This window comes from Sorex araneus, chromosome 11, assembly GCF_027595985.1.
Source record: "Sorex araneus isolate mSorAra2 chromosome 11, mSorAra2.pri, whole genome shotgun sequence".
Classification (NCBI taxonomy): Eukaryota; Metazoa; Chordata; class Mammalia; order Eulipotyphla; family Soricidae; genus Sorex; species Sorex araneus.
In genome coordinates, this window is record NC_073312.1 from 33,445,613 (window position 1) to 33,733,970 (window position 288,358).

Here is a 288,358-nt window from a genome sequence, read left to right on the forward strand (position 1 = left end):
CCCTCTTCCTACATATATCCTCTTTCCTCCGTCCTGTTATTTAGCTCCATTTGTCATTTACTTCTTCTGATGAGAGCTGCACATGCCAATAATGAAGCAACCACAAAATTCCTGGTCATGGATTTCTTGGAAGATTGATATACACAGAATGTGGCTTCTACCACACAATAACAACAGATTCCCCTCCAAAGTAATTCCCCCAAAGTAATCGCTCCATTTCTGATGTCAGAATAGCTTTTGTCAAATGGACACACCCAGCACTCTGGGAAAATGTATCACTGTCATACCACTGTTCATCGATTTGCTCGAGTGGGCGCCAGTAACGTCTCCATTCGTTCCAGCCCTGAGATTTTATTTTTATTTTTTTTTAATTTTAATTTTTTTATTGAGTCACCATGTGGAAAGTTACAAAGTTTTCAGGTTTAAATCTCAGTTATACAATGCTCGAATACCCATCCCTTCACCAGTGCACATATTCCACCACCAAGAATCCCAGTATAGCTTTACCCCGCACCCCCACACCCCTAACCCCCCCACGCCCCTAGCCCCCCCCACCCTTAGCCCCCCCCCGGCTGTGTAACTAATAAATTTCACTTTACTTTCACTTTGATTGCATACAATATTTCAACAAAACTCACTATTATTGTTTGGAGAGTCTCTCCCCTAAAGTCAGACCTGCTGAAAAGGAAGCATTAGATAATTTGTTTTCCATTGCTGAGGATAAAGAGGTATGAGGTCGAGTGACCACACTTAGCGGCTTTTCGGTTTTGGGTTTCTGTATTTTAGTATTTTAGTAACTAAGTCCAGAGAGATATCTGCCAGAAGTTGCATCGTTGCCAACTTGTACTTCTCAGTTACATTATATTCCACATATGAGTGCAATCTTTCTATGTCTGTCTCATTCTTTCTGACTCATTTCACTCAACATGATACTTTCCATGTTGATCCATTTATATGCAAATTTCATGACTTCATGTTTTCTGACGGCTACATAATATTCCATTGTGTAGATGTACCAGAGTTTCTTTAACCAGTCATCTGTTTTGGGGCACTCTGGTTTTTTCCAGATTCTGGCTATTGTAAACAGTGCTGCAATGAACATAGAAATACATATGCCATCTCTACTATACCTTTTTGCCTCTCCGGGATATATTCCCAGGAGTGGTATTGCTGGGTCAAATGGAAGCTCAATTTCTAATTTTTTGAGAATCGTCCATATTGTTTTCCAAAAGGCCAGCCCTGAGATTTTAGCAGCTTCTCCTTACTTGTCCTTCCAAACGGTGCCATACTGGAGGCTCTTTCAGGGTCAGGGGAATGACACCCGCAATTGTTACTGTATTTGGCATATCGAATATGCCACGAGGAGCTTGCCAGGCTCTGCCCTGTGAGAAGGGATACTCAGAAGCTTGCCCAGCTGAGAGGGATGAAAAATGTATATGAGAATACAAGTAAGTACGTTAAAACCAAACACATGTGTGCTCCTTAGGTATATCAGTTGATTAGACTATAAGAGGTCACATGGTCGAGAATGTGGTCACGCTCCAGGGAGCTTTGTATTATAGTCTCTAGATTTTGGCCATTGATGGGATTACATGGCAGGGCTGTTTGTGGGTGTGACTGCGAAGCTACTGAAGAATGGGGGAGGAGGCCCAGTTCCCATCTGAGCAGGCTTGGAGATCTCAACCCCAGGTCCTGCATACCTGGGTGTTCCTCTGCCGGTTCCTTCATGCGTGAGGCTCATCTCCGAGCATGTGGAAAGTGGCCTTGAGCATGGCTATGGCTGGGTTCTGGAGATTTACAGCTGCCGGGGCTCTGCTTGGGGCAGAGGGGGGCGGGCGGTGAGAACAGCCAGGCGCAAGGGCAGGAGACTCTGAATTGCTCTCTTCCAGAAGCTTTATTTTATAGGGAAACATCTTTTATGGGGAAACATATAAACTGTTATTGTTTGAAGGCAGTGGAGAGCAGCCAAAGAAAGGCAGGGAGAAACAGGAAGAATGTGACTCTTGAAAGAAGGGAAGCAAAGGGGGAGAATTCAATATTTAACTGCTTTCCCTCCCCCCCCCCGCCCCCGTGGGCATTTCCCATTTTTTTAAAGAACCCGTGGAAAGAAAGATCAAACAAAAGTAGCAGTCTCATTAGAAGACAAAAAGAAGTTCAAAGCTTCAAGGAGTCGGAAGTTGAGAAGGTAATTCTAGAGATGATCCTAAGAGAGAAGAGCCCCGTAATCCATGTACAAATCCTGCCTCCCTCTCCCAACCCCAGTGCTTGTTTGACTCCTTTTAACTGCTTAGGTTTAAACAGCTCGACCTGAGAAAGAAAAGATCCTAAGAGAGAAGAGCCTTCTAATCTGTGCATAAATCCCACCCCCAATCCTCGTCTGACTCCTCTGAATTGCCTAGATTCAGGGACTTTATGTCACTGGATCTGAGCAAAGATTTCAGCAACAGTGTAATTAAAGAGAGTGTTAGGAGTTGATGTCCTTCCTTCAAGTCAAAGGAACTGAAGAACAACACGGACTTTAATTTTAAGGCCCAGTGAACTGCTGGATGCCTTAAGAATAATCACCACCTTCCAGGTCTCATGCCAAATGCTAGGACTAAGGTTAGATTGTAATAGAACACCTTAGTCCAGTCTTCCATGGGCCATTGTGGTGATTTGGCAGTAATTTTAACAGTCTCCAAGAACATAACTTTTCTTAAAGGAAAAATAACATAAATCTAATTTCTGTAACATAAATAGCACAGCGGGCAGGGCATTTGCCTTGCACGTGCCCAACCCGGGTTCGATTCCTCCGTCCCTCTTGAAGAGTCCAGCAAGCTACCTGTGGCGTATTCGATATGCCAAAAACAGTAACAAGTCTCACAATGGAGATGTTACTGGTGCCCACTCGAGCAAATCAATGAGCAATGGGATGACAGTGACAGTGACAGATTACTCACAATGTGACAGATAATTAAAATTAATAGAATGAAAAAAAGCAGGAAAATATGATCTATACTATAAAAGAAAAGTAAGTAGCCAGTAAAAACAGATTGACAGGTGACATATATTTTGGAATTAAGAAACAGAATGGCTATTTTTTTTTTTTTTTTGCTTTTTGGGTCACACCCAGCGATGCTCAGGGGTTACTCCTGCCTCGGCACTCAGGAATTGCTCCTGGCAGTGCTTGGGGGACCATATGGGATGCCGGGGATCGAACCCGGGTCGGCCGCGTGCAAGGCAAACGCCCTACCCTCTGTGCTATCGCTCCGCCCCCAGAATGGCTATTTTAAGTTACTATAAACAATATTGAATTTGAAGGAGTTGGACAGAATGGGTGAAGAAATAGAGACCTCAGTGGAGTAAAAAAGAACCAAAGATACTGGTAGCCACATGTGACTATTGTACACTTTGAAAGTGGGGAGTCTAGACTATAATAATTGATGTAAGTGCAAAATCACATATTGATTTTCAAAGACAGTAGAAAAATATATGTAGATTGTGAGAAATTTTTATATTTTGCATATGTATTTTTTAAAAAACCCAATTCTGTTCTAACCATTGTAAAAACAACAATCAGAATTAAATCATTAAATGCCATTTATTTTAGCATCTAAAGTAAATCCCACATACATAGGAATAAGCTTAGTGGAAGAATACAAGAACCATGCAATGGAAACTATAAGGCATGATTGAGAGAATTAAAAAAAAATCAGAACAATAAGAGAAATGTACAATATTCTTGAATTGTTCAGATGCCAGTTATCCAGAAATATCTGTCTTTGATGTTTGTAAAAACTGAATGCTCACCCTCAAACTTACATGCAAATGAAAACGATATTAGCTCAAACATTCCTGAATACTAGAGAACTTAAAACCATAATTTCAAAACTTACAGTAAAATTGCAGCAATTTACTTAGCACAATATTGTTGTACAGCTAAAAAAGCAGATAAAAGGGAATGAACAGTCATTTGATTTACACAAAAATTTCTAGTGCATTTGAATAGGGAAACTCTCTTCAATAAATGGTGTGCAACCAATTGAAACTCAAACAGAAAAAGCAACAACACAACAATAAACCTGAAGGTGTAGCACAAAATGGTAGTAAATATTCCCATTTCAAATATCGGACAAACAACTTTTAATCATATTAACTACTATAAATAAATTTTTAAAGTCCAATATAAAAAATGGCTAAAAAACTTATAAAGACACTTCGAATAGGTATACAGATAGGGATGCAAATGTCCAATTTATAGAAATGAATGCTCAACATCATTAGTCATCAGGGAAACATAAACATACACTACAACAACATTTCACTATCATAAGACTACTTTAAACAAAAGACTGACAAGACCAAGTGCTGAGAAGTATGTGGAGTAATAGGAACTCAATCTGTTGCTGATTGGAGGTAATACAACCACCTTAGAAAAGTATTTGATAGTTTTTGACTCAGTAAAGAAAAATGTCCCCTACCATATAACCCAGTAATTCCACTTTTAAGTATTTACTAGACAGGGACATAGCACAACAAAAGTACTTGTGCAAGAAACACTCCAACTTCTCATCAACAAAGCAAATTATGGTATATTAGAAAATAAAATATTAATAGCAGTAAAAGGGAATGAATTAAACATACATGCAACATGGGTGTCAAAACATTGTGGTGTAAGTTGTGGCCCCAAAAGGGCAAGCACTGAGGGGTGCAAGCAGCACCCAGCTCAGTCTATCATTGAACCGTTGGCCATGTCAGTATCATAGGGAGGGGGGTCCCAATACTGCAGCGGAGTCCCCCCCGAAAGGATTAAAGGAACTTAAAAGGGCAACAACAAGGTCTAAAACCTCGGTGATTGCAAGATTTATAATACAAAAGTTATGTTTGTCGGAACTCAATGTGTAACTCTTTTAAAAACTTTCAAGAGAAGTTTTGTGACTTATCGGTTACAAATGCAGCCCAGAATTTGATGGGCAGCAGGAGGCTTTGGTACACAGTGGACTGAGTAATATTCTCTCTTTACCATTTATTAGTGGTGGCCTTCGGTACATTATTTAGTTCTGTAATCTTTAGTTTTCTTATACCCACCCCACCCCGCCAAAGTGCTGGGCATAGCCTTTCATGGATTTGCAATTATAAACTGATACATTAATAAGTCATTCTCTATGTAAACCTAACTCATTCTCAGGTTTATAGTTACACAATTAATATTCATCCAGAATCGAACATGCCCTGAAGTATGTGGTCATCTGCCATGAAGGCAGTCAATGAAGGAAAGAGGAATTTGTTTTTAATTATGCAAACTAAAAAGAACGTTAGATCTTTTAAGTATCTTTCACTGACTTCTGCTTTAGTACAAAATCTTAAAAAGAATAACCTGTCCTGTCCTGAATCATCTGTTAGAATGTATAGAAGACTTTGCAGTGTCAGAGCTTCCACAGAAGAGATGGCCATGTCTTGAAAGATTTCCAAAGTGTGTGTGTGTGTGTGTGTGTGGTGTGTGTGTGTGTGTGTGTGTGTGTGTGTGTGTGCTACCAGAGCCCAGATGTTGGTGGATGAAGTGTGGGTAGAGAAGGCCCCTAACTATAGGCCCTAGACATAAACATAGAAAGCAAAGCATCTGGAAACAGACTCCATAGAGATCACTTGGTAGCTTTTACAATAAAAGACCAGTGATCATAAGACTGGAACTTCTATTATGCATTAGGTGGTGGCCATGTAGGCATGGACCAAAGGCCTGGATTCTGGTTCTGACTCTACTAGAGCCCAAAGCATTTTCCAAATCTATAAACTAGAGATAATATCTAACTTGCTTTAAAAAAGTAAGGAGAACATCTTCTTACTGCACATACTTACTTAATTCTTCAGCAAATGTCATGACACTATGTGATATAATGTGATCTGTCAGGCAGAACAGCAGACAGATCACTACCTGTAATTAAAGACACTGCCTACCTGAGATTATGAACAAAGACGGAAAATTTTTATATTATTTTCTGTATATTTTCTATGTTCAAAAGAAAAGAACAAAGCTAAACTATTTTTTTGCATTCTTTACAAATAATTCAGGAGCATCTTTAATGACCAGAGTTGCTCCTTTTAACAAAGATGCTGAAAGTATCCACTCTTGCCTCCTTCAGGTAGTTTTTGGTTATAAAATATCCTTATCAGCTTACACTGTATGTTCCTCTCAGGGCAGATACAGTATAATTCCTATCTATATACACTACACATATACACTACACATATTTAAAATTTATTAAATAATTTTATTTTTTCTTTATATTACTAACAGTAACCCAGTGTCAATAGCATTTTAGAAAACCAAATAAAAAACTTTTTGGTTTACACACGCATATACAAAATATATATATATACATATATATATATTCAAATAGTAATCTGTTCATTACATTGCCCAACTTTTAAGAGTGGTGAAAATAAATAAGTAAAATATTTGCAAATCAACTGGAGACGAGTAGATGGCTCTGCAAAAACACATTTAAATAAGTTTAGCTGACCAACAGATGCTAATGAAACTCAGATTAAAATTATAGCCAATTAATATAAAAACATGTGTTGTAGTTTAAGAGTATCCTGTAAACAGATTATGCATTATGCTTAGAACAGTTAGATTTATATTTTCGATAGTAAGTATCAGTAAGGATCAACAAAATCCCCAAATTTCTAATAACTGCTCTATGATAACAGTAGGGAAAAAAATGAAAGTATTACCATTTTTTAAAATCAATGGGCATCTACATGGAAATTGTAGGTAAAAATTACTAGCATAGTTAAGCATTAATTACCTCTGATTTTCCTTTATGTTTTTCTTTATGTTCACAAAACGTGAAATAGTTGCTTCCTGGTGCAAAAGATTTAACCTATAAACAAACCTAACCTACATTTCCTCCATCAAGTAATAGTGCAAAATGCTAGTCATCTCAGCCTTCACTGGTCACCACATGGTATCTCTGAAGCCTGAATATAAACCATCTCCTGGAGGTATCACTACCAAGAAAATTCCAAGGGAGTCAACAAATCAAAATATGTTACTTCAATGCCCGAGTCTTATAGGTAGATATGCAGTTTTTTTAATAGATGAAGCAAGTTATTAAAAATGTCCATAAGCTAATGTAAGATACAGTATTGAATAATTTGACAAGCAAACAAAAAGCTTTTTTTTTACTACTTGGAACAGTATTCAACATGGACAAGTAGGTCTCGATGTTCAGTGGCTGGATATTGGATATTGCACTTGGGACACTCCACCAGGCTTTCATTCAGTGCCGCAGAAGGACTTTTTGGTGAAGCAACTTTTCCTCGGTTTTCAGTCTCTCCTTGGACAGTGACTAACGACTCTGGGAAGGCAAACTCACGAAGCTGCTTCTGAAAATGTGAAAATAAACACCATTCATCTATCAGGCCTACTGTTCATTAAGGGTAACTACTCCATAGATGTTCTAGCTGCTTCAGCACTGCGACAGATTTCTTTTCATCTCTGCTCTTCATGTTCAGGAAGTAACATAGGAGTTGGTTGTGAATTACTCAAATTGCCCAGGAAGTACTAGGGTGTGGTGTTTGCAAAGTAAGGTTTTATTAAAATCCTTACACCAAATGTAAAGGTAGACTTGTATACAATACTGATTAAATATACTTAGCTAGTCTTGTAAAAACAGGGGCGAGTTCAGCTGTAAATAACTACATGGAGTTAAAAGCAGCAAGAATTCGAGCAGATCAAATAGGCAATCCCCAGAAACGATATTGTCTAGTACCTATGACTTTTTTTTTTTTCATGATTTGTCTTGAGGAACTTAGAACAGCCACGTTTGAAAGTGAAGATTCTACTGTACACTAGGAAAAGATGACCAGTAGGAACACAAAGGAAAGTAGCATGAAACTGACAAGTATCCTCTATGTTGATAAGCAATCATGAAAAGAATCCTACATTTCAACTTCATAAGGTCAAATATCAATGAAGTAGTGAAAATAGAGCCAAAATACATTTCCTCTTTATTCAGAAGAAGTGACAAAGGATGGTGTATTGCTGAGGGGCCTAAGGAGAGTGTGGAGCCTCAACACTGCTCTCCCGACAATGCTTGAGGGGAGTGAACTGGAGGCCTCTGCATGCCAGGCATGTGCCCCAGCCCTTAGAGTAATCTCTCAGGCCCCACAAATAATTTTTTAGACAATCACTTTTTTCCTTTTTTGGAAACGGAGAAATTCTAATTGTAACATTTCCTCATTTGCAAATATTCTGCATTGCCAGGATGACATATAAAACTTGAACTAATGGGTATAAACAAACAAATATAAATTCGAGCAGATTTGGTCTAAGACCTTATTAGCAACATAGATAAGCCAAACATTATGTAGAGAATCAATGAAATTTAAAAATTTTGCTTTAAAACTTATGCTTTTAGTTAACCCGCAAAAAATGTGCTTTAAACAGTATACTAACAGTAAAAGTCTACTATTTCTGTCTATTCCTTTCTTTTTAAATAGAAAAATAGAATTTTTGATGATAAGGAGGGAGGCCTCCCATCCCACCTTCCGACCCTAAATCAGGCACTGTGTATAGCCTCTATAATCACAGTGTTTGAGGTAAATAGTGGGGGATAATCCCAGGCACCGAGATCATTACTGAGAGTATATGTTCCTCTTTCTAGTGCTGGAATTAATACTCAAAAGGCAGGTACTTCAGATAAGACAGGGCTCTATCGATTGGTTAGAAAAATAGTTGCTCTTTAAGTTATCTTCTTTTTTACATTCTCTAAGCTATAGTCTATTTATGGTAGGAACTAGTTTAATACATAAATAGAAAGATGGCAGAAAGAGAAAAAAGAAAATACGTCTGACAATAAGATCCAGGCTCACCAAGGATTCTAGCTGTGTTATTTGGTTTCTTGCCTTCCGGAGCTCCTTAAGTATTACATGTAATTGATGCTGCATATTTTGACGGTCAAGTTTTTCATTTTCAAAGTCTAAAGTACAAGCCTGCATCTGAAAAAATACATGGCACAAGACAATTAGAGCCAAAGAAAAAGAAGCAAAACTTTGACCTACCATCTTGTTATTCATCTTAGCAATGAGTGTTAAGAAGCTGAAGGAAGCTTATCCAGACAGTGAAGTCCATGATTGAGGCAAGTACAGGTGAATGAAATAGTTAAAGAAGTGCTTGTCTCCAATCTCCTCTTCCACACTTTTTTTTTTTTCAAAAAAAATACATACCTCTCAGAGAGCCCGGCAAGCTAACGAGAGTATCCCACCCGCATGGGCAGAGCCTGGCAAGCTCCCCGTGGCGTATTCGATATGCCAAAAACAGTAACGAGAGGTCTCATTCCCCTGACCCTGAACGAGCCTCCGATCGTTGGGAAAGACGAGTAAGGAGAGGCTGCTAAAATCTCAGGGCTGGGAGGAATAGAGACATTACTGGTGCCTGCTCAAGTAAATCGACGAACAACCGGATGACAGTGATGAATGAAGAGGAGGGTGGAAAGAGAAAGCTATTCCTTAGGTTAAAATGTGCTAAAAATCTATATCCTGAGAATAAGTGGAGTAATAAATGGAATAAATATTCTGCTTAAAGTTATTAGGGAGATCATATTACCCCAGAGTAGGAACTACAGGAGGTATTTGGGAGAGAATAAAATCTGTCACAGAAACATCATCTTGTCAAGAAACCTACCATCTTACCCTCAGAGAAACTGTTTTGACCCAAAGACAATAAAAGGAGTATATACCTAACATGGTTTCTCTTAATTTTTTTTTGTTAAAGTTAAAATAAAAATATTTCCACAATCATTATTCATTCATTTATTTCTGACCCTTCCATGCAGTGCGCATGAGGTCTCGGGTCACTCCTAGCAACTGTCAGCCAACCAGGCCAGACAGTTGAATGTGAGGGCTAGGTATTGCAGTGTTACGTGGGCTCCACGGTACTCGAAACCCCTGGGTCACCCCAGTGATGTTCAGAGGCCTTCCAAGGTCACACCCAGTGATGAGATGCGGGATGATGGGGTACAGGGGACTGATTCAGAATAGGGCACAGACAAAGCACACACTCTCACCCTAACCAGTGTGTGAGCTATCTGGCCCTCTTCACAACTTTTAAATGACCCTTCATACAAGAGTGTAAACACAAGGAAAAACTGTTTTCTAATGAGCTGAAGTGAACTTAGAAGCAACCCCAATGAGTACCTGTTGTTCCAACAAAGCCACTCTTTTTTGCTCCTCTTGCTGTTTTAACAGTGACGTATAAAGTAACTGGACCTATAGGATACAAATAGAACCAATGTCACACCGACATCAGACCTTTAGTCAGTTGTCTTGGGAAGCTCCCCTTACCAGTCACATCTCAAACTGGGACACCTGCCAGTTTCCCCTGCTCGGCGTATGCGTCATGTCAGCTGGGGGGGGATTGCTGACCAGCACAACTGCTTGAGGAAAGGAGCTGAGTAGTACCACTGCAGCTAACCCCAGTCCACAGATCTGTGGTTGAAAACTACTGCCCTAGGGCACACAATGAAAGCTGGTAAGCAGCACTGAACTCTGCAGTGGACACCCACTTTCCTGGAGGAAATTAGTTGACATCTATTAATATTTCTCTGAACAAAAACAAGGCTGGCAAGGTCATTGTCTCCTGGGCCACAGAGTTGGAGCAAAATTCGCAACCATTTCTGCTTGGTCTATGTAAATATTGTTCAAACTCGGAGGCAGACGTGAAAATGGCAAAGACTAAGAAAGCAAATGTTACCAACTATTTTAAAAAATTAATGTTATAGGGGCCGGAGTAATGGTACGATAGGTAGGGCATTTGCCTTGCATGAGATTGACTTGGGTTCAATCCCGGGCACCACATATGGTCCCCCAGTGACCATATCACCTAAGCCCTGAGCACCACTGGGTGTGGCCTCCAAACAAAACAAAACAAACAAAAAAAAATGACTGTTATAATATAGCAATAACTAACATTTACTTAGCCTTTTCGTTTACAAAGCACTTTTACATTCTCTTTCTGAGGTCTCACAAAAGCCCAACGCAGCAGGAAGAGATTACTGTGACTAAGTGGACATGTGAATAAATTGTGAGTCAGAGAAGTTAGGTGACTTGACAAAGGCCATTCACCTTGAACTAAAAACTTGGCATGGACTACAAACAACATCCTTTCTTTTAGTTCATGCAGTCCAGCAAAAATTTTAATGTATGAGTATTTTGTCAAATTAGACAATTCTTATCATCCTAACTTCTTTGACTACAATACTACTGAAGTAGCCTGGCATAAAGATGGGAGTAAATTGAGAGCACACAGGTACTATGTAAATGAATAAGGAAGAAGCATCAATGCAATCAAGTCTAAGAATCAGCCTTGATTCCACCTGCTACATCACATCTTCTTTTACCTTCTCAGAAAAATGCACCCTTCCCTCTCAGGGCTTTTGGGTGTGTGATTGCCTCTGTGATTGCAGAGAGAAATTCCACTCATCATCTTGCTTTGTCATCAGATCTTTTTCCAAATGCCCATCTTCACAGTGAGACCTCCACTGGCCCCCAATTTCTCTATGTAATACTATCCTGTTTAAATTTTACTTGCTTAGTTTAAAGTTTATAGTCAGTCTCCATTTCTACTAAATAAACATGGACTCCAGTAAAGGGGCAGAAACTTATTTTGTTCCTTTTTTTTATTCCTAGTAATTATAATAGGTTCCTGACTCTTAGCAAATACAGTGAAAATTTGGAATTATGAATCATGGAAAACCTTTTTAGTTAAGCTCACCTGAGCTAAGAGGTCTTCAGATCTCTTTTTCTCTACTTGAAGTTTTTCCCTGGCAATATCATTCTCTTCCTTGAGTTGCTTTATTTTCTCTGTTTTATGCCTTTCATCTTCCAAATGTTGTACATCTGCCTTTCTTTGTGAACACAACAGCAGATTTAAATCTTGAACTTCTTTTTGGGTTTCTTCATATTTTCTTCGAAATTCACTAAGTTCAAAACTCAACTGAGTCACAGTTTGTCGTTCAACCTCAAGATCTTTTTTTGCATCTGTCAAGAGATGGCTGTAATATTTTTGCGTTTCTTCTTGAAGATAACCTATGACAAACAGATCAGGATATTTCACAAAATTAATTTTACAAAACAGATATGTATTCCTGAAAAGATACATGTTTCTATAAACAATATCACATTACTTTTTCACCTTATAAAATGAGGAGTCAAGACACAGGGTTGTTAATTGGCAAAGTAAAAAACAAGTTGGGAAATAATATAAATTTATGAAACTAATAAATAAAAGAATCAATGCAATAATATAACCATTTGGTAGAGAAGGAAACTCACTGAAGTCTAAAGAAGATCAATCAATAAGTAGAGTAGAAACTCACAGCTATGGAGATAGTGGCCAAAAATCAAAAACGGAAATGTTAAATGGAGCTACTATAAAGGGACAGAATATAGGGTAGGATGGGATGGGACCGTAGAATGGGGCCATGCTATACCACTATACTACTTTAATAAGGGCCTGTACAGTTCAGTTAGAGAAGGGATCACCAAGTAAATGGTGCTAAGAGGATCTGCTCGGATGGGAGACGCACCTTGAAAGCAGACTATAGACCGAACATGATGGCCACTCAGTTTCTCTATTGAAACCACAACACTCAAAAGGAGAGAGAGACCAAAAGAGAATGCCCTGCCATAGAGGCAGGGTGGGGGGAGGGGCAACAGGATGGGGATGGTGGGAGGGATGCTGGGACCACTGGTGGTGGAAAATGGGCACTGGAGGAGGGATGGATACTTGACCACTGTATGACTAAAATGTAAGAACAGAAGTTTGTAAGTCTGTAACTATACCTCACAGTGATTCACTGTAAACAACAATAACAACAACAAAACAGTTGTTGAGGCCAAGTAAAACTGGGGTGGGGGGAGGGAATAATTAAACTTTACTGGTCATCTTATTTTTATCTTACATTCACTTAAATAAAGACAATCTTTTTTTTTTTTCTAGAACTACCTAGACAGTGTGATTCATGGCTTGTGAAAGATAACCTCTCCAGTGCCAAATGTCAGAAGGCTCAATAAAGACAAGGTCTGAGAAAACATGTATACAACTTGGAAAACTTAATAACAAAACAGCATAAAATGAGGAGATAAAATAAACAGACTTCCTCAATGAAGACATAGAGATGGCCAATAAGCATATATATAAAAAAATGTTCTTCATCACTTATCATGAAGGAGATTCAAGCCAAAATAAAAATGGGATATCCCTTCACACCAGTGAGACTGGCACACACACAAAACCAAATAAAAAAAACCAGTTCTAGTGTGAACGTGGAAGGAAAAATAAAAATCCCCATCCACACTGGTGGGAATGTCAACTGGTTCACTCACTTTGGAAATAACATGAACGTTCTCAAAAGCACAGCGGGTAGGACGTTTGCCTTGCACACGGCTGACCCGGGTTCGAATTTTCCGTACCTCTCAGAGAGCCCGGCAAGCTACCGAGAGTATCTTGTCTGCATGGCAGAGCCTGGCAAGCTACCCGTGGCGTATTTGATATGCCAAAAATAGTAACAAGTCTCACAATGGAGATGTTACTGGTGCCCGCTCGAGCAAATCGATGAACAACGGACAACAGTGCTACAGTGCTACGTCTCAAAAAACTAAGAATTGAGTTTCCATATGACCCTGCAATTCTACTTCTTGGCATCTACTTCAAGGGTCCGAAAACTATTCAAAAAAGACATCTGAACTCCCATATTCATTGCACCACTGTTCAAAATAGCCAAGATCTGTGTGTATATATATATACTACACACAGACATAGAGATACTACATAGTTCTAAGAAAAAACAAAATTATGCAATTTGCCATAATTTTCCATTATGTGGATGAAACTAGAAAGTAACATGCAGAGTGAAGTTAGGAGAAGGATGATAAATACAGAATGATGTCTCTCATATATAAGATATAATGAAACATAGTAAGAGAATTAAAAAATGGCCAAAGTAACAGAACCAGAGACTGCCTAGAAAATTTAACTTACCAAGAGATAGGGGGGAGAAGGGGCTGGTGATGGATGGAAGGGGACCCAGAAACAATGGTGAAAAAAGAGACACTCTGGTGGAGGGTGTAGTGTTGGAATGTTATATGCATAAAATCCTATCATTAACAGTATTGAAAATTATAGTGCCTCAAATAAATTTTTAAAAAATTAAGAAACCTGCATAGAGAGAAAAAGTACTGCCAAAGAAAACAATTAGACTTAACCCAGAGCTAAAATTCTATTTATGAAGGCATTATAGTGGTAATTTTGTCCCCTTTAGGGTAGACAATCTAGTATTAACTATAGACATGAAGGTCCAAGCTCATAACCATGGCATATCTCTTGACCTTTCTAGAATTTAAGGTTTTAGTTTGTAGAATCATCAGTTTTTTGACTACATGGAATAGAAGCTCTCTTCCTTTCCTAGCTTATCATCTAGAATTGTTGAACATATTTTTTCATCTGAAAATTGGGAAGAATGACCTTTCCTGCCTCATCTCTTAGGGTTCTTGTTAATTTCTTTCTTTGGTGAGTTTCAGTTGCAATGATGTCAGGGAAATAGCAGAACCATTGGAGCATCTAAGCATCATTCATAAACTTCCTCACAACTCTCTGGTGAGATTCAAATAACCTAAGGTCTTCTATGAAATGTATCCTTTCTCCAAGGGTCAATATGAATAAAAACTAGGGGGAAATCAAAGATAACTAGTGACAAGACCAGATCTGGAGAAAATACTGAAGAAGTTTGAAGGGAGAGCATAAAAAGAGGACACTTTAGTGAAGAAAATTTAATATGTTTTTAGAGCTACCAGAGATACCTTTTACCAAGCCTCAGGCCCTTTTTCATAAAGGGGGGGAAGGGAAATTGGAAAAAAAACTTACTAAAATGGTATTTCTTCTTTCAGGGCTGGAAGACTTGTGTATTTGACTTCCTAACACATATTTCTAAAAATCTAAATTTAATGAATCTTTCCTGTTGGAAAATGTCAGGAAGGCCTATGCCCAAAGAACATTTTTATACCAGTACCTTCTGATTCCATCTTTTTTGTCGGCTGTGGGAGTGAATGAGCAGCTGCTTCTAATTTCTGTTCCAACTCGAAGATCTTTGCTAAGAGTCCTTTCACGTAGGCCTCACGCTGCTGATCATATACAAGCCACTGCTGGTTCTTCTCCAGAGCCTCGGTGTGAAAATGAAAGAAAATCAGTAACAACACGAAGAACCAAAATCTTAAAATGGACAAAAGAGCCTAGTGATGTAATGATGTTCCTTTCCAGCACATAAAAGCTCTGCAGGGTGGCAGGGTGAGGTGCACACCTGGCCTGGGGTATTTATTCCTGGCTCCATACTCAGGAGTGACACCTGGCTGGGGGACATATGTGGTGCCAGGGAGTCAAACTAGGGCTAGTGAGATGCAAGGCAAGCACCTTAACTCTTGTACTATCTCCTCAGCACCAGCACATAAAAAGTTCTTTTGGAGCAACCGCTGTTGGAGAGGATGTGGGGAGAAAGGGACCCTTCTACACTGCTGGTGGGAATGCCGGCTAGTTCAGCCCTTTTGGAAAACAATATGGACGATTCTCAAAAAACTAGAGGTTGAGCTCCCATTTGACCCAGCAATACCACTGCTGGGAATATATCCCAGAAAAGCCAAAAAGTATAGTCGAAGTGACATCTGCACTTATATGTTCATCGCAGCACTGTTTACAATAGCCAGAATCTGGAAAAAACCCGAGTGCCCTAGAACAGATGACTGGTTGAAGAAACTCTGGTACATCTGTACAATGGAATACTATGCAGCTGTTAGAAAAAAATGAGGTCATGACGTTTGCATATAAGTGGATCAGCATGGAAAGTATCATGCTAAGTGAAATGAGTCAGAAAGAGAGAGACAGACATAGAAAGATCGCACTCATCTGTGGAATATAGAATAATAGACTATAAGACTAACACCCAAGAATAGTAGAAATAAGTACCAGGAGGTTGTCTCCATGGCTTGGAGGCTGGTCTCTCATTCTGGGTAACTCAGGGAAGGGACCACCAAGTAAAATGTGGTCGGAGGTCATGTGGGGGAAGGGTGATGCGGGCCGAATATAGACTACAGACTGACCACAGTGGCCACTCAACACCTTTATTGCAAACCACAACACCTAATCAGAGAGAGAGAACAAAAGGGAAGACCCTGCCATAGTGGCAGTGTGGGGTGGGGGGAGACGGGACTGGGGAGGGTGGAGGGATGTTGGGTTTACTGGTGGTGGAGAATGGGCACTGGTGAAGGGATGGGTTATCGAACTTTGTATGGGGGAAACATGAGCACAAAAATGTATAAATCTGTAACTGTACCCTCACGTTGACTCTCTAATTAAAAATAAACTAATGAAATAAAAAAAAAGTTCTTTTGGCTCATATAAAATGGTTTCAAGAAGTGTTGGTTACCACTAGTATTAGCTTTTCTTTTTTCTCCTATCTGTCCCTCAAGAAACTACATATTCCGTGATAGCCTCACCAGGTCACCTAGCATGAGTTTTAAAATATCATAAAAACCACACCGATGGGGCCAGGGAGATAGTCCAGGGGTTAGAGTGCATGCCTTCCATCTCTAGCACCATATGCCCCCACTCCCGTCCCTGCCATACAGCCGGGTGTGGCCCTAGTAGCCCCCAGACACCACCAGGGTAGCCTGGTGCCTGGCACCACATGACCTGAGCAGCGCCTTATCCTCCACCTTTATATTTAATTGTCTGGCAGTTGGCTGAGAATCACAGAGTAGCTCCAGGCCCCTGAGCACTGCGTCAGAGTCTTCCTTTCCAAATTATACCTACGTTTTCTGTGGAGCGTACCTCCTGATTTGTGGTAAAACATCAGCAAATATTCATGTAAGAAGCTCCATTAGGGGCTGGAGCGATAGCACAGAGGGTAGGGCATTTGCCTTGCACGCGACCAACCCAGGCTCAATTCCCAGCATCCCATATGGTCCCTCGAGTACCGCCAGGAGTAATTCCTGAGTGCAGAGCCAGGAGTAACCCCTGTGCATCACCAGGTGTGACCCAAAAAGAAAAAAAAAAATAAAACTCCGTTAACAACGGTTTATCAATGGATAAAATAAAGTGGAAAATATGGACAAAGGAGCATAGAAATATGAAGTGGTTTATTATGGCTGTGGTAGTGTGTAATCACAAAAAGAAAAGATGATGATCCTCGAGTGGCTACTGCTGCTGCTGGACACCCGTCTGCGTTTGGTAGCCCTGAGCCGCCTCCCCGCCTGCCCCAGGGTCCCCCAACAGAGACACAGACACAGAAAGATGGGGAGACGGGGAGATCAGGGACCATAGTCTGATGGTGAAAATGGCCCGTTTACTGCAGGGTTGCTAGCATACTTATAGAACTTCTGAAGGGTGGGTTGAGGTAAGCACAGGTGTGATGGTCATTTACATAGATAAACATTTGGCAGAGGAAAGTTTTTTAGGGAGATCAACTCAAGGAGACACTCTGTCTCCCAGGGGCAACTGTATTGCTCTTATGTTTCCCTCTAATTGTATAAGTTATCGATACTAGCAGTTGTTTGGATAAACACAGCAAGAGACAAAGATCCCAACACTTACTTCTCCGGGCTGAGAGCAAAGAAGGCTTTAAACACTTGGTTGTCTGGGCTCTGAGTGCAAGCAAGACTTTTACGTAAATCCCAGACTAAGTCCTCAGGCTAGTTCAACTAGTAAAAATTTGTAACAGTTTGCATGAAAACCATGCATTTATGCTTTCTAGAATGTCCCATTTCACTGCCGGGTATTTTTGCCACTCGCCCCAGGTCCATCCCAGTCCCACATCGGGACCTCCCCTTTGGGGTGTCAGGAACTACAGAAACTGACGCCTGAGTCAAGTAGTTATGATCACGTAATTATGACCAGGAGCAGATATATTTCAGAGTTAATCAACCCCCAAATATTAGGAGCATACAGCAATGGTCTTTCTGTGTTTAACCAAAGAACACTGCTCTATGGTAACATATAAAAAGGCTATAAGGGAAACAGAAAAGCAAGTACAAATATACAGCACTTCAAATACAAAGCAGTATCAATGTAAGTTCAGAATTACCAGAAAGTTATGTTTTACAAGCAATCGAGATTAACATGGGGGACTGTGACAATGGTAAAATACAAGGGAAAGATTACAAATAAACTTTAACTAAGTTAGGGATGCTAGCAAGGGTAATATAAATTCCTCTAGGAGGAGGAAAGGAGACAATACACTGATTAAGCCTAAAGCCCTTAGGGTTAATATCCAACACAAAGGGGAGGTTGAAGATAGACTTTGGCTAAATTAAGGATGTTAGCAAGGGCATGGTAAGCTTCTCTGGGAGGAGGAAAGGGGCAATTCACTGATAAAGCCTAAAGCACTTAGGGTTGATATCCAATATGGTAGAACAGACACCTATATCATCTGAGTCTAACTCTCACTGTTCTTAGCGACACAATTCTTAGGTCGAGCACCTGTGCTGGATAACCGAGTTCCCTGTTATCCGTGCTCTCAATGCTTATCTGCCCCACAGATGCCTACTTGAGCAATGAACTGCAGTTGGAACTGAGTACTCCTGACTGGCATTGGATTCAGAGAAAACAGAAATAATGGGCCTATTCATTTTTTTATGTAACAAAAGTCCTCAGTTAGAGGATAATTTGCCAGCCAGAAGTGGGAGAGAAAAGCAGGCATCACCAGGAGCTTTAAATTCATCGAAACAATAACATTCAATATTTTAAGCCAAAATAGCCATTCCTAAATTCAACACAAAACTCTCGTTCAGTCCCCCATGTGTTTTAATTACATTAGTAAATGGAAAAAGATAGAAAGCTTCACTACACCACTTGCTGAAACTAAAACTATTTTCTCCTGAGCTGGTAGAAAATGATATGCAATATGTCTCTTCCCATCTCTTCGGGTATGGCTTGGGTTTTCCTGCACTATACCTTGATGTCCACAACTATACAACCCTCTGGGTTTTGCTTACATTTTCTCTGTCCTGAGTGTCCTTGATTTCCTTCCTAAGACACATGCTCACCCACATCCCACTCTCTCAGCAGGTTCCAGGCTTCTCTTTCAAGCCTCTTCACCCTACCTGTCCTCACCAAACTCCTTCTCCTTTAGAAGTTAATATGCTTCTACTATACATGCAATCGATACGGCCTCTCATACTCATGACGTTCAATGCTTCCTGATGATACTTCTTATCTTAACTAGATTATGAGTCTTTTTTGACAGCTGGGCCCAGGCTTGTGTAGATACCTTGTTTTATAGGACTGAGAATATGTTACAATTTTTGCAGCAAATGGCTGCCTGCTATGTTTGCAAATGATAATGACAACATAACAGGGGAAAACTGTAGCTACAAGAATCAGTGAACACCTAAGCAGATTTTCAGACTGAACTGATGTCTAAAAGCATCTAAGAAAGAGAGAGGGCATGAAAGAATCTGGCCAGTCCTCCTATACAGTACAAAAGTCATTAAAAAAAATAAAGCAAACATCTTTTAAAAATCTATTAGTCATATAGAGGGACTGTACTCATTTGTGGAGTGTAGGGTAGCATCACATGAGGCTGACACCCAAGGACGGTAGATACAAGGGCAAGGGGGATTGCCCCTTAGCTGGAAGACTGCTTCATGAGCAGAGGGGAGAAGGCAGATGGAATAGAGAAGGGATCACTAAGAAAATGATGGCTGGAGGAACCAGCTGGGATGGGAGATGCATGCCGAAAGTAGATAATAGACCAAACATGATAACCTCTCAGTGTCTGTGTTGCAAGCCATAATGCCCAAAAGTAGAGAGAGTATAGGGAATATTGTCTGCCTTAGAGGCAGGAGGAGTGTGGGAAAGGGGGGGGTATACCCAGAATATTGGTGGTGGGGAATGTGCACTGGTAGAGGGATGGGTGTTTGATCATTGTGAGATTGTAACCCAAACATGAAAGCTTGTAACTATCTCACAGTGATTCAATAAAATTAAAAATTTTTTTAAAAATCTATTAGTCATTAAGTAATAAAAACTCCTTTGCAATAGGATTAGTATAGTTATTTTTATAATCTTGCAAGTCCTAATCCATCCTAGACCCATTGTAATTCATTATTTTCTTTTTTTTTAATATATAATTATTTATTTTATTTTTATTTTTATTTTTTTTTTAAATTTATTTATTTTTAATTAGAGAATCACCGTGAGGGTACAGTTACAGATTTATACACTTTTGTGCTTATACTTCCCTCATACAAAGTTCGGGAACCCATCCCTTCACCAGTGCCCATTCTCCACCACCCGTAAACCCAGCGTCCCTCCCACCCTCCCCAATCCCATCTCCCCCCCACCCCACCCTGCCACTGTGGCAAGGCATTCCCTTCTGTTCTCTCTCTCTAATTAGCTGTTGTGGTTTGCAATAAAGGTGTTGAGTGGCCGCTGTGCTCAGTCTCTAGCCCTCATTCAGCCCACAACTCCCTTCCCCCACATGGCCTTCGACTACAATGTAGTTGGTGATTGCTTCTCTGAGTTGACCTTTCCCCGGAACGTGAGGCCAGCCTCGAAGCCATGGAGTCAATCTCCTGGTACTTATTTCTACAGTTCTTGGGTGTTAGTCTCCCACTCTGTTATTCTATATACCATAGATGAGTGCAATCTTTCTATGTCTGTCTCTCTCTTTCTGACTCATTTCACTCAGCATGAAACTTTTCATGCCCATCCACTTAACTACAAAATTCTTGACCTCCTTTTTTCTAACAGCTGCATAGTATTCCATTGTATAGATGTACCAAAGTTTCCTCAACCAGTCATCCGTTCTGGGGCATGTAATTCATTATTTTCAATGGTTAAAGTGTTAACTAGTACTTACAACTTCATATTCTTTAGAACTGCCAGGAAGAGATGGAACAAAGTTTGTCACACACTTTATACACACACACACACACACACACACACACACACACACACACTCAAACAAACAAATGCTACATGGTAACTTTGCCAAGTGATAGCACAGCGGTAGGGCACTCGCCTTTCACGAGGTCAACCCGTGTTCTATTCCTCCGCCCCTCTCAGAGAGCCCGTCAAGCTATTGAGAGTTTTGAGTTCAAACAGCAGAGCCTGGCAAGCTACCTGTGGCGTATTGGATATGCCAAAAACAGTAACAAATAAGTCTCACAATGAGAGACGTTACTGGTGCCCGCTCAAACAAATCGATGAGCAACGGGATGACAGTGACAGTGACAGAAATTTGCCGAAGTAAAGCACATATACTGGAATATATTTTTACAAGTGTCTAGTTGGGGTCAGGGGCTCAAAGGGCTGAAGCCCATGTATAAACCCCTAAGTTCCATGCCTAGAACCAGGGGCCACCCAAACACTGCTAGGTGTAGACATGGAGCTCACACAGTGGGTGTGGCCTTGGTGACCCCTGAGCATTGTCAGGGTGGCTCTGGCGGCTTCACTTAAGGCTGAGCTATATCACATTCCCAGGCCTGAGCACTGACCCATCCAGACTACACAGCAGAGAATGACTCGAAGTGGCCCTTGGCTCATGAGCACTGCTTTGTAGATTCCCGAAAAGTAACATAAAAGTGCTTTAAAAACATAAAACATAAAAACATAAACTCACACACACAAAAGAATACATACTAAGGTGGTAAAAATGCCTTTTTGTCAAATTTGAAATTTATACACATTTAAAAATAGTTTATTATACATAACTTAAGTGAATGTTGGATGGCATGAAAATTTTCCTGTTTATATGAACTTGTCCTTACATTACTTAAGTACAAGAAATAAAACTGTTGCTTTGAGGTTTGAGAGGTAATATTCTAAAAGTCCACAAGATGGTGATGTTACTTCAATAAATCACTAAGCCTTTCCTTTCATTACTCCCTACTCACAAAAATTCATCTTTTTTTTTCTTTTCATAGTTTCAACTATAAATATTCCATAGAGATAGCTCAAATGAAGGAGCTCCACGTTCAAATACTGGCCCCACACAATACCATGAGCACTGCTGAGAGTAGCCAGCAATCATTGCTTGATAGGTACTTCCCATGCGATCCAAAATAAAGAAATGCCTATTAAATTTACCATTTAGTTATTTGGGTTTAAAGCTTATGGTAATGGGCAACAGTTTACAATATTAATTCCACGTAATTATTTCAAAATGTTAGTCATACCCAAATGGTAATTGAAAATATAATACACCTAGGCCTTAAAAAGGTAAACAGAAGTCTTAAAACTTATCTTGGCATAAGAAATACTGATTCTTAAAAAAGGTAGGCAAATTTCTAAGAATGTTTTGGGGGTTATACGGAGGAACAGGGGGCCAGAATTGCTGGGCTCTCGAAAGATAAATAACTGTCATGATGGACTATGAGGCATGCAGTGCCTCCATCAATCCACCTAAGTTTTAAATAATATTGCTTTACTGCATATCTAGGGGGAAAAAAACCCTCACTAAATTGTACCAAGTATATAAACAATGCATTTCCTTTCCAGGGCTGGAGCGATAGCACAGAGGTTGGGCTTTCGCCTTTCACGTGGCCGACCCATGTTCGATTCCTCCACCCCTCTCGGAGAGCCCGGCAAGCTACTGAGAGTATGGAGCCCGCATGGCTGAGCCTGGCAAGCTACCCATGCGTATTGGATATGCCAAAAACAGTAACAGTCTCATTGAGAGACGTTACTGAGGCCCGCTCGAACAAATCGATGAGCAACGGGATGACAGTGACAGTGATAATAAGACACTTGTGAAAAATTAGATTTACTGGAGAAGGGAGGTTCTGGAGGTACTTGGTAGTGAAGGATGATCTCTAGCACTTTTTAACTTAAAGAGACTGAGGTTAGAAGCATGGGCTTTGATAGAGATTCAAAGGTAGAAACCTAGAAAGATGACATATAACTATTCAGTTCTATGTCTCAACAAGTTTTTTTCAAGTCACAGCATCAAAGTTGTTAAGCTCCATGAAACCGAAGAATTAATGTCTTCTTTAGCTAAAACTTAATCAAAGAAAAATCAACTTACATCTTTCAGCTGTATTTCCATTTCATGAATTTTATTCCCTGATGAGTTGAAGCAGCTTGTAGCCACAGTCTACAAATAAACCAACAATAGTTAACATAATAAATTTAACAATACACGTCTTCCTTATTATATTTAGTTCCATAATGATATGATAGCACAGTGGATAGGACGTTTGCCTTGCACGCGGCCGACCCGGGTTCGATTCCTCTCGGAGAGTCCAGCAAGCTACCGAGAGTATCCCAAACACGGCAGTCTGGCAAGCTACCCATGGAGTATTCAATATGCCAAAAACAGTAACAACAAGTCTCACAATGGAGATGTTACTGATTGATGCCCGCTCTAGCAAATCGATGAACAATGGGATGTCAGTGCTACTTCATAGAATCAACCCAAAATCCAGGTCTGGTTCATGTTGGTGAGCAATCAAGCCAGGCAACAGCTATCAATGGGGAACTAAGCACCATTAGATGCTTCCTAAGTAGATCTGAAGCCCTTAGATTTTATATCTAATTTGATATTAGACCCTGAGCTCTGTCTGAGATCCTCTGGATACCAGGAGCACCAGAAAAGTCCTTAGTGAAAATAAATAGCCCAGAGGTTTTTACCAAAAGACAGAACAAACTGGACTATTTATACAAAATCTGGGGAAATAGTAAATAGTAATTTTTTTAAAAAAAAGGGGAAGTAGCTGGTCAGGTGTCCAGGCTATCAACAAAACTCATAAAAAATCATACTACAGTATTTTAACAGGTATAAGGAAAAAGACTTGCGAATTCTGGCAAGGAAAAAGTATTTTCTTTTTTTCTCCAAAGTAGGCACTCTAGACATTTACCTGCCTAGAAATGTAATTATTTCTCTCTATTCAGTCTTCTGGATGGACACCAAGACCAACCCCTCTCTATGAGCAGACTGTAAGACTACATTTCCCAGCTTTCCCTGGGGCTAGTGAGGCCAGCAGACTGAATTATGCCTGTCATGGGAGTAGAAGTGAAAGGAGCCAAGGTGGCAGAGACCCTGGTGAAGGGTTCCATCCTAAGGGAGGACACAGACACTAGAGAGGAACCAGGATCTCTGAATGACTCTGAAGTAAAGGCTCCTTCAACCTGGACATGAGGGAAACGAAACGCTTTGAAGATTTAGAGGTTTTTTAGTATAGCAATTAGACATGATGACTGATACAGAAATTGATAGTAGAAGCCCACAAAATTATAAGAATGTACTTTAAATATTTCTATCTAGGTTTGTACTTCTATTTTCAAAAGTGGGAAGATTAATTCTTGATTTTTATGGTTAAGTTTTAGACAACCACTTTGAATCTGACTATAGTGTTTTTGAGTTTTAGGTCTATAGAAATTTTAATATGCTTATTTGAATTATCTGTAGAAACATTCAATAATCTAAAGCACATGCGAATATATACAGCTCTGATCATCACTGTCTACCCTACAAGGGAGATAAAGCACAAAGATGAATCTTTAATGATACCAAGAAAATCTGAAAATCTACAGATTCTCTACCATAGGTTGTATTAATAGTTGTGATACTGGTATCTTTCAAACTTTTGTAATCAAAGACCTGATAGATAAGAAATGATATACAGAGCAATTAATAATATTCATTGAGCACTGATGAATAAGCAAGGCACTATACTAGGCAATTTACATATAGCATCATATTTACTTTCCAGTAATTTTTATCAATGTGAAAACAGGTTTAGGAGAGAAATCTGGCAAAGTCTAGTATAGTTTTTAAGACTAGAAAAGTTGGGGCTTGAGTGATAGTACAATGGGTAGGGCATTTGCTTTGCATGAGGCCAACCCAGGTTCGATTCCCAGCATCCCATATGGTCTCCTGAGCACCGAACACCTGTGCATCGCTGGGTGTGACCCAAAAAGCAAAAAAAAAAAAAAAGACTAGAAAAGTTAAGGATTTTGTTTATATAACTAGTAAGTGGCAGAACCAAGATTTGAACTCAGATCTGCCTTGCTTACAAATCCTTGATCTTTCTGTTAAACTAGTGACTAAAATTTAAAAAGGGGGAAAAAAGTGTAGTCATGAAAAACATACTTGTTATTATGATTGTGCATAGCACTGCTGTTAGCACTGTTGTCCTGTTGTTCATTAATTTGCTGGAGTTGGCACTAGTAACGTCTCCATTGTGAGACTTCTTATTACTGTTTTTAGCATATTGAATACGCCATGGGTAGCTTGCCAGGCTCTGCTGTGCAGGCGAGATACTCTCGGTAGCTTGCTGGACTCTCCAAGAGGGACAGAGGAATTGAACCTGGGTCGGTCGCGTGCAAGGCAAACGCCCTACCCGCTGTGCTATCTTTCCAATATGAAAAATTACACAAAAATGAAGCTTACTGTTTTTATGACAAACTATAGAAATAAAAGCTCACTAAAGTCTTCTTGGTTATTGTGGCTATACATGGACTCTGTTCTGTATCTCCCCTGGGAAAAACAGTGGAGGAAGTTAGGTAAACTACTTTTGCTTATGAAGAGGATACTGGACTATAAATAAAAGGGGAACCTGTGGGTAAACTGAACTAAACTGTTTCACTAATTTGGCGAGCATGTTTTAATAAACTCATTTTTCAAAAGAACTGCAAATAATATCAGAAGGGAAAAATATCTGGGTTTACTGAACTTATCAGTACCTGTGATAAATGAAGAGTGCTGGCTTTGCTTTCAAATTCAGCGAGTTTTGCCATCGTAGCAGACAACTGTTTTTTCAGGACATCTGTCTCTTCAGACAAGGAATTCAACAGTTGTTCCCTCCTTTCACCTTCCTTTGTTTTCTCTTCCAGCTGCTCCAGCAATGCAGTATTGCTATACTTGGCCTTAACCTGATCTCTGAGTTGCTGTATTTCTTTGTCCTTTTCTGCGAGCTGAAAAACATTCTTCTCCCTCTCAGCTTCGAGGCCTCGTATTTTCTAGATATAAACTAAGAAGAATCTTAGAACAAAGCCAGGTCAAACATGAAAGTAAACATTATACTACAACCAGCATGTACGGACTGTTAATTATACTAAATTAGCATTTTACTAGAGACAATAGAACCAAAAGAACCATGAAGCCAAGGCCTTAATTTCAGAGAGCTCAGGGAGGTGATGGAATATAACACTGGTGTGATAGTGCTTCGGGGGTTTAGAAATCTAAAATAAATAAGACACAGACCCAGGGTAGAGAAAGCAACTCTATCTGGAATAACGAGAAAAGCTAAAGAAGTTGGGTTCTCACATAGTACTTGATAATGATCTCCATCACATCATTACTATGAATCTGAAAGCTCAAAAGTAATGGAAATGCTACATGCTAAATGCTAAACGCTCATGCTAAATGCTTCATAACCTGAAGCAAGAATTATACTGCTGGATAAAGCGCACTCACTAACGTGCTTTTTGTATTAGATTATTTGGTCAAATCTAGAAGGTGATCATCAAATAGTGTTCAACATTTTCAACAATTTGAAAGATAAGGAAGACGAAAAGGGGAAAAGAATACAAAAGTTAGGGAAGGCATGCTTGTTAAAACTACTGCTGGCTGAAGGAAGCAAGCACCAACAGAGGGATGATGGAAAAACTTCACAAAATGACTTTACATGCTAACAAAATGAAAACCTTGGGGCCAGGAAGACAGTTCAAAGAGCTGAAGCTCATGTTTTGCATGTGGAACCCTGGGTTTGACCACTGGCACCACACAGTCCACAGAACCTTGTCAGACTCCACACACCAACCCAGGAAGAATTGTGTATAATCTTAAATATTCATGATCAGGAATACATTTTGTTTTTATTTGTAATGTTCAAATGTTCAGTGAGGCTTACTCCTGACTGTTCTCAGGGTCAGTTCTGGTAGTATTCAGGAGACCAAATGTAGTGCTAGGGATAGAACACAGATTGGCCATGTGTAAGACAAGGACTTTACCTATCGCATTATCTTTCTGGCTTCAAGTGATCAAATTTGTAAGCCCTTCGAGTTCTAATAAATTCCTAGATTATTTATTAACAATGCCGTTACAAATTATAAGAAAGTATCCTGAAATACAGTTTAACCTAATAGAAAATTCCAATATACATGACTTTACCTCAAAAGGAATTGAAATCAGATTATCTGGAAAGCAGTCAAAATACATAAACCACAGTTAAGCCATCACATTAAAATCTAAATTCCATCTGGTGGCTTAAAAAGTGATTTATTTACACTTAATGAACTAACATGAAGACAAAATAATTATTCAAATAATGCTTTCTCATCTCCATAGTAAAGCTTATTACAACTTAAAAATTTTATGCCATTTACCTCCAAAAATCTGTGTCTCTCTTTCTCCATCATTTTTTCTTTTCCACTTGTGCCTTCATCCACCGATGTTTTTAAGGATGTAATTTCTCCCCTAAACGTTTCTAGTGTTGTTTCAGATCTGGAGTTATTAGATTTTGATCCCCATTTACCTTTAATTAAATATTTGGGACTTCTGGAAGACATCCTATAGAAATTGAGAGAAAAAAATTATATATTAAAGCATGCATTTTAAAAGTCACACATCAAGTTTCAAAAGTTCTCATAACCTACCTGCAAAACAGAAAAACTTACTACCAAACAGAAATAACAGTCATACCTGTGGAGTATGGGAGAAAGGCTGGAGAAAGTTGATGGGCTATGGGTCACAGGATGTTTTTAAATCTGGGTAGTATATGGGGGTTTTCACACTTTAAAATATGTTATCTTGGGCTAGTGCAACATACAGCTGATAGGGCACTTGCCTTGCACGCAGCTGACATGGTTTGAGCATAACCATCTGATTCCCTAAGTTCCTCCAGGAGCGATCCCTAAATGCAGAGTAAACCCCGAGCACAGCCAGGTGTGGATCAAAATCAAACACAAAATCTGCCACTAACTTGTAGGCAGTTTGTTCAAGATTACATTTCAATAGAAGAGTCTTGTTTTTTTTAAAAAAAAAAAAAAAAGAGAGTGACAGGGGTGCAGTGTCACCATCAGGTCAACTTGTACCCACCGAGCGAGTACATCAGCAGTCTGATGGTGCCTTCAAGCTTCCTGATACCCCAAAATTGCCACTGTGCCTCTGGCTGGACCCCAACAACTAGGGACCAAGTTTCCTGAGAAACTAAACAGCCAAAAGTTACGTATGTGGGAGCCACACCCACAGAATACCTCCAGCTCAGCTATACAAGCTCAATTATTGGCCTTGTTTCAGAGACCATAAATAAATAAAAGAGATCAAAAGCCGCAGTTAATCTCAGATTCACACATGGCTGAACAGACCAGGGTAAATCAAAGAAGGGTCAGCCTGGTTTCTGCCCAAACAGAGTCCCTGGCAAGCACTTCCTTCCACAATCCAAAATAGCCACCTCGCTCACAGCCGGTCTCCACCATCTAGGGATGGACCTCACCAAGATATAATCTGCTGAAAATTCGGGCATGCGGGTTTTGTGACTGAAATTTCCAGGCTTTCTCAAGGTCAGGATGGGCTATCTCCCCACACCTCCTGGTACTTGCAGAAGCCTTGGGAGTCACATCCATACCCCAAAGCTGCCACCCAATTAAAAAGCTACTCCAGCCTTATCTTCCAAAAAATATATACTGAACGCCCTGAACAAACACGATGACTCTTTATTTACTTATTAATTTACTTTTTGGGTCACACCTGGCGATGCACAGGGGTTACTCCTGGCTTTGCACTCAGGAATTACCCCTGGCAGTGCTCAGGGGACCATATGTGATGCTGTGAATCGAACCCAGGTTGGCCGCGTGCAAGGCAAACACCCTACCCACTGTGCTATCACTCCAGCCCCACAATGACTCTTATTACCTGTATTGCAAACCATAATGCACAAAAGGAGAGGGAGAAAGAAGAAAAGTATCTACCACAGAGCCAGGTGGCTGAGGAGGGTGGGGATGGAGGGGTCGGTGTTCGGGATGGTGGGAGGGAAACGGGGACGTTGGTGGTGGGAAATGTACCCTGGTGGAGGGATGGTGTTGGATCACTGTATGACTGAAACCTGAACAGCTTTGTAATGGTCATCCCACAGATATTCAATAAAAATAATTTTTTTAAAAAAGAAAAATTTAAAAATGAGGTGACAAATTATTAAACCATTAAATAAAACATGATAAGAGTAGATTACAATCAAAGACATGTTTTAACCCAGGAATAAAAAGGTAGTTGTAAATAATATAATGGATTTGTACCCAATAATAACGGGGCAGAAAGATATTAACAATGGTATATCTTTTGCCTTATAATTGAGGCATAGTTTAGATCTCCCCAAACACTCTACATTATTTTAAAAGGTAGCAATGAGAACCCAAGTGAGACAGCTGAAAAGAGTCAGGAGTGAAAGAAACTGAGCATTAACAGGCCTAATTAAGCAAAAAGAAACTTAGAAAATTAGAAAACGTAGTGTCATTTACACTAAGTAGATGGCAGTTCAGAAGCAAGTATACACATCAATTCTAGGCAGAGCAATGGTACAGCAGGTAAGGCGCTTGCCTTACACAGTGCAGACCCAGGCTGGATCTCCAGCACCCCATAACGGTCCCTGAGCCCTGCCAGGAGTGATCCCCGAGCACAGCAAGAAGTAAACTCTGGGGGCTGGAGCAATAGCACAGCGGGTAGGGCGTTTGCCTTGCACGCGGCCGACCCGGGTTTGATTCCCAGCATCCCATATGGTCCCCTGAGCACCGCCAGGAGTGATTCCTGAGTGCAGAGCCAGGAGTAACCCCTGAGCATCACCAGGTGTGACCCAAAAAGCAAAAAAAAAAGTAAACTCTGGAAACCACCAGGTGAGGCCCCCAAACCAAAAATAAAATCTCTAAGAGGAAAACAATAAAATATACTGCACACAACATTACACGAATCTTTAATTAGGAAACCCAAGTATCCTTATGGATCTTTATCTTCAGATCCTTATGGAATCTAGGAAAATAAGATTATGCCTGCATTCAAAAAAGTACTGGCACCTACTGCTTTCCAGGCAGCTGGATAAAGACAGGAAAGGGGGAAGAAAAGGGAGGGGAAGGCTTTCTTACATCAAGGAACTGTTAACAGAGAAAAGGAAGCATGTGATAACAAGGAAACGATTCTTAAATTAAAGATAAATGTCTTTCAGGATAGGGAAGGTACAGTGATAAACCACAGTAGTAAAAATGGGGGAAGCCGACCTAGATAAGTGTATACGTATGGGGGGGAGGGGGTGCTCTATGAAAGTCACTTTTAGGGGTCATCCCTAATATAGGAGAGAGCCCTATAACTGTGTCCTGTGATTTGAATGAATATCGAGCAAAAGGGGGGGGGGAGCGGAAAGGAAAGCCTGGATTTTTGCCCAATCAAACTGAAAGCTTAAGATAACCAGCAAATCACTTGAGGCAAAGCCAGGATTCTTTCCTCTTTGCACACCAGTGATAAAACGGCCGCTGGGAAACTACTTTTCAGCCAACGTGGCTGAAACAACAGAGAAGTGGAACTACGGTTTCCGGGGCGGCACGGCCAAGGACCCGCTCTGCACAGCTGCCCAGGAGCCCTGCAACAAGCAGACCGGACGTTTGCTTTTTAGCTTCAGAGTGGAGGAGGCCGGCTGGCATCTCCCGGCGCCTCCCCGTTCCCGGGCCCTGCCCACCTCCTCTGCGATGTTTTCTCCTCCAGACAGGCCAGGGTGCCCGCGTCCACTCGATTCCCCGAGGAAGCCCTCCCTCTGCGTCGTCCGAGCCGGGGCACAACCAGCAGCTCGCCTGGTACCCCACCCCCACCCCACCCCGCCCCGCTCTCCTGATTTAAAAAGCAAACAAACACCACCAGTTACTTTGGGGACACTTTTTGATGGAGGCGACCCTGGGCCACCTGCACCAGGGCCCCCCTTCCAGGCCACCTGGTGCCTGGGGGCGGCCGGATCTCACAGAGCCCCAGGCGGGACGGGATGGGGCGGCGCGGGGGTGGAGGGCGTTGGGGGTGGGGGTAAGTGGCTCCTTTTCTCACCTCAAAACAGACGTTTGGGGGAACCCACACGAAAGCACTTGCTGATTCTGCAAAACGCTGTACTAACAAGAAGACCTCGGCGCAGTCCCGTGTCGGGGACGCTAGGTGAGACCCACCTCGAGGCTGAGGGCCGGGACCCGGACGGCGCCCAGCCGGGGGCCGGGGGCGCAGCTAACAGGGCGAGCGGAGACGGAGTCCGGACGACGCGACCTGCCCGCCCACCCCGCCTCCGTGGCGGTCCGGCCCTGCCCCGGGGCAGCGGGTCTTGGCCGCCTCTCGCCACCTTCCCCAAACGCCTCCGGGCAGCCAGACAGCACCCGAGGCGAAGCGCGACGCTGGACTTCCTCGGATCACACCCTCCGGCGCGGTGGCCGCTTCCGGGAGTTTGAATCCCGCGGCTGCGGGGCGGGGCACGTCACTGCCGGCGAGAGAGGGACCGGCAGGAAGGCGGGGCGGCTCACGGGGCAAGGCTCCGGCTCTCCGATTGGCTGCTATCGCCTAGGGGGCGGAGCCCAGAGCTGGCGTGCGGGGGGCGTGGCCTGGAGCTAGGGGCGTGGTCGCGAGGAGTGGGAAACGTCTACCCCTGCGCCCTCCCCTTAGTTTGAAACCACAAGTTTCAGGTTGTTTTGTTCTTACAGCGTGACTTTGGATTTCTGCTTCTGGGAGTGAAGTGCATCACTGCTCTCAGTGAGCTAAGCGCAGTGACTCTGAACTGGGATCTTTTGCTTGGTCTCAGACTAACCATAAACGTGCCAGTCTTATGGATCTCAGACTCACCATAAACTCACCAGTCATAAAAGGACACAGAAACAACATACTGCAGGAAAGCAGTGTAACACAATTCCCTATAAATCACTGTAGCTACACTTAACTCTTTGCGGGGAGGTTGGCAGGGTGGGGTTAGATATGAACCCAGAGATTCATACATTCAAGGCCACACCCGCTGCTGAGCAACAGCCCTGCCCTGGGTTGCCTTTTAATGTGTGATCTTGGGTGATCCTGAACCTCTCTGACTCACCGGTTTAGATTCTGTGAAAAACAAACCAAAAGATATTATCTGCCTCAGGGGGTGTTTATGAGAACTAAAAGAGAATCCGTGTAAAGTGCTTGGCATTTAGTAAAAGCTCAGTTGATATGATTTTATTACACAAAAAGCAACAAAATTCATGTATCACTAAACAAATTGGAGAGGAAACCATGTAACTTCAGAAAAACATGAAGGTGCAATTTATTTCCTACTTCAGAGGAGCTCAGAGCTCATATTTTTTAATGGAAAAGTATAGAGTATTCGAATCTTACATGTCAAAAATATTACATGGGATTTGGTGGGTGTGAGGAAGTGGTGATTAAAGGTGCAGTGAGCTGTGAATGTTCTTCATTGCCTAGAGGTGATAGTTAGGATTTAGTTTCCATAAAAATTTACAGAGAGGTGGAGAGGGAAAGAGGAAGGTTAAAACAAAGAGAGGAAAGAGAAGACAAAGGGAGAGGGTAAAGGGAGAGAGGAATAGGAGGGAGAAAGAGAGACAGAGACAGAGAGAGACAGAGAGACAGAGGAAAAGAGGGAAGGAGAGACAATAAGAGAGAGGAGGGGAGGAAAGAAGAAAGAAAAAGATGGAAGGGAAAAAGGAAGAAAGGAGGAAGAGAAAGGAGGGGAAGGGGAGAAGGGGAGGAGATGGAGAGGGGAAGAGACAGAGATATAGAGAGAGGGCTCTGTGCTCAAGTCAACAGGGGTGCCCACAGTCTGACTGTTGGGGGTCTGGTCTGCTGGGCACACACCTAAATGATGCATCTCCTCTGGTTCTTGCCTTCTGTCAGTAGCTCCCACTGTAACTGGGGACTCCTCTGAAGACAAGCAGCTGGTAGATGGAGGCTCATCTAGCATGTGGGTTGTTTAATTTTGTGATTGTCCTTGTTAAAACCCAAACTCAGTGTTTGCTCCTCACAACTGAGAGCTGCCAGGCTGGAGCAGTGGGCGCAAGGTCTCACTGATAACAGCACTTCGAGGCTAACAGTTTATGTAGAGCAATCCAGGGACAAGGATTCCAATTTCCTCTTGATTCATGTATAGAGATAAATGGAACAGCCAGCCTGATTGATATTTATCTCAGCAGGTTCGCTCATTTTCTTACCAGTAGGAAAAAATTTCTTGGGAAACAACAACAGCACAAAAAGCCTGATGAGTGGTTTTAGGTTTAATAAAAAGGAAATGGCAAATCTGAGTAGAGGAGTACGGCCACCACCTTTAAGATGTCCTGTATCTTCCACAGGGACGCTAATTGCTAATGAATGCCCAGGGCCTCACCAGCTGCTATAACTGTGCTTTCTAATATAATTTTTTGAAATGGTGGAAAGAATCCTTCTGCTCTCAATTTATTTTAATTAATCATGCCCAATATATTCAAGATATTGGGTAAAATAAATGAAAATTAGTCTCACTTTTTTTACTTCCTTTAACTGTGACTATTAGGAGTCCAAAGTATAAATTACAAAGTGATAAATGGATTATATTACATGCCTTTGTCTCTGTTTCTGTGTCTCTCAGTTTATCTGTCTCTCTCCTTTTCTTCCCTACACATTCCCCCACCCCCTGTCCTCTCTCTCTCTCTCTTTCTCTCTCTCTCTGTCTCTCTCTCTCTACCTCTCTCTCTCTCTCATACACACACACACACACACACACACACACACACACACACACACACATACACACAGATGAGAAAAGACAGGCAGACTCATAGACAGGCATCCTCTCCCCCAACGCAGTATAAGGGAATCCAACGCAGGGTTTCATGTGTGCAAGACAAGTGTTCTACTGCAGAACTATATCCCTACTCCTTTCCTCTTTTTTATTTTTATTTTTTTTTTTCTTTTTGGGTCACACCTGGCGATGCACAGGGGTTACTCCTGGCTCTGCACTCAGGAGTCACCCCTGGCCGTGCTCAGGGGACCATATGGGATGCTGGGATTCGAACCCGGGTCGGCCGCGTGCAAGGCAAACGCCCTACCCGCTGTGCTATCGCTCCAGCCCCCAACCTCTTTTTTATTTTTAATGATTTAATTCATATGAAGTATATCTCCACAATAGAATTAGATGCAAATAATAAGAGCAAAAGCACCACAAATTTTTCTGAAACTTAGAGATTAAACAATAATACAATTGGAAAATATTTTGTGGAGTTTATAGAGAGAATTTCATTGTATTAAATGCTTACAGTTTTTTAAAAGAAAAGTCTCAAATTAATAATCTAAGTTCCCACCTCAAGAGGATAGAAAAGAAAGGGCACAAGAAGCCTCATCTTGGTTGAAATATAAAATGAATTTTAAGAGCTTAAACTCAACACAATCAAAAACAAAAACAATAGAGAAATTGACAAAACCAAATATTTTTTTATTTTTTATTTTTATTATTATTATTTTTTTAAGTCTCAGTCACATAATGATTGAACCCCCATCCTTTCACCAGTGCACATGTTCTACCACCAAGAACCCCAAAATAACCCCCTCCCACCCAGCCCCCACCTAAGTAGCTAATGATATTCACTTTATTCTCTCTATACTTTGAATACATTCAATATTTCAATAGAGAACTCACTATTATTGTTTGGAATTTCCCCCCAACAATCAGGCCTGCTGAAAAGGCATCATTTAACAATTTCTTTTCATTGCTGAGAATGAAGACTTTATGAACTTGCACGGCCACGACAGTGGCTGTGCAGTTTTGGATTTCTGATATTTTAACTCAGTTCACAGTCTAGATACATTTCTGTAAGAAGCCGCTCTAGATGCCAAAATGGGTTAGAAGACCTCTGGGATCATAGTCTTTAGGAGCAGAGGGTCCATTTTGCGCTCAGCAGCTTTGGATCTTATCTGGGCTGAGGGTGTGCTGGTAATGCCCGCTTCCCATGATCTCCTATGAGTCACAAAACTGCAAAAATCATACCTCTGGGTTGGGATTCTTAGAAGGTGGCTCTCACCACGTGGATATTGCTGCCGCCGCCATTTTCTGCACAGAAAAACAGGGTGGAGAGGAAAAATCCATCCCCGGGTGGCACGGAGTCGTTGCACAGCTCACAGTCTAGATGCATTTCTCTAAGAAGCCGCTCTGGGTGCCAAAATGGGTTAGAAGACCTCTGGGATCATAGTCTTTAGGAGCAGAGAGTCCATTTAGCGCTCAGCAGCTCCGGAGCTTATCTGAGCCGAGGGTGTAAAACCAAAATATTTCTGAAAAGTTAGTAAAATCATTAAACTCTGATAAGACCAAAATAAAACACTTAAACTAAAAAGTTCGAGAGTGGTTTTTCTTCAATAGAGAAATAAGATCGATTCTAAGGCCCCCAAAGAATAGTTAGAATTGGCTTGAATTCCTGCTTTGCAAGCTGTGGATCTGGGTTCAGATCCCAAGTCGCCACCTGCACCAAGTATGATCCTGACACTTCTGCTTCTCTGAGTCCACACCACAGTTTCAGGCCACACCATAACCAGATGTGAAATGCATGAAGTCAGTGATCCGGATTCCTGTTCATACCTTAAAGCTTCTTGCCTCCTGCTGCAGTGTCGTAAGTATAGGTCAGAGACTTAGAATATTGCGTGTTTAGGACAGCTCCTCCCACTCTCTGGGATAAATTTCTACACCTTGAAGGTCTTTTCCCAATTGCAGGTTGTTGCTCTTTGGTGGGGTTTTCCTCCTGGGAAGGATGTCTGTCTCCCATCTGTCTGGGTTCACCCCTTTTATCCCTTGCTGTGAGAGCATTGTGTAGTGGGGTATCAGGTGTTTCTATATAGATTAATCCAAGTTTTGGTATTAATTTCTGTGATGGTAGAAGGAGGTAGACATAAGTTCTTCTATTGGATGCTTTTCTAATGTATTTCTGTTGGATGGAGCTGGTATGCCCACAATAAATGTTCTGTAAATGGAAGAGAAGGAATAGCACAACTCTTGCCTCTTTCTAATCCAATTTTCTCTAATCCAGAATTTTTTAAAAATAATGCAGATCCATTCTCCAACATAAATACTTTAAAGATCACAGTGACCTATCTTTGTTCAGAGTATAAAGATCCAAATCCCAGGGCCAGAGAAACACAGAGAGTAGGGTACTTGCCTTGTATACAGGTAACCCGTGCTCCACCCCAGGCACCTCTATGGTCCCCCAAACCTCACTAGGAGTGACTCCTGAGTGCAGAGCCAAGAGTCAGCCTTGAGCACTATCGGGTATGGAAAAAAAAAAATTTGTTTTTAAATCTAACCCCCACTTATCTTCTTGTCCAGCCAGGTATAGCTTGACCTCCCATGCCTGGTCTCAAACAAGCCACACTTTCCCTACATGCCACAAGCTTTATAAAGGTTTTCCCTATCTGGAATGACCCCCAGTTATCTCCTTTCTTACCTCCCATAGAGATATCAGCTCCTGCCTCACTGCCTAAGGGAGGGCTTTGAACCTCCAGAGAGAACTTTCCTCTCTTCGCAGTGTACAGCAGCTCCCATAACCAATTGTGTCATTTTGTTCCACATCATTTGGTTATAATGCTGAGGTGAAAAAAATACCAGTTTCATGCCAGGGGCACTGTCTATGTGGACCTTGCATGGTGTCCCCATGTCTATGTGGTTTTTTCCTGATAGTCCAAGTTCCTCCCACCCCCATCCCCCAAATATGTGCATCCAGCGCCACTGAATCTAACATGTATGTCCATTATCTGTGTGATGGTGGTGTGGGTGTGGGTGGGCCCTGTGAGGAAAGGACATCCTGTCTGGGGCTGGTTCCTTCTGTGGCCTCAGTGTTCAGGGTAGGTTCCAGCCATCCAATACTCTGAACCAGAGAGACTGGAATGGAAAAAGACGGAATGAATACAGATTAGTTTAATATTAGAAGTATATTGGGTCTTTATTTAGATTGCTGGTAATTCTTGTTCACTAGAAATTTACCACGGAAACTGAATCCTTGTTTATATCAATTAACCTAGGTAAAACTGGTTTTATTACTTGTCTTTTTCCTTTGTCTCAGTTTGCAATAACCTATGGATAACTCTAACTGTGGAGTTACTGTAATTTGTCAGAATATTGACTGTAGTTGTATCATGAGAGTGATTGGGGAATATAGCATACAACAAAGTGCTTCTCTGGTCTCCATTCCCCTCACTAAACTGTAAACTCTTTGAGATCTTTTTTTGGTCTGATGTTGCTTACCTCCCTATCCTTAGCACATATCATCACAGTACTTGAACAAATTAGGTAGTCAGCAGGATGTGCTGAATAAAAGAATGAATCAGTAATGGCCTACTCAGTCCTCGACTATTACAAAGAAATAGACATATGCTTTGCTACCCTTCTTTTTGTAATACTCCTTAATAAGCACCCAAAATTCTTTTAAAAGTCAACCCAGGGTCTGGAGCTATAGCACAGTGGGTAGGGCATTTGCCTTGCACACAGCTGACCCGGGTTTAATTCCCAGCATCCCATATGGTCCCCTGAGCACCTCCAGGAGTAATTCCTGAGTGCATAAGCCAGGAGTAACCCCAAAAAGCACAGTAACTCTGTTGTCCCGTTGTTTATCGATTTGCTCGAGTGGGCACCAGTTATGTCTCCGTTGTGAGACTTATTGTTACTGTTTTTGGCATATCAAATATGCCACAGGTAGCTTGTCAGGCTCTGCCTTGCAGGCGGGATACTCTCTGTAGCTTGACGGGCTCTCCAAGAGGGACCGAGGAATCGAACCCAGGTCGGCCACTTTCCTGGATTAGAGTTCATCTTCAGTCAGGAAAGTCAGCATTTTAAATGAGTAAACAGTTACCTTTATCAGATACCCTTGGCATATAGCTGAGCTAATAATGTCCCAGTCAGCAAATAGCATCTTGAAACAACATTGCAGGGGAAGTGGGGCGGCTGTTCTCTGTGTACCAAAACTTCTGTGCAAAGATTCTTACCTATACTTCCTGACTTGGCTTTCCATTCAGGGCACCTCCTGAATGGAGGGAGATGAAAGATCTTTCAGTACTGACTGTCTTTCTTACACTAAATGTTACTTTTGTGGGCTATTAAAACGTTTTATTTGTATCCAGACTACAGCATGCCTTCAATTGGAAAATATGTTTATGGCATGATGAGACTTATAAGATCCATAAGACATTTCCTGAACGGACTATTCTTTTTTCTTGTTTTTTAGTTTGGGCTGCACTCACTGGTGCTCAGGGATTCCCTTGGCTCTTGGTCAGGGATCACTTCCCAGGGAGACAATATGCAGTGCCAGGGGTGAAATCAGGTCAGCCACTTGCACAAAAGCCCCTCACGAACATTACTATCTCTTCAGAGTTAGTCTCATTTTCAGTGGAAATGTGTAAGTGGGAGAGAGATCTTCCTGAGTCTGACAGGTTTTGAGGGCTGTTATCTCAAACTATGCTTTATAACAATGTGCATTTTGAGCATGCTAGAGAGGAATCATTTAAAAAGTACACCTTCGTTTTCTCATTAGTAATATAGGTACAGACTGGAGCAATAGCACAGGGGTAGGGTGTTTGCCTTGCAGACGGGCGACCTGGGTTCGATTCCTCTGTCCCTCTCAGAGAGCCCAGCAAGCTACTGAGAGTTTCCCGTCTGCACAGCAGAGCCTGGCAAGCTACCGGTGGCATATTCGATACGCAAAAAACAGTAACAAGTCTGACAATGGTGCCCGCTCGAGCAAATGAATGAACAACGGGATGACAGTGCTACAATGCTACAATATAGGTACAATAAAATAGTACTTGGGCCAGAGGGATATCACAGGTAAGGTGCTGGCCTTTCACTAAGCCAACCTAGGTTTGATCCCTGATAACAAATATGGTCCTAGGCCAATCATGAGTGATCTCTGGGAACAGAGGCAGGCAGAGTAAGCTCTGAGCACAGCTGAGCATGACCTGAAAATAAACAAAGGTACCTTTTTAGTATAAGACAGGGAAGAATTTAAATTAAACAAAAAAACTTAGCATTATCTCTGACACTTAGTAACAAAGCTACAAGGCCAGTTCACTCCTGGCAGGGTTTAGGGGACCATACATGATGTGGGCCAAATCCAGACCAGAGGACCAAACCCAGATAGACCACATGCAAGGCAAGCATCCTCCCACTGCACTATTTCTCTGGCCCGGTAGTATGAAATTTCTGACATATAATGCCTAAGATAAAGTAAGCTAGAATTAAAATAGATATTGTGACTCTATCTTTATTCCTCTTCTGCTGCAAATCTTCTTTGCTACTCCTATTATTTTTGCTCCTCTCAAGTAAATTTTTTTTTCACTACGTCTCTTCTCTAAATATTTCTGCTTCTCTATCCCTTTTGCCTCAGTGTCCCAGGGAAGGCTAAAGGTGTTCACTTAGGTGAATGCATGAGTTTACTTGACTAGAGGCGAAGGAGAAACTATGAAACAAAACAAAACGAGCTCTCAGCAGAGATCAAACTGGAAAGGGAATAGGACTTGGAAGACATTCAGTTTGAATCCTGACTCAAGGTTTCGAGTATTGAACCTCACTTTTGTCAGCTGTAATGATGATATACCAGAAGTCAAGCTCCGGGAACTGTTGAAAGCAGTGACTCAAAGATGTGTGAAGGTCTTGATTGCTCTCCACTCTCCAGGGGGATTAATGCGGACAAACTTTTTAGTTTATTCTCTAACGAAGCCCCAGCACCTAACACCCAGGATTTGAGTGGTGGGTGTACATGTATTTATTGAATAGATGAGCATATTATTGATGAACAAATCATGGCTCGTGCTGTATGAATTTACTCAACACTAGCTTACTCTTCCATAATTTTTTCCAAAAGGAAGAATTTCCCCCTTAAGTGATTTACTAAATTTGTTCCTGGAATCATACATTTGCATTGATTTTCTTTGCTGTTCAAAATTTTTGTTTTCAGGACATACCGCAGTGGTGCTTGGGAGTTGTTCGCAGGTCTGTGTTCATTGGAGGGTCACTGCCAGATGGTGCTCAGGAGTTCATGCTTTGCTGGGATTTAATCCAAGTCTCCTGCATGCAAAGCATGTGCCCAGCCCATGCAACTGTCTCCAGTCCATAGAGTTATATTTAGAACCTAATTGTATAAGGCAAAGAGGTGTCACTAGATTTGGGTGGTTTTTTTTTTTTTTTTTTTTTTGGTATTTGAACAAAACTTAAGAGAGATTATTTTTTCTTCCTTTTGGTGTCCAACTGCAACAATAGTGAATGTGTGTCCAGGAAAAAAAAAAGATTGTCCAAAGAGGTCACTAAGATAGAGTTAACAGCTTCCCAGGCAGACAAGTTATAAGGACAATCCCATTGCCCACTCTCCGTCCCCCCGTGATAAGCAGTGCTACCTTTGTGACACTAGGAAGCTGGAGAACTCAGTGGACAGAGACTGTGAAAGCAGATGGTCTTCCAGGAGCCACAGCTACAATTCACCACGGCAGATTCAAGGCCTGGCGCCATCATTTCCAGGGGCTGCACACTGCAAAGCAAGCGTAAGTGATACATTTCAGCAGATTATAGCAGGAAAATCTAAACCCAAACTGCCTGAGTTTGGAACCCAGTTCTGCTCTTTATTAGCAAAATTACCATCAGTCAGTTTACTTAATCATTTTGTGCCTCAGTTTTCTTGCTTTATGAAATAGAGCTTATTATAGGGCCTATTTTGTAGGGTCAATATTAGGACCAAAGATATTGGTAAAAACAAAGCACTTGGGGTAGCAACAGCCAGCTGAACTGGTGATGGGAAGGAGGGGAAAGGTTGGGAAGGAGGGGAAAGATTGATAGTAAGGCCAGCAGTTGTGATAATATAAAATACTTCTAATTGCCTTTGTAGAAAACTCTGCAATGTCATGTTCACATCCCTGCCAGTGAATCACCCCCTACCCCAGCTACCAAAACACACACACACACACACACACACACACACACACACACACACACACACTTTACAAGTGGGTAACAAGTCAGACTGGAGCTTTATTAGTAGGCTACAGGGTTCTGAACAACTCTCTCCTTCTCCCAAAAATACCCAGTGTCACCTACTGGTCTCAGATATTAAAACCGTCCCTTCTTCCTATTCTCCAAAGAAACATAGCTCGTGGTGTTTTCTGGAGTTTGAGTCTCATTGCTCCAGATTTTTCCCTGAGGCCTGGGGAGGAGCTCAGATACTACACCAGACCTGAGAGCTGCTTTTTATCTAAGTCTCTCTTCTAAGTTACTACTATCCCAGTACAGCATGGTGTTGCTCTTCTTAAGAAAGTCATTGTACATACAGCATTTTAAAGGAACAGTTGGGTCTTTTTTGTTTGTTTGTTTGTTTGTTTGTTTTAATTGGTCCTGTTTTTACTAGTTAGCTCACTCTCTCCTGCCTGTTCTCATTCAAAGAATATAAATCAGTGCCAAAGAGAGAACTTCCAAAAATGCTAAGGATTGAGAAATTAATCCTTCCCAGAGCTCACTCAACAAGTTTCCCAGAGCTCACTTAACAACTTAGCAGAATTCTACTCTGGATATGTTCCATCAAACATACTCAAATGTATCATATATCACCTTTTAAAATATGTTTTTTTCTGTAAAAACCTTTAAAAAATTAAAAGTGATTTTTTTATTGGAAATTTGGTTTTAAGTTTGTGACATGAACTTATGATAAATTGTGACTTTTTGGTAATTATCATGCAAACTTGCCCACACACCTGGCTGTCTTCCCCGGGACCCCTCGGAGGGGATGGGCTCCAGCTTCCCTCCCCACCCCGAGCAGAGCTCCCAGCAGCTGAGGACCACCGGAACCTAGCTACAGCCATGCTGAAGGCCCCTCTCCACACGTTCAGACAGGCCTCATGCATGAAGGTACCGGCAGAGGAACCCAGGTGTGTGTAATCCCATCAACGACCAACATCCAGAGGGACTTAAAAGCAAGCGAAAAGAAGCAATATCTTTAGCCTGCTTCTCCCTTTGGGAGAAACTGGCAGTCTTCTGAGTTTCCTGCCCATATGGGACAACCTTGCAAGCTTCCCATGGTGTATTCATATGCAAAATCCAGTAACAAGCTGGATCTCGTTCCCCTGACCCTGAAGAGCCCCCAGTGCAACATCGTTAGGAGGGCCAAGTCCAGATGGACTTCTAAGATCTCAAGGAAAGGATGAAATGAGATGTTACTGGGCCCGCCCGAGAAATCGGTGATTAACGGGCTATCGTGATCGTGATCGTGATCATGCAAACTAAGAAATTCTTATATGGTGGGAAAAAATCTGTCTACAGTTCTTTTTAATGGAAGTGAAATGTTATGAACACTAGAAACTTACCAGTTAACAAAGGTAGGCATTTTCTCTTGTTCTGTTTGTTTGTTTTGGGGTCATACCTGGCTTTTGGCTCAGGGATCCTCAACCAAGATGGAACCTGGGTGTGACTGAATGCAAAGCAAGCACTTTACCCATTCTACTATGGCTCTGGCTCCCTGGGCATTTTATTTTGTTTCAAAGACTCACAGGGTACCAGAGTGCTAAAACAGAGGGTAGAGTGCTTGCCTTGTATGTGGCCAATCTGGTTTGATGTCTCAAGCCTCACCAGGAGTGATCCCTGAGCACCAAGTCAGGAATAAGCCCTAAGCATACCAGAAATGACCCTAAAACACCTCCCACCATGCCCCCACCCAAAGGACTACATAGTTTAACAATTTTTTTCTTCTTTGAAGTCTTTTTTTGGGGGGTCATTTTAGCATTTTATTTTGAAATAATTTTAGTTTTATAGAAAAGTTGCCAAGAAGAGTTTCTTTATACCCTTCACTCATCTTCTTCTATTTACTGTTAATATAATAGATACTATATAATATGTACATATATTATTATATAAAGGATACGTTATATAACATGTTTTATATAACATGTAAAATATACATATAATAGTATGTCTATGAAAGCAGAAATTAATTTAGGTATAATGTTGCTAAGTTTAAAGTTTTAGATTTTGTCAAGTTCTTTAATATCCTCTCTTTCAGGAAATTACCTTGCGTTTAGTCTTCCTGTCACCTTGGAATCTTCCAATCTGTGATATTCAGCCTCCGCAGTTTTATGACCTGACACATATATTTTTATGACAGGAGCCCAGTGATGTGACTCAAATGGCAAAACACATACCTTGCATGTGGGGCGTCCTAGGTTTGTTCCCAAGCATCATGCAGTCATCCTGGCATCAACCTGGTGGCCCCTGAATGACCCCGGTGGAATTTTAAGTACAGCATAAAACAGTCCTTATTTAAGAGAGAGAAGGGAAGGAGAGAGAGAGAGAGAGAAACTCCCAACTGGAACATACTGTTCTCAAGGCAGAAAAGAAAGAACAAAAGCCGGCAGAAACATGTCACAGATCTCTTCAAACATCCACTCTGACATAGTTAACCTTATTTCCTCCCTCTTGTGGGTTGGGTTCTTAAGGAAGCCAACTCTGAGATGGGGATAAGCGTAAACATGTTCTCTAGGGAGTAACCATATGTAAAGCGAGCAAAGCGAACATTCCACAGTGAGGATTCAATGGGCCAAGGACCAGGGCTGGTTTTGCCTGCAATGGGGTATGGATATTCCAGTCCTATTTCAGGAACAATGAAAATGACTGTGGATTCACTGTGACTTAAAAATTCCATTTAAAAATCATTCCTTTGGTGCTCCCATTCCAGTGGGGCCTATCAGAATACTTGCTTCAGCAGCTTGAACCTTGCTTCCCAAAGTCCTCCAAATGTTGGATAGTCTCGTGCCCCCATCATACCTGAGAAAAAGGCCTGCCTTGCATGTGTGAAGCCCGGGTTTGATTCCCAGCACTGCATTACCTACCAAAGACCGCTGGACGCAGTCTCCGAACACAGTAGCACTAAGGGGCACTAAGTGCATAACACACACCTTCCCACAACCTCATACCACCATCACTTTTTCCACTTCGATGCCTGTGCATCCAGCTCTGGTCAGAAGGCAGAACTGGCGTGAAACCCAAAACCTGCGCTACAGCGCCCCCTTCTGGAAAAGAAAAAGAAGACCCCCTAAAGATCAACTTGCTGAACCCAAGAGTTCTCCACTTCAGGGGCACATGCTCTTTTTGTCTAATATCATGAAAAACCACAGAATCTTTATTATCAGAAGAAAGCAATATTTTTAGCAACTTAGCACAACTACCCAGAATATTGCTTTCTAGCTCATGAAAAATCTTAAATAATTATGAAGAAAAATTTTAAGCAAACTCAGAAAGGCAAAACAAATCTCAGGAATAAAAGTAATGGACAGAAAGTATTCTGTCAAAGAGTTATAACTCTAAAAATAACCAAACAGAAGTTCTGGAGCTGATGTACTCTATAAATGAAATGAAGGATTTCATATCTTAGTATTAAAGCCCTCTCTTTGTAAAAAACTGACCATAGTGTAATAATTACGGATAGTTTGTCTTCTTTGCTGAATATTAATGATATATGCTGAGGTTTCATTCTAGGATTTCTACACTGTTCTACTGGTCAATATGTCTATTTTTGTACTAGAAACATACATTTGGGAGGAGGTGCACCCCCTGTAATATTCAGGTTTTACTTCAGGTTCCGTGTTCAGGGATCACTCCTAGAAAGCTATGGGGCTATATGGAATACTAGCGATCTAATCCAGGTTGGCTGCATGCATGGCAAGCATCTTACCTGCTTTACTGTCTCTCTGGCCCCTGGAAGCATATTTTCATTACTCTAACTTGGACTACAATTTCCAATCCAGAAGCACAATGATACTGACTATTCTTTTTTTCTCAAAATTGGTTTTTCTATTAGAGATCTTTCATGACACTCTGCATATTTTAGAATACTTTTCCTATTTCTGTGGATAATTACTTTGGCACTTTGGTAGAGATTGCCTTGAATTGGTAGATGACCATTTGTAGTGTGGTCATTGTAATAATATTAATTCTTCTACTTAATGAACACAGAAGGCATTTTATTTTTGTGTCTTCTTTCAACTTTTCAACTTTTTTAGCAAAATATTATGTATCAGTTGTGCCAATCTTTTAATTCTTTGATTGAAAAGTATTTCTAGGGGCTTGGAGCGATAGCACAGCAGGTAGGGCACTTGCCTTGCATTCGACTGACGGGGTTTGATTCCCAGCATTTCATATGGTCCCCTGAGCACTACCGGGAGTAATTCCTGAGTGCATGAGCCAGGAATAACCCTGGGTGTGACCCAAAAAGTGAAATAAAGTATTTCTAAGTATTTTACTGAGATTTAATGCAGAATTTAGTGATTACAGGCTATCTTAGGAAATAATGTGATAAATAGTGCTTCCCTGATAATCATTTATATACATGAATGTATCCAAATAACACTGTATATCTTGAATGTATAAACAGCAATGTCAAATGTTTTAAATTACGCATCAAAAAAATAAAAATAACAAAACACAAATGCAATGCAATGCACAATCCTTGATTGCATCCTGATTTAAAAATATACAGACTAAGAGATATTTTAGTATAATTAGATATTAACATAATTAGATGCACTGAATACAGGAATAATCATGCTATTGACATTGTAGAAGGATGACATTATAAGAACCATGCCTTAATAATTAAGGATGAAATTTCATGATAACTGATAATTCCTTTAAAATAATTCTATTTACAAAATCTAAACAGATGAATTATCACAGCAAAATGTTAATGGTTGTTGAATCTAGGTAATCTAGGTAATGGGCATTTATATATTAGTTATATTAATATTTTTAGATTTTTTGATGTTTGAAGATGTTCATGATTCAAAGTTAAAAGGTAAAAGCCAATGTGTCTGGAAAATAAGTTCAATCATTTAAGGGTAAATTATAGGACTTTACTGAGAATAGGACTGGAGCGATAGCACAGTGGGTAGGGCATTTGCCTTGCATGTGGCTGACTGGGTTCGATTCCTCTGTCCCTCTCGAAGAGCTTGGCAAGCAAGCTACCAAGAGTATCCTGCTTTCACAGCAGAGCCTGGAAAGCTACCTGTGGTGTATTTTATATGCCAAAAACAGTAACAACAAGTCTCACAATGGAGACACTACTTGTGCCTGCTCAAGCAAATCGATGAAAAATGGGACTACAGTGCTACTGAGAATACAGTCTCAGTTTAAAAATATATGTAAAATAACAAAGATATTAATTTAAAAAGGGAACGAAGGGGCAACAGTCATCTAGAGACAATTTTTAGTAGGTAAACCAGAAATGAATCTACATGCTGTGCTACTTTGTCATAGCACTTCTGGCAATGTGTGCTTAGAGTCTGGATATTTAAAATGCACCTGACAGGAGGAAATGACAGCTGGGATAGAAAAGGGACCACTAAGTAAATGATGCTTGGAGGGCTTGCTCGGGACGGGAGATGAGTACTGAAAGTAGACTTTGGACCAAACATTATATAGAACCTTATTTTGCTGCGAACCATAACACCCAAAAGGAGAGAGAGAGAGAGAGAGTAAAAGGGAATGTGCCTACCACAGAGGTGGGGGGTGGGTGTGGGTTTGGATAGGGTGGGGGTGGCAGGAAGGATACTGGGAACATTGTGGTGGAGAATGGGTACTGGTAAAGAGATGGGTAATCAATCATTGTATGACTGAAACAAAATCACAGAAGTTTGAAACTCTGTAACTGTATCTCATGGTGATTCATTAAAAAAATAACTAAATAAAATGAAATATATATGTTATATATAAAATGAGAATCTTTTGCCCGCACGCCTGGCTGTCTTCCCTGGGGCCCCTTGGAGGGGATGGTCTCCAGCTTCCCTCCCCACCCCGAGCAGAGGTCCCAGCGGCCAAAGACCACCGGAACCTAGCTACAGCCATGCTGAAGGCCCCTCTCCACACGTTCAGACAGGCCTCATGCATGAAGGTACCGGCAGAGGAACCCAGGTATGTGTAATCCCATCAACAGCCAACATCCAGAGAGAGACTTAAAAGCAAGCTCCCAGAAGAGATATCTTTAGCCTGCTTCTCCCTTTGGGAGAAACTGGCAATCTTCTGAGAGTTTCCTGCCCACATGGGATAGCCTTGCAAGCTTCCCATGGTGTATTCATATGCAAAATCCAGTAACAAGCTGGATCTCATTCCCCTGACCCTGAAGAGCCCCCAGTGCAACATCGTTAGGAGGGCCGAGTCAAGATGGACTTCTAAGATCTCAGGGAAAGGACGAAATGAGATGTTACTGAGCCTGCCCAAGAAATCGGTGATTAACGGGATTTCGGGATTTCGTGATATATAAAATGACATGGTAGAGTATATTCTTGGGTTGAAAGGGTCATCTTACAATAATATTTGTTCTCCAAAGTTTTATTTCCAAGAAATACACTCATAACAACATTTTACATTTGAAAAATATTTGTAACTTAATGAATTGGTTCTAATATGTATACTAAAGTTCAAAAATAGCCAAGGTATTTAAAAACAAGACTAGAGGATTTGCTTTAAAGCTTATTAGGCTTATTAGGGCATTTTATAATAGGTATAAGTAATGCAGAGTGATCTTGGTACAGATGTTGGTAAGTAAATCAAAATAGAACAGAATAGAGGACAGATAAACAGTCTAGACATAACCACCTGGTGTCAGGAAGGGATAAATGTTTCAATAAATGGTACAGGATCAACCAAATACCCTTATGGGGAAAAGCAAAATTAGATGCCTACCTTGCATAATAAGCCTACATCATCAATTACAGATGGAGCATTACTCTAAATACGCAAGATGAAATAAAGTGCGTCTAGAAGGTAATATAGAAGAAAATCTTCATGATCTCAGGATATAAAGATATTTCTTATATTAAAATATTAAAATAAGAGAAATATTGACAAATTCAATTATATTGACATTGTAACCCTACATTCAGAGCACATATACAGATCCTGCAAATTGGTCAGAAATGCTCAAAGAACGCAATAGAAAAAAAAAGATTATTTGAATCGGCCCTTAAAAATAATAAATGTAGGGGCTGGAGCAATAGTAAGTACAGCGGGTAGGGTGTTTGCCTTGTACACAGCCAACCTGGGTTCCAATCCCAGCATCACATATGGTCCCCTGAGCCCCGCCAGGGGGTAACTTCTGAGTGCAGAGCCAGGAGGAGTAACCCCTGTGCATTGCCAGGTGTGACCCCCCAAAAGCAAAATAAATAAATGTAAATATAAAAAGTACATAATCTTATTAGTAATCAGAAAAATCTAAATTAAAATTTCAGTGATTAAATAGTCTAAGCTCATAAGCTAGGAAAACATGAACAAATCTAAATGTGCCAAGTGTGACAAGAATCAAGAGCAGTAAGAAGTCTCATACCCTGCTGGGGACCATGTAAATATATCGCCACTGTGGACAACTTTGAGTTACTTAACAAAGGTGAAGAAATGCATATGCCTTTTGATGCAGCAGTTACACTCAGGCTCCAGCCCCTACATGCATTCATACTTATTTATCTCAGTAAGTATAAATAAATGTGTGTAGAGTAGCTCTCTTACTCTAAGAGCCCTAAACTCTGATCTCTTTAATATTAAAGCATAGTAAGGGAATAACAAATGGCCAAAGCAACAGAACCTGAGAATTGGTCTGACAGAACTGGGCTTACCATGGCAGGGATATGGGGTAGAGGGGGGTAAGGTTGAGGGGAGAACACTGAAAGGTGGGGGGAAGCAGATACTGGTGGAGGGTGTGATGCTGGAGTATTGTATACATGAGACTTTACCATTAACAGTATTGTAAATCATGGTGACTAAAATTAAAAATAAGAGAATGGAATGGATTAATACAATATGCTATATCATAAAATAACATTCCATATAGTCATGAATGAGCAAAATGGAGCTACGAAAGGAATCTTGAAAAGTTAAAAAAAAAAGCAACAAAAGAATTCACACTGTAAATTTCTTTCTTTCTTTTTTTTTTTTTTTTTTGCTTTTTTGGGTCACACCTGGCATTGCACAGGGGTTCCTCCTGGCTCTGCACTCAGGAATTACTCCTGGTGGTGCTCTGGGAACCATATGGGATGCTGGGAATTGAACCCGGGTCAGCCGCATGCAAGGCAAATGCCCTACCCGATGTACTATCTCTCCAGCCCCATCACATTGTAAATTTCATTTTTATAAGTCACAACATAAAACAATTCATACTGTATGGATATGTGTGACTATACATATATAAATATAACACATGTGGAGTTTATAGTATACAAATAATTACTATACTCTTGTAAAGGTCACCATCACAAAAATTTAAATGATTTGGAGGTAAAAATGATAAATAATAGCACAGAAATTATTACATGAAAATCAGGATAGTAGTTATTTCTAGAACAAAGTGGATGACATTTGGGATATCTGAGAGACTCCTGGAGTCTAGTAATATTCTCTATCTTGATCTGGATCATTTTCTCTGAATTGTCACATTTATTTTCAATGCAGTATTTTGTAAACATATTTCACTGTAAAAGGAGGACATTTAAAACAAGCCAAAGAAAGTAAACATTATGTTGTATACATTCTACTGAAATTCTATGTGAACACTAAATGCAATTAGATGACATTTTATGCAATAGGATATATAGCATTGGGTTCACTGACTTTGAGAACTCTGAAACTTTGAGAACTCTGAAACATAATTCTTTGGGGACTGGGGGTAGAGAAAAAGGGGGTTTGGATCAAACCCAACACTGCTCCTGGACTACTCCCAGCTTAGTTAGTGCTCAGAGGTAGTTCCTTGCAGTGCCAGAGATAGAACCCTGAGCCTCCCGCCTGCAAAACATACGCTCAAGCCCAGTTAAGGTATATCTCCAGTCTTGAAAGATAACTCTTATCGATGAAGTTACAATACACTTAAATGTTCCTTTATAACTGAGTCATCTTGGCTGTGTGTTTGAAAGCAAGTAGAAGCCCTATGTTTCTCTACTCTAAGTTTTAGCCTTTTCCTCTGATTTGTAAAACTTACGGTGAAAAAATATTGGAATTTCAAAGTCAATTTACAATAATGAAAATGCTATGAAATCATAAATAAACACAAATCTTAAACTTAAGCCTGTGTTTGTGTGTGGTTTAGTACATGGTTTGTGTGCCAGGTTACATACTAAGTTGTTTATCTCATGACAACCTTTCCCCCATTTGATAAAAAAGATAACTGAGGAAGTGGGGTTTCAGGAAGTCACTAAGGTGACATAGCTCAGAAGGGATGAAGCAGGGACCCTCACAGGCTGGCTGACGACTCACCCCTGGACTCTTCTGTGATACTTTTCTATCAGGTTAGACTGCCTAACAACACCCATGAGATGACAGAGATTTTTTTTTTTGAGATGACAGAGATTCTTTGCTTGACCAAATTTTAGTTGGGCTCCTGAACTTTCTCCTAGACCCATCTATCTACTTCCTTGTAAAATTTCAGTTTAGCAAGAACCTTGCTAAGTCAGTTCAACCAGAACGCCTTAATCTTCATATCTGGACACTCACCAATTTGCTTTTTCTCAATAAAACATAGAAATATTCAAATTGGTATGTCATATTACAATGAATAACTACAAAGTCAAAATTCACAATTACACATAAAAATTCCGTGCATCATCCTTAGACTACAGTTTCTATACAAGGATTTACAGATATGTGGTTTATCCCCAGGTGTGATTTTTCCTCAGTGTGCTGCTGCAGAGTTCAGAGTTTCTACTAGAATATTGCCCAAATCAAGTGCAGGGTCAATATTTTCATCAATTCTTCCAATAACTCCAGCATTGTCACCTCCTACAAAGTGACACTTTACCACTTTTTTTACCCTTTGTGAGCCTCAATTCATTTATGACACTCATCCAAAATAAGTTAATGGTCTGGTTAAAACCATTTAGTGTTCCAATAATAATTCTCCCATTAGAAACAATTACAATAACACTTCAATTGTAGTTCTCCTGGGCAGATGTCATAATTCTCAGCGGGGCAGCCCCAGGATACACAACAGCCACAAGAGAAACTTGAAAAAAAAAATCAAATCTTTTCCATTAATCCATTTTCCAGGTGATGTCTGCTTACCATGATCTATGTTCAGGAAAAAATACTATTTCTGGTTTAGCCAGAAATCCCTACTCCCCTGATGTTCCCTTGTTCAATTTCTGTTTACTAACCTCCACCTTGCCCCCTGGCTATAAATTCCTAGCTGCCTGTGCTTTAATTCTGAATTGAGCTCAATCCTTCTCCTCCATTGCAAAAATCCATAGCAGGACTAGATTATAACCTCCCTCCACTCCCCTAAATCTTCCCTAACGATCACTGATTTTTTTTTCTTTAACCCAAAGGAAGGGAAATTACTGCACAGGTTTAGGTCCCGAAAAATACTTATGGAAGCCAGGGGCAGGAGTAAGTGGGTAGGGCTTGCCTTAAATGTTGCCCTCCTGAGTTCTATCCCTGGCACCATCTTTGGTACCCTAAGCCCTGCCAGCAGTGGTCCCTAAGCACAAACCCAAGAGTAAGGCCTGAGCAATTAGAGGTGTGGGCCTCACATCAAATAGACTGTAGGTCTGGGATATTTAGGCGCCCAGATCTACCCTCTAAAATACTTTAAAAAAAAAAAAAACGCTAGGGTGAATCTTCTTGCAATGTTGGATCAGTCCAAAACAAAGGAGCAGTCCCTGAAACCAATTTTGTAAAGCCACACTACAAACAGGGTTTTCGAGATATAAAGTCAGTTATTCCACTGTTATGCTGTAGGGGGCACACCTTCACTACATATATTTGGGGGGGACCAGGGGGAGTTGTATAAATGGTTGTTAAGTGAGTGTGTTCAAGTCTGAGAAGATACGGCAAAACTCAAAATTACAACACAACTAAGTAAAGTTTTAAAAATTCTACGCAGTTAATAGAAGAAGTTAACTGAATTCGGTTTTATAGATTGTTGCTGAGAGACAGTCAGTCGTGTCTTAGGGGTTCCGTGACCTGTCCGGAGTTATAACTCCAAATCTATTTTCGTTTTCATTTGCTTCATTGAATTACTTTCAACTCAATTAAAAATAATTTTTCACTTCCACATTCCCTCCCTCCACCCCCCAACTCTTCAACTGGGTGCCTGGGGCACTGCGTAGACGCGGGCATTGGGTCTGGGTTTGCACGGAGCTGTCAGTCAACAATCCGCGGAGATCCACCCCTTGTTCTCCTCCCCTCTTCCCCGGAGAATTCTTCCCGTGCCTCTCTCCCCGGGCGGCGCGAGCCCAGCGCCCAAGGCTCCTCAACTCCCTTTGCTGGAACTTGCTCTCTGCCCTCTTAGAGCCATGCTTCGTGTGATTGTGGAATCTGCCAGCAATATCCCTAAAACGAAGTTTGGGAAACCGGATCCTATTGTTTCTGTCATTTTCAAGGGTAAGGAAAAGTTTGCTTCTCTTTTTTTCTCAAGTCCCATTTTGGAATGCTACTTGGTTTCTGGGCTCACTGTCTCTGAAAATCTGAGCATAGGCGATGGTTAGTTTCTCTCCCTTTTCTTGAGCTTGTTACCTGTTGCCGCTCCTGGGAACCAACCCAGAGGACCCGGCTCTCTGGAAGGCACCTGGGTTTTCCCCAGGGCTTGGAGACTCAAACTCAGACCTGTGAGTTTAGCTCTTAATAATGTGGTTTCCTCTCTGAGAGAAAACTCTACCATTTCACACCCAGATTTCAGGTTGGGCTCCAAGTTAAGAGTTTCAGCTGACTTTTATGTGCAGTTAAATTTTCTCTGTCAGCTTGAAATGGATAAAAGGAGGGGAAAGAGCCATTAAATAATTCAAGGTACAGTTACTCCACCGAACAGTCCTCAGTGGCTTTATCACAGGGCTTGTTGGGAGACGGAGCCCCGTTATTATTTCGAATTAGTTTGTTTTCAGGTTATTTTGTTATGGTTCTTCCCCTCTCCAAAGTTGGGATGTTTCCTCTATGTTCTGCAGCTTTTAGGTTGTTAAGAGAGGAAAGGGCTCTGAACAGCAACTCTGTCGTTTGGGGGACAAATTTTGTCTTCCTTAATGACTTCGGGCAAGTGACTTTATTTCAACTGGATGTCACTTTTCTTAACTGCAAAACGGAAGGAGAGGGTTTAGCTCCTTCCTTGTCAAAAGGCCCATTGTGGTTCTGAAAAGTTGTTTTCCTATGACATTTAATTACAACTGCTGCTGAGCGGGCAGGAACAGTTGGTGTGGTGGCACCCTCCCTGGCATTGTAAATGAGTCTGGTTCTGGCTGCTGTTGTGTCAAAGCTCAGTGTAGGAGCTCTATCATTTTCTGTTTGCCCAAGGCTTTGATAAGATTAGCCAGCTCACTTCAAGTGGGATGAGGGAGAAGAGGAGAATGCAGAGAAAAGTGGGAGCCTGGAGGCATGCGGTTCCTGACCACGCCTCACACACTTCAACGAACTCAACTCCTCGTTTTCACTTGCCAGTTGTCAATGCCTTTCTTTTATCCTCTATTTTCTCTCCAAAATGCTTTTTTCTTTTTTTTTTTAACCCATGAAAAACTTCAAAGAAATGGAGCAAACACTTCTAAAATTCATATGGAATAAAATAAACGCCCATGAATAGCTAAAGCAATTGTTGGGAAAAGCACAAAGGGAGGCATCACCCTCCCCAACCTCAAACTCTACTATAAAGCGGTAATAATCAAAACAGCATGATTCTGGTCAAAAGGCAGATCCGCAGACCAATGGAACAGGGTGGAATATTCCTACATACAACCCCAATTGTATGAACATCTAATTTTTCAAACCATTTTTTAAGAAGATAAGTGGGTAAGCAAAGAATGCTGGGCTGGAGAGATAGTGTGTGGTAGTAAACCAATAAAAAATGCTCAAAGCTGACAAATGACAGTATAATTGAAAATTGGGGTGTGGTCAGGAGTGAGATTTTGTTTTTAATTAAGAAGAGTTTTGCTTGTTTTTTTTGTCCAGACTCAGCATTGTTTAGGAGCTAATTCCAGTTCTGTGTTCAAGGGTCATCCTGGTGGTGCTCAGGGAACCAAACCATGTTGGGATGGAGTTCAGGCCTCCTGCAAGCAAAGGTTGTGTTCAGACCATTGAGCATCCTTCTGTCCTTAAAATGAAACAAAATGGTTGATAAGCTGGTTACTAAATATCATGTAGTCATGTTATAGTTGTATTCATTTACATGGTTTCATTTTTTAAAGCTTTTTTTGAAATAATTACATAATAGAGATAACATGAAAAGCTTTAAGTTGTTGAGAAGAAAGAGCTTTTAACTATTAACACATAAAGACATAAAACATGGAATTTAACTTGGATATGTCATTATTTGAGGCAAGACCTATGATAAAGGAATTGGAATTATAAGTACTTTAAATAGATTAATTTATAGTTTGCTATATATTGAAATTTGATTTATTAGTCTAGAATGATATACGTGGATGAAACATTTTAATTGGCTAGAATAATGACTATGATCATGGTCATTTGATTGAAAGTAGAGAAATTCAGTTAAATCAAGCAAACGGAATCTATATAAATAATTGCATTACTGATTATGGAACTTTATTCTTTTCCCCCAATTTCCTTTGATTGTACAAATCAAATTGGATGGCAATATCATTCATTCATCTGTAAGGTCTCTAGCTGAAGAACTGTGAAGTCATAGGAGAAGCATCTAGATTCCAGCCAACATTTGCTAAATATTAATGACCCAGATCTAATCTTCTGGGTTTCAGTCTTCCCAGCTGTGGAATGATGGGTATAATCTACTGAGGTTGCTTTGCATTTAAAATCTATAATTTTTACTTCCATGTATTAAACATCTGCTCTTCTCAAGATAAAGAAGACATTGCTTTAAACAGATTCTAAGGCCACATGGCAATGAATATGGCATTTCTCTTGCTTTCAATCTGTCCCAGAGATTTTAACATTGGAGAATGATGACAAGTCCTTCCCAGATGTGTGGCCCAACTTTGAGCCATGAGTAAATATAAGTAACATCAAATTCTGAGGGAACTGAAGATATTTATTTCATGGTATGTCCATCCGAGGGAATGTGGAGCAAAGCCAGTTGTGCCCAATGTCACTGGAGTAGGGTGGGGAGTAAAAATAAAAAGTTCTAACAGAAGATCAACAGAGCCAATGAAAATTCCTACATTTATTGCTTTCATTGAATTGTGTAGCATGTTGGCTCTTGAGTGCATAAAATGTCAGGATCAGAGCAGTAAGCAACTTTTTCAAACTCTTAAGACAGGTTGAAGATGAGTAAGTGATGACATGCTAGCGAGGACGCTGTGTAGACATTCGGGCCTGTTCAACTTTAGTTACACTGGAATGGAGCATGGACTTGAATGTGGGGTCCAGCTACAGGAGTGGTGCCAGGCAACCAACCGGTTTAGAGTTAATCTGTCTTTTGTGTTCAATTTCTTTCTGTGGCTGACCACTGAACTTCCTAGCATCCAGCCTGAAGCAGGAGGATATGGGCATTATTTAATTCCTGATGTGTAAGTGTCATTGATATTAGTACAGAAATGGTTTATGGAAACCACAGAGTTTATTTGATTATGCACATCACCAGGTTTGTGACCTCGATTGAATATCTTAAGGCCAGGATATCTACCAGCCAGAGGCTGCTATTCTCCCTGGCACCCTCAACACACAGACCGTTAGTTGTAAAGCTAAATCCTGTTGACATTAGATTAGGCAGACTTTAGCATTTTCTCTCAGTTAAATTTTTGAAAATTATAAAAAGCTTTTAAAATAAACAGAAAAGCTATGAGAATCCATTTAAAAATGAAGCTGGAGCAATAGTACAGTGGGTAGGGGGATGTCTGCCTTGCATGCAGCCAACCCAGGTTCAATTCCCAGCATCTCATATTGTCCCCCGAGCACCACCAGGAGCAATTTCTGAGTGCAAAGACAGGAGTAACCCCTGTACATCTCCAGGTGTGACCCAAAAAGCCAAAAAAAAAAAAAAAGATGCAATGGGTCTCATTCACATTTGAGTGAGAAGGGATGGGGAGATGCATATGGGACTGCTTAGGAAGATTTCTAGCAGCTCAGACTGGCCATCCCGCCATGCGCAGGCTTCCACAGAGCGACTGTATTATATTTACAAAACTTCAGGCAGGCCAAAGTGTTTAATCTACTGAGTCATTCCTTTCACTTCCGGGAGAACAGGGTTTAGAGGCACCACCTAAAGAAAGTGGTCACACCCTGAATTGCACTACGGGAACTTTGAAAATCTCACTTCCCAAAGGCACATTCTGCAGGCTCTTCGTCACTCCTAAAACCTCTGCTGCCTCTTAGAAACGAAGAAAGTGGCTTATGTTCTTTCCCCTCCTCCACATCGTCATTTCTGTACATGCCCTCAAGGTGTGTCCAGAGGGTGAAGGTATTTTTCTGGATTAAGTTTCCGGATATGTTTCTCCATGGTTTTTACCTGGGATTATGCCTGAAAGAAGGCATGGAGGGATATTTAAACCCTCTGCAACCCTTCGCACATCCCTAATGTCAAATATATACTTTAAATTCTGATTATGAAAGCAAGAGCTGGCAAGAGATTAGAGATATCACAGGGCAATAAAGTCATTGATTTTTGGTCCTAAAAGAAACCACTGGAAGTCAGCCAATCTCTCTTCTTTCAGGAATAATTAATTATATTTAATATTCTCTTGGTTGCTTTGTGGGTAAGGTTTGGCAAAGAGCCACTTCACACATCCCCAAATAGAGAAGATGGACAGCTCCTAGCACCTGGCACTCCACAGTAACCTGCTGCTGTACTTTCTGCATTCTGGCAAGGAAGATATGAGACTACTCATTTTCATGTTGAAAATTCATATGGAGAAGGCTCAATGTATAGTGCATATGTCAATGCCAGGCTATGCACTGGTTGCTTGCTGTCTGTGTGTGCTTTGCACCAAGCAGCCTCTGGTGTCGGGTGTGTTTTGACTGCCTATAACAGAATTTTCACTGAGGAACAGTATTTGGAAATCAGGCACCATAGATCTTCTCACCTGGCTTGGCATTAGGGTACTGAGGCTGTGGGTTTTAGATTCAAGGGGGCTCTAATGAGAATCCCGATTTCACCGCTTACTTCCTGTGTGAGCATGAGCAAATGACTTAAAAAAGCATGAGGACAAGTATTGAACTAGGTAGACTAAGTCTTTACAGAATAGCTAATCAGGGGACAGTATATGAGTCTTTGTTTCATTGTTAATGAAAGGGGTGAATGATATGTGTCTGTCTCACAGAGACGTTGTTAATGATCTATCAGGGCAAAGCGGCTCAAACACTGTCCTAGTGCCTGGTACATAGTAGGTATGTGGCAAATATCCATTTTATCCCCATTTTATGCCCCACTCCTTCCCCCACTATTGGGGGGGTGGTATACAGAGCCTTGGAGGTTATATAAGGGGTTACCCATGCTTTAGTGAATAAATGGGATGCCTTTTGCTATGGTGCACAAGAAGCTACAAGGCACAGCCTGTGTCTCAGTCATCTGTTGGAACACAGTTTCCCACTACAGAACATGGTCAGATCTTTGCTTTTAAATTGTGGTCAAATATACATGACATGTCATTAGCACTTTAGCAATTTTTAAGCATTGGTGCAATTACATATATTTGCATTGCATTGTGAGCTACATTGCATATCTAGGACCTTTTGCTTGTCTGTATCCATGAAATTATAATTCCCCATCTTCGCTTCCACCTTGGGACTATTTTTCTACTTTCTATCTCTATGAATTTGATTACTTTTACTTAGTATTTCACATTCATTGGAATTATCTTGCTCTTCTTCTTGGTTGGGGGGGAGCTACACCCGTGGTGCTCAGGACTTACTGTGCTCAGGGACCACTCCTAGTGAGACTTAGGGAACAATATGAGATGCAGGAAATCAAACTCGGATTGGCTGCATGCAAGGCAAGTACCCTGCCTGTTTTACTATTGCTCCAGCACCTGGCACTGTTCTTTTGTTCTAAGTCTTATTTCATTTGGCAAAGTGACTTCAAGGTTCATCCATGGTTTAACACTGAAATTTTCTTCCATTTAAAAGCTAAATAATGTTCCATTGTTCCTATACCTCATATGTTGTCTATCCATTCATCCACATCAGTGCACACTTGGATTGCTTCTACCTTCTGGCTGTTATGTGTAGCATTACCATGAATGTGGGAACTCAAATACTTTTTGAGTGACTACTTCTAATTATTTTTAGAGGGGTTATACCTGTGGTGCTCAAGAATTACTCCCCTGTCCGTATTTGAGGACTACTCTTTGCAGTGCTTGTAGGATTACGTGATACTAGGAATAAAACATACATGCAAAGTATAGGCAGTAGCCCCTGGAGCTATCTTTTTGTACCCCACTCAGTTCTTCTGCTATATTCCCAGAAGCAGTATTGCTAGTTCGTTTTTCAATTCTATGTTTAATTTAAGGGTGATATCACCAATTTCCTCCAAAGTTCCTGTACTGTTTATATTCCCACCAGCTGTGCATCAGGGTTCTGTTTTCTCCACATTCTCGCTAATAATTGAAACTTTCTGTTGCTTTATAAAATCTCATCCATATCTATTAATCTCATTGAGCGCAGCCATCCTAGTGGATGTACATAGATTCCCAGCATCTCTTCACAGTCTTGGATTGACAGCTCACGCTGTCATTAACTCAGAGTGAGAATTACAGCAGTGTAGTGTGTGGCTTTGAATGTTAGCACAGTGATGGTCCAGTGATAGGAAACCCACTTGGTAGGGACTCTGCAGTAGAGAGAGTCTGATGGACTCTTGCTTGTGGAAGCCTGGTCAAAGTATGCAGTCATGCTGGTGAGAGTCACAGCTACTCTGCAGGCAAGAAGGAAACAGCCATGACTCTCTCTCATTTTAGATCTTCTAGCACAAGGCTGGACCCAGAGTCACCTTCTCCTCTGAGCCACACATCCTGGGAGACCCAAGTAGCCCCAAATCAGGTCCTCTGTATTTCCTACTCTTAGTGGCCTATCTTCCTTTGTGGTGGCCTAACTTCCCTAGTGTCTTGTCTTCTTTAGTGGTTCCACTTGGAGTATTAGATATTTGCTGCTGGATCATTTGATTTCTGTCTGTCCTGAAGCCAGACACCATGTCTCTACCCCGGCACTTAGCTCAGTGCAAGCCAGGAATTACTGAAAGGATGATTCCAGCTTCTCCTTTTATTCATTCAGGTCAGAGGGACCAGAGTAAACCAAATGGGAACATATCTTTCTGCTGACACTGAAGATCTGGTCTTGAGTATTTTGGCTTCGGGGTTACCACAGGCTGATTGAGGTCTATTAAGCAATATGTTGAAAGAAGCTGGAAGATTGGGGGAACACAAACCAGCCTACTTCTAACTTTGATGTTATAGCTTTTGTCTTATGAAAAAAACCTCTTCTCAAAATGAGGAACTAGCATTTCAGAAGATGATTCTATGACAAATCATATTGGTGGCGAGTACAAGGTTGTGAGTTCAACTCCCAGTGCTGCTGCCTGTGAGAGTGTTGAGGACATTCCCACAGTTCATTAATTTGGGGATAAAGGGACCGGAGGAAGGCTGGTGGCTTAAAACTCATGCCTCTCTAATGTAGGACTGTGAGTTCATGCATGATGCTGCCCACAAATGCTGAGGAGATCCTGATGGCGCTGATTTAGGGATCCCTGTGAGGAAAAGGACTAGAACGTGGCTTGTCTTAGGTAGTGCCCAAGACAAGCATGAGACCATGAGTTTAATCCCCAGTGCTAAGCATGTGTTGAGTTAATATTGAGCACCCCATTATCTGGGGTCCCTAGTGAGGAAAAAAAATTAAGTGATAAATTATGGAAAGATAGTAGAGGGAGTAAGAACCTTTGCATACAGCTGGCCCTGGTTCAATGCCCAGCACTACATGGTTCCCCATCATCACCAGGTATGACTCTCGAGGTCCTCCACCCAAAAACATACTCCTTCAGCACTGCGCAGGTGTCCAGGACCACAAAACCCAAGCAACACTACATCCTCAGTCTTTCTCATGGCCTGGTTGGCTGGGAAGTATCCCTGGGCCCCCTGAGGGATGCTTGAGGGGGGGTGGGGAACTAAAATTAACCATAATAAAATAAATAAAATTAAAAATAAAAAATAAAAATTGATAGGTTGGAAACTAAATAGTTAAAAATTTTATAAATCAAATGAAGACGGTTGATGCTTGGCCTTTATATTCTCTTTTCCAAAGGTGAAGTTGTGAATCTAGAAAAGAGGTTGAGTTTAGGTTCTTATTTTGTCAAAACAACTAGTTATTCTGATAAAAATAAAACAGAGCATTTTACTATTGCTTTAGTCATTTGGAAGCTGCTTATTTATTACATACCTTTTAACTGTCTATGCAGTTACTTGGAGTGGAGTAACTGCCTCATAGAACCTTCCATGGCTCCACTTAGAGGTTCAAGATCTTCCCCATCTCAGAGAGTGACCAATAGACATACTGACCAAGAGAGTGGAAGGCTTTGAGTAAAAGAACTTAAGTTTTTAATACTATCTATTCAAATTTTTTCAAATACACCTGTTCGTAAAATTGACAGAGGGGAATTTCTTCACATCCTTCTGGGTCTTTCTCGGGCTAGTGGAACAATCGGATTAACACAGAGTGGTAAGAGAAAAGAAGACATTTCATTACACGAGGTGAATCTACTTGAGTGTAGATTCTAAAGCCAGTGAGACAATAGGATGGTATATATTCTGAGCCAAAGAATGGAACAAGGACCGGGTTCCTCAAGGGGTGGGAAGGGAACTCAAATGATGAAGACTCAATGGTCTGTAATTACCTGCCTTATAACTTAGTTCCTCTGCAAGAAAATATATCTCTGGGAAAAACTCTGGTTCTGCTTAATGCCACAAATTTCCATATTCTCAGTAGTCGGGGAACTAGAGCAATAGCACAACAGGTAGGGCATTTTGTTTGCCTTGCATGCGGCCGACCCGGGTTCAATTCCTCTGTCCCTTTCGGAGATCCCAGAACAGAGCCTGCATAGCAGAACCTGGCAAACTACCTGTGGAGTATTCGATATGCCAAAAAGAGTAACAACAAGTCTCACAATGGAGAAGTTACTGGTGCCTGCTCAAGCAAATCAATGGACAATGGGACAACAGTGCTACAGTGCTACAGTAGTAGGGGAATGGTAAGGAGACTGCAGGACCTCTGTTGACCCATAAACTGCAAACCACGTCCTAGGAGGCCTGTCCTATAGCAACGTGCAGTTGCTGACAATTATTGTGGACAGTACAGGGTCTCCTCTCTGGTCCCCAGCATCAGTTCCTCTGCAGTCTCTTGTCACAGTGGAAGGGGGCTAGTCCTGATGTTGGAGGAGTACAGGATGAAGATAATGTAAAGCCTAAATAAAAGTGCAGGAATGGTGCTTTACTATTATTGCTGCTGCTGCTACTCCTGTTATTGTTACTTGGGAGTCTCCTAGGCAGTGATCGAGGGGCCCTGAGAGCCACTTTTGGCAATGCTTGGCCTGGCTACGTGAACCTGAAGCTTCAGAGATCAGGCTCACATTGCTGAGGGCTATGAGGGTCACATCAAGAGGTGCTTAGAGGCCACCAAGGCTATACCTGATGATGTTCAGGGGCCCCTGTAGTAACAGAGATCAAACTTGGGCCTTCCACAATATGAGATTTCTCCTGACCCCAGATACTTCTTTAAATTTTGGTGGTGACTGAAATCTTATGCAGGTCTTGCCACAAGTAGAGAGCCTAGTAACAGCCTCTTACTTATCCTTCCACCATCATTTACTGTGTGTGTTCTCTTACTTCATCCTTATGACAATGCCAAGAAATGAGTATTATTATCATTCATTTCACTTTGGGTAACTGAGGCGGAGACAGGTCAGGATTCAACCCAGGACTGTCTGGCGGTGTGGATTGTGTTTTTGTTCTTCTCTTTCTGTTTCTCTGGCCATACCTGGCAGTTCTCAGGGCTTACTCCTAACTGTGCTCCGGACTTACTTCTGGCTGTGTGCTCAGGAATTAATCCTGGTGGAACCTTATACCATGCCAGGGATTGAACCTAGGTTAGCTGTGTTCAAGGCAAACATCTTACCCACTCTACTAAATCTCAGACTCCTTGCGTTGTTTGCTTTGACACAATTACAAATGATGATATAATGCATCACCATTATATCAACCCATGAATGCTCCCTGCCCAGAATGGTCGGAGTTGTTAAGAGTATTGGGGTCCAGGCCTGGAGCGATAACACAGCGAGTAGGGCGTTTGCCTTGCATGCGGTCAACCCGGGTTTGATTCCCAGCATCCCATATGGTCCCCCGAGTACTGCCAGGAGTAATTCCTGAGTGCATGATCCAGGAGTAACCCCTGTTTCTTGCCAGGTGTGACCCAAAAAGCAAAAAAAAAAAAAATAAGAGTGTTGGAATCCAAGGACAGTAGACACAAGGGCCAGGAATATTGCCCCATAGTTGGAAGCCTGTCTCATGAGCTGGGGAAAAGGCAGCTGGTATAGAGAAGGGATCACTAAGACAAAGATGGTTGGAGGAATTGTTCAGGATGGGAGATGTGTGCTGAAAGTAGATAAAGGACCAAACGTGATAACCTCTTAGTATTTGTATTGCAAACCATAATACCCAAAAGGAGAGAGAGAGTATGAGGGAAATTGTCTGCCATGGAGACAGGGGGAGAATTGGAAAGTGGCTGGAGGACATTGCTGTGGACAATGCGCACTGGTGGAGGGATGGGTGTTTGGTCATTGTATGATTGAAATTCAAACATGAAAGCTTTGTAACTATATCTCATGATGATTCAATTTTTTTAAAAAAGAGAGTGTTGGGGTCATTTGGATGCTGTCTGAAAGAGGAAAAACATGAACCAAGAACAAAAGAACTAAATATGAAAAAAATAGAAAAAGCAAATAAAAGGAAAACCCAGTGCTCCCGGGTAAGTTTCCACAAAGAAACGAAAGCCTTCAGGACAGGCTGTGAGTCAGCAGCTCAGCTCTGTCATAGCACAGCGGTGACTCAGTTCCTCTGCCAAGCCAGCTGAAGTGATTTTTTTTTTCTAGAAGAGATGAAAATCTTTGTCTGAAAGTTTTAAGCATCTAGTGTTTGTTTGGTGTGGTGTTAGGATGCTATATGCATGAATCCCTACTACCATGAGCAGTTCGGTAAGCCACTGTTCTTCAGATGAAAAATAAAATATTAGAAAAAGAGTCCCCCCCTTCCCATGGAAACAGTCTGTCTCTCTCCCCTCCTCTCTGCTGCTGCTCTCTCTTCCTGCCGCTGCTCTCAAACATGAACTCAGGGAGCAGGGAGTGACTAAGCATGGGTTCTGCCAGGCCCTGTGCTCAGGGCTGCGAATCAGATGTGGAATGGGTCACCGGAGGCTCATTGCTTAGAGCTGAGCTATAAAGACAGTAGATTGTGAGTTCTATGAGTTAAAAATCTTGGCAAAGAGGTGTTGTCATTATTTTAGGTTATATGGATGACAAGAGTTTATTAGCCATTAAGAACTGCGATAAGGGGACTGGAGCGATGGCACAGCGGGTAGGGTGTTTGCCTTGCACGAGGCCAACCCGGGTTTGATTCCCAACATCCCATATGGTCCCATGAGCACTGCCAGGAGTAATTCCTGAGTGCATAAGTCAGGAGTAACCCCTGTGCATCGCTGGGTGTGACCCAAAAAGCAAACAAAACAAAACAAAACAAACAAACAAAAGAACTGCAATAAGTGCTTTCATGATATTCAATATCAATGCATCAGATTAAATATCAAAATCAATGCATCAGATATTCATGCATTTTGTTCTTACCTTCAAATAAATTCTTCCTTTTCTCAGCTGAAGAGACCAAACTTTGGGCAGGGTGTGTTGTCTTATTTAGGGTCCTATAAGACTCCCATGGATGAGGCTAAAGGACCCCTCTTTTGGGGTTTGAGGTTTGGATCACACCTGTCATTATCAGGGGATCGAATGAAAGCAAGAACTAACCCCTGAGCCATCTCTCCAGTCACCAAACACTCATCTTTAGCCTGGATTTTGGCTATGTTGCTTTGGATCTTTTCTTGGGTATAAATTACGGGTTTTTATACTTTCTATTGACTTTCAGGCTGTATCCTCCCTATTGTATTCTCCTGGTAGAATTCAGGCCTTAGAGGCATCTAGTCAGACCTGAGCCAGGCCGGGCCTGCTGTCTTGGTGCTGTAAGGTCAAATGGCCTTCAATTGTCCCGGTGTGCTGGAAACTTTGGGACAGCTTCCCACACTGACAGAGCGAGGAGCAGGCAAGCCTTTTCTTGGGTTCCACCACCTCTGTTCTTATACATCTCTAAGAGGTGCTCGTGGCATGGGTGGTTATACCCATTTTGCAGATGAGATGGAATCAGAGACACCAAGAGAGGCCAGAGCCATGTAGCCAGGTAAAGGCAAGTACTAGTGCCCAAAAGCTGAGGCCATGAACCCCACACACATCCCCAGTGTCTGAATCCCTGTGTTGGCCATCTCTCTAGTCTCTCCCAACCCCATTTCATGAACTAACAGTGCCCACAAACACTCCTGAATCCTAGAGATTAGCCTGGCTCTCCAGAGGGTCCATAGTGCACTGTGATTTGCAGCTGGAAAAGTTAAGGATAAAAACTGCTGATAGTTACCCAAAGTTCCAGTGAAAAAGATTATTAATGATGGCATCTGGGGAGTGAGGCTGAGGGTAGATCAGATTTTTGCCTGGGCGGCGGGGAGCTGGATAGATAGTACAATGGGTAGCACTGTAGCACTGTTGTCCATTGTTCATTGATTTGCTCCAGCGGGCACCTGTAATGTCTCCCTTGTGAGACTTGTTGTTACTGTTTTGGGCATATCAAATATGCTATGGGTAGCTTGCCAGGCTCTGCCATGCGGGTGAGATATTCTCAGTAGCTTACCAGGCTGTCTGAGAGGGGCGGAGGAATCAAATCTGGGTTGGCTGAGTGCAAGGAAAATGCCCTACCCACTGTGTTATCGCTCCAGTACAATGGGTAAATTAATTAATTGCCTTGCACATGGCTGACCTGGATTTGACTCCCGTGACCACATATGGTCCCCTGAGCATTGCCAGGAGTGATCTCCAGTGCAGAGCCGGGAATAAGCACGGAGCACTGCTGGGTGTGGCCCTCAAACCCAGTGCACCGCCCTTCACCCCTCAAAGAAGATTTTTACCTAGGAGGGAGAGAGCTGAATAGTCAGTTTTTTGTTTTTGTTTGATTTTGGATTAGGACCACTTGTGCAGAGCTTGGGGATGTTTGGGGGTTGCTTCTGACTCTGTGCCAGGAATTGCTTGCTTTGGGCACAAAGTATGCTGGGGGATGAACCTGCAAAGCAAGTGCTCAGCTTCTGGGCCTGCCTCTCTGACTCTGAATCAGCCAGCTTTTGACCGAGTACTTGGTGTTTGTTTTCAAAGTGCTTTCCTGGGACTGTCTTATTTTCTCTTGATGCTACCTCTGGCCAAGGGACAGAATCCTGTAGTCAATGGGATTCCACTTTATAATTCTGAGTCTAGCCCAGCTCGAAATTGCCCCTAAGTCTTGGGTGCCTGGCTGCTTTCTCATGGAAGCCTGGGATGGTCCGGAGTCATGAGCTTTTCCAGCTGCTTTTGCCAGGTCACTCAGGCTTTTTTGAAACTCAGAAAATTTCCCATCTCCTTCAACCATGTCCATATGCACCTTAAAATGCCACTTTTCATTCACTATCTGGTAAATCGTGTCTGGAAAACATACCAGGCAGTCTCAGGAGACCTGATAAAAAGGCACAGGAACCAGAACACCTAGATTCAAACTTGACTTGGTTCTGACTAGCAGATGAACCTGGACAGGCAACTTCCTTTTTCTGTGCCACAAACTTGGGAAATTAATGGGTCAGTTAAAGGTAACACGCAGAACCCTTTGAAGACTGCCAGGCATATTATGGGCCCCATCCATGGTAGCTATTGTTCCTGGGCATCTGGTGCCAGTATTAATTAATGAAGAACTCTGGATGGAGGAGTTGTAGGACAGGGGTAGCACTGTACTACGCAGGGGGCCCCAAGGTCGCACAAGGGGCAGGAGGTGAAACCCATCTGTCTCCGGGCCTGCGGCAGTGGACGCAGGTGCAGCACGCAAGATGCAAGGAGCAGAGCCACAGCTGCACATCTGCTCTGCCACCCGCCAGCTCTGTGATTTGGGGCAAGGCAGTCAGCACCCAGGCGTCTGGGTTTCATCAGCTGTTAAATGAGTCTCTTGACGTCTTTCTTGTCAGACATGGATGGGAATGTGTTTAAAATGCCTGGCCAAGAGGTTGCTCCCATACCAGATCCAGGAAGGAATCCCAGGCAGGTGGCACACTCGTGCCCAGGGTGGCCCTGGCCAGTCCTTCAGGTTTTCCAGGCTCCCCATGCCCTTCTCCACTTGCACAGAGCTGAAATGTGGCTCCTCCCCAGGACTAGCTTTGGGAAAGTCGATTCTTTAAGGTGGTTCAGATCGCCTAGGCTTCCCTGCGGTTCCCCTGGAGGATTTGGTTTTGATGCCAGGGCTTGTTCGCCTGAAAGGTCAAGGCAGGCCAGGTGGTGGGGGGCAGGGGAAGGAGTGCTGCCCAAGGTAGTCAGGAGGGAGTGTGGAAAGCAGAGCAAAAGCTGAAGCCTGCCTTTCTGTCTGGCCTCTCCTGTTTATCAGCGCTATCAGCGACTGGTTCTGCCACCCACGAAACAACCTGGCTTCCAGTCACCGTTACCACTTGGCTGAGATGCCTTTACCCCAGAACCCGTCTGGCAACATCTCCTGGAGCCAGAGCACAGCCAGCGTCTTGTCAGGGAGCAAAATGTCAGAGGCACGTCTTCCAGACAAACGGGTCTGTTTGGGTCACATGCCTCCCTGCCCCTACCCCAAATTCTAAGGGCAAGAGGGGTCTCCTGCAGGTCCCTTCTAGAGTCTCCTCTGTTCCCTGATTCTTGTGGAAATTCTCCCAGATGCTGATGTCTCCAGGATGACTGCCAGCATGCACTAAGTCATACCTATATGGCAGCTGCTTCAGAGGTCTGGAGGGAAGTCAAAGTCATGGAGAGAAGGGCCTAAGCTCTGTGCCCAGTGTAACTGGGATTTCCTCTGGTCACTGGGGCCTGGCCCTCCCAGAAAGACTCCACTGCCTGGGAACTCCCAAAGTGTAGGTATACAAGGGGTGCTATACCTCTATGAGCTTATCCAGTCCAAATGACTCACTCATGGAGAGATAGTGTTCATAAAATACAGTCCCAGGTCTTTACTTTAGAAATTGTTAGGGATCTCTGTCTGCCAGTTTCTGAATCCCAGCTTGGCCACTAACTAGCTGTGTGACCTCTGATAAATTGCTTAACCTCTCTGTGTCTTGGCTTCCTCTTCTGTTACTGAATTTACTTCTTTGCTTGTTATAAGGATCCAGTGAGTCTCTGTGGAAAGCGTTGGAGATATTATAGTGATTTCTTCCTTAGACCATAGCACCTAAGAGCTAACTTTTAGCTATGCATAGTTGAGCTTCGGGGTGGGGGGAAGGGTGTCTGTGAAAATCTAGGCTTGAATAATGGATGACTTTGGGCATGTGTGTAAAAGTTTTTCCAAACAAAGAGGCCATAACCAGGGGATCCAGAGTAGATGAGGCACTCTTTGTGGGCGGTCAGTTTCAGATGTCTGGCTTAGCCTGGAGATCTTGTTGGTCTGCTTTGCCTAATAAACAACTGGGTGATTTGTAAATAGTATCCCTACTTCTTCTAGAGCCATTTTAGTAAGATGCAGGAATCTAACCGGTTCAAGATGTGTTTTCAAAGGAGCATGTACCCCTAGAGTTGGAGGGAAATTAGTCTAAATGCACCAGCTTACACGTGGGGGAGGGGGGAGGTAGGCACTGAGCTCAGAGATTGGTTTTTTCTTGCCCAGACATCACTGTCACTGTCATCCCATTGCTCATCAAGTTGCTCGAGTGGGTACCAGTAATGTGTCTCATTGTGAGACTTATTGTTACTGTTTTTGGCATATTGAATACATCACGGGTAGCTTGCCAGGCTCTGCTGTGCAGGCGGGATACTCTCGGTAGCTTGCTGGGCTCTCTGAAGGGACAGGGGAATCAAACCCAGGTCTGCTGCATGCAAGGTGAATGCCTTACCTGCTGTGCTATCGCTCCAGCCCATACAGCACAGCTCACAGAAATTGGGAGGCCACTGATTTGAAGTCCAGTTGGAAGAATTGGGTTCTTCTGTCCTTCTCATTGCAGGATTGTTTGGATCAGTGAGATGGTGTGTCTTTAGGACAAATTAAAACAGGTTTTCAGGGTCTACGTACTTGGTATTACTGGTTATATTAGCATTCACCATAGAAATAGAACCAGTAAGATATATGTGTTGGTGTTACTCTAGTTTCCAGTTGGTGTTGCTCTAGCTACAACTTAAGTATCTGCATGCACACATATCATGCATATTATCTATCTCATCTATGTATGTTCATATATAGAGAGATTTTATTTTAAGGATTTAAATTCCAGTCTGAAATTTCCAAGTCTGAAATTTGTAGGGCAGGCCAGTAGATTGAAAATTCAAATAGGAGTTGATATTGCAGCCTTGAGTCTAAAATTGACAGGGCAGGGGCTGGAGAGATAGTGTAGGATAAGGTAAGGCCCTTGCCTTGAACATACTGATCCTGATGCAGTCGTTGGCACAGCAATATGGACCATAAACCAGGGATCTCTCTGAACACAGCCTGGAATCATCCATGAACATGGTAGAATATGACCAAAAATAAACAAGTAAACAAAGCAAAATAAAATCTTCAGGGCAGGCCAGTAGGGTAGAAAAATCAGGTAAGATTTCTATGTTATAGTCCTGAAACAGAATCCCTTCTTCTCTAGAAAGCCTTAGGTTTTGTTCTGAAGGTCTTTAGCCCTTTGAAAGAGGTACACCCACACTGTGGAGAACAATTTGACTTACTGAAAAGTGGATGACATGAGGTATCTTCAAAGCACCTAGACTAGTTTGATCAAAAACTGGCACCATAAGTCTCACCAAGTTGAGCCATGAAATTCACCACCAGTGGGTCCTTTTAGCATGCATGGTACATTGCAATTCACCTATGTGTCCTGGCCCCTCATGAGTCTTCTCAACAAGAGTCAGCAGTCACTCTGGTAGGTGAGAGCAAAGGAAATGGTTCTGTGCTAAAGGGTGTGGTGGCTTGGCAAGGACTTGTGGGCAGGTCTCAGGGAAGCCTTGTTTGGGGCTGGCATACCGGTAAATTACTGCATTGGTGACCTTCACCAAACTCAAAGGGAAGCCAGTGTGGCTAATGGGAAATGAGTCGTGGTCCAGAGTGTATTCTACATCTAAGTGAGTTGTTATGCTCTGGGCTGAAGCACTTGATTCCTTTCCATAGGAAGAAGCCGTCATATTAATAAAACTAGAGATGGGAATAGGGGGAGGAAGGTGAAGGTGGAAAGAATCTCTGTAATTGAATCTTTGATATTTATTTGCTGTAACTTCAACCATTAAAAAAAAAGAAGTAGAACTGAAGAATATAAATATAGATATGTGACTGTTGATATTGTCACTGTCACTGTCATCCTGTTGCTCATCGATTTGCTGGAGCGGGCACCAGTAACGTCTCCATTGTGAGACTGGTTGTTACTGTTTTTGGCTTATTGAATACACCATGGGTAGCTTGCCAGGCTCTGCTGTGTGGGTGAGATATTCACGGAAGCTTGCCGGGCTCTCCGAGAGGGGCAGAGGAACCAAATCCAGGTTGGCTGCATATAAGGAAAACACCTTTTCCGCTGTGCTATTGCTTTAGCCCACTGTTGATAAGAAAATGCTATCTGTATTTTTTGGCTAACACATTTGTATGTGAGAATAAACTTGATAAAATGTAATATGTGCACATTTTGATAAAGACCAGAGGTTCCTTGGAAGGATTAAGCTGAGTATCTCCAGCAGGGGAGTAGTTCATCACTGTATCACTGCCATCCTGTTGTTCATCGATTTACTCGAGCGGGCACCAGTAGCATCTCCATTTGCCCTGAGATTTTAGCAGCCTCTCCTTACTTGTCTTTCCCAACAATTGGAGGCTCTTTCAGGGTCAGGGGAATGAGACCTGTTATTGTTACTGTTTTTGGCATATTGAATACACACTACGGGGAGCTTGCCAGGCTTTGCCATGTGGGCGGGATACTCTCAGTAGCTTGAGAGTATCTCCATCTATGATTTTATGGAAAACGGGTAGAGAATGCCTTATGATGTGTTGCACGGTCGCAAAGGAATATATTCACTCATGTGTGAGGCTTGGCCTGAGAGTGGGGAGTAGTTCATACCACTATTTAATCTTTCCTTCTTAGCTAGAGAGATTGGAGTGGGCAGCAGCTACACCCAGGATGAGATTCAAACTAGTCCTTGTGATAGGGGGTCTTCCTAGATCTCTGAGCCCAAGCACGTCACCTAATCATTCTGGGCTCTGCCAATTGGGGACCACAGTGACTACCTCATAATGCCTACCCCATAGGCTTGCTAAGAGGATTGCCTGAGATGATGGAGCTGAGAGTCTAGACAAGTAGTTGAAGGCTGCCTAGAGAGGAGCATGCTCCAGAAGGCAGTATCATCAGCAGCAGCATTTTTGACAAGTTTGGAAGCTGCTGGAAGTCCCACTTGGACTGTGGTCAATAGGCTTCCCCTCGGACTCAACTAATTTCCTTTGTTCTCAACACACAGCTGAATTATGTGTTCGGGAACTTGCACATTGGCAGACTTGAGCAATTTGGAATTACTCACTAGATTGTTAATTTCTTAAATAATGTTGCCAGCATCCTCCCTTACTTGTCAGGTGAAGCTTGATGTTCAGCTTCAGTGTGACCATCACCTTTGCTTTTTCTCCATTCCACTTTGCCTGGTTCCAGCCAATTGATGAACTGTGTCCCCAGGCCTCACCTGTTGTCTTCTCCGATAGGACTAACCCACACACGCTCTTCTCTGCATCTGGAGTGAACATTTCTTTTCAGCTCCAAAACCCATCCTGTTCTTCAGCTCCCAGCTTAGCTTTTACTTCCTAGGTGAGACCTTGTCTGATGTCCACAGCCTGAAGTGTCTTCCCCTTCCTCTGAATTTGTGTCTTCATGTGTATCTTTTGACTGTGGCAGAAGCCTCGTATGGTCACCCAGGCTACATCTACAGCCCCATGGGAATTCCTGAGGGCAGGACCCATGTCTTGGTTTTGCACCTTTTACGGTATCCAGCGCAGTGCCTGCAAATGATATTTAAAATACAGTTGGGGTTGGAGTCAGGTAGGGAACTTGCCTTGCACATGGCCCACCCAGATTCAATCCCTGGCATCCCATATGGTTCCCTGAGTGCCACCAAGAGTGATCTCTGAGTGCAGAGCTAGGAGTAACCCCTGAGCACAGCCAGATATATTCCCAAGACAAAAACAAACAAAAATATAAAATAAAATAAAATAAAATAAAATACAGATAGTGGGTTAAGAGTGAGGATGTTGACCCATATGTAGACCATTCTAAGGACTGAACAGTGAGGTCCTTTCACCTGTTCTAACCACCAATTGTTCACATCATTTTCCCCTTTCTAGAAAGAAATTTCAGTATGACAATGAAACAGGCAAGAGCATGGAAAAGTCTTTTGCTGTTTAGTGACAACATGCTCAGAGATGCATTTGGGTCCTCTGTTAACAGCCCATTAGTAACATTTGTGGAGTGTTTTAGTATCAGGAGGCAACTTTGTTTTAAAGGGTCATAGCCAGTGGTGCTCAGGAGCTACTCTTGGCTCAGTGCTCAACGGTCAATCCTGATTGCTCAAGAGACCATGTGGGTCAAACCCAGGCCTCCTGCATGCAAAACCCATGAGCTAGCCTGTTGAGCATCTCTCCAGCCCAGGAGGTAGCGTAAACCCTTGTTACCCCAGTTACTCACACTTAACAGGTATTTAATAAGTCTGAAAACAAAGGAATGAGCTAGTGATCATTTTTGTAGTCCTTAGCTCTGAAACAGTCCTAGCCCTGACCAGGGTGACTTGGTCAGTAGTTCCAGGCTTGGCACCTACATGGCATTGTAGAGTGTCTTAAGCCTGATTCCCAGACTGGGACTTGATTCAAATGAACAAATGCTGGCTCTGTCTGCAGCCTACCTGGAGCCCCGTTCCTGCCTTAGCTTTTGCCTGGCATGTTTCGGATTCCGAGGGTAGACTCTTGTTCTACCCCAGACTCCTGTGCCCAATCAATACAAATGATTCCCTGCCTGTTCTATGGTCTTACTTGATACCTCTTGCAATGGCCCATATTCTCTCTGGAAAGTCCCCTGTGGGCCTCAGGGTCTAGACACCTCTTCCTCACTCAGTTCTCGAGCCATTCAGCTTTGGGCAACAGGGCTGGTGAGATCTTGAGGAAGGTTGATGACACCATTTCACCCGTGTCCAGGGCAGGAATTTCTAACCTCTTTCAAGGTCACTGACTCATTTGAAAATTTGATGAAAACAACAAACTTTCTTCCCCTCCAAAACTCACAGATGTGGTATTTGGTGTGTTGGACTTCCCTCTGGCTGTTCCCAGGATTCCAGGCCCATCACACACATTGTATTTAGGCCGCTTTTTTCTCTGGTGTTTTCCACAGTTTCCACAGAAGCACCACTTCTAGGTTTAGCCTAGGATCCTCTGCCATAGAGAAAACAAAAAAACCCTCTGAAGGTGGGTCTTTAGAGGGAGCTATAGTCATTGTGGAGAGAATCCATTTTTGGCTTATTCCATTGGTGCAAAAATCACTCTTTTTTTTTTAATTCTTTTTGGGTCCTACCTGGCGATGCACAGGGGTCACTCCTGGCTCTGCACTCAGGAATCACTCCTGGCAGTGCTCGGGGGGACCATATGGGATGCTGGGAATTGAACCCGGGTCGGCCGTGTGCAAGGCAAACGCCCTCCCTGCTGTGCCATGGCTCCAACCCCTAATATTTATTTATTTATTTATTCAAAAATCACTTTTCACAGCATCTCTTCCTCTTAAGAGGACTTTCCACCCCCTCCCCTGAAGCAGTGGGGGGTAGGGGGCTGACAGCTGGGAAACTCTGTGCCTGGGAGACTCTGTGCTCTGCAAAGAAAGGCACAGTGAGGTCTTGTCATGCGCCAGATTAGGGTCACTTAAAGGGAAGCCTGTGGGGGTTTTGGGATGCCCACTCAAGTGGAAAAGTTAATGCTTAGCAGAGTGGGGGTGATGACTCATGGCTCTGCTATGCTGAGGCCTTAGAAGAATGAGGTGGTTAGTCCCACAGTCGGCTGCCATGAGCAAGGCCTGAGCCATGTGACTTGAAGGGGAACTAAACCTGATGCCACCCACATTCCACAGCAGGAGCGGGAGCCGAGGGGTGGGTCAGTGTGTGGCCAGGCCTCTGGGTGGCTAGTACAAAAGCTTACCCTGCCGCCGGCTAACTCATCATATTACTTCACATGTTTCCCTTGCTGTAAAATGATTATACCTACCAACTAGGATCTTTAAGGACAATGTGGAACAATAGAAAGAACTACAGTGCACTGAGCTCTGAAAACCTCTGTGATTTTCTGTGTGATAAGAACACAGGAGTACCTCTTGTCCTCATTTTTGGTCTTTGGTCCTGAAATTCTGGTCATCTAAGTGTCAAGGGGCTAGGATCCTTTTTCACTCTGATGAAACGGCGAGGTTGGGAGCGTCACCAGAAAAATCAAGACATAGAAGTTTGGAATTTTTAACCCCTGACAGTTCCTCTCTGCCAACACACACACACACACACACACACACACACACACACACACACACACACAGAGAGAGAGAGAGAGAGAGAGAGAGAGAGAGAGAGAGAGTATGGAGTTCAAGATCAATCTTTCTAAGTGATGTAACTTTCATGAAAGTCCCAGTGGAAGGCAGAGTGATAGAGATGTCCTGCCTTGCCTTGCACAAATTTCAATTTAGTCCCTGGTATCATATCCTGCCACTACACCCAATATGACTGAAAGCAATCTAGGAACAGTCTGAGCACCAGCAACATAGACCCCCTCAACCTTCCAAAAATCTCATTAGGAGAGGTTCCAGAGTTTCCAGGGGTGACACATCTGTAATCAAGGACTAAGATGTACCCCGAACTGTATGGAGACAGAAGCTATCTCAGGATTCTCTCTCTCTCTCTCTCTCTCTCTCTCTCTCTCTCTCTCTCTCTCTCTCTCTCTCTCTCTCTCTCTCTCACACACACACACACACACACACACACACACACACACACACACACACACACAAACACAGTCCTGGCCCTGTGTGTCTCTTTATCTCTCTCTTTCTGAATCCTGTGTCACACCTTGAACAAACTAGTGAATGTAAGAAACTCCTTTCCTGATTTGGCTTTAATTCTAAAAACACATGACAGAATGCTTGCATAGAATCTTGTACATCAATAGTGTTTGATAACTATCTGAGGACTTAGGGATCATTCAAATCCCTTACTCCTTGGACTTCAAAGACAATCAGTCTGAATTTTCAGCATTCAATACCATTACTTCCCAGTCCCAGAAAATACTAATACTATTACTGCCCAGTTCCAGACACAGAGAAAGACCTTGTATCTGAGAAAAGCCTAGAGCAAGGAGAACTGCCAACTCCCTAGAGTTGGTCCTAGAATGTGTCCATCTACTGCTTACCTTACACTGAGGTCTGCTTTGTGGGGCAGTAGTGGCAGTCCAGCCTTAATCTATAAGTGCTGTGGGGTTCTTGTGGTCCACAGCTGTTGCATGTGCACGTGCTTCTGGGCTGACACCCCAGCTTTATCTCAGGACAGCAATGCTGTGTAGGAGCCTGAACAATTTTCATAATTTCTTTGAACCTCATCAACTAAAGTGGTGAGAGTTAGGGACTAAAGATATAGTCCTATATCTAGATATAGAACTTGCCTTGCATGTGGCCAACCTAGGTTTAATCCCCAGCACTGCATATGGTGCCCTGAGCCCTACCATTAGTGATCTCTGAGCACAAATTCCTGTCAAAGGTCAGAGGCCCCAGGTAGCCTTATCTGAAGGAGTTGATGAGGGAAATCCAGATAAGCTCAACATTTTTGTTTGCTTGTTTGATTTCCTGGTTCACACACCAGGGGTGGGAAAAGCATCTTAGGTTCAAAAATGTACTTTGATTTAGGCAACCCCTACTCTAGAGAGACAAATAGGAAAATGGGGTTTTCCTAATTTCCTAACATCTGCAAACATGATTGGCCCTTAGGGAAATGCCCTTTGAATAAACCGATGATTGCTTCATGCTCTGTTCCTATTTCTAACGGTTGACTATCTCTTACTTTGTATTTACAGATGAGAAAAAGAAAACAAAGAAAGTGGATAATGAACTCAATCCTGTCTGGAATGAGGTGATTTCATTGTTTTTTCAACTTTGTTTCAATGGATGCATGGGCCCTGATGGACCCACCTCTGGTCAGAGGTTAGCTCTTCCCTTGGGAGGAGAATCTGTATTTCACCCAGCCTTTCTCGCTTTCTTTTTGCCTTCACAAGTTCTAGAAGGCTTAACACAATGGCAGCTGCTGGGTGGGGGTGGAGTGGTGGGGAGGAAAGGCTGCCTAGTCTGGTGTCGCTCTGTGCTTGCAGTAAGCTCTTGGTCTTGTTATGTTCCATGTCTAGAGCACATATGTAGAGCAATGGGTGTGGTCTGATTGTCTTGAGAATCCCAGCAAGGAAGATCCGCAAATGAGCACCTATTGGCACCTGACTATCATGGCTGTAGTATCATGTTTTGTGTATCTGACTAGTAATGACATTTGCTTTTTATTTTGATGAACTTGATATATATTTGACACAAAAAATTTAAGCACACAGTATAAAAAATAACTTACCTTTGGAAACTGAAAAGATAGTAAAGGTGATAAGGTATCTGCCTTTCCTGTGACTGAGCCTGCTTCATCCCCATCACCTCAATAGTACCTACCAGGAGTGACCCCCTGAGCACAGAACTAGGAATTCTGCCTAGGCACTTCTGGGTGTGCCTCCCCACAAAAATAATAAAATGAAATTATTTTAAAAATTACTTTTGGGGGGCTGGAACAATAGCAAAGTGGGTAGGGCGTTTGCCTTGCACACGGCCAACCCAGGTTCGATTCCCAACATCCCATATGGTCCCCCAAGCATTGCCAGGACTAATTCCTGAGTACATGAGCCAGGAGTAATCCCTGTGCATTGCCAGGTGTGACCCAAAAAGCAAAAAAAAAAAAATTTTTGGTTCTCCTCTCTAAAACCAACAATTATTAACATTTATTGAAAGAACATATTTAATAAGATGTGGTATCTTAAAATGATAAAATTAGCACATGGAGCAAATACTAATTTCTATTCTAATATCTTTATTATTATCCTGAGTGTATAGCATATTATTCCATTCAGAATATTTTGATGACTTTTAGTAGTCTACTGAAGCATATAATTTATCTCCCCTTCCACTGTTGATTTCATATGTGTTTTATAGTTTCTGTTTAATATATGAACAAAATTAAATTATTTTAATTGAGCATCATTTTCTTACCTTCACTAGTGTTTTTTTTAAAAAAAACTGATCATTTGGGGCCAGAGAGAAAATACATGTGTTAACACATTTACCTTGCACAGAGGCTACCCAGGTTTGATCTCCAATGCCTAATATGGTCTCTAAAGCACTGACAGCAGTGCAGAACCAGGAGTAACCCTGAGAACTGGCAGGCATGGTCACAAAACCTAAATAAATAAATAGAATTAAAAATAAAAAGCTGGTTGTTTGATCCCATTGTTTCTGCCCCACCCTCAGGCAGGTTAAACCTCCCTAGATATAAGACATTAATAAACATGTTGGTTATTTCTGGTAAGTCACTAAGCTATGAAGACTTTTTTGATTGCAAATCCCACCCATGTCTACTCCCTGTCCCTCAAGTGAGAATAAAAATCCTCTGTATGCCTTTCCAAAACAGACCTCATACAAGGCAAGAGCGAATCCTCTTTCTCCACTAGAACCCATTTCAAGTCAGCAGGACAGCCACTAATGTGAGAGTTGGAGAATTGTTTGGTTGGTCCCCGTAGATTCCATGAAGCCTAGCACCTGAAACCAAGTTTCAAGAGTAAAACAAATTAAAATGTACACAGGTTCATTTATTTCAAGCTTTAGGTTTGGACTAACGTGGGCATGACTCTTCTTACTGGATTCATTGCAGTGATTACGGCAGCCGGCTGTGTCTGCACAGACACATCTTCCTTAGTGTGTCGGCCATTTACACCCATTTTATTTCCACCTTCTTTTCTTTCTCACATTGCAGCTCAATTTATTAAATAACTTGTCAATTGCAGTAGGTTTGGGGGGATTTGGCTTGATTTGGAAACAAAACTTGATACTCAGGGGCATATATGGTGCTGGTGAGTGAACCTGGGTTTCCAGGTTCTTTTGAGTCATATCCCCTGCCTATCTACTGCAGTTTTATAACTGAAACACACCCAAATGATATAACAACCCAAGAACCATTGGGATCTATGGGCATGCTCTAATATGACTCAGAAGATGAATTCTTGTCCATTCCAAACACATTGCAAGGACAACCATTTCATCAGAAAATGCTGTTCTATTTCATTTATATGTTACACAGTCAAACTATGCTGTGTTGTTACACTTGCTCAGTGCAGCAGCAGTTTATTGCTTTAAAGATGAAAGTCTTCTCTGACTATAACACTACTCTAGAACTTAAAATAGGGATTGGTGCATTTTCGAAAAAAATGTATCTTTAGATTATTCATCTCTTTGTTGATTATACTATAACTAATAAGAGCAAGTCATTTAAAAAAGCCCGTGAAGAAAGCATTTTCACACACGCACCTTATATAATTGCCACTGTTGCTGTTGGAATTAAATTAGTCCTTGATGTGAGACCAGGATTTGGTGTAAAGGTGCAGAATCTAAAACACACGGAAGCAGGAGATGCCTCCAGATTTTGTTCTTGGTTGCATCTCCACAACCATCAGCTGCCTCCAGCCTCAGAATTTAATCATGTCTATCTATAAAAATTAAGCAATTCAAAAGGAATCAGTGGTGAAGATAACAATCCCATGCCCAATATCTGTGCATTCTCTTCTGTTCCTTTTCACATTCTTTTGCTTTCATAATATTTCTGTGGACAGATTTTGGAGTTTGACTTGAGAGGGATACCACTGGACATTTCATCTGCCCTGGGGATTGTTGTGAAAGATTTTGAGACAATTGGACAAAACAAGTAAGTCGATTGCAACATATTTTCATTTTACGTTTTATCTTACTATTGTATGTTTTGTTGAAGGAACGTATCTTTACTGGCATTTCATAATGCTTCCAATATTATCAGACTAGTTTTCTGCTGTTTTCTCTTCCCCTGCCTTCTGAGCCAATATCAGCTATGGCTAATAAAATCACAGTACTTTTCCTAAACTACGTATTCCTAAGAGATTGCAAACATCAAGCCACCACTTGTCTGTCCAATTTAGTACTTTTGTGAAAATAGATTTACACTTATGCTCCTGAATTTTTTTATCAGTAACAATTTATATATCCAATATCATTCAGTAGTTCTTTAATAAAATATTTATTAAATACAAATATTTATTGAATCCTATGCAATTTATTGAATTCCCCCGTCCCTCTCGGAGAACCCAGCAAGCTACCGAGAGTATCCCGCCCGCACAGCAGAGCCTAGCATGCTACCCGTGACGTATTCAATATGCCAAAAACAGTAACAATAAGTCTCACAATGGAGATGTTACTGGTGCCTGCTCAAGCAAATCGATGAATAATGGGACAACAGTGCTACAGTGCTATATATAGTCACTTCCTACCTCCAGGCTTTTATCTAAGCTGAAGCTATATGTATTCAAGCAGAAACATTTCTTCTCTAATTACATGTAACCCATACACATCTCATTTAAATTCTAACTTTTAACACTACTTCCACTTTTAATATTTTATTGGTCTTTTAAGTGTAATAGATCTAAAGCAAAGTCCTTGTCTTACTACCTCTACCAGTTTCAAATGAAGACAGATCATAGTGATGTCCATGGTGGCCCTCAACGATGCTCCCTGGATAACATTAACACTTGTAGAATTAGAACCTAGTCTTAGGTTATTGATTCAAACTAACCAATCCCACAAGAAACGAATGATTAAATCTGAATTCTTGTCATTTTTTCAATGGAAATTAAGTCATTATGGTAGGGTATTCTTAGTTTCTCTTTAGTGAATTATCCTGCATGTTGTACCATACAGGTAATTACATTATATAATTAATTATTTTGTTTTATTCTGTTTTGTTTGGGTACCAAACACGGCTGAGCTTAGAGCTTACTTTTGGCTCTGAGCTCAGGGATCACTCCTTGTGGGCTCAGGGAACCCCATGGGTTGCCAGGGATGTTGTGTGCAAGTCATGTGCCTTACCTGCTGTACTGTCTCTCTGGCCCACTTCATATTCTTAATGGTATGATGTCACTGACCGTAAGATAACCACTATTCAGCACCAGGTTTTTGGAGTTTTAAAAGAAGCCTGATATTAAATGACCACATCAATCAAGAAGAAACATCCCAGCGTTTAGTAATTTCAATGCACTGAAAGGTGTGACTTGGCCTCAGGCACATTTGATATACTCAGAAAGTTGGAATAAAAACAAAAAATTAGAAAGAATTAGTTGATGTAGGCTGATCATATGCCCCTGTTTTCTGTGGACAGTCCTGGTTTATTGTCTCAGCACAAGGTTATTAATGCCTCCTTTGCTACCGGCAGTGGCTTGATTCGTACTAGTAAATTAGTTGGTCATGCTAGTTATTGAGTCATCCACTTAAAGATGCCAGACTGAGAAAGTGTAGAGGCATTTAGCTCTGGCGGTGCCATAGGTACTGTCCATGTTCACCTTTGATGAAACCCTTTTTCCTGTCTTCATTGCAGATCAATGTTCTTTACAGAGCATTCCCCATCCCCTTTAAACTGTATAAAAATGTTCTGGTAGGTTCTGGTCATACTCTATTAGACTGAAAAGCATTCAGATTCAGACTTTTTACAATAATGGGTCTCATTCCCCTGACCCTGAAAAAGCCTCCAATACACCACTTTGGAAGGACTAGTAAGGAGAGGCTGCTAAAATCTCAGGGTTGGGACAAATGGAGACATTACTAGTGCATGCTTGAGCAAATCGATGAACAACAAGATGACAGTGATACAGTGATGCAGTTGTACATCTGTTTTGAAACAATTATGTGATTTTCTATTCTCCACCCTATCTCTCAATTTTATTTCCCATATTTTTAAGTTCTGGGGGAAGTGGTTATTTAAGCCTCACTTTAGCTTTCTATCTCTAAAAATAGCTAAAGTATTTTTAGCTTTCAATTTCTAAAAATAGCCCCTTTTCTGCTTTGATTTTCTTTTCTTTCTGCAAATGGCACCACTATTCTAAACAAGCTCCCTTCAACAGAAATATAGTATGGCCACATTTGTAATTTAAATTTTCCTAGTTACCACATTAAAAAGCAGAAAATAAAGCCCAGGTGGCATTAATAATAAATTTCATTTAACTAAGTATATTTGACACATTGTCTTTCCAATATGTTAAAAGTCATTGAGTTTTTTTATGTGCATTTTTTTTTACCTTTGAAATGCTGTATTTTACTCTTATAGCACATCTGGATTCAGAATGACCACATTTTAAGTGCTCCCCAGTCACATGTGCTGGTACAATGTTACATACCACTGGGCCCTACACGTCAGACTTCTTTGACTCCTCTTCCTCTTATATCCCATGCATTCTGTTGCTTAATCTCAGCTTTTCTTTCCATTATGTGTGTCATGTGCTTCTTACCAACCTAGTTCAAATCTTTGTCATTTATTTTAATGTGGCAACAAAACATTTCCTAAAGCTCTACATAGAGATAAAAAATACAATTTGTGATACAATTTGTGAAGAAGTTGTACATAACTCCCACTTATATTTGGTTATCCACTGCCTTGGGAATGGGCTCAGTGAGAAGGACAGTATGTGATGAGAGAGCAGAAGGTCTGGGTTCAAATTCCAGGTCTACCTCTTATGTATGGACATAACTTTTGTGTCCAGGTTTCATCATCTGGCCTTGGAGCTCTCTTCAGATGTTTCAAAGTTCTTGCTTTTCTGGCAATAGCAATGCTTGAGGGTATACCAGAAACAAATATATGAGGACACATGTGGGTCAGGTACTGTGGAATGCTGTTAGAAAATCAAAATAGGGGCTGGAGTGATAGCACAGCAGGTAAGGAGTTTGCCTTGCATGCTGCTGACCCAGGTTTGATTCCCAGCATCCCATATGGTCCCCTGAGCACTGCCAGGGGTAGTTCCTGAGTGCAGAGCCAGGAGTAACCCCTGTGCATTGCTGGGTGTGAGCCAAAAAGCAAAAAAAAAAAAAAAAAAAAGAAAAGAAAATCAAAATAAGGGCCAGAGAGACAGTACAGTACAGAGATTAAGGTGCTTGCCTTGTGCCAGTTGATTCTGGTTTGATCCCTGATACGACATATGGTCCCCTGAGCACAGAGCCAGGAGTAAGCCCTGTGCTTTGTCAAATGTGACTCCAAACCAACAGAAAATAAAAATAGCATTAATGATAGTGATTGAAGGTTAGGAGACAAGATACAGTGTTGTGATCAAGGTGCAAGTGAATAGAGATCTCAAAAGAAGGAATCTCCCCTGCCCCCTCCCCCCCACCACTCCCTCCTACTTCACATCTCTATGTAGAGAAAGCATATCCCAGGCAGAGGGCCCAGCAAAAACAAATAGCAAGGTAGGAGTGGGGAATCGCTGAGGATGTGTAAGGCTGGAGCACAAGAACAAGAGAGACAGGGACAGAGGAAAAAGAGAAGCTCAGCAAAGCCACAGCTCAAGACATGGGTGACAGGACTTTAGATTTCAATCCTAACACAATGGAAGCCCACTGAAGAATTATACATATGATCTGATTTTTGTTTTAAATCATCCTTCCAACTGGCTTGTGGAGACTGGGGGCAGGCAAAACCCGGCTAGGAAACCGGAAACACAGTACTGGGAAACTATTGTGTATTTATCAGACATCTGTTGAAAACACAGCAGGGGCCTAGGTGGAGAGAGAACAAATTCACATCCTAAGCCATAGTTGGGGCATTTCAGGGAGATAGAATTGAAGTTCAGTCTCTCTGATCCTGGGCATTTCTCATTTTTTTTAAAAAAGAAAGATGTTATAAGGAAGTCCCTCTAAGGTCTGGGATTGCACCCGAGTTGGCTGAGATGTGGTGCTCTCTGTGTTATGGTATCTGCTGAGCACAAAGCCCAATCACAGGAGGTGACAGCATTATGATGACAGAGACTTTTAGGCATAACAAAAAAAAGGTAAATCCTTGATAAAAGATGGAGCTGCTCCTCACCTCTCTCTCTCTCAATCACTCTTCACCTGCCTCCAGGGAAATCTTCTTCCCTATCATTTCTTCCAGGCACCCTTTTTCTCTTTCTTATGCTGCTATCTCCGCAGCCATCTGAGCCAGCCTCATACCCTCTGGCATTTCTTTTGCCCTAACAAAACTTAATCTGTCCCTTATCTGTCTTTCAAGGGCCTGTGGGATGAACAGAGTGTTTGGAGAAATTAATCCCAGGGATGTTGCAACTGCAGCTGACAGTTGACAGGGTTAACTTCCTGGGAACAGTGATTATGGGACCCAAGACCACTGGTGACCAGGCTGATAGAGTGAAGAAGCTGGGATTCTGTGGTGGCGTCATACGGGAGGTCTTCTCAACTAGGAGATAAATTCTCTGCCCTGCACATTTCCCTTCACGTTTGTGGAGTGTTTTCCAAAGCCAATCCTGAGTTGACTCTTGAATGAACAGTCACGTTGGCCCATTCCACTATATTCTCACTAAACTAAGAGCGGGTATTTCTCCACATTCACTAGGAATCATGACGTTAGACCTTGATTCCATCCATCAATTAAACAATGCCTACACCTTGCTCAATTTACCCATACATTGCAGAGGGGGGGGGGGAAAGTGCATCTGGGAATAAGTTACTTGACTAAAATATTTGTGTATTTGACCCCAGGTTTTCTGTTTTCTTTTTTCTGAAAGATCCTCATGAGGCCTTAGACAGCCTCCTGAATGCCCATGGGGGCGCTTTTCTCTCCCCACTCCGGAAGGGCAGGGAGGGGACAAAAGAGTTTCTACTACTCTTGGGTATCAGTCTCCCATTCTGTTACTTTGTATTCCACAAATGATTACTCCACAGCTTAGAAGCTGCCCTCAAATGCTGGGGAGAAGGCAGTCCAGATAGAGAAGGGACCACCAAATAAGGGGTGCTAGGAGGATCCTCTCAGGATGGAAGATGCACTCTGAAAATAGAGTAGAGACCAAAAATGATGGCCACTTAATACCTTTATTGCAAACTACAACACCCAAAAGGAGAGAGAGAGCAAAAGGGAATGCCTCGCCACAGAGGCTAGGTGGGGTGGTGGGGAAGGGGTAGGGGTGGTGGGAGGAATGCTGGGACTGCTGTTGCTGGAAAATGGGCACTGGTGGAGACATAGATACACGGTCATTGTATGACTGAAATGCAAGCACGGAAGTTTGTAAGTCTGTAACTGCACCTCTCGGTGATTCAGTAATTAAAAAAAAAGTAAAGAAAAGAAAAAGAAAAAATGTATGCTACTGTGAAATTGGATATAGTGAGGCAAGATTATTTAAGGTTTTGAAGGAGTAGGAGCATTCAAAGTTTTAATTCTTACAGATTATAGCAAGTAAAAAAAAAAAAAGAGTTTCTACCAGCCTTAAGGAATGTCCTGCCCTGGACTGTTCCCGTTGCCCTGGAGACCGGTTGTGTAAATAAGGCTCTCACTTCACCTCTGGGGCCTATAAGCAAACAGTGCCAGGAGGCTGACAGGCTTTGCCCTGCTGGTAGCCACACCCACTGTGGCCTGGGCCTGTGGTCCCAACAGCCAGCAACATTCCTGCTCCAGCGCCACGGGGAACTGCTCAGCCCAGAGCAACCTCAATTGTTCCTCCCTTTGCAGTCTTCCAACCAGTCTTCCAGATGAATGAGGGTGAGAGATGGGCCATAGGAGCCTCTTGGTCATGTGCCGATCCTGCTATTTTTAGCTGAAATGCCAGCGGGGGAGGATTTTCCCAGAGGCTCACATGTGAGAGGGCCTCCTTGCAGGCAGGCGCTGTGGTCATGGCTGGGAGGGCTGAGTATATCTGACAGGGTTCCTGCACTCAGTCCTCACAGACACCCAGTGGGACAAGTCCCGTCTTTCCTCAGATAGGTTTACTAATCTGTTCAGAGTCAGAATGAACATCTATATCCAAGTCTGTACTCTTGACTGAGGTTATATTCACAACCTCAGATCATATATAGGATCTGAAATAAAGGTGAAATGATTGAAGTGGGGTTAAGGGGTTGGCTCCCAAGCAGTGCTCATGTGCTACTCAGTCACTCTCTGTGATACCCCTCTACTGGGCAAGACAATTCAATGCCAGGGGCCCAGATGTGGTGCTGCTAAGAACCTATAAAGCGAGGAGCTATCACAAGGACTACCCCAGCAGTGCTTGGGTTGTGTCTGGATCGTGGGCTTACATTGGTGATATTGGGAGACCATGTGGTGCCAGGCATTGAACCAGGGTCCACCCCACAGAAAGCCTAATATCTGTGCTGTTTTCCAAGTACTGGTTGTTTTGGAAACTAAAACAGAAAAATTGCTTTTTCTAATTTTGAAAGAAAAAAACCAAGAACATTTCCCACTAGGTGATTGGTAGCTGCTGCCTAAGTTAAAATTCTAAGCAGAGTTTTTATAATTGGGTAAAGAATCACTACACTCTTGTTCTCTGATGGACCAGATGTGATCAGACAGACCACGTCATCTCAACTGATCTTTGCAGTGACACAGGGAAATGCAGATGAGATTGGGAGCTTGGGAGATTGAGGCTTAAGCTCAGGCTCGTTGGTGACCAGGTCTTTGTTCCTAAAAAAAAATCCTCTTCAGGAGCCTACAAGCTTGGAAGTGGACAGTATTCCCAAACTTTAAGATGTATGTGTCTGTGCGTGTGTGTGCCAGGGAGGAAAGAGAAGTTCATAGTAGAATGTTCACTTTTGCTATCCCCTATGCATTTTGGGAAAATCTTGTCATCAGCCTCAGTGTTTGTCCCACACACAACCCAGAACAGCCTCTGCCTTGGCTCATCATTCAGTGACTTGTTTTAGTTCCTTGGAATGTTTCTGTTTTGGGAACTCTTGGGAACATGATTAAGGTCTTGGAATTCTCATCCCTAAAGTGATCTGAGTTGTGAAGTTCCATTCAGCTAATACAGGAGGGGATAATCTAGAGATGTAAATGCTAGACGATGAAGAGGTAGAATGAATCCATCTGGGCAGAGGGACACTTGAGGTGGGATTTGTACAAGTATTCAAGAATATGAGTGTGTCTTCACATTCGCTTTTTCTAGATCAGCGTTCACCAGTCGAATGTCAGTTTAATTTTCTATTTAGCTGCTTTTGTGACCTTCCTGAGCCATATGAGGAGGCTGGAAATACCACATCTGTTTTGTTCAATGCTGTGGTACCAGCCCATAGGCATCCTAGCACATAGTCAGTTGATTCCCAGGAAATGTCTGTCAAATGAACAAAAGCATGTATGAGCTTGTTATTGTACTACATGATGATAAGTAACATTTCTTAAGCACTTTGCATCTGACAGTCCAGTGGTAATGCAGCTGGTGGTCCACTGGTAATGTACCTTTTGTGAGGAAACTCTGATTCAATACTCTGAAGCAGTTCTGGGGTTCCAACTTAGGTTTAAGTTGCCCAAAAGTCAGAAAAACACAAAGGTCAGATCACAAGGGAAACAAACACCAATTCCGAAGCCTAGGTCCCTTTGAGAAGAGATTCAGAGCTTATGCTCCAGTTCATAAGAATGTAAGTATGAATAGGAGCTAAAAATGGAGATTCTAGAGCCAGAGAGAGAAGGGATGGCTGTTTTAGAGCCCTAGCTCCAAGGATTACTAGTGGCTAAGCAAAGCCTCAGAATTCTCACCCCTAAAGTGATGTGTTGCAAAATTCCATTCAGCTAGTACAGGAGGGGATAATGTAGAGACATAAATGCTAGAGGATGGCGAGGAAGAGAGGGGAAGAGAGCAAGAAGAGAAGAAGAGGAAATGTAAGAGAGTTGCAGAGGGTTCCTCTGGAAGCTTCACTGTGTGATCATCATTGGGGAGATTTTCCAAGCTAGAGACCAGAATCATCTGAAAGAAACAGAACAGTCCTTGCAAAGCACACAGGGCTTTTATGTTCCCATCAGCCAGAATGGAAAAACTTTATGATTCTTGGAGCTTGAGTAGAGTGTGCTCCAAATACCCTTACCACAGTTATGTGGATGAAAAACATATATTTATTAGTAGAGGATATTATTGGTAGGAATGGACAGTGAAATTAGTACTATAATTCTATTCCTAAGGCCAAGGAAGGCAGAACAGTTTTTGTATACATTAAATAGAGACATGAAGGATAATAAATCAAAATTAAACTTCTAGGGATGCAAATTACAATGTCTGAGATAAAATGACTGTAATTATCTCTCTCAGAGTTCGAATTTTTAGTGTTCTTCTTCTTCTCTGCTCTTTGTATGCATTCCGAGCCCCTCCTGCCCAATGCAGAGCCAAGTTAGAAATGTTATTTGAAGGTAAATCACTGTGAGTCTTCCGTTTGGCTGTAGCATGAGTGAAAGGAGATGCTCAGACTTAACACTCTACCTTAGAGGAAATTTACCCAAGTCATGCAGGAGAGATGTGTCAATTGTATCGTCAAGAAATTTAGCTTCAATTGGGAAACTCTTAATCCCAAATTAACAAGTTTATTCATCTATATCATGGGACTATAATACTTCCTGAGTAGCAGTAGACACAGGGCAGCTTAACACACTCACACCAGTGTGAATCACTGGTTGTTCACTTGAGTGTGGTTTAGTTAATACAAATTGTAACACCAGAATCAACACGTTAATTGATGAAAAATTGCTTTGATTTGCTGAACAACACAGTAAATAATATCTATTGTGGGTTTAGCCTATGCCAGGCCTAATGCTACAACTCTTCCACACATAATCACATTTGATCTTTGAAACAGTGCTGCATCAGACAGGCTTTTACGCCATTGTTGGAGGAGGAAAATGTGACCTCGGAAAAGTTGACCAAATTGCTTCAAGTTACTCATCTCCTTAAGTGGAAGCACATGGTGTCAGCCCAGTTATGCTGAAATCCTATGCGGCACACAGACCTTCTTCAAAGATTTATTCTGTGTGTATGTGTGCGCATACATTTAGGATTATGTATAGAAGTGTAGGGATGTGTGTTTGGAAGGGGCCTGGGACCAGGAAGGAAAAGAGAGAGGAGAACAGCATACAAACAGGATGGTAATGGAGACTGTAGAATTAATTAGAAAAGAACAAGGGAAAACTTGGGCTGTGAAAAAATTTATTCCCTGGGCAGGGTTTTAATTATTATTGTTTTAATGTAAAATCGAGAAAACAGAAAGGCTTTGGCTGGGAATTAAATTAATTTGTTGGGGCAAAGCATGGCATGAAAGAAATGAGAAATGTTTGTTTCCAAGACCGTAGGGGTTTAAGATTTGTTTCTCCTGTCACTGAGATACTGTTCTGACAAGCTACATGGAAACCAGATTATTTGGGTTGTACGTAGAGCTGTATCTTCTTTTTTTGTGTAAGGAATAGACAGCCCGTTGGGGTTGGGGCAGGTTTTCTAATGGCTGTCACTTCTCAAGCTCTGTGAAAATATAAGCCAGGAGCAGAAGTTATTGTGAAACAGGAGTCTCCATTCTGATAGATTTCTGATTCCACATTTTCAATAGAGCAGTGCAACTATGAAACATTCGAAGTGGTTTGATCTGGCTATCTCTGGATGCTGGGGAGGCTAAAACCCACTGTCAGGAGAGGCCAATTAAGGACCTGCCACAATCCTGCTGTGGCATTGCTAAGCTCTCCTAAGTAAAGGTGGTCCCCATCCTGGAGAGAGCCACCTAGAGAGATGGAAATAGAAAGGCATTCCATAATGACAAGAGCTGTAATTATTTTCTAATTGCACTTGAAGGACCACTGTAGGAGGGGAAGCTTTATTACTTGTAAGTTATTTGTGAGGTCATCAGACTGTCTGACTGTCTGAAGGAGACATCGATTAATTTGTTCTCTCCACCAATAATTCTTATAAGATTCTACTGGGTATGGTGGTACTTAGGGTTTACTAGTGACACTGTGCTCAAGAATCACTCCTGGCATTGCTCAAAGGACCGTATGTGGTGCCAGGGATAGAACCCAGGTCGGCTGCATACAAGTCAAGCACCACATGAGTCTTGAGTTACAGAAAAGGAATTATATAATAAGCAGAAAAGTACACCAGATGGTGCAAATGTGAGGGGAAAAAACAAGAATGAGGGAAGAAGAGAGAAAAAAAGTGAAGAGAGATTTGTGTTTGCACAAGTCTCACTCACGCTGATTTAAAGAGGGTTTTGGTGAAGAGATTTGCTTTAGGGGTGTTTCACGATGATGCATCAATCCTCAATACCTTAAGCCCACTAGGAATAGATAAGACAGTCATGATTCCTAAGATTTCCACCATGCTGAGTTCAAATATGGGCTTGGTTTTATCCTTATATGCTCTGTTGGGTATTTTTTTCCAGAATAGTGTCTGAAAATAATAATCAAAGTAGCCTGCTAATCACCTTAACACCACATTCTTTTAATCCTAACAATACAATTAAAAGGAAGCTGTCATTATCTCCATTTTACAGATAAGAAAGTGAAGTCAAGAGAAGATAACACAGCCTGTGTTAAATGGGTATAAATTGTAGAATAAGAATGAGTCCAGGTTATTCAGCTCTGCCTGGCTCCACACTCTTCCCCTGTCCTTTTTGTGTGATGATGTAATTAAGATCATAACTAGGATTCACAGACTAACTTGGTTGTAGTGCCTGACCGGGTTCACATATCAGCTTGCAGTGCTCATACGCACAGCAGTGATACTTATTAGGTACTAAACTACTGATTTTCATTTGTGGTGCTTGTACACATGCTCACCATTGGCTCACTCCTTTAGTTCCTGTGCTCTTGACCTTTCTGGCATTAGTACTCATGGGATCATCAGGGATCCCAGGCAGAAGAGGCTCAGGCATCAGAGGTGCTAGATCATGCTCTGAGCATGTGGTGATCTCGGGACAAACACATAGCATTATGCTTGGATGGCAGACATTTAAAGCCACTAAGCTGTTCTCCAGGCCACTGGCTCTGGGTCTTTATCCAACAAAGCTCAAGCATGGTGAACCAATGAGCAAATGAAAGATTGAGAGAATGAAAACCACCCCCTTGAGTCTAATGGGTGAAAGGATCAGAGACTGAGCCTGGTTGTTCTACTGAACCATCCAAGTAGGTAAGCACAGATTCAGATCTCTGAGGACTGGACAGGAGACTTGGTCGGATGCAAATAGAAAAACAGCAGGATACATTCACAAATAAACTCAGGAAATAATTACGGAGCGTCTCCTGTGCCAGACATTAGGCTAGTTAGCTGGCCCTTGCAGCCACAAAGTGGCAAACTCTGACCCTGCTGCTTCAGTGATCAAAAGGCTAGGGGAGGGAGACCTGAGTTTCTACTCAGTTTCTCCCCTAGATAAAACATAGTCATTTCAAGGTTGGGAAATGAAGAAGACAAAAGGAAGTTCTTGCATACCCTGAATCCTGAATCCTATGGATCCTGCCACAGCCTCCAGACTAGGTTAGTAACTCCAAACCCAGGAATCAAATTTGTTCAAAATATAGGTCTCCCCCCTGCCTTCGACTAATACACATTGCCTCCTGAGGATGAGCAGAACAAAACTGTCCCCATTCTTTGCCAATCCTGGTCTGAAGAGGTAAGGGACCCTGGTAGCTAGACCTGCTGGTTTGTGTGGAGTATTGAGAAAACATTACTGCTCTATAAAATCATTGGTTCTATATATCCACTTCTCAAATGCAAACCTATAGGAACATATTGAATGTATTTACAAAAAGAAAGAACAAACCCCAGGGCTAGAGAAAAAGTCCATCAGTTAAGGCACTTGTTTTGCACCCAGCTGACCCATGTTCAATTCCTGACTCCTCACATGATTCCCCAAGCACTTCCAGGTGTAATCCCTGAGCATAGAGCCTAGAATAAACTGGGAGCATCATGCATCACTGGATGGAGCCCCCAAACCAAACAAAATAAAATGGTCTTTTTTCTAAAAAAGTATAAATAACTGCAAGTCTCTCTCCCCAGATCTAACTTTGCTTTATCTCCCCAATCTCCTCCCTGCCAGCCTTTTAATCCCTCCTCCTCCTTGGAGTCTGGATAAAAGGCATTATTTTGGGCCATTGTTTCCAGAACTTCCTGGTTATAAGAATGAACGAAAGAAAAAGTCTGACACAGGGTCCTTGGAATCTTTCAGTGGTGGCTCTGCTACAGGGACCCTGGTTATGAGCTAATGTGGGTCAGCTTATAGACTCAGGAGGGGTCCCCCCTTGTAAGCAAGGATACCAGACTGGGGTAGGGAGTGCCCTTGGAGGGGGCTTTGCTTACCAAAGCTTCCTGTGCTGGGATTGGCTGCCTAGATTGACCTTGGCTCTCCCACCCATCTGGTTCAAGTCAGGTGCCAGCCTTCCCACCTCACTCCCCCCATCTTTTGGGTCAGTGTCAGACATGGTGACAAATAGAGGAGGGAGACATGTGGAGCTGGGAGCCTCTCCAGTAGAGGAACCCTGTAGCTGCGTAGGCCAGGCCTAGATGACAGGACTCTGTTGGCCCAGAGCCCAGTGCATCCAAGAGCACCTCACAGGCCTTCCAGGATTTCTGCGGAGAACCTGGGAGCAGCTCAGAGACTCGCCTGACTCCTAAATTAGTTAGGAGCTGTTCATTTCCCCTCTGAGAATGTGAAACTGGTAAATGCTACAGTCTGTCAGGCCAGATACAGGCACTCCTATGACTTACTATCCAGTCTCCAGCTGGAATTCCTTTATGAAGGAATTTCCAGCAAACCCTCCCCAAATAATCCACGTGGGGTGAGTCCCTGTTTCCCAGAACAGCCTGCATCCATGAGCTTCCCCGCCACCCCCAACCCCTCTCACTCCACTCCCCTGATTAAGAACCCAGCCAGCAAATCTCCTTCTAAACCACAGCGGCATTCCCGTTTTACTATTGGCTCCTGGAGAGAACACTTTCCACTTCTCATTGCAAAACATTCTACATCCTGTTTGTTTTGACAAGATAGAAACTGTTGAAGAAGTTTTTAACCAACGCTAGCATGAGCAAGTTGCCAAGTTTACAATCAAACGCTTATGTTCCCCCATCCTAACATCTATGTTTAAGTCATTGTTCTCACTACTTATAATTATTTCCCTGCTTCATGGATATTCACCCAAACTATACAGACATTCTGGGACAGAAAGGAACCAGGTAGGATGGGCTTCCTCATGACTTCAGAATACATCTGCAATTTATTAATTCTTCAAGTAGAGCTGCAGCCAGCAAAACTTGGAATTCTTTATCAAGTTTCCTTTTGAGCGGGTGCCTCTGTTCCAGTGTTGGGTGGAGTCCATGGGGAGAAGTGTTTTTCTGTGAAAATGCGGGGCAGCCTCCCCTTCCTGTCACACTGTAATATCTCGGCATGCTTGCTGCCTTAGTAATCTGAGAGAAAAAGGGTTCAGAGTTTAGTGTTATACCCTTTAAAGGAAATTGACTTCTGGTAGGACTGACTGACCTGTTCTCCCCTGTGTAGGAGGCCAAGTCATCATTTCCCAGTCTGACAGTATTTTGTATCCAAGCAACATCAGAGAAAATAGGCCAGAGACGGCTGGGCGTGTCCTTGGAATCCTCCCCATTACCCAGAAGGGTTGTGTTCTTCAATTTACTGAGCATTTGCACTTTTCTACAACTCATTCTGGCTGTTAAAAGTATTCTGAGGATGCAAGTTATCCCTGATCTTCATTTAAACATGCCCTCTTTGTTTCAGAAAAAAAGATAATAGTGGGCTGGAGTTATAGCACAGCGGGTAGGGCGTTTGCCTTGCACGAGGCTGACCCGGGTTTGATTCCCAGCATCCCATATGGTTCCCTGAGCACCGCCAGGAGTAATTCCTGAGTGCTGAGCCAGGAATAATCCCTGTGCTTCGCCGGGTGTGACCGAAAAAACAAAATAATAATAATAATAATAATTTCTTTTAGCTACCCGCCCCCTGCCAACACCATCACCTTCTCCTGCACCCCACTTTCCAACACACACACACATCACGTATGTAAAGGCATTTAAAAAAGCATATCTTAAGAAAGAGGACTAACACCCTCTAAAAGAAGAACTTTAAGTTAGCCTTGTCAACTTTTACTTTTACTTTTTTATTTTTGGTCAGTGATAAGTTACTAACTTTGACGGGGAAAGGAAAGTGGCAGATTACGGTTGAATCAGAATGGAGGTTTTAACTCAGATTGGGTCCATGTTTTAAGACAAATAATTTTTGTCACAAGTCTCTCCACTCCCTGTTGTCTTACACTTCACTCACATTATTCCACATTTCTGTTATCACCAAACCCTTTTTCTTAACACCCTGTGTGAATTTAAGTTTGTTCAATGCCTTTTTAAACAAACACTATGGAAGCAGAAACCTGCTGGGTATTCTGGCTCATCAAGCATAGACATAGTCTAACTTGTAGATTTTCCTACATTTCTCAATAAGAAGTCACTTGACTTATATCAAAGGTTTTAAAGAAAGAAGATATTTCTTTTTTTAATTTTTTTAATTGAATCACTGTGAGATAGTTATAAGCTTTCACGTTTGGGTTACAATCATAGAATGTTCAAACACCCATCCCTCCACCAGTGCATATTCCCTACCACCGATATTCGCTTTATACCCCCCCTTTGCCATCCTCCCCCTGCCTCCATGGCAGACAATATTCGCCATACTGTCTCTCTACTTTTGGGCATTATGGCTTGCAACACAGACACTGAGAGGTCATTATGTTTGGTCCGTTACCTACTTTTGGCATGCATCTCCCATCCTGACTGATTCCTCCAGCCATCATTTTCTTAGTGATCCCTTCTCTATTCCATCTGCCATCTCCCGTCTGCTCATGAAGCAGTCTTCCAGCTATGGAGCAATCCTCCTGGCCCCTGTTCTTGAGTGTCAGCCTCATGTGATGTTATTCTAAACTCCACAAATGAGTGCAGTCCCTCTATGTCTGTCCCTCTCTTTCTGACTCATTTCACTTAGCATGATATTCTCCATGTCTATCCATTTAAATAAAGAAGATATTTTACTGAGATTGTCTTCTAAATAGATGTGTATAGAAAATATCATGCCTCCAAGCCTAGTAGCAGACTTTCAGAGCTCAAAAGGATCTGAGAATTCTTTGCTTCAGTCCACCCATTTACAGAAAATGAAGTCATCTCGAAGAGGTAGATAACTTGTCCAAGGCCTCAAAGGAAATTGATATAAACATAGGGCTGACAAGAATTGGCTAATCCAATCATTCTCAAACCTATGGCAGTTTTGTGTAGCAGAGAACAAATGACAATGGACAGAGATGCTAGAGAATAGAATACCAGTATAGAGTACCTCATTTGCTGATCATTTGATCAGTCATGGGACTACTGTCAGAAAAGAATTGTCTGGTTCACAACATTAGTAGGGCCAAATTTGAGAAATGTGGCTCCAAACCAAACTAGCCCACTCTCCACGTTAGCACCATCTCAGCATGCTGTACTTTTGGGTTTGTGGTAAGAACTATTTATCACTGATAAAGATTTAGGTCACCTTTAGCAATAGCAAGTCAGTACATGTTGGAATGCACATGTCATTGTCTTAATCACAAACTTAGTCTCTAAATCTTGGAATTGTGACAAATACAACTCAGTACATGTCTATATCTAAGGCGAGCCGCTCATTAAGATCTTTAATATCAGTCAGATGACTTCTAAATCTGCAGTTTTCACATTTTCTTAAATTTTCTCACATTTTCTCACATTTTCATCATCTTCCATGATCCATTCCCTTGGATTGCTGTTTTATTTCTAAAACATGGAAATAAATTCTCCTCAGGTTTACATATGTGGGGCAATGAGGGATATACAAGAGATTGTGTGACAGGCGTGTTGGGGGGAGGTATTCTGTGATTCTTGGTGGTGGAATATGTGCACGGGTGAAGGGATGGGTGTTCGAGCATTGTATAACTGGGACTTAAGCCTTGTAACTTTCCACATGGTGATTAAAAAAAAAATTTTAAAAAAGATCTTATTTAGAAAAAAATAAAATAAATAAAAAACAAAACAAAACCAAAATAAAAAACAACAAAAGATTGTGTGAAGGACACCTTTGGTGAAGGATTCACCTCTTTCATCTGGTCAGGTGAAGTCACCTGTAGCTGCAGCCTGTCAGGGAAATAATGATTTTATGTGAAGAGAAAATATACTTGTCTAAAAATATATAACAAATATACTCATCTGAAATAAATATACTCTCTAAAGACCCCATCAATTCTTAGCATTGATTGGGAGATTTAATTTCTCCAAGGGCTGAAAAGCTCACTAATCCCTCTAGGGCCATAAATTTTCTTTCTCATCACCAATCATAGAATCTACTTGTCAGAGAGCTTAGAAGAAATGAGAATTGCTTGTAGTTGTTGAGCTTCTTGTGGTATTCTGTTCAAGAAGGCCAGAAAGGTGTGCTTTTCTAAGAAGCCAAGAAAGCACATGAGTTGTTCCACTGGAGACAACAGGGCACCTGAGCAATACAGCAGATCTATTCATCAAAAGTGAGGTCATTTATTAATATTGGCAAGCACTGGAGGTATGTGGTTGATTGAGAGGGTCCTGTCCTATTTTTGAGGTCTGAGTCGAATGGAGGAATATGGATATGTTCAACAATGATGTTCATATGTTTACATCAGCTGTTACTTCATAATTTTTAAAGAAACTACTACATTTTAGAATAAGATGAAGATTTCTTTATAGAATAAATTTCCTGAGTTTTAATTTTGCCTCCAAACCCAGAGTTATATCTTTTGCCCCACTCAGGTTCATTTATCCTATGATTTTTGATAGAAGGAATCTCTTATGACTTCTAGGACTTGATGTTTCATTTCCTATTTTCCTGCAAATGGTGTTGCAGGCTATCATAGCTGCTATTTATTGGCACTGATTTCTTCAAATGTCAGCAAAGTATAGTAATTGAATTCTTACAATTCTTGCACCTTGAATTCTTAAAGTTCTTTTTCCCTTCTTCAGCGTCATTACTGAAAGCACAGCCCTGGACATTCTTGGCATTTTAAAAATAGCATTTCACAAAGATAAAATACCCTATCCACCAACTGATATATCTTATTGCATGCTATACCCACTAGTTTAAAGATTAAATGTCTTGAGTTGCATTTATATTCCAGCTAATTCCCTGGGAAATGCATTTCATATGTGTTTTTCCCATCAGATCCTCCTTATACAAATATTCTGGATATTCATTCTCGATATAGAGCCTTATTTATTCTTTCCTTTATTAAAAAATATATATATATATTTATTTTATTGCATCACCGTGAGATATAGTTACAAGCTTTCATGTTTGAGTTACAATCACATAATGATCAAACACTCATTCTTCCACCAGTGCACATTTCCCACCACCAATATCCCCAGTAAACCCCTCCCTTTCCCACCCTCCCACTGCCTCCATGACAGACAATATTCCCCATACTCTCTCTCTACTTTTGGGCATTATGGTTTGCAATACAGATTCTGAGAGGTTGTCATGTTTGGTCCTTTATCTACTTTCAGCACACATCTCCCATCTGGACCAATTCCTCCAACCATCATTTTCTTAGCAATCCTTTCTCTATTCCAGCTGCCTTCTCTCCCCAATCATGAGGCAGGCTTCTAACTATGGAGCAATCTTTCTGGCTCTTGTATCTACTGTTCTTGGGTGTCAGTCTAATGTTATGTTATATTACACTCCACAATGAGTGCAGTCCTTCTATATCTGTCCCTCTTTGTCTGACACATTTCACTTAGCATGATACTCTCCATGCCTATCTACCTTATAAGCAAATTTCATGACTTTGTCTCTCCTAATAGCTGCATAGTATTCCATGGTGTAGATGTACCAAAAAGAAAATATATAGTAAGAAACATGTTGTGTTTCAACCCTGGGGTTAGAGTTTGTGGACAGAACGACAATAATTCCTGCCTTTAGTGTACTTTGCTCTAATAAGCAGAATGCATGGGCTCTTTTGGGGTTGAAGATGACCTTCTGGGGTCCAGGAAGAGAAAGGAAAGCAGACATCCAATTTTTGAACGCTGATTCAGATAATGTAGGGTAGAAAGTTAACCCCATCAGTAAACTAACCACCTATTTAGATTTCAAGAAAATCTCCTTGATTTTCTTGTAGCGGGGTAGCTACACTGACCAGTATTCATGCGTCCTTTTGAATTTCCATCACAGAGGAGCGCCTGGTTTTGTGGAACTTTTTTCTTGCGTTCTGAGAGATCTACATTCAGTCTTTGCCCCTCACTCATCTAATCAATCATGACTTGAAACTTCAGACTCCTTAGTTTGAGTCTTTGACATGATTGCATGTTACAGAGAAGTGTTTTGACATGTTCACTGTCAAAACACTCACTTGGATGAGAATAAAACGATTGACATTTCATTATGGATGATTCAGGTGATAGCAGATGAAGAGGGGGGGAGTGGGTAAGGTTGTGGGGTCAGGGACACCATGCTTCTCAGGCTACTGTGTGCTTTCTTGTGTCTCCTGCAGACTGATTGGAACAGCCACTGTAACCCTGAAGGAACTGACGGGTGATCAGAGCAGATCATTGCCTTATAAACAAGTGTCTCTGCTAAATGAAAGAGGGCAAGAGACTGGGGTGAGTATCTTTCCTCTTGTAGAATGGCTTTGAAATGAGAACCTTTAAGAAAAAAAATTAAAAATCTAAGTAGCTCACTACATAAAAAGCAGGAATCTGTTTTTGAGATTGACACACTAATTTACAAATAATATGGTTTTATCTTATGTTCTCATTCACAGAACAAACCAATTTTACCAACTTGATTTTTCTGTGACAGAATGCTAGCGTAAGATCTATGCATGTTGATGAATAATTTTTTAGTTATGAATGTGTCCTAAATCTTATACATCATATCATATTTTATTAGAAATCTGGGTCTGTATGTATGTATAACCATATACACATGCATACACCATCTTTATTTGCAAAGAACTCCCCTTATTCTGAAGTTTGTCTTTTCTCATATTGTTAAAATTACTTTCTTGTGTGAAATGATTATAACAGTAGGTGGAGTTGTGGGTATATGTGCAGCAAAATAAAGGTTAGTAACACTGTGTAACCAGCATTAGCAATAGTAAAATATTCAAGTTTATGAATTTAAAAATAATTTTTAACTCAAAAAATTGTAGGTTAATGAAATGTAAAAATAGTAAACTATAAAAATACTAAAAATGTTTAAATACTGTATCCTAGAATAGTATCTCATGTAAGAAATTCATTTCAGATTTTAATGTTATGAATAACCTTATCTCCTAGAAAGGACCAGTATGTTTTTCCTTTTTTTTCTTTTGCTTTTGGGTCACACCCGGTAATGCTCAGGGGTTACTCCTGACTCTGTGCTCAGGAATTACTCCTGACGGTGCTCGGGGGACCAATTGGGATGCTGGGACTTGAACTTACCAGTATGCAAGGCAAAGACCCTACCCACTGTGCTATTGCTCCAGCCCCGAGTATGTTTTTCCTTTTCAGGAGTAAAATTTACATGCTAGTTTTTATTTTCCTTTTTGTCCTTGACTCAGACATCTCAGGGCCACAATTTAGGAAGGATTAAAGATGGCAATTATCTTCATTATTTGCATATTTGCTTCCTCTTTAATCAACCCTGATTCTCCTCCTTATCCAATTTTTGAATCACATTGCTATGTAATTTTTTGCTAGTCACTTAAAATTCCTTTTAGAGAATAAGTGTGAAAATAAATTCTAGCAATTAATAAAGAAGTCCATGAGCAAACAAACAACTTAATTATTTAAAAAGATCCTCTGTGACTATAATTCTGTGATTGGAGGCAATCTCCAGTCTAGGATGGAGGCTAAGTACAACTTCACGCTTGTTTGTGCCCACTTTCCTCCAGTGTCCATAGTTGTCCTTAGAGGTGACATACTTGGTAATGGTAACAAGTAACTCCTTTCCCACATTTCTGATTTTCTTACCCTGCCTGGATTTATGTGTTGTATCATATTAAAATTCTGTCACCCTTCTCTTTTTTTCCAATCTCACTTCCCATCTTCCTACTCCCCTCCTCTACATATTCTACTTCTGCTGACTTGATTTGCCTTTGTGTTTATGACCTCCATGTTCTGTACTGATTCTGTTTGCAATGAATTATTTCCACACAGGCCACCATTGACTTGGTGATTGGCTATGAGCCACCGTCAACTCCACATCCAAATGATCCCAATGGGACCACTGTGGCAGGGATGGGAGGTAAGCTGACGCTGGTGAACACCCACCCAACCTCTATGGGATATCCTAATGATCCACAAGGAGAGCCCAAAGGATGTCATTCTTGTCTTGATGCTGCCCTACTAGACATAGTGACAAGGGTTCCAAACTCATGTAGAAGGTCCCTAGCAAGGTCTTGTTTGGGGTTAGTAGCTTCCACCCTATGTAGTGTCCCCTCACTATGAGGCTCCAGGGGTGGCACCTACTCTCTTCAATGTGTCTCATGACTACTAAAATGCTGTTTTTCACATTTGGTCTCAGCTCCTAGTCTCTGCTGGTTGCCAGCAAACCTATCTCTCCTATCTCTGCTTTTGTATCATGGTTTTCTCCTTTTTAAGTAGAAAAAGAATGAAGAGGAAAAGTTGTACCATAGGGACCCAACATTGGAGATAAATAGTTCGTCAACTTTTTTTGGAGTATGGGAGGAGGTTTACCAAAATAGGTCATATAACCTAATCTCAGACACCCCAGAAAACATGCTGCTTCCCTGTTGCAAGAGACTTTTTCCTTAATAATAAAAAAACACCAATTCTTGGGTTTTAGAGTCAACTGGGAAGGATGAGAAATATTATGGTGGGTAAAGCCTTTGCATTCAACCTGGGTTCAATCCCTGGCACCACATATGGGTCCCCAAACACTACTAGTAGTTATCCCTGAGTACAGAGCTAGGGGAAAGCTCTGAGAAAAGCCAGGTGTGTCCACCTCCAAAAAGAAAATGGGGTCAGAGAGAAAGTGTAGAAATAAGTAGTATGCCTTGCATGCATACTGATCCCAATTTGATCCCCAGCACCACTGGTCTCGTGATTATTGTTGAGTATAGCCCTGGAGGCCCCCAAGTACTTGCCTGGGTAACCCCTGGAATCACAGTGCCTGAGCAATTCTATGTCCTTGAGCCCAAGCATTGATCAACCAGTACCATTGGCCAAGAATCGCCTCTCAGCACTGCTTGGGGTATGATCCTCACAGAACAAGTCAATACATTATAAGCAACAGGATTCTTTGATCTGGAAAGGCTGTCTTTTGTCTTTGTGATTAATACTCACCAAAGCTAACTCGAGTACTATTTTAAGTATAGTCCTCAAAATTTACCTAAAACGAAACAATGATACTTTAATGAGTGTTTCAATATCCGAGATTATCTGGATAGTTCAAGGAAGTACTTTTTAAAAAAAACATGTGCTAATTGTCTTCAAGGAAACAAAAATATCTGGATACTTACTTCAACTCCATGCTAAGGCAGACAGTATGGGGGAAATTAACAACAGTTTTCAGGAAAGGTGAGAAGAGCGATGAGAAAACAGAAACAGCACAAACTGGCTGCACCGCCTGCCACTACATACTTTAGTGACAGCAACATGACATCTGGCCCACAATTTTTTTTTTCATCCTTGAAACTGATTCTCATAAAAATAACAGGAACAGTAGAGCTCAGGAGTCAAAGGAGTTCTGGAGGCAGGGGTGCATGCCTGTGTATGCAAGGACCTGGAGTTCAATCCCCAGCTCCACATGGCCCCCAAGTACCACTAGGTATGACTTTGGAGCATGCTTGTACTGTTGGGTCTGAGATACACTGTTACCCAGGCTAATGGAATTATCAGATGGTTGGCTGATGATCACTAGGAGAGATCCCCAAGAGCTTGGAGCAATGCATGGAAGACCCTGCCAAAAATAACTCCCCTTGGGGCCGAAGCGATAGCACAGCGGGTAGGGCGTTTGCCTTGCACGCGGCCGACCCAGGTTCGATCCCCGGCATCCCATATGGTCCCCCAAGCACCGCCAGGAGTAATTCCTGAGTGCAAAGCCAGGAGTAACCCCTGAGCATCGCTGGGTGTGACCCAAAAAGCAAAAAAAAATAAATAAATAACTCCTCTTTCCATTATATACAAAAGTAATGGGAGATGGAGCAATAATACAGCGGACAGGGCATTTGCCTTACACATGGCTGACCCAGGTTCAATCCCCTGCATCCCATATGGTCCCCTAAGCACTGTCACAAATATTTCCTGAGTGCAGAGCCAGGAGAAACTCTGAGCATTGCCCGGTATGACACAAAAAGCAGAGAGAGAGACAGAGACAGAGACAGAGACAGAGAGAAAATAATAAGTAATGCTCCTCATCAAGGATGAGAGTTAATAAATTCCTCAGGAAAAAAAAGACTAAGCCAGCTAGTATGGGAGATAATTTCTTGGGCAAAGTAATTTTTTCACTGAGTATTTATTTCATCAATATATTCTTAGTGCCTGGAACAGCCTTTGCAAAGTTATATTTGTCCAAGTAATGCTTGGTTGATTGAGTGATTAGATGAATGGTAGCTAGGTAATGGGCATATTATAGGGCTTTGGTTTTTCAAAAGAGCATTTTTGGAAACACTAGTGAGTTTTAGTTTTGCGTTTTGCTTTTTAGGGAGCCCACATCCAGCATTGCTCAGGAATTACTCCTGGGTCTGTGCTCAGGAATCACTACTGGCCAGACTCAGAAACTATATGGGGTCCTGGGAATTGAAGCCTGATTTGCCTCATACAAGGCAAGTGCCTTACCTGCTGTACCATCTCCTCAGCCCCAGAGAAATCCTAGTGAATTGCACAAATGACTGATTCATTGAAAGGCACAATAAAGGGGAAGGGACTGGAGAGGTAGCACAGTGGGTAGGGTGTTTGCCTTGTACACGGCCAACCTGGATTTGATTCCTCCGTCCCTCTCAGAGAACCCAGCAAGCTATCAAGAGTATTCTGCCCACACGGCAGAGCCTGGTAAGTTATCCATGGTGTATTTGACATGCCAAAAACAGTAACAACAAGTCTCACAGTGGAGAGGTTACTGGTGGCCGCTCGAGCAAATCTATGAACAATGGGACGATAGTGTTACTGTGCTAGAGTAAAGGTGAAGAATGCTTCTGAGTATTGGGTTAGAGTGCTAGGCTGAGACATTTGTGCCTGTGGACTGTCCATAGAGAACCATGACCATTTTCAGAACAAGGGACTGCCTCAAAACTCAAGTAGAAGATGATAACCCAGTTTGTAGACTTGCAGACCTTATTTCTAGGGTAAGGTTTATAATTTGCTTTGTGCAGCAAACTGATTTTTATTGAGTCAACTTTTTTCTAGAATATTTAGGAAAACAAACTGATTATAATAGATAAGTGGTTTTTAAGTTTAGGCATAATTAAATTATCGGGAAAAACCTTACAATTGCAGGTTTCTAGCACTTGCCTTTGAAGTATAATTTAACTGGTATGAAGCTCCCCACCTTCCTCAAACTGGGACTTCCAGGAGATTTTGAATGCTAATTTGAATTTCACTTTGAGGAGCCCTCACATTGAACATTTTCCCTGGTTAACATTATCTTGCCTAAAGTTAGACACATTATTCCTAGACTTCCTCACAGCTCCAATTAATCTAAGGCAAATACTACTAGGATTTTCCTGTAAGCCTGTGTTGGCATCATCACTCTTTGATTAGTGGCTACTTTGTGATACTTTTGATCTGGTCTATAATTTGGAACAATTCCAAAAAATTCTTGGGACACACATCATTCACCTAATGATTGGTGATCAGAGAAGAGGATAATGAATTGCTTATGATCAAATGCAGGCATTTATTTATATGACTTCCAGCATGCAAGAAACCCAGAAGAGTTTATTATATAACATCTCAGTTTAATCAACATGTTCGCTCCAAAACATTTACATGCCTCAAAAGTTACTGTCTAGGGGCTGGAGTGATAGCATAGCAGGTAGGGTGTTTGCCTTGCACGCGGCCGACCCGGGTTCAAATCCCAGCATCCCATATGGTCCCCTGAGCACCGCTGGGGGTGATTCCTGAGTGCATGAGCCAGGAGTGACCCCTGTGCATTGCTGGGTGTGACCCAAAAGGCAAAAAAAAAAAAAAGTTACTGTCTACTATTCTGCTTTGTTCTTTTAATCTTACATTGATTATATCATACCTGCCCTTTGTTCTTATTTTGCAATAACCTTTATCCCACGTTCTCTTATCAAGTAGCAACTTTTTTTTTTGAGTTCAGGATTATATATATTACAATTTGCCTTGTTATAATACATTTGTGGCTTTATGATAAAAATAACTCAGGGACCTATGGAATTCAAGCTAATTTGTGCAACTGTCACAAGAAAAAAAAGCATTAAATGCATTTCTGAAATAAGTATTTTCATTTAATTTCAGAATCCCAAAATAGCATTAGACCTTGGTCTTGTTTAAAAAAAAGTTTAGTTAAACACTAAGCTAGCTAAATAACCTTCTTGAAAGGTTTAAACACAATTGATATAAAATACTTTCCCTCTAATCTCAATCCTACATGAATGGAAGAGGTGAGGGGGGAGAGGTAGACAATTTCTTTAGCAGCATATATGGCCAAGTAGCAACTCTTAACAAGATTTCATCTCAGAAATTAAACTAATGTTGGAGCAAAAGTTAGCAATGTAAGATACTAGAAAAACAGGATTAAAGCGAGGAAATAGAAAATATTGAGATATTTATATCCATGGACTGGAGTGATAGCACAGAGGGTAGGGCATTTGCCTTGCAAGTGGCCGACCAGGGTTTGATTCCTCCGCCCCTCTCGGAGAGCCCAGCAAGCTACTGAGAGTATCTCACCCGCATGGCAGAGCATTGCAAGTTACCCATGGCATATTCGATATGTCAAAAGCAGTAACAACAAGTCTCACAATGGAGACGTTACTGGTGCCCACTCGAGCAAATCAATGAGCAACAGGATGACAGTGATACAGTGATTTTTATCCATGGACTAGAATTGAGAGCCCAGAAATAAGCTTGTGCGCTATGATAGTTAATTAATGACAATGGAACAATTAACAATTAATGACAAAGAGTGTGCAATGAATAAAGGAAAACCTCTTCGACAAAAGGTGTTGTAAAAACTGAATAGCCATGTACTGTATCATTACATGGTGATAGCACCCTACCCGCTGTGCTATCGCTCCAGCCCAAACACTTAGGTGGTAGACCTAAATCTATAAAGTACATTGAATTGAAATACATCGAATAAGCAAATACTCCATTATATTGGCTCACTAGTATCTTCAGTGATTTAGTGCCATTTCAAGAAAAACAGAAGTAAAAATGAACCAGTGATATTATATCAAGCGAAAGAGTTACTATACTGTAAAAGTAACTATCACTAAAATAAAAAGACATCCTGCTGCATGGGAGAAATTATTTTCACACCATCCATCTGAAAAAATACTAATATTCAAGACATACAGAAACATATAAGGGATATATCGTGGAGTTTTGTGTCATACTCAAAACATATATCATCATCATCATCTCATTCACCGTCAATTTTCTTGAGCGATCTCAGTAACATCTCCATTCGTCCTAGCCCTGAGATTTTCGAAGCCTCTCTTTACTTGTCCTTCCCAAAGGTGCCACACCGGAGGCTCTTTCAGGGTCAGGGGAATGATACGCATCATTATTACTGGTTTTGGCATATGAATACACTATGGGAACATGTCACAAAACTCAACAATCAAAAAACAAACAATCCCATCAAAAATGAGGAAAGAAGAGCTGAACAGACACACACTTTTCTGAAGAAAACATGATCACTTGAAAAAAATGCTCATATGTTATCTTGGAAATGCAAAGTAAAAACAATGAAATAACAGCTCACACCAGTGAAAATGGTCTATACCCAAAAGTCTGGAAACAAAAGTACTGTTGGAGATGTGAAGTAAAGGAATCCTTGTTCACTGTTGGTGGGGATGTTTATTGATTGTATGCAAGATAACTTGGAGATTCTCAAAAAAAAAAATCACAACAGTGATGCCATATTATCCAGTCATTTTTCACCTAGACCCATGCACACAAGAACTCTAATTTGTAAAAAATATATAGACATATATTTATGCTCATTGCAGCACATTGTCAAGCATCAAAGGACCTAACAATAGACCAATAAACTAATAGATAAAGCCTCCCACTCAACAAACTGAAGTTAGTCTCCGTGTTCTATGGAGTGTGATCCCTTTTCTGGTTTATGGGTCATACCCAGAGGTTCTCAGGGGGCTAATCCCAGCTTGTTGCTTAGGGGAGTAATTCTGGTGGTGCTTGAGGAGTTATGTAGTACTGGAGATCATGTCCAGTTTTTCTGCACGGAAAGCATGCACACTAGCTCTTTAAGATATCTCCAGAACTCAAAAAGTTGTGATAAATATGCACAACACACCACTCGGCTGCAAGAAAAGATGAATTCCTCTACTTTGCTACAACATGAATGAAACTGGATGGGTTTATGTTACGTGAAGTGAGTCAAGAGAATAACAAATACCAGATGGTCTCCGCATATATGGTATTGATGATATCATACCTGCCCTTTATTCTGAATTTGCAGTAAGGAAAGGAAACAAAATAAGGGAATTATATTCAATGAAAATAAACTCTTAACTCTAACCACACAATGGAGATTATCAAAGTAGGGAGGAGTAGACTGAATTAAAGAAATCGAGTAGACAATGTAAAGGATATTAGCGCTTTGCTAGTAAATATGGAGTGATGGAGCGGTGACATCACATCTCTAAAATTTTAGGTGCATATATACACTTGAAAACCTTTGTTACCTAAATTTAAATAAATTGGGTGATAGGGATAAAAGAAATATCTACTTGAACTACAAAATATTCCAAAAAGGACTGTCCTTTATGGAATGGAAGAGGATTAGATAGGATATTGGCTCAATTAGTGATCAGGTGGGGGGGGAATGAGAGAGTGAGGAGAATGTTTGCATGAAGGGTCTGTTGGCTGTTTGGCAGGTAGAAGGCAGATAGTAGGAATAAATCTATATTCTAGGCTAAGGTGAAACTCATGGTGACTGGAGAAGCACCCCTTTCTCTGCCATCCCTAGGAGCTGGCTTAATTGGGAAGCTCTAACAGGACAATCCTCTGGTTAGACTGCAAGATGGTGGCATCTAAGGGATAACAACTGAGTAACTAATATCCCTCTCACATATGCTTAATGAGAAGAGAGTATGGGAGCCAGAAAAAGAGTTGAGGTTGAAAGCCATTGAGAATGACACAGTCAAGAAAAACACTTGGCTATATCCTAGGTTGCCCAGCATTGCCAATCCTTCAACACTGTGTAGGGAAGGTTCATTGGCATAAGTGCAGGAATAGTTTGCAGGCATGTTGCCAATAAACTTCTAGAAAGAGGTCCACTGTATATCCCAGGAATTATGAAGATTTGTTTTGCTAAGTTGCTAGAGAACTATTACTCAGTGTTCATAAGAGCATCACTTGTAATGAGGGTCACACATGAAAAGCAGCTCAGTTTTGGCTGTAGACAAAAGCTTAGTGGATCTGGGCAAAGGTACAATAGGTAAAATGCTTGTCTTGCATGAAGGTAACTGGGTTTGATTCCCGGCATCCCATATGGTTCCCTAAGCACTACTAGAATGATTCCTGGATGCAGAGCCAGGAATAAGTCCTGAGCAGCACTGGGTGTGGCCCAAAAACAAACTAAAAAATGGTTGGCGGATTTGACTGAGTGGCATGGGGATCATTGGACAGGTGGGAGGCATTTTTACTGGGGATTGTAAAGACCTTATCAGTCAGAGATCAGTAAACATGAGCAGAAAAATGAAATCGTAACCAGAGCAAGTGTTATGAGCTCAAGTGACCGTCTGGTGTTTAAAAATGCATGAAGATATTTCAGAATATGTTATGTTTGTTTTGAATGTTCTAGTAGGGAGGGGATATTGATGAGTAGGAACAGGGAGAAATTGCAGAGGCAAACTCCTTCAGTAGCCAGAGGAACCAGGACCCTGTACACATCGAAAGTTTGGCATCGAGTCAATGATCTCAGGCCCTGCCAGTTTAGCAATATAGGCAGCTGCTTACTAATCGGTCCCTAACTTATGTTTGCCCTCTGTGGTTCTGAGAGAGTTATTGTAGATCTACTTGGCAGGGGTTCAGAATCTTGCCTAGATCTTATTTACAGGGCAGTAATGAAACAACTTGTGTCTCTTAGGTAATGACGCAACTTGTGCTGAAGGGTATGGGTACAGTGTCTTAAGGGCCCCCCTCATCTTTGTGGAACACTTAGGGGAGCATTGTTTAATCCTGAGAAACTTCCTGCCACGTAAAGGGGGAATTTCCTGCTCAATAGCCTTCTGCCTTCTGCAGAAATGTGGCCAGTCACCAAGACTGGTTGACTTCCTTTCGTCTATTCCTTCAGCCTGAAGTCCTAATGGCAGACAGTGTTTATAGAAGAAATTGGCCCTTTTTTATCTGCTGTCTGTTTCTGGAGCATTTGTGGGGACTTGTGCAGATTCTAAGATTGTCCAGGCGCATTATTTGCCCCCCTTTTCTTCCTGCTGCTACAGGCAACCATGGACCCCCAAGGGCAACAACAGGGAAGGAAGTCCCACTTGAACCAAACTGGTTAAGGGAAGTTAGTCTCCATTGTTGGAGGAGCTTTCAGGTCATGAGTCCCAGCCATTGCCTGGTCCAGAACAGGTCTGCGACAGGGAGTCTGGCTTTTGTGCCTCCTTGAGGCTGGTGCCAGAGTTGGGAGGAGCACCCCTCTTAGCTGTCTGGTGCTCTTCCTAAGATCTGCAGGAGCTTTGCCAAACTGCTGCAGACTATGAGAAGGCTTTAGCAGGGGAGGAGGGGCAGGCTTCCCTTCCACTCAGTCAAGCCCTTTGGATGTAACTCAAGATTTGTACAGTGAGGATTGAGGGAGACCCAAGGAAAGAAAGGGTACACTGTCTGCTTCTGAAGTGTGTATGGTTGTGGGCAATTGTGAGGTTAGCAATAAATTAGGACTTTGGCGAGGACAGGCTAGAGCCAAGTGTGGTAGGACGTAGGATCACTCCCTCACAGAGGGAAAGGGAGGGCTTGTCCCAAGAGGGTGTATTTCACGAGGAACGAGAGGGAGTCCCATAGAGAGCGGGAGGAAGGCTCCTCTCAGAGGCTGGGTCTGGCGTAACAGGTCAGCCCTTCTTTTGAAGTCACTTCAAGAATAGGGACAAAGAAATCTATATTACCTTTGGGTTTAAATTTTACAAAAATAATAATAATTATAGTTTGGGTAACATGGTTATAATGGTGTTAAAGTTTATGGTGTTGATATACAAAGTTGCTGAAACCCCTCCACCAAAGACCTTCCAGTTCTGCCCCTATGCCACCCCTAGCCCACATCTTCATTCCCCTTCCCCAGTACCCAGTGCTCTGTAATCTGCATTTTGTAATCCCAGGTCAAGGATTTGTTATTTGTTGATATTGTATATTCCCTTATTTTGCCTTTGCTGTGCCACAGATGAGTGAGATTATTCAGTATTTGTTTCTCTCTCATATTTTTGCTTTATATATGCCCTATAGTTCCATTCATATTGCAATAAACTGCATGATTTTATCTTTTTTTGTGGCTGGATCATATTCCATTATATATATGTGTGTGAGTACGTATACACCATAATTTCTTTATCCATTCCTCTGTCACTGGACATTAGGTTGTTTCCATAAGACCTAATTATTTTAAGAGCACAGAGGTAGCTGTTTTGACCTTACCTTCTGTGGGTCTTTTTTTTTTTTTTTGTGGGGCTTTTCTTAATCCTGACAAAGATGATAAGGAACTAGGAGGACAGCATCTCCTTCACTGGAATGAAGTGTTTTCCTTCCAGTTTCAGTTTTAATCCAGACTTAAGCCAGTAAAGACTGAGCACTGGTTTCAGCTTGTCTTCATCAACCTCTATTGTCAAGTCACTGTAGTTTTCTGAACCAGTTTTTCTATCTGTAAAATGAGGTAATAAGCAGGTTGACCTTGACTTTTCTAAAGTCCCTTCTAGTGTTAAATTCTGAGAGTCTGTGTTTTGGGGGGTGGGGGACTATTAAATGTGGGTCCAAAGAGTCGGGGCAAAGGAACAGAGGCTACAGAACAGAGTGGGAGTCAGACTCAGTGAGTCAGAACCAAAGCGGGGAGTCCATGAAAGTTCATAAAAGTCCATGAAAATTTTTACTCAGAATGGTCAGAAGGGAGTTATGTGTTTCAACGAGTGTGTGGGCCCCATGTCCATTGCCATGGTAGGCTGTACATGAAGATCTTAGCTCTGTCCCTGATCTGAACCAGAAGAGAGAGTTATGGGTCCAGGAAGAGCAGAGTGAAACTTGGGTGGGCTGGGTCCAAATCAAGGGTGGTGCACAGTGTGGACTTACCCAGCTAAACTGTGACACTCTGCTTCCCAGGATCCTTTTTGTTTCCTTGAATGTGTGCCCTCATTCTGTGCCCCTGCCCCCAGGCCACTTCAAATTGCTCCATACCCCCACTCTACCCTATATGCCCATCACTGCCCTCAAGATAGTTTTTGTGTGTCATCTACCAATAATTTCTCAGCATTTTTTAAAGCTTTATTTATTGGGCTTTGTGTCAGATGCTGTGTTCGAGGATTTGCATATAGATTGATTTTACCTTGAAAATAAGTCAATGGTAACAACTATGATTTCTCCTGTTTTACAAATGAGATCATTGAGATAGAATTTATAGCAAATTATAATTTATATAACAAATCTGAGCAGCATAATTTCTCCTGCTGGTTGGTTTCATCAAAGTCACAATGGCTTACATCAGTGAATGTTTTAGGAGTCCTTTTAGACACTTTTCCAAAAAATAAGTTGTCAAACCATAGCACCATCAAAGTGCAGAAATCCCTCTACTTCCACTTCCTTGCAACCCTGCCCCCCTTTGGGTTCCCTCTGGCAACCTCAGTTCTGTGATTTCACTCCAAGTATCAGTGTAATCTTCTGTTAATTTATTTGCCCCATTCCCTTCCCTTCATTTTCCCAATGACTGTGGTTCACACTCTCCCTTGACTGTGATGCTCAGACATTCAATTGTGGTGCTCCTTGGGCCACAGATTAAGTTGTGGTGCTCACACACTCGGTGGAGGTGCCCTCCAGGATTGCACTCCTTTAGTTGTGATATTTGTGCACCTCCTGGTTGTAGTGTTCACCTGGAAGCTTGCAGTGTGCACACACCACTAGGTGCAGTGCAGCTGGAAGTTGCTTGTCATGGTGAGGATCACCGACCTCAGCATTGCCAGGACGGAGCTCAGCACAGGCACCAGAGCAGGGGCTCAAACTCAGGTGCTTTGGCAACTGAACCATCTCCTGGCACTCTTCAAGGGTTGGTTTGGGTTTGGTTTTATCTGTTCCCTTACTGTGTTTTTTTTATAGTCCTCATATAAAATGAGTTCATTTGATATGTGTCTTTCTTTTTCAGACTTACTGCACTTAGCTTTACAACCCCCAACTCCATCCATGCTATTCCGTTTATCAAGGTTTTGCCTTTTCTAATAGCTGAGTATATTTCAGTGTATAGCGAGACCAACATCTTTGCCCACTCTTTTGCCCTGAAGCACCAGGCACATGTTTTCCTCAAGAAACAACCCGCAAGTTCATGGCCTGAGTCAGTGTCACCAAGTAGCATCTCCTTCTTCTGTCACTTTAAGAAATTTGCAGACTACTCCCTGTGTGTAGGAAAACTGCATTCAGGTTCTGACAGTTCCAGAGCAACAGCTACCTCTGACTGGATTCCTTTTTGGTGTTTTAGGAGATGAGGAGGAAGATGAAGGTGGTGAGGACAGGTTGGACAACCCAGTCAGGGGCCCTGGGCCCAAGGGTCCAGTGGGGATGGGATCCGAAGCTCAGCTTGCACGGAGGCTAACGAAAGGCAAGAACCGGCGGTTGCTGTCCAACAAGCCACAGGACTTCCAGGTATGGGTGGTCCCCATGGCCTCCGCCTTCTCAACTGCTGTATTGCCTAATATCTAGCCTTGGTGGGGATGGAGGAAAGGGTGGCTTCCTGCAGGCGGTGGCTTACTGAGGAAAAGGGGATCCATATATAATCCCACAAAGAGGGCTCCCCATTTTGTGATGGAGGAGTTGGAGTCTTTAAGTCAAAAAAGACTCCAGAGAAGCAGAGTTGTTTCCTTTTTTCCTTTGATGATAGGAGAAGCTAGTATAAAACTATAAACATGTTCAGTGTATTTTTCATGGCTGTGGGCACTACCTTTGGCTTGGAGACAGCTCAAGGCTGAATCTGTCCTTTCCACAGTCATAAAAAAAAAAGGGGGGAAAAAACAGGTAGGAAGGAGATTGGGTTCTGGCCTGCAATGGCCTCAGCCTGCCCTGCCCTTTCTTGTACTAACATTGGACTGTTCCCACCCCACTACCACTCTTGGTTTCTGCATCCCAACTCTGCTTGCTCTCCACTTTGGAAATGAGCACCGGCAGTTCCTTCCAGTCCATGAGTCTCAGTGAAGTGCAAAGCTGCCATGACTTCTCAGGGGTCCTACACCAGTGCTGTGGAAGGATCAGTGAAAATGTCTTTTTTGTGTTTGCAGATCCGCGTCCGGGTGATCGAGGGCCGGCAGTTAAGTGGCAACAACATAAAACCTGTGGTCAAAGTTCATATCTGTGGGCAGACCCACCGCACTAGGATCAAGAGAGGGAACAACCCCTTCTTTGATGAGGTAAAGGGGCGAATGACTGTCCCAGCTCAGTGAGTCTGTTCTATTTCTCTGCACCTTTATATCTTTGCTAGATCCTGGGAGAGAGAGGAATACCCGTGCAAACAGAACTGGTCAAGACAGGGCAGCATCCCAGCTCAAAGATGCCCTATAATTGGGGGTCCCATGGTTTCAAACTAGGTTCTTCAAACTCTCAGTGTCTTTTTGTGTGTTTTTGTTGCAATTTCCTGGTGGTGTCCTTCCTAACAGATTCTCTGATCTTATGATGGAGCAGATGATGTCAAACCTTTGGTATTTTTTTTCTATTAAGTGAAGTGTCCAAGGGATGACTGTGTGTGACTAAGTAACTTGCCTCCCCTTTCCCACTTTATTTAAATACCATGGTTTACAAAGTTGTTCGTGATGATTTGTTACAAGCATTCAATATTCCACCCCAATCCCACCGCCACTGTCACCTTCCCTCCACCATTGTCTCCATTTTCCCAACACCCTCAAGCCTGCCCCCATGGTGGCCCCACCATAATTAACTTTATATTTTTTGTTACCACTAAATAACTAATGAAATTATCAAAAAGTGTTCCCATAGAAGAAAATTTGTGAAAATTGTTGTATCTCATGATGAGGACATTAAGCCCCTGTTTGAGGGTTGGCTTCTATGTTATATTCCATCCAGTCTGGTGTACTACAACTAGAATTTGGGGACTCCAGAAAATCCCAAATACTTATTAGGCAGTTTGTCCAGAAGCATAGTAGTGCCTCTGGAGTTTGGGAGAGATAATATACTAGGTAGGTATGCCACCAACCTGAGTTCTATCCTTGGCACCCCCCTTATGGTTTCTCAAGCCCATGGGGAGTGATGCCTGAGTGCAGAGCCAGGAGCAATCTCTGGGCACAATCTGGTGTGGTCTCCCCAAAATACAATACACATGTATAGAGATAAAACCAGTGTCTTATTTGATCTGTAGATTTGAAATATTGCTAAATAAAAAACTGGGGGGAGTAAAAATTTTAAGTAGATATTCATTTCTCCCCCTTAGGATTAAAGTCTACTGGAGTTCATGGTAGAGCTTCTGTATATTCAATATTCTTTCCAAGAATCAACCTTGTTCTTTTTTTAATTTTTAAAATTTTGTTGGATCACCATGAGATAGTTACAAGCTTTCATGTTTGGGTTAGAATCATACAATGATCAAACACCCATCCCTCCACCAGTGCACATTCCCCACCACCAATATCCCAGGTATTCCCCCCCTTTCCCACCCTCCCTCTGCCTCTAAGCAGACAATATTACCCATACTCTCTCTCTACTTTTGGGCATTATAGCTTGCAACACAGACACTGAGAGGTCATCATGTTTGATCCATTATCTACTTTCGGCATGCATCTTCCATCCCAAATGGTTCCTCTAGCCATCAATTTTCTTAGTGATCCCTTCTCTATTCCATCTGCCTTCTCCCCTCCGCTCATGAAGCAGTCTTCCAGCTATGGGGCAATCCCCCTGGCCCGTGTATCTACCATCCTTGGGTGTCAGCCTCATGTGATGCTACCCTACACTCCACAAATGAGTGCAGTCCTTCTATGTCTGTCCCTCTCTTTCTGACTCATTTCACTTAGCATGATACTTTCCATGTTTATACATTTATAAGCAAATTTCATGAATTTATCTCTCCTAACAGCTGCATAGTATTCCATTGTGTAGATGTACCAAAGTTTCTTTAACCAGTTATCTGTTTAAGGGCACTCGGGTTGTTTCCATATTTTGGTTATTGTGAACAGTGCTGCAATGAATATATAGGTACAGATGTAATTTCTACTGTGCTTTTTTGCATCCTTGGGATATATTCCCAGAAGTGGTATTGTGGGGTCATATGGAAGCTCAATTTCTAGTTTTTGACGGACTGTCCATATTGTTTTCCAGAAAGGTTGGATCAGTCGGCATTCCGACCAACAGTGAAGGAGCATCCCTTTTTCCCCACATCCACACCAGCACTAGTTGCTTTTGTTCTTTTGAATGTGTGCCAGTCTCTGCAGTGTGAGATGATATCTCATTTTTTGATTTGCATATCCCTGATGACTAGTGATGTGGAGCATTTTTTCATGTGCCTTTGAGTCATTTGTATTTCTTTTTTTGAGGAAACTTCTGTTCATTTCTTCTTCCCATTTTTTGATGGGGTTGGAGGTTTTTTCTTATACAATTCTACAAGTATCTTGTATATCCTGGATATTAATCCCTTATCAAATAGATATTGGGTAAATATTCTTTCCCATTCTGTGGGCTCTTTCTGTATTTTGGTCACTATTTCTTTTGAAGTGCAGAAGCTTCTCAGTTTGATGTAGTCCCATTTGTTTATGTTTGCTTCCACTTGCATTGGTTAGTGCTGTTTCGTCCTTAAAGGTGCTTTTAGCTTCAATGTCATGGAGAGTTCTGCCTACATTTTCTTCTATGAACCTTATAGATTCATGTCTGATATTGAGGTCTTTAATCCACTGTCATCTGACTTTTGTGCCTGGTATTAGACAGAGGTCAGAGTTCATTTTTTTGCAGGTAGCTATCCAGTTTTCCCAGCACCACTTGTTGAAGAGGCTTTCCTTGTTCCACTTTGCATTTCTTGCTCCTTTGTCAAAGATTAAGTGGACATATATTTGGGGTCTGTGACAGGATATTCAACTCTGTTCCATTGGTCTGCAGATCTGTTTTTATCCCAATACCATGCTGTTTTAATTACTACTGCTTTGTAGTAGAGTTTGAAGCTGGGGAAGATGACACTACCCATCTTCTTTTTTCCAAAGATTGCTTTAGCTATTCGTGGGGGTTTATTGTTCCATATAAATTTCAGGAGTTGAAATAGACAAAGAAATTGTCTATTTCTTTGAAAAATGTCATGGGTATCCTGATAAGGACTGCATTAAATTTGTATAGTGCTTTGGGTAGTATTGCCATTTTGATAATGTTAATTCTCCCTATCCATGAGCAGGGGATGTGTCTCCATTTCCTAGTGTCCTCTTTTATTTCTTGAAGTAGTGTTTTGTAATTTTCCTTGTATAGGTCCTTCACCTCTTTGGTTAAGCCGAGAATCAACCTTCTTAACTGAGTTTATATCTGGGGCAGAATTGGAGGAGAAGTTTGAGCCTCAGTCAGTGATGCTCAGGGAGTACTCCAGACACTTTGCTTAGGGATCATTTTCAGCAGTGCTTGGGTAGTGATGAGATATAAGTGATCCAACCCAAGCTCCCACAGGCAGAGCTTGCACTCCAGCACTCTGAGTTATTTACTTTACTTAAAAACTTAGCTATTAAAGTGGGTTACAATATGTTCAATATCAACTACTGAAGTACTAACATTATCTAGTGGTAAAATTTGCTTTGAGGGTATCTTAGTAGAGAAAAACATTACCTCATGGGACACAAATGACCAAGTTACAAATAAAATTAAATTACACTTCACTTTCCAGGTCATGCAAGTCCTAAACACCCAGTTTAGTAAGACTTGCAATAAGTAAGATTTGTAAGAACTAACCTAATCTCCTACTTCAGTCAACTAGAAAAGGTTGATCCCAAATAAGCAATTTTGTTTTAATACATATGGCAGCAGTTCACTCACTGTTACCCTTCTGTTTCTATCTAGCAAGGGTGAGTTGCTCAAAGCTCATAAATCTCAGAGTGAACACTGCAAAGTGTTCATATGGTCCTATCTAATTTGGAGTTTGTGTTTTTTTAAGAAGAGCCCCCACCCCCAAATTGTATTCACAGATCCTACATAGTCCATACCTGCTGATCTTCAACTGTCTTTTTCTCTTCTATATTTCCAGTTATTTTTCTACAATGTCCACATCACCCCCTCTGAGTTGATGGATGAGATCATCAGCATTCGGGTAAGAACTATAAGAAGAGCAAGATCATGCCTGATAACTGCCCAAGAAGGTCTTTATTTTTCATCTTTCCTTTTTTCTTCCAGGTTTATAATTCCCATTCATTGCGGGCAGACTGTCTAATGGGGGAATTTAAGGTGGGTGACAATAGTCAATTTCTTTTAACCTACATCAAAGACAGCAATTTTCACATGCATCTGCACATTCTGATGAACTGTGTAGGTTGGCAATAATGCTCAGTCATAAGATCCTTGCTCAGAGTTGGGTTACCACCAGGGGACATGTGTACTCCAAGAGCCTGAGATCAGTTAAGTATCCTCTGGCCTGTGCCTAGTTTGACTTTCAGAGTACAACCCTTCCAGTGCCCTAAGTAAGATGCCTAAAAAATACTACTTCAGGGTCCTTCCTGGCTTTCCTTTGGCAGATGGAAGCCAACACACTGCTATAGAGACAGTGTATGCCTGACCATGGCCAGAAGCCTGTCACCATCTCCTCTTACCAATACTCCCAGCATTCCATCTACAAAGTCACTTATTGCAAATATGAAGCATGAAAGGAAAATCAAATGAAAAAAGAGAATCCAGGTGCTTTTACAAGTAACTTAGATTAGAATTGAAGAAAAAAATATATTATTTGTTAAAATTGATAAAAAAAAACACATAAAATGTATTAATCAGAATACTGTCTATACCTTACAAATAAAAAAGTTATAGAAAACAAATAAATCATTATAACTAAAAAGTTTTTAGAAATTCAGCCAAAAGCAGGTCGGTAGAGTGATTGACTACTTGATTGGAAATTTTAGGGCAGTTGATTACTATTGATATAAAGAAGACAATTATCAGAGAATAATTACAAAACAGCAAAGCACAGGTGATTCTAAAAATAATTTACTAAGGAATCTTCATAATTTGTGCTAATATATGCCTTCTTTCCCTCTCTTTGCATGTTTATATTTTGTGGACATTTATGGCTTACTTTATTTTTTTTTCTGAATAAAATTCTATGTCCAGTGATTTTTAAATATGCCAAAGGAAACTAGACTGCTTTGGGAAAGATGATAATGTGGCATAGCCATTGAAAGCACTTAGGCTTAAAATAATTTTTTTGGCATGGACTATGGTTATCCATGTCAAGGTTCAGTGGACTTGGCTAAAGGAAGCAAGTGGAATATTGAATTAGAGCAGTGAATTAAAGAGAAAATAAATGCCAGGAGACTAGGAGTGGGATTTGTGAACTGTTCTTAGATCTTAATTCAATATGTAATGCTTTATGCAGTGTCCAATGTGAAATATTTCGACAATAGGAAACTAACCTTAAATGTTATCTTTAAGTTACATATAAATGTTAAATATGCATGTCACTCTTTGTAAATGTAACTCAAATTTCTGCCTCTAACTTCAACATTTAGTACACAATTTATTTTGCTATATGGGTTACGAAAATATTTGCAATCAGTTTAGTCAAATTTCCACCACCTTTGTGATATCCATTCTCTTTTATGTAATTTTCAAGTGTTTAATTTAAAATATTTCTATTATTTTCTTTGTACATGCAATGCATAACACATATGTATATTTATACATGTAATATACATAATTATGTGTCTGGAAGGGATTCTTTGTCCTTCAATCATACTCTTACATTTGAAAATAAATATTTCAATCTTAAAAAAAGAATTAAAGACAGGGTCTGGTTAGAGTTTCTAGCCATGTGGAAAGGGCTGCCTCTCAAAAGAAGGACTCTCGCTATTCTAAATCCTGGGAGATGTTCTGGGTCAGGCATAAATTTGTTCACACCATTTCTGCCACGAGCAAGCTTTCTCTACGCTGTGACTCTTAGTTTTTTCATCAGAAGGTGACGTGATGGTGAAAAATAAGAGGGTTAGAATAATTAAGCACCTAGCATATTACACAGCTTATTGACACACCCAATCAGTGGTCATATTAATAGTGGCATTTATTCAAAGAAAAGGAAGAACATTAGACTGGAACTTGAGTGAGCACCTTTGCATCGAATAACTAAGGTACTGGTTTTCCAGTACTTCCTGTGAAATAACCCCATGATTTCACAGAGACTTTCTGCACTACTGAAAATGTCAATTGGGACAAATTTGTCACCCCAATCAGTCCCTTCCAAGGTTAAGACATGCTCATTCATTCAAAATGATTAACTGAGCATCTTCCACATGTCTCATTCCAGGCAAAGCATTGGGAACACTGAGAATATAAGACAGAGAGATGTTTGCTTTCAAAGAAATGTAAGCTAGGTTAAGAGCCTTATATTTAAATATAGCAATGATGGGGCTGGAGAGATAGCACAGCGGGTAGGGCGTTTGCCTTGCACTCGGCCGACCCGGGTTCAAATCCCAGCATCCCATATGGTCCCCTGAGCCCGGCCAGGGGTAATTCCTGAGTGCAGAGCCAGGAGTAACCCCTGTGCATCGCCAGGTGTGACCCAAAAAGCAATAAATAAATAAATAAATAAATAAATAAATAAATAAATAATAAATATAGCAATGATAATTTCTTTGAAATGACTAAACTGATTTTAAGATCTGTTTGACATACTTTTAATTATTTTCTCCAGATTGATGTTGGATTCGTTTATGATGAACCTGGTAAGTAATGTTCTCCCCATCATTAACTTGAAGATTCAGGAACTCAAGAAATGAAGAAATTTCTTTTCTTAATTGGGGGAGGAGAAGGATACTCAGACAGTATAAAGCTTAACAGCTTAATGTATATGTCTTTTTTTTAATCTAATGGTGATTATGAAAACATTCACAAATAGGTTATTTCTCTGGCTTTGGTTTTTGTTGGTTTGTTTACTTGGGGAGTCACATACGATGGTGCTCAGGGCTGTGATGTTCCTGGCTCTGCTCTCAGGAACCATTCATGAAGGGTTCAGGGGAACACATGGGGTGCCAGGAATCAACCCTGGGTGTCTTTTTTGTGAGGATATTTTGATCTTATTAAAATTAAATCCTGGGGCTGGAGCGATAGTACAGCGGGTAGGGTGTTTGCCTTGCATGTGGTTGACGTGGGTTCGATTTCCAGATTCCATATGGTCCCCCGAACACTACCAGGAGTAATTCCTGAGTGCCAAGCCAGTGCATTGCTAGGTGTGACCCAAAAATTTAAAAAAATTAAATAAATAAAATTAAATCCTGCAGTCAAGTAATAAATTGTAGAGAAGCTTGCTGGAGTCACACTAGGGCAGGGAACAGGATGGGAAATGGAAATAAATGTCTGTGCAAAGTAGAACACATTAATTCAGAGCTCCCCTGGGGAGTTTGGAGCATCAGGATGATCCTTCCAAGGAAATGCTTGTTTGTCTGACAAGAAAAGAAATCACAACCCTGTCAGCTTTTCTTTAATGTCCACGTCCCTTGCATTTTAGGTCATGCTGTTATGAGGAAGTGGCTGCTTCTCAACGACCCTGAAGATGCCAGCTCGGGTGCCAAAGGCTATATGAAAGTCAGCATGTTCGTCCTGGGAACCGGTGATGAGCCTCCTGTGAGCCCTGCTCCCTGGCATTTACTCTCTCCCCTGATTTCTCTACTTTTTTGTGCTCATATAATTCAAAAGGTCACAGGATTTTCTTGTGGCCTGAGCACTAGAGAAACAGATGAGTTTTAAGCCTGTACAGCAGTTCTGAGATTGGGTTGGGCTGAGCTCTTCAAATCTGAAAGGCAGAAAACCCTCGTGGAGTCTCAGTTGGTTTCCTTTTGCAAGCAGCTATTTGGCTTCTGTGTGTGTGATCTACAACTGTGTGTCCCCAATAGCCTGAGAATAGAGACCGTGACGGTGACAGTGATGATGTGGAGAGTAATCTGCTGCTCCCCGCTGGCATTGCCCTCCGGTGGGTGACCTTCCTGCTGAAGATCTACCGAGCAGAGGACATCCCCCAGAGTATGTATGGGTTTGACTTTGCTCTGGACTACTAGTGATCTGCCTGAGTAGATGGCTTCCAACACTAGTGATTGATGCTACTGGCAGTACGTTTTTTCTTCTGAAAGATCTTCATGGGTTTATTGCCATTCATTTGGGTCCCTTTGAGAATTCCCTGAGCACATTCATGGGACAGCTGATTGGTCATTGATCCATGTTCCTTATTGTGTTTTAACACACTCTGCTTTGTCCCTTCTTGATTCAATGTTCCTTGTCTTTTTCTTATTCTAGAGCAGAGGCTCCCAAATTTATTTGGTCTATCACACCACTTCAGAGAAAAAAATAATCACTCCACATCCTGTCAATCTACTTTTTTAAGCAAACAAAGAGAAAGTGTTCCCCAATTCTACCCAAGGATACCACTCACCCCGAGTCATTCCAGCACTGCTGGGGGTGATAGTACCCACTCTGGGAAAATGTTCTAGAGTATACTAAAGAGAGGTCAGCAGTCAACACTTCCAACTCCTTCTAGCCTAGGTGAAAATGTGAATTTTATGAAGAGATAAATGCATTTGCCATCAGATTATTTTTAAATGATTAGGCAAAGTCAGCTAAATGCCAATGACTTGAAGTTTATCACTACTGTAGTATGTAATACAATACTTATGAAGAGAATGGATACATTTCAATGGATTCCTGACAGTGCTTCTATTTGTGGACACCCATCTAGTTAATCCTCTGTCATTGCCAAGAACCCAGTGTCCTGCTGTCTTGCCCACCTGTTTGTTTTTGCTGTGTCCTGGTATCCAGGATCCTGCTCTAAGTGTCTGTGAGACAGCATTCAATGCATCAGTCATCTTCAGGATATGCTTGTGTTGGGAAGCCTCCACATTTTTTTTTTTTGCTTTTTGGGTCACACACGGTGATGCACAGGGATTATTCCTGGCTCTGCACCCAGGAATTACCCCTGGCAATGCTCAGGGGACCATATGGGATGCTGGGAATTGAACCTGGGTCGACCTCGTGCAAGGCAAACGTCCTACCTGCTGTACCCTACCTGCTCCAGCCCCAGCCCACACATTTTTCAAGATCATCAGGTGCCTCGCCATCCCATCTTCTAAAATATATTCTATCAGGGCTGGAGCAATAGCACAGAGGATAGGGTGTTTGCCTTGCACGCGGCTGACCCAGGTTCGATTCCCAGCATCCCATATGGTCCCCTGATCACCGCCAGGAGTAATTCTGAGTGCAGAGCCAGGAGTAACCCCGTGCATCGCCGGGTGTGACCCAAAAAGCAAAATATATATATATACATATATATTCTATGAATGAATAAATTAAACTTCTCATTAGACTGCCCACATTGAGGTCAATTTAACTGATCTCTACTTACTTTGAGTTTTCAAGCATTTTGTAATTGAGTAAATGTGATATTTATGAGTGTGACAAATTTCCTTTAATTTCTATGAAAAAAAATAGCATAGTAGTCCTAACCTAAGTCCTTTCTCAAAACTTAAATCAGATCTGCATTTGAGAATTGCCTTTTACCTTAGCTAGACAGACTTTATTTATTCTACTTTTCGCCTCTATTGATGGTTATTAACATTAGAACTTTGGGGGTAATTTTTTTCAAGGTTATTCCTTGATTTTAAAAAGTTTTATGGGGAGAGCACATTTTCTCTCTCTCAAATAAAATAAAAAGAACTTATATACTGCACTGCCATGAGACTTTACCTCTTTGAGAATGGTTCTTGTTGCGTCTATAATTGTGTGTAGGAGAAAAGTTTAAATTTTAGTTGAGTGATGCTATTCTTTTAAAAGGATCGAATTTAATTTCTGCTTTCTAGTGGATGATGCCTTCTCACAGACAGTAAAGGAAATATTTGGAGGCACCGCGGATAAGAAAAATCTAGTGGATCCTTTTGTAGAAGTTTCCTTTGCTGGTAAAAAGGTTTGTACATGATCAAAATGCAGATATCTCTACAAGTAAATGTTTAAAGCATTGTGCTTTCCTTGGAGTGAATTCCTGTCTGTTCTTTGTGGAAGGAGCTCCCTAGGGAGCAGGGAACTGGGTAGAAACACAGATTATCTGAGCCAGAGCATACCACACCTCACCACAGGTTATTTTTTGAGTGAAAGTATTCAGGACTCAAATGAGAAAATTTAATCTTTGGACAGATTAGACTAGTGGAAGCTTTCATTAAATTATTTGGTTTATATGCCAGCTCTGAGCATTATTTTAATATAATCCTGCCTCTCTTGCCAGAGGAAGGTCGGTAGCAATGTTCCTGGAAATGTCGTAGAGTAGAGCCCATGTTCAGCTGCCCATTAGGTCAGACTTTCCAACTCCAGGTCCAATGAACTGCTAAAACTAAAGAATTAGGCATTGGGGTGGGGGTGGAGAGAATGGGAGAGTTTTGGTATAGGAACACCTGTTCCTACCCTTTCTATTTGTGCCAAAGATTGGAGAATGGCGTTCTGTAGTAGAATAACAGCACATCATGGATAGCTACAGAAATAAATTGCTTCAGTGTAGGTGACCCATTAACTTAAGAAAGTGAGATTTAACAAGCTTCACATAATTGGACCAGGTGTTATCCCCAGAAGAATTATGGGGAGGGAACAGAGCAATATTTGTGGTCCGTTATGGGGTTGATTTAAATTCAAAATTTCCCTGACACAATAGAGATTAAAGGCAAATTTCTTAACCTCAAAGACTTTTCAAATAAAAACGATTTTCAAACCTAAAATCTCAGGGTTGTTAAAATGGCTGGTTGACTCAAAAAATCATGAGCTGACTAAAATATTCAGTAGTTTCCCATGAACTGTGGCTACAAAAAGAGACAAGAAAGTTGTTCTCAGGAAGTTTATTTTGTAGTAGAAGGAACAAGAAAACTACTAATTGATGGTTTCAGCTAGTGCTAAGTGCTACATGGAAAATATTGTGTGTTGGGGGGGTGGCTTCTCTGATATGTGGTCAGTGCGAGGTGGGGGTGTTGAGGAGTGCCCATTATCAAAGCAGACATCTTTGAAGCAGATAAATTTGAGCAAAGGTCTGAGTAATGCAGAGATCTGAAGGCCAAGGGTGAAAAGATGTCCATGGGGCTGGAGTGGAGCAAGTAAGGGGAACTGAGAGAGGAGATGGGAAATATGTGAGTGCTTGGATAGTGGGACTTCACAGCTAGAGGAGGGATCTGGACCTCATCTCAAAGTATTGGGAGAGTTTAATGAAGATGTTACTGCAGAGCAAAATGAGTGAGTGTGCAAAAAAAGAAAGCGGAGATCCAGACCGGCACCAACTGTAGGCTTCAGGAGGATCAAGTTCCATATGAAGACAGAATTGTCAGGAGATAGTAGCGAATGAAATGAGATATGTAGGTAGAAGAGTGATGCAATGACTGACTCTGTCTTTAAGCCTAAGCACCCTAATCCATGATGATTGAAAGATGGGACAGGGGCTGCTTTGGGGAGCAGAGGGAGGGGCGAGTGGATCCAAAGATCTGTCTAATATATTAATGACAAGGTACATAGGACAGTATGTAGTGCTTGTAAACATTTCTCTTGCATTACTAGTCTGTTAGAAATGAAGCAATTGAAAATTAAGTTTTTAGTGCCTAGAAACGGCAACAATCAATATTAAGTTTCTTGTCATATTCACCAAATCAGTATCAAGAAAAAATAAACTTGAATGAAGTTCCTTAAGAATATAAATTATGAGTCACAGCTATGACTCATATACGGTGCTATGCTAGAATCATAGCCCCATATGCATACTGTGAACTTTCATAAATTAGAAACTTGGATCTGGAGAATAATACTGGGGTTACTGTGCTTTCCTTTCATGCCACAAACCCAAGTTTGATTCCAGACACTGCATATATCCTCATCCCTCACCCCCAGCCCTGACAGGAGTGACTCCTGAGCACAAAACTAGATGTGTCCCATCTAGCACTGCACTGTAGCACTGTTGTCCCATCATTACTGTTTTTGGCATATCGAATACACCATGGTTTGCTTGCCAGATTCTGCCATGCAGGCGGGATGCTCTAGATAGCTTGCCAGGCTCTCTGAGAGGGACAGAGGAATCGAACCTGGGTTGGCCGCATGCAAGGCAAGCGCCCTACCTGCTGTGCTATTGCTCCAGTGCCCCCATCTAAAAAAATAATAATTTAAAAAATAACTTAGAACCTGAATACCAACGGATTTTGCTTTGATGATTTTACAGGTTTGCACAAATATAATTGAGAAAAATGCAAACCCTGAGTGGAATCAAGTCGTTAATCTTCAGATCAAGGTTTGGCTTTCTTTTCTTTTTCAGAAGAATGCTTAATTAGTTTCTGAGTAAGCTGAGAAATAATTCTTCTTTATCTGTGTCTTTTTAAAAACAGTTTCCTTCAGTGTGTGAAAAGATAAAACTAACAGTATATGACTGGTGAGTTAAAGAACAGATTTGTATTGTATTCAAATTGAAAGAATAAAACATGTAGATATTGAGGAACTTTTGTGTACTTTTCTTCCAGGAATAAATTTTATTCCAGGAAGAAATTGTTCCTGGAATTGGGCGTTTTCTTTCTTAAAATGATAGTATTATTACAGAAAAGCTTTATCTAACTTGGCTCAGTTGCTCATAAACTAAAGAAGAAAAAGAAATGATCTGAAATACCTCAAGATAAGAAATCCAGGACTTAAATACCACTGAACTGTGCAATGTGGATTTCAGAAACAGAGTAAATCACTTCTTGGGAAGAATCAAAAAAAGATTCCGATAGCTGTTTTATTATTTTATTTTATTATTATTTATTTTTTGCTTTTTGGGTCACACCCAGCGATGCTCAGCGGTTACTCCTGGCTTTGCACTCAGGAATTACTCCTGGCGGTGCTTGGGGGACCATATGAGAAGCTGGGAATCGAACCCGGGTCGGCCGCGTGCAAGGCAAATGCCCTACCCGCTGTGCTATCGCTCTGGCCCCTGTTTTATTATTTTAGAACAGAAAATACAATGTATGTACCTATTTTATGTAATGGGATTACATTAATCTCACTGAAATAGGTTCATTCATTTAATGGTAATCATCTTGAATGTGACCTTAGGTAAACCCCTTGAGCTCTCTGCAAAAATCAAGGTTTCTGCAACTGAAATGGAGTTACCCAATGTTTCTCAAAGACTGTTTAAAGAACCTCCAACATCATGAGTAATTGGGGATATACCTAATTACTAACAGGGATAACATGACCTATTACAAAGATTTTTAACATACTTAATTTTTACAGGGATAACATAACCTGTTATGAATGCAGATTCATATTCTCCATCAATATTTATCTCTATTCTATGTTCTTATTCCTATCTCTGCTTTTATTGACTGAGAAAATTGAAAATGAGAATGTAGTATTTTCCAAGAGACATTTTTTTAAATACAGGGAAGCTTGAGGTCCACTAGACATTGTTTAGTGCCTTTTCCAGTCCTATATTTTGTTTTTGATTAAAGATAAATGAATGCTTATAGGTAGAGACCTTAACCTGTTCTTTTAAACAGGGATCGTCTTACAAAAAATGATATTGTTGGAACAACATACCTGCACCTGTCTAAAATTGCAGCCTCTGGTGGGGAAGTAGAAGGTAAGCCACTCTGGAGAGATGGAAGAGAATTGGGTACAGATCTTCTAGAGAAGAAATTAACTGGGGTTGCCACTGGCAAAAGATTTGGTTCCTTAAAAGCCTATTAAACTATTTCAGTGGTAATTTGATCATGACCTGCAAAAAAAATGTAGTAATGAATCAATAGCTACTTAATAGGTAACTAACAGTGAAAAACTTTTAGCTCTTTCCCCATCCCCAAACTACCCAGTTGTTTTATAAGTTTTAATGTCAATAAATAACACCAGCACATCATTTTATAGTGTTGTTAAAACAAATGCACTCAAATATAACATGATATTCTCTACTCAGCTTAATTTTTTGGCAAGTAACAAGGTCAGATGGGATTGAACCATGACACTTCACTCCCCAAAATAGTGCACATTTTGTTTTCATGCTAGCAAGGGGCACCAATAACAAATACAACTTGTTGGTTTTTTTTAATATATACTAGGAACTACTTAAAAACTCTTTACAGGAAGCCCATGCTCATGGAGCTGCAACAAAAACAATATGTAATACAACTCATTAAAAAAATAGCATACCTAGCAGTGGACCACATTTTGGACCACTGCCAGCAGTTATTGGGAGTTACCCCCAACAGTGCTCTGGGAACCATGAGATATCAGAAACTGAACTTGGCCTTCCAACATGCATATCTTGCTTCCAGACCATGAGACATCTCTCCAGACCCCAACTCTTTCCTTAGTGTGCAGAGAATAGTATTTATATTATTCCTTTTATTTTAATATTTACACTTATAGTCAAAACTCTGGACAGAATGTGAATGTTGCTGCCTATTTCAGTGTCATAGTACAGAAGAGAGAGGTGAAAAGGAGAAGGAGGATAAAGATAGTTCTACTTGTCTCTTTTTCCCAAGTGAAAAATCCAGATATCAGGACTAGGTTAAATCACAAAGGTAATCAATAAAGTACTTCAAAAACAGGTTATAACTAGATATTTTAAGCAATTATGTAAGGGTTCAAAGAGATAATAAAGGGGTAAGACACCTTCCCAGCCCAGGTTCTTTCCCCAGCACATAAATCCCCTGCTCCACAAGCCTTGCCAGGAATAATCCCTAATTACAGAGCCATGAGTAAGACTTGAACACATCTGGGTGTCACAAATGAAACAAAAGTAATCGTTCAAGACATAACGGTATAGACATCTGTCTCAGGGATATGTTAGTAATGTCCAGAAGAATAGCACTGTAGCACTGTCGTCCCATTATTCATCGATTTGCTCGAGCGGGCACCAGTAACGTCTCCATTGTGAGACTGGTTGTTGCTTTTTTTGGCATATTGAATACACCACAGTAGCTTGCCAGGCTCTGCCATGTGGGCGGGATACTCTTGATAGCTTGCCGGGCTCTCCGGGAGGGACAGAAGAATCGAACCGGGGTTGGCTTCATGCAAGGCAAACGCCCTACCCACTGTGCTATTACTCCAGCCCCATCCAGAAGAATAAAAACTTAAATTATTGGAAAGTTTCAAGCCTGTGTCTGAAGACTTCCTCACATTACTGGTCCTACATATATAGTCTATTATATGTTCTGAAAAGAATGAGTAGCGGGCTCTGAATCTCCCCCCAAAAAACAATGTGTCATTTACTATAGACCTTTGCTTATACTGTCTCAGAATAAATTAACTTGGATTTTTCTAGCCTTTGACCTCACTAGGTGAGAAATAAGACAAGTAAACAGAAATGTTAGTAACTTCCCCAGACCTCCACTGGTTGTGAGAAGCCTGCTTTTCTCGGATGCTTGGCTGCCAAGCTTGGGGTTGGTGTCTTGGGACTGAATTATTTCATGTCTAGTTATTCTGCTGATTGTCCCAAAGATTTGAACCATTTTTTCATTTAACTGGTGACTTTTGTATAAATTATCAAAAGGTTATGTGACTTAGGCTTTGGAAATTTGGGGATTTTCTGGTGTTGCTAAACCACTTACCTACCGTTGGATTGTTATTAACTTTTTCAATGTCTCTTACCATGCCGGTGTTTCGCTTGTTGTTTAACGAATTGTATTTTTACTACATAGATATCTCATCTTCGGGATCTGGGGCTGCATCGTATACAGGTTTTATGCTTTGTAATTTTGCTATTTCTGGATATTATTATCTAATACTACTATATTAACAGCATATAAATTAATTTTATTTAAAACCATGTTTGACATTTGCTCTTTCAAAAATAGTTTTGCTGGAGTAATAATTTTTGTATTAGTACTTGATGTTGTCCTGCATGGCTAAACTGTAATAAACTAACTAGGCTTTGCTCTTCATCTTATATTTTCACCTAGATGCATACCCTATTTGGCTTCATTATAAATGACTGGATATTTTGTTGCTGTTATTGTTTCTATTCTCTAGGTAGAGAGTTGGGTACTAAATCAATTGCTTAAAGTGAATAAAATCACTTTCTTCCACTCTCAACATAGATCTCCAGGTTGGAAGCAATTGAACATTTTCCACTTGGGGTCTTGAACCTCGTTATTTTCCAAATATAAGTGATCACATAGCATGACTTCCGGTTTACACAGAATTTGCTATTCTTTACAAGTTTACTCAATGCTCTCATACTCAACCATCACAACTCTCTTAGGACTGATGTAATTATGTCCTAAAGATGAGGACACTGAGGTTTAGAGAAGTTTTCTTTTCAAATCAGCCTGATAGTCCCTACTATATTGGTCACCGAGGGTTGTTTTAATAGAGAAAGAGTATAGTGTACACAAGAAAGCTTTACAAAAAGAAGCTTTATGCAAGTATGAATTTTGTGTCTGCCTTTATGATATTGGCACAATTACATCATCATTATTTGTTCTTAAAAATTAAATTCAGGTGCGGACAGATAATACAGGGGTAAAGACCCTTTCCTTGCATACCACTGACCACAGTTTAATCCCTGGCATTGCATATGGTCCCCCAAGAACTTCCAGGAGTAATCTTTGAGCACAAAGCTAACCGTGAGCCTTGGATACAATTAGATATGTCCCTAAAACAAAATAAAATAAATTCATTGTTCTATAATCAGTTTTACATGAGTATTAAGGTATACTTAGATTTGTAACAAACTTAAGAGATTTGGTAATACTTTATTGTTTCATTCTTTTGTTCAACCAACCAGGAAATATTTGTGTGGTAGTACTCCACCACAGAACCAATATTATATGTCTAGGAAAGCAAAATAAAACATAAGTGAATCCTGTAACCCTCCACCACAAAGGAATTTATAACTGAAACACAGATAAGCATATCTTAAAGGCTAAAGCATAGATCTAAAGCTAAAAACACTTATATTAGCCCACATGTAAAGGAACTTTGGAGAGGTGAGGGAGATGTGGGTTGTAACTAGCTGAGAAGAAAACATTGACAATCAGGCTAAAGAATTTTGGTTTTATTTTGTATAACTGCACTGGAACATCTGAGGCGACATTTTTGCATAAAATGAGTTAAAGTTTGAAGACAGCTTGTGAGAAAATATGCTTTCCTAGGAGAGCAGGCTAAGACATGAGCACGTACAATGACATTTCCTCATGTTAATGCATAACTAAGTAAAGTCCAAGGATTTAAACTGCCAAAGGAATTTGGTTGGGCATAAAAGAATTAATGTATTGTTATCAAGGTGATGTTCAGATCTTTTTGTTTGTTTGTTTGGGGGCCACATTCAACAGTGCTCAGGAGATACTCTATACTCAGAACTTGGTATTTTCTGCTGGAGGTGCTTAAAAGACCATACAGTAGCAGGACTCATACTTGGGGCTCCAGTTTGCAAAGCATGTGCTCTGTCTTTGAGCTATCAGTACAGAATTTTGACATTCTATCATCATCATCATCATCATCATCCCGTTCATCATCAATTTTCTTGAGAGGTCTCAGTAACGTCTCCATTCTTCCTAGCCCTGAGATTTTAGAAGCTTCTCTACTCGTCCTTCTCAATGGTGCCTCATTGGAGGCTCTTTCAGGGTCAGGGGAATGAGACCCATCATTGTTGACATTCTATACTGATTCTATAGGACCACAATATGGAATTTTGATTTTTTTTTGTCCCATCCTTGAAAATCTTTAGCAAAAAGCAAAATTTTATGGCAAAAAGTCAATATAGAAAGTGACCCATGGGGCTTGGCTTACATGCAATGAAAGTATACCAGAGGAACGGATGGTGTACTTGTTGTACTGTTTGTATTGGTACCCTATGTAAACAATGAAATTCAAGATCTGGACACAAATCTGTCATTTTTCCTTTTTTTTTTTAACTTTTTATTAAATCACCATGTGGAAAGTTACAAAGTTCGCAGGTTTATATGTCAGTTATACAATATTCAAACACCCATCCCTTCACCAGTGCCCATATTCCACCACCAGAAACCCCAGTATACCCCCCGCCCCCACCCCCTACCCCCTACTGTATAACTAATGAATTTCACTTCATTTTTTCTTTACCTTGATTACATTCCATAATTCAACACAAAACTCACTATAGTTGTTAGAGTTTCCAAGCAAGAGAGACAGACCTACTACATTTGATAATTAGTTTTTCATTGCTGGAAATGAAGAGATATGTAGCCCCACTGCTACAAGTACATAACTCTCTCTCTCTCTCTCTCTCTCTCTCTCTCTTTTTTTCCCCATTTTTCCTTTTGACAAGTTGCATCATGTCTGGGGCTTCAGTTTTCCCATATTAAATAACTAGAGAAAAAGGGGGTTAACTTTAATCTGACTTAAACATTTCCTTCTCTTACTGTAGATCTCTGCTTTAAACTTCTATTTCCATACAGCATCCTTTCCTGTACAAGAATATTCTAATGCAAAGCAAGGAGCCTAAGTCTGGCTTGTGAATGATCCCTTGGCCAACTTGATGATGTTCCTTAAGGCAAAGTAGATGAAGCCAAATGAAGCACTTATTTCCACATAATATTCATATCATCTTGTTCATTTGGAAACCCTAGAAAGAGCTCTGTTGGAAAATTGCTTGTTCTTGATTTGGGTTTTATAAGAGATTTTAAAGTAGTTATGGAATGGGCCATCATAAATTGTTACCAAGTCTCACTCTTAGGCTATCAGATATTATTTTTCTCTGTTAAATTTAAATGCTCATTTTTTTCTACCCTTTAACGTGAAACTGCAGTTTTTTCTCATTTCTGTGTATGGTTTCCACCTCATCCTTGGAAGTGCTCACTAACACATATAAGAAAGTGTCAAATAATTAAGTTGATGGTAAAATGCAAGTTTCTTACTAACGGGCATCCTGTTCATCTGCCTCTCCATGTGCATCATTCCACTTAGTTTTAAGCATGGAGTTGGAAAGAGTTATCTGGCCAACCTCTTACTGATGGCAGGAATTAGTTTGACAGCCTCTTAAAATATAGGCTTGAAAGACAAGCTCTTGGCCTCAAAATTCTATTTATAATTCATAGAAAGTTCTTTCTTAGATAAAGTGAACAAAAGTTCATCTCCTTGTAACTGTGATAAGAGGTGCATACTCTGCTTTTGGAATGAGTTCATCCTACTTGCTTACAGGAGTGTTTGAGATGGTTGGCAGCAGCTCTCACATTTACTGGTCATTTCACACCATCTCTCTTTGAGTTCACATTTTCCTTACACTGGGGGAGTAGACTGGCTAAATGCAGATAGCAGAAATATGGAATATATTGGTTGCTCACAAAAGATAGAATATCATGAATAGGGAATTATTACATGAAAACATTACATTAAATATATACAATAAATAATTTAAATACATATCTAACATCATCTGAAGATTTATACTGTTTAAACTAAATTATATTGTTTGGAAACTAAATAAATATAATATATCACTGTTACTGTCACTGTCATCCGTTGCTCATCGATTTGTTTGAGCGGGCACCAGTATTGTCTCTCATTGAGAGACTTATTGTTACTGTTTTTGGCATATCCAATATTGGATATGCCAAATATAATATATATCCTTTAAATTTTCCCCAAATAATATAATGCTTTTCTTCAACTATAGTTATGTCTTTATCTTTTTTTGCTTTTTTTTGGGGGGGTGTCATACCTAGTGATGCACAGGGGTTACTCCTGGCTCATGCACTCAGGAATTACTCCTGGCGGCACTCAGGGGACCATATGGGATGCTGGGAATCAAACCCGGGTCGGCCTCGTGCAAGGCAAACGCCCTACCCGCTGTGCTATTACTCCAGCAATTGTAGTTATGTCTTTGATATAATATTGTTATAGACTTTAAAAAATGCAAAAATTAACTTGAAATTCTCTGGCTCTTTCATTTGAATAATATTATCCTTTTTGCAATAGCCTCATAAGTTTACCTGAATTACCCCTCATTTTTTTAATTAATGTTTTATAGCAACAAGAGAAAATAAATATGGCGCATCTCACAAGTACTAATAATCTGCACTAAAACAATTAACTTACACGTTGGAAGGAAATTATCACATCAACTAACAACTAATATATTTTAGTAGTTAAGCTGCAGATGCCTAAAATCTAATCACAATGTTTTCTTCCAGCAAATACAGGAGAAACAGAGGTGGGCTTCGTTCCAACATTTGGCCCTTGTTATCTGAACCTTTATGGAAGCCCCAGAGAGTATACAGGATTCCCAGACCCCTATGATGAGTTAAATACTGGAAAGGTTAGTTTCAATCAATTATCATAATTAATGAGCACAGATTAATGTGATTCTTATTCTAATAGTTGTAATTAAGTCTTATACTTAGGGAACCCCACATACACATAGGTATGACTAATCAAGTGATGAAAGATAGAAGTCTCAGGGCCTTCAATTCTTAGAATGCAAAATTAGGAAAAGATCCTGGAGACAATCTAATTTGGTCCTGAAAGTCCATAGCATGGCCATTCCCCAGGCTTACACTTAGTCAAGTGTCAGTAATCATTGCTGTACCTGCTGTACCTTTTTTCTAAGAAGCAAAGAAGCTGCCCTAGAGTTCAGCTCCATTTCATCTTCTAGGAAACTGCTGATTATTGGAGGTAACATAGTTGGTCACATGTTTTATTTTACCAGATGGATTCTAAATCTTCATTTTTTAGATGGAGACATAGAGGTATAGAGATGGGAAGGGTTCTTTCTACCACATTCATTGGAATCCAAAATAATGATTTCTAACTGGCTCCCTCAAACCAAGAAAGGTAGAGTAAAAAAAAAAAAACCGTTATGAGGGAAGTAGAAGACTGGCCCAGAGACCCTTCCTTCCTCTTTGGGAGAGTCTGCTGCCAACACTGCTGAGTTTGGTGGGAGGAGTTTCCTCTCTTCAACCTCACCCTCAGCCACACCCCAACATTTTCTTCCTTTGCTTGTGGGTCACTGAGACTTGTCCTTGTTACCACATGACAGTCTCTGAATTTTGAGAAAAGAAGAAAAAGAAATATATAACAAATAAATACAGAGCTACTCTGCTGAAGTAGGGTAAAGAAGCTGAGATACCCCCCCCCCACACACACACACACTTCCTCTCCCAGGAACCTCTCTGGACTCAGAACCTGTCTTGAAGGCCTCCGACCATAGTCATAGGTTCCTCTCAACTCTGACTCCCCTGGTGACATTTGTGTGGCTTTCTACTGACCTTGACTCTTCTTGAAGAGACTACATACCTGAATTTAGCTGGAACAGTAATTCATTCAAAAATGGTTGATTTATTCTATAGGCTTGGGTCATAGTAATGAGAAACCTTTTACAGTTGCATTACCGACTAGGGAGAAAGTGTTCTTTTCTGAGTTGTTTATTCCTAAATGGATAACCCTGTGTTATTCCTTTCCAGGGGGAAGGCGTTGCCTACAGAGGCAGGATCTTGGTTGAACTAAGCACTTTTCTTGAGAAAACACCTCCAGATAAAAAACTTGAACCCATTTCATATGATGACTTAATGGTTGTTGAGGTAAATATTGGAGTATGGCCTATGCTATAATGGAAATGGGTACTTTACAGCAATTTTCTCAGCCTTTTCTGACTGTTCCCCACATCCCACTGGTTGGCCACTGTGTCTTGCATTGTGACACCCCCACCTGCCATTTATAGAGTTCTCACCTGCAGTGCCCTTGGAATATCCTGGAAACCAACCAATATCAACTAACAAAACCATTTAACAAAAAAATTTTTCTAAAACTTTTAAATTATTAAATTATTAAAAGTTTTAATATGCCTCATTTAATCTTTTAACAAAACAGTGTAGTGTTAGTCAGGCTTAAAAAGGAAGAATAAGTGACATCTGCACTTGTATGTTCATTGCTGCACTATTTACAATAGCCAAATTCTGGAAAAAACCTGAGTGCCCAAGAACAGATGACTGGCTAAAGAAACTTTGGTACATCTACACAATGGAATACTATGCAGGAGTTAGAAAAGATGAAATTTGCTTATAAGTGGATCATGAAATTTGCGTATAAGTGGATCAACACAGAAAGTATTATGTTAATGAAATGAGTTAGAAAGAGAGGGATAGACATAGAAAGATTGCACTCATCTGTGGAATATAAAGTAACAGAATAGGAGACTAACGCCCAAGAATAGTAGAAATAAGGACCAGGAGGTTAGGCCCATGGCTTGGAAGCCAGCCTCACATACTGGAGAAAAAGACAGCTCAGATAGAGAAGGAAACACCAAATAAAGGGTGTTTGGAGGACCTGTTCAAGTTGGGAGATGCGTGCCGAATGTAGATTATATATCGAACACAATGGCCACTCAATGCTTCTATTGAACACACCCAAAAGGAGAGAGAGAGAACAAAAGGGAATGCCCTGCCACAGAGGTGGGGTGGGTGGGGGGTGGGGGGGTTGGAGGGATACTGGGATCATTGGTGGTGGAGAATGGGCACTGGTGGAGGGATGGGTACTCGATCATTGTATGACTGAAACGCAAACACGAAAATTTGTAACTATATAATTGTACCCCATGGTGATTCACTAATTTAAAAAAAGATTAATAGAAATGCTTTACTTAGACATTATTATTGAATTTCTATTGTAATATTTGTAATATGTAATTAAATGATCCCTTTCTGGAAATAATATAATAAAACAGATTAATAACAAAAAAGGAAGAATATTCTGACACATGCTAGCTACAATATGACTAAATCTTGAGGTTATTGTGCAAGTTAAATAAGTCTGGTCACAAAAGGACAAATAGTTGATCATGCTCACATGAGGTATACAGAGTAGTCAGACTTGTAAAGGCTGAAAACATGTGGAAATGGACAGTGTGACCAACAAATGATTAAACAACTCTGTGCGTGTTTATTGGTGATGGTAGTACAATGTGAAGAAACTTAATGCCATCAAACTCTACATTTGAAAATGGAAATTAGACAGTAAATTTTATGGTATTTGTGTTTGACTACAACTCTTTATAAAAGAAGTTTTGAAATTGTTGTCTTAATACTTTCGTATATGAAAGACCACGTCTTCCATGATATGTTAAAAAACCCACCCATGAGGGGCTGGAGAGATAGCACAGCAGGTAGGGCGTTTGCCTTGCACGCGGCCGACCCGGGTTCAAATCCCAGCATCCCATATGGTCCCCTGAGCATGGCCAGGGGTGATTCCTGAGTGCAGAGCCAGGAGTAACCCCTGTGCATCGCCAGGTGTGACCCAAAAAGCAAAAAAAAAAAAAAAAAAACAAACCCACCCATGAGGGTGATTTTTTTCATAGACCATAAGTTATGGAATAGCTGAAAAGCAAATTTAATAAATATCCTTTAGGGATCAAGTAATTTTTATTAATTTCTTAAAGGGAAGAAGGTATCACTTCTTTCCTACTTAAATTATGGTATACACATTGACATAGGTAACAGTTGGGAAAAAGAGGGAAAAATATCATTAAATGCTAGCATTTGATACCAGTATGGCCTCTAAATATCAGACTATAAACTATAGGGTTGGGAATTCCTTCTCTAAGAATATGTATTTATGTGTATACTATAGCATAGTGCTAAATATGCTATAGTGAGAAATTTCTCGAGCTACTTGAGTATTGTAATGGCGCTGTGTAATCCCACTAATGGCCAACATCCAGAGACTATAAGACCAAGCTCCCGGAAGCACACAGCCGCTTTGCAGCTGCGCAGCATCTAATAGCCTTGTTCTCCCTCTTGGAGAACTTAACAAGCTACCAAGAGTCTATTGCCCGCATGGCAGAGCCTTGCAAGCTCCCCATGGCATATTCATATCCCAAATACAGTCAAATATATATAGATACCTCTCGGAGAGCCCAACAAGCTACCGAGAGTATCCCACCCACATGGCTCTGGCCTGGAAAGCTACCTGTGGTGTATTTGATATGCCAAAAACAGTAACGATATATCTCATTCCCCTGACCCTGAAAAAGCCTCCAATCATTGGGAAAAACGAGTAAGGAGAGGCTGCTAAAATCTCAGGGCTGAATGTAATAGAGATGTTACTGGTGCCCACTCGAGTAAATCGACGAGCAATGGGATGAAAGTGATACAGTGATACTTGAGTATGTAAATTTTGTATGGTCAACAATCAAGCACATAACCAACATGTTTGCACTGTAGTAATCTCCAGTGTTTTCATCCTAAGCTAAGTGAGCATAGACAAATATTTGGTACAAAAGGGACACAGAGCAAACTCTAGGTGCCAACAATATTAAATAGTAGAAGGTGTAATGTAGAAGGTATAATGAAGTACAAAAATTTAGACCATTGCTAATCTTTATATTGACTAAGGAAGTTACATGTCCAAGGATCAGTAAATATGATCCATAAACAACAATTGATGCAAACTGAATAAGGATTTAGAGTAGAATGTGGATTCAAGAGATCTTACGTGCCCAAATGAATCAAGACCTGAAGGCTCATGGTCATTTCTGCTATACTCAGTAGTTATTCAATATGATCACGGTGGCCCTTTGTTCAGCCACCTCAATGTTCATTCAGTCAGTAAACAAATCATTAATAAAAAAGAAAGGAACAAAGAGGTTGAAATTGTACCTCTAGAATATTGTCATCTTTAAACACACCATTACCTCAATATGAAAAAAACTGTTAAATAAACCTTTTTTTCTATTTAAGAAAAATATATAAGCTCATCTAATTTCACGTATTTTTAAAATGACAGTAAGGGATCAGAGAACAGTGGGCAGGATACTTGCTTTGCAGGCAGCCAACTTGAGTTCAATCCCCTGCACACTTAGGATTTCATGAGCACTGCCAGGTATGGCCCAAATCTGACATAAATAAAATAACTTATATTTTATATATAGTTCCCTTATCCAACTTATATAATTCCCTTATCCAACAGTAAATTACATAGCTCCAATTATTCTTAATATATTTATTCATTGATTCAATTCTAAACCCCACAGATAAACCACTGGAGTAGAAGGGGGACTTAATTAGAGTTTGTAGGTTTATTTGTATTTTTCTGTTTTTTATTACAGTAAAAGAAGGAGGGGATATAGCGAATACTATATTAAACATATTCACTATTATTTCTGATTGAAAGTTAATATTAAAACAATTAAAAATAGTAGTTTGGAGAGATAGCACAGCTGGTAGGGAGTTTGCCTTGCATGCGGCTGGCCCGGGTTTGATTCCCAGCATCCCATATGGTCCCCCGAGTACTGCCAGGAGTAATTCCTGAGTGCAAAGCCAGGAGTAACCCCTGAGCATTGCCGGGTGTGACCCAAAAAGAAAAAAAAATTAAAAATAATACATTAGAAATATATTCTATGTTTCTATGTGTCTATGCTTTTCCAGAATAAATTCAGCTAACATTGATTTCTATTCTTTCAAATTTCTTCATGCATATGCCAATATTAAATATATAGTTAATGAATTTATTTATAGTATACCTTTTTAATCTTTGTATATATATATATATATATATATACCAAAGCCTTTTTAGAAATTTTTATTCTGATGTATGAATTTAACATAATTTTAAAATCAGTAGCCAGGCTTTTGTTTGTTTTCACTTTCCCCTTTGTTTCAAACAATGTTTAAGGAACATCCAGCTGTTCCTCTCTCTTTGCCCACTTGTATAAATACAAGGGCAACTGCTAGATCCAAGAAAGTCCTCCACTGGGGCTGGAGTGATAGCACAGTGGGTAGGGCATTTGCCTTGCACGCGCCCGACCTGGGTTTGATTCCCAGCATCCCATATGGTCCCCCGAACACCGCCTGGAGTAATTCCTGAGTGCATGAGCCAGGAGTAACCCCTGTGCGTCGCTGGGTATGACCCAAAAAGCAAATAAGTAAATAAATAATAAAACCTATGTAAAAAAAAAAAAAAGAAAGTTCTCGACTGACAAATTTGATTCAGCACAAATTATTAGTTTAAGAAATACAAATGCTAGAAACTCTCCCATAAATATACAACTGGAGTTTACTGAGCCTCAATTCTGCTTACACTTTGTAGAGATACCAGCGAAGGCGGAAGTATAGCCTGTCTGCTGTGTTCCATTCAGCCACCATGCTACAAGATGTTGGAGAAGCCATCCAGTTTGAAGTCAGCATTGGGAACTATGGTAACAAGTTTGATGCAACCTGTAAGCCTTTGGCATCAACCACTCAGTACAGCCGGGCCATATTTGATGGTAAGATTGGACACTGACCATTTCCTGCATACCTTTTATAGTGGAATTACCACAGACCAAAGAACATGCAGCTTATTCTCTGATTGGCAAATATAAACCCCAGCATATTATCCATGGAAAGGAAAGGAATGAAGAAGGAGAATATTGGTGTTTAGGTATCTTGGATATTGTGGGTACCCCAAGAAGAACCTCAAGAAGTTGTGGACCCTTTGCTGGGAGCTGAATCCCAAGGCCCCTTCCTGGGCCCACCTTTCACATGGGCACTTCTTTGTACACTCAGAAGAGGGTGACTTGCTGAACATTGAATACCTAAAATGCTCCTTGCCCTGCCCACCTCTGTCTTAGTAGCCCCAGATCTCTCTTAGACTGGATCATTGAAGTAAATGGACTCTGGTCTTTACTCTCTTACCTACACTGCACCTCAGCAACATCATTTAATACTAGCCTTCATTTCTTCATCTTCTACAGAGTTTCTGTGAAAATTAATACAAAGGAGTATTAGTATACACATATATATGTTTAATACGTATTAAACCTGATTATTTATTCAGCCTAATGATCCTAACCACCAAAGATGCTGTAATCATAGCACTCCCTTCCCAAGGATATTTTAGAGATATTTTCAAAATAGTCTGCAGAGCTATAGCACAGCGGGTAGGGCATTTTGCCTTGCATGTGGCCGACCCAGGTTCGATTCCTCTGCCTCTCTCAGAGAGCCTGGCAAGCTACTGAGAGTATCTCACCTGCACTACAGAGCCTGGCAAGCTACCCATGGCGTATTCGATATGCCAAAACCAATAACAGCAAGTCTCACAATGGAGATGTTACTGGTGCCCACTCGAGCAAATCAGTGAACAACGGGATGACAGTGACACAGTGATACAGTGAATAAGATCTATTCCCTTCTTGTTTAACTGAATAAAATGTAAGAGCCAAACTATTTCAAACAATTGCCTAATCTTATGGGTTACTCAGTAGCTCTGTGTGCATATCTTTGTTTTAAGATAATGTTTAAGTGCTCAGTGTTCACTGTCTTAATGTTCTGTACCAGGAAACTTCTACTATTACTTGCCGTGGTCCCACACAAAGCCAGTTGTTACCCTGACTTCATACTGGGAGGATATCAGCCATCGCCTGGATGTAGTGAACATTCTTCTAGGTGTAGCAGAAAGACTGGTAAGTTTAAGTTTTCTATAGTCCCTTGTAGCTAGAGTGAATTAACTTTTGGGTTTCAGGTTGGGGAATTTAAAAGCTATGTATCTCAGAACAGAGTGATAGACAGTAAGAGCAAACTTGTTGGCAACTGTTAAGTAACCTAAGGATAGTGTGGATTTAGGCAATTGTGGACCCAGGTTCTTGCACCAGCATTATGGAGTTGCCATTATCTGCTTGAGAGAGGCAATTCATCTCTACACAAACCCTCCAGTTGAGGAAAAGGAGTACTTTAGGAAGATGACATAAATATTTTCCTTAAAGGAAAAAATCCAGAAGTCACACACATGATTCCTTCTCACTTCCATTGACCAGAATCCTGTTATACAACCTCATCTTGCTACTATAGAATTGGAAAATGCAGTATGATGCTTGAGCAAACATACATCTGATAAATTTACTTAACTGACTTAATTAAGATATAAACAATGAATGATTGATATCAGAGTAGGGGGTACAACTCAGTGCCTACCACAATTAGCATGAGAAGTATGTAAAATAGTCTATTCCAAAAGCAATGTGGAACTTGTCAGAATTCATTGTTGTTGTTTGGTTGGTTTTTTGGGAGCCACATCTGGTAGTGCTCAGAGTCTATTTCTGGCTCTGTGCTCGATCGGGGCACCATATATAGTGCCAGGGATTCCAAACCAGGTCAGTCGGAAGCAAGGCAAGCACCTTAACTTCTATGCTATCTCTTCAATCTCAAGAATTTATTATAAATGCATAAAATATCTGCCGTGGAAAAGGTAAACTCATAAAAATCAGTCGTGACATTTTCTACTCTTACTGCAGACTAGGGCAAATTTTCTTGCTAGAATGTTGGGGGTTTCCTCTGGTAGAAAATACATTGGTTATCTATCTAATGGATATTGATGAGGAAAGAGGGATACAGATGAGATATTTCTAACTAATTCAAGGACATTTAGTTATTTTTGACATTGATAAACTCCATCTGGTATTCATGTTTTAATTTCCAGATGATAGAGGTGTTAATATTTTCCAAGATTTTAGAAAAGATTTTAGGGCTAGAAGAAGATGTGGGAGTCTTGTAATATATTCGACTAGGACCCCATGGAAAAATATAAAAAAATATTGCTGCATATTTTGCATTTTTTTATATTGAATGAGAGTTGATGCTTACATTAAAGTAGGCCTAGTTGTTGGCACAAGAAAGCTGCAATTAATAAGCAGTGCCATCGTAGTATGAATTTCCACTCCTGCTTCTCTAGGAAATTGGTGGAGAATTGGTCACACCTCTGTTCTAACTATGTTTGGAGGATTCTTAGCTTTCCCCACGCAACCCCCTTCCCCGTCCCAGTTCTTCAAATAACCTCTCTGTGTTGATCAAGCTGTCCTAATTCCCTGCTAATTAAGACAGAATGGTGGCTTCCCTCATGAGGGCTGATATTAATCACACCGGGCACTCCCAGTCCCTGTTGGCAGATTCCCAGAGGGACAAAACAATTTGTTCTAGGCTCCTCAGGTATTTTCCCTGCCTCTGTCCTCAAATCACCATTTTTTTAAAAAGTTCTATTCTTTTAGGGGGAATGGCAAGTTAAAACCAAGATACATTTATTAAAGGGTTTACTTGATGCAGAGATATTATTGTTTCCCAATATTCACAAACACAGTCACACACATCTATACTTCTGGGTTTATCAAAATACTAAAGTCAATTAATTTTAAGGAATCTAATCTATTATAATATCATGGGGTTTATTTCTTATCTTGCCTATTTCTACATTGATTTCTATATAACTTATATTTTATTTATAATTCCCTTCTTCGACAGTAAATTACATGGCTCCCATTATTCTTAATATATTTACTCATTGATTGATTCAGTTTTAAGCCCCACAGATAAACCACTGGAGTAGAGGGGGGACCTAATTAGAGTTTGTGGGTTTACTTGTTTTTTTCTTTTTTATTATAGTACAAGAAGGGGGTTATATAGTTAGAATACTATATTCAAAAGTTACTTAGTTTAGTTAAATGTAGTTCTGTTATTCACTTGAAAGAGATGAATAGATTGGTATTGTCTTATAGTCCGTTTTAGGTTTTGTTGCTCCATCTTTGCTCTGTTTTTTACTTTCTGAATACATAAAATATTTATATATTTAAAACAATCACCAGTTATTTTCTCTCTTTTCCAATTCTTCAGCAATCAAATATAGAGGCCTTAAAATCAGGGATTCAAGGAAAGATTCCTGCAAACCAGTTGGCTGAAATGCGGTTGAAGCTGATTGATGACATTATAGAAGATACAAGGTAGAGTGATCTCAAAATTCCTAGCCAGATTCTCTCTTAAACTCTAAGAACCATAAGTTCCTCTAGAACTGTTTCTAGTCTTTACCCTAAAAGTGAATCTGAATTACTCAGGTTTCTTGAAAGATCCTGAGAGAGGCAGAAGAGATAGTTCAATGGCCTGAGCACGTACTTTCACACAAGAGGCTTGGCTTGATCCTGGCACCACTAGGAGCAACCCACAAGCACAGAGCTGAAAGTAGCTCCCAAGTGTTGCCCAGGTATGGCCAGAAAACAAAACAAAACCAAAAGCCCTCACTGAAAGGAATTTTTTTTACCACTATGGAAGAGCCTGGCAAGCTCCCCATGGCATATTTGATACAGTAACAATAACAGGTCTCATTCCCCTGACCCTGAAAAGAGCCTCCAATCGTTGGGGAAAACGAGTAAGGAGAGGCTGCTAAAATCTCAGGGCTGGGATGAATGGAGACATTACTGGCGCCCGCTCCAGTAACTTGATGAACAATGGGATGACAGTGATACCACCAGAAAAATCTCTACTTTCTGATTTGGAAACAGGGCCCAGCACAGGCTAGGACAAGGGGGAATATTTCTGCTCCCCTCTAATCTGTATGCCCATGCTGAAAAAGGTGACTTCTTATTCCTCCAGGGAATGGGATCTGGGGTGGAGCACTGATTTTGCCATTCAGAATTCCTAATTCACTCTTTTGCAAACAGTCTTTTTATTTAGTCTTTTGCTGACTGCCTTATGAGGACTGTGGCCAAGCCAATTTTACGTAAAGCCCAAAGACCAGATTTCGAAGCTTTTATAGGTGTGACCTGGGCAAACAGCTCAGTTCTCTTGGTGTTTGGAAATCAAAGAAGGAAATGACTCATTCCAAACTAATTTTGAATATTGCCTAATAAAGCAGTGGATGGGGAAGTCTCTAAGAAAAACACAATGAATACTTCTTTCAAGCAGCAAAAATCAGGGCCACTCCTAGGCAAATGTTTGTAGTAATCTCCCTGTCTTCTTGTGCCTCCTAGTGGCTTAGGAAGGTAATTGAAGGTGATTGAAATACTGCTAAGTGCTTGTTAAATTTAAGTAAATGAATTGGGTCATCTCTTCACATCTCATTTTATAGATGGGAAAACAGAGGCTTATGGAGGTGAAATGCCGCCTCCTAGTGGTTAAATGAGTTTTTCCAGTATGCCTCATCTTCCTGCTCCATTTTTAAGAGACAACTTGTTTATTGAAAGCCTTGTGTGTGACTTTTGAATGAATATCTTCCTCATATCTTTGCCTCCAGGAATCATTGTGGGAAATGATCTTTTCACATGCAATGCCCTAATTATGCTACATCCAGACAGAAAATTTTGGTTATACCTTTCATCTAGAAAATGTCTGAATTTTAGTTTGCTAAGCAACATAAGTATACTTGGAATTTTTTAAATACTTGAATGAATGTGAATTTTTTAAATTTATTAAAGAACTGTGATTTACAACATTATTGAGAAGTGAGTGTTAGACATATAATGTCCCAGTCCCACTACCAGTGTCAGCTTCTTTCCACCAGTGTTCCCAAGTTCCCTCCTGCCCCTCCCAACTTGCCACCTTGACTTTGCCATTCAGAATTGTTAATTCATGATCACTCTTTTGGTGATTTTTTAAAACACATATTAAAGTTTGGTGATTATAGTTTGGTTCTCGTATTTTTAGTGCTGTTGAGTCAGTTATTACTCTTTTCATATTTAGAGTTTTGAACCACTCCCAATGATACTCAGGGCTTACTCCTGGCTCTGTGCTCAGGGATCATTTCTAGAGTATGTTGGGGTACCATGTAGGGTGCCAGGGATCAAATCCATGTTGACTGAATGCAAGACAAGTACACTGCCCGTTATACTATCTCTTAGGCCCCTAGATGTGAAAAAATGTTTTAAAGACAAATTGGGATCTTTTTAACTTCACATTATAAGACACTGATATTTAAGGGAAGATGTGTTATGATTTCCTTCTGTTTTAAAGGATAAATGAAATTCAAGCAAATGGAAATTTTATGTAGTAAGTGTCAGGGAGAACTTCCTGTACCTGTTGACAACTTTACCTGTGACCCATCAGCTATTCCAAGAGAGGAAAACCTTGGTAGAAGAAAGATAAATCGGGCCCCAGTTCAGCTGTTGTAAACTTTTCACTTTAAATGGGAGCTTAGCTTTTACAAGTGCTTCCTAACCTTTTGGAGGCAGTGGTCCTAGTTAAATTTTTAATAAGATGACAACTATGATGGCGTCAGAGAGACAACTCCAAAATCTGTGTTCATCATTATGTCAACACAGGATTACATTTTCTTTCCAAGTTTTAGGGACTCAGAGGCTTCCTAAAATATCACCCACAAAGCAGTGAGAAGTGTATTACCCCTATATTAAAATCTTTGGTTCTAAATAATCTCCAATCTTCTCTTTTATTTCATTTGAATGATTGTACAAAGCAAAAGAAAGAAAGATTTGTTTTTTAGTAAGATGATTTTTTCCCAAATGCCGCTATTGTTTCCCCTGCTTTCCAATGACTCCTTGAATATTAAAAACTAAGGAATTGCTTGGGAATTTTTATCCCCACACAATCATCTTGGAAGTTAGAAGTCTGCCTGGCAGGTCTGTGCTGACAATGCCAGATACACTCAGCCTCAACTTAGGAAACACCAGGCTTTTGGAGTTTTGTGCAACTGGTGTAGACAGCAAGATGGATCAATCTTAAGTAGTGTTGGCAGTTCCGAAGCCCAAAGATCTATTTCTAAACTTGTTTATTTTTTTTTCAGACGCCCGTTGCCTGTCCCAGAAGGAACATCTAATGTCACAGTTCTTGATACTCAGATACAAAAGCTGCGATTAAGAGCTCTAGATCAGATACAAGAAGCAGCAGTGAGAATGAGGTCTGAGGTCACAGACTTGAAATCCACTTTGGTGGAAATTGAAGACTGGCATGAAAAATTATTGCAATTGACTGAAGAGGTAGGACTTTACAGGACATGAAAATGGGGAGGCAATGTAACTCACTGGTAGTGCACTTGCCCTCTATGTGAAAGACCGTGGATTTGATTCCTGGCACTGTAAAAATAAATCAACTTCACTTGTTAAGGAGGAGCACAGGCACCCTTAGAACAGCACAAAGGAGAGAAATGGTGGTAGGAAGATCTAGAACATTATTTGGAATATTAAGCAGATGTGATGAATGATGAAATTGAAGTAGAGGGCAGGGGATGCTAATGGATGATTGACATGAATGTCATTGAAGTCAGGGCACAAGAACAATTTTTAATGAATGGTTCTGGAAAGGCTAGCAAAGCAAACAAACCATTATCATAATATATGCCAGATTATTTCAAATACAGTGATCTAATAGAGCTAAAGTAGTAGAGAATTAATATCTGACCTCAAGCTAGGATTGGGAATATCCAGCTTTGAATCCTGGATTCATCTGGTATAACTTTGAGCAGGATGTTTGATTTCTCTAAGCTTCAGTTTTCTCCATGGAGATGAATGTAGTCAGCATTATTGTGTCAAGATAAAAGAAGATGGTGAGCTTAAATGGATCTAAGTGAGTGCTGGGTATGTCTGTCATTATAAGACCCCTTCTCCTGCCCTTCAGAGACTGGAGAAGGGTAGAAATATAGATGTGAGTAGACAGTCATTTGAAACATATACTTGATTGCAGCTGATTTTTATTTCCTACTTTCTGTATTTGTGTACTTCAACAGTGTTCTATAATGAACTAATATCCACCTTTAGAATCCAATATAAAGATCTTTAAAACAAAAACAAATTTGGTATTTCAAATTTGTCAAACATGTGATTGTAAGATAGAGGTTCTGTCTTACAATCAAGCCCTTGTGAAATATATGAAGTTGTAATCTAATTACTATCAATGGATTTCTTCAAATAATGGGACAAGATAAAAGGAGACATTTCCTCAAATATCTGTCAGAGTCCAGAGAGTAAGTAGATCTTTGGGTAGGTGAAATATCTCCCTACACACACTCACACAGTTTATCTGTTCCCTTTGATCAACCACAGCCTGCCTCTGGGCCCTGAGAGCTCAGTATAGTCCTAGATCCTATGTTAGGATGTTAGGATAAAGTCTGGTCATAGGGTTTGTTGACTGCATGAAATTCTGAGGGTCTCCAGCACCTCTGCATTAGACTAACTCTAGCATTGCTTCCTTTCCCATCCACCATGTGAGCAGCCTCAGAACAGTATGCCTGACATTATCATCTGGATGATCCGGGGCGAGAGAAGATTGGCTTACGCACGAATTCCTGCACATCAGGTTTTATATTCCACCACTGGCGAGAATGCATCAGGGAAGTACTGTGGGAAGACACAGACCATCTTTCTGAAGGTACGCCTTTATCACTGCATAATAGGAGATGCTTCAACATAGCCCCGTACTCCTGAGAAAGGACTGCTCTTTAAATATTTCATTATTGAATAGCTAGGGCTGTGATCAGTCTCAGCCTATTCTGGCTTCTTCAAGAGTGATAATTCTCACAGAGTGGCTTCAGATCTGCTGGTATTCAGTTAGGGACCTCCTTGAGAGGTCTTTGTGACACCTATGCTAACATGACATTGTGAATGCTTGGCTTTCTAACATGAATTCCCCCACATGTTGTTAAGGCACAGAGATGTCGGAAGCAATGCAATGCCTTCTTACCCCTCCCTTCCCGTGAGAGTTTGAGACCTAAGAAAAAAGAGATGGTAGTGGAGATGATTCATGGAATCAATTGCCCTCACCAAATGGTTTCTTAAATTGAAAACTTCTGAGTCTCGATACTATTGGGTGGGGTTCTGCCCCACTTTTGAATCATAAATCCTTTCAAGCACCTGGTGAGAGCTATCGCCCATGTTTCCAGAAGAATAAGTATCTTTCAAGAGTCCAATATTTGGGATATGATTCAGGAGATTCTTGGAACCCCTAAGTCCATCCTGGGACTCTAGATTGAAAAGGAATTTTGTGTGTGCACATCTAGCTCCAGTGGGGGCTGGGGCTTGAAAAAGAAATCTGAATAGCTCCCAATTGCGTCTTGGACTGCCCTTTCCCTGGCAACTCCAACTAAGCTCTTGAGGAAGAGGAATAAAAACAGAGAAGAGGAAAAGCAGTGAGGAGAGAGTTCTCTAAAACCAGGTGATAGCCGCCAACATTGCATAAATGTACTCATCACTCTTTAATCAGGAGGTGAAAATAGAACCAGAGTGATTATCTTCCTTCAAGTATCTCTTGGTGGAATCAATTTTACTTAAGATAGAACCACAATTATAATCGACCTCAGAAGTGGGTGGAAGCAAACTGATTAATAAATAACACTTCACAGCAGGTAGGATAGGTGGCAAAATGGTCTTCTTTGTATTGGGATTTATGACAGAGAATAAACAGCAAAATACTTTTGAGAATGTTTTGTGTATTTATTGAGTTTGTTAAAACTCATTATCTAGTTTAGGAAGTCATTTGATGCAGTGAGCTTTTTAGTTGATCTTGAGATTCTTTTATATTCCCAAAAAGAAAGAGAGAGCGCTTTTGTTTGTGTGTGTGTGCATCTATATTTACTGTCAAAGAAATTAATTTTAAAATAACTATAATTCATTTTCAAATAATAACAAAACCATTGTTGGTATAAATTGTATCTTTTTATAAAATATAATTATTTTCCTTTAAAAATCAGAGAACAGAGTGGCTCTGCTTTACATTTTTGCAAACCTTTTTACAGAAATATCATTGGATTTTGCTTCTACATTTATTCTAATGAAATAAGTTAAGCATCCAGGCTCCCTTAAAATTGTAGGGAAAAAAAGGCAAGAATATTTTCATGACATTTTCTGATAACTCATCTTGAATGCAATACCAAATTCAATAAGTAGTACCTTCTGAAAAATTAAATGCATTGTGGAAACTAAAACTACAGCAGTGGCCTTTCATTCTCTGCTATATTCAAATCTATGATTCTGTCTTATACGGTGAATTGCTCTCTTATCCAGGCATGCTTTTCTGACTCATAAATATTGGTTCACTGAGTTAATCATATCTTCCTCTAGTTACCACAATTTATAGTACAAAATTGGGAAAAGACTCCTACTTTGATATCAAACTATCAGAAAAGGCTTTATGTAGTGGGAAGTTCTCAAGTTCACCATGACCCATACAATTTTCTCTAAGTTCTTTCACTTGAAAATCTGATTATCAGTGTTGAATATTATCAATAATAGAGTTATTGCCCTCAAAATTAAAAGTTCATATTTTTATGTTCAAGAAAAATCTGTCCCATACCCACATCAGGATAACTGAATTTGACACTGATTCAAATTATTTTTAAAAAGTATTCCATTAAAGAAAGAAAAGAAAAGAAAAGAAAAAAAAAGAAAGTAACATCAGATCATAGCACAAACAACTGCACAAGTGCTCCAGATGTGAGTCAACCCTCATGGAAGTGCTTTGAATGTAACTCCCACCTCAACTCTCAAAATATTAAGAAGACACTGTACTCAAGGGCTATGCTTTACTACAATGCATCATTGTAACTGCTTCATCTGGGGAATTCTTGAACAAAACAGGTGTTTTTGCTTTCTTCACTGAGAGAGTGGGGTGGGAAATATAATTGTGCACTGTTGGTTCAGTTAGATGTTCAGTCTACCTACCTAGATTCCTGCTACACCATCTGGAGATTCCCACCCCCACCCCCTCCAGTATTGGACAGTGCAAAAGACGATTGACATCCTAGTCTTATGAGGAAAATAGTTTTGATCTTCTGAAACTCCTGAAAAATCCCTCAGGGGCACACAGGGGTCTCTGGATTGGCGAGCCACTGATTTCTTTGCTATTTTAATCTTTGCTGTAGGGTCATTTGGAAATATTTTAGCTGCACAAACATAAGATTAGACCGGTGAGAGCAATAATTAGATGTTCAGTCTGCCTTGGGCTTGAACTTAATGTCACAGCCCATGCTGTGCCCAGCACTCATGTGTCCCATTACTGTGCATTTCACAGTATCCACAGGAAAAAAGCAATGGACCAAGGGTGCCCGTGGAGTTGCGAGTGAACATCTGGCTGGGCTTAAGTGCTGTGGAGAAGAAGTTCAACAGCTTCGCAGAAGGCACATTCACTGTCTTTGCTGAAATGGTACATTCAACGGCATCTCCGGTTTTTCCTTCCTTTGGGTGTGGGGTGGGGATGGGCAATGAGGTTGGGTGGAGAACTTTTACTTTTCATCCTTTGGGAAACAATCACATTATCAGAAACAACCTCTCCCATCACTATGACCCCAAATCCCATCCAAGGAACTTTAACCTAAAGGATTAGATAGGGTCAGTTTTGGGACCCACCAACTGGATTCATACACAGCACCCCAGGAATGAGGCACTTGAGAGACACACTTTGATGGCACAGATTTTTTTCTCTAGAGGAAAACTTACATGGGTTTTTCCAGGAGGAAGAAAACACCGCCAGAAAACTTTATAAGCAATAGAGAACATTTGTAGAACCCTCTCAGAGTTTCACATCTACTTTGTAAATGAAAAGAGTTTCACATCTACTTTGAAATGAAAAATCTCATTATAGTAAACCAAATGAAAATAATTTTCACACATTTTATAGCTGAAAGCATGGCTATTTGAATTTTTGCAATGTATGTTTTTTAAAAATAAGGGTCACACCTGGCCGTGCTAGGGCCTAGGTGCATGGGCAGTCATAGCTCAGAGGCTGTTGGGGCCACACCTGGCAGTGCTTGAGGCCACCAGGACCATGCCCAGGTTTAAGGGGTCACCTTTCATATCCTAGGCTGATGCTCACCACTTGAGTAATCTCTTCCACCCACTCCTATATTATTTGAGGGGGATTGAAGAGGTGGACCATAGTCAGTAGTGCTCAGGGCTTACTCCTGGCTTTGTGCTCAAGGATCACTCCTGGTGGGACTCAGGGGACCATATATTTGGGACCATATAATCAGACCCAAGTTGGTCATGTGCATGGTAAGCACCATAGGCTCTGTGCTATCTCTTTGACCTTGTTGTGGTGGGGTTTTAGAGATGGAGTCACTCCTGAAAACTGACAGAGGAAAATCTAAGGATATCTCTTTCCATAGCCTCGTCCTGAGGCAGGTACTGAAGATGAATCAATGGATATAATTGATACATCATCAATTATAAGCTGTTTCTGTGGGAAATGTGTCTCACAAATAAATTTTTGAAACCTGCATGTTTGGGCTGAAGTGATAGTACAATAAGGCGTTTGCCTTGCACACAACCAACCCAAGTTTTATTCCCAGCATCCCATCCCACCAGAAGTGGTCCCTGAGTACAGAGTCAGGAGTAAGCGCTGAGCACCACCAGGTCTGGCCAAAAACAGAAACAGAAACCCCCGCACATTCATGAATTGAACATTTTTGTAGTATTTAAAAGGTTAGGTTCAGAGAATTGTTTGCGATTATTCAAAACAATAACAGAGTCAGGCATACAGCTTGAGCTGTGGCACACATACCTTGCATATGTGAGGCTTTGGGTTTGATTACTTGTACCACATAGCCCCAGAGTGCTGCCCAGTATGACCTGGGTCCCTACTCTCAGCACTGCTAGAGGGTCTCTCCATTCCTCTGCTCCCCACTAAAGTGACATTAATAGAAATACCTAACAACACATACGTCAGTCCTGACAAAGTGCTTTCACAATCCTTTGAGAATCAGACACACACTACTAAATAGGCGGTATTATTCCCAGTCGAAGACGGAAATGCTAAATCTTAGAAAGATGGCTGTTTTACCTAATCTTCCCAATCAGTAAGAGCCCAGATCAGTACTTTAAGAATGTAAACCTTTTTTACCCTCTGTCTTTGCTTAGCCTTTGTTTAAGATGGGCTTAAATTTTATAGGCTGGATTTATTTCTTGCTCTCTGATAAGGTTTCTTTCTCTACTTTTTGAATAGTATGAAAATCAAGCTATCATGTTTGGAAAGTGGGGCACATCTGGATTAGTGGGTCGGCACAAATTCTCCGATGTCACAGGAAAAATAAAGCTCAAGAAACAATTCTTTTTGCCTCCCAAAGGCTGGGAATGGGAAGGAGACTGGATAGTTGATCCCGAGAGAAGGTATGTTTTCCAGTTTCTAAGGAAATAATGATGGCAAGGAGAGCCTTTTCCTAATGAATTGCTTAATGAATCTTCCCCAGCACTGTTTTTGATAATATGCACATAATGGACTGGAGCATAGCACAGCAAGTAGGACATTTGCCTTGCACGTGGCTGGCCCGGGTTCGATTCTTCTGTCCCTCTCAGAGAGCCCAGCAAGCTACCAAGAGTATCCCACCCACAGGGCAGAGCCTGGCAAGCTACCCGTGGCGTATTTTATATGACAAAAACAGTAACAAGTCTCACAATGGAGACATTACTGGTGCCCGCTTGAGCAAACTGGTGAACAACAGGAAGACAGTGCTGCAGTGCTATGTTCATAATAATCGCTAAATAGGAATGAGTCTATTGAAATTCATAGATACATAGATCATTAGTGCCTTGTAGTATTAGGAAAGCAGCTGGTACTGACATTTACTGAAACCTTCTTATGGGTGAATGTGCCAAACACTGTGCTGAGCACCAAAACCATTCTCATTGAATTAGGTAGGACTCCAACCCTACAAGATAATGTTATAAATGTCATAAAGGGTAGCTGATATTTCTCGCAAAAGAACAAGCTTAACACAGTTTCACAAATACTGGCAGGAAACACAAGACTCCTGCGGCAGAGACAAAGGACTTTATTGCCCACAGAATACCCACATTTGCTATGTTCCTCTTCCCCTTGGTTTTCACAGAGTGACAAAAAAGCCCATCAAATGACACAGGTATCTAAGAGGACAGGGACACTGAGATTAGGGCTTCTGAATCTCTCACGGTGGGTGCTAAGCATGCTGGCTCAGACTCCACAGAGATATTATCTGGAGCTGGGGAGAGAGTACAGCGGGTAAGGTGCTATATGGGCTGGGGTTTGAACGGATATGAATTTGATTGCACGCAGCTGACTGAAGTTCAATCCCCAATACCACATATGGTTACCTGAGCACTTCCAGGAGTAATCCCTGAGCACAGAGTCAGGAGTAAGTCCTGAGCACCACTAGATGTAATCCAAAAAAACAAAAGAAAACAAAAAGACAGTATCTGTCTTCCAGGGAAGTGATTTCCCATATAAGCATTTTCAGAAATAGAGCATGCAACAAAGGTTTATGGGGCTCCTTTTCATAAATACAAGACTCAAAAAGAGTATTCTCCGGGCAAGTAATAGCATTATCTCTACTTACTGATGAGGAATTCAAAATGTAAAAGATGAACTAACTTGTCCAAAGTCACACAGGGTGTCAGTAGTATACATTTTGCCAGGTAATGACCCACATCTGTCTGGAACACACAAACCAGCAATCAACTATTATGCTGGAATGTCTGTGGAAAATAATAGAAGGTCCACCATAAATGTATGAACCAAACCAATTGTTTGATGTGCACATTGTCTCCCAAAACATTAATAAAAATGAAAGCTGAATAGAATCAGCATGAATTGGGGGAGGGGGAGCAACTGGGGGATGGGGCTACAAGCCTGAATCCCCTGTAGTTTGGGGAATGTTTATATATATTATATATATTTATATATATTTATATATAAAAATACCTGGTTTCCAAGTATTGCCCCAAGCCTCAGAATCAGAACTCTCTTTCCTCTCCACTTCATGACAACGTACTTCTGTTTGGAGGAAATGTGCCTAAGAAGCTGGATTTTAAGGCCCAAACTAGAGTTTTTTCCCTTTCCACACACCACCTCAGTCACATAGGCATTAGGAAAGGAGGGACAAGAGCGCACTGAATCTGGTATTAAGACCCAGTAATTGTTTCTGTTTGCCTGTAACTCAGAACCCCTTGCTCTGGATGTGGTTAGGGCTGCTAGTTTGGAGAAAGGAAATGAGATTTGAGTTGAAGAGAAGGAAGAACATGTTTGAGGATAGAGAAAGGAAAGAGGAATGGTACTTGAAGAAGAAGCATGTCAGAACTGGATAGGACCCCAGAGGTGGCAGCTCCATCTCCTGTTTTTCTCTGAGGCCCAGAGAAGTCACAGGCAAGCCCTGTTTATACAAATGGTCAAGACTGGTTTTTTGGATTTTTTTTTTAACTATTGTTTTTCCCCAGAGCTTGATTCTAGGGGAAGATACAGCAAGGGAACAGAGTAGAAATGTTAAAGGATAAAAGGGGCAGGGGAATGGTAAAAGAAAAAGAAACCTCATTTGAGTGAATACCTGGCAGAAGACTTAAAGCCAAAGTTGGAAGCAATATTCTTTCTTGCAGGGTTGGCAAAATAGTTGCTAATTCAAGAGGGAAATTGGCATGGCAGAGCACCAGAATTGGTTTCTTCAGAGCCCAAATGTAGTTTGGAATCATCAATGGCCTGGCTTGGCTGTCTACCTAGGAAGTCTCCAGAAAATTCTAACTCCTCCCTGCAGTGTGTGTTACGTAGACCCAGCAAGCCCCGAGTGAAATTTTCCACACTTGGCCTCCTAAGACAGTCTCTATTACATTTTTAAAAATAGGGGAGCGAGGGGAGACAACTCCCTGTTCGTTTGAACTCTTATCCAAGAGTTTTGCTGAGAAAAAGCCAAACAGTCCTGAACGGAATCAAAAATATGGAACATGAGGTCCCTCTAAGAAGCTGCCCACCACACTGTTTTCCCAGTCTCCACCCTAATTACTGAGCAGGAACAATCCTGCTAATTTGAGGAGTTCTCTATAATTTAGGTCTCATTGTTCCAGCAGGCCCTTTCTTCAAAGGAATGTCGAAAACTATTAGAACAAAAGAGGAGTTTGGAGTGGAGAACTCAAAGGGGTAAAGCAAGGAGGGAAGGGGGCCGTCCCCAGGGTATAGACGCTTCCCAATAGTTGGAAAGAGCTGGGATTGTGGGCTACCATTTCTCTTTGGGTAACACGAGCTTCCCCCCACAGTCTCCTGACTGAGGCAGATGCGGGTCACTCAGAGTTCACGGATGAAGTGTACCAGAATGAGAGTCGCTACCCCGGAGGCGAGTGGAAGCCAGCTGAGGACACGTACACAGATGCGGTGAGCGACCTCTTCCGAGATGCACTCTCACACCTTAATTCCGTGAGCCCAGGATGGGTGAACCCAGCAGCCCTCAGCCCCATCTCGTATTCTGAGCAGCCCTCAATGTATGTAAATACTAGCCACACCGGTGCTGAAGAAGAACTTCTGTGGAAAGGGCATTTAACTAGATAGGCAAATGGGCCTATTTAACTAGATGTTGGTACACGTTTGGGTTGTGTAATTTTTAAACAACTATTTATGATTTAGCCAATTGAAAAAGTCACAACACATCCCCTGCTCCTGTCTCTAAAACATTCAAACAGCAAATGAATAAATAAATAAATAAATAAATAAATAAATAAATAAATAAATAAAAGGAAAGGGAATTTTCCCTGATCCATATTCCACACCCTGGATATAACGATCACGATTCTGCTTCTGTACTCACACTAAACTCCCCCCCTCCTCACTTAGAATCATTGTATGCACAGTTCTGCAATTTATATTTTTCATAGGATTTACTTTGGACACTTTCTGATATCAATACATTCAGATCTCTAACTTCTGGAGAAATGCCTGCCAAGTTTTTAATATATGCACCCACTATAATTTATTTTACTGAACCTCTCCTTGTGGACTTTTGGTTCCCCTGCCTCAGTCTTTTGCTTTTATAAAGGGTGATACAGGAGACATCCTTATATGTAGTTTTAAAATTCATCTTTGAAAGTCTGTCTGTGGGAAAGGTCCCTGGATTGGCTTATTCACAGAATCAATTTATGTATAATAATTGGACAAAAAATGCTGAGCTACTTTCCATGAGTCGATTTAGACTCCTGTTTCCAATGGCTGTGTGAGAGGACTGTTTATATACTTCTACCCACTTTAACATCTTTGTCAATACACAAATATAGGATATCCTGTTATTCCCATTTTCTAATTCTTCAAAGTGTAGCTGAATATTTCTCCAAGGGTTAATTAACTTGGGGCTTTTTTCATAGCTATCAGTGTTAATGAATTTTAAGCAGTTTTAAGTCAATATGCAACATAAACTTCGCCCAGTCTTACATGAGGCAACTTCATTAGCATTACCCTGTACTTAAAAAACATGTTTTTCTAGCTTTATCCAGCTTAGATGGGCTCTTTCCAATATAACCTCTCATAAAGAAAGGTTACTATTAAGATATTTAAGCTGAAATGTGAAATTGCTAATATTTGACCATTTCTGATTTACAGGAGCAATTTCTCATGGTTTTGTCTAATGTATTCCCTCATAATGGAGCCAGAAGCATTCTGAACAACTAATTTCTATATGGGAATTGAACATAACTGAGAGGTTATGCTCAGTTCAAGCTGAGAGGTTGTTCTGAGCATGATGGATGTCTATGATGTTAGTTTACATATGTAAGGTCTGGGGGCTGGAGTGATAGCACAGCGGGTAGGGCGTTTGCCTTGCACGCGGCCGACCCGGGTTCTAATCCCAGCATCCCATATGGTCCCCTGAGCACCGCCAGGGGTAATTCCTGAGTGAAGAGCCAGGAGTAACTCCTGTGCATCGCCGGGTGTGACCCAAAAACCAAAAAAAAAAACAAAAAACAATACATATGTAAGGTCTGTATCTCACCTATTTAACACCATGTCTCAGTTTGTTTATTTATCTGATTTTTAAAGAACGGAGATAAAGCAGCAGCACCCGGGGAGTTTACGTGCCCTCCAGGTTGGGAATGGGAAGACGAAGCTTGGGTATATGACATAAATCGCGCAGTGGACGAGAAAGGTAACACTTTGGATCTGCTACCTGGGTGGGGGCTCTCTGTGAAGGTCTTTACCAGTCTGTTTCCTTGACAGGGAGGAGTCTTATGCCTGTAGGTCTGGGATAACCAGGTTACAAGGTGTTTCCTGTGAATTCAGATAAAAAATCTAAAGGACAAGCAAGTGAAGCAATAAGAGTCAAAGTTACAAGATGGCAGCGGCTGGAGGGTGGGGGGAGGCGGGCGGCGGGGGGGGCGGGAAGTGGTTCGGCTTCTAGAGCCCAGGGATTCATTAGAAGAATCAGAGATAGAGACTGGGGGATAGCACAGCAGTTAGGGTTAAATTCCTGGCCCCATATGGATCCCCAAGCATCGCCAGGTATTGCTCTGGAGGCCCTTGAATGTGGCTGGTGTGGTTCAAGAGGTAGCCAGCATTACTGGGGTGGTCCACGTATCCCCAGCACTGCAGAACCCCAGTAGCATCACATCTCAGGTCCTTGTACTGCTCTGCTGGCCCAGTTGGCCAAGAATCACTAGTGAGGCCTGCAGGCTACCTGACCACTGCTTGGGAGCCATTCCAGAACACCCATACCTCTTCACACACTCACACACTCTCACACATATGTGCACGCACACACACACACACACACACACATGCACACATGTGCACACACATATACAGAGGAAAAAATCTTGGAGAAAGATAAATTTTTTTCTCTCTTTTAATCTCATCCTGTTTCCTCTTTGGAAACAACATCTCAGAGCCCCTTTACCTCAGAAAGAAGGATAGTAAAGTAGTTTAAAAATAATCCTATTCAGCAATAAAGGAAATTATTGATATAGCTTTATAAATGATGTTTGTCTCTTTCTATGAATGGTAATTGAAGTTAAATGGATGTTAACACATGAAATTACTAAATGAGGAAATCTGATTTTTATTTTTCCTGAAAGGAATGCGTGGTGTACAGGAAGAACCTACACTGATCTAAAAGGTTTCAAGTGGATGATCTCAGCACCTTGGTAGACACACCGGGGCTTACGATAAAAGTTAGCATTGACTGAGCACAAACTATGTGGAGAACTTGGTCTTAGTTCTTTGACTGCATTATTTTGGTTATTTATTTGTTTTTCTTGGCAAAGCAAGATAGTTTTTGTTTGGGGGTTGTTTGTTTGATTTTGGGTCACATACCCGGCAGTGCTCAGGCGTGCCTCTGCACTCAGAAATCACTCCTGGCAGGTGTAGGAGACCATGTGGGATGCCAGGGATCAAACCGGAGTCAGCTGAATGCGAGTCAAGTGCTCTACCCATTGTACTGTCACTGTCTCCCAGAAGCAAGATAGTTTTTATTGAAATAACTTAAAATTTGTGAGGGAAGATAAAAAGATGAAGTACGTATTTAAGAGTGAACATGGGCTTCTCAAGAGTGGAAAAAGCAAGCAAAGAGACAGAGATAAGCAAGTGCAATCCATGTTCAAGGGGAAACCTGGGCTTGAAGAGCAAGACTTGGTAAATTGTTTTAAACCGTAGTGTCTTCTATACTGGGTAAATTGGTTTTCTAAATTGAACAAAGAATTTTATTTTTTATTTATTTATTTATTTGCTTTTTGGGTCACACCGGCGGTGCACAGGGGTCACTCCTGGCTCATGCACTCAGGAATTACCCCTGGTGGTGCTCAGGGGACCATATGGGATGCTGGATGCTGGGAATCAAACCTGGGTCAGCCGCATGCAAGGCAAATGCCCTAATCGCTGTGCTATTGCTCCAGTCCCAAACGAAGCATTTTTAACGGTCACCACACATGGAGTTCTGGGATTTGAACTGAGCCCAGGCATGTAGACTACACAGCCCATACCCTTAACCACTGTCCCTTCTACCTCTTGTGCTTGAGCTTTGTTAGAGAATTCAATTACCTGTGTGGTTGGGAGTATCAAGTGAAGTATCAAGGGAGTATGAAGTATCCAGGGGCACCAAGGTTGCCTTTAGAAGAGAATCTGAGAAGTGGGGTTGGATTTAGTTTGGTCAAACTGCTACACAGTGAAAGGAACAAGTGGCCTTTCAGACAGGAGAGTAGAAAGTGTTTGAGAATAGCAAAGGTGATGGAGTGTTTCCTGAAGTAGCACCATGTGACAAAGGAATCTCCTTCTGATAACTTCCCATAAACTCTCTTTCAGGGTGGGAATATGGAATTACCATTCCTCCTGATAATAAGCCCAAGTCTTGGGTCCCAGCAGAGAAAATGTATCACACTCACAGGCGGCGGAGGCTTGTCCGCAAACGCAGGAAGGATTTAACACAATCTTCTTCAAGTACTGCAAGGGTAAGAAGAGCAATGGAGCAGTGAAGGGGTGGGAGATGGGGAAGGCTGTAGGCTTTGCCCATTAGGCCACACAGAATTCCTGTTAACTTGACTGTTCTGCAGAAGCCATTTACCAAAGTCCTGATGCCCTGCTCAAGATTTCTCCAGGTGTACCTTCCACCCGCAAAGAGCCACTACTATATCAGCTGGGGAATTATTAGAAATGTCCATTCCAAACCTATTTAGTAGACATTTCTAGTAAATTTCTGAACTCTGGAGGGTGAGGCCCACCCATCTGTGCTTCAACACATTCTCCAGGTGATTCTGCAAAATAATACCCAGCAGTCACAAATATAAATAAATTTTAGTCACATAACGAAGTAATAGAAATAGCTCAAAGGTTAAAAAAAGATATACCAAAATTCATATCCTGGCTTTAGGATGTGACAGTGCTTAAACAGAATGCTAAAAAATTAAGTGGAACAATCGTACAAGAAGCATAGTCTGTGCTCATTCTATAATGCCACTTTCAAATATGCATCATCTATAATTTACAAAATCTGCTTTTGTAAATGTATTGGAAATTTTACAGAAGTTAACTAAATTTTTCTCTAGGTCATTAAATTGGGTGCTTTTCCTGAGGGTAAAGCCACCATATGGAAAGCCTAATTTCTCGTTCATTCCTTGGCAGCTCTGCATTCCACAGACCATCAGCTCTGCAGAGGCAGAGAACCAATCCGCTTTGTTCTCTGCTGTATCTCTGGTCTCTCACACAGTACTGGGCACAGAATACATTTTCAATATGTACTTGTTAAATGACCAAATAATTTCCCTTACCAATATACAGATACCGCTGGCTGATGGTGATGGTAATCATCAAAAGTTTTACTTATGTTTTAGGCCATGGAAGAACTTGAAGACCGAGAAGGCTGGGAATATGCTTCTTTAATTGGCTGGAAATTTCACTGGAAACAGCGTAGTTCAGATACATTTCGCCGCAGACGCTGGAGGAGAAAAATGGCTCCTTCAGATACCCATGGTGCGGCTGCTATCTTTAAACTTGAAGGAGCCCTTGTAAGTAATAACTCACCAAAGCTCACATACTATTGGTCCAAGGAAGTTCTGTGAGTGTTGGATACCTCTGACTCTATTGAGGACCCACTACCCAATGTCTCAATAATTCTTATAGAATGAATATATAATTAACATTGAAAGGGCAACATAAAAAGTTCTGTTGCAGACACAACTATGTAACATGGTCTCGTCTCACATTTTCCAAGCATATCTGTTCTAAAGCCCTTGCTGCTAGTGACGACTGTTAACATCCCAGACACAGGTTCCTTGGTTCATATCTTGGAAACAACTATTCACAAAGTTCAGTGAATTTAAAACTATTCAGCAAAGTTAAATATATAGACGTGAAAGTGGAGAAAATAGAAGAAGGCATTTTTTTTATCCAGCCACAATTAGCACTTTTCTAATTACAGAACTTAAGAAACTTGTAAATATAAGCACGATAAGAAATGAGGAGAGGAAAGCAAAGAGGTGAAAAGGGAGAGTGGTGGAGGTTGATCTAAAACACACTGTGTGATCAGGAAACGTTTCTAAGCAGGCTGCTTTTGTGTCTCTGTACTCTTGCTCTGCTATTCTTCTACTGCACATTCTTGTCCTCCTCCAATCATTCCCTTACTTATCCTTTGTGCTTTTTCTGTTTTCTTTTTTTTTCTTTCAGTGCCAGGGTTTGGTATACCTGGACTTGAGGCAGAAGATCTGACTTCAACTTTCCGCTCTGTTACTTTCGAGCTAACTGATCCTAGGGAAGTCATTTGCTGCCCTGAGCATTATTCCTCTTTAGAAGTGGAGTGATTTGGATGAGGATAATCTTTTTCTTTATTTTAAAGCACCATTCTGTTTGATATCATTCTTTACTCTTTGTTTTTAGATATTGTGCACTGATAACTTTCTACCTCTTTAGGGTGCAGATACGACCGAGGATGGCGAAGAGAAAGGTTCCGAAAAAGGGAAGCATAGTGCCACCACTGTGTTTGGAGCCAACACTCCAATTGTTTCCTGTAACTTTGACAGTACGTGTTAAAAGTTGTGCATTCTGCTTCTATACTTTCATCTCAAGAAAATTCTTCAAGTCACTAGCTATTTAAAGAATCTGTACAAATGTGACTATCAGTTTGATCACTAGTAAAAGAAGATCTTTTAAAAAACAGAGATATAGGAATTATGTATATAGGGGTCGATGGTGACCAAATAATTGATTTTAATATACTCTGTCTGATCTGTATGCATTGTATTAAATCCCTCTAAGTATCATTTTAACTGGAAAAATATAGTTGAAAAAAGTCAAGTAAAGGCTAGTTTTAATAATAACCTTTAGGAATCTTTAAAAAGGCAGACATGCCCTCTGATAAAAATAGCAAATGCTTTCATAGTTGTTAGCATGTTCTAGCATCTGTAAATTAATTCACTGAATCTTGCTAGCAACCCCAGCAGGTAGGTTATTTTACAGGTAAGGAAATGAGATATGGAAGAATGAGCAATCTTTGCCAAACTCTCATAGCTTATAATCTTTAGAGAACAAGATTTGAACTCAAGTAGTCTGACTCTCTTGGACTGGAGCGATAGTATAGTGGGTAGGGCGTTTGCCTTGCTCAAGGCCAACCCGGGTTCAATTCCTCCATCCCCCAAAGAGAGCCCGGTAAGCTACCGAGAGTATCCTTCCCACATGACAGAGCCTGGAAAGCTACCCGTGGCACATATGATATGCCAAAAAAAGTAACAACAAGTCTCACAATGGAGATGTTACTGGTGCCCACTCGAGCAAATTGATGAACAACAGAACTACAGTGCTACAGTGCTACAGTCTGACTCTCAGAATTTATGCAGGGAATCACTGTGCTCTGCTCTCTCTCAAATTAAGTGTCTAATAGGGAAGGACTCTGGCAGGGAGGAATGCTTGTGCATTAATAGGATAAGGTATATGAAGATTTGAAATATCAAAGAAACTTTTAGTAGAGAAATTCCTCCTGGAACTGATGCTTCAACAGTCTGGAAAGATTTAGTTCTATAACTCCTGGAGGCTAAGCCCCATTAGAAAAGTTGATGATGACAAGTGGTTTTCTAAATTAAGGTACTTTGCAGCAGGTGTAATGCTCTCCAGATAGGTGCACGGCATTGAACACACTGCAGAATTGTTTGGAGTAAGTTTCATTTTATGGGAACCAGAACTACTTTGGGGTAATGTGTCCTCAGCATCATGTGTTCTTTACTGTGGGGGACTGATGTGAGCGACCAATATATATATGAAGTATATTATTTCCAATGATAAGCAGTTTGTACTGTTATGTCTCTTAGCTTTCTCCTGTTCTTTTTTAGGAGTCTACATTTACCATCTGCGCTGCTACATCTATCAAGCCAGAAACCTCACGGCTTTAGATAAGGATAGCTTTTCAGGTAAAGGCAAGGAATGGAGGGTGGAGTGGGTAGGAAGGGAAGTCTTCACTTCACATGTTATTATCTCACAGGATCACAGGTTAGAATGATATTGCTTGAAGGGGTGCGGGGAGGTGGTGGCACAGCAGAGTGCCACATCCAGCAGTGCTCAGGGCTTATTCCTCCTGACTGTGTGCTAAGGAATCACTCCTGGTGGTACTCAGGGGACCATATGGGGTGCGGGGGGTCAAACCCCCATCAGCCATGTGCAAAGCAAGAACTCTATCTGCTATACTATCTCACCAGTCACTGAAACTTTTGTGGGTTTCTTTTTGTGTGTGTTTGGTTGTTGTTGCTGTTGTTGTTTCACAGACACATCTGGTTATGTTCAGGGCTCTGTGCTTAGGAAACTCCTGATGGGGCTTGGGGGGACCCTTATGGGGTACAGGGATCAAAGTTGGGCTGTGCACGTGTAAGGCAAGCACTCTGTCCTCTGTTGCCTTTCCAGCCAACAAAGTTTGGTACTACTTTTCAAATGTTTTCAGTTCTTTCTCACCACAGGAAAAGCCATGAAATTTCTACCCTCTTTCTGACAACAAAACCCTGATTTTGTTGCCTTTGGACTGGTTCTAAGAGGAAGGCTGTCGGCAACAGAGGGGAAGAGGTCAGGGCCCTCCTGCTGGAGATTCTTGTGGCACCATAAATAGTTCAAAGACCCTTTGGGCTGTCCAAGGAGCTTACCACTTCAGGACCTAAAGCAGAGCTTTCTCAGCCTCCTGTGGAAACCGCTTGGACTAGGGAGAGAGTTTAATAGTCTGGGCACATACTTTGCATGCAGGGGACCTCAGTTAGACCCCACTGCCATACACGGTCCAGGTCAAGCACAGACAGAAGAGATTTCTGAGCAAGGAGACCAGAGTAGCGCTTTCGAATGGTCAGATGTGGGCCAAGGACCGAGCAAACAAAAACCAAATAAGAGTCACTTTATAATATGATATGCTCATATCAATTATGAGGTGATATTCAAACACTAATATTAAATCAGCATTTGAAATAGTTTTCTTACAAATTAGGGTTACTTGGACTGGTTTTGAAGGCATTTTGAATATTTGCCACCAGGGGGCACTCTATCATTGAAAGTTAGAGTTGAAATCCTATCAAGATTCTTACATAAAATTCTAAGGAAATGCCTTGCAGTTTGAGATCTATCATTGGAGCAAAAGCAAAGCCTCCTACTCATTCAACATCACAGTGCTGAAATCCAAGCCCCCTTTTGAGATTATGTAACAGCTTCAGGTAGGATATTAGGATATTAGCAATATTAGGATATTGCTCAAATTGATCAGTGCCCAGACAAAAAGTTCTAGTAAAGTTATTTAACATGGAAGAGAAATGGATTCCTTCTCCTGCTCTTTTGATAAAAACTTTACTGACAAAGTTTCACTACATTTAAAGTGTTCACAATGCTATAATTTTATATATTTATAAGTTATAAAAATGTTCCAAATAAATACATTCATCACCTCCCGTGTTTGCCTTTGTGTATGTGTGAAAACACTCAAGTTCTGTTCTCCTAGAGAATTTTAATTATATCATATAGGATTCTGCTATATAAGTACATATATATAAGTACTAGTGTATTCTCTGTCTTTGTCTTATTTCACTTAACATAATGCACTCCAGGTTCATTTAGGTTATTATAAATGGCATAATTTCTACTTTTAAAAAACAGAATTATATTGCATTGTACTATGTTTCTTTAGTGATAAACTCATATTTCTTTATTCTTCCATCCCTCAATGGACACATGTTATTTTTGTACTGTGTCTTTTGTGAATAATGCTGCAATGATCAAGAGAAAACAGAAATCTCCACAGGATAATGATTTTATTTACTATGGATATATATCCAGAAGTAGGACTACAGATTACATAGTACCTTTATTTTTTTAATTTCTTAAGGAATCTCCTTACTGGTTTTTTTTAAAATACTGAAGTGACTGTACTAGTTTAGTCATATCAGCAGTGTACTAGCTTTCCTTTTCCCACATCCTTGACAGAATTTATTTTGTTTACCTTTTATTTTGGACTGGAGCAATAGCACAGCGGGTAGGGCATTTGCCTTATACATGGCAGACCCGGGTTTGATTCCTCCATCCCTCTCAGAGAGCCCCGTAAGCTACCGAGAGTATCCCGCCCACGTGGCAGAGCCTGGCAAGCTACCCCTGGCATATTCAATATGCCAAAAACAGTAACAAGTCTCACAATGGAGATGTTACTGATGCCCGCTCAAGCAAATTGATGAACAATGGGAGGACAGTGCTACAGTGCTACCTTTTGTTAACTTGTTTGTTTTGTGGCCACTCCTGGCTCTGCTCCAGGTACCATGCGGTGCTGGAATTGAATCCAGGACTCCAGCATGCAAAGCATGTGCTCCAGCCCTTTGATCAATCTCTCTCCCTGGCCTTATTCCTATCTGGTTCATAAGAAACATCTAAATGTCTGAGGTGATATCTCATTGTGATTTTGACTTTCCTTATCCTGCTGCTTAGAGTTACTGAGCATCTTTTCATATACTACTGGTCTTTTATGTTTGGTTTGGTTTGGTTTTATTTTTGAGCCACACCTGACAGTGCTTTGAAGTCTTCTCTTCAGTATTTTTGAAGAAAATGTGATAAGGATTGCTATTAGTTTCTTTAAATTCATCAGGGAAACCATTTGGTCTTAGAATTTTGTTTGAAGGTTTTTGAATACTGATTTAATTTCCTGACTGGTAATTTGTCTGTTCTGGTTTTTGTATATGTTCATGATGCAGTCTTCAAGGGCTATGTGTCTGTAGAAATTTATTTTATTTTCTGAGTTATCTTTCTCTCTCTTTTTTTTTTAACATATAATGACTCATAGTCCTTTCTTATAATCCTTAGCATGAATAAATGTAATGTCACCTTCATTTCTTGTTTTTTTTATTTGGTTTCCATTTTATTTGTCTCATGACCATTTTCATTTTTTGCTTTAGGTTTTTTTTCTTTACCCATTGGTTGTTTAAGATCACGTTTTTAATCTCCACATATTTGTGAACTTCCAATATGTATCCTAGTGCTATAACACTGCTCTGATGTATGGTAAAATAGTTTTTACAGATTATATAGTCTACGAGAATATGAGCTCTCTTCTTTACTACTAAACTCTTGAGACCTGGGAATCTAATAAATAGGTACTGAATAAATGGATTATCATTGACATTAAAAACAATGGCATGAACTAATGTTTGTCAAATACTCTTTTGTCCTTTTTGTTTTGTTTTTGGGCCACACCCAGCAATGTTCAGAGTTACTCCTGGTTCTGCCCTCAGGAATCACACAGCATCCTGCTGGTGCTCAGAGAACCATATGGGATGCCAGGGATCAAACCCAGGTGGCTGCATAAAAGGCAATCACCTACCCGCTGTGACGTCTCTCCAGCCCCCTCAAATACTCTCTGCTGGACTCTCCACTAAGTAGTTTACAGTCTCTTTATCAATCATTTCATCCTCACAATATTGCAAAGCTGATGTTATTTTCATTGAAAAGAGACAGGAACCAAAGTTAAGGTTGATTATCTGTCACTGACTGTCTCTGTCAATCCATTGCTCATTGATTTGTTCGAGCAGGCACCAGTAATGTCTCTCATTGTGAGACTTGTGAGACTTACTGTTACTGTTTTTGGCATATCCAATATGCCACGGGTAGCTTGCCAGGCTCTGCCACGTGGGCGGGATACCCTCGGTAGCTTGCCGGGCTCTCCGAGAAGGGCAGAGGAATCAAACACTGGTCTGCCACGTGAAAGGCGAACGCCCTACCACTGTGCTATTGCTCCAGCTCAAGGTTGATTACAAAATATTTAATAAGTATTTTATAAGCTTTTAAGAAAAAAGTAATTATTCTTCCCAAGGTTACATAGCAAAGACAAAGGTAGGGTTTAAGACTATAGTTGTCTGACTGCAGAGTCCATACTCCTAATCAATCATAAGTGCAGTATCCTTGGGGCTAGAGATAGAGTAAAGCAGGTCGAACACTTACCTTGCACACAGATAACCCAGGTTCTATCCCAGCACCCCATATAGTTCCCTGTGCTCCACCAGGAGTAATCTCTGAGTACAACAGAGCCAGGAGTGAGCCCTAAACACAGCTGGGTGTGGTCCCCAAACCAAAAATAAAACAAAACAAGTACTGACTTTGCTTTGTATAACCTCTATCTTACAAGTGGGTAATAGTACTTCAGTATAAGTGTTACTGGAAGGAAAAGCACACAATTGAAACGTCAGTCTTTAGGAAACAACATTATCCATATCCCCACTGTTAATCTCTTTTCAATTTTAGATCCATATGCCCATGTCTCCTTCCTCCATCGAAGCAAAACCACTGAAATCATCCATTCAACTTTGAATCCTACATGGGACCAAACAATTATATTTGATGAAATTGAAATTTATGGGGAACCCCAAACCATCCTGCAGAACCCACCAAAAGTTGTCATTGAACTTTTTGACAATGACCAGGTGGTAAGTGATTGAAATTTCTTCGTTGGCTCGGAGGATGATGGGGACTTATTGGGATGTTTGTTGAGGAACATAAGGATTAATATTTCCCCAGGGCAAAGATGAATTTTTAGGGCGAAGCATGTGCTCTCCTCTGGTGAAACTTAATTCAGAAATGGACATCACACCCAAACTTCTCTGGTACCCCGTAATGAATGGAGACAAGGCATGTGGAGATGTGCTGGTAGCTGCAGAGCTAATTCTGAGGAATAAGGTATGTTTTGAGGCCTCATTCACACATTCCACAGACTAGTTGCTTAAAATAATTGTGAATAACTCCAGGTTCCTTTTGGGGGGACTAAAAGAAGGGACTGACACCTCTGTGTTTGTATCACAGGATGGCTCCAACCTTCCCATTCTTCCTTCACAAAGGGCACCGAATCTATACATGGTCCCCCAGGGAATCAGGCCTGTGGTTCAGCTCACTGCTATTGAGGTATGCTATTCTCTATGGGTTTTTTTGTTTTTTTTTCTGGCTTGGTATTTTTTTTGGTGGGTGGGGTTAGGTGGTTATGAGGCCACTCCCAGAAGGGCTGGCAGTGTCGTGTCATGTTCAGGATTGAATCCTGACCTCCTGTATGCAAAACCTGCACACAACGCATAGAACTATCTCCACAGTTTCTGCTCCCCATGGTTAATTAATCGAATCAAATACCTGTGAATACAGAACTAGAATATTTCATATAGGAAGTGGAATCTTGGCAACTTTTCTTGCCATCTCCAACTTCCTTTAGAATGTGTCCTAATATTTGAAATAGTCACGTAATTTAAAAAAATGTTGAAATAACAAAAACATGTTAAACTCAACATTACGGAGACAATCTAGAGTTCTTATTTACTGGGAGTCAGTAGATGTCTGAATTTCCTGGGTCAGTTCATGAATGGAGAGGGATCATAGCAATAATATAGCAGGTAGGATGCTTGCCTTCTACATGGTTGGCCTGCGTTCAATACCTAGTACCCCTTATGGTTCCCCAAGCCTCACCAGGACTCCTGAGTGCAGAGCGAGGAGTAAGGCCTGAGTACCACCAGAATGACAAAAAATAAAAGAAGAAGAAAAAACCCAAAGAATAGAGAGAAGGAGGAGGAAGGACTGAGAGGAACATGTCTGTGTATGCCAAGGGCCCAGGAGGAAAGCAGAGATAGAGGAAAAGGGGAGGAAAGGCAGGTATATAAATTGGTCTGTCAGACAATTGGGGCAGATAGACTGATGGATCCAGCTGGAGAGCTTGATGGATAGTGTATGATTTCTGCTAAAGTTCTCCTCCTGTCCAGTCACTCAATTCTTACCTTGAGATTTTGTTTCTCATGCTGTTGCACTCAGAGGTCTCAAAAGCAGAAACAGGCTTAAACATTTTAAGGCTTAAAAATTATCTTGCATTTTAGGAGGAAAAGGCAGCTCAGATAGAGAAGGGAACACCAAGTAGAGGATGTCGGGAGGACCCATTCGGGTTGGAAGATGCGAACTAAAAGTAGACTATAGACCAAACATGAAGGCCACTCAATACCTCTATTGCAAACTACAACACCTAAAATGAGAGAGAATAAAAGGGAATGCCCTGTCGCAGAGGCAGGGTGGGGTGGTGGGGAATGGGGTGGGGGTCGTGAGAGGGATACTGGGATCATTGGTGGAGGTGAAAGGGCACTGGTAGAGGAATGGGTAAATGATCACTGTATGAGTGAAATGCAAACAGAAAAGTTCATAAGTTTGTAACTGTACATCACAGTGATTCTCTAATATAAATAAATAAATAAATAAATAAATTATCTAGCATTTTAAAATGTTTACATGTCACAATCTGTGTGAAGAGGTTTACACTTGATCTTCCAAATAATCCTATGATACATAGTACTATCAGTCCTGTTTGAAGATGAGACATAGAGAGGTTCACAGATTGCCAGAGTTCATGCAGCTCTTACATGCAACAGTGAAGATTTGACTCCTGCATTCTCAATTGTTCTACTTTTTTTAGCTGCTCAGGAGAAGGACCAAGATGAAATGATGGTGGGGCTGGAGTGATAGCACAGCGGGTAGGGCGTTTGCCTTGCACGCGGCCGACCCAGGTTCAAATCCCAGCATCCCATATGGTCCCCTGAGCACCGCCAGGGGTGATTCCTGAGTGCATGAGCCAGGAGTGACCCCTGTGCATTGCTGGGTGTGACCCAAAAAGCAAAAAAAAAAAAAAAAAAAAAAAAAGATGAAATGATGGTGTGTCCATGAATTATGGGCTTTCCAGCATAATATTCCTAGAGATGGCAGACAAATCAAGTATTTGTTCATTATTAGGAGAAGTTTTTCCTTATGAATGTTATTTTTAATGACTTTCCTTCCCTTCTATTTCCATTGCTTTCTTAGATTCTAGCTTGGGGTTTGAGAAACATGAAAAGCTTCCAGATGGCTTCTATCACATCCCCCAGTCTTATTGTGGAGTGTGGAGGGGAAAGGGTGGAATCAGTGGTGATCAAAAGCCTGAAGAAGACACCCAATTTTCCAAGTTCTGTTCTCTTCATGAAAGTGGTATGATATCATGACTCTATATCCCATGCGTGCTGAATAGTTGAATTTTAGTTGAAATGTGCATATATCACACACAGATAGAAACATAGTCATGTGTTTCCCAAGTCTGCCACCCAAACTCTTCCCTCATCTCCTAAGTTATAGGCTTCATCAATGGAAGTAAGGAAGGCTTCTCAGTCCACCCACCCCTGCTCTGGACCCTGGGCTTTGCCAGAGGTAGACATTCACCTAAACCATGTGCCACACCGAGTGATAACAGCTCAAGTTTACCCAGTCCACAGGCAATGTCACTGCTGCCATTGTTCCAGTTGGAGGAGTCAGAAGGCTTCAAGGAAAAATGAATAGCTCATATTGCACCAAGTATCAGCATCAAAAGATTTCCAGAGTCCCATCTATGTCCTTGAACTGTTCCACTTTGTCTTGTCCAATTCCAAATGCCAAGGGAATTTTAACTCAGTGCTCAGCTGTTATGAGAAGAACTAGGTACCAACCACATCACACAAAGTAGCTCATCAGCTCCACTCTTACTGAGGAGGTAAACAGTCACAGAAGAGCGAGATAAGTCCCCTAAGACTGTGCAATTTCTATTGGCAAAGCCACATTTGATCCCTGGCAAGCTGACCTGGAGCTCTTGTCCTTTATGCTGCAGTTTGCCTAGCCAATACCTGACTACATACTTGGAGTTCCCTGGACTGGGTCCAGTGGGCAGAGGGAATCTGAGTGGCCTCTTGGAAAGAGTTAATTGGCATGATGGTTGGAGGAATTGTTCGGGATAGGAGATGTGTACTGAAAGTAGATAAAGGACCAAACGTGATAGCCTCTCAGTATCTATATTGCAAACCATAATGCCCAAAAGTAGAGAGAGTATGAGGAAAACCGTCTGCCATAGAGGCAGGGGGAGGGTGGGAAGCAGGTGTATACCGGGGACACTCGTGGTGGAGAATGTGCACTGGTGGAGGGATCGGTGTTTGATCATTGTATGACTGAAACTCAAACATGAAAGCTTTGTAACTATCTCATGGTAATTCAATTTAAAAAAAAGAAAAAAGAAAAACAAACAATCAAAAAAGAGTCGATTGGCAAAGCTGCCCTTGTCAGGTTTGGTGTATAAACATGATACCCACCTCTGTGGTTCCCCAGTTTTTGCCCAAGGAGGAGCTGTACATGCCGCCACTGGTGATCAAGGTCATCGACCACCGGCAGTTCGGGAGGAAGCCTGTTGTCGGCCAGTGCACCATCGAGCACCTGGACCGCTTCCGCTGTGACCCATATGCAGGGAAGGAGGACATTGTGCCACAGCTGAAAGGTAAAACGTGAGTCTCTGCATGTCAGAGATCTTTAGGGCTTTTCCTACATGATCTAATTTCATCTTCGCAAACTTCCTGAAGGGGTGTTCACTGTCCAGATTTGAAACAGTCGTGTGTATAGTTGGTGATGTGGCTTTTATTGAATTGTTAGCAATAGCAGAGCTATGCTTGAATCCAGGCCTCATTTCAGGGGAATAGCTGGGAGTTATGAAATAATGCTCAAGCTATGCTATTACCTTGAAATGTGTTTTGAAAGATAGTATTTGATTGCTATCATGGAGGTAGGGAAAATGGCACTTCCTAGTGTAAAGGAGCTGGCTTGAGTTACATTAGAAGCAAATGGTAACTCATAAGAGTTTTCAAATGAATGATACTAAATAAATAGCATTTTTGCTATTGTCCTTTGATATTTCCTGGTTTTGCTCACCATGTACCAGGGTTTGTGTTAGGGGCCGAGGACTGAGTCACCTCAAGGAACAAAGTCCCAAGGTCCTTGTCTTCATAAGATTCCTCATTACAGAAAGGACAGACTCACTCAGCCTCAAGACTGAAGAGAGGGGCCCAGAGCAATAGCACAGCGGGTAGGGCATTTGCCTTGCACGTGGCTGACCTGGGTTCGATTCCCAACATCCCATATGCTCCCCTGAGCACCGCCAGGAGTGATTCCTGAGTGCATGAGACAGGAGTAACCCCTGTACATCGCCGGGTGTGACCCAAAAAGAAGGAAAAAGGAAAAAAAAGACTGAAGAGAGGTCTTCTATTTAAGGAGATGCACCACTCATCAGTTCTGTTTAATCTTCATAATCTTCCTAGTTCTGCGCATCCTGTATCTCTGATTCAAAGCAGAGGAAAAATTTAAGCCCATAGTCACACTTAAGGTGAAAAAGCAAAACCCTACATGCATTTATCAAGAAATTTCCCATGCAAAGCATTTTGTGCAGAATGGCTGGTGCTTAAAATGGCAACATTTTTTCCCATAACAATAACAGTTATTATAACAGCAGGCTTTGTTTTATTTGGGATTACTAAATTGAGGCGATCCATTTCCTAGCATTTTTCTTGTGTTTCTATGAGAGAGTTCTTTGATTTGAGTATGTAGCATCCTTAGGAAAGTACAAATTACTGCAGCTCTGTCTGGCCTCAGAGCCACTTGTATGGACGTGTTTGTGTCTATTTGTCAGTATAGGTTGGGACTGATTTTGAAGTCTCTTGGTTAGGGATTCTCTACAAATAATGGGGAGTGTGAACAAGGCTGCAGAGAACACTTGAAGAAGAAAGTCATTCAGGAGTAGACGACAGGATAGCATTGTTTTCCCCACATACCAAAATCAATTCTTTTCAACTTAAAAGCTAGTGATAAGCCAGAGCTGAAGTCTGAGCTTGATTGTACCTTATGTTGGACCCACACAGAACCTTTTCCTCCAGTCCCTGGATTTGTGTTATATGAGGACAGTGAAGTGGAGCACTGATAACAGAGAAAGGAAGCTGCCCTGCCTGCACTTAGTTTCACATCCTGCCCATCTGGCTGTCACATTCAATATTGGTGCAGTTGTCCGGAGCTGTTTCTATTTTATTTTATTTTGTTTAAATTGAATCACCATGAGGTACACAGTTACAAAACTGTTAATGACCAGGTTTCAGTCATACGATGTTCCAACATCCATCCTTCTACCAGTATACGTTTCCCACCACCAATGTACCCAATATCCCTCCAGCCACTCCCCACCCCCACTCCTGTTTGCCTCTAAGCTGCACTTTTCTTCTTTCTCTCTCTCTCTACTTGTGGGCATTATGGTTTGCAATACAGATACTGAAAGGCCATCATGTTTAGTGTTCTACCCACTTTCAGTACCCACCTCCCATCCAAAGAGATCACTTTTAACCATCATTGTCATAGTGGTTCCTTCTCTATCCAACTGCCCTTTCCCCCAGCACTTGAGGCAGGCTTCCAACCTTGGACCAATCCTCCTCGGCCTTGTTTCTACTCTTATTGGGTATCAGTCTCATACAATGGTTGGTTTGTTTTTTGTTGGGGGGCGTAGTTGGAAACTAGAAGTGGTTGCTAGATCTGGGGGTGCCATGTATTGAAAATGGCATAGTGACTGCATAGAGTAGGGAAAACATGTCAGTCTCAACCTGACTTTCCAATAATACCCCTTACAATTTCTCTCATATTTATCAAGAATCTGTCTACTCTGGGGCTGGAGTGATAGCACAGCAGGTAGGGCATTTGCCTTGCACGCGGCCGACCCTGGTTTAAATCCCAGCTTCCCATATGGTCCCCTGAGCACCAACAGGGGTGATTCCTGAGTGCATGAGCCAGGAGTGACCCCTGTGCATTGCTGGGTGTGACCCAAAAAGCAAAAAAAAAAAAAAAAAGAATCTGTCTACTCTGGTCTAAACTCTTGAATAATGATTAAAACATGAGCTTAAGGTATCAAATAGACCTGGGTTACATGCTTCCACTTACTATTAAATGTTGATTGTGCATTTGTATGTATGTACATATGCATTTGTTATGTATAAGCTTGCATTTACATATGCATTTCCCCCTTCCCTACCCTTTGTTGTTGCCAGAATGACTAGGGATTTCTAGCTTATGGTACTTCCCAGGCCCACACATCTGGTGGTGGCTCCTACACTCAGCTCTCACACTCAGCCTCGATGCTTGCCAGGATTGTGCTCTTTGTGTGGAACTCAGTGTGATATTCTGGTTAGAGTACTCCCAGAGGCTTGTGGTGGTGTCCCCATACATACTCACTGAGACTCTCAGTTCTGACCACTGTGCTTGTGTATCTTTAGTTGCAGTGCTTGCTGGGATTTGCACACTTCAGTTGCAGTGCTCACACAAACACACACACACACACACACACACACGCACATGCACACACACCTGGCTGTATCCTAAAGATCATATATTCTCTTTTGGCACTGGGGGTACCAAGAATCATAGTCACAGTTGGCTCATGGGGTTCTAGGGATCAAACTTAGGGCCTCACAAATACAAGGCAGATGCCTTGCCGCTGCACCAACTTTAAGGCCCCACTGTTAAATGTTAAATCTGAAGCAAGTCACTTGCCTTCTCTTCACCATAATTTATCTTTCTTAATTTGTATAATAGGGTTAGTGGTACCTATTCTATAAAATTATTGATGGATTCAATGAGAGACTAAAGTACTAAAATAGTTACCCTCACTGCCTTGATTTCCTTCTTTTCTTTACACCCTATGTAATTGTCTTAGTGGGTTAAATAGAAAATTCTATGGGCTTGGCAGTCTGTTGTGTCTGGTCTCTGGGTTCCTGAGGAGAGATCTGACTATGGGATGTCTTTTCCCACAAAAGGTAGCCATTCCTCTCACCCAAACCCTGCCCTTGGCAGAGACTTAGCACCATCTTCTAGCTTAGTGAGCCCAGGGGTAGCCCTTGCACCCTTGCTCTAACCCCAGATGTCCAGAGAATTGTAGAACCCCCAGTGTGCCCCTCTATCTGCAAACACTGTGAGAATCAGGTCTGCAGTGCCACTACTGAAGCTCAGGCTGAAAATGTGCAAGTTTTCTCCCTGAGTTCATTATCTGTTTCTTAGAAACAAATTCCAGATATAAGCCCTCCTCCCCCTTCAGAAATAGGTCCTTCCCTACCCTATCCTCCAAAAACATGATTGAAACAATTTTTTGTTTCGGTATTTCATTTTGTTTGTTCTGCTGTGCCAGGGATCAAACCCAGGGCCTTGCACATGGCAGATGAGTGTTTATCCTTGGCATGGTTCTACCACTCTCCCAGACCCATTTTGATCATTTCTTATTTGAACATGGCCTGTGTATAAGCACTGGCAAATTGTCCAAGACAAAAGGAAACTGAACCATAGAGTTCTCTCCAGGTTTCTAAAATCATACCATATTTCAAGAAAAGTAATAAATCTTTGAGCTATTTTCTTTGTTTGGGAGAAATCCTTTCTGTTAAATGAGTCTCATTCAGGAGTTAAAGCCACCACTACTTTGTGTCTGTTAAACCTGAATTTGAACTGGCTTGGTCAGCAAGTTTTTGTAAGTATCTTAGGTGACGGGATTGTTTGTCTTTTAGCCTCCCTTATGTCTAGTCCGCCCTCCAGGGACATCATTATTGAAATAGAAGACACCAAACCATTACTGGCTTCCAAGGTAAGTTTCAGAACTAATAATTGAATAATGTCAATGTTATCATTCAGGTGTCTGAGCAGTAGGTAAGTCTGGTCAAGTGACCATTTAATGTGATTCAAGGAATAATAAATTATTTGTTGATATGAAGAATCGAAACCATAATCCTCAGTAGTTTTGACACTAGTGCCCACTTTTACAAAGGGGGACAAGGCCATCGATATCATGATATTTAAATGCCCCCCACAAGGGACTCCAAAGTATAAGCAGGTATGAGAACTGTTGATTTGGGCAGTTTGAGTATTGGTATAATTTAATAAAAAAAAATTATAGGAGATTTGAAGCATTATAAAATTGCAGGTAACCCAATAGGTTTTTTTTTTTCTGTAGGAATCAGACATATCATGGATTTTCAATGACCAGACCAGGGTAGCAATAACCCAGATGCTTCTATTCCTCATAGTGTTGTAGTGAAGAAATCAGTGAACCTCCTCATTCAGGACTCTGTTTTAAAACAGTCCCAGTCAGTTCTACCAAAAGGAAAGCAGGGGCGGGAAACAGAGATTTGAGCCCAGAAAAAAGAAAATATCAAATATCTCTTTGTTTTTGTTGGCATTTATGATGAACTTTCGCAGCATGTTTTAATGTGTCAACTGGTCTCAAAATGCATATGATTGCATTTTAATATGTTAGGTCCATAAACAGTGCTTCCTTCCTTCCCACTGCATTAAACTCACTAATTATTGGACCATGTTAAATGTGGCCTCTCAGCCAGCCCTGAGAAACCCTGTGTTTCATTCTGTACCCTATTCTCCACAGTCATAAAAGGACAGCATCGAATTGGCATAAACTACCATACTCACTTTGTAAGTCACCCTAAATAGTCTCAATAAAACAGCAGTGGGAAGAACTGTACAATATACAAGATCTTTTATGCACATTTTCACAGCTACTCTGGAAAAGGGTAGTTTGAGATCCTGCTCTATAACCTGCCTCCAGCATTCTTACCCCTTATTGTCAACTGATTCTTATTCCTAACTGCTATGGATGCAGTAGTCTGGGGAACCAGAGCAAAAAATGAAACTAGTCTATCCTGACTGATGTTCTCACTCATTTCTCATCTGTGATTATATGATGACTTAACTATTGAAACAATTGAGGTTTATTTTACATCATAAATTTAAGTTGCAACCTGGCAAAAGTTGTCAGCCATACCTACAGTGTAGTCCCTGGGGAAGCAATAGGGTATTGCTAAGACTCTGCTGTTATAAAACTATCTCTTGAGTATAGACTCAGGAAAAGCACTACAGATCTGCGTAAAGTCAAAGGAGTAAAGATAAGCCTTGGAAGAGCCAATAACTTGCTTTCTGATATCTTATATTACATGGATATAGAGTAAAATGCATATGTGTACTATATATGTATATGTGTCTGTGCACATATACATGCTACATGTATGCATTTCAAGTACATGTGATATTTGTGTGATGTACATCTCCTTCTACTAACTCAATCCAGGCTTTGTAACTGGGTCCATTGATAAGGTGGTTGAATTAATAGTGCTGTTGACGGGGACTAGAGACTGGCTTTGGGTGACAGTGTCAGCTCACAGCAAATGACATTATTATCCTGCACTGACTTGGGGAAATTCTTCACAATTGGACTCATTGCTGCCATGAAAAAAGTTATAATATGTAGTTCTAGTACATATAACTGGGGAAGTGCCAGAAAACCTGGACATTCTTACATGGCCGTTTCAACAATTACCTTCCAATTCCAGTGCTTAAGCAGTATGTCAACAGCACTCAGCAAAATGGCTTCTCCAACGACCGTGCATGTATGTATGATAAGAAATGCATGAGGCTGCCTGGGACCTTGCCCTAAAGACTGGAATTCTCTTTCAGAATCTTTCTATTAGTAGATTTTGGAGTGAGAGGTGATCCTTAATCAAATGTGATATTGAGGTGATATTTAAACAAGCACAGTTGTTTTCTACCCATGGGGAAGCTCTTTTGTTTCATTTGAATAAAGCAAATTGCCTCTGTTTTCTTCACATGAACGAATGAGCTAGCAAATATGAAGAAATTCTCTTGTATTTGTCCTAAATTTAAAAATCAACATCATATTTTGAGTAATGTTTATACAATCATGAACTATTATTTTCTTTGAAATGATCTGGAATAGCTAAAAATAGATGCCAATAAGCAGACATGAAAATCTTGAATTCCGGAATCATTTAGAATGCTCGAGCATTTGGGGACATAAAATCTCTCTCTCCAAAATCTCAATTTGGCTGTGACGATTTAACCTTTAACCCCGCTTTGGTATGACTCTAATAGAAAGAAATGGTCACATCTCTCTGTCTCTCTGCCTTTCTTGGTGATGATTTGTGCCAAAGCAAAGTCAGTCCAGAGAACAAAGGGGAGATGCTGCAGACCACCTCCTTCAGGGATGCTGGTGGTGAGCCATGGTTCTCTCCTCCTGTACAAAATGACCCGGAAGTTAGGATTTCAGAAAGGGTCTTGGCAGTTACGCTTTAAACTTGCCTTAGAGGGAAAGCTTCACTAGTGTTCCAGTGAGCACTAGAAAAAGACTCAAACCCTATGCCCTAACTCTGCAATCTCCTCTCCTGGGTATGACCTAAAATAAGGGGAGGATTTTTCTAGGAACTCAAAATGAGAAAGTTGGTGTCTCAGAAGAGCTTTAGTGAATAAAGATGTGTTGGGTGTTCTAATATAAGCATAGGAAAATCTAAGGAAAGAGATCCACATGATGATGTAGCACTAGTGCCAGACAAGAACACCAGGGTTAGGATTTCTTAAAGGTATCAGAATTAGGGGCTGGAGCGATAGCACAGCAGGTAGGGTGCTTGCTTGCATGCTGCCTACCAAGGTTCAATTCCTGGCACCTCATATGGTCCCCTGAGTTCCACCAGGAATGATCCCTGAGTACAGAGCCAGAAATAAGCCCTGAGCACTGCTAGGTAGGGCCCCTAAAATAAAGAAAAACAGGGACCAAAATTAGGGCAACTGAGGATATGCTTTAGTTGAATGGGATAAAAGATTTGGAGTAAGAAAATTTGAATGCGCGTGTTCAAATCTTCAAAGTGCGTTCAAACACACACACACACACACACACACACACAGAATGACACCTAGTCTATGTGAAATTATCTAACTCTTTTTTTTTTTCTTCCAAAGTGGACAACATGCACTCCACCCCAACCAGGGATATCCAGGGGGCAGTAGTACCTCAGGTGGAATCTGGTGGTGGTTGGGAGCACTCTTCTAAGTTTGTTCACTTAATGAAAGTAGATTTCCAGGAAGCACTTAACAATTATTTTTTCTTAAAAGGAGCCAATAGGTCAAATAACTTTTGAAAACTCTAATTTAACTCTATTGAAAACACAAGATGTGGGTGGCTACCTTTGTGCCTTTCATTTTAATGCTGTTTATAACCCTTTTGCACATTTTTAGCAAATAAACCTTAAATGAGGTGCATTTAACTATGAGATCATCTGAAATAAAATAACTTAAATAATTCCAAACATTCAAATTATAAATCAGACCTGAATAATCATTTTTTTTCTTTCTTTCTCTTCAAACCAATGACCGTGGGGTCTCCGTACCTTGTGACCTGTTACATGGATTGCCCTCTTCCTGGTCGTATTTTTGATGAGCAGCTGACAGAAAAGGTAACTGTTGTACCTGTTTTACTAAATTTAATATTTATGTATTTTCTGCCTATAGCTAATATGCAAAGAAAAAGATTAATTGAGGGTTTGATATACTGACCCATTAGGGGAAAATAAATGGATGTATGTCTTATATATTACATAAAAAGCATCTTCCCTCCAGACTTAATTGGAGGCTGTGTTGCAGTGGACATTTTGTTTTGGCAATATCACTCTTTCCCAGGTATCAAAATAACATGAGGGGGTGATGAGGATCTGTTCCAAATGTGATATTTATAAACAGAGAGCATCTTGCTAAGTGAAATGAGTCAGAGAGAGAGGGACAGACATAGAATGATGCACTCATTTGTGGAATATAAAGTAACAGAATGGGAGACTAACACCCAAGGATAATAGAGATAAGGGCCACAAGGATTGTTCCATGGCTTGGAAGCTGGCCTTACATGCTGAGGGGAAAGGCAGCTGAGATAGAGAAGGGAACACTATGTGAATGATGTTTGGAGGGCTCGCTCGGAATGGGAAATGCGTGCTGAAAGTAGACTATAGACAAAACATGATGGCCACTTATTACTTGTATTGCAAACCATAACACCCAAAAGGAGAGAGAGAGATTAAATGAGAATGTGCCCACCACAGAGGTGGGGGTTAGGGCGGATTGGGTGGCATACTGGGAACACTGGTGGTGGAGAATGGGCACTGGTGGAAGGATGGGTACTCAATCATTGTATGACTGAAACATAATCATGAAAGTTTGTAAGTCTGTAACTGTATCTCATGGTGAGTCATTTAAAAATATTTTAAAAGGAAGAATATTTATAGGAAAAAAAGATATTTGTAAACAATGTAGTTTCCTTCCATAAATGACAACCTTTTGCAGTCTAAAAATGTTCCACTGGACCAGAGAGCTAATAAGGGAGTTAAGATGATTACCTCATGCATGACTAACCCCAGTTTGATCCCTGGCATCATGTATGGTCTCCCAAACGCCATCAGGAGTCATCCCTGAGCACTCTCCCCCTACCCCTAGCACTAATTTTAAATGTTCCACAGTGGTTCTGGTCTGCTGTACTTTCTGCCAACCAAGAACTGCCCATCTAAACTAGAGATTCTCTATGCTGGCTGCATAGGGATAACCAGGATTCCCTGGTCTCACCCCAAGCTAATTGGGTCAGAATCTCCAAGGCTATCTTGAGAGCCAATGATCTAAATGAAACATAATACCTCCCTACCTTTGTTTCTCATTTATATCAAAGCTCTTTCTCCTAATGATCTAATTTATTTTCAAAACAATCCTCTGAGGCAGATGGAAACAGGTAGTGCTATTATCCCATTTACTGGATAAATAAGTTGATGTTCAGAGACGTTAATCAACTTGCCCAAGCTGGTATGGCCTGTACCATAAGGGTATGGATTATAATGTAAAGGATGGAACTTGAATTAGAACCAGTTTTTCCAACTCTTAGCTTATTGAACTTTGTTTTCTAGTGCATTGTAGCTAAGAGGACCATGGAAATAACATATAAAAACACGCATTGGTTATTTTGTTTGTGTATATAAATATCAAATCAATAGTATAAAAAGTAAAAGATAGGCAAATAAATAGATTGTTTTCATAAGACTTAAGAACATTAGCCACTCTACAGATAGACACCAAAGCCAAAAATTCTTCATTGACCAAGGATGACTATTTCACTTCCAGTTTCTGGGTAGAAGTATCATAAATACTTTACCCATTGGGAATATAAAGAAACATCATTATTATCTTACCTATTCCAGGGTTCAGAAGTACCTGTTTCTCATACCTGATACATATAGTCTTTCCGATTAAGATTGGAAGTCTACGTTGTTATCACCTGAGTTTTTCATTGTGATGTCTTTCTTAAGGAGGAAGAAATTGTGGACTGGTGGAGTAAATTTTATGCTTCTACAGGGGATTTTGAAAAATGTGGACAATATATACAGAAGGGCTATTCCAAACTCAAGGTACCTATGCTGCTGTGGGTGGGGTATTCCATCCATTTCTGCTTTTACTAGAAGGTCCATGGTTGATGCTGATGAAAAAAGGCTGGCACTCCGACCCCCTGGGTACTTCTCCTGCAGTTTTGGCTTTGCTAAAAGTTCAGGAAAACAAGTAGAGTTGTTACTTTGTGGTTACTTGATGACACTTTGATACATGAGGACTATCAGCTAGAAGGTTAGGAATGTCATTGGCACCACAGTAGTTTGTCCAATAACTGTCCACTTTTACCCAAGAATCCATAAAAGTTTCAGTGCTCTTCAGAACAGTATGGAATATTAATGTGCTTCATTCTGTCTTTCAAAGAGTCATCAATCACCAGCTAAAAATCTGGTCATGTTACCTGTATGCAGAATAAATTCACAACCATGGGCACATTTGCCCAGGAGAAATAGGCACGTTTTTAAGTTAGGTGGGGAAAGTATTTATGATCTTACTGTTTTGAGTTTTCCAGTCCTTTATTCAGTTTTTTTAGACTGGAATTCATTCAATTAAAAGCAAATATTAACGTTGTTTAAACAATGCCAGTGGGCAGGGGGGACTCTAGAATGAGGACTATCTAACCATAACAATGATCTCTCCTATTAAAGTGAAAGAAATTGCATATTTCACTTCATAGGAAAATTCCTGACATTTTCCCAAAGTGGTGTGTCTTTTTACACTCCCCCTAGCACTAGAATTTCACATCCCCATGCTCATTTGGTGTTATCAGTATTTGAATTTTTATCCTGCCTGCATTTGATGAGAAATTTAAGCATCTACTTATGGCTTTCAGGTATATGATTGTGAACTTGAAGATGTAGCAGAATTTGAGGGTCTGACAGACTTCTCTGATACTTTCAAGCTATATCGAGGCAAATCAGATGACAACGAAGATCCTTCTGTAGTAGGAGAATTTAAAGTGAGTAAAATTGTGTGTGTGTGTGTGTCCTGTTTTAAATCTACCTTGAGAGTCGAGAGATGGTACAGGCATTACGGTGCTTACTTTACTTTAACACCAGTTTATGACCAACCCCAGTTCAATCCCCTGCCCTAAAGCGTTCACTTAACAAAGCGTCTGGGATAGACTAGCTAGGTGTGGCCCAAACCAACACCCACCCCCAAACACAACACAATCAACTTCTACTTTCTTTATAGACCTAAGAATCAAGCAATCTCTAAGGCAAAGATAGGTACTCTGTCATCTGAAGGATGTTTTAAGATGTTAACCAGAAAAGGGACAATGAGGTGGGGGGAGAAATGAGCCCGTTTGGGGATGCATTTTTCTCCCTGCTCACACCAACCCTAGTCTTGAATCCTATAATTTCAGCCACCCCGAGTTCCTCTTCTCTGTCCCTCCTGCCTCCTCCCAGGCTTTTAGCCAGACCATTGATTCAACACCCCAACTGATGCCCTTTGCACCTCTCTTCTCCAGGCCACAGTTCACTCCACATGCAACCTGCCCTAATCAGGGTTCTTGACTTCTTAAAGACATCATTGGGTTTCCACCGGATCAAGTCTCAACTCCTTCCCAAGGTGGAGCCAGCTTTTCACAAGCTGCCTGTCTCCCAGGCCCTGCCGTGCCCGCGTTCTCGGACGACCTTTCCCAAACCCCAAACACACCTTGTACTCTCACAACTTGGAGCCTTGGGACAGGTTCTTCTTCCTTCCCTGGATGCCCTCCCTTCCCTCTGCATCCGTGGGCTGTCCAACGCCTCCTCATTTATTTAATCACCAGCTCGGATGTCGCATTCTTTGTGAGCTGTTCCCTGCTTGCTTCTGACCTAGTGACTCACCCTAGGCTCCCACAGGTCTGGATTCCGGCCGCTATTAAAGCACCTTCCCGGCGAAGTCTCTGCTTTCCTCACAGTCCCTCCCTCTGTGCACAGTTGGCAAATCCGTGGCAGATGGGCTCCTACTTCCTAAGCCCTTATCAAGAGCAGACTGTGTTCATCGATCAGAGGACAAAATCCTGCACACAGTCTCATGAGGTTCTCATTACACCCCCCCACCCAGGCATTGAAGGTGGCTTGAGGGTCAACCCCACTTCATGTCTCTGCAGACTGCATGCCTTGAGTTCATTTGCGACTCTTACTCCCTAACGCCTAGGAAGCGCTTCCCTTGCTGAAAGTATGTTGCTGGGCTGTTTTCTCCTGTGTTTGAAAGATGCTTAAGAGTAATAATGTGGCCCCTCCAGCTGACCTGATGATTCTTCACTCAAAAGCACTCTTTGTGCCCTTGCTCCATCCTCTGTCCTGCATGCCATCCTAGAGGTAGAGTGAAGAGCACTACACCATTCTCATCCTCAGGAAGCTCATGATGGGGGAGAAAGACCATATAGGTCTGTTGTTACCATGCTACTGAGTGCAGGTTTGATGAGAAAAGTAGAGTCACACCCAGCCCAGGGGCAGTCCTGGAGGTTTCCTGGAAGAAGTGACACCTTTTGGCTAAGGATGAAAGGGAGTTTGATGGGACAGCAGAGTGTTTAGGAGGGTTTCTGTTTGTTTGTTTGTTTGTTAGGGGATGGCTGTACTCCTAAGCAGTGTCAGGAGGCCCCTGGCCCCACCCATGATACTCAGCCAACAGAGTTCAACATGGGTTCCCAAGGATGCAATATTGTAGACCTTGTGGTACTGGAGATTGCCCAGGACACTGCAGCCATGCTGGGGGCTCCAGGGTCACACCCAGAGGTACTTGAGGATCTCCAGGGCTGCATTTCAGTGATGCTTGAGGGACCATGTGGTGTAGAAAATCCGAAAATCAAACCCTGGATGAACCCTGGTCTGAACATACAGCTGTGCCATCTCCCGGCTCCTGGGGGGAGGATTTGGGGCCACACCCAGCAGTGTTTAGGGTTGCCTGACTCAGTGCTCAGGAGTCCCCAGTCTTCTGCGTGCTCTCCAGTTCATCATGTTTATGTCTCCAGCCTAGAGTAAGACAGTGTTAAAGGCAGCAATCTGAGGGAAAGGAAATCGAGTGTAGTACTTTACTGAGTTTTTTTTTTAATTGTATTTCTTCCTGGGCTGGAGCAATTGCACAGTGGTAGGGCGTTTGCCTTGCACTTGGCTGACCTGGGTTCGGTTCCTTTGTCCCTCTCAAAGAGCCTGGCAAGCTACCAAGAGTATCTCGCCTGCACGGCAGAGCCTGGCAAGCTCCCCGTGGCGTATTCGATATGCCAAAAGCAGGAACAAGTCTCACAATGGAGACGTTACTGGTGCCCGCTCCAGCAAATCGATGAGCAATGGGATGACAGTGACAGTGATTTCTTCCTATCTTCAAAATATGTGCAGTGTTTCCCCCTCCTTTGCCATCGGACCAGGCTCAGCTACTTCTTTCTCTTGCCTACATTTTTGCCTGGTTCCCTGCTTTTGCCTTGTTCTTCCTCTTCCCCTGTGACCTATGAAACCAAATAGTAACCACTTTATTGTGATTTCTCCTTCCTACTGGGATAGGCAAGTATGGATCACTTCCTCCCCATTTCTGCACCCTCCCGGGGCTGTCTCTGAGTCTCCCCAGGAAGGGGGCACTCCCCAGGTCACCCGGCACCAGGTGAGTTTATCTGTGTGTGTGTCTCTCTCTTAGGGCTCCTTTAGGATCTACCCCCTGTCGGATGACCCCAGCGTGCCGGCCCCTCCCAGGCAGTTTCGGGAATTACCTGACAGTGTCCCGCAGGAATGCACGGTTAGGATTTACATTGTTAGAGGCTTAGCGCTCCAGCCCCAGGACAACAATGGCCTGGTAAGAGTTTGGGTGTGGGGCCTTCTCCTGTAGCAAGATAATTACAGTCATCAGCCTCGATAATTGTCATGTTCTTTCTTTCTGGGCGTCTGTTATCTCACTAGGAGAAAGATATTCTATCAAAACAATGTATTCAGGAGGATTGTCCCAAAGGGGATTAATCTAAGAGCTGGAAGGGACATTGGGCCCTCTGGTTCAGCCTTCTCCTTTTACAGATGTGACCTCAGAGGACACTAGCTCCTGTTGCTCCTCTCTGCCCCACACAGCTTCACCCCCTTAACCCCCTCCACACACACACATACACGCTGGCTATGTGCCACCCCAGGACACACAGCTCAGACCCCGCCTGTAACCCTGGGTGCCATGGTGTCATCTACTCATCAGTTGGGAGTGGGCGTGGGAGCACCGAGTCTTACCCAGAAACTGCACCTCACAATGACATGGCATCTCTCTGCTCTGTACCCACAGTGTGACCCTTATATCAAAATAAGCCTGGGGAAAAAAGTCATTGAAGATCGGGACCACTACGTCCCCAACACTCTCAACCCGGTTTTCGGCAGGTACTGCACAGCGATTGTCGCATTCATTTCTTTCGGAATTCTGTGTGTGACCTGTATTCTCATCCATGGAACAAGTCTGTTAAACTGTTCACAGGAAAGCAGGAAAGAGCATCAGGGCAGTTGGAAAGTGCCCTGCGGAACATAAAACCAAGTCACGGGAGGGCTCCTGCTGAGAGGGATCAGCTCCAAGACAGGAGAACGGGTCGGGCAACAGAGGTGCTGAGGTGCCCTGGTTTGAATCTTTGGCACCACAGATGGTCCTCTAAGCACTGCCAGGGCTTGCTCCTGAGCACAGAGCCAGGATAAGCCCCCAAATACCTCTGAGTATAACCCCTTATCATCCTCTCCAAAAGAGGGAGAGAGACAGAGAGACAGAGAGAGAGACACAGAGACAGAGACAGAGAGAGAGAGAGAGATGATGATGATGATGATGGAATCATAAAGGCCAGGAGTCCCCTAAATTAGTTGATTCTGACCAGGACATTTATTTAGGCAATGACTTGCCTGTAGTGACATGTTGAGTCTCACTATCTGATCTAGTTAGGTTCTGTTTTCTTTTTTTTTTTTTAATTTTTTATTTATTTATTTATTTATGCTTTTTGGGTCACACCCAGCAATGCACAGGGGTTACTCCTGGCTTTTCACTCAGGAATTACTCCTGGCCGTGCTTGGGGGACCATATGGGATGCCGGGGATCGAACCCGGGTCGGCCGCGTGCAAGGCAAACGCCCTACCCGCTGTGCTATCGCTCCGGCCCCAGGTTCTGTTTTCTGGGATGTTTTCATTCTTCATTTCTATCCAGTGAAGGAATCATTGACCCTCTTAGCAACACCAAGGAAAAGGCAGCAAGTGAGGGGCTCAAAGCACCTTACACCTTTTGTCTTCTGTTCTTGAAGATTCTCTTGAAACAACAGTGATTTCTTCACAGTTGTCACTGTAGATTGTTTCAGAAACTGATAGCAATCTTAGCCAAATCTTTTCAAGAACTAGGAAAATCCAAGTGACCTCACAAAGACTATGTTGCATCCACATTGCTAAAAGTTACGATTTGCTGAGCTTTTACTATGTGCAGGCTCTATGTTGAACAATTTACATAAAATGTCTTGGAACTCTCCTAATTTGAAGTGTATGGGCCCAAATTATAAAAGAAAAAACTGGGGCTGGAGCGATAGCACAGCGGGTATGGCGTTTGCCTTGCACGCGGCCGACCCAGGTTCGATTCCCAGCATCCCATATGGTCCCCTGAGCACCGCCAGGGGTAATTTCTGAGTGCAGAGCCAGGAGTAACACCTGTGCATTGCCAGGTGTGACCCAAAAAGCAAAAAAAAAAAAAAGAAAAGAAAAGAAAAAACTGAAGCACAGGGAGAATTGGTGTCTGATCTGCCCAGTTGATAAACAGCAGATTCAGGATTCAGAGCAGGCCAGCCCTGCTGCATCTATGTGGTTTCCATGCCAGGGCCCTGGGCAACTGCCAGCATCAGATTTTTACCTCTGTCAAACCTTTTCCCCTGTTAAGGCATGGATTAGGAACCCCACTCTCAGGTGAGGGAAACAGGGCGCCAAGGATGTTGAGCAAACTAGCAAATGAGGGAGCCAAGAGGTAAGTGGACATTCCTGACTCCCAGCCCCAGGATTTCCCAGCACCCTGGATAATGCTTCATAGTTGTGGCCAAGTCCTCACCTGGAGAAAAGTGGTCTTTGTGCAGAATATTTGGGCAGAATGTTATTTTCCCAGAACCTTGCCGCCAGGAGAACATTTTGTTCTTATTTCTCCTGTGGTCAATAATTTCTAATTTCTGACTTTATCATCCAACACCTTTTCTGCTTCCTTAGGCTTATTTGTTGGTCTGTGGCCTCACACATTCTTTCTCACCTTTGTGTGCATGCATGCATGCAAACACACACACACAACCACACACACACATCTCTCACAGTTGATGTCTCATCATTCTCCCCTGCATACTCAGTAACACTAGATCTCACACACATAGAGACCCAGGCACATGCTAGTGTATACATGTGAGTATGTGCACACACACAGACACACATTCACACATACAGCCATACTGACAACATACAAAATCACACAGACACACACAAACACCTATGTTTTCACACATACCACACCCGTCCACAGGCATTTACATGCTTACCAATACACTACACACGCGCATGCATCTGTTAACACATACAACTCATACATACATACGCACAGATTCATAGATACACTTATATATATGTTCACATATATACAGACTTACATATTCACACACGCATACACACATTTACCAGTACACACTCACCCACATACTTACACATGTTCCCATATCTACACACACACACTGACACACACATCCACACACACGGTCACACACATCCACACAGCCGCACTCACATCCACACCTCTGCACACGTGCTCACACACACATCCACCTGGCCACACTCACAACACACACCCCCATCTGCGCTGCACAGCCTGAGGCCACGTGCCGGGCCGGGAGGGGAAGTAATCCTCTGGCATGGCAATCTGATCGTTTTCCTTTTCTTCTGCTGATCCAGCCCTGAGGTCTAGACAGGAAAAGGCACGCAGGGCAGGAAGGAGGGCTCCCCGGGAGACGCAATGAAGCCAGGAAAGCAGCTTTGAGGGGAGAAAGCCGGCCCTGTCTCAGTCCTGCTCTCAGAGGAGCCAAGCACAAGCCTAATTAAGTGGCAGGAAAAGTCTTGCTCGGAGCCACCCTGGGAGGAAGGGATGCTGTGGGGCTCCCCTTGGCCAATCCTTGTCTGGCGTGTGTGCAGACTCCCCAAGCCAGGAAGGGGGGTGAGGGGAGCAGAGGAGCAGCCAGCTCCACAGCCCCTCCCACCACAAGGCTCTAGCTCCTGCCCTTGCTCTGAGAGGGATTCTTGGAGACTCTCAGGAACCCTGGGACAGAAGTTCACATAGAAGCAACCTTCCCTCCAGAATATTTTCAGTCAGCATCATGGCACCCCACCCCCTCCTTGCAGCTCCCATAGCGCTCAACAGAAAGGGTTCCACAGGATGGTCACTGGCCCTCCAGGAGTGGAAAGATTTCTCGAGCAAATCCAGACAGCAGCAGTATAAGAGTGTCTCAAAGCCTACTTGGCACAGTTAACTCCACAGAGGTGGTTCTCAACCATATCTGACCCAGGAGTTCTTTTAATGAAAAGAAAAAACAGGACCTAAAAAAATTAAAAAGAAAAAGAAAGCATACCGCCTGTCCCTTGGAATCCCGTCATGGAAATGTTGGGGTTACAGGACATCTGTGGGCACAGGACTTCAAGGATGTTTGTGCCCCAAACCACCTTTTCTTGGGGCTGGAGCGATAGTACAGTGCGTAGGATGTTTGCCTTGCACAAGGCCGACCCGGGTTTGATTCCCAACATCCCCTATGGTCCCCTGGAGCACTTCCAGGAGTGATTCCTGAGTGCAGAGCCAGGAGTCAGCCCTGAGCATTGCCAGGTGTGACCCAAAAATTTAAAAAAATTAAAAAAAAAACAACACCACCTTTTCTTGTGCTGTTCTCTGCCTCCTACAGGCTCTAGTCTGGCTATAGCACTCTAAAGACATTGCTAAGATTTATCCAGAAGTATCCTGGAAGTTTTTTTCCCTGAGCTCCATTTTTTACCAGAGGCTCCTAGGAAATTCTGAGCATCTAAGTTTAATTTTCAGGAAAGCTCAATTTCTACTGCTTCTGTCTTTTCTGCAGGAGCCCAACTTCTGCTCTAATAAAGGAACATTTTCGGCTGTTTAGGCAGGAACCCAGGCCACACACAAGCATGCAAAAAAAAAAGGGGGAGGAGGCTTGGGACAGAGCCTCTCCCTTTCTTTTACTGGGAACCAAACCCATCTAGACTTAAGCTGTTCAATCTATCATCCTTTTTTACTGTGATTCTAATGTCTAATATTATCACTAATAATAATTGCAGCAATTATTATAGCTACTGGGATTCAAGCAATGTACTCATAACATGGCCAGGAATGTGGTTCAAGTGGTAAAATACATGCCTTGCACGTATGATACCGTATCTGACCAGGGTTTGATCTCTGGCACTGAGTGAACCCCAAACATTTCCTCCACCACCACCACAACGATAAGTTTTTTAAAAATTTAAAAAGCTATGAAGAGCTGGAGGGAGAGTACAAATTGATCCTGACCCAGGATTAATCCCCGACACCCATATGGTCCCCTGAGTCCCTCCAGGAGGTCCCTATGACAGAGCAAGGAGTAAGACCCCTGGGTGCATGTAAAAAACTAAAAATAAAAAGAAAGGCAAGGGCGAGGGAAGGGACGGAGCCAAGATGGTTGGTCTCATCACAGTTTATTCCAATCTCATCTCCATTCTCCTCTGATTCTCCTCCTGCTTCTTTCTCTCCCATCTTACTTCATTCTCTCTCTCTCTCTCTCTCTCTCTCTGCCTCTCTCCCGGCTCTTGGTCTCTCTCTCGATCTGTGGATCTGGCCCCCATGGATCTGACCCCCCAACCCACTCTTACAGCCCAGTTAAATCTCCACAGCATGAGGGGGTTGGGGCATACACATAGGTATGGTCAGCAATAGGGTAAGGTTCTTTTCCCTCAGGGGATGCTTCTCCTAGGATTTAATTCTCTTTCAGCAGGAGGATCCACCCAAGGGCGGAGTCCCATGAATGTGTTTCTCTTCTCCTCAGCCAGAAAACATATAAGAATTCATAATATTAATCATTTTGTATGGACAAAATAAGAGATGCATTAAAGCTTATAGAATTGCTCTCCTGGGGCCATCTCAATCTCAGACTACAGTGCTCAGGCCAGATCAGTCTTTCCTATCCCTGTCAGGGTCCCAGTCTCATAATTACTATTGGATCATGACAGCATTTGTCTATGATCAAGCTCTTAACTTATAGTTAAGAATTAGGCACTTTGGCCAGGCCCATCTCGATGCCAGGGTAGCACATAACTCACCGCTTGCCCTGGATCCTTCCTGTCCCACGTCGGGGACCCTGCTTTGGGGTGCTAGGAACTGAGGGCAACTGAGGCTTAAGTGGAGAAAGCAGATGCCTGGGAGGGAATAATATTTGAGGCCAATTAATTCCCAAGTTATAAAAACATGATATTGTCTTCTTGTGTCTATACAAAAAAAGACATAGCTTTAAAGTAAATTATTCAAAAGGCATAAAGAGGAGAGAAAGGCAATGTTATAATATTCAGTGTCCTAAGAAGTTCTGACCTTACCAATTAACAGAGTTTGATTAGAGGAAGAGCAGATAAACTGGTAGAAGTGGTTACAGATAAACAAAGGAATGGGAGTGACTTGGGAGCACTTTGATGGGTGTGACTGATAAACCTAAGCTCCTAGTGGCAAGGGGGAAAGGACAAACCAATGATATCCAACAGGTGCAGCCAGATGTGTGTACTCATGCAAAATTCTTCCTAAACTATTCTTCACTAGGATCTTTTTTCCTTTTAACTGAATCATCATGAGATGCACAGTTACAAAGCTATTCATATTTGGGTTTCAGTCATAAAATGTTCCAACATCCATCCCTCCACCAGTGTACATTTTCCACCACCAAGGTACCAGTTTCCCTCCCACCCCCCAGGCACGCACACTTTTCTTCTTTTTCTCTGTCTCTCTCTCCTTTGGGGCTTTATGTTTTGCAATATAGGTACTGAGAGGTTATCATATTAGTTCCTTTACCTACTTTGAGCACGCAGTTCTTATCCAGAGTGATCATTCCCAACTATCATTGTCATTGTAGTCCCTTCTCTATCCCAACTGCTTCTCTCCCCAGCTTTTGAGGCAAGCTTCCAATCCTCCTGGTCCTTTTTTCTACTAACCTTGGATATTTGTCTTTTATTCTGCGTTTTACATCCCACAAATGAGTGCAATCGTTTATCTGTCTCTCTCCCTCTGACATTTCACTCAGCATGATACTCTCCATGTCCAGAGATTTATAAGTGAATTTCATGACTTCATTTTCCTGGTGGCTACCTAGTATTCTTGTGTAAATGTATCCATTTCTTGATTCAGTCATTTGTTCTCTGGCACTCAGGTTGTTTCCAGATTCTGGCTATTGTGAATAGTGCTGCAATGAACACAGAAATGCAGATGTTTCTTCTGCAGTGTTTTTGCAACCCCAAGTTATTTTCCCAGAAGTGGTACTCCTGGGTCATATGGAAGTTCAATTTCTAATTTTTTTGAGGAATGCCCATAATGTTTTCCAAACACCTGGATCAGTCAACATTCCCACCAACAATGAATGAGAGTCCCTTTCTCCATGCATCCATGCCAGCACTGGTTGATCTTGTTCTCTGAGATGTGGACCAATCTCTGTGTTGTGAGATGATATCTCATTGTTGTTTTGATCTGCATCTTCCTGATGATAGTGATGAAGAGCATTTTTTTCATGTGCCTTTGGGCCATTTGAATTTCTCTGAGGAAGTTTCTGTTCATCTTCTCCCCATTTTGTGCCGGGGTTGGATTTTTTTCTTGTAAAATTCTACTATAGTTTTATATATCTTGGATTTTAATCTCTTATTAGATGGATATTGGGCGAACAATTTTTCCCATTCTGTGGGCTATCTTCATATATATTGGTCGCCATTTCTTTTGAGCTGCAGAAGCTTTTAGATTTATGTAGGTCCACTTGTTTAACTTTGCTTCCACTTGCTTGGTCAGTAGTGTTTCATCTTTGAAGATGACTTTGGCTTCAAAGTCATTTACAGTTCTGCCTACGTTTTCCTCCATGTACCTGATGGATTCAGGTCTGATATTGAGGTTTTTAATCCATTTTGATCTGACTTTTGTGCCTGGCATTAAAGAGATCTAAGGCAGCTGCCTGCAAAAAAAAAAAAAAAAAAAAAGAAGAAGAAGAAGAAGAACTGAGCCCTCTTTCACTTGTATCTTATAAGAACAAGGGAGATAAGAATATCACCAATTTACAGATGAAAGAATTGAGCACAAAGTGCTTAAGTTACTGGCCTAGACTTGGTAAGCTTCAAAGCTGGGGAGCAAACAGAGAATTTTCTCTTATGTATTTGTTTGCAGTTGGGAGCCTTCCCAAGAAGTCTCAGACAGCCCAGGAGCCCTTCCCAGGATTTTCAGTCAACAGTTCAATACAAGGGTCCCAAAGATGCATGCAGGACTGCTCAGGCTCTGAGTCACTGGCCACCCTAGTTGTGTTTGAAGGCCTCCAAGACTGCACAATCAATGCTGGAGATGGGGTCACATGATCTCGGAGATCAGATTAGGCTTGGTCTATGCCTTAACCCCTGTGCTTGCTTGCTCTCCAGCCTCCTAGCTTCTGAGCATGTATATCATCTGCTGTATCCTTATACTACTATGAACTACTTATCAGTGCCCTTACCCCCTTCCATCATTCAGTTGTCCTGGTCACCAGCTTCCCCCAACTCCTGGTCCCACCACCACCACCACCACCACCAGGAGCCAGAGCCCCTTGCTTGGGGATTCTAGGCACAGAGCATTTGGGGTTTGTAAGAAGTCAGGCGGGGGCTGAGGATACGGTGGAGACCCTAACTATACATTTTTTTATTTAGAATGTATGAACTGACCTGCTACTTACCTCAAGAAAAAGACTTGAAAATTTCTGTCTATGATTATGACACCTTCACCCGCGATGAAAAAGTGGGAGAGACGACGATTGATCTGGAAAACCGTTTCCTTTCCCGATTTGGGTCCCACTGTGGCATACCTGAACAGTATTGTGTGTAAGTTGCTCTGGTAATGAAAGTAAACACCTTTGCCCCGCGAGCCTCTGGGGAGGCTTTGGCTCGCTACCTCTGGCCTGTGCCTTTAAAAAAAAAAAAAGGATTATTTTGATTATTTTACAGAGAGTAAGGTCCTGAACTTTGTCCAACTCCAGGAGGCATTGTTCACATTGCCATAGGTGTCTTCCTATTGGCCTCTGGTGTAGTGCAGGACTTTGCAGGGATGTTACAGTTAGCAGAATTCACAGAGCCAGCCCCACCCATCCTGGTCCTTGAACACCCCTCATCAATGCTAGGAGAGAGGACTGGCAGTGTATGACAGAAGAAACGACCCTACGGAAGCAGCAAGTCCTCAGATCCATCCATTTCCTGGTGTTTCTCTTTCCCAGAGAGCTATGTGACGTCTTTCCACAGCAGCTAATGAGACATGGCATGCAATGCCAGTTTATATGTGTGCTAGTATGATTATGCTTTGTGATTTCAAGCTCCTCATTTTTTTTTTTCAGAAAAGGAAACTGAAAGGGGGAATGTGGATTTTAGGTCTCTGAAATAGATTTCTTGGCAAAAGCCTTAGTGTGGAGCACATGGTTTGCCCTTCTCATGTAACATGGGACCCCCTAGAAGGATTTATGTGAAGTGTGAATCTGAAGCAAAACCAGGTTCACTGCAGTAACTGTAGTTGTGGGGGTGTCATTCACAGTTCTGGAATAAATACCTGGCGAGATCAGCTGAGACCCACCCAGTTGCTACAAAATGTAGCCAGATTCAAAGGCTTCCCACCGCCCATCTTGAGTGAAGATGGGTGTCGCATCAGATACGGGGGCCGAGACTACAGTTTGGATGAATTTGGTAAGCTATGTTGCCAAGGACTGCCCGGCATAACCACACTACCACACTTCCCAGTGCAGTGCTTGTCTGGGGTTGGGGGGGGGGGGGGCACGGCGTTGGAGGGCTGGGAAGAGGGCAGAGCAGGTGACTATACACAGGTGACTCTGTGAGTATGATGATCTGACAAAGGCCCCATTATAATTGCTGAGGTTTGCTGTCTCCAAGTGCCAAATGGACACATTTTCTTGTCAGTCTGACATTTTTCTTGACATCTTTAGGTCAGGCTCTGGGAGCTGTGAAAACAGCTTTCTGGTAATGAGCTAATTTCCATATAAGCCATAATTAGCTCAGAAGCTCTCAGTCACGTAAGACTTCCTCTTCTTGGTCTTTTCCATTGTTCTCCAAGGTGTCTCTGAGCAGGCTCAGGGATGGGGGAGGCTTACTCAAAGACTGCAGAGTTCACATTTGGCCCATCTCTGAGTTTGGGGTCTTTGTCTCTCCTAAGTCATCATTTTAAACATCCTGACACAAAATAGCTTAACTGCACTATAAGCAAGACTAAAATCAGTTTAATAAGCATAAGAGATCCAGTGGTAGGGTGGGGGTGGTGGGAGGGGTACTGGGATCATTGGTGGAGGAGAATGAGCACTGGTGGAGGGATGGGTAAGCGATCACTGTATGACTGAAATGCAAACACAAAAGTTCTTAAGTTTGTAAGGTACCTCACAATGATTCACTAATCAAAAACAAATAAATAAATAAATAAAAGAGATCCAGTGGAATTCTGGAGTTTTAGTACAACGGGTAGGGCATTTGCCTTGCATACTACCAACCTGGTTTGATTCCTTTGCCTCTCTCGGAGAGCCCGGCAGGCTACCGAGAGTATCTCGCCTGCACGGCAGAGCCTGGCAAGCTACCCGTGGCGTATTTGATACGCCAAAAACAGTAACAGCAAGTCTCACAATGGAGAAGTTACTGGTGCCCACTTGAACATATCAGTGAACAAGGGATGACAGTACAGTGCAGTACAGTTCTTATTTTGGGGCCAGACTCAGTGGTGCTCGAGACTTAACTCCTGGCTCTGTGTTCAGGGATCACTCCCACTTGCCATGCAGGCACCCCACCTGCTGTACTATCTCTAGCCCCTGGGACACAGTATTTTGTGTGGGTGCTCAGGGGGAGTGGCAGTGAATTGTCCTTGAAGGACACATGGGATGCAGAGAAATTGGAGCAAAGACACACAGGCGTAAATAATGATGCAAGGACTCAGGCTTTTTTTCTGCCTTCTTGCCTTGCCATGCCTCAGTTCAGGCATCTATACTTGCTGTTGTTTCTGCATAAAGAACATCTCCATGTCCCAGCTCTAGCTCTAGAAGTTACAGATGCCGCTTACACCTGCATTGTGTTCTAGCCGTAGTGGGTGCATGATCCACTGAACTGCAAGGAGCCTGGAAAACAGAGTCTGTCCTCTGTTTTTGTGTCTGAACCTCAAATACAAAAGTAACCATGGGCCATTCTCACACATCCTGGTGTGTTATGGTTCTTTTTCTTTTGGAGTGAGCCTGATGAAAGAAAAGCCCCTGGTCAGAAACTTTCTATTAATGCCTTCCCAAATAAAAGTTTGCATCCTGACCATTTTTACAAAGTCTAAGATGACAGCTAAGCCCCCTCCTCAATTTCCAATGCCCATTCTTATTTTCATGTCATTTTTTTATTCCAGAAGCCAACAAAATTCTGCACCAGCACCTGGGAGCCCCTGATGAGCGTCTTGCCCTTCACATCCTCAGGACTCAGGGGCTGGTTCCTGAACACGTGGAAACACGGACTCTGCACAGTACCTTCCAGCCCAACATCTCTCAGGTAAAGGGGCTCCACCAAAACCTGGAGGAACAGCACTGTGGCTAAAACACCTGCCTTACACAGTATAGTCCCTCGTCCAGATCCCTAGTTCTGCCACATGTGCCGAGCATGGGCCTAGTGGCTCCACTGTCTGACCCCCGGCACAACGATTTCCAGCCAAATTGCAGTCAGGTATGTGTCAGCACCACAAAGGGGTCAACTGAAAACAGAGGCAAATGACCTCTCTGCCTTTGACAACCCATCATCCATACCCCAACTCCAGTAGCGTAACTGACATGAATTTGTCTCTTTGGGAAACTTCTAGATATTTAAGGAATAGAAATCATATTCAAATTAGTTTCATTCCCAAGGGAACTTTATTGTCACTAAAGCCAGACACAGAATGACTAAGAGTCAGTATAAGCTTGAACCAGGCTATCTCCCTATGTCGTTTATTTCTCACTCTGAATCTCTTTCGTCTGCTCTCTTCTTGTTATTCCTTGTCTGTCAAACACTGCAGACAGTGCTGAGTTATAATGTAATTCTTTTGGCGTACTTGTGGAAAGGACCACTGGTTCCCCAGCAGATCACTCAACTGTACCTGGGAGGCAGGGATTTGGAAATTGCCTTTCACCCAGGTTGGATGAGATCAATGAGTCAAGGAAAAAGCAAGGTCACAGAGCCCAAGAAAGCTCGTCCTGCCAAGAATAGTAGACATAAGGACCAAGAGGTTTGCCCGGTGGCTTGAAAGCTGGCCTCACATGCTGGAGGAAAAGGCAGCTTAAACAGAGAAGGGAACAGCAAGTAAAGAATGCTAGGAGGACCTGCTCGGGTTGGGAGCTGCCGAAAATAGACTATAGACCGAACAGGATGGCCACTCAATACCTCTATTGCAAACCACAATACCCAAAAGGAGAGGGAAAACAAAGAAAATGCCCTGCCACAGAGGTGGGGTGGGGATCCACTGAACTGCAAGGAAAACAAAGTCTGAACCTCAAATAAAAAAGTAACCATGGGCCATTCTCACACATCCTGGTGTGAGATGGAGGAGGTGAAGGAGGTTGGGGGCTGGAAGGGATACTGAGATCATTGGTGGTGGAGAATGTGCACTGGTGGAGGGATGGGTAACCAATCATTGTATGACTGAAATGCAAACATGAAATTTTGTAAGTATGTAACAGTACCTCATGGTGATTCATGAAAGAAAGAAAGAAAGAAAGAAAGAAAGAAAGAAAGAAAGAAAGAAAGAAAGAAGAAAGAAAGAAGAAAGAAAGAGAGAGAGAGAGAAAGAAAGAAAGAAAGAAAGAAAGAAAGAAAGAAAGAAAGAAAGAAAGAAAGAAAGGAAAGAAAGAAAGAAAGAAAGAAAGAAAGAAAGAGAGAAAGAAAGAGAGAGAGAAAGAGAGAAAGAAAGAAAGAAAGGAAAGAAGGAAGGAAGGAAGGAAGGAAGGAAGGAAGGAAGGAAGGAAGGAAGGAAGGAAGAAAGAAAGAAAGAAAGAAAGAAAGAAAGAAAGAAAGAAAGAAAGAAAGAAAGAAAGAAGAGAAAGAAAGAAAGAAAGAAAGAAAGAAAGAAAGAAAGAAAGAAAGAAGGAAAACAAGCTCATCCTGGGGGACATGTGAAGAGACAAAGGCCAGTACTCAGAAAACTGGAAGTGGTTTCCAGGGAATTGAGACTTGACAAGTGATAGAATAATCCACATGGAAGCCTGTTCCAATGCATACTTCTAGGCTGTGCTTGCAGTATATCTGGGGTGGGACCAGGACTGTGAGTTTTATTTACTGATATATTTGATTTTAGGGCCATACCAGGTGGTGCTCAGAGTTTACTCCTTGCTCTGTGCTGAAGAATCACTCTAGGTGGTGCTCGGGGAACTTTACGTAGTGCTAGGATCTAACCAGAGTTGGCAGCATGCAAGGCAAATGTTTTAACCTCTGTACTGTCTCTGTCTGACCTCTGTTCTCTCTCTCTCTCTCTCTCTCTCTCTCTCTCTCTCTCTCTCTCTCTCTCTCTCTCTCTCTCTCTCTCTCTCTCTCTCTCTCTCTCTCTCTGTGTGTGTGTGTGTGTGTGTCTCCCTCTCATGCTAAAATTCAGGAATGTGAGTTTTATTAGCACCAGGAGAATGCAGATGGCTAGGAAGTCATGCTGTTGCTCAAGATTATGCAGGTATAATTGACACTGAAAACAGAACTGTACATCAGACATTCTCTAAAATGTGGCCACAAGTGGCCTGGGCTTACTAGACTGTCACTCCTTGCTTTTATTTTTCATTTCTTCCTTCCCTCACTATTCACCCTCCCCCAAAAAGCCTGTTCCTCCTCCTCCTTTTTTTCCCCTCCCACCTCTCAATTGAATAGAATCCCAAGAAATTGCAAAGGAAGGGAAGATTTCTCCCCAGGAATCCACCAACACCCCACCCCCTCTCTACCTAAGGCATCAAACTGTGACTAGTCTTAGGAGACACCTGGATGCAGTATGTCCTGCGGTATGTTTGATCTATTAGAGAACTTTGAGCCCAAGATTAGCTGGAAAAGAGTCAGAATCAAAATAAAAATATGTCCCTTTCGAGCGCTTTAGTTTAATTCATTTTTGATCACGATGCATTAAGAAGCCAATCTAGTGGTTTCCTTGGCAACTCTCTTGAAGATCAGTCTGCATAGAGAACATCCGTAATCGGTTTGGGAAATGTAAATGGTCTGTGTGGAAGACCACTGCAGTCAGATAGATCGGGTCTAGACAGACACTCTCAAACACATGAGCAGGGTCTTGACAAAGTGATGGCTCACATATGGGCCCAGGAACTCCCCTTTCCAGCTCTCTCCAATGCCTCCCCTCAGACATGGGCACGGTGAGCAAGGACAAGCTGCCTCCCACCTTTGGGCACAGGAACAGGTCATGGTTTGAGTAGTCATTTTATGTTTCTTATTTGTATTATTTTTGTGCCATAGCTGGTAGTGCTCAGAAGTTACTCCTGGCTCTGTGCTCAGGGATCATTCCTGAGGGTGCTAAGGGCACCCTATGTGGTGCCGGGGATCGAACCCAGGTCAGCACGTACAGGACAAGAGCCTTTCACGCTGCACTGTGCTGCTCTGGACCCTGAGTAGTCCTTTTGAAAGCACGACCTTGTAAGTTTCTCTTTTACAAAATTATGTGAGTTTTATATCATTTTGATGTTTTAGTCTCGTGCCAAGTATAGAAACTCTTGGGTTTCACAAAACTGGAACTGATGTCAAGAGACAAAGAGGGATAGGCTGCGAGATCTCATGAGACTGCTCTGAAGGTAGAGCGCTCAACTTTAAGTTTCCAGAGTGTGGGCGTGTGATGGATGTCATATTAGTGATGGGAAGCCCTTCATTTTATTTACTTGGCAAGACTCACATGATGGCCAGAGAAAGAGAGCTCAAAGGCTAAGCAAGTGCTCTAATGAAAGAGTCCTGAGTTTGATCCTTGGCATTGCATATGGTCTCCTGAGCACCACTCAGGAACCACTCTGAGCACAGAGTCAGGAGTAATCCCTGAGCACCATTGGGTATGTCCCAAGCTCCCATTCCCCCCCCCCAAATAATAACAAATAATCTCATGATACCTATTGGTTCTCACTTCCCTATTTATTGTCCTCCCGTGAACTATTAATAGGCTTTAAAACAATTCACCTAAGGAAAGTGAAAATATGCCTATAGTCACTAACACCACTAAACATTTCATTTCTCTTTCATTTTTAAATGCTTTAGGGAAAACTTCAGATGTGGGTGGATGTTTTCCCCAAGAGTCTGGGGCCACCAGGCCCTCCTTTCAACATCACACCCCGTAAAGCCAAGAAGTAAGTAATCTGGAGACCCTCCTCTTTTGGACTGGGTTCTTGGTACAGAACTGGATGAAAATGAAATGTGATTCTTGCAGGTACTACCTGCGTGTGATCATCTGGAACACCAAGGACGTTGTCTTGGATGAAAAAAGTATCACAGGAGAGGAAATGAGTGACATCTACGTCAAAGGGTAAGATTAGTGTGCATGAGTCTCTGGCATGAATCTCTGCCAAGCATGAGTCTCTGGCAAGCATGAGTCTCTGGCAAGTCTCTGGCAAAGGGTAAGATTAGTGTGCATGAGTCTCTGGACAGATGTAGGAAGGATTGGCCATTAGGGTTCATGGTTAATGTGAAGCTATTTTGTCTCTCTAGTGCTCTCTGTTTAGGAAGTCCCAGGAAGCAAACGGAGAGAGAACAGAATGGAAAAAGAAGCCTGTGCAGATTTGGTTTATGAGCAGAGGTGCAGGATGACTACATGGATGAATAAATGTTTCACTGGGTCTTTTTGAAGAAAGTGGGTTTTGTTTTGTTCATTTATTAAGCAGATTATTTCTGACTCTTTAGTCATGCAATTAATTTTTAGTTCATTAGTTATCTTGAATAGCCTTAAAAACACTAATACCTTAACCTTGTTTCACAGATTGGGGAGGAAGCTCAGAGAGGCCAGAAACAAAATGAGCTCATAAGCAGGCTCGACTCCCACTAAGAGTATTTATCTGAGGCCAGAGAGATTCCTCCAAATTTCCTTTTTCTATATATTTTATTACCAATAGCTAGTGTTCATGGAAAAAAGGAAACAGGATGTTAGAAGATATTTTGTTTGTTTGATTATTGGATCATACCAGCAGGCTCAGGACTTTTTTATTTGTTTGTTTTTTAGGTCACACCCGGTGATGTACAGGGGTTACTCCTGGCTCTGCACTCAGGAATCACTCCTGGCGGTGCTCAGGGGACCATATGGGATGCTGGGAATTGAACCCGGGTCAGCCGCATGCAAGGCAAACGCCCTACCCACTGTGCTATCACTCCAGCCCCTCAAGACTTACTCTTGACTCTGTGCTCAGGGATCACTCTTGATAGGGCTTGGGGGAATCACACAGGGGGACATCTGGGATCAAAGTCAGGTCATCTGCATGCACAGCAAGTGCCTTGACCACTGTACTCTCTCCAATCCAGAAGAGATTTTTTTTTAATTCATTTATCTCATTAACATTTCTGAGTGCCTTCATCTAGCTGGTACAGTGTCATCGTTATTCATTACTCCGTTACTTGCATAATTCAATTGCGGATACCCCCTTGGATGAAGTTTTGTGGTTTGCTTTCATCATTAATATTAAATAATAGACATCATAGTGATTAAGAAGCCAGACTGTGGAGACCAACAACCTGAACTGAAATACTTTTCCTCAATTAGCCGGGCAAACTCCTCATTGATAGTAGTTCTCCTATTGCAAGAAAGAGATCCAGGAAAGTTGATAGCATAATTTTGAGTCTCAAGTTCAAAGGCCTTTAAGCAGGGGAGTAGATTTATCCATCTCAGTTTGAGGTGGGCAAGGGAGGAGCCGAGATAACCCTGCTCAATCAATGAGGCGGAGTTCCTCAGTATCATTTGTTCTCTTCAGAACCTAAAGAGGACATTTACCCAGGCTAGGGATGCAGTTTGCTTTACTGAATCCACCAATTCAAATTGCAGTCTCATTCATTAACACATTAACATCATACATGCCAGACCCGGTGTTCAATCTGTATCTTGTGGCCAGTCACACTGACACCAAAACTTAACCATAGCGTTGTGTGAGTGTTAGCAACTAAAATCACCTTGCCACAGAGACCATCTTTGCTTCCTTGAAATGTAAAAGACAGACTTGTTGGAATTTAATATATTCATAAAGTGAGAACAAAGTTTCACTTAGGATCCCAAGTGGCCTTCAATCAAAACTTTGTTAAAGACATAATCACTATCATTTAGGTTCAGCGTAAACAGGGAATGTTTCATCAAGTTCTTCATTATTCTTTCTCATTTCAGGATCTTATTATCATTCCCCAAGGAAAACTAATCCCAGCTAATTATATATATGCAAATTTATTTGACTATCATAAGCATTGTGCTTTTTTTTTCAAATCAGGAAAATAAATTCAAGTAATACTGGACTGAGAGAAAACTCTTCTAATCAAAGAACAAAGGGCATTCAAAAGTACCATGTAATATTTGGAATTAAGATAAATATATGTGAAAATATGAATAGTGCCTCTATTCATAACTAACCCACCCAGCACTACATACAGGCATTACACACAAAGTCAGACCTACAAGTACACAGATATACGTTGAGTATTTGCTTCACTTATTTTAAAATTAAAATGTGAAAAGATTGGGGCTGGATTGATAGTGCAGTGGGTAGGGGTTTGCCTTGCATGGAGCCAACCCGGACTTAATCCCTGGCACCCCGAATGGTCCCCTGAACACTTCCAGGAGTAATTTCTGAGTGCAGAGTCAGGCGTATTCCCTGAGACTCAGTAGATATGAACCAAAAAGCAAAAACAAAAAAAAAATTTTGAAAAGACTGACAAATCAAATTAAATGTGAAAAAAATTCTTCCCCCACACTGAGGGCAAATACACAGGGGTTGTGTGTTTTGGGAAAAGGTAATACAGACATCTCTGGGGTGCTGTCAGGAAGCAAGGAAGTTCCTCAGGTACTAACCAGAGTGTGAGATTTATCTGTTCAGTGCGTTAGTTCAAAAGCTTAAACATTACTAGTCAAAAGGAACCTCTCAGCTAGTTCATTTGCCTCATCAGTTAATTGGCAGATACATAGTAAAATGATGTAGCTGATTGATATTTATGTCACTATGAATAATAGGACTTGATTTTAGCCTGTGACTTTCTATTTTCTGTGGTCAGTAAAGGCAGAGTAACAGGCCTGAACTTTGGTAGTCAAGCTGGTCTAGGAGCAATTTTAGCACTGTAAGCACTGTCGTCCCATTGTTCATCGATTTACTTGAGTGGGCACCAGTAACGTCTCCATTGTGAGGCTTGTTGTTACTGTTTTTGGCCTATCGAATACGCCACAGGTAGCTTGCCAGGCTCTGCCGTGCAGGCGAGATACTCTCGGTAGTTTGCCAGGCTCTCTGAGAGGGATGAAAGAATCAAACCCAGGTCAGTTGCATGCAAGGCAAACGCCCTACCTGCTGTGCTATCACTCCAGTCCAATCTAGGAGCAATACCTATTTAATTTTGCCTAGTACTGGCTATATGATTCTACTGGTACTGGCTATATGATCTATAGCTTACAGATCCTCTCCAATCTTTCTTTTCCTCATCTGAGAAAAATGAAATAGTGATACAGTTATTGGGGAGAATAAAAATAAGGTGTGCTAAGTACTAATCCAAAGCAGATGATTTGGAAACCTGAGTTCAAGAGTTGCCCCTTCCCAAGCTGGCCCTTTTCACCATATTGATCATGTGAAGGGGACACAGATCATTGACCTCATTTTGCAGATAGAAGAGGAAGCTCAGAAAGCAATAACAAATTCACAGTCAGGCCTGGCTCCTCCAAGAGACTCTATCTGGGGGCCAGAAAAAGCTCAATGGGCTGGAGAACTTGCTTTGCATGTAGGAAGCCCGGGTTGACTCCCTGCCACCATATGGTCCCTGGGGCACTGCTGGGAGTAACCTCCGAATACTAAGCCAGGAGTATACCCTGAGCATCACAGGATGTGACTCAAAATTTGAAGAAAAAAAACAAAAGAACATCTGTGGGATATAGGCATCAATATTTTTCGAAGTTTCCTTGTTGACTGCCAATCTAATATCCAGTGGTAAAAAATGGAGGTGGGGGCAAGGAGATATTACAGCAGGTAAGACACTTGCCTTTCACATGGCAAATCTGAGTCCAATCCCCAGCACCCCATATGGTCCCCTGAGTCCAGCCAGGAGTGATCCCTGAGAACAGAATCAGGAATAAGCCCTGAACACCAGTGAATGTGGCCCCCAAACCAAAACAAACCAAAAACCCAATGTTCCCCTTTGTTCTAAACCAGGAGTCTTCCTGATAGCCAGCAGATATAACAACTTCTTCACGGGTTCATTCATTCATTATACATGTCTGTTATAAGCAAAGTACAAGCCCAAGTAAACTCTTCAGATGTGGAACGTTAAGATGTTACATTGCTTATGGAAATGAATTTTCATGGATATGCGTAAGGAATGGCAGTTTACATCTCCCTAGTTAGACTCATTACTTGAGTCATGCCTGTTTTGTTTGCTTAAGTAAAATATGGAAAAGGAAATGCTAAAATGTTGAACTAATGTATATTCACTGAGCCTATCAGCAGTGATGACAGACACTCATGAGTTAGTTAGACTTATGAAATCTAAAGTCATGGCCAGCAAGTTTTAACATCCCTAAAATAGAAGATAAGTTGTTGATATTTTCCAGAAAATTTCACCCTATCCCTGTTAACCAAAGTCTAAAGGGTTTCCTGCTTTGGTTTTAGAGGAATTATATTTTATTTGGCTACAACTGTGTTGGATGCAGCAGAGTGCCTCCCCTTCATAAATCACCCTCAGCTCCTTAGATAACTGGAACCTGCCCAAGAAAAGTGCATTAATTCTCCTGCCCTTCACTCCCTTAATCACTGCACAATTTTGCGGGTAGATTACTTGTCAATCACATGAAGCTAAAGTCTGTTTGCCTCTGCTTTTCAGCTGGATTCCTGGTAATGAAGAAAACAAACAGAAAACAGATGTCCATTACAGGTCCTTGGATGGTGAAGGGAATTTTAACTGGAGATTTGTTTTCCCATTTGACTACCTCCCAGCAGAACAACTTTGTATCGTTGCCAAAAAAGTGAGCTCGAAAACATGCCAATGGGAAATAGATGCTGTGGGTCTTCCAGAAGCAGACGGAGAATACTGGGGTGCCTTTGCACCTTGGAATGGGGGTGGGATACAGGCCTCCATCTCCTTCTTGGTACAGCTGGAGAATCTGAGACCCACAGACGTGTAGACACTTGCTCAGGGTCACACAACTACGAGAGTGATCTGTGTAATTAGGAAGCGCATAGAAGACAATGTTGTTTCTCCCTAATATGTTGCTATGGGACCAGGGAAAGGGTAGACACGGGGCACTTCAAGCAATATCTATGACAACCCAGAAACATATTGACATCATAGGGAAATATTTCTTCCCATGACAAGCAGAACTCTTCGACTCATTATTAAGTCCAACAGAAAGTAATAAAGAAGGCGAAATTTTCCTTTTACCTTCCTTGTTAGAGCCCACTATCTGACTTACATCCTCCAGAAGCTCTTCCATAAAAATACAGGCCCCTCCTAAACGAATTTAATAAGACTCTGTTACAGAACTCAACTCAAAATGGTTTATACCCCAAAAAAGGACTTATTGCCTCACATGACTTTAAAAGTTTAGGGTTGCTGGTGCAAATAATGCCTGGATCAACAGCTGAACTGCTGATTTAGAAAACGCTCTCACCTATCCACACCCCTCTGTCCTGTCTTTTTCTGTGGCCTCACACTCTGGCAGAAGTAGGAAAACCATCAGCAACCCCTGTTCACAGCCTGCCTCTCAGCACCCTGAGCAGAGATGCAATCAATGTCCCCAACTAGAGTTCTGGGCCCTTGTGTCTGCTATTTGAGGTCGCATGCCCATCTCTGAACCAACCAGTATTGCCTGGGATGCAGTGCTCTGACTGACCAGATTCTCCAGATAGATTGGAGTCAGGTCCTCCCAAACTTCATGGACTGAAGGAAGGGAGTCCACAAGGGACTGAAGGATAGGAGTCCACAAGCAAAAGTCTGGAAATGTTCATCCTTAAAAGAGGACCTGAAACCTAGGCAGGCAATAGCAGATATTTTAATTTAATGAGATTTCCACATTCCTACCCTCCCCAAGACACACACACACACATACACATACACATTCTATGAACTTTTTCTTGCTCGGCCTTGTCATCCATTCTCCCCTGATCAAAATGTACCTACCAGGTGACACATTTAGCTAGGTACTACCCCCCTGCTTATCCTTTGTGTGCCAAGGCAGTTCTAAATGCTTTTTTCTGTGCCAGACAAGATAAGTACCTTCAAATGGCATTTTGTAGACAAAAGGAGGCTCAACCAGATGTTAAATCATTACAGACTTCCAGATGTCAAACATACTGGGGATTTCAAGTCAGGTAGGCATGTGGGAAACTCTATTAGAGAGAGCAGGGGGGCTTAGCTGGCCACCAGCATGTAAAACTCAGTAATAGTTTTCAAGAGTTAAAAATAGCAGGTTGTTTTAAATTTGCACAGATGAAGGTGAAATCTGGGCTGCAGGCTCCTCATGCCTTCACAGAATCCATGTGCTCAAACAGCTATTTGAGGGGGAAGCAAGTTTGTTGAGCAGAAGTGACACCCAGCAGGTGATGTTGTGGGTGAGCCTGGAGCAATTTGTCTTTGGAGGGCTAATCTGAGCCATTGGAGTGGTCTGCAGGAGGGGGAAGTAATTACTCCCTGAACCCCAGGAGCTGCAGCAGAAATCTGCAGCACTGATAAGAACATGGCCGGAAAGCTCTTTGCAAACTACCTGGGACATCCGTTTTTGTCACCCAGCTGGTGGCCTTGAGATTTCCTAGAGAGCCCCATTGCCCTCTGTAGACCACATGAGGTAGAGGGGTAGAATCTCCGGGAGGGGAGGTGGGGAGCAAAAGAGAGGCCCCATGAATTGAGAATGGGTTTTTCAATGGGCCCAAGGGGAAACAAATCACTATTATTTGGTTCATCTGCATCTCTGTCCTTTTAGGAACATTTCTGGAGTATTGACCAAACTGAATTCCGTGTCCCACCCAGACTGATCATTCAGATCTGGGACAATGACAAGTTTTCTCTGGATGACTACTTGGGTAAGGCTTCCATTTGGATACTTTAAGAAATTGCACTTGCAATGAGTGAAAGCAATGGAAACATGGAATAAATGTATCACTGTATCATTGTCAATCCCATTCTCATTGATTTGCTCGAGTGAGCACCAGTAACGTCTCCATTATGAGATTTGTTGTTACTGTTTTTGGCATATTGAATACACCATGGGTAGCTTGCCAGGCTCTACCGTGCGAGCGAGATATTCTCGGTAGCTTGCCGGGCTCTCCGAGAGTGACGGAGGAATCGAACCCAAGTTGGCCGCATGCAAGGCAAATGCTCTACCTGCTGTGCTATCACGCTATCGCTCCAATTTATACTTGAGTCTTTTATACTTGTAGATAACAGGGAAGCAGGAATACACTCATTGCCTTGTCTGGATGTCCTCTGGGCACTGTGGCATGCCTGTCTGCTCTCTCAGGTCCTCTGAGAAGAGATCACAGTAAAGGTCACCTTTTTTTGTGTGGAGGCCTCTCCACTCTCAGAAGCCACATGAAGATTTTGCCCCAGTTCCTACCAACCTATGAAGAATGCAGTCCTGTTTTCATCCTGCCTCCATTTCCACACCATCCACTCTCTCTCCTCAGTACCTCAGAATTGGCTTCCACAGGACTTTCAAAAGCTACTCAGGTCTCCGAGTTTCTCCAGTCATTGTTCTTTCTACCAATTCCATCCTCCTCTGTGACTCTAGCATTTGTTAATATCACACACACACACACACACACACACACACTCTCACACTCACACACACACACTCACACACACAGAGTTTTACAATATGTACTCTATCATACAAGTTTAGTTTCTTAATATCTGAGCCCTCTGCTATTTTCCAGTTCTTCATTTACTCTTAGCCAACAGTTTCAGCAGCCCCTACGCCCTCTCACTGCTTCCATCCTGTTTCCAAAGCATCTTACCTGAAAGAGAAAATTGCACAGTGACCAATAGCACTGTCGCACTGTCGTCCCGTTGCTCATCGATTTGCTCGAGCGGGCACCAGTAATGTCTCCATTGTGAGACTTATTACTATTTTGGGCATATCAAATATGCCACGGGGAGCTTGCCAGGCTTTGCCGTGCAGGTGGGATACTCTCGGTAGCTTGCCGGGCTCTCCGAGAGGGATGGAGGAATTGAACCCCGGTTGACTGCGTGCAAGGAAAATGCTCTACCCTCTGTGCTATCGTGCCTTATTCATTCTTTTACAATTCACAACATTAATTGATATGGCTCTGACCTGATGATGACTCTTAAAATTAAATAAACGAATGAGCATTTAAGCTCCATTCAATTATAAAGCAGATGGGCAGTACATTTCAGAGTTGTTTCCAGGAGTCTTTCCCTTGGACTTTGAATGAAATAGTCTGACGACAGATAAGAGACAATTATATTTCAGAATGACCGAATGGCAAAGGCCTAGAGCAATTGCCAGAAGGAGAGACAAAGAAAAAAGCAGGTCAAAAAGAATTTGCCACAACCTGCCTTTCATTTATTTGTTTAATCGAATCACCGTGAGATACGGAGTCACAAAGCTGTTCATGGTGGGGTTTCAGTCCAGTCATAGTGTTCCAACAGCCATCCTTCCACCAGTGTTCTGCCACTATTGGATTCCAACCCTTGTTGTGGGATTGCTAAACTTGACCTTATATCACACACTTTTCTCCCTATAATGTGAACCCACCCAGGGTCTCACATGCAAGGCAACTGCCTTACCACTGAGTTACCTCCCAGTCTGCCATTCACTCACAGCAGGGCTCCAGGCATTCACAAACCCAAAAGAAACTCAGTTAAAGAACTAGAGATCCTGGGGCTGGAGCGATAGCACAGCGGGTAGGGCGTTTGCCTTGCATGCGGCTGACCCGGGTTCAAATCCCAGCATCCCATATGGTCCCCTGAGCACCACCAGGGGGTAATTCCTGAGTAAAGAGCCAAGAGTAACCCCTGTGCATTGCCAGGTGTGACCCAAAAAGAAAAAAAAAAAACTGTTCTATGGAGCTTCCCATGTTTCTATTCCCATTTGTCTTGAACCTAAACCAAATGACCATGACAGGGACTGCCCAGAACAAGTGGGAACCCATTTTAAATCCAAGTCCAATGGAACCTTTTTCTCCAGACATTTATTTTGAGCTCCTAGATGAGTTCTGTGTATGCTCCTGTCTTAGAGACATGAACATGTAAACCTTAGTGAGATGCAGAGCCTTAGACAAATATTCTTTCCATCACTTTCTAGCCTATATGGAAATCATTTTAAATATCTCCCTGGGTCCTTTTCTCTAATTCACCTATCACCTGTTCAGAATCACTGTCTACCTTTGTTCTAACAAGAACATTCTGTTCTTTTGTGCCGCCCGGATGATCCACCTGAAGTTTATTTGGGTTTTATGTTTTTTGGCCAGGTTTCCTGGAGCTTGATTTACATCACACCATCATTCCAGCAAAATCATCAGAGAAATGCAATTTGGATATGATTCCAGACCTCAAGGCCATGAACCCCCTTAAAGTTAAAACCGCCTCCCTCTTTGAACAGAAATCTATGAAAGGATGGTGGCCATGCTATGCAGATAAAGATGGCACCCGTGTGATGGCGGTATGAGATTTCTGCTTGGGGGTCACTGATGCTTTTTATCTATAGATTCATGTAGACAAGGAAGTGTTACATTGGTGGGACTTTAAGTTACCAAGAATGACGTGCACCTAGAAATCCCTGAAAAATTGTGCACTCTGTGAGCATAGATTTGGGGCCGGATGGAAAGTGGAGAGATTGAAATAATCCCCAAACTGGGAACTAGAGAGCCTTTTTGGACTCTGTTTCATCAAGAAGACTGAGCCTTTAGAAAAATTAAGCTGAGCTTTTAGAAAAGGGAATCAAAATCATTTTCTATTTTATTCTATAGAACAGAAATGGAAACTTCGAATTTTCCCTTTTGTTTTTGTTTTTTAGTTAAAAGAAGGTAGAAGCTAGAAGTGCTGACATTCATCTTTAATGAGAAAGTGATAACTTAATTGTTGACAGAGAAAAGTGTAGACTATGCTGCATGTAACAAGACAACCAAATTTGTTATGCATTGTTAACATTAACTAACACTTTAGGTCCTTGATTTGAAGTAAGGCAACATGCTATGTGCTCTAGAGTCATACTCTCATTTTTAAAAAAACAACTTAGACATATCCCTTAGAGAAAATAAGTTGGAGCCATTTAAAGCACTCACCTGGTTCTCTATTCACTGCTGGCAATAGCAGTATAGCCCCAAATCAATAAATAAAGCACTCAATTTGATATTTTGGCACACGTATATACTCATAGGGCCATAATCAGAATCAAAATCTGGAATACTTTCTCCTTACCCAAAATGTTTTCTTTTGCTTGTCAGTTCCTCTACCCCTGGCCCAGAAACCTTGTATCTGCTTTCTGCTCCTGTAGATTCATTTGTAATAATTTCATTTGGTTCTTCTGACCCCTCCACAAAGCAGACATTCACTTCCATTTAATAGATTCAAATAACAGTCTTGGAGATACGGGACATTTTGCCACAGTCCAAAACCTGGTCTTGTCTGATTCATCAACGAGGAGGTCATCTCTGCCCCTTCACTTGAATGAGTGTTGAGGTTGGGTGTCCTCAAATTGTGGGTGATATGCAGAGCTTCCTTGGGTCCTAGACCATGCCATGAACTTAATGAAATCTGTAAATAAAGTAGAATAGTTGTCTAGACATCTTTTAGCCTCAACTTCATCATGTGTACACAAGGATAAATAGTAAAATCTACCTTTTAGGGTTTCCAGGAAAATGATGAGATTATCACCATAGAAGACTTAGTGACCAATGTATCCCTCAGAAACCTGTTAACAAGGAGATAGAATGCAGTCACTCATTCATTCAGTTCCATACATCAAGTTTCCTCTGATTATCAGTACTATTCCATGTTGTTCCGTGAGACAGGCCATCTGTTTTGGTGCTGACAGTTAATCAATGTTAGAATTATTAGCAGTACTTGGGTTAATCTGGGGCCAAGTAAAGTTACAAAGGAAGGTGTGTGAGAAGGCGAGGAGATGAATGTGAGAAATTTAGAATGAGATACAGAGAATGAAAAGCAGGGCACAGGGAGGAGGGAAAGCAATTTGTCCTCTCAATTTCCCACAAAGAGTCATTCAGAAACACATGGAAGAGGAAATGTGATGAAATCTCTTGAGGAAAATTTCAAGCAATCTAAGGATTGTTTTACAAGAATAAAAATCATCGCTAAGGGAATACTCCTTGGGCTGCAGTGAAAATATTTGTGAAACGTGATGTCATGTGTTTAACCTGTTCTGCTTTACTGAAGGGGAAAGTGGAGATGACGTTGGAAGTCCTCAATGAGAAGGAGGCCGATGAGAGGCCAGCCGGGAAGGGACGAGATGAACCCAACATGAACCCCAAACTGGACCCACCAAAGTGAGAGGCTTTCTTTGTTCTCAGTGTTGTCTGATCCCCCAAACACCTGCAGCCTGAAAAACCCCCCTCCAGTTGACTTAATGGAATGGATTAGCTGTTGTCTCAATTTTGTGCTTAATAGTGGGAGGTAGGGATAAAGGACTGGGCAATCTGACTTCATGGTGACCATTCTTATTTCCCATGAAACTGAAGTCCAGTATGTATTCAGCCTCTTAAGAAGCCATAAAAAGGTGAATAAATTTTTTCAGCCAACTGTGTCTTTTTTTTCCCTTTTTTTTTTTGGTTTTGTTTTTGTTTTTGGGTAAACCCAGCAGTGCTAGGATTTACTCCTGGTTCTGCACTCAGGGATCACTCCGAACTATGTTTAAGAATCACTCCGAACTATGTTTAGGAATCATTCCTGACGATATGGAATGCCAGGGATTAAACCCAGGTGGGCTATATGCAAAGCAAGTTCCCTACAAGCTATACTATTGTACCAGTTCCAGTATTTTTTTTTCTTAAATTGTATAAATGTTCTTGATAATTCATGAAAATGTGTGATGCTCTGAGGTCAAGTATCTACCATCCAAGTTGAGTGGGTAATGTACAATTTCTTTCCAATGCAGCCGCCCGGAAACCTCCTTCCTCTGGTTCACCAATCCATGCAAGACCATGAAGTTCATTGTGTGGCGCCGCTTTAAATGGGTCATTATTGGTCTCCTGATCTTGTTCATCATATTGCTCTTTGTGGCCGTGCTCCTGTACTCCTTACCGGTATGAGTCCTTGGCTCTGTGTGTGTGTGTTTGTGTACGCATGTGTGTGTATGTGTGTCAGTGGTTGTGTATCTCACTTGGTACTTGCCTTTTTTGTGACTCAGAAGATGGCCAATATAGAGCAAACATGAGGGCTGCTTAGTGCCTATGTTGCAAACCATGACACTGGAAAGGAAAGAGTAAGAAGGAATGTGTCAGACACAGAGGCAGGGGGTGGGAAAAGGTGGGGGTGGTGGGAGGGACACTGGGAACATTGGTGGTGGAAAATGGGCACTAGTGGAGGGATGGGTACTTGAACATTGATTGAAATGTAATGAAACTTTGTAAGTCTGCAACTGTATCTCATGATGATTCATTAAAATACAAAAAATTTAATTAAAAAAAAAAAAGAAGATGGCCAACAGTAAAGGTGACATCTGAACTTTCAACTTTTGGGAAACAATGTACCATATGATTAGAATTGCAATCTTTTTCTTTTTTAATTGAATCACGAGACACAGTGACAAAGTTGTTTGTGATTGAATTTCAGTCATACAATATTCCAACACCAACCCTCCACCCATGTACATTTCTGACCACCAATGTCCCCAGTAGGAATTACAATCTTAAAACCAAACTTTATGATCTGAAAACAATTTCAGTTATTGGAAGTCTAGGGGAAATCCTCCAGACCCTTGTCAATACCCATCTAGACAAGGCCAATACTTCTAACTGCTTTCTGCCTTCAAACTTTGTTATTCTGAACCACCTTACATTCAAATTTCTTGTTATTCCTAATTCTGGTATTATTATAGGTCTATGCCCACACTACAGCTTTGCTCACCTCTCCCAAATCAGGTTTTGCCCTATTTGCCAAAAAGCCTTTGTCAATGACATGCCTTGCCTAGGTTTTATCTCAAAATCCTCCTCATTCTTCAAGATCTTCATCACGTAACCACTTCCCTTAAACTTCCCATTAAAAACCCAGTAATAAAGGAGAGGTTAAATTGGAGGTTATCCAGAGTACCTACAATTAGTACCTTCATTCTTTAAGTTAAGGACTAGATTGAGTATCTACTATAGGATAGTAATTGGGACGTGGAGAAGACCAAGGCATAATTTATGTCAATGAATAGTCCAAATTCCAGAGACAAGGAAACAGAGTAATCTATACATTGCTATAAAATGCAGGAGGTTGAGATAATCTCTTAATTATGACCAATAACCATAGGAACAGAGGACTTCATTAAAGATGAAGTTTTTAAGCTTGGTTGCCAAATGGAGGAAAGATTCAAAGATTCTTACTTCAATTCACATATAATAAAATAGATTTTTTTTATATAATAACATAATCATACAATTAGAATAGCAGAAATTTGGTCTTCATTCTCCCCAGTATAGATAATACCAAGTTTTTTGACCATGAGTACACTAACATGTACCATGAGTAACTATTTTCTAATTGTAGGTAATTTCCTTTGTCTTGGCCAAAAATTCTTTTACAGTGTTTATTTAGAATCCATTGATTGGCTCTCAACTGTGGAAGGTTTTTCCAATCATAGGACATTTTTCAATGCCTACATACATTTGGTTGTCAGAACCGAGGGTTCTCCCAACATCTAGGGTATAGAGGACAAAGCTACTAGTACCATTCTGCAAATATAGAACAAGTCTAAACCCCAAACAAAGCATATGGTCCCAAGTGTTAGTAGTGCAAGGTTGAGAAACCCTAACTGAAATAGGTATATTCAGGAGTAGGGAAAGTTCTCCCAAGTAGTATTCAGAGGGCCTGGGGCCCTTCCTGGTGATTCTCAACCAACCTGACCAGTGGTTCAATGTGAGGGCCCAAGGATGTGATGTTTCTTGGACACTGTGGTGCCAGAGATTACCCAGGTCACCTGATGGTTCTGGGGCCCCTCCAAGGACACACACAGCAATACTCAAGGGACTGTGCAGAGCCAGGGATTGAACCCCCAGCACCCAGCACTACACACAAGGCCTGCACCTTACTCTGTAGTATCTTCCCAGCCTATGTACTATATCCTTAGCCTCTTAAATATACACATATTTGACACCAGTTTCTATTTGTTTTTCAGAATTATTTGTCAATGAAGATTGTGAGGCCAAATGCAAAATGAAAGCAGACCTCTTTTCAAAAGTCACCTTGAAATGAAGGAAGACTTTCTTTGTTCATGGACTAAAATGCAAAGTGATTTTCTTTGTGTCTGAGACTCCATTCCAACAGCAGTTCCTACCTTCACCAAGGCTATTCCCAGAGGCCGGGTTGTAAAGTTAAACCAATGTGCAACATTTTATCTTATTGTCTTTTGAGGTATTAAAGTTTTAAACATGTTTTTCAGAATATTTTCCAAGGTGGCTGGTTCCATTTAAAAATCAACTTCTTTTTATGTGTCCTTAGTTTTAGAATTCAACTTTTGAAAATTGTTGAAATTGAACTTAAAATGTTTTGCATCGTGAGTTCCTAATCAACACAAAAGATTGTGCATTATAAAAGCAGTTAGTATGATTAATTTTTATTTATGCCTGCAAGCAATGTTTTGCTATTTTATATGGATAAATATTATGAGACTCTATACAGCCTCAGGGTTGAGCTCAAATAAAAATGTTTCATCTTTGACACAGAACTCTCTGTTTTAGTGGTGGGCTAGTGGGAGGGAAGCAATTTCTAGTTGTAGGTCTTAGTAGAAGAAATACCGTGAATATACCTCTTGGTCATATGTTCCTTCAGTACCTGCACTGCCAATTCCTGGCAATTGAGTTAATAAAACAAATATTCAATAATGAAGGATATATACTAATTAAATATTATAAGTAATATATAAGTATATATACTTATAAGCATATAAATACATATAATTAACATATAAGTAATTAAGTCTAACACTTATAAAAAATCCTTAGTCTATGCACAGTACTGTTTTAGGTGTTAACTCATTAATCTTCCTTAATCCTTAAAATTAGTACATTATTCATCCCATTTTTCATTTCAACAAAATGTGTGACAAAGAGGTTGAATAACTTGCCCATAGCCATGAAACTAACAGATTTGTTAGGGATGGATTTTGAACCCAGGCCATCTGGGTTCTTCCCTTCAGAACTTCTAACCTCAGAACTATACTACCATTGAGAAGGTTGTCAAGAGGAGTATGAAGCTGGGATGGTCAGGTAGTGAGTGAAAGCAGCAGCCAATGTGGACGGTTATCATGTGTTCCAGTACATACGAAAGCATGACATGCTAATATATGTGACCCTGATGATATCAACACCAGGATGAGCGACATGGAAGAAAGCAAGAAATGGTGCGATGCTGGCAATGATTTTGGACCCATGGTCAATGTTATATGTAGTGGGGACTGTTCAGGCATTATTATTGAGTTGTTTTCTGTTGTTAACAGTTCACCTTCCTTCAGTGTTCTGCCCGAATCTTAATAGTCAAAGACAATTCAATAGGTAAAATAATTGGAGACTCAGTGTTCGCTAAATCAGAAGCTTGCCTTTCCTCCAGGTACTCTGTACAAACCTCCCTGTATGCTTATGGTATTTCCCACTCTCCTTCTGGAAAGTACTTTTCTCTGTTGCCTTCAGCATTAGTGCCATTCCTTTGAGTAAGTGGCAGTGAAGCTCTGTTAGGAATTCGATCATTCCCGGAGAGAGACGAGTGAGTTGGGCTTTCTGGATAGTCTGTGTCTCTTCTCCCATTTCCTACCCCCCCCAACGCCCCCCAACAACAAAAAAAAAGCTTCATCTTGTCAAAAGATAATGGTCCCTCATTTAGGGTTGTTAGCCGCCTGGTGACCTAGAAATGATAGCTAGAAGCTGGAACTAATCATAGTCCAGTCAGAGTGTCGCTTCTATGTGAATTAAGGAACATTTAGTCCTAACCAATTCTAGCAAGTGCCACCATTAATATTGGAGCTTTCATGGGAGAAAATGAATGTCCATCAATGCCTGGGAAGTGACTGAAAAATCAGCGATTTAATTTTGTTTTCTTCTTCCTTTTTTTTTTTTAAGGGGGAAATTATGTCACCATTAGACATATGTTGGCTTGAAAGCTCTATTGAAAGGTGGGCAGAGTTCTGAAGGCCGCTTTGGAAAGGGCGCAGAGGAAAGCTGAATGCTCTGGTTTTCCAGGTGCGGTCCGTGGCCGCTCTTTGCCCCTCTGCTCTTACCCCAGCGCAGAGGATTGTTTGTCTGCAGACTGGCGCTGACTGGCTTCACCTCTGCTGAGCAAATGTTATTACAAGCACAACTAGAGGGCAAGGGGGCTTTCCAGAAAGAACCACTCAGTTCCGAGAAAAGCACCACTTGCCTACCATATGTTGAACCGACATTGACAATGATTTTCAACTTTTAAAACCGGTTGCTCCGAAATTCAAATGTTTTGTGCAAAATAGATTACTTTGTGAGGCCAACGCATTTTAGTACTTTGGATCCTGTCTATGCGTCTATGCATGGATCCTCCCAAGGCAGATGGGAATTCCATCCACAAGAACACTTTCCAAAAGCCATGGATGTAGAATGAGTTCATAATGAAGCCGTTGTAAATAGATTTAGTACCACCATCTTTGCAGCTGAGTTTTGTGTTTATTCGGCTTTGAATGGCAACTCCCTAATCTTCCTCAGGTTAAACAGAACAGGGTCCCAGGGTAGATCAAAGAAGGCTGCTTTCCCCTTGGATATACATCCCTGAAATGAAATGCCAGAGTTCACACAGTTCAAGAAAAACACAAGAGAAACGTGTGACATGGATTAAGGCAAAACCCAGTGAGCAAGAGAACATAATGAAAAGCAAAAGCCCGCCCTGTAGAGTCAAACTCCTCATTTCAGGAGTGCAACTTTGTAGGAGGTGCAGACTCCAGAATATGATTAGTTAAATAAATGTAAGAGAGAAAAATCACAATTTTCTTGAGCGATTTCCGCACAGTAAATTGAATTCTACGCAGGGCAACCTGATTTTGCCAAAATTTATCTCAACTTCTTATAAAGGCCCATTCAGTCCTTGACTAATATTAATATGCTACTTCCATGTGTTTTCACAGAATCCTAGAGCCAAACCCGTAATCCTCCTCCCATCATATTTCAGCTAAATCCTGCCCTTGTAATTATCAGGAGGAGGACCAGGAATATCCAGCTGGATTCCACTACAGCACGACTGCCTCTCAGACGAGGCTTCACCTGGGTCAACAGGATAAACAAAATAAATGGATGGAATTCTGTCGTGGGGCGGCAAGAGTGAGGGGCCGAGCGATCCAGACGTCTGGAGTGTGTGAGCTCACCCCAAATTGGTCACAGAGGAATAGGGTAACCTCAGGCTTTTTCTCTCAGCTCTCCTTCCCCTCCTTTGTGAAAGTAGGCATTGAATTAAGGGAAGTTTGTCTGTTTTAGGGTTCTGTTTGTTTATGGCTCGGTTTATTGGGACAATTATCTCCCTAAAACATAAAGGTAAATGATAGAAAATAGGCCAAGTTGAAAACAGTGGCTGGGACCATTTTTTTTATTGAATCACGGTGAGATACGCAGTTACAAACTTGCTCATGACTACTAGGTTTCAGTCATACAATGTTCCTGTGCCCATTCTTTTACCAGTATACATTTCACACCACCAATATCTCCAGTTTTCCTCCCGCTACCCACTCCCCACCAGCTTGCCTCTATGGCAGGCACTTTATGGCAGCAAATACATTTTAGTTGTCATCATCATCACCGTAGTCATTTCATAAGACTAGGATAGCTGATTAAATGTGCTATAGCCTTAAGAATGAGAGTCAGCCTGGAGAGATCGTTAGTATAGGGGTTAAGGCATTTACCAAACATGCCACTGACCCTAGTTCAATCCCTGGCACCCCATATAGCCCTCAGCACTGCCAGAAATGATCCTTGAGTACAGAGCAAGGAGTAAGCCTCGAACACCACAGACATAACCCAAAAAGCAAACACAAAAACAAAAAAGTAAGGTTGTGAATCACACATGTCCCCCACCAAAAAAAAAAAAAAAAACAATGTCATTGCCCTCTTAGTCAGACCGTCCATGATGTTCCCTGTAAATCTCAGCCCCAGGCCTCAGGAAGCAGGGATGACTTGTTGACTGGCCTGTGGGTGAATTCTATCCACCAGCAAAGCTCAAGCCATTAAGGGGACTTCTGATGGCTCAACGCAGCAACCAAGGAAGTGATGTTTTTGGTTTTGTTCTACTTTGGTTGCGGTTTTTGGTTTTTTGCCTTAAATGACAATATTTATAATTACCTACCAATGCAATAGTACAGTGAGTAGTAAATTCTGATCACTGCTGGGTGTGGTCCCAAAACAAAATACAAATCACATTTTGGCAACTGGAAAGATAGTTCAGCCAGTAAGGCACTTGTGGTTAAATCCCCAGCATCCTATATGGTCCCCAGGGAACTGCCAATAGCAATTCCTCAGTGTAGAGTCAGGAGTAACCTCTGAGCATTGCTGAGTATGCCAGCCCCCAACCACCATCTCCAAAAAAATACCAGAAAGCAGTGAGAGCAAATGAGTAACAACCCCATGGGACAGCCTGCCTTGCACACTGGATTGATTATCAACACTGTGCATGATCCCCTAAGCACCACCAGACTGACCCCTGAGCACAGAGCAGAAATAGCTCCTGAGCACCGCTGGGTGTGGCCCAATTTCCCTGACCACCCCCATGCCCCAAAACAAAAAACCTAAAGGCATTCATGAGCCTGGAAGCAATTGATGAAAAGAACTGGGCAGGAAACCTGCTATATGAAGTGTTTTCTTTCTTTCTTTCTTTCTTTCTTTCTTTCTTTCTTTCTTTCTTTCTTTCTTTCTTTCTTTCTTTCTTTCTTTCTTTCTTTCTTTCTTTCTTTCTTCCTTTCTTCCATTTATTTTCATTTTATTTTTATCAAGTTGTAATAATGTAAAAATGTAATAATTCATTACATTTAATATTCGAACACCAACCCCATAACCATTGCACCTTCCCATCACTGAATTTTGAATGTTTCCACCCCAAAACCCAAACCGTGCCCCCTAAAGCAGAACTGAAACAATTAATTTTGTCTTTTTTTTTCTTTTTTTTTTTCTTTTTGGGTCACACCCAGCAATGCTCAGGGGTTACTCCTGGCTTTGCACTCAGGAATTACTCCTGGCAGTGCTTGGGGGACCATATGGGATGCTGGGGATCGAACCCGGGTCGGCCGCGTGCAAGGCAAACGCCCTACCCGCTGTGCTATCGCTCCGGCCCCATGAAACAATTAATTTTGTATTGTTTGTTATGAATAGCACTGTAGCACTGTCGTCCCCATTGTTCATCGATTTGCTCAAGCGGGCACCAGTAAGGTCTCCATGGTGAGACTTGTTGTTACTGTTTTTGGCATATTGAATATGCCATGGGGAGCTTGCCAGGCTCTGCCATGTGGGCAGGATACTCTTGATAGCTTGCCGGGGCTTTCTGAGAGGGATGGAGGAATCGAACCCAGGTTGGCCGAGTGCAAGGCAAATGCCCTATCCGCTGTGCTATCACTCCAGTCCAGTATGAATAATCCACTAAAAATGGTCCGATAGCGTTTCCTTAGAGGAAAGTGTGTGAAGATTACTGTAAGTCATCCTGGGGCCATGAAGCCCTTCCATGTGCTACTCTTGATACTTCAGTGGTGTATAGTATGAGAGGTCCTGCAGCCACATGCTCCAGGAATTCTAAAATTTAGAATGATTATACAGTGGATTCACTTGTGGGTGAGGCCCACCTAAGCCTGTGGGGAGCAGCTGTGAGCATGGTGGCAAGTGAGTTCTGGAACTTTTTGGCTGCCAGGGCTCTGGTGGGGTGGGGCGGGAAACTCACCCACCCACCTCCAAGTTGCTCTGGTGAAGACTGGTGTGGGGTCTGAACATTCTATGTTGCTCTCTTCCAGGAGCTTTATTTCTGAGTCTCTGGATCATGGTGGTTGATGAGATTACATGGCACCAGGAGCAGTTTGTGGGCATGATTGCCAAGCTACTGATAAACTAGGGAGATGGGAGGAGGAGGCCCATTCCCACTCTGGGTGATCTTAGATTCTTCCTTCCTTCCTTCCTTCCTTCCTTCCTTCCTTCCTTCCTTCCTTCCTTCCTTCCTTCCTTCCTTCCTTCATTCCTTCCTTCCTTCCTTCCTTCCTTCCTTCCTTCCCTCCCTCCCTCCCTCCCTCCCTCCCTCCCTCCTTTCTTTCTTTCTTTCTTTCTTTCTTTCTTTCTTTCTTTCTTTCTTTCTTTCTTTCTTTCTTTCTTTCTTTCTTTACTTTCTTTCTTTCTTTCTTTCTTCCTTTCTTTTTCTTTCTTTCTTTCTTTCTTTCTTTCTTTCTTTCTTTCTTTCTTTCTTTCTTCTTCTTTTTCTCTTTCTTTGTTTCTCTTTCTTCCTTTCCCTTCCTTCCTTCCTTCCTTCCTTCCTTCCTTCCTTCCTTCCTTCCTTCCTTCCTTCCTTCCTTCCTTCCTTCCTTTCTTTCTTTTTTCTTTTTATTTGATGGGGTGGGCGTAGGGGGGCAATACTCAGGCATTACTTCTGGTTCTGCACTCAGGAATTACTCCTGGAGGGAGCTGAAGAAATAATACAGAAAATAAGGCAAGGCACTTAACCTCCAAACCCACCAGGAGTGATTCCTAAGTATAGAGCAAGAAGTAAGCATCACTGGGTGTGGCACACACAAAATTAAATAAATAAATTTTTAAAAGAATTTAAAAGACATCTTATAGCCTAGTTCTCCCTCTTGGAGAACCTGGCAAGCTACTGAGAGTTTCCTGCCCACATGGGAGAGCATGGCAAGCTCTCCCTGGTGTATTCATATGCAAAACCAAGTAATAATGCTGGATCTCATTCCCCTGACCCTGAAAGAGCCTCCACTACAGCACTGTTGGGAAGGATGAGTAAAGAGAGGCTTCTGAAATCTCAAGGCTGGGGCTGGAGCAATAGCACAGCGGGTAGGGCATTTGCCTTGCACTGGACCAAACCGGGTTCGAATCCCAGCATCCCATATGGTCCCCTGAGCACCGCCAGGAGTGATTCCTGAGTGCAGAGCCAGGACTAACCCCTGTGCATTGCCGGGTGTGTGACCCAAAAAGCAAAATAATAATAATAATAATAAAAACAAAATAAAATAAAAATAAAATCTCAGGGCTAGGATGAATGGAGATGTTACTGAGACCGCTCAAGAAAATCCACGATCAACAGGATGATGATGATGATGATGATGATGATGATGATGAGGAGGAGGAGGAGGAGGAGGAGGAGGAGGAGGAGGAGGAGGATGAAAAAGGAATTAACTCCTGGAGGGCTCAGGGGAATCATATGGAATGCCGGGGATCAAACCTGGGTCAGCCCCATGCGAGACAAACGTCCTACCTTCTCTGTACTATCACTCTGGCCCCTTTTTCTGTAAATTTTGGAAAATGTCAATTTACATATATGCTTATTTAAATGGAACTACACCCTTGGGGCCTGGAAGTGCCTCTGGAGTTTGGGACTGAATCCAGGCTGCATGTCTTCTGCCACTCAAGCCACATTCACAGTCCCTAACTTGTTTGGGGGGACAAAGACATGGCAAGACAACAAAGAAAATGGGGTGACAGACTAAGAAGAGTGGGATTCTTTGGGGATGGGGAGGGCTGATGGGAGCTGGGAGGGGTCACAGAGGAGATGATGGTAATTTTTTTAATTAGATGAAAACGTCTTTTATTTTTAATGTTTTATTTATTTTTATTTAAAACTTTTTTCCCCAAATGGTGGGGTCTTTGGAGAGCAGGCTGAAACAAAATACCAAGTGCTTCTTTGAGGTATAATCAAGCTCTGTACAGAGGCAATCTGTGAGCTACCTCACAGTACATCATGGGAAGGTTGTTGAGTGTGGTCATCCCCATCCTCACGGAAAGCAAAGGCTGGAGGTGGCCAGAGAGTGGCTGAGGTGCAGATGCCTGAAGGATGTCTCCTGCAAAAGATGCCTTCCTCAGAAAAAGTCCTGGGGCCAAGGGTGGGGGTGGGGTCAGGGGCTGTGGAAACAGGGTCCCAGACGGAAAGTCAGCATGGCTTCAGGCACTGCCTGGAGCAAGAAGGGCCCAGTTTTTCCCTTTCTTTTGCCTTTGAAACTGCGGGGTTGGGCTCCGACTGGTCCACGCACCTGAGGAACAGAGTTTGCAGCCGGGCAGTCAGCAACATAGGGTAGAGAGGAACAGATGTGAACACAAACCAGCAGGGTGTGTCACTAAGAAGCTGCAGGGTTGGCATCTTCATGGGATCTCCCATCTAACCAGTGCATCAATGAACTTGAGTAGATGATATGTTTTTCTTTTTCAGCTATGAGAAAGGTTCAGAGAGGTCACGCAAATGGCCCAGAGGCACACAGCAATTCAGAAGGAGAGCAGGATTTAGACCTGGACATCCTGACTCCAAAGCCACTCTCTCGCTGATCCCGCTCTTGGAGAACCTGTGAAATGGCTTAGACCAGATGAAATGGTAACAAAATCAAGCTCAGGGACCAAAAACAGAAGGATTAACATGAAATTATTTAATGACTATTTTTCTCCCCCAAAGGCTATATTTTTACTGTAATTTACATTCCATTCCCTTGCTCAATCCTACACCACCTTTGTCCCATTGAATGAGGGTTTCTACAGGGAAGCCATGGGCCTTCCTGGCCAGACCAACTCCCCTGGATTCCACTTCAAATTCCCCAGCACCTCGGAGGTCAAGGTGTGACCTTCAAATCTGCCTCAGAGGGAGAGCCCTGAAGGAAATTTGCCCTTGGGAAAACGCAAGAGGTTACTCCCCTCTTTTCATTCATTTAGTTATTTATTAATGATTTGGGGGCCATACCCTGCCAGGATCACTCTTGGTAGGCTCAGTGACCATTTGTGGTACCAGGGATCAAACCCACGTCGACCATGTGCGCGTCAGTCTCTTACCAGCTGTGCTGCTCTGACTCCAGTTATTTCGAACACACCGTCTAATGCTTGTCTCTGTTTCACTTATTGCTGCTTTTACAATTATTTATTTATTTACTTATTTATTTTTGTTTTTTGGGTCACACCCAGCGATGCACAGGGGTCACTCCTGGCTCTGCACTCAGGAATTACCCCTGGCAGTACTCAGGGGACCATATAGGATGCTGTGAATTGAACCCGGGTCGGCCACATGCAAGACAGACACCCTACCTGCGGTGCTGTCACTCCAGCCCCACAATTTTTAACTAAACTTATATTTACTACAGAAATTTTGGAAACTTTCAAAAAGGGGGAGCAGGGGTTATCCATCACCTCACACCCTTGTGAGTTATTATTAACATTTACATTTTTTTTTTCTAAGATTTCTCTTTTGCAGAGGGCAGGGTACTGAGGGGTGCTCAGAGGCTATTCCTGGCAGGACCATGCCGTGCCGTGGATGGAATCAGAGGCTCCTGCATGCACACTGGCTCTGGGAGCTACCTACTCCACCTTACTCTTTTTTAAGATACAAAATCGGAGAAGGCTGGAGCAATAGCACAGCAGGTAGGGCGTTTGCCTTGCACACAGCCAACCCGGGTTCAACTCCCAGCATCCCATATGGTCCCCTGAGCACCGCCAGGGGTAATTCCTGAGTGCAGAGATAGGAGTAAGCCCTGAGCATTGCTGGGTGTGACCGAAAAAGAAAAAAGATAAAAGATAAAATCGGAGGGCTGTAGAAATAGCACAGCGGGTAGTGTGCTTGCCTTGCATGCAGCTGATCCAGGTTCAATCCCCAGCATCACACATGAGTGCTGACCCCTTAGCACCTCTAGGAGTAATTTCTGATAGAGGAGCTGGAGCCTCTTAGCAGCTTAGCAGCCCTAAGCACAGTTGGGTGTGGCCAAAAGGCAAAAAAAAAGAAAAAAAACCCAAGGGGCTGGAGAAGTAGTACAATAGCTAGGGCAATTCAGACTGCACAAGTCTGACCCAGGTTTGATTCCTGTCATCTCATATGGTCCCCTGAGCACTTCCAGAAGTGATTCCCGAATGCAAAGCCAGGTCCAAACAACAAAATCAAAACAAACAAACAACAATACAAAAAAAAAAGACACAAAATTGGGATCTTATCCCTAGAACTTTCTGGTCTTGCCTTCACATCTCTACAAGTGCTATTATTTGTTTTTGTTCCCTGTTTTAAGTTGTATTTCATAACATTTCCCTACATCATAAAAATGCCATTGCATCATTCTAATCTACTAGACAGACTTCATCCATGATCACGGACTGCATGTTGCTTCCAATTCTTGGTCAATTCTTTTAGGTAAGGGACAGGAAGCCAACTTGAGCCATACAGCGCAGGACCAGCACTCATGGGAGCCCAAGCTCAACTCCCAGCACAGCAAAAATAATAAATAAACACCCACAAACAAGGACTATCAATAAAGCTTGCATTTTGGAGGCTCCAGATACTCCCAACTGCTGGTGCTATAAAGGCAAGGCCCAGCCTCACAGACCATCCAGAACTGCCATTGCGGAATAAATGAATGAATGGATTTCTCTTGATGTTAAGTCCCGAGAAGGGAAATTCCTGAGTCAAAGGGCAGGTGCCTATTTCAGGTCCTTAAGATAAGTTGCTAATTGCTTTCCTGACCTGTAGTACCAATTTACACACCACCCCCAGCTGCAGCTGAGAAGGTTCAAGTCAGAACTGTTGGCCATCCCTCCGCCACTCTGTATCTCTACGGGGTGCCTTTCCAAAGCCCTGATTGCTGAACCCCCCAAGAGCAGGGCGGAGAGAAGGGGCGGTTGCCATGGGTCGGCTGGAGGACCACCTATAGGGACAGAAGTGTCCCCTCTGTGCTTGGAGTGGCAGAGAAATCCTCCAGCCCCTTCAGAAAGAGCCTGTTCTGCACTTACGGAAGGAGCATTCCACTGAAGAACCCTCAACAGCCTGCGAGGCGACGAATATAACCCGAGGAGGCCCCAGCCAGCTCACCGAGATCTCAGCTCATCTGCGAACCTCGCCCATAGTTAAACTTCTTTACATTCAAGTTTCTTTTTTTTTTAAGATGATGGCACTTTGAGCTAACTCACACATACACAGAGAGAGAGAGAGAGAGAGAGAGAGAGAGAGAGAGAGAGAGAGAGAAAAGAAGAAGAAGAAGAAGAAGAAGAAGTAAACACAGGCTCTGAAAGTGCAGACAAGGGCAAGGAGAAAAGTAAGTCTGTCCCTTCTCAGAGTCAAGATGATTGTTGTTCTTGAGGTCTCAGCAGTGACTTGAACACCAGGAGGCGGAGACACAGAATGTGGGGCTCTTTTTATGAAATCTGATTGGTAAAAACACAGTTCAGAAATTTTAGAAATAAACAAACAAACAAAAAAAACTTGTTTCTTTACCAAAAGGTAAGAGAAGTGTCCCCCCTGGATCTCAGTGCAGCCCCCAACCCTTGGGAGTCCACAGATCATGCAAGCTAGAGGCTATCTTGTTTGAAAAATGCCACATCCCCTCTGGTTACAGATGTTCCTGAGCCAGGTGGGAGCGAGCTAGCACAAGCCGCGAAGGTGACCGTGCTCACGACAGGCCTCATAGGAAGAGCACAGCTTTCAGTCTCTCCCCAAAGACTTTTCCTTTTAACCACACTGCGAACAAGGAGTTAGATGGTGAAGACGACAAAACCATCCCTCCCAAGGGGCTGGAGCGATAGCACAGCGGGTAGGGCGTTTGCCTTGCATGCAGCTGACCCAGGTTCAATTCCTAGCATCCCATATGGTCCCCCGAGCACCACCAGGAGTAATTCCTGAGTGAAGAGCCAGGAATAAGTCCTGTGTGCATTGCCAGGTGTGACCCAAAAGAGAAAAAAAAAAAACAACCCTCTCCCAAGAGGTCTGGGCACTGGCAGATCCACAGCCCAGAAAGGGGTGACTTCTGGGAATCCCACCTGAGGAAGCCACCTCATCTCAGCCCCAAAATGCCTACAGTCAGCGCCCCTGCTGCGTGCCTTCTAGGTCTCCATTATCTCTTCTGACATTGCCCCATCCCCCATACTCCAATCTGGACCTGGTCACAGCTGACTAACAAAGTCAGGCAACATGAGGGTGAAAAATACCAACAACAGTGTGAAAAAACTACCAACCATGGTATAGATCACTTCACAAAATAATAATAATAATGATGATGGTGATGATGATGATGATGATAATGATCATGATTGTTACTATTGTTGGGGTTTCATGGTTAAGTTAATGCTAAACTACATGATATTGGTGCACAAAGTTACTGCACCCCATCTCGACCAAAGTGCCGCTGACCCTCCACCACTGCCTGGGTCACCTCTAGCGCCATCTTTCTTTCCTCCCAGCCCTACCCCTAGGTTTAGGAATCAGCTCTGGAATCCCAGGCCAACGGTTTGTCATTGTTTGATATTGTCTTTTCCCTTGTTTTGTCTCTATCTTGCACATGAATGAGACCAGCCGGTATTTGGCCTCCCACCTCTGTCTACACCCACCCCTCACAACATCTTTGGCCTTAGAATGAAGATGTCAGGGCTGGGGACACACTGGAAGTTGGTGGTGGGCGGGAATCTTTGCAGTGACTATGGGAAATGGTAGCTGAAGGCCTCTGGGAAGGTCTCTGAGAGGGTGCCTGCCTTGCTGACTTCAGTCCAGGCCCTCGGGAGGACACTTCCTGCAAAGCTTCTGGGAGCCGCCCAGAGAACAGTCTCTGGAGAACAGTCTCATTTCATCTCCTCCCCCTTCGCTTTCTGGTTCTTTCTGCCTCTCAAGTCTCTGCGTTTTGTCTGTAGCTTCTTCTGTGTTTCTCACAGGCTGCTGGTCCTCTGTGCTAAGCACGCAGCTGGCCCGGCAGAAACAGGGGCCCTGTTCACCCTGAATCACTCAGCCTGGCTGCCTGTAATGACTGGCCCTTACTCATGCTTCACTTTTTTTGTTTTGTTTTGTTTTGTTTAAGGAAAGGGCCACATCTAGCAATGCTCAAAGATTCTGTGTACTGTGACTCCAAGTAACACTTCAGGAAAACCATGAGTTGCCAGGAATCAAACCAAAGCAAGCGTGTGACCCCCTAGCGTAGCTCTCTGGCCCTCTTGCTCCATCCCTGTGTTCTGCCTATAGCTAAAGGAATAGCTCATGGGTACTTGGTATTGGGGTGGGGTTGTGGGGGGTGGCTGCTGGTATAGACCACACTGGCAGTGCTTGGAGAGCAAGCTAAGGTCAGCCACATGCAAAACAAGTGCTTTCATTCCCATGATATCTCCCTAGCACAACTTGGTATGCTTTACCCCAAAGCACTTTTACACTTAGGGAAGTAGATGTTTACTCAGAAGTGTGAAGCTTTGGGGGAGTCCGGCCTTAGTTTCTTTTTTTCAAATTCCTGCATTCCATTTCACTTTCTGGTTTGTTTTTTTAAATTTTTTTATTTTTTGGAGGGGGGGGGATACTCTTGGATAGCTAGGCTCATGTGCTACTGCCAGTTCTGTGCTGTAGGGCTGGGAGGGATCCAGTCGCAGCCGTGCTAGGGGGACCATGAGATGCCAGGGATCTCACCCGGGCCACCTACAGGTAAAGTAAGTGGCTTATTCCATTGAGCTCTCTCCAGCTTATCCATTTATTTTGTTGATGTTGTTATGGGATCTCTCAAACAGCACTCAAGAAGTCTGAAGTCCCCCACCAGCAATTCTTGGTCAATTGGGCCTCAGGATTAAGTGCAAGGGTCTGAGGACATGATGCTGTTCAGGCCCTGAAGTGCTGAGGATACCTGGGCCACATGGGTGGTGCTGAGGCTAGCAGACCTTCAAGGCTGCACTCAGAGATGCTCAAGGGACCAGGTGATGCTGGGAATTTATACCAGGTCAGAGGTCGGATGCCTGCGAGGCATGAGCTCTAACCGCTTTGCTATTTCACTTTTTATTTCAACTAGAGTTGACTGTCTGGCACTGCATCAAACAAAAACAGCCTATGAATTTTCATCAAGCACAGAGAGCCTGTTTGGGATTGTGCAACTCAAAATACAGTGTGATACTCACTGCAGGGCCTTCCAGAAGGAGAGCCTCAAAGGGAGAGGCTATTTCTCTCCCCACCTCCAGACTACTCCTCCCACTCTACTCATGCGAGTGAACTGTTTCTCACAGGAGCGACTCACAGGGTGATACATGGATGAGTTCAGGGTCCACTGCGCAGTGCTGAGAGCTCCTGCATATAAATATAAAGTTGAAGGTGGGCAGAGAGATAGTAGAGGGGCTAAGGCATTCGCCTTGCATGAGCTGGGTTTGATCCTTGGCACACCATATGGCCCTGAGCCCTACCAAGACTGATCCCTAAATACAAAACCAGGAGTGAGTCCTGAACACAGCTAACACGAACAAATGAAGAATTAAACTAGACTGTAAATCACTAGTTAAATTAAGCTCTAGCCTTTGTCCCTCTTCAATATAGCCCATGTTTTCATAATGACTATGCAAACTGCCTTGCACGCACACACACAAACACACACACACACACACATACACACACATACACACACAGAGATGTTGGACTCCAGTTTTATTATTTATTTATTTATTTATTTATTTTGCTTTTTGGGTCACACCCGGCGATGCACAGGGGTCACTCCTGGCTCATGCACTCAGGAATCACCCCTGGCAGTGCTCAAGGGACCATATGGGATGCTGGGATTTGAACCCGGGTCGGCCTCGTGCAAGGCAAATGCCCTACCCACTGTGCTATCACTCCAGCCCCAGGACTCCAGTTTTAAGACTTTGATATGCCTCTAATCTATACACTGCTCATACAAGGTACACAGAGACACACACAATTCCTGTGCTCAACTGCACTGATCAATTCTTAGGATGTTCAGTGTTGGTGGATCAAATACAAGAACAAATCATTAATACCCTGTGTGACTTTTCATCATAGTTGAAAAGGGAAGAAGAAATCAAAGAAAAGCCCTAATGGCCAAAAGTTGGGCCTACATATAGACAGGCTTGGATCAAACCCTGTTTTTCTCTTCCCATGTTTCCTTTCCATGTAACGTGTCTGCTGCCATTCTGAGCTTCAATTTTCTTTCTCCAAAGTAAAAGTGGTCATAAGAGAACTGGCATTCGCTTTTGTTTAGTTGCAGTCCCTAAAATCCAGCAAATATTAGTTTTATGATTATAACTATTTTAACATAAAATATAAATAGGATTAGCATGGATCTGGAAATATAACTTGAGAGACAATCTTCCAGCATAGGATCAGTGAAGATTTAAGTCAGGAGAAATAAGAGAAAATCAAGGCTACTTGTGTCACTCCTGCATTTTAAATACTGTCCACAAGATGGCAGCAGCAGTCTCGGATTCTCACTGTCCCCTAAAAGGCATTCATTCCATCCCTCCTGCATTCCAAAGAACCCCACCCCAGACAGGCATCTCTGGGACTAATTTCAAGTAGGAGGCAGTCAGCACTGCTTCTAAAGGATGCCCTTCCTTCTGGAATGCTAAGAAGCCTGTTACTAGACAGAGATGCTCTGGCCTTGGAAAAACTGGAAACCTCTTGTTCATTCATTCTTTTCTTCAACAAATATGTACCTTTTGTCCTAAGCATTCTGCAATGGAGTAAAGCAGAGAATACCCTCCATGTCATCCAGGTATCCAATAGTGAAAGATCGTGGGAGGGAGGCTCCCGTCTCACTAAAAATTGTAAACCTGTGGAGCATCTTCATACATAATAGAGGATGAGACAAAGATGAAGCAGGAATGAGAGGTCCACAGGGAGAGGGAGGGAACTAAAAGAGGCAGAAGCTGGTAGGATTAAATCATGCTTGGTTTTGCTCCCTGTAAAATCAGTTCTTTCCCCTGTCCTTTAAACTAGAAATCTGGGCTGGGCTAATGGAAGGTGTCACCTGGAATGTCTGGGGCAAGGCTACATTCCACGCTCCAAGCGCAAAAATGCCAACAATTTCTTTTGTCAGCTGCAAATTAAAGTAATTTCCATGCAGAGGGTTTCTCTTGCTGGTGGTGAGCACACCAGAATGCCAGGGCAGCTTGCGGCACGCCTTCACCTGGCTGCCCCGCTGCGGGACACACACCTGAGGTTGCAGGTGTCTTAGAGTGGTGATCAGGGCTGGCCATGATGGCTCTTCTGTCAGCAAAGCCAATGGGAAGGGTGCTTTGTGGGGATTGGAGGGGGTCAGAAACAGGAATATGTCCCAGGGGGTCTCACCTGCCTTACAGTGTTTTCCAGAACCCGAGCCTCTCAGCTTTAAGTACACGGAGATGAGGAAATAGCATGTACTGCTCCTAACTGTGTGGGAACAATGGAAACCAGTCCCTGTAACACCTCCTGACTAGAGAGAGCCAGGCAGAAGCAGTGCAATAACATCGCAGTCTTACATCTGCCAGATGGGCCAGAGCTAAAGCAGCAATCTTTAACTTTCTTTTCATTTTACCTTTGGGGTTTGGGGCCACGCCCAACAGTGCCCAGTCCTTACTCCTGGCTGGGCACTCAGAGATCACTCCTGGAGGTGCTAGGGCACCATTCATGGCTGCAGGGATTGATTCCCGATTGGGAGCGAGGAAGGCAAGCTCCATTCCCTCTGTAGTGTCCCCTGGTGGGGTGTGCTTACTTTCTAGATGAGGCGTTTGAGGCTCCATGAGCTGAAGCAATTTAGGAAGATTTTCCAGTGTAATCATAGGATTTAAGGCTTGAATTGTCAACCCCTGAACCCAGAGACTCCCCAGTATCCCCACCCAGCCTATGGATCAGAGCCATGCTGCCACACAGAGCTAGGCTATTCGCTCATGGATTCCATCCTTGTCTATACTGGGCTCTCAGATGATCAGATACCAGCAGATCAAATATAGATTAATGCTCATGAAAAGAACTTGCATCCTCGACTTCTAAGCAGCAGTAAGCAGACCTGGAGTACCTCTTTCAACAAAGAAGGCCAGTGCCCCGGATTTAGATCAAGCACAAAATACTTAAAAGCATCATGTTTAGTTGGCTTATTTGCAAGAAACGGTGTCACCTGCTTGACAGGGTTGCAATCTTGTGTGTATCGACCTGGAAAGAGCTATGCCTTATGCATGTACACACACACATCCCAGTCTTGATGGGTGACCACACTAGGTCAGAGCCTCCTGCCTATGGCCAGCACTGTGTGAGTGGAATGCCACCATCTTCCCTAGCCCATGGCTTTTCTGGGCATTGATGAGAGATGACCTAGGTTCTTTCAGCCCAGACATTTCTGACAATGGGCTCTACTACTGACTATGCCAAGTACTGTTCTAGACCCTTCCTCTCTCCCTCCCTCTGTTCCTTTATCCTTCCCTTCTTCCCTCCCTCCCTTCCTTTCTTTCTACCTCTTTAGAAGGAGTTGGTTAGGCCCCAGTGCTCAGGAGTTATTCCTGGCTCTGTACCCAGGAGTAACCCCTGCTAGGGGAACCTTATGTCGTGCCATGGTTTCTAATCAGGGTTGGCCATATACCAAGGCAAGTACCCTTCTATCTGTACTTTCTTTCCACTACATTTTTATAATCATTCCCTTATTTATTCTTCACATATACACCAAAAGCAGTCATGGTTCCCCTACTTTGTAGATAAGTTTTAAACTCAGTTCACAGAACAAATAAACTGATAACTGGAATTAAAAGCCTCATTTGTTTGACCTGAGGACCCAGGTATTTCTCAGCACCTCTACAAAGAAGTAGCAAAGGTTGACTCTGCCCTGACCCTTCCAATTCTCAGCTCTCACGACTAAGTATGGGTCCTTGTCCATTCTTGGTCACCATCTTCTTCATCTCTCTTGGGCTCCTGGAACATCACAGTGCTGTACCAGAGTCTGTTCACTCACTCTTCAAGGAGGGCCCTTGACACCTTTGACTAAAGATCTAGTCAGAGATAAGATCCGGAGCTGCTGAGCATGAAATGGATTCTCTGCTCCTAAAGACTATGATCCCAGAGGTCTTCTAACCCATTTTGGCACCCAGAGTGGCTTCTTACAGAAATGCATCTAGACTGTGAACTGAGTTAAAATATCAGAAATCCAAAACCGTGCAACCACGATAGCAGCTGCGCGAGTTCCTGGAGTCTTCATTCTCAGCAATGAAAAGAAATTATTAAATGATGCCTTTTCAGCAGGCCTGATTGTTGGGGGAAAATTCCAAACAATAATTGTGAGTTCTCTATTGAAATATTGAATGTATTCAAAGTATAGAGAATAAAGTGACGATCATTAGCTACTTAGGTGGGGGCTGGGTGGGAGGGGGGTATTTTTGGGTTCTTGGTGGTGGAACATGTGCACTGGTGAAGGGATGGGGGTTCAATCATTATATGACTGAGACTTAAACCTGAAATCTTTGTTTTTTTCTTTTTCACGGCGATTCAATAAAATAAAAACTTAAAATAAAAAAATTAAAAATTTAAAATTTTTTTTTAAAAAAAATCTAGTCAAACACACCTACCTGTATGGGAACAGCCAGACACACCTACCCCTATGGAAACAAGCAGACACACCTATCCCTGGGGAAACAGCCAGACACACTTAAAACATTCAGACAGACCTGTCTCCACGGAAACAGTCAGAGACACCTATCTCTACGGTGTACCAGACACACTAGTATCTATGGAAATAGTCAGACATGCTTATCCCTATGAAAACAGTCATTCCTATACCTATGAGAACAACCTGACTCCAAGTTTTGGAACTAAGCTCTTTTTGTAGCCACAGCCACCACCTGTCACCACCTTCATTCTTGGCTTAAGAACTTCTTCCACAGAAACAGTCACTTCACCTCCATTGAATCCCCTCAATGCCCTCCAGAGCACATTTGAATAAACTCCCCCTATTGTAATGCCAGACCCCACAACATGTGCACACTCTCTCCTTTCTCAGAAGCAGTCAACCCTCTGCCCCTCCACCAGGCACCCTCCTCTTTCTCAGACCTCTGTTCATCTCCCAGGCCACCTCCTCCAGGAAGACCTTCTTAGCAAACATGCCTCCTTTCTGGAGTCTTCGCAGTCTTCATGTTTTGCAATTGCTGACTTCAGCCTACCGATCTGCTCAAATCACCAGCTGCTTGGAGAACTTGCCCCACTGGGCCTTTATGATGTTTTCTCTCTCCTTCTCTGCCATAGCCATTTGGGGAAGACTCATTTTCTCATGATGTCTAGCTTGTCTAGCTTCCCATTTCCTTCCACGGCAATGCCACTCTCTCGGCTTTGAAAGCAACTGATCCATTCTCTGTCTTTTTCTCCTCCTCCTCATGAACAAAAACTGCTGTCAAGTCAGATCCTCATTTCTGTCCTTTACACGGCCTCTACTCGGACTAACTTCCCCTGAGCCATCCCTGAGCACCATTAGGTGTGGCCACAAAACAAAAGGTGTGTGTGTGTCTGCATTGAGAAGCCTCCTTGCATACAGGAGGTGCAGACCCAGTTCCCATGCACGGTGAGGACTGCCTTTAACCTCTAGTTATTTCTCCTGTTGTTTCATTTCAATAATCCACAAGCCTTGGATTTCAATAATCCGCAAGTCTTCCACCACAGACTTGGCTATGGAAGGACCTCAGTCCTTTGAAAAGGAAATGACTCCCCTATTTTTCACTTACTTGTTGCATGTTAAGAGCCCTTTGAAGTTCCAAAAGGCCTTTCAAGAAGCTTTCCTTAGAAATAGGAGCTTGGGTTTTGCCACAGGGAAGTGAACTTGAACCCCAAAGGTTGAACTGGGACCCTGGAGTCCCTGGCAGGCCTTTTCCTTGCAGGCACCAAGCCTGACCCCAGCCCCGGAGCTCTAGAAGAAAATGCTATTTGCAAGCTCTTCATCCTTCTCAAAGCTGTCATTTTCCTTCGTCCCACTGGGCATTTTGACAAATGCCTTTGCTAATTACTTAATTATTTTGGCCTGCACCAGTGTGGGGGTTGTTTTCTCAAAGAAAAGAGGGTTTAGCCAGTCCATTCTGATTCTTGCGAGGCCTGGAAGGAGCCTGCTTCAATCCCATTAAAGTGTTTGGCTAACTAAGCACCCCCACCAGTCAGAAAAAGTCAAAGACATTGTGATGCAAGAACCTAGAGGCACAAAGCTCCTTTCCTCCAAAGGCAGGCAAGAGCTAGCATTGACTTTTTTTTTTTTTTAATGCCACTAGCTTGATTCTTCTCCTTCAAGCTTCTTTTGCATGGGAAAGAAACCTGTGCTTATCTGCTGACTTTCAATTAAAGAAACAATTAGGATAAACGGCAAATGTGTCAATGTGGCCCTCCTGGAATTAGCGGGGAGTGTGAGCTTGTCACCCAGCCATCAAAACAGTGGGGTGCAGGGGCAGCAGGAAAGTCTGGAAGACATTCCAATGGGGTGGGAGGGTGCAGTGGCTATGCCCAGGCAAGCCAGCCCTGACATTCTTAGTCTCTCTTAGGAATTAGAGTCTCTCTAAGGAATAAATGCTCTCTCTCTCTCTGAGTACACTCTCCCTCCAACACTGCCCTCTAACGCTGGACATCTAGCCACATGGCCTGGCTCCATCTTCTTTGCAAGCAGAGAAAAAAGGTCTTTGACTAGTTCATTTGCTCAGATACATGGAGCCAAAAGTGACTCAGAATCTACCCCCAAACACAAATTGCTCTTGGAGGTGTGAATTATCCAAAGTGGCTGTCTACATCACCGAGAACTCCATCTGGAGCATCGCACAGGGCCCGGCACAGAGGGGACGCCTCTGAAGGGAGACTGAGTGTAAATTAAAGCTACAGGTCAACCTGCGAGAGCAACCAGCTGGAGAAAGAGTGGGGTCGGGCATGGTGGGGTCTTGGTGAAGCCTTGGAGGGGGTAAGGGATTCACAGAGACTCCAATTAAGGTTGACCCAGGTATTTGTTTGCACAGCTGGGACCAGAGAAACTCAGCTGACCCTTGGTCTTTCTCATGAAAATGCAATGAGGGCAAGTGGCCTCTGAAAGAACTGCATGGTGCATGCGGTTGGCGACTTCATAAAGGCCTCCCTGGCTTTCCATGGAAGAACCACAGACACAGGTTTCTTTTCCTGCTGTTCAGGAAAGTGAGGCCTGGAGCAGATGAGTGATAAGTCACACAGCCAATTAGAAAGTATGAGAAGCACTTATTTCTTTTGCAATCGTGGTGGATGAAAAGTTAAATTAATAAAAAATTCTGTAGGGTCTGTAAGAAGGAAATGTTCAAGTTCAAATGAGAACCCTGAGAGAAAATCAAAGAAAATCCTCTGTTGGATAGCATTTTCCCTAAATTAATGCATATGCTTAATGCTTCTAATTAAACATATTAAGATATACTGAGGAGTTTAATAAAATGCTCTTCTAATTTTCCTAGAAAAATTAACATGTAAAACTATTATTAAATATACATAGGAGAGTAATGAGGTAGCACTACTATTAGATATTAAAATACATCATGAAAAATTATAATTAAAGCAGTTTATAGTAACGAAAATAGTTAAAATAGTTTCACGGAAGAGAGCACCACAAAATATACTGAAATACATTGGAAGATTAGTTTATGGTAAATGTAGCATTTCAATTTGGCGAGGAACAAGAAATCCTCCAGAAAATATGGACCTTGGATAATCATTTAGAAAAAAATTACAAAGTTAGACCCCCTGCGTCAGTCCTTACCACCAAAGTGAATGCTCATTAAATCAATGATTTAAATTTTAAGGCCAGAGAGATAGTCCAGGGGTTAAGAACTCTGCCTCTAATGCCGTCAACCTCAGTTCAATTCCTGGCACCCAATATGGTCTCCAGAACACCACCAGGAGTGACTCTTGAGCACAGACCCAAGAGAGTGACTTCTGAACACCTCTGGGTCTGACTTCAAAACAAAAAAGATAACACATCTTGAAAAGAAAAGTCACAGATTGTCTTAAAGAAAATGTGTAAAATGTGTCTGTGAGGAACTGGCCCAGGACAGACCACAGGAATCTATTTAGCTTTCTTAAGACTCTTTTTACAGGAGCCCGCATTGTAGAATAACTTGTCTATCTGTCCCTGAGCAAGGAATTTGGTTACAGGCACCCTGGGTCGCAAGAAGGGTGGTGGTCAGACCAGATAACCAGACCCATATCACACGACCCATATCACAAGACCCAGGACTGCCCCTAGAACTGGGATATTCCAGAATATTGGCGCGAATACTGATCTCTAAAACCATAGGCTAAGAAGTGATGTCCTTTTAAATGGATTGGTTAAGAAAGTTTGTAATATTACAAATCTATTGGCTATGAAATGCATGGGCTCTGCTGTAATGGCCGGGGAAGACCTATATAAGATCTCCTTTGGAGAAACTTGGGGTCTTTGCCCAACCTGCTGGACCTGCGTGTCCGCATAGGCGGCTGGACCCTGGCTAGCCATTCTTACAATAAACCCTGCTTGCTGTTTGCAGTCTCTGGAGTCTCTTTGTTATTATAGGGAGATCTCGATCCGCGCCCTAATATTTGGAGGCCCCAGCGAGATCTCCCGATGGCAAACAGACCCAGAGAGCAGGTCAGAAAAAGGCCTTAAATTTTGGGGAATATTCCATTTGGTTTTGGGGGGGACGGTGTCCCCATTTGGACTGCGGCAGGGAAGGGGCCAACCCTGATTGGGAGGACAAATGGTCTTTGGGTCCTCATTTGGTTTTGGAATCCTGGCGCCAGGTGAAGATTTGGAAAGGCTGACTTCACTGAACATTCGGACCATGTGGCCGCCCATCGGGCAGGTTCAGGAGTATCAGTGTGAACGGGTCTTTGCCCAACTTGCTGGACCTGCATGTCCGAGTAGGCGGCTGGACCCTGGCTAGCCAGTCTTACAATAAACCCTGCTTGCTGTTTGCAGTCTCTGGAGTCTCTTTGTCGTTATAGGGAGATCTCGATCCGTGCCCTAACAGTGTCATCAAAGAGAGAAGGACTTTCTAAGCAGACCATAAAACCCTAAAGCCCAAAGAAAAGATGGATACATTTGACTGCGTAAAAATGCACTGTGTCTTATAGCAGAACAAAACGAAATAAGATAAGTAACACTGAGAAAAACTGAACATAAAGGGTTATATTCCTATGTTACAAAAAGTACCTGCCAAGCAGCAAGATCGTTAAGTCCAACTCAATAGAAGAATAGGCAAAAGGGGTGAACAGCAGTACATAGAACAAAAGAGCCAAGTAACCAGACAGAACTTAACAATGGTACCACACCAGCTCACAGTTAAATTTCCCCTGACTTGTTTACATCAGAAAATCCATCAATGTGATCTATTGTATAGATTATTGCTTATGGAGGAGCAAAGAGAAAATTACTCCCTGCGCCCTGGGTTATATTCAGGCTGGTCAAACAATTCAATGCACTTTAGACAGAGTCATAGGAGGTAAAAAACAAAAGTAACAATATGCGTTTGGAAGATCTGTGTGGACATAGAGTCCAAAGTCAGTGGGACATATTGAGGCTAAATCTCCTGGGCTCAGCCATGGGAAGGGGCCTGGAGGCTTTCTCTTGAGAGAGAAGAGAGTTTCACGGGATGAGATAAAAATTTCCTTGTGGCTGTGCCATAAAGCTAGATTTCTCTAATAGAAAGAAGGGGCTGGAGCGATAGCACAGCGGGTAGGGCATTTGCCTTGCACTCAGCCAACCCAGGTTCAAATCCCAGCATCCCATATGGTCCCCTGAGCACCACCAGGAGTAATTCCTGAGTGCAGAGCCAAGAATAACCCCTGTGCATCACCAGGTGTGACCCAAAAGGCTAAAAAAAAAAAAAAAAAAAAAAAAAAAGAAAGAATAATATATTTTTCTTCAAAACTCATTCTGGATAATACGTCCAATTTCCTTTCTTCTAAGAAGTCCAGGGAGTGATAAAAATTTCTCACGAGTTCTTACCTGGGGATAATCCACATCCAAAGTGGATTGGGGAAGGCCAGTCTAGACAGCCTACAGAGGCCTCTGCCCCTGGGATTGTCATTGCTTGTTGGTTCTTCCTGAATCAGCTCCCTAAGAGGAAAACTCTCAGGAACCACCACAGGGACTCTTCAGCTGCCTGCTAGTCACCCTCCTAGAAGTAACCAGACATAGACAGTCCCAAGATTCCTGATTGCTGAACTTGAGGGCAGAGGAGATGGCCTGGCAGGTATGACTCTCTCCAGTGCTGAAGAAAAGAGACAAAATGCACCTGCCATTGTAACGTCAAAACATTCATGCAGGGTGTCTCCTGTTCATGCTCCCCTCGCTGCTCAGGCCCAACAACAGTTGCCAGAGATGGGAGACTGATTGAGCAGTCCTCAAAGGTGGAGTTTTCTGAAACTCCAACTACCTACAAGGCAGAGAACCCAGAGCAGAGTTTGTCACTCTTTACCCCCTAGCACTGAGTCAACCTACACCCTTGTCAGGCCTGGCCTTAAGCAGGGCAACACAGCTGTTGAGTGTCTACTGGCTTCCCCCTCGCACACTGTACTTGGAATAACAACTGGGATTTACAGAGTGGACAGCAAGGCTGGGGCGAAAGGCAGACAGCGGAGGGCAGTATGGAGGTGTCAACTCCAGTCAGAGAGAAGGGAGGCCCCTGGGAGCTTCTTGTGCTGTGGGAAAGCAAGCAAGACTGACTTTAGTCTTCATTTTTTCTTTGTTTTATTGTGTTTATTTGTTTGGGGGCCTCAACAGGTGGTGCTCAGGGGTTCTTCCGGACTCTGAGCTCAGAAATCACTCCTGGAGGGCTCAGGGTACCATATAGGATGTGAGGGATTGAACCTGGGCTGGCCATGTGCAAGTCAAGCACTTTACCTACTGGACTATGTCTCAGGATCTATTTTAGTCTTTATTTTGCCCATTGGTTTGCCTCATTTCTTTAACTTCTGAAGGACAGACCTCCCGTTTGCCCTAGAATCTCCTGTAGGTTCCCCATGTGTTTATAATTAAATTTGCTCTTTTCTGCTTCAACTCAGCCTAAGATTCACTGGATTGCTAGGCCAACCTATAAAGAACCCAGAGGTAGAGGGACAATTCCTTCACACCTTTACAATACTTGCCTGTAAGTCTGTTAACTTACCAGTTTCCAGAATCAAAACCGATCACCACTTTTTGGTAAAACATTAAGCGCTCTCTCTCTCTCTCTCTCTCTCTCTCTCTCTCTCTCTCTCTCTCTTACACACACACACACACACACACACACACACACACACACACACACTCCTCTCTTACATAAGTTAATACACAAAGATTCTAGATTTTTGAATTTTTTTTTGGGGGGGTGACACAGTTTAAGAGTCTTAACCTTCAATCCCCACAATGATAATAATCAGTAGTGTTGTCTCTGTGGATTGGAAATGTGTCCAATGAATCAACTCATTTAATCCTCACAATGAGCCAGAGGCATTTCTACTGTTCCAAATTTACAGCAAGTAGTAAGCCTGACAAGAAGTACTTTGTGAAGAAAAAGCAAAACAACTAAATATGTGCTCTGTAGACAACCATTTTTTATATATACACACACACAAAGTTATTCACACATGGGCGGGGGGAGCGGTAAATGATCAGATATGGAGAGGACAAGAGGGTGGAGACAGAGAGAATCAGGGGAATCCCGAAAAAGGAAGACTTGAAGGGAACTACAGACTTTGCAATTCTGATTTTCACCGCAGAGCCCTCTGGGTTATTTGTAAATAATCTATGCTTTCAAAAAATGTGCATAGCAGGGTGAGACCCAAAAAGCAAAAAAAAAAAAGTCAAAAAATGGGTGACGAGGAACCAAGTTCTGCTGACTTGGCCGTTCGTCTCTGAGGCTCTCTCCGAGTAGGCGCTTTGGGGCCCCCAGACCACTGTTTTGAGGATTGGGGTACCTAGCTGGGCCTGGCCTGCCCCAGAAAGGAGACAGCTGGGCTGAGGTCACAGACGGTGTGCAAAGCGCCCCACTCCCATCCCATCCCTGCGAATTCCTTTCCAGAATCTGCGGAGCGTCAGGGCGCGTCAGGGCGGTAGGAAATCAGCTATTCTGGGCGACAGTCCCCCAGCCAGGTTTGTCATTTGCAACCGGGCTTGGTGATAGAATGGGGTGTGTATTGAGGGTGGGGGTGCAAGGTGGGGAGGGGGTGGCTTGCACAAAAGGACCATCTCCCCTCCACACCTGATTTCCTACTCTTCCTTTCTGCACGACAAAAGCTGGCTTAGCACAAAGAAGGAGGCAGATTTAAAAGACAAATCCAGGGAGGTGTTTGCAGTGCGCTGTGAAAGAGTTTCCACCGGGGTGTTAAATTATTTTCACCTCCTTCCTGGGCTGGGCAGAGGCGAGAGGGAGAAAACCTGGGTGGGGCCCGTCTGTCATAGGTGGGTGCCTAGAGAGGTGAGAACGTCTCCCTAGCCCAACCCCGACAGATACAACCAGCCAACAGTCCCGACCTGGCGCGACCCAATCTTCCACCTCCTTCCCCAGCGCTTCTCAGGGCAGAGAAGGCCGCTCGCCGTCCAGAGGAGCATCGGGGTCAGCTCTCAGGCTTCTTAGAGGCCTGAGCATCGCCAAGCGGGTGCAGAGTCGCGGTCCCCCAACGGGTCAAGACGCCCGGGTTCCAGCCGCAGCAGCCCGGGTGGGGGACGGACGGGGGGTGGCGTTCCAGGGTCCTTTCTCAGCTGCCCAGAGCTAAGCCGCGCCCATTTCCACAGAGAAGCGTAATGCCAGGCTAGTTCCCAGGCCTCTGTGCTGACATCTAAGTGGTCTTCTTTTTCTTTCTTTCTTTTTTAATTTAATTTCTTTTTATACAGCAGTTCACAGTATTTGATTCCATTTAATATTGGAACACCAATCCCATCACCATTACATGTTCCCAATAGCATATTTTGGATGTTTCCATCCCGAACCCCAACCCCTGCCCCAGAGCAGAAATGAAATAATTTATTTTGTATTGTTTGTTATCAATAAACTGCTGAAAATGCTCCAAAAATCTCTTCTTAGAGCAGAGTGTGTGAAGATTGCTGTATTTCACCCAAGGGCCACTAAAGCCCTTCTATGAGACATTACTAATATATTATTAAAGGTTGAGACTTGTGTGCTTATATACATACATACATACATACATACATACATATTGTTAGAGTCCGGAATCTACCACCCTTCAAGGACAGAGAACAGAGCCGATAATGCAAATCACATACCGGGGTTCATTGCTCCAGCTAGCTGGGGTCCAAGCATCCACTGGGCGTGCAGGTTTCAATAAGAACCCTGAGCACTAGGTTCAGCAAGTTCTTAAACTTTCATTTTGGCAAGTCAGCATTACTCAGCAATTTGCTATTACCTACAGAGTACACATATATTTTTGTTGTTGTCGTTTTGGCCTGCAACATCCAGCTCATCTCCCTGACAGTTACATTCCGAAGACCTAATCTTATTCCAGGGATGTAATCTTTGATAAAGGCACCTGGTTTTTCTGCTTTTCTTGTTCCTGGAAGAGAACTAAGTCACTCAGAGCCTGTCATGGCAGATGGCAGTTCTCCAGCTAAGCAGATCCTAATAATATCTCTATCTCTATCTATCTATCTATCTATCTGTCTGTCTGTCTGTCTATCTGTCTGTCTATCTATCTATCTATCTATCTACCTATCTATCTCTATCTATCTATCTATGTAAAAATATATTTCCCTATAAGATTGGTTTTCTTCTACTTTAAACCCCATCAAATGTGGTGCGCTACTTTTGGAGTGAGATATTGGTCCAGGGGTAGGTTTACTAATGGGTGAGGCTCAGCCCGAGCATGTGGAGAGCAGCCATGAGCATAATGCGGGCTGTGTCTTTCTTGGCTTAAACAGGGCGAATGTAAGCACTCAAACAGTCCAGAAGATGATAAAAGCAAAACTATCATGACAAAAATAAAACTCCTAGTACCTGGTGCAGAAACCCGTCTCCATAACCTGGGAGTGAGACTGCCTTTCCCCCTTCTCTTCTTTTAGATAAAAACTTTAAAATAAATAAATAAAATGCCTCCCACTGCCAATATTTATTGTAGGCTCTCCCAGAAGTCAGATGTGTTTGGTTGTTTTGTTGTTGTTGTTGTTGTTGTTGTTGTTTTTACAAAAATGCAATTGCATTGTATGTTTTGTCCTCTGACTCATTTACCCACTCAGGGGTTGAGTGCAGATAGAAAGCTTTCTGCACAATGCCTAAAGTTCAGATTAGCATTTTAATAGATAATTGCTTAATTAAACAGCATTGAATATTTATTATAATTTTTAAAGTAGAGCATGTTTAAGATAGAAAACTTGGAAAACATAGGGTAATATGAAGAAGAAAACCATGGGTCCAGAGCACTAGTACCGTGGGTAAGGCATTTGCCTTGCAATTGGGCCAACATGGGTTTGATCCCCAACACCCTGTGGTCCCCCAAGTCCACCAGGAGTGCATGGCCAGGTTACTCATAAATCCTGAGCACTGCTGGATGTGTCTCTAAAACCGAAAAACGAAGACAGGTGAGGAGAGGAAACGGAGAGAAGAGAGAGGAGGGGAGGGGAAGGGAAAGGAGGGGAAGAGGAGAAGAGAGGAATGAGGAGGGGAAGGGAGGGGAGGGAGGGTCCCCTACTTCTGCTGGATCTGCTACCAGAATGAAGGAGGACTACAGCTGCGGAGAGGAGGGTCAGTAAAGATGGTGGTGACAATAGTGTGAGCTGAGTGCCCAGCCATGGTTTAGCTTCATCCAACTTCTAAGGGAATCCCCTCCAAGCTTCCCTTAGGAAGTTTAATAACTCTGTTCATATCTGCCCTCATGGCTTTCTATTTTAATTTTATTCACCATTCCTCCAGTGGAGCAGAATTCACAGCCACAGCACCAGATATTTCTTTTGACAAGCTGAGTCAGCAGGCTGCTCTGGCTGTTGTGTTGCCTTATTCTTCGAGTGAAGGCTACCTCCTTGTGAGCTTGAACTAGGTCAGTCTCACTTGTCCACTCTAGGCCTGTTTCCTCTTTTATAAGTGAGGGCAATGCCCTACAGCAATTCCGTGGCTTCTTCCATGTGCCAACTGTTCTGGGATTTGATGTGTATTTCCATTCATTCCTAAGAACATTTCAATTTTTTTTTTTTTTTTTTTGCTTTTTGGGTCACACCCGGCAATGCACAGGGGTTACTCCTGGCTCTGCACTCAGGAATCACCTCTGGCGGTGCTCAGGGGACCATATGGGATGCTGGGATTCGAACCTGGGTCGGCCGTGTGCAAGGCAAACGCCCTACCCGCTGTGCTATTCCTCCAGCCCCATCATTCCTAAGAACATTTCAATTTTATAAGAAGTCTCACCTCCTGAAAAAGCTGTCATCTGAATTCCTAAATATTTGAGGGTAGAAAGGGGGCATGAGGGGAGGACCCATAAGCAGCCAGCACTTGGGATTATTCCTGACTCAGTGTTTGGTGCTCACTCCTGATTGGTACTTGGAGGAGCATGTAGTGTCAGGGATGGAAACCGAGGCTTCTAGTATGTGAAGCATGTGTTCCAGCCCTCTGAATGATCTCCTCAGCACTTCCTGTATTTATTATTTTATTGTGTGTGGTGGGTGGAGGGGAGTGCAGACAGTTGCCCACACTTGGTTGTCTTCAGGACTTATTCCTGACAGGGTTTGGGGGAACCTTACATGGTGTTTGGGATCACATCTGGGATAGATACATGCAAGTCAAGTGCTATATTTTGGCCACTGAATTAATTTTTTTAATTTTATTTATTTATTTTTTTGCTTTTCAGGTCACACCCAGCAAGGCACAGGGGTTCCTCCTGGCTCTGCACTCAGGAATTAATCCTGGCGGTGCTGGGGGACCATATGGGGTCCTGGGAATCGAACCCAGGTTAGCTACGTGCAAGGCAAATGCCCCATCTGCTGTGATATCACGCCAGCCCCCTGAATTTATTTTTTAAACCACATAATTGGAAAACAAAAATGGCATTTATTTTTCCAGAATAATTGTTTTCTCCTCTCTTTTTTGGTTTTTGTTTTTGTGTCACACCTGACTGTGCTCAGGGTTCATTCCTGGCAGGCATGGTGGGGCAGGGGATAATGAGGTATTGGGGATTGAATCCTGATTGGTTGAATGCAAAGCACTCTCCCTACCTGATGTAGGCAAGTAGATAGGGAAAGGCCCTTGGCAATGAAAATTTAGATTTAACAGTCTCTGGGAAGGAGACTCTTAAGATTTGCAGATTCAAGAAAACAAAAGACCCTGAGGAAACCATTAGCAGACCCAGAGGATAACCCCTCCCCAGGAAGTTCCCCAAAGAAGGCCATCACCATTCCCAAACTCCCTGGTAACCTCCTTAGCAACGAACTTTTACCTGGAAAGAAGCCCCACTTGGGGGCAGGTTGAAGAAACCCTATAAAAGACACCTTGAACAAAGGAAGGTAGCACATATGCTGCCTGAGCCCATGTGCTGCTTGTGCCCACGTGGCCGAGCACATGTGTCGCCCGTATCTCCCCTCTTGAGATGTATACTTTCATGCTTTCATACTTTTGTGTGTAAAGCTTGGTTATGTGTAGGGGCTTCCTCCACCCTTGGAGAAGCCCGTGTTCTCTCTTGAGCACGTTATTCTTACTATTCTCTCTCCCACTTACCCCTTCCTCCCTCCCTCAGAAAACCTCTGAATAAAATCTATTTACTTCATTGCTTGTCTACTCCTGAAATTCTTTTCTGCGAGCGAGACAAGAACCCGGTAACTCTGAGTCCCGGGTGGTAGAGGCAGTTGGGGAGAAAGTGACCATCTTTTTTTTTTTTTTTAATTAATAGTTTATTTTTAATTAGTGAGTCAACGTGAGGGTACAGTTACAGATTTATACATTTTTGTGCTCATGTTTCTCCCTTACAAAGTTCGATAACCCATCCCTTCACCAGTGCCCATTCTCCACCACCAGTAAACCCAACATCCCTCCCCCCCCTCCCCAGTCCCGTCTCTCCCCACCCCACACTGCCACTATGGCAGAGTATTCCCTTTTGTTCTCTCTCTCTGATTAGGTGTTGTGGTTTGCAATAAAGGCGTTGAGTGGTCATTGTGTTCAGTCTCTAGTCTATATTCGGCCTGCATCATCTTTCCCCCACATGACCTCCAACCACATTTTACTTGGTGTTCCCTTCTCTGAGTTGCCCAGAATGAGAGACCAGCCTCCAAGCCATGGAGACAACCTCCTGGTACTTATTTCTACTATTCTTGGGTGTTAGTCTTATAGTCTATTATTCTATATTCCACAGATGAGTGCAATCTTTCTATGTCTGTCTCTCTCTTTCTGACTCATTTCACTTAGCATGATACTTTCCATGCTGATCCACTTATATGCAAACGTCATGACCTCATTCTTTCTAACAGCTGCATAGTATTCCATTGTATAGATGTACCAGAGTTTCTTCAACCAGTCATCTGTTCTAGGGCACTCGGGTTTTTTCCAGATTCTGGCTATTGTAAACAGTGCTGCGATGAACATATAAGTGCAGATGTCATTTCGACTATACTTTTTGGCTTTTCTGGGATATATTCCCAGCAGTGGTATTGCTGGGTCAAATGGGAGCTCAACCTCTAGTTTTTTGAGAATCGTCCATATTGTTTTCCAAAAGGGCTGAACTAGCCGGCATTCCCACCAGCAGTGTAGAAGGGGAAAGGGACCATCTTTCTCCTCCCCCCCTTCACATAAGTCACCCATGGGGCCCACCGACATCATAGCCACTATACCACCTCTTCGGTCCCCAGAATATTTTCTGAGTTTGTAAAGTCTTCCTCATCTGGATCATGGTTAGAATTTATGATGCACAAACAACTCTACTTTTGAGTGACTTGATCAGATTTTCCTCTCCCCATGCTTTTCCACCCCCTCTCCTCCAAAAGAAATTTTGGCTTCTGCTGCCCACAGAGCTGTACTTAATGCTGCTACTGTTCAAGAAGTCAAGTACCTGAGATCCCTGAAGTTCTAGAGGTCCAGTTTCCATAGTTCTTTTTGGCTTCTCTTCTCCCATAGCAATATACAAAACCCACAATTTCTTCATATTAGGCCCTTGTCCTTACCCTGTCAGTTACACAAATTTGACCATGAAACTATGATGTGTTAAATTTTAGTTCTTCTGTGCTCTGTGTCTTTTGTGTTGTTGTTTGTTCTTTTTCCTATCTGCTAGATATTTTTTTGTACAATTATTTCCTAAAGCACGTACTTGTCTATAATTTATCTACTAAACTGATCATCTGCCTCTGATAATTTTAAGACTAAAAGAAGGTACCAGTTTGTTTCTGTAATCTGTTGTGTCTCTTGATATTTAATCCTGTTCCATTCCTTGTACTAGACAAAATCTTACAAGATAAAAATGATCTAGATGACCCACAGAAATAAATTCAACTCATTCCTGAAACCCAGTAATTCAGTCATCTTGAAGTGAGAAAAGTATTGGAAATATATGTGTAAGCCCAAGATCATCTATTTATCAAGGTCTGTTGGCATTCAAATTATTGAACGTTTGATCTCATCCCTTTGGAGAATTGACTTCTGGTGACCTTTCTTCCCCTGCTTTAGCTATAACTCACACTATACCCTCAGGCCTACATGATAATTGTATGTGATGTTTGCAAAAGTTGTCTCATCCATTACTACTAAGATCCTCCCTGCAGTCCTTTGAGATAGGCAGAACTGGAAGCTATTATCCCCATTTTCCAGACAAGTCAACAGTTTCAATGAGGTCACATGTCTGGCCAAAATCAGAGGGAAAAGGAAAAGGGGAGGAGATAACGGATCATGGCAGGTCTTGCCTCCCTGAAATCTTCTCTGATCAGTGGAGAGCAAATTACTCAAGGGCACTATTCCAGGCAGCTGAGTTCCCTGACCACTGTATTTCTCATTGAAAGACATTTCCTCCCAGCAACTGTGTTGAAAGACATGACGTTATGGGAATGAGTCACTCCTTCCCTGGCCACTGGAATGGCCAGTGGAATGGCCACTGGAGCTTGAGAATGACAGCTCCTGCGAAGGAGCCCTAACTCTCACTCAGCTGAGGCTTCCCACACACAGTCCACCCAGGAGCTCCTGGGATTTCTCTGTGTCCTCCAAGTGAGAAGAGGAGCAATCATCCAGGAGAGAGAGAGAAGGAAGGAGGAGGGACAGACCTCATTAACAGGAGCTGGGGAACTGAACCTTTTAAACTCAGACCTGCAGATCTGAAAGCCCCTGGAGAAATGTGGCACCTACTTGCAGAAATCTTTACAGCAGGAAGAGGGAGAGACAGACCCCTGAATTCCAGAAAATGAGGTCCTGGAAAATGCCTGCAATCATGCCACAGTGAACATTTTTAAACGCTAGAGCTCTCTCCCCTGGGGTGTGGGAGGTAGGGAACAGTAAATATCATTTTCAAAGCTTTCCTGGCCTCCTCTTCAAGGGGATGACTGCAGGATTATGAGGACAGAGAGATAAAATGGGCAGGCCTTTTTTTTTTTTTCCAGTGAAAAAATCTGATAAGGATACAAGAGAAAGGGCCTCCTTCTAGTGTTACAAGGATTCTTGAAGTCCGAGAAAGAGTCTGTGACCCAGAATCAGAGTCTTGGTCCACAAATCTTCACTGCTGAGGGGCAATCTGGAACAAACTATTTATACACTTTCGTATTTTCATCACCAAAGTGAGGATGATAATAACAGTCATCCTTGTTAGAGGATGATTTAGAGAGAATAAAATAAAATAAAGTTTATTTAGTGTACAGCACATGACTAGGACTCCCCTTTATTTTACAAGTGGAGTCACAGAAGTCCAGAGAGGTGACTTACCTGAGGTTATCCCGGAAAAATGATTTGGGTGACAGTAATTACAGTGAAATATTTATCTGGATTAAAAAGAAAGAAAGAAAGAAACTTGAAGACTCAGTTTCCTCTTCTGTGGTATGGGACTAAAACATATTCGTAATACATACCTGAACTCCTTGAATTCAGGAATTCAGATCTCACAAAGTTCATACAGAGTAAATACTGTATTTCCAGGGGCACCAGGTAGCACCCAGTAATCAAACATAATAGTACTCTGCCTCAAAATGTGAAAATACATTCATTGGAGAAAATAGATGGCATCTGGCTTCATCCTGCTATAGAACCAATAGGTTAGATTTTTCTAACCAGCTACAGAAAGTGTTGGTTTTTTTGAGATCTGATATTTCAGACTATCAAGCTACTTCAAATGGTTCAGAAGATTCCACAGGCTAATGTATGTCAAGTGGTTGGCATGAGAAGAAGCTGGTTTCCATTGATTCTGTTTCTGCCAAGGATTCTTCTTTCTGCCTTGTGGGCATCGCTTTCTCACCCAATTCTAATTCTTTTCTTTTTCTTTTTGGGTCACACCTGGCGATGCACAGGGGTTACTCCTGTCTTTACACTCAGGAATTACTCCCGGCGGTACTAGGGCACCATATGGGATGCTGGAAATCAAACCCAGGTTGGCCACGTGCAAGGCAAACGCCCTACCTGATGTGCTATTGCTAAAGCCCCTCTCACCCAGTTCTTAGCATGGCTTTTCCTTGGTGTGTGCATGGTCTGTGCATGGGGATGGAAAGAGAGAGTTTTGAGGTGTCTCTTCTTGTTAGGAGCCTAATGCAATCAGATCAGGCCCACTCTCATGCAATCTTATCACTTCCCTAGGCACTCCACTTGAAAGGTAACTACAGTGGGGAATTAAAGTTCAAAATAGGAATTTGAGGGAATACCAACATATTGTTTATAACTGTTGTAAGGGAATTTACTTAATCAATCACCCTGAGACCATTTTAGGCAAGAAAGCAAAGAGACTTTACTAATGTCTAGATGGATCGCAATTAGCAGCCACCTGTAACAGCGACATAAAACAGAGGTACAGAACACTTTAAATAGGAAGGTTCCTGGCAACATAGCACACATGTGAGGCAGAGGAGAGAGAGAAAGCAAAAGAATGGGGTTTGTGGACTGGCTTCTTCATGACAATACTTTGAGATACTCTGAGGTCAGAGAGACAGAATAGATGACTTATAGCAGATGTCCTTGTTGCTGCGAATCTTAGGGGTGGATATATTCTTTTTCTTTTTTTTGCTTTTTGGGTCACACCTGGTAAAGCACAGGGGTTACTCCTGGCTCATGCACTCAGGAATCACTCCTGGTGGTGCTCAGGGGACCATATGGGATGCTGGGAATCGAACCCGGGTTGGCTGCTTGCAAGGCAAATGCCCTACCCACTGTGCTATCGCTCCAGCCCCAGGGGTGGATATATTCTTTATTAATGATAATAATTGCTTCTGTGGTCCTACCCCCCACTTTCATGGTACCCAGATCAGCCTTGCAATTCTGTTCTGTCTTTCAGTCATAACTTTATGATTTATAACCTATTCATTTTTTTCCAGTTCCCACAAGAAGTTGCTCAGAGAACTGACCTCTGGCTCCCTTCCTGGTTACCTTTGCTTCATTATTTTACAATACATCAAGTTAAGCAAAGCAAAGCAAAAACTGCAATTTAAACCTAGATAGCACAAATTTAACCCTTGCATGTCATAACCATTAGTAAGTACTAAGTTCAAACAAAATAATAAATCCCCATATCATCAGATTATTCCCTTTTTAATTTTTATTTTTTGGGTCACACCCAGAGATTTTTTAGGGGTTACTCCTGGCTCTTCACTCAGGAATTATTCATGGCAGTGTCGGGGGACCTGAAATCAAACCTGGACCAGCCATATGCAAGGGAAGAGCCTTACCTGCTATCCTATCCCTCCAGCCCCACTCAGAGAATTTGCTATAAAATTCTCTAGCAGGGCAGTGAATGAAATAAAAGCATATAACAGCTTCTTTGCCTTATTTCCAAAGTTTAGATAAGTTTTTTTAATAAGAACATTAAAAACAGGGCTGGAGAGATAGTATAAAGGTTAAGATTATTGTCTGCATGCAGCTGTCCTGGGTTCGATCTGAAGCATCACATACATACATGCCAGGAATCAGAGCCCAAACACTGCCAGGGGGGTTGCTCCTGCACAGAGTCAAGAGAAACCCTGAACATGCTGAGATGTGATCCAATCCCAAGCCCCCTCACAAAACAAACAAACAAACAAACAAACATAAGAGCATGTATCAATGAGTCATCACTTAATAACATAATAAAGCTGTCTGACACTGGTTGAACTCTACAAGAAAAAAAAGCATCCAATCCCATTCAGAAAATGGGGCTATGAAATGAACAGAAACTTTCTCAAAGAAAAAATCCAAATGGCCAAAAGGAGCATGAAAAAAATCCTCCTTATCACTAATCATGAGGGAGATGCAGATCAAAACAACAATGAGATATCATCTCACACCACAAAGACTGGCACACATCCAAAAGAACAGAAGTAACTAGTGTTTGTATGAATGTGGGGAGAAAGGGCTCTTCTTCTCTGCTGGGGGGAATGCCGACTGTTCAGCCCTTTTGAAAAACAATATGGATGTTTCTCAAAAAACTAGAAATTGAGGGACTGGAGAGATAGCACAGTGGTTAGGGCGTTTGCCTTGCACTCGGTCGACCCGGGTTCAATTCCCAGCATCCCATATGGTCCCCCGAGCACCACCAGGAGTAATTCCTGAGTGCAAAGCCAGGAGTAACCCCTGAGCATTGCTGGGTGTGACCCAAAAAACAAACAAAAAAACCAAAACAAACAAACAAACAAAATCCCTAGAAATTGAATTCCCATTTGACCCTGCAATACGACTTCTGGGAATATATCCCGGAGATGCAAAAAAGTACAGTAGAGATGACATCTGCACTTGTATGTTTATTGCAGCACTATTTACAATAGCCAGAACCTGGAAATGCCTGAGAACAGATGACTGGTTAAAGAAACTTTGGTATAGCTACACAATGAATACTGTGCAGCTGTTCGAAAAGCTGAATCATCAAATTTGCATACAAGTGGAAAGACATGGAGAGTATCATGCTAAGTGAAATGAGTGAGAAAGAGAGGGACAGACATAGAATAACTGCACTCATTTGTGGAAATATAAAGTAATAAAATAGGAGACTAACACCTAAGGGTAGAAGAGATAAGGCCCAAGAGGAACGCTCCATGACTTGGAAGCCAATCTCATGTGCTGGGGAAAAGGCAGCTGGGATAGAGAAGGGACCACTAAGTGAATGATGGTTGGAGGGCTTGCTCAGGATAGTAGATGAGTGATGAAAGTAGACTATTGACCAAATACGATGGCTGCTTAGTACCTGTGTTTCAAACTCTAATACCCAAAAATAGAGAAGACGGGGGGGGGGGAGGGGAAGTGGTGGGGTGGCAGGCAGGATACTGGAAACATTGGTGGTGAGAATGGGCACAGGTGGAGGGATGGGTACTCGACTGAAATGTAATCATGCAAGTTTGTAAGTCTGAACTGTATCTCATGGTGTTTCATTATTAAAAAGAAAGAGAGAAAGACAGAAAGAGTGAGAAAGAGAGAAAGAAAGGAAGAAAGAAAGAAAGAAGAAAGAAAGAAAGAAAGAAAGAAAGAAAGAAAGAAAGAAAGAAAGAAAGAAAGAAAGAAAGAAAGAAGAGAGAGAGAGAGAGAGAGAGAGGGAGGGAGGGAGGGAGGGAGGGAGGGAGGGAGGGAGGGAGGAAGGAAGGAAGGAAGAAAGAAAGAAAGAAAGAAAGAAAGAAAGAAAGAAAGAAAGAAAGAAAGAAAGAAAGAAAGAAAGAAAGAAAGAAAGAAAGAAAGAAAGAAAGAAAGAGAAGGAAGGAAGGAAGAGGAAGGAAGGAAGGAAGGAAGGAAAGAAAGAAAGAAAGAAAGAAAGAAAGAAAGAAAGAAAGAAAGAAGAAAGAAAGAAAGAAAGAAAGAAAGAAAGAAAGAAAGAAAGAAAGAAAGAAAGAAAGAAAGAAAGAAAGAAAGAAAGAAAGAAAGAAAGAAGGAAAGAAGGAAAGAAAGCCTGAAAATAGTCAAAGAAACACTAGCAAAACTTTTTATTCATTATTTTGTTTGTTTTTTATGAGGACGGGACAAACCTAGTGCTGCCAGGAATCAAACCTGGCCTCCCACGACTAAAGTATTCATTCAACCCATTGCTAACTCTCCGATTCCTTTTTAGAGTATTCCTTATATTTTCTCCAAATATTTTTGCCATTATGACATTTCCTCAGAATAGTCTGTAGTTTTATCATTTTAGCTTCTTTTTCATTGGTTGCGTTTTAACTGAGTGTCTCCTTTTTAGACTCATGAAGACTCTCACTGAGATTAACTGAGCATTAGATTTATGCAGCCCAATAGTTTGATTCTACAAACTCACACATTTATTAAGTCACTGTGTCAGGCCGTGCTCATGGACTTTTGGAAGATGTTGTTTTATTGACTCCTCCCCATAGCTCTGACTGACCCCATTTTAATGTTGTGAAAATTAGTTCTTAGATAAATGGGAAAGATGCCAGAAACCATTGTCATAGTGATATTTATAAAACAAATAGGAGATGAGTATTATTAATCATGTAGATACTAAAGGTGAAACAACAAATGCAATCAACAGAGTCCCTGTCCTCTTACTGTCCAAGAGGCAGCTGATCTTAGCATTGTGTATCTCTTCTCTTTCAGATTGCCACATTTTATTCAGGATTTCAGGCACAGACTCTAAGTTCCTCTGCCCCTTAAAGCCTAGAACATGGATTCTAACTAGAGCCATGTAGACACACGGAGAATATAGACTCATAACAGCCCCAATATCAGATGCCTCTAGTGATGAATAAAGCCATAATCAAGTCTATGTGAGAAATCAGCTTTCAGTGGTATTACCTTCTTAAACACAGACTGTCTTCCTAGGAGCCCCCGGAATTCTTTCTGCCTTGTCGAAGGGCTTGCTGGTAAATACTCTTACTCAGATTTCCAAAGGAATGGCTTTTTACAAGATAGACTTTTTGAAAAACACCTTTTATAAGCCAGTCTTTTTTTTCCTTGCCTTTATCTAGCTTTGCTCTTAAAATGACAAAGAGAATTGCAACCATATCTATATAAATTCCACTGAAGGACAAAACCTGAAGGGTGCTCTCTTTCTTTCTCTCTCTTTCTCTCTGCCTCTCTGTCTGTATCTGTTTCTCTCTGTCTCTTCCTCACTCCCCCGCCCCCCCCCCCCCCCCCCCCGCCAACTCCAAGCAACAGGCAGAGATTTTTGTAAAGCTGGAAATCAAGACTTGGCCATTGTATCTGCTCAGGGGTGGCAAGGCAACAAATGTTTGATAGATGTATGCAAGGGTAGATGGGTGGAAGGACAGAGAGTAATTAATGGAACTAATGCACAGGGTGGTTCTTGATTTGTTGATTATAGAAGCAAAGCAGAAAATTTTTCTGGTCCACCCAACCATGGTTTAGGAAGTTCTGCAAATTTCAGTTTAATGTCAAGGAAATATCTCCAGGCTTGGTAATTCCACACAAAGGGCAAAAGAAATTGAACTTGTTGAAGCTGGTCATATCACTGGGTTGAGAACACATGAGTATATCCTGACTCATGATTTCAGAGATCTTGGATCTATTATTCTTCTTTGTTTTTCAGTTGTGGGGTATTTTGATTTATTTTTTTATCTATTGCATTATTCCTATTCCTGATTGAGAAGGCTTACTTGATTATAAGTAGCATATGTCTTCTCAGTGGTTTTATCGCCACCCTATTGTTTTCTTTGACCATTTATGCCAGAATGAAACATGACATTCTAAAAAGGACGGTGTGTGTTTTGCTGGAGGGACAGAAAGAATTGTAATTGGTTTTGATTGCTAAGCATTATGAATAGAGCCTGTCATCTCTATTTAAATTCAGTGAAACAAAAAATGATGTTTCAACTCTGAATGAATAATCCATATTGCCTAAGTCATTATGAAGGAGTAAGTGGAAGGAAATGGAAGGAAAAAGCCGTGACACAGCGCCTTGAAGAAGCAGCGCTCTGGTCTTCACAGAGCAAGTCACTTCACTTGAGCAAGTCAGCGAAGCCTCCATCCCTTGCTTTTTCATCTTCATGTCCTGAGAATCTGCCTATTTTAAATCTTTACTTTTTTTTTTTATTTCTGCAAGTTACTTACATTTGGACTTGTTCTAAGGAAACCCTTTCTAACAATTGTTTCGGGGTAAAAATTATTTGCATTCATTTCCCCATTTTCTTTGAATTTATCACACTTCCCTTTGAGTCCTCAGTCTATTTCAGTTCTTCGATGTTGCTGCCCTTGACTTTGTCTTCCCTTCTGCTTGTCGAGTTCTCCTGAGCATTCCTATCATTTCCTGGAATGTCATCCTCAGAGAAAACTGGGTTGCAAGAGTTAACTATAACATGCCCCATGGAAAAAAACATTTGAGTTATTTGCCTCTGCGGTGATTGTCACCAAGGTTTCACATGATCACTTTCTAATATTTGGGTTTTTTAACTGGAAGCATAACAACTGCTTTTCTCCTCTAAGAAATGTGCTTACCCAAGAAGGTGGGGGTAGGTTCAGAAATGACCTCGACAGCATTACTTGGACGAGGCAGAATGGCAGCCACCTAGGTGATCTGCAATGATTTGAAAAATCATGGTACAGCCCAGCCAACTCATTTGGGATCTGCAATATGGGAAAACTGGCACATTTTGAAAGATGTTTTCCAGGACATTAAGAACTCTACACACCTTTTACCATGTTCAAAGTACTTTAAAAGATGGAAACTCCATAATGTCGGGGAGTGGTATAGCTATATATCTAAACCACAAAGTCAACAACACTGAAAACAGGAGATCTAAACTACAAAAATTGAATTTTGAAATATGCTTGGGGTGGGGTGTGGAGAACTTGGAGACACTAGTGGAGGGAAGTTGACACTGGGGGTGAGAATGGTGCTAATTACACGTCCAAAACTCAACTGTTAACTATCAATAACTTTGTAAGTCATGGTTCTTGAATTTAAAATGATTTTTGAAAGACTGAAACTCCATAAAAACTTTCTTTTAATGAAGTAGAAACATGTGCTTCCCTTTTAGATACTAACAGAAAAGAACTAGGTGTTTTCCTCCCTTTTCTAAAGAAGTGTTTATGTGGGGGGCAGAGTGGTAGTACAGTGGGTAGGTGTTTGCTTTGCACACAGCTCGTTCGGGTTTGATCCCCAACATCCCATATAGTTCCCTGAGCACCACCAGGAGTAAATCCTGAGTGCAGAGCCAGGATTAACCCCTGAACATCACTGGATGTTACCCAAAAAAAAGCCTCACTAAAAAGTGTTTATGCTTATGAACTTCTTGGGGTAAAACACCTGATGCCTATTCTTTTTTGGATCATAGGTTAACTGATATTCACCAACTCAGGATTTCACAAGGTTCCTGATTTTGTAAGGCTCAGAGAAACCCAAACAGATAGACACAGCACTATGTGTTGTGCGTTCCAAAGGTAATCACTTCGTAATAGAAGTGAATAAGACTGTGAGTTGGCATCTAATAAAGGCTGGCAGGAACTGATGATAAAGGGGGAGCAGTGAGGAAATGTTTCACAGAGGAGATGAATCTAGGTTTATGCTGATTAGACACCCTGGCCTTTCTGGGATCATTCCCAACCCGACAAGTCCCTCGCCCAACATCCTATTGTCTATATCCTTCTCCCATCTCTGCTCATGACAGTCGCTCACCCCTTTTCTAACTCAGTAGTCATTCAGCATCTCCCTGATCCCTGGTCCCCACTCTGAAACTCCCTGGTTTGTTCTCTGGCACTACACATGCTTCACAAGGTAGCATCACAAGGTGTAGCAGTGGCAGTTCCTGAACATCTGGGGCAGGGGGAAGGCGGACTAGTGTGGGGAGTTGTTTTGTTTTATTTATTTATTTTTATTTTATTTTTTGCTTTTTGGTCACACCCGGCAATGCACAGGGGTTACTCCTAGCTCTGCACTCAGGAATTACTCATAGTGGTTCTCAAGGGAACATATGGGATGTTGAGAATTGAACCCAGGTCCGCTACATGAAAGGCAAATGCCCTACTTGCTGTGATACCACTCCAGCCACTTGTTTTGTTTTATTTTTTAAATAAAAAGCATCCATGGCATTCTCAGTTCCCTTGGCCTCATAATGAGTGAGATGAATTGTCTAAAAGAGCAGCCTGAGCCTGCTGGGGGCACAATGGAATCAATGATTTATTGACTCTGAGCCCTATCTCTCTTCCCTTCAGTTTCTTCACTTTATATTGGACTACACCTGGCAGTGTTGGGGGACAAGCCCTGAGATATTAGAAGCCTCTCTCTACTCGTCCTTCCAACGATGCCGTACTGGAGGCTCTTTCAGGGTCAGGGGAATGAGACCCAGCTTGTTACTGGTTTTGGCATATTAATACACCATGGGGACCTTGTGAGGCTCTCCCATGTGGGCAGGAAACTCCCATCAGTTTTCCAGGTGCTCCCAGAGGGAGAAGTAGGTTATAAGATATCATGCGGCCGCTTTGTGGCTGCGCGCTTCCTGGAGCTTGCTTTTAAGTCTCTGGATGCTGGCTGTTGACAAGATTACACAGCGCCAGGGGCAGTCCCTGGATGTGACCACCTAGCTACTGGGAAATGGGAAATCTGGGCGGAGCAGGTCCAGTCCCAATCCAAGCAGCCTTGGAGGTCTCAGCTCCAGGTCCCACACACCTGGGTTCCTCTGCCGGTTCCTTCATGGGTGAGACTCATCCGAACGTGTGGAGAGGGGCCTTGAGCATGGTTGTGGCTAGGCTCCAGAGGTCTTCGGCCACCGGGGTGGGGAGGGAAGCTGAAGCCCATCCCCTCTGAGGAGGCCCCGGGGAAGACAGCCAGGCGCACGGGCAAGAGACTCTCTGCCATGGTAAAATAAACAACATAAAATCACCATGTTGACTATTTTTGGGTGTATAATACATTCATGATGCTCTACAGCCATTACTGCTTTCTGATTCTAGATTATTTTTATCACTCCCCAAAGAAACCGTGTACTATTTAGCAGTCACTGCTCATCATCACCACTATCTCCCAGACACCAGCAATCACTAATTAGCACAAGAATTTGTCTCTATGGATATGCCTATTTTAGACAGAATATATTTGGAATCATTTAAAGGTCTTTTGTAACTGATTTCTTAAATTTAGTACAACGGTCTTCTTTTATCCCTTGTTTTAGTTTTTTGAGGCCATTCTGGGGGGTTCTTGGGGGATCATTTAGGGCTGGGGTTTGAACCTGGGGATGCTGTTTGCAAAGTATTTACTCCAGCCCTTTAAAACCATCTCCCTGGCTCCTAGCATCATGCTTTTTTTATATTTTTCATTCATCAGTACTTCACTCCTTCTTATGCCCGAATATTCTTTATATGGCTCTAGCACATTGTGATTATCACCTGCTTGTGAATATTTGGGTTGTTACCCGACTATGTTTCTATGAAGATAAAAGTTCAAGTTTTTGTTTTATCATCTGTCTTCAATTCTTTGTATGCCTTGGAGTGAAAATGTTGTGGTATATGGTAGTTCAATTTAATTTATTAAAGATGTTTTCCTTTTATCAAAGATAAAGTCAAAGGCAATTTTTGGAATGAAGAGGATGAGTTTGAAGCCCAGACAATCCTGACTGAATCTTGGCTCTTTGACAAGCAGCCTTACAACGACAAGGGAAGAGCAAGACCCAGAGAGTCGCAGCATAAGCAGAAAACAACCATATGCACTACGTCTTACTATGTCTCAGAATCAGAGAAAAAGAAGAGGAATTCTTTTTGTCCTTTACTGACTAGAAGCAATTACTTATGCCCTAGGCTTGAAATGAAAGTGATGCTAAAAGTGTGACATGGAGTTAAGTCACTGAATTTTCTTTTTGAAACAAACTTTCAAAGCAGTGATGGCTGTAGAGCATTACTCGGGTGTGCCCGAGGTTTACTCTTGGCTCTGCATTCAGAAACCACTCCTGGTGGGCTCATGGGACCATGTGTGGTGCTGGGGATCAAACCTGGGTCAGTTGCATGCAAGGCAAGCTACCTACCCACTGAACTATCACTCCAGCCCTTAAGTACTGATTCTTGCTTGCTCTCAGCCTCCATCAATCAGTTCATCACCATAGGTCTTGCTGAAAATCTTCCCTCTCCCTAAACACTTCTTTTCCAGACTTGCCCTTTTGTTCAGGAGGCTGCTCATGTCCTGCTACGCCATATCCCCAGGACTCTGCTGGGGATTTCCAGGGGTGGGGAATGATGTCCTGCTCTCTGAAGGATATGGGGAAGAGAGGAGCCCTCTTCTTTTTTAAAATTTTTTTTTAATGTTATTGAATCACTGTGAGATAGTTACAAGCTTTCATGTTTAGGTTACAATCATCACAATGGTCAAACACCCATCCCTCGACCAGTGCACATTCCTCACCACCAATATCCTGGGTATATCCCCCCTTTCCCACCACCCCACTGCCTCTATGGCAGACAATATCTCCCATACTCTCTCTCTACTTTTGGGCATTATAGCTTGCAACACAGACACTGAGAGGTCATCATGTTTGGTCCATTATCTACTTTCGGCAAGCATCTCCCATCCCAACTGGTTCCTCCAGCAATCATTTTCTTAGTGATTCCTTCTCTATGCCATCTGCCTTCTCCCCTCCACTCATGAAGTAGTCTTCCAGCTATGGGGCAATCCCCCTGGCCCTTGTATCTACTGTCCTTGGGTGTCAGCCTCATGTGATGTTATTTTATACTCCACAAATGAGTGCAGTCCCTCTATGTCTGTCCCTCTCTTTTTGACTCATTTCACTTAGCATGATGCTCTCCATGTTTATCCATTTATAAGAAAATTTCATGACTTCATCTCTCCTAACAGCTGCATAGTATTCCATTGTGTAGATGTACCAAAGTTTCTTTTACCAGTCATCTGTTTTAGGGCACTCGGATTGTTTCCAGATTTTGGCTATTGTGAGCAGTGCTGCAATGAATATATAGGTACAGATGTTGTTTCTACTGTGCTTTTTTTGCATCCTTGGGATATATTCCCAAAAGTGGTGTTGCGGGGTCATATGGAAGCTCAATTTCTAGTTTTTGAAGGACTGTCCATATTGTTTTCCAGAAAGGCTGAACCAGTCGGCATTCCCACCAACAGTGAAGGAACGTCCCTTTTTCCCTATATCCACGCCAGCACTGGTTGCTTTTGTTCTTTTGAATGTGTGAGGCGCCCTCTTCTTGGTGCTCAGTGCAGCATCCTATTCCTGGGGCTCTGATCCAGCAACACGTGGGTGAAGACACCCAATGACTCTACAGAACATGATGTCTTCTGCAGCAGAGTTCCAGTACTGGGAAAATGTGGAGAGGAGTCTGGCCACTTTGTCCATTCTTTTTCTCTCCCCAGGCACTTGCTCCTGAGGAAAAACAGTAATGAACCTCTCTGATCCCCATTCTCTCCACCAAAGTCTAAGCTGCAGTTACATCAGCTCCTACAGACAGCTTCCTCTGGGCCTTAGCTTCTGCTTAGCCTAAACGGCATTTTCCACCAATATTGTATCATCTCACTCCACTCACCGTCTTTCAGCTAGCTCACATTATCCCATTTTAGAGACTCTTCAAAATGCTGACCGTAGGAAACTTGCAATATAAAATGGAACATACCCACCCTGTCCCTCAAACAAGAAATATAGCTACTCCCCATCGATCCTCCTCAGCCAGAGATTCGGTTATCTGGCCACCTGCATATAAACTTCTTCCGTGGTATTTTTTTTTCTGGCTAATTGTTTAAGAATATCTTTGCTGATCCCCTATCTTTACTGATTATGGTCCTTTATGGCCCTTAATAGGATGCCAGACCACCGCCTGGTATGTAAAAGTTTTAGTCAACATAGGATCTGTGAAAACAGATGCCAATCTCGGCTCCCAAAAGGCTAGGGTGGTAGCACGAGGTAGGCTCTGGTTTCCTTGGGTTATTTACTTTGGAAGACAGGATGAAAATGAGGTTCTGGGAAATGTGGGTACACAAAGTTTACCACCCCCGCTCCCCCGTCCATTTGGCTTGGAGAAAGGGATTCTAAAATTCACATCAACCAGGGTCAAAATTTTTTCTCCATCTCTTTTAAGGAATCCCCAGACCACAGGAATCTACGCAGCCAATAAGCAGCTGATGGCATCTGATCCCAGGTGAGTAAGTTGAGGGCCGGAGGTCCCACCTTGCCTAAGAGCTACAGCTGAGAAAAGGAGAGCCCACACTGGGAAGTTCCAGTGGAGCCCTCACTCCAGGACAGGATGGTCACAGGTGGTATTCCTCAAGCACTGAAGCCAAAGCTTCGGGCTGTGAGGGCCTGCAAAGAGAACACCAGGGCATCTAGCACTTGCATAGGAAACCTTTCCACTCTCTTTCTCATGTGTCTCGAGCTGAAAATTGGCTTTTCCTTCAACTACCAATGTGGGCCACACATCATAGGTGATCACAAATATGTTCATGTATTCTATTCACTGCACAGGCTCAAAATATGACTCATGATCACCACTGTTTTTATCATTGTTTCAAATTAAGGCACTTAGAGACCAGGGACATGGCCCAGAGTCAGAGCACATGCTTTACATGCATAAGCCCCACGTTCAGTCTCTAAATACACAGTCCCCTAGACTCTGCCTCCATCCCAGCCACAAAACATGTGGCATTTATTAGACCTGCTCAAAAATGAAAGTTTTTATTTCATTTATAGAAGATTATTGTTTGTTATTATAATCTATATTATTATAATTATAGATTATAAATATCTATTGATAACTATGTCAACATAATTATTTTCCTTGTAATCACATTATATCAAATTATACACATAATATATCTCATATCTGCATTTAAACACATAGGTAACTTTATGCATTTAAAATATTATTTGGCACATTACTATATATATAATAATCTAAAAATGGAAGCAACTCAAGTGTCCAGATATGGATGAAAAGATGAAGAGAATATGGCTAGACATTCAAAAAGTACATTTCAGTCTTTAGAGAACTAAAGATGAGTCTTCAGTAAACTGTAGCAAGTGAAACAAGCCAATCATGTTAAAAACAATATTACATGATTCCATTTCTCTAGGTTCCTAAGCCAATTTCACATAGGAAGCAGAGCAGTGGCTGCTGGAAGGGAAGGACATGGGAAGTTACGGTTTAAATTGATATACCGCTGGTGCCTCAACTTGGATATGGCTTAACACAAATTACAACTTCCTGGCACAAGTGTGTTAATGGGAACAGAATTACCATTTTTCAAGATACCCTGGACAGTGATGGTAGGACTGAAATAAATTGTGCTTGATGTGTTTTCCCTGGACACTTAAATTAGTAAAAGGATAAATCATATCTATTTACCATACTTGAAAAAAATTGGCAAGAGTCAGCACACTTCACACGGTCAAAGCAGTCTTTGGGAGGATGAAAGAAGCAGAAGCAGAAGCAGAAGAAGAAGAAGAAGGAGGAGGAGGAGGAGGAGGAGGAGGAGAAAGAGGTGGAGGAGGAGGAGGAGGAGAAAGAGAAGAAGAAGAAGAAGAAGAAGAAGAAGAAGAAGAAGAAGAAGAAGAAGAAGAAGAAGAAGAAGAAGAAGAAGAAGAAGAAGAAGAAGAAGAAGAAGAAGAAGAAGAAGAAGAAGAAGAAGAAGAAGAAGAAGAAGAAGAAGAAGAAGAAGAAGAAGAAGAAGAAGAAGAAGAAGAAGAAGGAGAAGAAGAAGGAGGAGGAGGAGGAGGAGGAGGAGGAGAAGGAGAAAGAGGAGAAAGAGGAGGAGGAGGAGGAGAAGGATAGAAGGAGGAAGGAGAGGAGGAGAAAGAGAGAAGGATAGAAGGAGGAGGAGGAAGAGGAAGAAGGGGGAGAAGGAAGAGGAGAGGGAGGAGGAGGAGAAGGAGAGAGGAAGAAAGGGGAGAAGAAGGAGGAGGGGGAGGAGGAAGAGGAAAGGAGGGGGAGGAGGAAGAGGAGTAGGAGGAGGAGGAGGAGGAGAAGCTTGCAAACAGTCTTTATTCTAACTGCAGCCCTTTTGGCTTTGGCAACCTTGGAGACTTAGGTTCAGAGTGGGTGTTCCAGATTCCTCTCTGATGGAATACCCAGGTCATTGGCAGAAATCTCAAGGCAGAGTATGAAGAGCAGAGGTCTGTTCAGACCTCGATCCAGGAGCTCTGTTCCTGTGCTATGGGATTGGATGCAAAAAGAGGAACAGACCCATTGGAAGACAAGCCAAAAGTCCTTGGTGTCCTGACACCTCTTCGACATTTGTAAGCACTTGTGTTCACATGCACACCAAGGAGGGTCCAAAGGGAAAGCACCAACAGATGTGAGTTCTCCTGACTGGCGATTCGCACAGCAGGACTGGGGAAAGGGGCAGGCACTAGGATGCTGGAGCAGAGTGGTCTTGCATTGTAGGCTCACTGGAATTTGTGACTTATGCGTTCTTCACTCAGACAGCAGAGATTTTCACATAGGTTCCCTTACCTGTGCTGTGTTGTCAACCACCAGCCAAGTCCAGGGCTCTCCATGTTCTGCCCAGTTTGTGCTTAAGGCAGAATCCTACATGCCAAGGTCATTGATTCCCTGTCAGGGACAGTTTGGCTTATGATTTTTTGCACTTCCCCACCCCCATGACTTGAAAAAATTAGTGACTTCAAAAAGTGAAAGCATTCCTCATGAATGGTGTCAACCAAAAGCATTCTTGCCAGCCTGTCCCCAGTAGGTGGGGAGCCAACTTTACCAGGTAAAACACTGTGCCATAGAAAAGTGGAAGGAAGACAAGGGGGGTGGACCCCAGGAAGGGAAGGTATAAATGTAGTTGCAGTGGGTGACAGGATAGCAGCAATTAACCTCTGAGCCAGTTTCCTCTTAAAGTGTGGTCTCAAGCCACCTGCATTCAAATTAAAGAAAATGTTGACATACTCCTTCAGGTGTTCTGGGGGTGGGATTCCATCATGTTCATTTGGTGGGGGAGGGTTGGGCCAAACTCTGCCTGGCAGTGTCCCGGGGTCACTCCTGAGCACAGAGCTAAGAGTAACCCCTGGCAGTGCTTGGGGCCCATATTTCATGCTGAGAATCAAACCAGTTTTGGCTGCATGCAAGGAAAGCTCCTTAATCCCTATATGATCTTTTCTGCCCCCTTTCATCGTGTTCATTTTTATTCTTATTTGCTTTGGGGAAAGGCCTGTGCAGAGGTGCTTGGGGCCACCCTCAGCTCTTGCTCTCAGAGGGTCATTCCTGGTGGTGTTCAGGGGACATGCAATTCTGGGGATTGAACCTGGACCCCCTACAAGCAAAGCATATGCTCATTTATTTGAGCTATCTTTCTGGCATTTTAATTCCATTTATTTATTTATTTACATTTTTTAGTGAGGAAAATAGTCTTAAGTAATACTTAGTGATTTATAAGGGTAGGGTGTGTTCAAGAGAGAACTTGTCACATTCTTTTATTTGGTTTTGTTTTCATTTGGGGGCACACCCAATCATGCTCAGGGTTTACTCATGGTTCTGTGCTCAGGGATCACTCCTGGCAGGGTTTAGGGTACCGTATGTGGTGCCCAGGATCAAATTCAGGTCAAATGCCCAACCCACTGTACTATCTCTTTGGCCCCTGTCAAGTTATTTTTTTAAAATTTATACTCATTTATGGACTGAAGCAAGAGCACAGCAGGTAGGGCGTTTGCCTTGCATGCGGCCGACCTGGGTTCGATTCCTCCATCCCTCTCAGAGAGCCCCACAAGCTACCAAGAGTATCCCGCCTGCACAGCAGAGCCTGGCAAGCTATCCGTGGTGTATTCGATATTCCAAAAACAGTAGCAACAAATCTCACAGTGGAGACATCACTGGTGCCCGCTCGAGCAAATCAATGAACAACGGGATGACAGTGCTACAGTGCTACACTCATTTATTAATTAGCCAGAATCATTATAATATCACTACATATGACATTGGCCATATTAAAAAAATTGGATATATTATACAAAATGGTGATCTAAATAACAACCTCTTTTTCCCCCAAATTTTATTCTATTAAAATACTGTGAGTTATAAAATTATTCAGAGTTGGGTTTTGACAAACAATGTTTCAGTTCCTTTTTTAAGGAGCCGTAACTCCAAGAATCTGATGAACTCCGTTGTTTGAGAATCACTCTTTTAGATATCAGCCAACTCAACCTAGAATTGGCCCCTTCAAAAATAGAGTGTCCCTAGTTCCCAAATGGGTCATTTGCATAGTTCAGAGGCCTGCGTCTCCCCAGCTGCTGCACAACCCCCCACCCCCAACCCTTCCCCCCACAGTGCAATTTCATTTCCCTACTCTCTCCTCAGATCCAGCTTGCTTAGAACAACAGCCTCAAACTGAACTTAGCATCTTAAGAATAAGACCTAGAAATAAGAATTCCAAGGAGGGAGGAAATACAGAAAAAAAAAGTATACTCCGTAATCATAGTTTTTCTCAAAAGGGAGAATATGAAAATGGACATAAAAAGCCCCTTTCATCTCAACTTTCTATAAATGTTTAAAACGGGGTGGGTGATAATTAATGTTTCTATAAGTATATGCTTAAGACATATACAATCAGCCTTTGTGTGTCGGGGGCTGGCAGCCTGGACCTAGTGCGTCTGAGGAGGCAACGTTGGAGGGTCATTTTGCATTGCCTCACTCCTGGCAATCCGAGAGCCGCTATAATTCTGCCAAAGAACATAGAGGGTTTCCCAGTCAAGTTCCATCCTGATTTTGATTATTGTTTATCTCCAGTCCCTGTCTGAATAGTCGTAGTAAAATAGAGGAAGTTTTACTCCTGAATCCGAGGTCAGCTTGTAATGAACCATGGTTTCAATTGCATGAACAGCTGCTTCTTTTATAAGCAAGGAGGGTTCACTTACAGTTCAGGGTAACACAGAAATAATTTAAAGAACAAGGACGCTTCTATTCATTTCTTGATTTTTTTTTTCTGTTTCTGAAACATTTTGACATTTGAGTGGCTGTAGAATGTGGATTATTGACTAGGCTCAACGGGGCAAAAAAAAAAAAAAAGAACAAGCCAATAAAGTTTTTTGAAAAAAGAGAAATACAATATTTCTTGACCTAGTCTTTACCCTAATCATTTTATAAAATTTTAATTTGTGTAGGGAGAGTTCAAGTAATTGACCACACATTTTTTAAAAAAAGGTACAATGGACATTTAAAATTTTTTACACCAAATTTCTTTTCAAAGGTCAAAAGGAGAAACCCCCCCTCCCCGAATACTCACTATAATATGGGATTTAGAATTGGCTTAGTTTTAGCCTAAATTAGGTATTTCTCCCCATTACTGCCAGTGGAACATTGCAGGCTTGCATTTTTCTGTGGCAAGTATGTCTGGCACAGAGCCAGTAATAGTATGAACTATTATGTTCCAAATCCGCAGGGACTCTACAGGTCACACAGCCCAGCCTCCCACCTGCAGAAGGGCTTGCTGCCATCCTGTCCCTGAGAGCAGGTCCCAGAGCCCTGCCACTAAATGAGCATGACTAGAGGTGGGGAGCTATAATGAACCCCCAGTGTGGCCTGGCTCTGCTCACTGCTCTCTAGCTCTTCAGCTTGGCCTTATCACTCAAAATAAAAAACGTGTATGCTCTGGAACTCAGAAACCCCTCTTGTAGAAATTAATCCAAGACTTATATCCCTATGCAAAACAGCATTGTGTGCAAAGAGCTACTGTAGCTCTGTTTAGAAATGACCTAAATAGATAACCAGCGAAATAAGTCATAATACATCTCTACATTGGGAAACTCTAGTAGTAAGAAGAATAGAACGATGCTTCCTCAATACTAGGCCCAGTTCTAAGATTTTCTAAGGAGGCCTGGGAGCACATCTTTTGGTGCTCAGGAGCTATTTCTGACTGCACTCAGAAGTGAGCAGTAATGGTGCTCAGAGGTGCTCGGTATTTTTTTTTTATTAACATACTCAGTTTATTAGAGACTCAAGAATCTACATCAGAGGCCTGAGAGATGCTTGGGTGAGTGCAGGCTGTGCATGCAGGAGACCTGGGTTCTAGCCCTGGAACAACATGATCACTTGATTACAGGTGCCGGGATTTGAATAAGGGTTGACTGCATGCAAGGTCCACCTGTTCTGTCTCTTCAACCACCTATTATATTTTGTATATATATATATATATATATATACATATATATATAAATTTACTCCAGAAAAAATAGTATACTATTTTGAAGAAACTGAGGCAAGGAGACTTTTTAATTTTTTGTGTATGTGTCTTAACTACCACATGACAGAACTAGGAGTTCAAACCTAACATTAATTCATTCTTTCATTTATTTGTTTAACCATTCCATCAATGTTTACTGGGTGCCTATGACAATACATCTCACATGGCATTGAAACAAAGTCCCTGCCCTTTCTCAAAGACATTGCCTTCTAGAGAAAGATGAGCAATTAAATAATTCAACAAATGCATACACACTGTGCCAGGTTATGCTAGGAAGAAAATAATGCAGGGGTGCCATTTGAGATAAGGCGGTCTCTGTTTCCCAGGTCTGAATGCAGCCAAGAAGCGAGCAGTATTCTGCTCAAATAAAACTTGAGCTTCTCACCATATTAGCACAAGCAAGGCCACTCATGCAGATTTAGGTAAGTTCTCCAAAACATTTGGGATAATGAGTGAGAGGGAATGAAAGGTGCGTGTTTGATTTTGGATATGAACATGCCTCATGCTTGTGAAAACATAGACTCTCTAGAAGGATACAAAGAGGAAGGAAGACAGCGAAACAAAGTGGAAGATAGTGGAACAAATAAGACCTATTTTTACAATGTGCTTTTGGGTATATTTGTATTACATTTTTGACATTGACATTGACATTTGACATTGACAAGCAAGTGTGCATGGCATATATGCAAGGCATGTCATCAAATATTTTTAAATAAAAATGACTGCATCTTCCTCATTCCCAGAGAGGTTTGTCTGCAAGAACATGCTCAGCTGTGTAAGAACACCCCGTAGGTGCTTCACTCCTGTTCTGTGCACTCCCTCCACCGGCCCCACAAGGATCCCCATCCTGAATTTCATGCATGTTATTCTCTTTGTTACTTTTATTTGGAGGGGGCACACCCGATTTTGCTCAGGGTTTATTTCTGGCTCTGTGTGATGGGCTCACAGGACCATATATGGTACTGGGGAACAACTTTATTGAAATTAATTCACACATCATACTATTTGCCATTTACAGTGTAAAATTCAGTGAGTTTTGCTGTATTTTCACTTCTTATCATAGTCAAGGTTGGAACATTTTCATTATTCCTACAAGAGCCTCCTAGTGCCTCCACCCCAGCCATAGGGCAACTAATGTAAACTTCTTTCTGCCTTATGGATTTATTTATTCTAAAATTTCGTGTACATGAGACATTGGTGACTAGCTTCTTTCACTGAGAATAAAATTTAAAAAATTTCACAATATTTTAAAAATTCATGTATATTGTATCAGTAGAACTTTCTTACCAGATAATATTTCACTGTATAAATAGATAACACTTATCAGCTGAAACACGGGGGCTGTTTTCATTTTTCACTATATTAATAGTGTCATCCCTTTCAAACTTTTAAAATAATTTTATTTGGGTCAGAGAAACAGTGCTGGGGTTAAGGCACTTGCCTCTCATGCAGCTGACCTTGGTGTTCCCAGCACCACCACATGAACAATAATATCTCTGAGCACCACCAAAAACAATCCCTGAGCACTGAACCAGAAATAGCTCCAGAGCACTGCTGAGTGTGCCCCCACTAGCCAAGTAGTCATTTTACTTATTTGTAAACAATACATCTGACAAAGGGATAATAGCCAAGGTATATAAAGAATTCACAAAACTCAGAAATAATAATAAAAATATCCTATTCAAAGAGGGAAAAGAACCAGACACCTCACCAAGGTAGCCATTAGCCTACCAATGGCTAATAGGTACTCACCAAAAGTGCTCACTATCAGTTATTAGCAAGGAAGTGCAAATTAAAGCAATGAGATATCATATCACACCTGAGAATGGCCTACATGAAAATGGTCAAGAAGAAATGGTGGGATATGTAAAGAAAAGGTGTTCAGAGGAAAATATATTTGAGCAAGTTGAGCTAAGAGAGGCACACAAGTTTCTGTGACTTCAAAAATCCTCAGAACTAGTTCATATTATGAATTTCTGAAAAGAATTTTATGGAGAACCTTTTGAGAAACACAGTCTAAGCGAGTATTTAAAAAAATGAGAACTCGGTCTTTAGTTCCCTTAATCTCATGTCATTCACTTTTTTTCCTTCTAAGTACCCAATATATTGTGTGATCCTCATCCCCATTCCTGCTCTTCCCATGGAAAACATTTCTCCTAAGAAAACATTTTTTATCAGTCACTTAGAACCATAGTGTACATTTTTATTCAAGGCTTATCTTTCTCAGAGGTTTGAGTCCCCAACGCCAGAATAAAAACCTTGAATCAATATTGAAGAGAAATTTAGAAAGAGGGAATAATTTCAATGGAAGTATCTGAGTAGCCCAAAGGCTTAGTTTAGTGGCTTATAATACCCTCCTTGCAAGTGGAAAAGTGGTGAGTTTAATGCCCAATGACCACCATATATGCCACCCGTGATCCTGGCAATTCTGTGGTCCTGGGTGCTGTAGGCATTTTTTCATTGCATCTCCAGACAAGTCACACTACAACAGAGAAGTGTGACCTCCCAGTGAGCATTGCTACAGAAAATATGAATGAGGGACAGGGAAGGGCTTGAGCATATGCTTTTCATGGAGAAGCCTTAGAGTCGACTCCTGACCACTGCCAGGAGCAACCCATGAGCACTGCAGGCTCTGCAAAAACAAAAATTCGTGAGAACGAATGTCTTCGTGAACAAGTGTGTAAGCACTGAAGTGACCTCTAGCAAATGCTCACAACCAGAACGTACGTGAGCAATGAGCAATAAGAGTGCAATCCCCAGCACTCACGTGTGCCAGGAGCACACCTAAAGGAGTGCACTCCTTAGAGAGCACACAGGGCGAGAGTGAAGGGACTGAGAGCTGATGTGCAACTCCTGATGGGCATGAAACATGTGAGCACTACAGCCAGGAATGCATGTAACCCAGTGGAAGGTGGTGAATTTAATGCTCATTGACCACCAGGAGTTGCACCAGACATTGACCACAACATTAACAGAAATGAAGAGAAAGGAAGAGGAATTGTTCCTAAGGGCTAAAAATGTTCTTTCTTAATCTCTGCTCTTGCTGTGTTCAGGATTACAGTTCAGAAAGATGAAAGCCAAGTGAAATGTCTCATAGGATGTTCTGCCAATGGCCGTAGAGAAAAGTTCTGATCACAGGGGTTGCAGTTCACAGTTTTAAATAGCTAACTTTTCCTTCTTGCAGATAATATTCTACTTACCCTCCTAACAGTCCTGAGAGAAAGGTGTTATCTGCATGTCACAGGTAAGGAGCCCTGAAAAATAGGCATTATCTGCATTTTATAGTTGAGGAGACTTGACCAACCCATGTAGCTCTACAAATTTCTGTCTGACCCCAGAATATATATATCTCTAGTTCACCCAGCTTTATTTCAGCCCAGACTTTATCAGTTACAACCTGTAAAACCTACATAGACCCGCCACTTTTTCTATTTTTATTTCTATTAATTTGTTTATCTTTGGAGGGGGGCACACCTGGTGATACTCAAGAGTTACTTCTGGCTCTGCACTCAAGAATAACTCCTAGCAGTGCTCAGGGGACCATATGGGATGCTGGGGATCAAACCCAGATCAGCTGCATGGAAGCAAGATCCCTACCCACTATACTATCTCTCTAGCACCCTGCTCCCTAACCCCTACCTGTTCTTCATCATCATCATCATCATCATCATCATCATCATCATCATCATCATCATCCCGTTGATCGTCAAATTTCTCGAGTGGTTTCAGCAATGTCTCCATTCATCCTAGCCTGGAGATTTTAGAAGCCTCTCTTTACTATCCTTCCCAACGATGCCACATTGGAGGCTCTTTCAGGGTCAGGGGAATGAGACCCAGCATTGTTACTGGGGAGTTTGCAAGACTCTACCATGTGGGCAGGAAACTCTCAGTAGCTTGCCAGGTTCTCCCAGAGGGAGAAGTAGGCTATAAGATGTAGGCTATAAGCTTCCAGGAGCTTAGTTTTAAGTCTGGAGGTCTCAGCCCCGGGTCCCACACACCTGGGCTCCTCTCCTGGTACCTTCATGCGTGAGGCTCATCTGAACATGTGGAGAGGGGCCTTGAGCATGGCTGTGGCTAGGCTCTGGAGGTCTTCGGCCATGAGAGCTCTGATCAGCGTGGGGAGGGAAGCTGAAGCCCACCCTCTCTGAGGGGCCCCTAGGAAGACAGCCAGGTGCACGAGCAAGAGACTCTCTGCCACCCCTACCTGTTAATTAAAAAAATATATATTTTATTGAATGACAGTGAGACAGCCAATTACAAAAGCTGTTCATGATTTGGTTTCAGTCATACAGTGTTCCAACATTCATTTCTCCACCAGTGCACATTTCCCAGCACCAATGTCCCCATTTTGCCTCCCCCACCCCCCCACTCTCCTCACCCACCCTGCCTCTATGCCAGATAGTTCCCCTCCCCTCCTCTCCTCTCCTCTCCTCTCCTCTCCTCTCCTCTCCTCTCCTCTCCTCTCCTCTCCTCTCCTCTCCTCTCCTCTCCTCTCCTCTCCTCTCCTCTCCTCTCCTCTCCTCTCCTCTCTTCTCTTCTCCTCTCCTCCCCTCCCCTCCCCTCCCCTATCCTCTCCTCCCTTCCCCCCTCCCCTCTTTTCCTCTCCTCTCCTCTCCCCTCCCCTCCTCTCCTCTCCTCTCCTCTCCCCTCCTCTCCTCTCCTCTCCGACCCTCCCCTCCCCTATCCTCTCCTCCCTTCCCCCCTCCCCTCTTTTCCTCTCCCCTCCCCTCCTCTCCCCTCCCCTCCTCTCCTCTCCTCTCCTCTCCTCTCCTCTCCTCTCCTCTCCTCTCCTCTCCTCTCCTCTCCTCCTCTTCCCTTCCCTCTCTTCCCCTCCCCTCTCCTCTCCCCTCCCCTCCTCTCCTCTCTTCTCCTCCCCTTCCCTCCCCTCTCCTCCCCTCCCCTCCCCTCTCCTCTCCTCTCCTCTCCTCTCCTCTCCTCTCCTCTCCTCTCCTCTCCTCTCCTCTCCTCTCCTCTCCTCTCCTCTCCTCTCCTCTCCTCTCCTCTCTTCTCCTCTCCTCCCCTCTCCTCCCCTTTCCTCCCCTCCCCTCCCTTTTCCTCTCCTCTCCTCTCCTCTCCTCTCCTCTCCTCTCCTCTCCTCTCCTCTCCTCTCCTCTCCTCTCCTCTCCTCTCCTCTCCTCTCCTCTCCTCTCTTCTCCTCTCCTCCCCTCTCCTCCCCTTTCCTCCCCTCCCCTCCCTTTTCCTCTCCTCTCCTCTCCTCTCCTCTCCTCTCCTCTCCTCTCCTCTCCTCTCCTCTCCTCTGCTCTCCTCTCCTCCCCTCCCCTCCCCTCTCCTCCCCTCCCCTCCCCTCCCCTATCCTCTCCTCTCCTCTCCTCCTCTCCCCTCCCTTCTACTCCCTTCCCCTCTCCTCCTCTCCCCTCCCCTCCCCTCCCCTCTCCCTCTCCTCTCCTCTCCTCTCCTCTCCTCTCCTCTCCTCTCCTCTCCTCTCCTCTCCTCTCCTCTCCTCTCCTCTCCTCTCTTCTCCTCTCCTCTCCTCTCCTCTCCTCTCCTCTCCCTTTTCTCCTTCCCTCTTTCTCTCCCTCTCCCTCCCTCCTTCTCTCTCTCTCTCTCTCTCTCTCTCTCTCTCTCTCTCTCTCTTTTGGGAATTGTGGTTTGCAATATAGATACTGAAAGATTATCATGTATATCCCTTTACCTATGGGCTAGAGCAATAGCACAGCAGGTAGGGCATTTGCCTTACATGAGGCAGACCTAGGTTTGATTCCTCCACCCCTCTCAAAGAGCCCTGCAAGCTACCAAGAGTATCCCGCTCCCACAGCAGAGCCTGGCAAGCTATCGGTGGCATATTAATATGCTAAAAATAGTAACAACAAGTCTCACAATGGAGATGTTACTGGCTCCTGCTCAAGCAAATCTATGAGCAACAGGATAACAGTGATATAGTGACAGTGATACAGTGATCCCATTACCTACTTTCAATACTCAGTTCTTATCCATAGTGACCATTTCCAAATATTATTGTCCATTTCCAATTACTATTGTCATACTGGTACCTTCTCTGTCTTACCTACCTGCTCTTTTTGGAACATAATATCTCATCTCCTTATAAGCTTTCTAGACTTGTAGGATATAACTCATAGCTAACCTCTTGTTGGTAGTAATATACTTGTCTTAATTTCTGTTCTCATATACTTTTTTGTGGCCCTCGACACCCTCTCTAGATGGATTGTGGCAAAAATCTCACTGTTTTGTACTTAGTTCACCCCAATCCCATTCTAAACAGATATCTAGCAAGGAGACTTCTGTGACTACCATGAGCTCAAACTGAAAATTCTCCAAATAGAGTATCTGCTGTGAACTGCCACCAAGAAATCACCTTGGCACAAGTGCTCCTGAACCCAGATATTTGGGGTTTAGGAGTAGTCAAGAATCAGTAACTTTTCCCACTCTGTTTTTGCTTTAATTTGTGATCACAAATCCCCTAGTGGTTAAAAAGGTAAAGTGAAGGGCAGAGAGATAGTACAAAGTATAGGGCATTTGCCTTATTTTGGCCAAACTGGGTTTGATCTCTAAGTACTCCATACAGTCCCCCAGGTATCGCCAAGAATGATCCCTGAGATTAGAGCCAGGAGTAAGCCCTGAGCATCACCAGATGTGATTCAAAAAGAAAAAAGTAAAATTAGGGGTTGGGAATGTGACTTAGTAAGACAGCATTTGTCTTGCATGTGGGAGACCCTGGTTCAATCCTCCGCAAAAAACAAAAAGTAAAAGTAGAAATTACTGGGATCTTAGGCCAGGTTCCGACTTCTTTATGGTATTGGGAAAGCAGAGGAGAGGAGAAGAGATGCTGGAACACTACAGAGGGCAGAAGAGAGACTGGCACGGAGCCAGGCCTGCTCCTCACGGCTCTGAGGTTTCCCATCTGAGTCCTGGCAACTTCTGCCCTGAGAGGTCCAGCCCACAGATGAGGTGTGCTTTTCATTTGGGTTCTCATAACTTAGGTTTCACTTTCTTTTTTTTGGGGGGGGTCAAGGTTACATAATAGAATCACAATATCACCAATAGTATAAATTGTTTCATAACAGGTTTTATGTTTCAACTAAGTTTAATACAGTATACTATGAAAACTCATTTAATATAGTCTTCCAATATAATGTTGTTCCTATTAGATCTTAAACTCACAATAATGTGATTGGCGATGGAATGACTCCCATAATAGGATTCAAAAACTAATGAATAAGGTTAAAAATAATGGCTTTGAAAGATGCCATTTTTTTTTTTTGGCGTTTTGTGTCATACCTGGCAATGCACAGGAATTACTCCTGGCTCTGCACTCAGGAATTACCCCTGGAGGTGCTCAGGGACCCATATGGGATATGCTGGGAATTGAACCCAGGTCAGCCGCGTGCAAGGCAAACGCCCTACCGGCTGTGCTATCACTCCAGCCTCAGGTCTCACTTTTTTTTTGTGTGTGTCACACCCAGCGATGCTCAGGGGTTACTCCTGGTTCTGAACTCAGGAATTACCCCTGGAGGTTCTCAGGGAACCATATGGGATGCTGGGAATCGGATCCGGGTCGGCCGAGTGCAAGGCAAACACCCTACCATCTGTGCTATCATTCCTGCCTCAAGTCTCACATTCTTTTTTTTTTTTTTTTTGCTTTTTGGGTCACACCCGGCGATGCACAGGGGTTACTCCTGGTTCTACACTCAGGAATTACTACTGGCGGTGCTCAAGGGACCATACGGGATGCTGGGATTCGAACCCGGGTCGGCCTCGTGCAAGGCAAACGCCCTACCGCTGTGTTATCGCTCCAGCCCCAGGTCTCACTTTCTTAAGCACCCTCAACTGCCTCTTAGAATCCAAAGGGATTCTGAGTAGAATTCCTCAAATTCTAAGGACCTGCATCTACTTCCCTAAGACAGTTTGAGTCAAAGAAAACACTACTAATCCTTATAAATCTGGGAATTCCCATTAAGCGAAGTAAAATTTCTAGAAAATTTAAGGGTTGGGCTCATCCATTTGTTCATTTCAGTTGTTCAAAAATAAACATAGACATGCAAATATATACAATAATTTTATCTAGCATCATAATGCTATAATCTTATTTATATAACAAGCTTTCCAGATAACAGTATAACATTTGTGCTCAATGGTTAATATTCAAAATTATATTTAGAGACAATAACTATAATTTGCTAATTGGATTTTCCACTAATATTTTATCCACTACATTATAATTTCTAAAAGGGAAGGGGTTTTAGATTTTTAGGATGTTTACTCATTACTATACCCTGCACTTGATATGTTAATACACTATAGCACTGTCGCCTTATTATTCATTGATTTGCTTGAGCGGGCACCAGTAACGTCTCCATTGTGAGACTTGTTGTTACTGTTTTTGGCATACGCCATGAGTAGCTTGCCAGGCAAATTTAAATATTCTTTTAAAATGGCACAAAAAGGTCTTTAAATAGTTTTGAATACAAGCTGGGTTTTTTTCCCTTAATTTTTAGTTTACCCAAAATAGGGAAAGCAGTATGATAGTAAATGGAACCACCTACATTATTACAAAGTTTTAAACATTGTCTTTTGTTTATTGGGGGTGCACCCACCTGGTGCTCAAGGTTTGTGCCTGACCCTGTGCTTAAGGAACAATCCTCCCAGTGTTTGGGGGACCATATGTGATACTAGGGATAGAATCAGGGTCAGCTCCATGCAAGGCAAGCATCTTGCATCCTGTACTAGCTAAACAGTCTTTTAAAGACAAGTTGATGCTTAAAGCATTCATTTGGCAAAGAGGGTACGGTGTTAAGAACAAAATATGAGGGACTGGAGTGAAAGCACAGCAGATAAGATGTTTTCCATGCACACAGCTGACCCAGGCTTGATCCCTGACATCCCATAAGGTCCCCTGAGCACTGCCAGGAATAATTCCTGAGTTCAGAGCCAGAAGTAATCCCTGAGTATCACTGAGTGTACCCCATCCTCAAAAAAAGATTCAAATAAGAATTAAAGAGCAGGAGAGTGGAAAACCCACAATGTATTAGGCATATTTTTGTGATAGGGAATGAGCATGATTTTCCTGAGTTAGCACCCTCAGCAGTTTCCATGTCACCCAAAGCTTGGTTTTTATTACCTTCACATGCGCTTAAAAAATGGGGGTAAAGGTGAACCAAGAAGAAAATCTAGAGAGATTGGAGAGACCCAGCACCCTCCTAATACACATTAAATCTCTCTCTCTCTCTCTCTCTCTCTCTCTCTCTCTCATTCTCTCTCTCTCTCTCACACACACACATTCACATACACTTGAACAAACACACACTAATACACTTAAACACACACATACTCAGATTTACCTATTCCTACACTCACACACTTTATCACACATACATTTACACAAACATACACCCATACATGTATAAGCACACACATTCAGACCCTCACACATACACACATTTTCACATTCATACATCTAAAGACACACTTACACTCAATTGTGTACACACACTTATACACACTTACACTCAAACGCACATATCTACACACACAAACACACTCACAGACACATTCACACATCCTCCTGCACATACCAGAGCCACTGGAAGAGACCCACCTCTGGCACTTGCCAGCTGTGCGTCTCAGCTCCCTCACCTCCACACTGATCATAAAGGGAAGCCAGACCATCTGTTTTCTTTAGAGCACTTATTGTTCCTCCTTCCAGACTTCTCGCTTCCACAGATATATTTGGAACTTTGGTGTTATTTCTAGACCTAGACAGTTTCCTTCCCACATGGCAGAGATGACGCTCTCAGAAGCCAGGACAGACAGGGGCTGGGTCTGCCGAGAAGCTGCCAGCCTGGCACAGGCAGGTTCTGTCTGGAAGGCACCCAGACCACATTCCTCATCCAAACACTCAGTGTCTGCGACATTTAAAAGTACCTTTCCAACACCAGGATCCAAGCTGTGGCTCAATTATTTAATCCATTTCAACACAGTAAGTATTACTCATATTATAGACTTTGAATCAGAAAGAAGATATTGAGCATTGCAGGACTAGATTGACCCAAGAGAAGCAAGAGAAGCACCTACCTGGGTATTAGCTGTGTCTTTATTTGGGGGGTAGGGAAGTACCTAGAGTGGTCAAGGTTCTTAAAGATCTTCTCTGATAGGTGGAGAGATAGTACAAGGATTAAGGTGATTATCTTATATGCTGTTGATTCCGGTTCAATCCTTGGCACCACATGGTCCCTTGAGCACCCAAGCACGGAACTGGAAATAGCCCCTGAACATTGCTCCCCTCCTCTCACTTGCAAGTTAGATCTACTTGAGATTTTCTCTAAGAGTATGGGCTCTAGGGCCCTGCCTGAGATGAACCAAGTTGGGAGATGATGGGCAGGCAATAGGACTGCCCATAATAGAAAATAGCAATCTGATAGAACAGGCCCTACGGGTAGCAGTGATGAACAAGTGGGTTTAGGTGACTGTCAGGAACCTCATCTTTGAATTCTGAAATATTCCTGAGGATATGTAGTATTCTGGGCAACAGAGATCTGGCTTACAGAAATCTGTTTTAGAGGAGACACCTGAGATTTTATTGGGACTGATCTCCTGAATGAAAGGTTTATTTTTTTTCTTTTCCCGGAAAGTATGACTGCCAGAGGCTACCAATACCAATCAGAGCTCAATGAGATCAAGTGAATCTTGTTGAACAAGCCTTCCTACATTTACTAACCATAAACTTGCTCCCCACCCCTACCAACTTTTACTTCTAAAATGCTTAGGACAGGGGCTGAAGTGATAGCACAGCAGGTAGGGCTTTGCATGCGGCCAACCCGGGTTCGATTCCCAGCATCCCATATGGTCCCCCAAGCACCGCCAGGAGTAATTCCTGAGTGCAAAGCCAGGAGTAACCCCTGAGCATCACCGGGTGTGACCCAAAAAGAAAAAAAAAAACATACTTAGGACAATAGAAAGGGGGAAGAAAAGAATTTAGCTCATATCTGCATCTAGAAAATTCTAAATCTCCACTTTCATTTGTGGGACATAAAGAAACATAGCAAGTGCATAATGCCCAAAGACAAAAGAAACAAAGGACAGGAGATCTGGTTCTTAGTAGGAAGTTTATCACAGTTGGGAGGGAGGTTAGGACCAGGAAGGGAACACTATGACAATAATAGGAGGAAATGATCACTCTGAAGGAGGATTGTCTGCTGAAAGGAGGTAAGGTGATATCCATGACACCATTTCAGTAATAGGACTGCAAACCACAGTACCTAAAAGAAAAAAAGAAAATGAAAAAGAGCCTGTCACAGGCAGGCTGGAGGATGGGAGGGGAACTGGGGACATGGAAAAGGAACTGGTGAATGGAAAAGGACACTGGTGAAGGGATTGGTGCTCAAATATTGCACACTTGAAACTCGAGCATGAATAACTTTGTAATTTGTAATTCAGGATGATTCAATTTTTTTAAAAAAGGAAAAACATTTAAAGAAGGGAAAAAAATTATAGATTGTCTTATATTAAGAAATTTAACCAACATTTTTATCATATTTGTGCCGGTTTGTTTACTCTCTTCCTCCACTCTATAAAATGTGCCCCTCCTCCTAAATCATTTGAGAGTAAGTCCTCCACTGTGGTGAGTCTGATTGTTTCCTCAAATAAGTTTTTTTTTTTTTTTTGCTTTTTGGGTCACACCCAGCGATGCTCAGGGGTTACTCCTGGCTTTGCACTCAGGAATTACTCCTGGCAGTGCTTGGGGGACCATATGGGATGCCGGGGATCAAACCCGGGTCGGCCGCGTGCAAGGCAAATGCCCTACCCACTGTGCTATCGCTCCGGCCCCCCTCAAATAAGTTTGAGTTTCATATTCAGACAGGAATTTTACGTAGGTGGCCTTGTTTCTTGTGACTCCCATAAGAAGACACATGCAATCCATTTGCCCTATCTCAGGTGATAGTAAGTTTAATCATTTGATACAAAAGTAATTTTTTTTCTGACAAGTAGACATTTTCACAGTCATACTTTGAGATTATATTATTAGTTTATGGTCTTCTATTTTTTTCCAGTGGGTGAACATTTATTCTGAGCCTTCTTCACTTGTTGCTATTTTTAAATGGTGGCAGAAAATAATGATCTGTCATTTCTTTTTTTTTTTATTTAAATTTTATTGAATCACCATGTGGAGGGTTACATAGTTCTCAGGATTATGTCAGTTATACAATACTCAAACACCCTTCCCTTCACCAGTGCCCATCTTCCATCACCAACCCTCCCAGTATACCTGCCGCCCCCTCCCACCTCCCCAGTCCCTACCCTTGTAAGTGATAAGTTTCACTTCGTTTATGCCTTATCTCGATTACATTCCATGTTTCAACACACAACTCACTACCATTGTTGGGGTTTCCCCCAAAAAAGAAAAAGACAGTCCTATTGCCAAGGAGGCATTTGATAGTTCTCCACTGCTAAGAATATAGAGATATTAAGTCCCGCTGTTTGTTACATAACTTTTCTTTTTCCCCCTTGCCCCGAGACACCGAGTTCACGCCTGTTTAGTAATCACCACGCTGCCTGACAAGGGAAAAAAAACCGAAAAGGATGGTTATTTCCCGTCATCAGCAGGCGTGGGGCTCTGGCTTAGTTGATAGACTAGTAGAGTGTCTGGAAGCAGTTTCTGGACCCGAAGGTCTTGCACTGGTATCGGCTCTGGCTCAAGATTCCACCAGCATCCCACTGTTCCATGTACATAATTTTTCCCCTTATATCCCATTCCCACGCCACCAGGTCTGTTTGCTTAATGGACATCACACTATAGTTGACGCCACACCTCGTTTCTTCCCGAGAAAGAAGAAAATTTCTTCTCAGCCGGCGTGGGGATATAGCTTAGTTCAGCCTAGAGAGATGGCTACCACTTTGATTGCCTTCAATATTTCAGCAACAGACTTACTATTCTTGTTAGGATCTCCCACAAAAGTCCGACTCATTAAAATGGAACCATTACATATTGCTGATGCTAAGATGACATTAGGTCGCGCGGCCGCGGCAGGGAAAGTACAACCAGAAATAACATCACTACAAACTTTTACCCTTTTATGGTGCTCATAAGATGGAGAAACCTAGAGAGAGGCTCGGCGTCTCCATTTTGCGCTCAGAAAGCCTCGGACCCTGCGCTGTGATCGGGAGGAAGGAGTTGAGAGAGAGAGGTTAAAAGAATTGGGGGATGCCCGGTTCCCACTGTTTCAGCCCGCCGTGGGGTCTCCGATCCCGTGCCGGAATTAGTTCAGTGGGCTGCTTGGAGTCCAAGGGTGCTTCCTTGGGCTCTTCCATCATGCTCGCTCCGCAGCAGGGTCCAAAGGGCTGATCTGTCATTTCTTTTATACTTTTTTGTGGCATTATTCTATTTTAAAAAAAGAGAGGCTATATTTATTATTACTATTACTCTTATCACAATTATTATTTTAGAACACTAATGTGCTTTTAAAATTAGATTTTCATTATTTTTCTGAGTTCTTTCAAGATGGCATCTATGTCTTTTTGGTCATCTTGTAGGTTTCTAGAACTCTCTACTCTCTCTCTCTGACAAACTATCTTAGACATATTTCTCCCAGGTATTATTTGGAACTTTAAAACAAATTTTTGACCCCTGGACTGGCAGTGCTTCAAGACCTTTGAAATAAACAGTACTTGGAATCTATGTTTGGAGTGCTCAATACTTCTCATTCTAACCTAACAGCAAATATTCCCTGTCTCCTTTCCCTATTCCATATTCAGATGTCCCTCCTTTCACAGTGAAATCTGAGTTCTTAAAAATACCAAGCTATGTACTATAGAATACTGAACATAGTTTAGGAATTATTTCACTGTAATCACTGACCACAAACCTCTTAAATAAAGGAGGAGGTTGTGCAGGTCAGTAGTCATTGGCTGGCATCCCGTCCAGGGTGTGCTAGAAGCATGGCATGTGCCAAGTTTCTTAGATGGTTTCTTTGTTTCCCTCTTCATGGCTATCAATCTTATCTAGAGTTAGGTTCAACTCACCTTTTAGTATAATTTAAAACAATCTGAATATTATATTCAGGAACAGAACCTAACAGAGGGCAAAGACACATCTTGATAGTTCTGGAAAAAGCCATGGTTTCAGAGACTGGGGGGACAGTGACGTCCATATCCTTCAGGGGAGATGGACCAGCATCATCCCTTCCTCATACAACACAGAAATATTAGAAAATGAACACATGTATCTCTGCTAAGCTCATGCATATCAAGTTGTCCAGTTCAGATATTTCATCATTGAGCTATCTTGCTGTTTTAATGTTTATTTGGTTTGGGGAAAGATGGCTGTGTAGAAATACATAGGAGTAAGAGAAAGAAGGGAGACACAGAAGGGTCTGAAGGAAAGGAGAGAAATGAGATGGGAAGAATGACTTTTGATGCAGTATACACTACATAGGGTTATATAGTGTCTTGCATCAATCTTGGATAAACCTTCTAGGAACCTCTTGATAGAGGAGGTGAATTTGAATGAGAGAGATGGCCATCCCATCAGGGTTCATTAAATGATTGAGAGAACACTGAAAACTCTGGAGTTCCACACTGGGAAAACAGATACTAAGTCTCTGGTTGAATGAACCTTGGTCAGAGACACCCAGGATGCAACTGTGAATATGGAGGGCGGGGAAGAGGCAGATACCTCTTCACTTGTGTGGTGCCACTGAATGGTGCTTGCATCTTCACAAGACTTCCTGAGTAGGGAGGAAGGGAAGAAGGAGGAAGGCTGAGATCACCCTTTTTCATATCTACTTTATGCTTCCATGGCTCAGAAAGAAGTAAAAAATTCCACATCTGATTTGGGAATGAACTGTGAGAAATGAAGCGATGATGGTCTTACTCCTGTAGATGTGCTCCTACCACCCTCAGTGAACTGCTCCCCACTGAGAATCCATAAAGGAAGAACCCTTTCTGACTTTGCAGACGGTGATGGGCTGCCTCTCTGAGCAAGTGCTCACTTCACTGCCTTACTGCCCACCTGCTCTCTGGAAAGCAGTTGTTACAGGGTTCCCCTTAAAGACAAAACTGTAATTCTTACACAAGAAATGTTCATCTCAAGGCTGATCCTTGGGCAAGAGGTTTGAGCAAGCAAGGTGGTCCTTCAGGGGAAGAAGCTCTTCCAGACTCCCTTCAAATCACCACCAAGACCACTGATAAGGCTGACTCTGAAATAATGGGATTTGGGGAATGCTGGTGGAGTCTGTTGTCTCCTAATGAACTCATTCTATTGAGTTGTGCAAATCAAGTATCTGAGTAAATTCAAGGGGCGCTATAAAATTTACTTCAGCTATGAGTAGACTAAAGACCTCACATAATTTTTGCTTAAGATGGTCCATCTTATCAGAATGCCAAGATAATGCATGGGTAAGGGTCTAGGTATCAAAACATGGATGATATTCTGCTTTCTCTTTTCACCCTGCACCTGTTTCTTATTAAACAGTGAAATCTTGGCATCATTCTTTTAAGAAAGTTAGCAAAGACAGCATAGAGTCAGAGTTACAAGTAGAGGGGAGACACCACTGATAATATCTCCTAAGCATTCCTATTTCATTATCTATAGTCAGAATCTTAGAGTGAGAAGAAGGAAGTTTCCAGAAATATCTTCTGTGGGAAAAAAATAAAATGAAGAGAGTATCTTACAGGTTTATTAATAGAAAAATTATAGTAAGAAAAGGTTCTGTGTATTAGAGGATATGGGGAGACTTAGCCAAAGGTTCAAAGAAATCTAAAGAAAGAAAAAACAGGAAGAGTAATTACCCCAGGAAACTAAAAAAGTTATACAAGAAAATAAATGTCAAAATAACACCAATTGGCTCAACATTAAACAGGATTAAGTATACTCTTTTTGTTTATTTTAGTTTTAAGCTTATTAACATTATTTGATTTTTTAACTGTGTTCAGCTATTTGATAAAAAGTTAATTTGAAAAACTTTTGGTGATGTTGGTTTCTTCATTCTGTTCAAGTCAATAGCTCAGGGTCAGGCTGAGTGTGGCAGCTAGCAAGAAGTTAAGTGGTATCCTATTCTGTCCTCCTATTTCTTTGAACCAAAAGGTTCAAATCCAGAGGGAAGGTCAAATGCATGGACTTGCAATGTGGAATTAGGTCATGCCTCCGGTAGCAAGGATATCATAAGCTACCCACAGTTTGGAGCACTCTGAAAGCATTTGGCACCCAATCAGAAAGCTGCCCGGTGGGGTAGGCCCAAAAAGAGAAGCAGTGGGCAAAGCTCTCATCCTGGTTCTTCCAGAAGTGCCACTGGTTGATGCAGGGTGAACTCCTTCATCCACTATTCATTGTGCACACTTCCTCCTTCTGCCCCATTCATGGATTTGCACTGGTCTGTAACTCTGCCCTTTCCCTTAGATGGAGAACAATTTAATTACTGCTGCACTGAACTGGGAAGGTTCATGGGCACCTCCAGGTCCCTTGCTCACAGGTGCTCAGCCAGAACCAGCCTCACAAAGCCACCACACTTAGTCTAGTGGGGGGAGCCCAACCAGAAGTGAGGGAGCAAGGGTGGAACCATTCTAATTGACAAAAAATGATGGAAAGGGTGCTTACTAGATGGTGTTCAGGGATGTCTTCAGGAAAAGAAGCATATTTCTGAGCTGAAGGTAGAATCACAGGGATAAAGCAGCCCAATGAGGGGGGAAACATGGGGAGCAGGAAGGGTTTAGGGAAGAAATCTGTGTGAAGGGGAGCCATAGGTGAATTCAAACTCTTTGGCTGCCATGGGCAAACAGGGATAAGGCCAAGAAACATATGGGGCCTGGACAGTAGCCTTCAGGATTATGAGAAAATTAACTTTTGAAGTTTACACCACCTTGCCAGTGGCATTTTATTATAGCAGTCCAAGCAGACTAGTCTTCTGTACATAATCATATTTCTCTGTCCCAATATTATTTTTTATTTGGGGCCACACCTAAAAGTGGTTGGAGAGCCAGATAATGTCAGGGATCAAACTCAAAACCTCGACATACTGGACATCTGTTCTTGAACTATGTTACCAGCCTTCAATAATGTTCTTCATACTATATTTTAAAATCCTTTTAGTTTAGTTTAGTTTTGTTTTGTTTTAGGACCACACATGGTGGTGCTCAGGGCATAATCCTGGCTTGTGCTCAGGGATCCCCCTTGGTGGGCTTAGAGAATCATGTAGCATGCCAGTGACTCAATCATATGCATAGCAAGTGCCTCACTCACTTTACTATCTCTGGTCCCCAGTAGTTTTAAATCTTGACCCACTCAAGAATCACATGTTACATTTGGTCTAGAACAGTCTAGAGCAGCATTCTTCAATCCCTTTACATCTGAGAACCAGCACCTGTCCTGCATCCTGGTCCAGAGCCCTGAAGTTATAACCAAGGTGGTAGACCAATGTTTTCAAGGTGTAGATCTGTAACTGCCTGTGCTCTGTGGACCAGTGATTGAAGAATGCAGGTCTAGAGTATCTCCATATGTCTACAACAATCTTTTTATCTTTCCCCTCTGTCTGATTTCCATTTACATCTCAGAATAACCCAGACCAATTTATCTATAGGGTGTCCAATAGTGTAGATTTGCTTTGTTGTTAAAATACATCTTAATGCTTTGCGTGGAATACTGCATGGACCTTGTCCTGTCAATTTAACAGGAACTGGAAAATAAGCCCTGGGAACTCCTGGTGTTCCTCCAGGTAGAGCTAATCCAAACTGCAATTTACAGAGCCTTTACTCTGCAGCGGACACTTTATTATTTTTTTTAATTTAATTTATTGAATCACCATGTGGAAAGTTACAAAGTTCTCAGGCTTATGTCTCAGTTATACAATGCTCAAACACCTTTCCCTTCAGCAGTGCCCATATTCCACCACCAAAAACCCCAGCACACCTCCCACTCCCTACCCCGCCACCCCCGCCTGCGTAACTGATAAATTTCACTTCATTTTCTCTTTACCTTGATTACATTCCATATTTCAACACAAAACTCACTATTGTTGTTGGAGTTTCCCCCCAAAAAAAAACAGCCCTACTGACAAGGAAGCACTAGATAATTAGTTTTCCATTGCTGAGAATGAAGAGATATGAAGTTGTGCTGCCGCACTAGCGGCAGCACGGTTTAGGATTTCTGTATTTTAGTAATTAAATCCAGGGAGATTTATGTTAGAAATTGCATCATTTCCCTTCCTGGGGCAGTATGGGGCAATAGCTTAGTTCACAGTCTAGAGACATGGCTGCAAGCAATTTCTGGGACCAAAAGTAGTCTAGCTGGCCTCCAGATCATGGTCAATCAGCAGCAAAGCGGCCGCACCAAAGTGTGGCCACTCAGGTTGAGTCTCGGCAGAGCGCGAGCCAGTATCAGCCCCGGCCCGAGACTTCCCAGGCATCCCGCTGTTCCAAGTACATAACTCTCTTTTTTCTTTTTTTCTCTTTCCTGCACCACCAAGTTCATACCTGCTTATAGTCCTCATAATATGGCGGATGCCACGCTGCTTCTCCCTGGAAAGGGAAAAAAAAAACGAGAAAGAGGGATATTTCCCTCCTCGGCCGGCGTGGGGCAATGGCTTAGTTCACAGTCTAGAGACATGGCTACAAGCACTTTCTGGGACCAAAGGTAGTCTAGCTGGCCTCCGGATCGTGGTCAATCAGCAGCAAAGCAGCTGCACCAAAGTGTGGTCGCCTGGGTCGGGTCTCGGCAAAGTGCAAGCCGGTATCGACCCCAGCCTGCAGCGGACACTTTAAATCTTCTGAGCATGGAGGGTGCATGGCATTCATAGCGGGTGAGAGAGCTCAGAGTGAATGAAAGTGTAGAGGACTTCAGGGCAGGAGGAGGAGGAACTAAAAATGGAAAAGGTTGTGGAGGCCAGAGCAGAGATAATAAAAATCAAGGTAAGGCACCTTCTGAGGCTTGGGAAGCTGTGGCAGTGTTGGGGAAGAGCAGAATCTGGGGGAACAGAGCTCTGGGCTTACACCCCAACCCCATAGGGGCATGGCCAGGGTAGGACAGCAGGAGCACAGGTGCCTAACTCTAGAAGTTAGCTGCGTATGGATGGTCTTTTAGCACATATATTTGCTGACTGGTCAGGGTACCCTTTAGCAATGGCTGGCATCCTGCCCATGGAAGGGGAAAGGGAATAGTGGAGCATAGGACATCAGGAGTCTGGGACCATGTCTGGCTCCAAAGCCCCCATGGCGCCTGCTGGCTCCTGAGTATGGTTAAAGGCTGCCACATTGAACACTTGGACACTATTGGGCTCTGTAAGGAGGAACAGCATAGGGACAGCCTCACTTCTGCTCACTTCCCATCCTTTATAAGCACTGGGCAAATTCCTGGTTGAGCTTCACACAGGGAGTGGAAAGGCATCGCAGCCAATGTCATCCCATCAACACCTGCTCTATGACCTTGCTGTCTACTGCCAAGAAGCTAGAGAAGGGACTGACCACTCCTCACCTGTAGGATAACATTGGTTTGTCCCTCCTCGCTTGCCACAAGGAATTTAGGTTTAAGTGCTCTGGAGACACTCCCATTCCTTTGTTTGTCTGTAAACTCTTCTCTGCATCCTCCTTCCCAACCAGTTAATCACCTTTTCCTAATCACATTCTGTTATCTTGTAAGATTAGATCCTTCTAAGGACTTTGAACTTGTATTAGAAGTTAGTGTCTTTTGCACAGTTTACCTTAAAGCAATGTCCTTTCTGTATGGACACAGAAGACAGTTACTATTGTGCTTGTAACTTGGGAGTTGATTGACTCCAATATTATTTACTCCTGAGCATCTGCTTTCTCAACTCAGTTGCCCTTAGTTCCTAGCACCCCAAGAGCAGGGTCCCGACAAGGGACAAAATAGACCCAGGAGAAGCTGGGAGCTACCCTGGCATTGAAATGGGCCAGACCAAAGCGCCACAATACTCAACTGTAAGTTGAGGGCATGATCATGGACAATGCTGTCATGATCCAAAGGTAACGACAAGACTAGGACCCTGCTGGGGTTAGGAAGATTAACCTGGCCTGAGGACTGTGGTCTAGAATGTATAGTGAGATGTCCTCAGGAAGAACCAAACTTTATACCTCTTACTGTGCTCATACAGAATGACATTGCTAGAAATATTAGAAGTAGATTTACTATAACTATTTAAGCAGATTACTAGCTCACACCCTGACACACAGTTATTTGGAATCACACCTTGATCTCCTTAGATGAGATTTCCTTAGATGAGATTTTGTTAATCTCCTCAAGAAATGGTCTTACCCTTCTTTGTTGATTTGTTGATGTTAAACCCACCTTTGTGCTACTGCCCTATGTAATTTGCTATATAAACTAAGACTGTGGGGCAGAGAGGGATACACACTTTTGAGAGGAGATAGAAGAAGATCCAGAGAGAGAGATCCAGAGCTGGGAGAGAAGCAGAGAGAGAGAATGAAATAAACTGATAAAGCAACCAGTTTGGCCTTCTTCCTTCCGTCGCCTGCCCTTGACAAACAGCCACACACAGTGGTTCCAGAGCACTGAACACGGGCGGTGAGACAGAGCTGCCCGGAGAGCCTGAGAGTGCACACGCCCGTTGGCAAGCTTTAGTTTTTTACAGCTGGCGTCCCTGGTTTTTTACACTCACCCATAAAATCAGTTGCCAGGCAGAATCTCCTGCCCCTGCACCAGGCTATCTTCACCAGAGCCCCCTTAGAGTGGGGGGGTTGAATTTCCCTCCCTGTCCCAAGCAAAATGCTGGCAGCCAAAAACATCTAGAACCCAGCCACAGCCATACTCAAGGCCATGCTCCATACGCTCAGACAAGCCTCACATGTGAAGGAACTGGCAGAGGAGCCCAGATAATGTGGGACCCGTGGCTGAGATCTCCAAGCCTGCTTGGATCGGGATTGGGCCTCCTCCACCCAGATCCCAAATTTTCCAGTAGTTTGGCATCACACCCACAAACTGCCCCTGGCCATGTAATCTCATCAAGGGTCAAGATCCAGAGACTATAAAACAAAGCTCCCGGAAGTTTTTCCTAGAGCATACAGCCACATTCGTAGCCTCATGGCCTCTTATACTAGCCCACTGATGTACCTAAAGCAGCACACATGTGTTTGGTTTTTACATACTTGCTTGTATTCTCTTATATATGGGCTTAAAGGGCCCAGAATGAAATCAACAACCTTTACACACTTCTTTCTTATTGTGGTCAGAAGATGCTTGCTGGTTGGGTGGGTGTTTGTATGTTATCTGTAATAAACTATTGTGCACAATTTTATTTATTTATTTTTTTCATTTAAAAAAATTTTTATTTTTGAATCACCATGAGATACAGTTACAAAGCTTTCATGTTTGAGTTTCAGTCATACAATGATCGAACACCCATCCCTCCACCAGTGCACATTTTCTACCTCCAATATCCCCAGTATCCCCCCCCACCGCAACATCCCACCCCTCCCCCTATCTTCATGGCAGACAATTTCCCCCACACTCTCTCTCTTCTTTGGGGCATTGTGCACAATTTTATGAAAATAAAATGTATAGAAGTTTAAAAAAATCAGTTGCCATCTCCTTTCCATCAAGCTGCTGCCAACGTTTCCACAATCAGAGGCCTCATATCTAGCGCAGACCCAAAGACACAGGCAGGCATTTGAGCTCCCCTTTCTTAGAGGAATGCCAGCCGGACTGCAACCCAGACACTAATGTTACATCCAGGATTTGGGTTTTATTAGCACCTACAGAGGAAACTTGGTGAGAGAAAAAGGGAGCAATATAGCAGGGGATAGAACTAAACCAGATCTAAGCGATCAATCTCTTCTCTTCAGGCTCTGATATTCTACCATGTTTCCCAGAGATGGGAAGAAGATTTAAAATCAGCAAGCACTCCAGACATGTGCTGGTAACTTCACAGAAAAAGCAAAGGGAAGGTAACTTGTTCAAGGTCACAAGCCACCAAGCTGAAGTTCAAGCTTAAGTGTGTCAGATTCTAAAGTTTGCACTGTCTCCACTAATGATACCTAATATTAATAGTTAAGGCCTTGGGAATGGAGCCCTGTATCTGACACCAGGCTGGGTGTTTTATAAAAGTGAACTCTCATTTATACTCTCCATATTTTTGTGAAGGTTAGTCTCAGGCCCATTTTACAAATAAAGAAAACTGAGTCTTATAGAGGCTTGCCCAATGTCTTGTAACTTGTGAGTGATAGAGATTTGGATCTGACCTACAAACTCATGCACTTGGCTATGAATTAACTCCTTGAAATCAGTGAGAATACTTAATCCATGAGAATATGGCTGTATATGGGGCTTGTCCACCCTTGTGTCCACTAGTCCTGGGAAGCTTCAACCACTAACTGCATCCTGTCTTGCTCAAGGGACCTCAAGTACCTCAAATCTCTGAAGGCTTCTTTGGGTACCTGGGGAGTTCTGAAGAACTTGAAGCTTTCTGGAATATATCTATTTCCTAGGGTTTCCCTGAAAAAGGATCACAAACTAAGTAGCTTAAGACAATAAACATTTATTCTTTCATAGTACGAGAGGTAGTAAAGTCTGAAATCAAGTTTCTGATAGCATTTTCTCTCTGAAGGCTCTAGGAGAGGATGCTTTCTGCTTCTTCCAAGTTTATAGTAGTGACAGCAGTTCTTGGCCTTTCTCTTTTGGGAGTTGGGAGCCATACCCTATAGTGCTTACATGTCACTCATAGCTCTGTGCTCAGGGATCACTCTTGGTGTGCTTGGGGAAGAGGATTGGTGGGTATATGTGATGTCTCAGGATCATACCAGGCTCTGCTGCAAGCAATAAAAGTGCCTTATTACCTTACTATCTTTCAGCCCCTTGGCAGTTTTGGATGAGGCTGCACAACCCTGTTTTCCACCTCTGCCTTCACATGGACATTTCCTTTCTGCATCTCTATTTTTCTGCCACTTATCATCTTAAAAGGACACCTTTCATATTGGATCTAGGGTTTTCCCTACTATAGTGTGACCTCATCTTAACTAATTATATTTCCATTTTAACTAATTTCAACCTTTAAATAAGATCAGATTCTGGGAAGAACATGAATTGCAAGGGACATGATTCAATTCAACATTTAAATTTAACCCACAGTTAAATCGTGTCTTTCACAACTTATGTTCTTCCCAGAAGCTCAGTAAGCTCAGAAGCTTACTAACCCAACTGATTAATCCCATGGTTAGAATATGACACATTGAGTTAAATCGTGTCCCCTCCCCAAACATCCTTCAACCAGTGAGTGAGCAAATGGTTAGGCAGGTGCTCCAGCCCCCCACTTCACTGGTGAAACAATTCTGAGATATGTTCCACCTAGCTCCCCAAAAACTCTCCAGTCGAGTCCCAGTTTCCCACCAGCCCCTACTCAGGGCTGTAACCATTGTTGAATTTTCTCATTTCTTTGTCTCAATTTCCCTACATTATCTGGACTTCTGGGTTTCCTAAGGTTGTCTCCCAAAGAAACTGCTGGTCTCTCTGGACTTAGTGTGACCATCTTGACAATCATAGGACACACATGGGTGTCTCCTGTAGAATAAAAAGTTGAGGATGGCAACATTTCATTAAGAAGTTCCTGGAGTCCAGCATCAAGAATACCACACAGATTGAAGAGATCTGGAACTACATAGTCTTGTTTCAAGTCCTGTCTCTTTTTTTTTCCCCATCTGGAAATTGCTTAAAGTCTGTACTTCCACTTCCTCATGTCTAAGAGAAAAATAAGATATACTTAAGGATATATGCCAGGGATGCAAAAAAGCAGAGTATAAATGACATCTGCACTTCTATATTTATTGCAGCACCATGCACAATAGCCAGAATCTGGAAATAACCTGAGTGCCTGAGAACAGACAAGTGGATAAAGAAACTGTGGTACATCTACACAATTGAATACTATGCAGCTGTTAGGAGAGATCAAATCATGAAATTTGCTTATAAGTGGGTGGACATGGAGATTATCATGCTAAATAAAATGAGTCAGAATAAGAGGAGCAGCCATAGAATGACTGCACTTCTTTTTGGTAAATAAAATAACATAAAATGGGAATAACACCCAAGGACAGTAGAGACAAGGGCTAAGAGGATTGTTCCATGGTTTGGAAGTCTGCCTCATGTTCTGGGGGAGAAGGCAGTTAAGATAGAGAAGGGATCATTAAGTCAATGATGATTGGAGGGATCGCTCAGGATGGGAGATGTGTGCTGAAAGTAGATAAAAGACCAACTATGATGGCCTCTCAGTATCTGTATTACAAACCATGATGCCCAAAGTACAGGGAGAGTAAGAAGGAAGGTGCCTGCCACAGAGGCAGGGGGTGGGATGGGGTAGGGGTGGCAGGAGGGATACTGAGGACATTGGTGGTGGGAAATGTGCAGTGGTAGAGGAATAGGTGTTCAATCATTGTATGACTGAAACTCAATCATGAAGGCTTTGTAACTGTATCTCACAGTGATTCAATAAAAAATAAATTTAAAAAAGAATAAATAAATTATGAGCTGAAGGGATAATACAGATTGCCATATAGGTGGCCAACCCAGATTCAATGCCCAGTACTACATATGGTCCCCCCAAGCATCATCAGAGATTACTCTTGAGTACAGAGTCAGATAGAGCTCCTGAATATCATTAGGTGTGGTACCCCTGAAAACACACACGTGCACATACACACACACAGAGTTAGGATAAAGAAGCTCTGGTATATATGCTCAATGGAATACTGCTCTGCTGTTTTAAAAGATAAAACTATGCCTGTTGGAGTAAAATGAATGGTAGCACCCGAAAAAAGGAAGAAAGTGAAAGACAATTACTGCAGAGTTTCACTCATGTGTGGAATGTGAGTTATTAAAGCAAATGAACTGGCAAGAGACAATAAACTCAATGAAAACTCATAGTTTCCAGAGAAGACCAAGGGAATAATAACTGATTTCTGGTAGCAGGTACTAGAACTTAAACAGTAGGAATGGTAAGAATTAGACACAATGAGAGGAGTAAAGTAAAAACCCCTGGAATTTCATATAACCAATAACACACTGATGGAAACTGAAAAAAAATGTCATACACACATTTGGAATGTACTTGCCAAAGAATAAACACCCAGGTGTTACCACAGTAGGTTAATAAGAAATTAAACAATATGGAGCCTGAGCAATAGTATAGTTGGTAGGGCATTTGCCTTAAACATGGCATACCTAGACTTGATCGATGGCATCCCATATGGTCCCCTGAGCACCACCAGGGGTAATAAAATGCTGAAAGAAATAAAGAGAGAAATAAAGAAAGAAAGAAAGAAAGAAAGAAAGAAAGAAAGAAAGAAAGAAAGAAAGAAAGAAAGAAAGAAAGAAAGGAAGGAAGAAAGAAAGGAAGGAAGAAAGAAAGGAAGGAAGAAAGAAAGGAAGGAAGGAAGAAAAAAGAAAGAAAGAAAGAAAGAAAGAAAGAAAGAAAGAAAGAAAGAAAGAAAGAAAGAAAGAAAGAAAGAAAGAAAGAAAGAAAGAAAGAAAGAAAGAAAGAAAGAAAGGAAGAAAGAAAGGAAGGAAGAAAGAAAGAAA

General features: G+C 42.1%; 2 protein-coding genes and 1 pseudogene across 2 annotated transcripts; 1 reads left to right on the forward strand and 2 right to left on the reverse strand.

Annotated features, from left to right (window-relative positions):
* Nucleotides 1–7,167: 7,167 nt before the first annotated feature.
* Nucleotides 7,168–27,544, reverse strand: CEP55 (centrosomal protein 55). The gene is made up of 8 exons (XM_004607360.2): nucleotides 27,362–27,544; nucleotides 25,718–25,993; nucleotides 23,058–23,126; nucleotides 15,051–15,201; nucleotides 11,756–12,069; nucleotides 10,180–10,251; nucleotides 8,857–8,982; nucleotides 7,168–7,368 (listed from the first exon to the last, which is right to left on the reverse strand). The coding sequence occupies exons 1-8, from the start codon at nucleotides 27,542–27,544 to the stop codon at nucleotides 7,168–7,170; spliced, it is 1,392 nt and encodes a 463-aa protein (XP_004607417.1).
* Nucleotides 27,545–50,659: 23,115 nt separating this feature from the next.
* LOC101543480 (U6 snRNA-associated Sm-like protein LSm8) lies at nucleotides 50,660–50,942 on the reverse strand (annotated as a pseudogene).
* A 1,300-nt stretch (nucleotides 50,943–52,242) lies between these two features.
* On the forward strand, nucleotides 52,243–211,495 carry MYOF (myoferlin). The gene is made up of 54 exons (XM_004607526.2): nucleotides 52,243–52,368; nucleotides 75,273–75,328; nucleotides 78,105–78,196; nucleotides 96,800–96,908; nucleotides 98,448–98,535; nucleotides 110,134–110,297; nucleotides 110,927–111,055; nucleotides 114,862–114,924; nucleotides 115,008–115,058; nucleotides 117,511–117,541; nucleotides 118,324–118,439; nucleotides 118,709–118,835; nucleotides 120,662–120,765; nucleotides 123,040–123,108; nucleotides 123,203–123,246; nucleotides 124,352–124,434; nucleotides 126,491–126,529; nucleotides 130,964–131,088; nucleotides 132,233–132,349; nucleotides 136,851–137,028; nucleotides 138,080–138,204; nucleotides 140,402–140,508; nucleotides 143,298–143,490; nucleotides 144,722–144,877; nucleotides 147,515–147,646; nucleotides 149,444–149,607; nucleotides 152,494–152,608; nucleotides 154,259–154,364; nucleotides 156,512–156,657; nucleotides 157,537–157,710; nucleotides 158,612–158,720; nucleotides 160,024–160,101; nucleotides 164,438–164,619; nucleotides 164,711–164,869; nucleotides 164,993–165,091; nucleotides 167,012–167,173; nucleotides 168,314–168,479; nucleotides 172,561–172,637; nucleotides 176,296–176,307; nucleotides 178,192–178,290; nucleotides 179,100–179,225; nucleotides 181,886–182,041; nucleotides 182,510–182,601; nucleotides 190,156–190,326; nucleotides 191,027–191,175; nucleotides 192,875–193,014; nucleotides 196,720–196,808; nucleotides 196,889–196,984; nucleotides 201,505–201,646; nucleotides 203,600–203,699; nucleotides 206,109–206,299; nucleotides 208,033–208,142; nucleotides 208,751–208,898; nucleotides 210,974–211,495. The coding sequence occupies exons 1-54, from the start codon at nucleotides 52,281–52,283 to the stop codon at nucleotides 211,013–211,015; spliced, it is 6,186 nt and encodes a 2,061-aa protein (XP_004607583.2). The 5' UTR covers nucleotides 52,243–52,280; the 3' UTR covers nucleotides 211,016–211,495.
* The last annotated feature ends 76,863 nt before the right edge of the window (nucleotides 211,496–288,358 follow it).

Excerpts from the sequence above, each read along its gene's own strand:
- CEP55 (XM_004607360.2), bottom strand. The coding sequence starts at position 27,544 with ATGTCTTCCAGAAGTCCCAAATATTTAATTAAAGGTAAATGGGGATCA. Across the intron at positions 25,994-27,361 it reads AGAGACACAGATTTTTGGAG|AAAATACGAGGCCTCGAAGC; the intron begins GTAAATGGCATA and ends GTTTATATCTAG. Across the intron at positions 8,983-10,179 it reads TGGCTTTGTTGGAACAACAG|ATGCAGGCTTGTACTTTAGA; the intron begins GTACTCATTGGG and ends GTATTTTTTCAG.
- MYOF (XM_004607526.2), top strand. The coding sequence starts at position 52,281 with ATGCTTCGTGTGATTGTGGAATCTGCCAGCAATATCCCTAAAACGAAG. Across the intron at positions 123,247-124,351 it reads AAACTAACAGTATATGACTG|GGATCGTCTTACAAAAAATG; the intron begins GTGAGTTAAAGA and ends TCTTTTAAACAG. Across the intron at positions 179,226-181,885 it reads CTGTAGTAGGAGAATTTAAA|GGCTCCTTTAGGATCTACCC; the intron begins GTGAGTAAAATT and ends TCTCTCTCTTAG.